This window comes from Hemibagrus wyckioides, linkage group LG10 (genome assembly GCF_019097595.1).
Source record: "Hemibagrus wyckioides isolate EC202008001 linkage group LG10, SWU_Hwy_1.0, whole genome shotgun sequence".
NCBI lineage: Eukaryota > Metazoa > Chordata > Actinopteri > Siluriformes > Bagridae > Hemibagrus > Hemibagrus wyckioides.
In genome coordinates, this window is record NC_080719.1 from 7515016 (window position 1) to 7760000 (window position 244985).

Genomic DNA, 244985 nt, shown 5'->3' on the forward strand with positions numbered 1-244985 from the left:
GGGCAAGCGTAAGGATTTGAGCGAGTTTGACAAGGGCCAAATTGTGATGGCTAGACCACTGGATCAGAGCATCTCTAAAACTGCAACTCTTGTGGGGTGTTCCCGGTCTGCAGTGGTCAGTATCTACCAAAAGTGGTCCAGTAAGGAACATTGGTGAACCGGAGACAGGGTCATGCGCAACCAAGGCTCACTGATGCATGCGGGGCATGAAGGCTGGGCCGTGTGATTCGAACCAACAGACGTGCTACTGTTGCTCAAATTGCTGAAGAAATCAATCCTGATTCTGATAGAAAGGTGTCAGAATACACATTGCATAGGTCAGGGCTGTTTAGGCAGCAAAAGACTAACACAATATTAGGGACGTGGTCATAATGTTATGCCTGGTTGATGTATATGTATATGCAAACTCAGCAGCAATTTTTGAATAAATGTATAGGCTGAACAAAAGGCTTTAATCAGATAGCTTAGGCAGACTTTGTTGATACTTGGCTGTCAGGATTAACAGCAGTAAGAGAAATATGTATATTCATGTTGATGGTTCTTTTTCAAAATGTTATCAGTACAGTTTGTGGTTATCGTATTACATAGACCATCTTGAACCTGTAACTGCTTAGGGGTTCAAACCCCAGCAATGCCAACCTGCCACTGCTGGGCTCTTGAGAAAGACCCTTAACTCTCTGTGCTCTAGGGACACTGTACCATGGCTGTGGGCTCTGACCCCACCTTCCAAAAACCTGGGATATGTAAAGAAAATAATTAATTACACAGTGCTGTAATATAATGTCTGGCAATAATAAACCATTCTTCTTCTTCTTCTTCTTCTTCTTCTTCTTCTTCTTATTCTATAATTAATCGTGATATACAGAGATAGAAGTAAAGCATCACATCTTGTATATGTAGCAAATATATACAATTTATGTGACTGGTGCTGAAGCAAATCATAATAGAAGTTCTATTCTCCACTTTTATAATCAACAGGCTTATATTCAACATCACCACATATTTGTTATATACAGTATGTGTAATGTTACACTTTACCTGGTTTATAAAACCCAGTACAATGTATATTTTGCACAGATATAGCCTTTGTTAAGTCCGTTTCAGCTTCACTGCTAACTTTGGAGAATAACTCTTGTATAGATTTGTATGTTATGTAATTTCCAGCCTTCACAACATATAGAAAGAATTGCAGCCATTTAGGGAGTCAGTGAAGTCATCGAACCCTATTGTATTCCCGCATCAAACGTATTCCCAGAAGTAGGGCTAAAGACACAATAGTTCATAAATAAGGTAGGATATACACACTATTTATATTAGTACACAATAGTGGTGTTTAACATGTTCCCAATTCTGTCCTTGGGTTCCCAAACCAGCCGTTGTTACAAACAGAGACCTATTTAAATGTCAAATAAATTCCACAGACCCACTCTGCACTGCTTTAACTAACTATATTAGACGACTTATTTCAATTTGTACACTATTTATTGGAGACAGATTTTATAGCTTCAGTTAATGTTAACTTAAAATATTAGAACTGGGGAAAATGTGATCTCAGTGATTTTGGCTACCAGACAGGCTGGGTTGAGTATTTGAGAAACTGCTGATCTTCCGTAATTTCTTGCTCAACAAACTTTGATATTTACCCAGAATAGTGCATAGAACAGTAACAGGCAGAGGTCTTGTTGCTGATAAAGGGCAGAAGAGACCTTTACTACTACTCTTTACAATTGTTGTGAGCATAAAAGCATCTCAGAATCCACAACACTGTCAAAACTTGAGGCAGATAGGTTCCAACAGCAGATGACCACGTCAGACCAAGACTAGTGGGAATCTGATGTTACAGTGGGCACAGGCTCACAGAAGCTGGACATTTGGAGATTGGAAAAAGGGCAGATGATGGTTTTTTGGGTTTTTTTTCAATCTTTAGTTGTCCAGTTAAGGTGAGGTTGTTCCCACTGTAGCCTCAAATTCCTCTTGACAGACAGGAGTGGAGCCAGATACATATCACACACACCCAGGCTATGCTTCATGGACTCCTTTCTGAGTGCTACTGATCCAGACAATCCCTTTTGTTAGGTCTCTCCCAGTTCCCAAAAACCAAGCCATCAAAAAGACTAAATACATCAGGGTTTCTCGATTCCCAGGTCTTAGTAGAAGTGAAGAATTGTTTGGGAGTTACCTGGCTGCAACACACATAATGAACCTGGTGAATTGAATTAGAGGTCTTTGTTCAAGTAAAGAGAATCAGGAATGGAAGAATAGAGTATATTTATCAGATGGGAAAGAAATGGGAAACAACCATGAAGAAGAAAAGAGAAAAATGTGGATTGTATGTTTATACAGGTGGATGTCCAGTAATGGCAGTCCATTCTGACTGGTTATTTTAGATTGTGCTGGTTTATTTCAACTAGAGTGGGGATCTTCAGGATGGAGACTCATTGTACACAAAAAGCCGTTCTCGCTCTCAGTCTCTGTTCAGCAAACACACTTTTTAAGTTTGTGGAAGTGCAACATGTCAGCCCCTATGTGTGTGGATGCATATCCATGGCAGGGCTTGTTCAAGAGGCCTTTTGTGAGCGATATAGAATGAATACTGGATTTACTCAAAGCACTGACATCTTCCAGCCTAATTATATCTGAGCAGAGCTCTGTTTGCTCTCTGTGTATGAGCTCGGTGCTCAGCCCAGCTAGAGCAGCCAGCTCCAGGAAAGGAAGCCAAAGTGATGATTCACTGCGGCTGCAAGCAAGCAGTCTTACCCAGTGTCAGACCTGCCCTTCGTTTCCTTTTTTCCCCCTCCTAGCCACCAGCTGCACAGCAATGATAAAATTTTACTTCACAGAACCATTTCTCTTTTTTCTCCCCCCACCTTCCTGGTACCTTCTTTCTGAGTACACTGATGCTGATGTGGTTTTTGCAGAGACACGAAGGTTGGGAAGGGTGATAAGGTACCTAGAAAGGAGAAAGCGCAGGTTTCAACAAATGGTACTGTTTCTTGTGGTTGACAGAGCAAGATGGCTGTGAAAAATGATTAAAGCCAATGACATGGCAGTTACAGCTCCTTCTTTTTACACATAATAAAACAAGGCAGCAAGGAAAGGGGTGCCGAGGCCAACATGTTTTAAGGAAATGGCATCTTAATAGAAGCTGTTTGAGTGAGGAGTTATCAGTGTTTTAGACTGATGAGGCAGACGGGGTGTAACCTCAGGAATAAAAGAAGGATTAGCTGCACACTTTAGTGCCTACTTGACTTCCCATCATGCACGCAAATAAATAGTGGCCTTCGGAAAACGCTACACAAGGCCAGCATTTCTAATCGCCACGCTGACACTGGAACTAATCCTGCTGCCGCTTGTCATTCAGCATACTTGAGGGATATGAAAACATCTCCCTCATGAAGAGACAGGCACTTCCCATGTTTCTCATTATCACACTTTTTCTATAGTGAGGAGGGTTAATCGGTTCTGCACATTTGCCAGCAATCTGTGTTGTGGAATTGTTTGGAAATGAACTGGATTTATCGCAGGTGCAAAAACACAAACGGGCCTAATAGAGTGCCAAGAGGAATGCCTGTGACCTTGTGTGGCTTGTGGAGAAACTACCACAACTGCCTGTGTATGCAACAGAACTGCGATGCTGTGCCAATAAGGAATGGAATGCTTCAATGATGTCATTGTTCACACCCACTGATGTTCCAAAGTGCCTCCTCTTTCCAAAAATTGTGCTGTTGGTTCATGGTTTGTTCAGTGTGCAGTCTGACATGTGGGTCATCCCCAAGGTGTCCCGTTGCAAATGACGCTGACGGTGGAGTTCTAAAACAGGCAGCCTGTCTCTCCAGGCGACGAATCGTGCCTTCTCTCCATGTCAGCCGGTCAGAAAAAAATCTATACAAAATTCTGTTCTATAAATAGACAAGACTTCTGGCTGTCTCGGGTACTACCAGTACCAGTGAAGTAGCAGCACACCTTCTTCACCAAAGAGGAAATTTCATACTCTAGCAACACACACAGAGAATCCAGGCATTCAGTGAGGTGATATATCAGTAGGTGCAAAATGTGTTTTTCTCGGATGTAACATGAGCCATAACTTCTATCTTGGTAAACAACTAATATCTATGGTGTTAAAGGGAAATGTATAAATGGTGCAATACAGTTCCGTTACGCAATCCTGTGAGGGTTTTTTTGCAAAGTAAAATGCAACATAGAAAAAATAAGGCTCAAGAGATAGATTAGATAATACATGTATAACTTGTCATATTCAGCTGTCGTCATAGAATTCTCGACACAAAAGTGTTTTTTTTTGTGTCACTGTTTTTGTTCTCACACCTGAGAAGCTTTTTATGTCATTATGATATACACAATAGATTTCTTTTTAAACCTTAGAAAGTAGAAACTCACATTGTGATTTTTGGGTATTTTTATATTTATATTATTTGTATGTTTTACTATAAATCAGTTCATAGATAACCTGCGTGAAATCTGACACATTACTTGAAATATTTAGAAATATTTAGAAATGTTTAGACAGACATTATAGAAGTAATTCATTGATAATGGTCAGAATTGCATTAAAAAATGCAATTTTATGGTTAAAAAAATGTTTTTTTATGGTTAAAGAAATAAATGTATATATATATATATATATATATATATATATATATATATATATATATATATATACACACACACACACATATATATATATATATATATATATATATATATATATATATATATATATATATATATATATATATATATAGTATATAATAAAAATAAAAAATTGTGTATGTAATAATTATAATAAATAAATAATAAAACAGTAAAACAGTAAACAAATTATTTTCTAACAAACTGTCTTCTTATTTCTGATCTTCATTTCTCTTGAGAGAATTAAAAAAAAACTTATCTATATAATATTTTATATATAATATTATATTATGTATTATATATAATAAAAAATAAAAATCATATATATATAAAATTGGTTGGTTAAACTGTAAACAAATTATTTTCCAACAAACTGTCTCCTTATTTCTGATCTTCATTTCTCTTGAGAGAATTTTTTTTTTAAATGCTAAAATGTATTCAGCAATGCAAATTTACTTTTAAATACATGCAAAATACATTTAATACAAAAAAATTAATAAAAAGTCTAATGTAATTAGATCAAATCTAATTTATCTAATCTAATCTATCTTAACTTCCAGATGATTCTATTCACCCGTAGTGTCCTCCTTTAACATGTGATATACAAATGACATTTTGTTAAAAGTCAAATGGCAAACTTATAGGGAAACGCACAAAATGTGGTGTGTGTGTGTCAGACGGAATAAAATCCTATTATGCAATCCTGTAAATTGTGCTTTACTGTAAAAATGCAGCAAGGAAGGAAAAAGGAGGCTTGTGGCTCACTTGCACAACATTGTTTCAGATGCACAATGATGACAGTTTTTCTTGCAATGCCTGTATTACAAGCATTCATAGCATTTTTTTTTTTTTTTTTTTTGCAGTTTGATGCTGAAATGATGCAATGATGTGTATGTAACAGAAGATATTACTCAGTTTTTTTTCCCAGCCTGATAAAAAGGATTCCAAGCATGCTATTTAAAGAACTGGTTTCATAGTGTAGCTGAACATGTTCAAACATTTCCTAACCCAATTGAGAAGATAAAGAAACGGAGAATTTTATTTACAGATCTCAAAAATACATTGAATTGTGTTGTGTCACACACATACCTTCATTCTTGGAAGTAGCATTATGGTAGGCAGGGATGCTATCTAGGACATAGAAAGGGTACTCAGATGGCTATCAGGAGTAGAAAAGTAGTTGGCTGATGACACATCCAGCACAAAATCACCCCATATAATGACCTCAAAGCTAGTTTGCCCCCTTGCAGAAGGATCAGCTTGTGGCAGTAAAATGTCTGACTGTGTGTCACATGTGTTGTAATATCTAGGATCATCAGAGTGTCTACATTCAGCACTTGGTGTCTGATGAGGTATAGAGACGGAAACAGAACATGCAACAGTTTCTCAGTGAAGCTTTACTATGACCCATGTGTTTCCTCCCAGCACTCAAAACTTGTGCTTAGGTGGACAGATTTACGATCGACTGACCCTAGGTATGATCAAGCATGAATAAGTGTCCCATCCGGGTGTTCCTGAGATCCACTCCAGATCAACATGACCTGATGAAAGATTGACCTACTAATCAGTAACGTTAAAATCATTAGCTTTGCAGTTGCTGTTGTGTTCAAATGTATATTGTTCTTATGAAGAATAAATTGATAGGAAAGCAATGGAATAAGAACAGTTTATTGTAATCGTGGTTTTTCTGTCGACTTTAGCTGCATAAAAGAAGTGAATTCAAATCCCAGACCTGGGCCCAGACCTAAACAAGAGGCTTAACTCTTAGCTTTAATATACATATAATTTTGCCATTGGGGGGAAAAACATTGTTCATAAAAAAATATATAAATGCGATAAAAGGCATTTTGAAGCACTAAAATGCAATAAAAGCCATTTCCCAATTTCTCAGGAACTTATTAGTGACTCGTCCACTTGCATCAGCTTAAAGGCGCATTAAAAAAGAACTGAGAAGGCAGGACTTAAAAACAGCAAACAAAAGCTTATTCACATCTACAGACCACGCATTTAGATGGACCAGGTAAATAATATCATGTTCCCGGATACGATTACAAAATTTCATGGAAATCCCACTGAATATTTAATCTGGAACTCATGGAAAAAACGATGCACTGCAATTTAAAACTCACTACTGCTTAATTTTCATTAATCACAAGGCAAAGCTTTTATTGTGCCAGACTGAAACTCCAAAACAATCCTCCAGTGCAATCTGTTCAAAATCTAATATCGTATGATCAGCTGAATGTCTACAACATGGTGTTGTTTCCTAACAGGGTTAAATTTAAAGTGATGCAATCTGAACTCCAAGTGCTAAGGAGGTGAAGACATATGGTGTTGAGACTACGGAGGGAAAAAAAGCAGCGAATCGTAGTCTGTATAGTTTTTGATCTTACAGACATTAAGATTTGTGCTTGGAACTGCAAATAAATGATAGAGCACACAGGTTATTAAAGGAGTCCTGTAAGGTTGACTAATGGACTTCAGGGAAAGGTTTCCAGTTAATTCAATTACCGAACCATTAATTATGCATACTATCCCCTTGCTATAATTACACACAGGGAACAAATAAATGGAAATTCTTCCTTATCTGAAACTCATTTGGTCCGTGATGTCCTCTCAAGTCAAAATGATTTTTTTCCCCCCTCTTCGGTCAGCAAAAAAAAAAAAAAGAAGAGTTTCTTTATTAGAATCAGCAGCTTTTAATTCAAGCACTCAGGAAGCTGGAGCGGTTTCATTCATTACAACATACTGGAACTCCTTATGATATAAAACATGACTAGATTTCTTCTTTTCATTTCAAAGGTAAATTCGCACATAAAGCAAGTATGTTTCCAAAGTAAGAAGTGAATCCGCTTCTTATTTTTGTACTTTGATTCAATGCTTTATAAAGGGCTTTAACAAAAGACAAGAGAGCAGACAAGACATTGCACAAAGAAAGACCACATATGACTTTTGCACCTTCACTTCCTTCTACAGATGAAGAAATTCAAAAGGTCTTTACGACTCTCGAATCCTGAAGGGTAGGCGTGGTGAGTCACTACAGTGATTCACCATGCAGCACAAATAAATTTTTATATATATATATATATATATATATAAAATTATTATGCGCTAAAGTAGAGCACTAAGAAAAGAATGACGTTACTTACAGTGATTTAGTTTTGGGGTGCAAATATTGAAAAATTACAAATACATAGCTGACAAAAAATTTTGATATCACTGTTGATTTGCGTAGACAGGGACAGGGAGATAGTAAAGGAAAAAAAAAAAGTATAACGTCATGTAGCATCTGCTGCCTGTAACTCCTGATGCTACTCCCAAGAGAGCGATCGAACTGTCTGCTGCTGCAGGGAGGCATGAGGCGATAGACAGCATGCTGGAAATGCACTTCTGTTCATTTCAGTCTGTATGAGAGTGTGTGTGTGTGTCCAGGTATGCCGAACTACTCTGCTCAAAATTGATCAAAAATAGCTGGAGTAACATCTGTCTGCAGGAGCGAATGAAGTAAAAATGTGTGTGTGTGTGTGTGTGTGTGTGTGTGTGTGTGTGCGCGCCCGTGTGTAACATTCCTTAGACTTTCTTAATTCCGCTCCTGTTGTTAAACATGTTGACTCTGCTCTTGGTTCCCACTGTGTTAGGAGAGACACCAGGCTGCTGCAACACCTTGTCCAGCGTAGTCTTCTTAATAGCAGCAGGAGAGATTTTCTCTTGATCAGCGAGAGACTGCAGTTCTCTGGAAAGAAAAAAAAAAAGAGAGAGAGAGAGAGAGAGAGAGAGAGAGAGAGAAGATGGAGGAGTCCACAATTACACGTCATCTCTGATACATCTGTCCATCAATCCAAAACTAAGACATAGTTGCAGAAGACAAAAGACAGGGTGGAGGTACTTGGTCCTGATACACGAAGCCTCCACAGCATTGATGAGAAGACTCCGGAAGCCACCGCTCTCCAGGAAGTGCAGGGCGTGGATGGTGGCGCCCCCTGGTGAGCACACATTGTCCTTCAACTGGCCTGGATGCTGCTCTGAATCCAGAAGCATTTTTGCAGCACCCTGAAATCGGAAAAAAAAATACACGAGACGTGTTGATCAGATGCAGGATACAGTTCTTATACTAACCATACCAGCAAACTGTTTATGATATTTAATGTATAATAATACAAAGGTGCATTGTCCAAAACATCTGGTTCCACTAGAAAATGTTTGTTTTTATTTTAGGCTTACCAACATGTCCAATCTCTACTCACATTATGTTGCCAAAAGTTTTGGAACATCTGTCTTTACATGCAAATGAATGTAATATGGAGCCATAACAGCTTCAACTCTTCTGGGAAGGTTTAGAAGTGTGTTCATGGGGATTTTTGACCATTCCTCTAGAAGCGCATTTGTGAGGTCAGGAACTGATGTTTGAGGAGAAGGTCTGAAGACCATCCCAAAGGTGTTCTATCAGGTTCAGGTTCACAGGAATCTGTGAAGTTCCTCCACACCAAATGTCTTTATGGACCTTGCTTTGTGCACTGGTGTGCAGTCATGTTGGAACAGGAAGGGGTCATGCCCAAACTGTTCCCACAAAGTTGGGAGCATGAAATTGTCCAAAATGTCTTGGTATGATGAAGCATTAAGAGTTCCTTTTCACTGGATCTAAGGGGCCAAGACCGACCCATGAATTCAATGATTTAGAGGGGTGTCCCAAAACCTTTGGCAAAATATAGTGTATATACAGACTGGAAAATGACCAATCTTCCAGTATTCAGGTTACCAATCTGGACAAATTTGTCCCACTGTAGCCTCAGATTCCTGTTTTGCTTGATAGGTTCAAAATATAGCGAGTTGCTTTTCTGTTCATCACGGTTGTAAACAGTTATTTGAGCTACTGCGGCTCAAACCTGTCTGCCATTTTCTCCACTGACCTCTCTCATCAACAAGGCCACAGAACTGCTGCTTAGTGGCTGTTTTTTTGCACCATCCTCTGTAAACTGCTGCATTTGAAAATCTCAGGTGTTCAGCAGTTTCTGAAACGTTCACACCAGCCCACTAATAATGCTACGCTCAAAGTCACAGAGATCACATTTTTTCCTCCCCGTTCTGACGTTTAAACATAATTTTTACGAATAATCAGATGCACAGGTTCTTTAAAATTTAAATGTTTGGTAAGAGAATTGTATAAAAATAATGATCTGTGGATATTAAACGGCTGGGAGTTTTCATAACTAGCGCTGAGAATCATTAAAAGTGATGATTCAAGCTAATGATCTCAGCTGCAGCCTCCTGTACAGTTAAGAGGAGAGTCATTGCAGATTGTGCAAGTGCTCATATTTCCCCATTAATACATATACATTTATCATACTTTAGTCTCTGTAGCATTTTACTGTAAGAATCTGGCTAATGTTTGACCTATAGTAGGATTAGAGACGAGACTAGAGGAGTGAAAATTCACTGAAACGGAAAGAAAGCAAACTACAACGTGTACAATTATACATACAAGGTAAAACTAGAAAGAAACAAAAACCGCACAAAATTAATAGAGTTTTAAAATGTTACGCAAATTTGCTAAGTGTGATACGCTCGTAGCAACACCACAAACACCACCGTGTCAGTGTTACTACTGTACTGAAAATGAACAAGCATCCAAACAGTACTGAATCAGTGGTGCTACTGTGGGCAAGTGGTGGTTCAGTGGTTAAGGTTTTGCGCTTGTGAACGGAAGGACGCGAACTGAAATCAGGGTAGCGCCCTTGCGCAAGACCTTTAACCTTCCCTAAATGAGTCAACTAAGTCAGTTTCAGCCACTAAATATGCAAACTATGGACCCATATGGAAGGTTTACCAGCTAAAATGAAATAAGAGAGATGTACCTAATAAACTAGCTCAATATTATCACAGGAACTAAACCAGTGGAGCAAGATGCTGTCTGACATGAGAATCTGTGTATAAAAGCACAACATACAAGCAGCGCCTGTGCTCCCAGTCTCACAGCCAGCCTCCTGGGTAGACCCATCTTCACACCACCATCAGCCAGAGCATCGAGAGCCGTGAAAGCCTGGGCACACAAATATAAGCAATGAACACCTCGGCAACTGCTGACTCGTCATTTCAGAATTGTGCTAGATTAAAATCTCCTCATCACAGGTTAACTGGACTCAATAATTCAGCAAATAGTGCACCTTTTGAATAGAAAGAATATGTTTAATCAGCGTGCGAACAGCAAGCATCATCATTTCCAAGCACCCAAAAGCCACTCACGTAAGCTGGTCCACTGCCACTGAGTCCTGTAACAGCGTCAATCAGATCCTCCTCCACCTCTGTACAGAATCCCACACTGGCCATCAGCTGCTCTAGGAGCCTCCCGTCCTCCACTTCAGCATGTGTACCGGTGGCATATACCGTAGCCCCCTCGCGCACCACCACTGGGGTGTTAGTCATGCAGCGGATCACCTTAGGGTCAGTGCGGTACTGCAGCAGTTTCTGTACAGAGAGAGAGAGGTTAGATTTAATTAGATGTTCATTACTGCTCAGACTATTACAGGACAATAAAAAAAGCAATCATGTTTCAAACAGAAAAACGAAAAAACCCCAGTCTGATGCCTGCAGCAAATCTACATGCATGCTTAAAAAAAAATCTATGTCTACTCAGGATAACAATCAATTGTGAAACCAACACACGCCTGCAAAGAGCAATTTGTGTAGAGAGAATAATCACAAAGTGTACTCTCATTGCCGTGGCCCGGGTTCGATTCCCGGGCAGGGAGCTAACTCAGCAACTGAAGAGTTAACGTTCAGTACCGCTCCCAAGCCCCGATAAAAATGGGAGGGTTGGGTCAGGAAGGGCATCCGGTGTAAAACCTGTGCCAAATCAATAAATGCAGACCAGATGACCCGCTGTGGTGACCCCAAACAGGGCGCAGCCAAAAGAACAGCAGCAGTAGTAAGTTCATACAGCTACAGAGTGTAAAAATCAGAGGGTAAAAATCAGGTCTTAACCTTTTTAATGTGCCACTGTACATAATTTAAAAAAATAAAAAACAGTAATTGATTCAAAATTAGTCTTGAAGATGATATGTGGCTCATCATCAAACTGTTTATCTGCAAAGTTCACTATTAAAGGTGGTCTATAAATACAAACAATCTGAGCCCAGAGTCCTGAGTGAGGCTCAAAGTCGGGCCCAGAGCCAAAATCCAGTACAGCTTTCATCCGAGCCACGAGTAGAGTTCCAAGAAGAGCTTTTAGCCTTGAATCCTAAATAAAGCACTTTTTGTGATTTATAAGACAAGTCCAAATCATGTTGCGGTTCTCAGACAAGAGTAAATTTATGAATTTCAGAAACAGAACTGTCACTTGTGTGACACTTATTTAAAACTTTCACTTCAGGAATCAGAAAGAGGGGAACTCGAATTGATCATGTGTTATTGCATGAGCCTATAATGTTCCACCTGCAGGCCAGGAAACACTTCCTTTCCAGCTGAAGACACTTACTTTGCATTTTCAAAAAAATCTGGATTTCTTTATGAAGGTGTTTTGGAGTTCCAGTCATATTTGGGGCGCTGTATGGCTGACCCTGCACTCTGACCCCAGCCTCCAAGGATGGGATATGCGAAGAAAGAATTTCACTGTGCTGTAATGTGTGTGACAAATAAAGGCTATTTCTATTTCTATATTTTTGTAGAACCGGCAAATCAAGCAAACCTTTATTTAATATAGAGGACATCAAATGGATTTTAAAACATGTTTTGGTGACAAAGCCCCAGTTATTTTATCTTAAATAAATTCCTTATTAAGGCTTTATAGGTGGAAATAACGTTATCTGTTTCAAACAAATAATTGAGAAGAGAAGATTTTCATTATGCTTATCACAAACCTTCTCAATGGAGCCAATGGTGACCCCAGCAGCACAAGACACGATGAGATGCCGGTCTTCGATATCAGGTCCGATTTCATCCAGGACGAAAGGAATAATATGAGGTTTGACGGCCAAAAATAGGACATCGCTCTTATGCACCGTTTCCTTGTTGCTGGTTGTGAAATTCACACCCATTTTCTAACGCATTTAGAAGAGAAAAAAATTTTTTTTTAATACATCTTTTATAGAAACAACAGTCACGGTCTATAGGAAAGCCACTTTATTACCCCTAACTGGACACACACAGACAGGTCTGTTGAAGCCAGAACATACTGACCCTAAGCCCGGCCACTGTCGGCAGATCTGTATCTGGAGAACTGGCCGTGATCCGGTGAACTGCAATTACACCTGAGAGAGATACCCAGGAGCAACAACAGGAACAAAAAGGAGAACAGTGTGTGAGAGAGAGAGAGGAGAGGGGGCAGAGCATGCATCCAGAACACTGATTACAGCAACCACAGAAGAGCTCAACTCAAATCAAATCAAGTCTGTGGAGCAGAAGTAAGGCCTGCATGTTATTTCACCCCCACTCCTGACATTTAAGGTCAGGAATAAACAAGAAAATGAAGTTCTCCGAGTAGTGAATTAAAGTAGAGGTCACAGTCACCGTGATCAGTGAGATCTTACCCGCTGCGGTGAAGCCCTTCACCAAGGCTTGGGCCAGCTGACCCGCTCCAATGAAGCCTACACTCATCCTGTTTACTCTGGCAGACCTGCAGATTACAAAATACCCACTCAGTTATTCAGTCGCTTAATACGTTTATTTATAGCTTACATCTCAGTCATACATGGAATGCTGAAAGTGACTTATGCAGGATTCAAAGAAATTGTTTATTATTGCGATATTGGCTTTCACGTTACTGATGCTGCAGAAGCCAACAATATATGAATGAGCAGACTTTTTTGCTTCGATTAAACTGATATGTTCAAACAAGTTAGCCTCACCTGTATCATGTACCATGATGCTCACACTGACCTTATAATATGCAATGCAGAAAAGTAATGATTTATAATCACATTATCGGGTGTCACCTGTTTTCTTCTGTCCTGCGGTTTGCTAATGACAGATTTCTGCAAAGCTGCTTTGTGACAACATCTTCTGTTAAAACCGCTATCCAAATAAAATTGGATGAAACTGAATGTTGATGACTGTGGAGCGTTCGAACAGTTTGAGTCATGCTAGTTGGCCATCTTATACGAAGTGACTCATTTGGTAAGCTAACAGAATATTGGATCATTATCAACCCATACCCAAGGTTTCAGTATCAGTATCAGAAAAAGTTATAATGTATTATGAGTCATTTCATGGTAGTTTATGTCAATATAATTCCAATAATATACCAATGGGCCCTTGGGTAAGTCACTCTGGGTTAGGGTGTAGAATTTTAGAATATAGGTAATGACAATGATTTTTCACCTTCTTGAGCGCTACGCCCGCATTTAACTTTCAACTTCTTGGAATTGTAGAGGGGTGAGTGTGTGTGCACTTAGGCAATAATTTTAATAAACTGTGAAGCATTTATTAAACACAGTCACACAGTTCGTCAATAACAACAGCAGTCATATGTCAACAATTCACATACTTGAACACACACACATCTAATTCACCTTCATTCAGCATAAAAAAAAACACAATGTACAATAAATATTTATTTAAAAGAAGGCCTATACCATGAAGCAAGAAATAAAAATCGTAAAAAGAATCGTATAAACTAAAATAAGATACACACACGTTTACACCGATCAGGCATAACATTATGACCTAATTATTGTGTTGGTCCCCCTTTTTGCTACCAAAACAGCCCTGACCCATCGAGGCATGGACTCCACTAGAGCCCTAAAGGTGTGCTGTGGTATCTGGCACCAAGATGTTAGCAGCAGATCCTTTAAGTCCTGTAAGTTGCGAGGTGGGGCCTCCATGGGCCCCACAGGACTTAAAGGATACTGACAGGACTTAAAGGACTTACATGAAACTTTTGATAGATACTGACCACTGCAGACCGGGAACACCCCACAAGAGCTGCGGTTTTGAAGATGCTCTAATCCAGTGGTCTAGCCATCACAATTTGGCCCTTCATCGAACCCGCTCACAAATCCTTACCCTTGCCCATTTTTCCTGCTTCTAACACATCGGCTTTGAGGACAAAATGTTCACTTGCTGCCTAATATATCCCACCCACTAACAGGTGCCATGATGAGGAGATTTTGTAATCAGTTCATCTGTCTGTGGTCATAATGTTATGGCTGATCTCTGTATATGTATGCATGCATGTATTCGTGTACGTTTTAATTTCTCTATCCTGAATGGAATGCTTTGATTTATTGTTAGAGGATGGTCCAGAGTTTAGATTAAAATATTTTTCTCGTTTGCTCGAATGTAACTGCAGGATTTATACACTGTTTCCCAACAAGACGCTTTACTAGTGTATGATTACAGAAAAAAACTATACACGAGTTTGTTTGTTCCTGAATGAGGAAAACACAGAAACACTCAACAAAAGTAAACAATGGTGATATTTAGAAATGTATGATCACACTGACAACATACTTTAGTGTCAGAGCTGAAAACTGTAAACATCATCACCTGTCTGTTTTTACAGCTAGCATCATTAGCAATCTGAATGAAATCAGAATGTCAGGAACCGTTTCTTCGTAAAATTATAACAGTATATCGGTATTAATGCCTTACCTTTACTCCTGTCAGACTGTAACAGCAAACTCTACTCTTATATTTCTACAGCTCCCGGTGTGAAGTTTACTAAAATAAAAATCACTCCTTTTGTGTCAACGTGGCTTCCTCCTGCACACAGTGCGCCAAGAAAACAGTGCGAAAGAAGCAACCAATCAGAGACGAGATTCTTACAGCTTTTATCCAATCCAGCGCGAGTTCTAGGGCTGTGGGTGGGCCTTCGGAGACTGAGGCACAGTTGCATCATTTCCTCCACCAAATTTGGAGCTTTGGACAAATAACACAGGTCAAGTTCACAGCCATGTGGCGTGGACAACACAAGAGCTGTGCAAGATGGACAAAATTTTATAGTCTGATTATACTGATTTTTTTTATGGCAAACACAAAAATAATAAACACACACATTAATAATGACTTAATACAAAAATAATAAACACACACATTAATAATGACTTAATACAAAAATAATAAACACACACATTAATAATGACTTAATACAAAAATAATAAACACACACACATTAACAATGACTTAATACAAAAACAATAAACATAAAAATAATAAACACACACATTAATAATGACTTAATACAAAAATAATGAACACACACATTAATAATGACTTAATACAAAAATAATAAACACACACACATTAACAATGACTTAATACAAAAACAATAAACATAAAAATAATAAACACACACAAAAATGAATAAAGATTTAATATAAAAATAATGAATTCAATTCAATTCAGTTTATTTTGTATAGCACCTTTTACAATGAACATTGTCTCAAAGCAGCTTTACAAAAGAAGAGAAACAGAGAAAGGGGAGGGGAAAAATGAAAATAAAAATAAAAAGTAACTAAATAACTAGAAATAAGAATAAATTATTAAATTAAATTATTAAACTATTTTATCCCTAATGAGCAAGCCTGTGGCGATGGTGGAAAGGAACACAAACACATTAATAATGATTTAATATAAAAATAATAAACACACACACATCAATAATGATTTAATACCTTTTTTTCCCTTAGCATTTGGAAATTTTAATTGGTGAAAGGTGAATATTTTTCTTCACTATATGCATGAAAATAGAATTAAATTAAAAAATAATTATTAAGTATATATATATATATATGTATATATATATATATATATATATATATATATATATATATATATATATATATATATATATATATATGTATATACAGTTGTGCTCATAAGTTTACATACCCTGGTAGAATGTATGATTTCTTGGCTATTTTTCAGAGAATATGAATGATAACACAAAATCTTTTCTTTCACTCATGGTTAGTGGTTGGCTGAAGCCATTTATTGTCAAACAACTGTGTTTACTCTTTTTAAATCATAATGACAACAGAAACTACCCAAATGACCCTGATCAAAAGTTTACATACCCCAGTTCTTAATACTGTGTATTGCCCCCTTTAACATCAATGACAGCTTGAATTGAGACACTTACCATGAGTGAAAGAAAAATTTTGTGTTATCATTTATATTCTCTGAAAAATGGCTAAGAAATCATAAATTCTGCCAGGGTATGTAAACTTATGAGCACAACTGTGTATGTATATATATATATATATATATATATGACATTTGTTCCATTAGCACAGACTAAACAAGAAACAAAATAAAGCTTTTATTTATTTTATTTAATCTTTTTTAAGATGTTATTGATTTTATTTCATGAATCATTTTTCCCCCAAAAGGATTGGGTGCTTTGAAATTAAACAATATTAATAAACAATGACTAAATAATCTATATAAAAAATATTAAGCACTTTTTATCATTTCACTTACCACACACACACACACACACACAATTACATTTACTGACGTACATCAGACTGTTATACTAACAGGTGAAACTGTGTTGTGTTGTGTGCATTTTCTGATTTCAGGCTGTTTATAAACTAGATTCAAGCTGCACAGTTTACTGCACAACTCAGTTTCTCACATTTATAAAATGTGATTTATTCGGATATCTGCAGGCCAGAAGGCAAGCTTCCTAACAATCTGTATACTGATACTGATACCATGAACATTTGTGCAGCAGGTAAACCTGCATAATTGTTCTGCATAGTTTAAATGCTTTGCATAGTCATACAGTCTGCCCATGACACCTCATACTTCTTCAGGATATTCCCATTCAAGCTGTTTTACTTTGATAGATAGATAGATAGATAGATAGATAGATAGATAGATAGATAGATAGATAGATAGATAGATAGATAGATAGATAGATAGATAGATAGATAGATAGATAGATAGATAGATAGATAGATAGATACTTTATTGATCCTGAAGGAAATTCCAGAATTTACTCATTTAAGAAAAAAAACCCTCAAAAACATAGCCTAAAACATAAACATGTACAGTAAATAAAACTCAAGACATTATTAAAAGTATATTATAACATCTTGAATATAGAAAAACTTATCTAATTACTAATATTTAAAAATTGTCTATTGTTAATGCAATAAATAGAACTGTATAAAATATCTAGAAATACGCATAATATTCCTACATTTGTATAAAAACTATATAGTGAAGGAAAATGTTAAATGTATTTGGATTTATATTTGAGATATTTCTCATTCTAGGACGTCATTTTTTCTTGGTTAATGTGAGCTTTTCTAAGACATTTAGAAAGGATTCAGACCCCTTTACATGTTGCACATTTTATTGTGTTGTGGATTTGAACTTAAATGGATATAGTTGCCATTTCTACCCATCAGTCTACACTTAATCACTTATAATGACGTATTGAAACTGTTTTTAGAGATTAAATCAATGTAGAAAAAAATTGGTAGAAAAATAAATGTTGGAGGCATCTCCTTTGCCTCCTTAAAAGCGTGGACTCTGATCTGATTTGAAAAAGTTTGCTAATCTACTATGTTAGACTGATATGAATTCCAGTAGTTAACATTTTGTCCAGGCAGCAAGTCACATTCAATCTTCTAAACATTCACTTACAGAGACTGAATGAGGCAAAATGATATAACTGATATAACTATAAATGCTTCAAAACTGTTTTAAATAAGCAATACCTTTCTTTTTAAACAAAAAAGGATCATTTCATCAGTTAAATATATAGCTTTTTAATAGTACACTTTAAAATCACTTGACTAAATACTTCCACCTTTTAACAGAGTAAAATCTTGACACATTAACCATTATAAACATTCCCTTCTCAATAATTTCTCAGTGCTCTGTTAAACTCTTGCATATGACTAGAATGACATAAAAAAAAACCCTCTCCACATTGTCCTGACTCTCAGGAGTATATACAAGCCCACGTGTGAACCCTTCCTCCATGTGTTCTCCACAGGGATCAGGAAACAGACCACGCCTGAGAATCTGCCCTCAACTTAATTTGGATAAGCCGAGAATGCTAACAATGTCCATCTCCAGTCTGCCAGCATGCTTTAATTTTCACTCATAAAAGATCCAAAGGTTTCTTATGAATCACAAGGAAAGACCTGCAAACAACTAATCAGTCGTAATTACAGGTTGAGGTGAAATCAGATTCATTGTTCTCTGATTGCAAACAATAGCACAATAATTCACGTAAAACCCTGGACAGCTGGACCATTCTTAGACCATCATTGTGATCTCTCCAGGTTGTTTCCTGAACCACGTACATGTGTAATGACCAGTGGGGAGAGGTATGCCGTCTGTGGAATAGCAGTCGTGCCTTGCCGCTATGTATACAGCAGAAGGTAAAGATAGGTTTCAGAGCAGAGCAGCTGTTTCATGCTGTCAGCTGGGCAGGATTAGAGCCACGGTTAGGGCCCAGGAGCAGTCCAAATTTGCACATGCATAATATCCAGGCCATGCGGTCTTACCAGAACCGGTGCAACATAGCAGTTACAGGATTCACACAGCATTTTGTTTAATAGTTTTTTACACACACACACACACACTCTTTCAGTAACAGTAAGTGACATCCATATTTGCACCCATTGCTGCAGAAAAGTAATATTCAATACAGACATTAATTTTTTTTAAACATGCGGCACGTTTTTTCTTTCTACATTTGAATGATTTCACTATTCATTAAAGGCTTTTCATATTTTCTCACGTTTCTGCGACACATGAAAGAGTTCCTGATTAGTTGATGAAATGTGTTTGTGTGTTAAATTAAGGGGGGAAAAAAGCCCCCTTTTTTAAAAAGGCACATTAAATTGACAAAGCACCGCCGCAGATGATTGTGGATGCTTTCTACTGGGATTGCTTGAAATAAATGCAAACAAACTCCCATCATTAAATAGATCTAAGAACATTGACAACAAATCAAAATTGGGGCCAAATGTAGCACTGCATCCGATCCAGATCGCCCCGGCACAGCACCACGATAACAGAACTGAGATGTTTAATGAATATTGGGACAATAGATCCGATTAGAACCAATGTCAAGCCTCAAGCCTACTTTAAATCTTGTTAGTGGGTCGTTGATGGAGGTTTGCAGTAGCCGTGAAGCAGTTGTGGGTTAAGGGTCTTTGCTCAAGAGCAAGTATCCTTATTGCTGCAGACTGACCCCCCCTTACCCCAGGCTCTGCTGAGACTTCAACCCCATGATGATGAGCACAGGTCCACTGTTGAGCTTCTGCAAACCTGTTGTTGCTATTTCATGTAAGCACAAGATAAGACAGGCCTTCCTTTTATTTCCTAACAAAAAAGTTCGGAAAAACCAACTTTGCCATGGGAGGCCTTACAGAATTTGCGAAAAACTCAATTAAATCCTCCCCGCGTGGGCACAATATGCCTCTCTGTGGCCGCCGGAGCGTGCCGACACTCATTTGATGCCACCCTCAAATCCCCTCAGATTTATTAAAAAATACAGAATCTGCTCAGTCTAAAAGGGAATTCAGGCGAAACACGGATGACAATTTTATGTCACCGTGATTAGGCGAAGTTGGCATGTAGAAGGAGACGCGCGAATCCAAATCCACAGACTGACAGTTTTTCTTAAGGGGCTCATTTTGATCCAACAAAAAAAAAAGTAGAGAGAGCGACGAGAGGGTGAGTTAAAGACGACAGACGAGATAAAGAGAAAGACTCACACAAGGTGTTCCACTGAAATTCTATTCTCTGGCCATATCTCTGAAATTACCACACTGTCCACTGGATTAAAACCACAACAAAAAAAAGCGGCCGAGGCCAGAGGAGCCGTGAAGCGCCTCCTTTCAGACGGCCTTTGCTTCCCCCCAGGTGGGTTTATTTCTCGGTGTGAGGGGCTCTTTGATGTTTCAGCCTTCATGGTAATAAACCGTCAGGTCGAAGAGCGCTGCTAAATCTCTCAAAACGCCAGCAGCCGTGGCGCACTCAGTCAGGTGCGAGGAGCCTTTGGTGCATACAAATGAGTTTGCGCTTAGGATCGCTCCATGGGTTCGTCATTAAAAGTCCACCCACATTTGCATAGTCGACACCAAACAATGCCGCTGATTTATTAAAGGCAGGCGTCTAATTACTTTTAATTAATGTTGATTTATTCACCTTGATTGACATGCCAGAAACACAGCACGGGCCCTGTTGAGTTGGAACTCTCGCTCCCATGAGAGCAGACTTGGTTACACTATATTCAGTGCACAGACATCATGACCAACGCATGTGGTGCGTATGAGTGATACGCCATGACAGGCGGCTGCTATTCATGCTCTTACCCAGAAGCCCTGAGCGGTGGAGGTCTCTGGCTGGTGACGGACAGCTGTCTGGGATGATCTCGCTCAGACGGTGCAGTTACCCGCTGTGGAGATGTGGGCACGGAGCATACTGAGATCACAGACAGAGGCCAGAGATACAGAGAGTGAGACGCCACCGGCACTTCACTCCACTGATTCTCAAAAGCCCCATGAGCCGCCTGTTGGTGCCTGAGATACACACACACACACACACACACACATACACACACAAACACACACAATGATGAGAGACCTGCCAGACTGACGATGTCGTTGTTAAACCGAACGGATGATCTGGAGTTGTCACAGCCCTTGAGCAGCCCTGGGGGGTGATGGGAAATCGGCAAGGCATTGTGGCACATGCTGGCTCAGCGAGGAAGGATTGAGCTGATCTGTGTGGACTGCCACCTGAGGGGGCCACACACACACACACACACACACACACACAAGCAAGTCCACCTCTACTTCTAACGTATGTGCTCTACCATCTGTCTATTGCTGCATCCCTGAACCCCTTAATTCTGGTAGTGGGAGATTCAGAAGGGTGTGTGAGAGAGAGAGAGAGAGAGAGAGAGAGAGAGAGAAAGCAAAGCAAAGCAGAAACATCAGCGACAGCTTGAAAAAAAAATGAGAGCGATTATCTACATCAGCAAGTCAGCACTCTTATCCTCCGCTTGTGTTATCAGTAAGCACCTTTTGAAGGGGATGTGCTGCTGCTCGGGTAGCCACACACACACACACACACACACACACACACACACACACACCCCGAGAGACTCATGTGTGTGCTCATTCTCTAATTATGCCCATGGATGCTTTATAACACACTCCAAAACACACTCCAGGGGGTGTATGCTGTTACTTTATTGCCACTTAATTTTACAGCAACATCACTTTTAAATTTGCATTTCCTAGTGTTTTTAAAAAACAAAAAAACAAAAAAACAGTGTTGTTTAAAAACATAAAAAATACGAACAGCATGAATTATAAATTAAAATGCATACAGTAAAATAGAAACTTTTTAATATATATATATATATATATATATATATATAAGAGATAGAAAAAGAAGACAGAGTTAAATAAAAGCTGATGATTTAATGAGTTCTTTGTGAATTATTTGTGAATTAAAATCAGTATAATTTGTCCTGAAAGAGATGGGAATACATTCTCAGGAAAAACAAAATTGCAAATGAATGCTGGTGAACAAAAGATGGAAAACGTCACGAAATTGCTTCTCTTACTGCATTGTTGGAAAATCACTCAGGTTCTCTCTCATGTCTGTCACCTCCTAAGGTAAGTTTTAAGATAAGTTTTGAATCGCTATATGGTAAAGAAATGAGTTCTGTTCTTTCCTTTTTCAAATTCTGGTCCACTGTAATCACTCATATGATGCAACGGATAGAGATTAGGTGGGGGGAAAAAAGGCTACGGCTGCATCAGTCGTGGACTCTCTTTTATGGCCATCTACTGGAAGGAGGGAAGAAGCAAAGAAAAAAAAAGAGAAGAGAAGAAAAGAACAAAAGGAAAGAAGAGAAAGGATAACAAATAGCCATGTCCAGATGACAAAAGAGAAGAAAAGCAGCCGTGGATGAACAGATCAGCAATATGAGATATAAGAGAGAACGTGATTGATAGAGAAAGCTAGAGCACTGGCTGGAGAAAATGAAAAGTTGAGTGAAAAATCTGCCGATCCTAATGGCGTGATGCTGAGCTGGCGGGATTGGTCACCGTGTCCTCCAGGAGAGCAGAACATGCTGACGGGGGGGGGAGAGAGAGAGAGAGAGACAGAGAGAGAGAGAGACTAACCAGCTGGATGAAGCAAGAGCTAGACCTCAGAACCTGCCTGAGGACAAGGAGGTTTACAGTAGTCGAGCCACAGTCGTCTTACAAAGGTGTATCAGGACTAATAGTCCTTGTTTGAGTGGATGTGTGTGATGGAGTGTGTGTGGACACTTTATCTTGGGTCATTAAGCAAGAGTCAGGTCAACACGTTCAACAGTATTGACAGAACTGGGTCATGTCTAATAGTTAGCGTAGCTTATTAGCTTTAATAATATAGTCCCAATATTTTAAAGCATTTGATGTGAATGATATAGATTTGTTCAATTTAAACACTGTGTCCCTAAGAGAAATAATGTTAAAAACGCATGTAACCAAAAATAGATTCAAAAAATTCTGGTAAACTTGGAAAAACAGCTAAACAAGAAAGCAAACAGAAACACATAAAAAAATAGCCAGAAAACAAGCAATCAACTACAACAGCAAAACAAGCCAAACAAAAATGTAAGAACAATTCCATGCCCCCTGAACAGATTCATTTTATGAGCTAATTATCTAATAATAATTTTTTTGTCTATTTATTGGAGCTTTTTCCTGATCTTTCCACACGAAAAACACACATTTACTAAAACTGACTTTAGAGTGAGATATTTTAATAATTATATTATATTAAATTATATTTTTCATTTTAATTTTTGGAGGTATGAATTAAACCCAATTTATGTGACAAGTCAAAAAGGCTAATAACTATAATAACTTAATAACTATAAAAATACCACAGAGATAAAAAAAAATGAACCATTCACAAAAAAACCATAGAAACCAGACTGCTACGTTACATCAGCATTAGCTAGCTAAATTAAAGAAACAGAAATAGTGAAAAAATATTTTTTTTCTTTCTCTGAGACTTACTTTAATTCAAACAAATAAACAAAAAAATCTGTATAATTAGTATATATAATATGTGATAATATTTTTACATTTTTCAATTACATTTTCAATTCTATTACTTCGATCACTTCTATGGCTAGATTCTCTCTTTAAAAAGAGCTTACAGATATTATGCAAATATAAATATTTAAATATTTCTTTAACCAAATTGTTCGCTATCACACGAAGTGTCCATTGCAAAAGTACTGTCCTTCGAATCATATTGCTGTGTGTACAGAAGAATAGTTAGAGTATAAGCATGTGATTTGAGGCACATTATCGAATCCAGAAATAAATAGTTAGCGCATGTAGAGTGAGTTTAAACACGTGGCTGCCGCGACACAAACCGTGCTCTCTGGGAACAGCAGAGATCTGTGATATAAAACGCCAGGTTGAGAAAGCAAAACACGGTCACAACAAGCTGGCTGTCCCATGCGCACTTCCCCCCGGGACAGCCCTGAGGTCTGAGCGGCGTGCCGTACTTCCTGTCGAAGCAGAACACAGGCCAGGTCACGGCAGCACTCACGTACAGCAGCACTGCTGCAAAGGTGTAGAGCACTACAAAACGGTCGAGAGGCAGACTCAGGAAGGTTGTGCGTCCGAGCACACTCAGTGCCACCACCAGCACGGTCACAGCGAAACACAACACGAACACTGCCACGCAGTACACGGTCGCAGGGTGACGCCAGAACTCACTCCCATTAGCAAGAGTGATGAAAATGGCGCAGCCGACGTAAGCCTGCAGCACCTTCAGGAGGCCAGATGGAGTGGACATGTAGCTGACCGATCGAGTTGGTTTGGCTCGGGACAGAGAAACTTCTGTGATGTACGCGAGAAACGCTGCCCAGGAACAGACGGTGACGGCTATTCGGAAATTTCTAACCTCACAATCATTATATGGGCACTCATTGCGCACAAAATAGACTGGGTACACGATGGAAGCCGTGAAATAGAGCAGAGCAGACAGTGCTGCTAGGGTCACAGTCAGGTTCTCCCAGGACACAGGAAGACATGAGTGGAGACGCGTCACGTCCAGAGCAAAGATGGCTGCTGAGAGGGCAAAGCAAGTGGTCCATGCTGCCATGCAGAAGATCCCATAGACCGCACTGTATCCCGCACCGTGAACCACTAGAGAGATCACGGTACAGCCGAGAGCAAGTTCAGTCAAACGGACAGCACCCAAAGGGGATAGCACAGCTGTCTTGTTTAAATAATGGCCGCCCTGGGGGTTCATAGTGGAGTTATTCTTTCCTCAGCTGCCACCCGGATTCTGTAGATTTCAGAACACTGATGTGACTCTGATTGTTTTAGACCTCTACGTACAAGTTATGTCAGGTTGTCCAGGTGATGGTGGGCACTTCCAGTGATGGTGACCTCTGGCTTCCTGTTGTCCGTTGCTGTCAGTGGGTGTTTCTGTAAAACCTGCACCCTCCAGATGCTTGGAGTGCTAGCTCTTCCTCATGGGCATGTAAAGTATTTCTGTCTCTATTTTGGAGTACGTGACTCACAAACTGTCACAAACAAAACCCTTCAAAATGTCTAAGCGCTGTGCCTATAATCGGAGCTGATTCAGTCTGAAAGAGTTCACTACATCGCAATCCACTACATCGACTGTCTCAGTTCAAACCATGCGGAAATATATGGAATATTTACCACATGGATTCATTCGGTGGGTCCGAGGTCTGTCGGGAGCCGGTTCCTATAGTCCATGCGCTTCAGTGGTTTTTAAAATCTCCAGTCAATCAGCATAAGGGTAGAACAATCTTTAAGGATCTTCACGACTCTGGAAATGTATCTTTGCCTGACCACGGTACGAAAGATACGAGACGAGTCGTACTAGGCTATATAACTCTGTACCCAAGTGGCCATGTGCTGGGCAGTACCGAAACTGAAGATACACAGAAGGCAGGAGAAAGTTATTTAAGCTGGGGTGCGGCAGGGTGTGGATGCCTGGGGGTCGGTATGTGTGTCTGGACAGCAGGATGAGGGCAACAGGCACCTGACCCCCACATTGTTGGGGGGGATGACCAGAATTTAGCTATTAATAGCACTGGTAGTCTCCAAAAATGATCAAGGAAGGATGTAAAGATATGGGAAGTTATGCAGTTGTACTCAGTACCCTCTGACACAGCAGTCTGAGAAAGGTCTAGAGTCCAGACAGGTGGCTGTTTATAAGACAAAAATAGTGTACAGCGAGATATTCCATGTTTGTGGATATAATTTCAGTGATCATTTGCAAATGAACAAACTATTGTAAAATGCATGATCTTTCTTCATACTCCTTCATATCTAATATTATAAACCGCTTTATAAGATGCTAGAAAAACAACATAGCTGCTATGACATTATGATGTCCATCAGCACACGTACTGGGGTGAGTGTAAACTCTAACCAGAAACATGATGGTGTCAGAGGTGATGGCAGCTGAAACTTTGGAAGCTGATTTGTTTCAGTAGATTTTACAGATGAGAGAGCTGGATCAGACTGAAGGACTAAAGCTCTGCTGCAACGCATCTCTTTAGGCAGAGATGAAATCAGGGCTAAATCCCACTGGCACAACTAGCAACAGGTAGCCAGGAGGCATTGTGGGTAATCTTAGATAGCATCGAGGATCACACAGTAATTATAAAGAATAAAACACAAGTCATTCAAGGTGGATTTTAAATCAGTTGATGTTGAACTGTTTGTCTCTATGCATCTTAACATACATTTTGGGGCCTGCTGCCACCTTGTGGACAAACACATTTAATGACTCAGATGTAACAGGTCTTGAAATCGTGTCAGCACCTGTAGCATCCTGTAACATATACAGTATTTACATTGACTTTTATCTACAGATATATCTGGTTGACCGTCCATTTTTAAATAAAGCACTAATGATGATTAATTAAAATGTTATTGAATAATTACTGGCACTCTTCATAAAAAAAACATTATTCCGTATTAAATAAACCAGGGATGTCCAGTCTTATCTGCAAAAGGCCGGTGTGTGTGGGTGCAAGGTTTCATTGCAATCAAGCAGGAGCCACACCTGAGTCCACCTGTTTAATCAACTCATCTTGGCTTTCAGTAGACTCAGATGTGGCTTCTGCTCGGTTGGAATAAAAACCTGCACCCATACTGATCCTTTGTGGATAAGATTGGACACCCCTGAAATAAACAAAAGCCCTAAAACCCCATTATAAAATGACCATGGCTTTGATTGATACTTTAGGGCTATTTTGTGGTTTGATGGTATCATGAATTCTGCTACGTTCCAGAGTATTACAGCCTGGTTGCTTCTGCCTGGAAGCTAAATAAGACCATAGATAGATCTTTCAACAAGCCAAAAATACCTCCAGGTCGACACAGAAATGAAGCAGGCATAGATGAGTGTGTTGCAACGGCCATCTAAGTTTCTGGAATGAACCTGAGTGAATCCAGTGATGATCTCCACATGTGAAAAAAACTAAGAATTATAAAGGAGTTTAAAATGTTATAAGGATCATGATGGATCCAAAATCCTTTACAACTGTCTTCAATCTTGCTAGAACTGCTAAGAAAGGCATGATTTTTCGAGAAACATTTTGTGTCTCTGTGTATTTGAAATCAAATGATTGTTTTTAATATGCCTATACACCAATCAGGCATAACATTATGACCACCCGCATAATATTGTGTTGGTCTCCCTTTTTGCTGCCGAAACAGCCCTGATTCATCGAGGCATGGACTCCATTAGATCCCTGAAGGTGTGCTGTGGTATCTGGCACCAAGATGTTAGCAGCAGATTCCTTAAGTCCTCTAAGTTGCAAAGTGGGGCCTCCATGGGCCATGGAACACCCCAGAAGAGCTGCAGTTTTGGAGATGCTCTGATCCAGTCGTCTAGCCATCACAATTTGGCCCTTGTGAAACTCGCTCAAATCCTTACACTTACCCATTTTTCCTGCTTCTAACACATCAACTTTGAGGACAAAATGTTGACTTGCTGCCTAATATATCACACCCACTAACAGGTGCCATGATGAGGAGATAATCAGTCTTATTCACTTCACATGTCAGTGTTCATAATGTTATGCCTGATTGGTGTAATTTTGAAGGCAACTGTATCTGGAGTCCCGTTGATCCTGACCAAATTCTTAGAAATTTTGGTTTTGAGTGAGTTTGAATATTCAACGATGATAATAACCCAGATCTGGTCACTGAAATCAGACTCCACCACACACTTTCTAAAAGACTGCAGGATTTTTAATGGCAGTTTAGTTTTCGAAACATTACCCAGCTTGGTGTCTGTAGGAGATCCTCTGTTTTGGCCAGCCTTATAAATTTATCTGAATTATTTAGCTGTTCAGGCAGCTTATCAGACCACAGACTAGCTACAGGGCTAAAAGTATTTTGACAGACTTTATAGATTTTTCATTGTATTTAATTATTAAGACCTATGACATTATTAAACCGATGACATGGCTTGTTTAATTAAAAAAAACTGATGATGGAAAAAAAGGAGGCTTGGTGGACAATGCTGAAGAAATAAGTTTGTTCTCTTAGTTCTCTTTAGAAGTGAACTTGTTGCTGTTGAGTTGTGTTTTTGTAGATGAATTCCCCCGTCCTAGATGATGATAACAGGTCTCTAAAAAGATATCTGTTCTGAGAATATCTCTGTCTTGCTCTCACTGAAATGGACCACAAGCCCTGTGAAAAGAAACTCCATGCAGTTTTACAGTCTGTTACTTATTTAGGCCACCTTCTCTCTTCACTCTCTCTCTCTCTCCTGGCTCTTGTTCTCTCACAGCTGAACGTCTGGCTGCCATCCAAAAGGCCTCTGTTCCTATCAGACAGAAACAAATGAGAGCATTCCTATGCATGACAGGATTTTATGAGCAGTGGATTCCCTCCTTCCATGTCCTCCCTGCGTCTCTCGAGCGTAACACTCACTCAACAACCCGAAACCTTTTTTTCCCCTCTTGCCCTCAGAAACCCTCGCTTCCTTGAGCTATCTAATACAGGTTCTGTTCAAGGTCTCACAGGCTACAATGGAAATTTTAACCTTTACTGCTGAAGTAAATTATACCCAGAAGCCGTTTTCTCTCTCTGTCCTTCTCTGCATATATGATTTAGCTTCGAATTTCTCTGTTGAAACTTATCAGCCTTTAAGAAGTTCCCCCTGCAGTTACTGAGAGTCTGATTGCCGAACAGAGAACCCAGGTAATTACTTCCCCCAGAATGACTCACTGGGAAAGGATGCTCATGTCTGAAGGCATTTCAATCACTCGCTGAACCCTGCCAACCTTCTTCCCTTCCTACTGCAGAAGATGGCATTCCCCACTGCTGTAAAGATTAACCTTTACCCAAAATTCCCCATGTTGATCTTTCTGGCGGTCCATTTCCGAACTCTCTACACTGACGCTTCATCATTCTTATGCAGGAGCGAGCATCGGTGCAGTACACTGTTACGGCCATTAAAAACCATTTATTATTATTTATTTTTAGGGCTATATGATGATTTATACCAGAGTGGTACTGAAAGCTTGATTCTAATTGGCTAGAAGGATTAAGACTAATAATAAATCCTAATTAATATATACAAGACTAACAATAACTATTACTCCAAGAAAGAGTGAAAAATGTGAGGGAATGACTATACACTGACCAGGCATAACATTATGACCACCTGCCTAATATTGTGTTGGTCCCCCTTTTGCTGCCAAAACAGCCCTGACCCATCATGCACTGTGTATTCTGACACCTTTCTATCAGAACCAGCATTAACGTCTTCAGCAATTTGAGCAACAGTAGCTCGTCTTTTGGATCGGACCACACGGGCCAGCCTTCGCTTCCCACGTGCATCAATGAGCCTCGGCCGTCCATGATCCTGCCGCCGGCTCACCACTGTTCCCTTCCTTGGACCACTTTTGATAGATACTGACCACTGCAGACCAGGAACACCCCACAAGAGCTGCAGTTTTGGAGATGCTCTGATCCAGTGGTCTAGTCATCACAACTTGGCCCTTGTCAAACTCGCTCAAATCCTTACGCTTGCCCATTTTTTCTCCTTCTAACACATCAACTTTGAGGACAAAATGTTCACTTGCTGCCCCCCCCCACTAACAGATGCCATGATGAGGAGATAATCAGTGTTATTTACTTCACCTGTCACTGCTCATAATGTTATGCCTGCTCAGTGTATATATAGTGACCATATAGTAAAGGATAACAGGAACTCACTTTCCTGGACATTCCACACAATAAAATGTTATAATAATTATGTCTTAATTAAACAATGATAACAGTTGTGAAAGTTCTATGGTGTAAGTAGAATAGAACACATACTGTTATAAGATAATAATGAACTTTAGGGTGGTGACAGAAACTGCACTTCACATGCTGCAACATTACAACACAATTAAAAGAAATCTTGGTGATGACAACCACCTATCAAGACAGCACTGTGGAGATGGGGAGGCGACATCTACAAGTTATACTATCAACACGTTGCATCCACTTCCTGACTCCCTTTTCTTACTCCCATTCCAAACAGGACCAGCTTTTGTTTGCTTTTTTTTGTAAACATTATCTTGATTAAAAAGTGCAAGCAGAATCATGAAGGCATATACAATAACAAATACACAACCTCCTAATTTGTGTGTCCACACAAATTAATTCTCCTTCTCAGTGAGAGAAACCAAAATAAATCAATAAAATGTTAGGTTTTCCTTTAAGGTGTAGTAATGACTTGCTTTATAATAAAGCATAAGTTTTCTTTCTGCCATGTGCACAGAGTCACATTGTGTACATTTACATACTGTATATATACATACACACCAAAAATAGACATTTTTATCTGTATTATTTTATGCATTGAACTTCTGCCACATGTTCTGCTGATTGCATGAATGAAGCATGTGTACAGATGTTTCCTTATAAATTTGTTGGTGAGTGTATAGTGCATAAATAATCACCTCCTTTATTAAGATTTTGTTGTGTTAGAACCCAGAAACGAAATAGACTTAAATGCTAATGTCATGAATCTACACAAACTAGCCTGTAATAACTGGCATGGGTTGGAAAATATAATTAAAATAAATTATCTATCTATCCATCTATCTGATATGATTTTTTTTTTAATTTACCAAATATAATATGATTGCACAAGTACTAGTCTCCATTGCTGTGACACTTTCAGCTTGCTAGAGAAATTAATGTAAAAATGTAATATTAGTTAATTAGTGTTAGTTGCTCCATGTTGCCCTCTAGTGGAATAACAGTGACTCTTTTTCAATATCTCAGCTGAATTATGATCCACAGAATGATTTTTAAGGTATTTCAAACTTCATTTAACAGGAGCTTAGATTTTCTTTTAGGCCTGTGTTTGGTTTAAAGTATAATGTAGAACCTGTTGGACTCCTAATATAAATGCAGGATGAAAAAAAAAAGTGTATTCAAGCACATGTACTATTAGGCTTTATATAGCATTATAACAATGAACTAAAATTCACCCAGTAACAAAAACGTTGCTGTCGTTCTCCCGTTTTGCAGTGGCAAAGATGAATTCTTAGGAAAAAAACGCACCCAACTTGATCACACAGTGGTGTCTTTTTTAGCTGCTGCAATTATAAACACATCCTGCTGTGACAAGGCCAGTTTTAAATTCCCCAGTTCTAAGCCGGTCAGAAGTCAGGTTACCATATTTAGTTCAGTGACGTACAATGCCACAGCTTCTTTAGAAAGAAATCACACTGGCTTAGAACAAATATGTTCTCAGTCTCCGAGCTCTCTTCACTCACCATCAGCTAGGTGTCAGTGCTGTTGTGTATGTGCAAATGATGAAGGACTTGAAAACACAATTTTTAGATTTCCAAGTCAATCCTACATCACGTATAATGCTCTGGGGCCTAATGTACTATGGGATCTTATATTTTTTCATTTGAAATAAAAGGCGTGTGTGGTTAGAGTTTGTCAGCCTAGACCGTCAATGCTTGAATAAATCGAGGCTGCTTCCAACTTAGAACAGTGAGAAGTTTTTAAAATGACCATGTTTTTATTTACAGTTATGATGATCATAATGCTGTGATGCTTTTGCGTAACGAGGCCCTCACCGAGTGTCACTCTGACTTCCTGCCTGGTGTTAAGCATGGTTAAATAACAATGATTATTATATTAAGTCTGTCTGGGAGCTTTGAGAAGCTAAAAAAAGCAAATAATGGTTTTTCGTGGGGTTTTTTATCAAGAGTGCTCATCCATAACCTCTTCCATGGTCACCTGCACATGGGCCTCGAGTTCACCCAGCAGGTGCGTGCAGCATGTGCCCTTTTCTCTACCACTCCCACCGGCTCTTCAAAGAGCCGAGCACAGCTGGAAGTAATTAGGGGGCTGGATGGGGAAGGAGGGTGGGAAGAGTAGGGCATGAAAGGGGTGGTCAGCTAGTTAAGGAATGACAAGTGCCAGGAGCACCAGGCTACCCCCTCTGGACACTTTGAAGTTCTCTCAGATGGGCAGCAGAGTAGTTTGGTTTCTAAAAAGGAAAGAAGAGAGCAAGAGTGTGTGTGTGTGTGTGTGCACAAGCAGTGGGGCTGTGAACATCAAAGCTACCTGAATAATAAGTTTAAAAAGCGGAGTGGCCGAAAGGGAACATCTCTGAGGGACAGCATCCATCTCGTCTGGCATTATCAGCACCCTTGTTACACTTCCTTGAATAGAGCATATCGTTAATATTAATATCAAGATTGGTACTCACTGTGGCCATAGTTTATAATACATACTAAGCTAGTGCAATTATAGAATGGTCTGATCATACAGAACTGTCAACTATTTCACATTTAAGGATAGTAGAGGAGCGCAGTGAATTTGGAAAAACAGCTACAATTGCGATAACCTGATTCTTGGAAGGGGGGAAAGGGGGTGGGGTTTCCAGGTAGTCTCAGTTAATAAAGGGTTCAAGACACTTGCACACATCATATCAAATTCAAATAATCTCCTTATACTACTGGAGAGGGAAAAACCCTTGTTTTTGGCACAGATACGGGTGATAACTCCAATAAATTCCTTAGCATTAATGTCACTAGATATCAGGGCAGTATAGACACAATTAAATCATTATCTTGCCCAAGCCTAGTGCATACCAACATACTTTTTCAATGCCACAGTAACCACAGTGTTTTGGATGCAGCCCCAGGCTCAATCCATGATTAAACTAATCCATGACTAACCCCAAATGATTCTGACTGACACAGTTGAAAGTCTTGGAAAACTTCTGTCACAAGCAATTCACCGTCTCAAGGTGGACACAGTTCACCTGCTGAAACAATCACAGATGCCACACAGACCAAGAGATCTCTCCCCCACCTTAAAATGTAATGAAATGAGACTCGGAGTCCTAAACACCGCACTTCATTCAGGATATATTCTGTTCAACCTTAAGTCTGTTCAGAATGTAATTGATCTTGATATATTTGTGAAAACTTGCTTTCAAGAATGGAAACAACAGTGGTAATCACTGGCAACAGACATCTCAGCTTTAATGAACAAAGCATCTCATTAAATCACCACAGAACTATAGGGCTGGATCTATTTGCATTGGCAGCTATGTGCTTTCAACATCTTGTTTTTGTTATTGACATCATCAAGGGCCTTCAGAGGATTCGTCTACTGAGGAAGCCAGTCTCCAGTCCTCTTCTTAAACAGTTACTGACTCCATGACACCTTTACTTTTTTCCTAGGGAAAAGAAAAAGGCACGGTCAATTACATTAGAAGAGAAATCGGTTAAAAATAATAATAAACTACTATATATTTTTTTCTTTCTTTCTCAAAGTTGACTTTTACATGAAATGCTGAATTAAGCATGATTATTAAAATAATATTCTAGTCACGTCAGATTAAAAGAAAACATTAGGCGTGTCAGTGGTCATTTCAAAGCCGGCGACTTCCAAAAAACCCCACAAAACTGTAACAAAACAGACGCACTTTAAGACAATCCACCAGTTTCCATTTTTGGATTGTACATTGACTAATAATTTTCATGGCAATTTCCAACAGTGCAATAAAATTGTAGTCGGACACGTCCACTCTACTGGGACAGACACCCAAATAGCCTCTTATAAAACCTGGTGCCGGTGCATAGTGTTTGAAAACATATGGTGAAATGGTTATGCCAATACAACTGTTAAACATTCTGAACTTCCAAGACATTCTTCCTTCTCTTTGTGCTTTTTTTTCCGTCCCTGAAGACAAAAGGACTGCACTGCGTGTGAGAATCATCCAGAAAAACACAATAAAGGACAATAAAAGACACAAGAACACAAAACGGATCATTGACGAAGCGCCACCGTGACCACAGCATAGCACACAACAGATGGGGAGGAGGCCCTGAGTTGCTTCATGTGGCCCAGACTCTCGTGGACTGTGCAGCGACGTGGTGGTGGTGAAGGCGAGCGAGCGAGAGAGAGAGAGAGAGAGACAGACAGACAGAATGGAAGGAAGGAAGGAAAGAAGGATGGAAGAAAGGAAGGAACGCACTGTACTGTGAAAGTCTTATCTCAGGCAGTAAATTGGCCAGCTTGAGCCTTGTGGTTTGGACAGATGAACAAGAGGGTCAGGGAGGAATTCTTTAGGTCTGGTATAGATTACTACCGCAGGACAACTCAAACATTCTTGAATACCTGATCTGTCTACAATTTATAAAAGGTAACAAAACGTAATATATACAAAAACCCAGGCCCCTTGCACCATTAACACATTGACATCTTGCATGTTATGTTAGATTTATTCTGGGAGTTTTTGTTTGTCCGGCAAAATACAGAGTGTCGGGTTGTCAGAAAGATGATATAATGACAGGAAAAGAGTGTTCAGTGGTTATTACTAGTGGTTGCTTTGGAGGATTTTTTACTTTTTTAACAAAGCATTTTGGAACCATATTTAGCAGTCATCTGTGCTGACCAAAAGTCCTGGACCAAAAATGCCACTGCACATATTCACAAAATTCAATATGAAGTTGAAGGAAGACTTTCTGGAAGAATTCCAGAATATATATATAAAAATAACCACAATACTGAAAATAACATCCAGGGACAAATAACTTACTATGGTGCATTAATACGGAACAAAACCTATTTATAAATAGTTTATGGCTCAGTGCTTTGGACCAAGGAAAATCTTTAAAATAATATAGCCACAATGAATAAATTCAGTGCTTGCTAATGCATTTCAGCTGACTGTCCGAATGTGTGACTATGAAAGCACATAAGAGTAGAATGAAACGATGAAACTGACCAGCACAAATAACTGAGATTAGGAGATGTGATCGTGTGACAGACTTTGCCATCACTTGGGAGTACTCATGCTCATCTCTAGTTTACACCTGCCCAAGATCCTATCACTGTGGGACTCAGACGATTTCCGGAGACAGTCATGATGTAATCAAATTCCAAACGCATTACACACTGTATGCATTTCAAATGCTATTCAATCAGGGACACAAATGAGAGTTAATGCAAGATATAAATGGCACCCTTGTTAACATGCATATGCGCGCACACACACACACAACAGTATATGATCTCATCTCACCTGTAAACAGTAACAATAAAAAGTTTCAGTAGTTTAACATTTTCTGGTGTGCGTGTGTGTTTATTATCACAGATGACCTAAAACTGTGACATGGACCTGAACACACCTGGCAGCTTGAGCCACTTAGGCACCTTTGCAGGGTCTGTGCGAATCGGTTTGGGTGCTTGCCTTTGCCCATCACGGAGGTCCTCTGGGTTCACCTGGCTCCTAGGAGCTCCATTAGACTCGGTTTGCAGAGGGAGAGAGTCCTCAGGGGGCAGTGAACTGGAGGATGGGGCTGGAGACCTGGGCATACAGCTGAGAAAGAGAGGAAGGGGGATAACGGGAAGAAGGGAGATTAAAAAAGAAGGGGGGGGATGAGATTAAAGAGGAGGATATCAAACATTTGGAGGGCAATAGGAAGGAAGAGAGGGGAAAAAAGAAAGGGGCTTAACAAGATAAGTTCCGATCCTTTGCTTCCCAAAAAGTGCTCTTAGGCTGGAGGATGCATTTAGGATTTTGTGTGTGTGTGTGTGTCTGTTTCGGAGAGTTAACCCTGCCTCGCTGACTGCTTTCATGTGAAGGTGAAGAGAGTAAAGAGGTGAAAGGGCGTGACCTCCTGAGAGGCTGCTGTTATTAGAAGCTTCCTGTGTAGAGCCACTTCAGCGCAAACAACTTAATCTTTCCGGCTACAAGTATTTCCGCAGAGTGGGACACCAGCCACCTGCTGCTCCTGTACCAAACCAACATCCATAACCTCCTACAGAGAGAAGCCTCATGCTGTACCGGGCGCAGAATACCTCAGAGGTCATGCCTCACACGGACTAATAACCATGCACATCTCTTAAGTCCATGCTGACAGGAACAGTTGATACAGTCTATAAAACTGGTTAGGAGACCGGAATCATTTCACATACCACTCCATATCTGGGGCAATCTAGCAAGCCTTAAGCTCTTTATATCAAATTATAGTAAAATACCAGGGCGAGTCAAATGACATTGCTTTAATTTGTTTTTTGTAAATGGGTGTCACTTGGATGGATGTGGATCTTTATGTGTGTATGTGTGTGTATATATATATATATATATATATATATATATATATATATATATATATATATATATATACATACACACACACATACATACATTATATATATATATATATATATATATATATATATATATATATATATATATATATATACATACATATATATATATATATATATACATATACATATACACATATACATATATATATACATACATATACACATACATACATACATACATACATATATATATATATATACAGCATCTGAACAGCTTGCTTTTAGAGACTTTCATTTGGCTTATATACATAGCTTTCACACAAAAATATTCCAGCATTAAAAATGAACATTTTCGTTTAATACACTGTATAATGGATTGTGTTGCATAAGCCACATTTTTGCAAAACCCATGCTATTTTAAGCAAAAATATAACTGTGTATTAATAAAGTGATGCTTTATTGTTCACATTTTCTCAACTATATATATATATATATATATATATATATATATATATATAAATAGATAGATAGATAGATAGATAGATAGATAGATAGATAGATAGATAGGAGTTTTTACTTTTCTGAAAGAAAAAAAGCCTAGGGTTCTTTTAACAGCTTCCTCCGTAGCACAAACCAAAGAATCCTACTGTTCCTAAAGACTAGACTGTACTGCACTATGTGCCTAAACATACAGTCATTTCAGATTCAGAGACAGAAAATAATCCCTTTTAGAACTGTTCTTGTAAAAAGCCCTTCAAAACCTGTCTCCAACATCGAGCAATGAGCAGCATTTGGTCCAAAACATTAGAAACGGCATGTTTTGACTAATGTGAGGTGTCTAAAAGTAGAAAATGATTACATAAGAAAAGAATAAAGCGTAGCAGAGCATGCTATTTTTGGAATATAAGCAGTGATGGGGTGGTGTGTGTGTGTTTTTTATTTGATAAAGAATGACTTATTTCTTAATTGACTTGTCATGTTAAAGAGTAACCACAAAGTGCACAAAGTTTCTTTCCTGATGTCTGACCATTAAAAAGTGCCAACACTGGAGAGTCCTTCTATAAAAGTTCTCAGCAATCCTCAAGGTACCATATCAACGTACCATATACATCCCACAGGTAGTCGTGAATGTACTGTAGAAACAAGCTACTGTCAGAGCTGCTGTCATCGAAAATTATTCAATGCCCTCTGACCAATCTGATTCAAGAATTGTCCTATAAAGTAAACGCTATTCACATCTATACAGTATTCCAACAACGTAATGCATCTAAACGCGTGACAGAGAGTACATCTGATTGTTACATTAAGTCATCATACTGACATGTCATGCCAGGCAGCAGCAGGAAATGGCTTCCCCTTTGAAGTGAATCCTAGAGAAGAGTGTACGTGTGTGTGTGTGTGTGTGCCCTGATGAAGGAGTGAATGAGACAGGTGGGAGGGAATCGTGTTTGTGTGTGTGATGGAGCAGCGATACTAGGAAATGAGTGTCTATCTTTAGACAGGAGAGGATGAGGGGAAATGTATTTGTATGAGAGGTTGTGGGGGGGGGGTGTTGTTCAAGGAAATGAGGGCGGAATAGGGGTCATGAAGGTGTGTGTGTGTGAGGAAGGGGGCACCTGTGGTTTCAGTGCAACACTCCCGTTTGGATTCAACCTCAAAGGCATTCCAGCCAGGCCAGTGACTATCCTCGCAGAAAAACAGCCGCCGTGTAGTGATGGGGAGAGAGAGTCACTGAAGCGATTGCACAAGTTCATTCTGAAACTGTAGCGACTAATGCTGACATGCGTGTGTGTGGTAGAGATTCGAAAGAGGATTTGGATTTGGGCCATAGTTTCACCTCTTTGCCAGGGTAGCTGATTGTGTGGGTTGTAACCATGCTTCATTAAAGCGACTGTTTGGCCAAAATTTTTCTTATATTATGCTAAGACGCATCTCGAGTTTGCTTCTGTAATATTGCACTTGAGCTTTGAGGCTGATGTTACTGACAAGAGAAAGATGCTCATACCTACCAGTTTAGCGATGTGCTAAATGATGGTTCTTAAACTGGGAACCCAGTGGTCTGTGATGCACAGTTCCAGGGTATTTTCATTCGTTTACATCATCGGAAATCCTTAATCTTAATTGAATGATCACTCGGTCTATTCGCTCTAACTGTGCTGAGGGTGTCTATAGATTTCTATTTTTACAGTGAGGACCATGGCTACGAAAAAGCTCCTGAGAAATCCTGGTCTGAATCATTGCATAAAACCATGTTGTTCTCAGAAAGACATAGTTGCGTGGCACTGTATGTTGAAAAAAAATGATCATTTTCTTCAGTACAAAGTTTGGTATCAGTTTAGTGGCCAAAGTTTGAAGCTACAATTGTATGTTAAAGATGATGGATGGATAATAATATGGTTCCAATTTGTGGAAATGTAATTTTAGGCATGCCAACCTAGTTACCAGCTGTAGCCTCAGTTCTGGTGCAAAACTAAAAAAGCAAATATTGGATGCCTGATTGACGACATTTGGAATGAGGAGGAATGAGGACATTTTTAGCCAAAATGTTTCTTCAGGCCTCTAGAACTTAAGGATGGATGATTAAGTTAAGCATGATGTGTGTTGCTTCTGTTCCACCTTCAATTTTAAACTGCTGATTAGTGTGTAGAGAAATGACTGACTATTTGGGTTGTGAAAAATCGTGAAGAATATCATACCCAGCGATGAGCTCATCGGCCTGCAGGGCAGAGACACTGCCGTCCAGAAGATCACTGCGCAAATAGCACTCTGTCAAAAACACACACACACACACCCCATTACATGCTTCTCAGTGACCTTGGCTTCTATTCTTCTGCATAAATGACAAGAGTGACATTACTGACTAACTGCTTCAATCACAGCAGGCTAAAACATCCACTACATTACGCCGTATCCGGTGTCAGCGCTACAGTTACCCAGGATGCCCTCTGGGGAGAGGGTGCTTTCAGTAAACAGGATTAATTTGAGGTCATTGCTTTGGACAGAAGATAAAAGGGAAAAACAATAAAGGAAGTTGCCGTGAACAAACCTGTCTTCACATCCGAGCCAAAGTACACGAGAGCAGCAGGGAAGAGGTTGGCCTGGTACAGAAGAGGGCAGACAGGAAACACAACCATGTCACTACAAACATGTACTCAACACTGTATCCAATAAATGGAACAATTACAGGAGCAAAGCGAGGTAACAAACGAAGCCACAGGCGTGATCGCGGTACAGAATTAACTCAAGAACAGGAAGACACAAAGTGAGCACACGTACAGTAAAGCACATTTAAAACAGCGTTATATAAATCCTATTTGTGTGAAACCCCAGGGTCCTGGATATCAATCTCAATCCAATTATTTATTAACTAATAAACTCCTACGCAGTTCACACGCCTCATCAAGTAATAATGATTTCAGGAATATGCAAATGAGAAATGTCCACAACCCTGACACACACAAATATCCCATGTCCTGATCAGTTTCCCAAAGCAAACTGGGAAACTTGTTTGCACTTCTATACTGGACCATGAGTGGCTCATACATTCGACACCACAATAACACTTCCCCGGTCACATGGTGTATCCTAAATCTGAGCATGAAAAGAAATGATCAGTGTCATGCTGTTAATTCCTCCAGATAGAATAAAAGCATCTGTTATCATGCCATGATACTAAATAACTGTCAAGGTATTAACTAGGCATCTGTCAGATAACATAATGATTAGTAGTAGAGCTTCTAAAATTTTTCTTTTGGCTCATCTAAAAAGAAAAGTCCACACACAGTAGCACAGCATCATACTGTAACGGCACCAGCATTGAGCTATGTGTGTAAAGTGAGCAAATGATGGCCACAAGCTAATTAAACCTTCTTTTTTTTTCCAGCACTAGGTCTGGACGTCCAGGTCTACAGTTCAGGACAGATTATAATAAAATGAATAAAGAAAAAGTTTTAACCTATCAAGTGAAAAACAAATAAATAAATAAAGCTCAGTTGGATGCATCAGCACTCAATAATAAATATTCAGTACAGGAAGCTAATAAGGAAAATAAGTTGATCGGAGTCTTCAATCACGACAGCTCATTTTCTAAACTTTAAGGCGGCTTTAATTTCTTCAAACTTTCTCTCGCAAGGATGAAGGCTGTAACCCTCGGCACCCTGCACTGGCACTATAATGGGCAGAGCTGTGTCCTAATTGCTATTATTAGGGCTCTTTGAGGGGGAAAACAATGTGTTTAAATGGGCTACCAAGCATTCTGTCCCCACAAAGCCACGAATGCCTCCCGTTTGAGCGGTGGGGGGGGAGGGGCTGGTGTGTGTGGGGGGTTGTATCAAAGGCTGCCTGTGATGGGAAACATTCCTTCCGTGACATGACACAGAGTGATTAAAGATTCTGTTGTGTGCCTTTAATGCTTTTAAGTCCTAATAGAGGGTGACAGAGATAGAGACAGAAGAAAAAGAGACAAAATTGAGAGAGGGGCACGGGGGTATGGTGGAGGGAGCGAGGGAGCAACGAGTAGGTAAAGGAAGTAGGATGGTAGAAAAACCAAACCAAGTGAGGAAGCGAGAAAGAAGGGGGGGGGGGACGGCTGAAGGTGTTTGTGTGTGAAGAGACACATGTATACATGCACAGACGCAGCCAATCAAACGCTTTGGGATACTACAAAGGAGCCCCCGCTCTTCCAGAAGACGAAAACAAGACACAGAAAATACACAATAAAGGAAAGAATTTCCTTCCTTATGCCCTGTAATTAAACAACAAGAGGAGAACACCAAAGGAGTAAGTCTATATACCATCTGGATACACAAAGAAAAACAGAGAGAAGAAAAGAGGGAATGTGAAATGTCCTGTGGTTGCCGCAATCTCTCGTGCCATGGCTGTTTTGGTTCTCGGCTGAGTTTAGATGGCTCTCCGAGTGCGTGTGTTTGTGGGGGAAGCTCTGTGGGACACACTTGTAGTGGTCAAAAACGGAGCGAGTAAGTGACTCCTGCGGCAATCCTTCAGTTTTCGGATGTTATTTAAGAACTAGAGATTCTACATTAGGCGTGTGTGTGTGTATTTATAGATGCGTGCGTAGAGATGGATAACTAGTGAGTTCTAATCTCTGCTGGGTCTGAAAAGCCATCATAAGACATCACAGTGCTGGCTTCGGGGAAGCAAGCGGCCACAGAGCCACGCGCAGGCTTACAACACACTACTCTGTCACAAAAAGCAGAAGGTTTATTTTTAGGAAAGTGAAACATTTAGGAAAATTAAAAGTTTGAACTTATCAAAAGGCTCCTAAAAAAAGAATGGCCTTAAAAAGAAGAAGAAGAAGAAGAAGAAGAAGAAGCTGAATGCCTGATGCTGGTCAGCAAGCTGAAGAGATCCAGAGAATCTGGACGAGAGATGAGCGACTTCTCTAAATAGCATCACTACTAAAACTAAGATAACTAGAACCGCTCTTTGCATCAGTATTTCCAGACAGCTACTTTATATACAACTGTCCCAAATCCAGACTCATGAAAAGAGAGAGAGTGAAAAAGAGGAGGGTTGGGATCAAAGCACCCCCCATATGCCAGTTTCCACCTGGCTAAATGAAAGCCAGCTGAGGTCAGGGCAAACACGGAGAACATTCCGGCCCTTTCCCTTTGAACAGAGAAGAGAGGTGCCTCAAGCCAGCCTGTCCTCTTCTATCCACATACTTGTTTTTTTTGTTTTTTTACCCTATCCACCACTCCCTCATTCCTGGTCCACTAAGCCTCTGATGCTAACCTAATCCATAAGTCCACTGAAAGCCTGGCCTTGACTCGCAGTCTGGAGTAGAGCATGAGGGAGAAAAGCAGTAGGCATACGCTGATCTAATACAGAGTATCAAACACCGATGCCAATGTCGAGCCCTTTTTTTCCCTCTCAGATGTGCAATAATAACCCATCACTAATGGATTTTATATTTCATAAATCTGTGTGATGTCCAATGACTGTGAGTTTGTGTCATGTGTTTATCTACCAGATCCATGTTCTTAAAGTCTGTCGCCATTGTATCTTTGATGTTTTGCGTTACTTGGCAATAGCTTGCAGAATGCTGGCTCGGTTTGTACAATGATGAAACCCAGAGCTCTTGGGATTGCATCAAAAAAAAAAAAATTAATTAAAAAAATCCTGGGAAAAGAGTACAGAAGTTTAGTGTATTTATTAGAAAGCATTAATTGGACCTAGATTGGAAGTACCTCTCATACAAGATCAAGCGGGTCAATCTGAATCCTAGTATAAACAAGTAAAGTCTAAAGTCCAAAACCTAAACCAAACCCACCAGATGCTGAACAGTTCTTCTTTTAAACTTCAATTTCTATATCAAAGATACAAGAAGCCAGCCTTACAAGTTAAAACATGCGTAGCCAAACTGACTTGTAGTGTGCCTTCCTTTGCATATTACAGACTAACCTTCATCAAATAATTACTGTAAATGTACACCAACCAGGCATAACATTATAACCACCTGCCTAAAATCGTGTTGGTCCCCTTTTTGCTGCCAAAACAGCCCTGACCCATCATACACTGTGTATTCTGACAGCTTTCTATCAGAACCAGCATTAACTTCTTCAGCAATTTGAGCAACAGTAGCTCGATCAGATCACACGGGTCAGCCTTCGCTCCCCTGGTGCATCAATGAGCCTTGGCCGCCCATGACCCTGTCACCGGTTCACCACTGTTCCTTCCTTTGACCACTTTTGATAGATACTGACCACTGCAGACCAGGAACACCCCACAAGAGCTGCAGTTTTGGAGATGCCCTGATCCAGTCGTCTAGCCATCACAATTTGGCCCTTGCCAAACTCGCTAAAATCCTTACGCTGGCGTTTTATAATAGGAGACAGAGTTAGGGTCAGTCTATTGTAGCCATAGACACACTTGCTGCAATGGCTTGTTGCGTCTCCCCCTTTTAATAAATGTAAATCAGTTACATGGTGAATAGGCTTGGTCATTTATAGATGATTAGCCTTCAATAGAATGAAAATAAAAATCAGCAGGGCTCAAACCTAAAGTATAGAACACGCCTGCTGTAGTCGTGAGTGGAAGAATTGAAAATAAAACAGTAAAGTTTGACACCAAGGACTGTTTAAACAAAACAGGTTTAGCTGTCTCGTTTGAGGACAACGTAACGACACTGTGACAGCAGAAGCAAGACAGAGCCACACGAATATTAACATGTTGCACAATTACTGAAAAGTCACAATGTAATTACATACTGACCACAAACCAAGCTTTCACTGATGTGGTGATGCTGAGAAATGCAAACGAAGCCCACAGCTTGTGAACTCTGTGCTATCAGATATTTAACAACCAGGTGGAAAACCAATCCAAAATCTGTGACGAAAGAAATAATGTCTGAACCCCGAGTGAACCGTAGCATGCGTATTGGGGGGGCAGTTGAGGGGGCCATGGGAGAAATTTTTTTTTTTTTATTCGTAATGGAAACCAAACCGCACACATGCAAATGTTAATACACTCAAACAGATGTGGACCTGCATGACAGCGCTCCACAAAGCTAGTCCGCTCGCACTCATACACAACCTGTGTCTCACCTGAAACAGAGTAGCACTGGGGACGTCCAGCTGGGTTTTAGGAGGGGCAATAACTGGCAAGACAAAAGAACCATGATCATACAACCACCACAGTTCACACAGACACAACTACACTGCAAAAAGTTATATGATCTTAAATTTCTCTACAAATTTATCTACTTAAGTCAAACTCTAGTTCTTATTTTAAGATTACAATAAACTATATTTCATATTATTAAGTCTATTTATAGGCTTATTTTACTATTTTTAAGATTCAAGTATACTTATTCTATTGGCATGTGCTTCTTTCTAGACCTTGGAATTAAGTAAAATGATCTGCCAAGAGAACATTTTTGTAATAGTAAATATCTGGAAATATTCTTAGATTTGGTTTCTAATAATCATTGAATAAGAAGTACTTGATCATTTTGACATTTTTAGATACTCAAAATATTTTAACCTTCTGAAATATAGATATACTCTATGGTACAATGACGGCCTCGTGTTGTGTATGCGTATAACAGTGTCTTTACACTCACATAGGTAGAAGGGGAGGTCAGGATCCTGTAGATGAGTCCTTACAAACTGCATCAGGACAGCGACTATAAGGAGAACACACATTTATTAGTTCATAGGATGTACTTTTATATGACATTAACAGACAAAAGTAGACAGTATATAGTATGTATATAATATAGTTATATTTCTAATATAAAGGCCAAGGTTCACTGATGCACATGACAGCAGACGGGTCAGCAAAAGCGGGACCAGCACAATATTAGGCATAATGTTATGCCTGATCGGTGTAAGTCCATGTGTGAAAACTGCCAATGTTAATGTCTTCATTATTATATATATATAAAAAAAAAAAAAATTAAAAATCAATTATTACGGAAAATGCAGAAATAGAAATTGTAGGAAAAAATGAAGAGTCTATGAGCAGGTGTTGCATTACCAAGTCTCTGATGTTACGTTCCAATATAAAATGCATTGAGATATCATAAAATTAAATCCAGGAACATATGTAACTGTGGTTGTTGTGTTTTAAAGCCTTGGCATGCTTCATGTAGAGATGACGTTGACATTGGCTAGCTTCCACAATGAAGTGCATGAGGTAATTGTGTAGCATATAAATGTAGTACATAGGCTCGATCACCGCACTGACAGCTGGGCACACTCTGTACGCTAATATACTACACACCCTGCCCGAGGTGAAGCTTTCCAAGAAGAAACGGTCTTCTTCGTGATGTGCTAATGGTGATGAAAATGTAATAGCACAGTATGCAATTCTGGGGCATGTGTACATGAAGGCCAATATGAAACAACGGAGAGAATGAAAGCATATACGCTTGCATCAGTTTATTATGTCTTCTCGCAAAACCTCAGAGAAGTTACCTTGATATTAAGTTTAATATGCTATAACTGATCTGCATAAAATTAAGAACATCTCTATTGAAAATGTCACTGAAGCAGGAAAGGAATGGCTGCCCTTTTGCTTTGCCTGTTACTAGTGAGATTAAAAATAATAATCAGCACATTGGTCACTGAGCTTTTTTTCCTTTTCACACAAGTCAAGGCTTAAAAATGTTCAAGTCAAGGCTTAATAATATTCATTGCTCCTTCAGAAAAACAATCTAACCTGTTTCTACTGGTCTAAAAAACCCCTGGAGGACTCGTCTGTCAGGAAACTGAACTCTCAGCACCACCTGTAATACAGAAGGATTAAAATAGCCTTCACATTTCACGCGATCATGTAGATGTAATAACGGCAGTCACATGAGAACAGAAAGATAGCTACAAAAAGGTGGGCAGGATACATGGGCAGGAGAGTCAGGATCAGAGTATTGGCATGGACTCACCTTGGGATACCTATTTATTTTCTCTTTCTTCTGAGCTTCCCTCAAAAACTTTGTCATCAGAGGGGCCTCCTCCATTGCCCTCCTGAAAGACAGAGAGAAAACAAACACTAAAATGAAAAAAATAAATAAAAAGTAAGTGCTGGAAGACAAATACCCATAAAAACAATGACAAAGAAAAGCATCTGATTACTGATCCAGAGATCGTTAATAATATTCTCAGAATTACAGGCCAGCATGTGGGCGGACATGAAAGGAAGACAGCAACAGACAGAATCTTGTGGTTCCTTAATTTTTATGGTTCATAATTAGACCAATTAAGTGACAGAAACCATGTCATCAGCCTGTCTGATCCTCCAATGGAGCAGGAGCAAGAGCAAACCCCCCCCCACCAATTAAGAGAAGTGGGTGGAACACCTTGGGGCGCCTGGATCCTACCCAGAAAAAATATCATTACAAATTAGTCAGAGGAGTGAAGAGGAGTTCCCTGCTCAAACTGGAGAGCCGTAGGGACACGCGATTTCAAACTGAACATCGTGTATTCATCCTCACATGCACATATAAAGATATACAGCTCTGGGGGAAAAAAAGAGAGTTTTTTTTCTTACAGGTCATGTATTGGTGAGATGAACAGTTTCGGTTCATTTTTTGTGAACTGCTGACAATATTTCTCCTAAATTCAAAATATAACTATTGTTATTTAAAGTGTATATTTAACGGAAATGACAACATATCAAAATAACCCAAGATCATGCAGTATTAGCAGAGCTTTAATAACTCAAATACAACAAAATGCAAATAATTTGTAAACAAATTGTGTTAATGTTTTGGCGAAATAACATTAAGAAAGTATTTGGTGGAATAACCCCGATTTGCATGCGTTTTGGCTCCATGATCTCCACCAGTTTTTCACATTGCTGTTGGGGAACTTTACACCACTCAGCTTTGCTTGATGGTTTGTGACCATCCATCTTCCTCTTGATGACATTCCCGAGGTTTTCAATAGGGTTCAAATCTGGAGATTGGGCAGTGGTCTCTTATTTCTGTATGTACATGTAAACGATGATGTACAATACTGTAGCTGTTTGGGGCCCTTTATAACATTTCCTCCATGGGGACTAGATTCATTTTTAATTGGAAAGTTAGATGGATGATTCCTTCCACCGTGAGCTTGTAGACATGGACCAGTATGTGTATTTAAATTGAATATAAATATGTATATGAAGATCTGGTTATTACAGAAAAAAACATTAAGCGTTAGCTAAAGTTGCTTCAAGGTCGAAAATAAAGACGCAAATGTCAAACACCAGATATTTGTGGTAAGTGGAAATTGGATCAAATTTTTTATTTATTTATTAATTTATTTATTTATTTATTTATAGACCAGGCCTATCCTTTAAGAAGAATGGTATTGTGTTAATACATAAAAATAAGATCAAAACTTTAATTAGGACAAACACGACCATCCACACACACACACACACACACGCATGGATACAAACTATGGCAAAACAACAAATACCACCGCAAAAACAGAGAGCAGACACAGACATGCATTACATAAAGACAGGCAAACACACACATTGAGCAGATCAAAGACCCGAGACAGAGATGAGGCCTTTGGTCACAGAAGCATGTCTGCTGTGGTAACACTCAAATGGTATTATGCACGCATAGCAAACAAAAAACATGCAACACACACACACACACAGACATACACATATCTCTGACAGTCTCCCCACGCAGCCTGCATGGAGACGCACTCATTAAAAAAAAAAAAAAAAAAAAAAAGGATAAGAAAGAGACTGAGAGCAATGTTTTTGTAGTGCTCCACTGTCTCTGTGTGAGTGGGGTTGGAAGGCAGTAATTTAGAGCCAGAATAACTCTCCTGCTTCCAAATGAAAGCCTGTCTGAAGAGTACAGCATGCACGGGTAGGAGGGCAAAGGTCACCAAACCACAAGCGTGCACGCCTCTCTCTGCCTCCGTCTCCCGAGTCTGCGTGTCTCTCTTCATCATTCCCAAACACGATGCAGGTCATCATGTTCAAAGCATGTAGCATTATCATGAACCTCATCAGGTATATCATCGCAACCCCTACACAGGTAGTGACAAGTAAATGTTTAAAAAAAAAACAAAAAGTGCATTGAGAAGGAGAATATCTGATTAGTGGTGGCCTTGTTGTGTTGTTCCATTGATGGACGGGAAATTGTGCACTGCAATAAATGAGCTACGGTACCTAATAGTATCGGCATTGGACAATTCACTAGCCCAGGCACATGCCATTTACATGTCCGGCATATTAATTTTTATTTATATTTGCCTGGAGGTCAAGTAAGCTCAAGAGGCTAGTAGCCACTGGTGTACAGGAGGTAAACTTGTTCATGACGGAATTAATGCATTTAACTTATTCACATTATATTTTTGCACAGAGAGTTATGTGTCCAATCAAACCAAAAATTGGGACTGGGCAGCAAATAAGAGCTTCATTTGCTTCTTAGTGTGAGCTAATGCATGCATGACTGCCCCACCACCTAGAAGATTCACATATACACTACCAGTCAAAAGTTTGGACACACCTTTTAATTCAGTGTTTTTTGTTTAGTGACTTATTTTGTACATTCTAGAACAATACTGGAGATTTCAAAACTATGAAATAACACACATGGACTTAAGTAATCCATATGTAATGACAACAAAAAACAGTCGGTTGTTATTTTAAGACACGGAGGTCAGGTGTTCTGGAATAGTTCTTTCAAGAACAGTATTGTCAAGTGTATTTGCAAAACCCATCAAGCACCATGATGAAACTGGCTCACATGAAGACCATCCCAGTAAAGCAAGACCAAAACTGACCTCTGCTGCAGAGGAGAAGTTCATTTAGAGTTACCAGCCTCAGAAATCACCAATTAACAGCACCTCAGATTAGAGCCGTTATGAAGGCTTTACAGAGCATCAGTAGCAGACATATCTCAACATCAACTGTTCAAAGGACATTATTGTGTATTTCGGCCGCCTTCAGCATTGTTTTACAATGTAGAAAGAAATAAACATCAGGAAAGACCATGGAATTAGAAGGTGTGTCCAAACTTTTGACTGGTAGTGTATGATAGGTGTATTCTTGTTTATTATAATGCAGTGTTTTTATGTGGGGTGTTTACTAACTCATCATCTCACTGAACACACACACCTCTCACTCTTCAGTTGCGAGAACCTCTTCCTCACATCGTCCACCGTCACCTCAAAGAACTCGTCTGGCAGCTCCTTGTCATCGCGCTGCCGCTGTGCTGCTGTGTCCAGGTGGAAGACAAGCGGTTCCCTGTCCACCGGCTGCAGTATTAAACAGGTAGAGGGTAAGCATACTTAATTATCCATTCAACAAGAATTCATTAAAGCCATCGTAAACGTATCGAATACGTCTTTTATGATTAAATTCTTTTGGCAGGAAAACCTATTAGAGAATCTTAGCAATGATCAGGAACAGATCATTAGAATGTAAGTTCTGGACTGAAGATGTGTAGATGTGTGTGTAAGAACATGGACAACTGTTGTGTGACAAAGCTCCAAGCTGATATGTCCGCTAGATATCCCGGTTCTACCTCCAGATATTCCTCTGCATCCTCCGAATCCTTTGCTCCGCATGTGGCACTAGAAGATTGCTGCAATCCAAAAAGAGAAACAGGAGATCAAAGACCAGCAAAACGATAGGATGAGAGAAACCCAAAAGCTTTCCAACCCTGGATCACATCTTTCTGTTCTAGATAGAGAAGTGACAGCATCATTATTTACTATGGGTTTAACAAATAGAAAGAAAAAAATAAGAGAGAGACGTGAACGTCCCACGTGACTGGGAGCTTCAGATTGTTCGCTAAGATTTGCCTCTATGTCTGTGCATGTAGGATCATGTACATGTTTGCTTATGAGTGACAATATCTTCCTTGTCTCTCAATAGACACAACAGCCACGAACGGATTTTTCCATCATAGCACTACTTCAAAGCCGGCACCAGCACAGGAATTTAAAAGGGGGGGAAGAAACATTAGCAATCAAGCACCTCCACCCCGTTCCACCCCACCCACAAAAATAGAATAATGATATATGATACAGTATAATAAGCTACAGTATCAAAATGACCGCAAACTGGGGGAAAATAAATCCAAACAAACAGATGCAAACAGGCATCAGACCAGTGAAGAAGAGGTTGAGGTGAGTTTTGTAAACAAGACAAAAAGCTGTTAGTCGAGAATAGGGGTGCGTGATATCTCTAAAAAGATTGTTATCTAAATGTATTGCTGTTAGTGTCCATCAAAAAAGAGAGTTTAAACCAGTTAGTTCTTTAAAAATTTATTAGTGGATCAAGAAAAGTGAACCCTTATTTTAGGAGTGACAATGCCACAGCTATCAGACGGTGTAACTGGTTCTCTCTGGGTGGAAGGGATGGTGTGATTGTTCCCTGTTCAAAAAAAACAAACCCCATAAACCTGAAGTTGGATTTGTGCTCTTTGTCTCTCACCTGGACTTCGTGACTTGGTTTGGCCTTCTTGGCTTTTGGAGGCCCGCCGGAGAGTGGTGAGGAAGACGATGATGCTGGTGGAGGGCACTCTCTCTGTTCATCGCCTCCAGATCCTCCGAGCCTCTGCCCGCCGCCTGAGAAAGGCACAAAGTTGCTGGGCGTGGCTGAGTGGGAATGATATTTGTGGGACGGTCCTGCTTGCTCTTCATCGACCTGTGGCGTGGAACTGGCTTCCTGAGGCATCTGAACAGCTTGCTTGATTTTGGGCCGCACAACTTGCTGTTGGTCTCGAGACGGCTCTGCCTGTTCCTGTTGTACAGGAAGTGCTTGGCACATTTGGGCAGCATCTTCGGGAGTCTGAGAGGGTGAACTAGGGGTTTCCTTGGGCACTGGGGCAGGCTTGGGCTTGGGTTCATCTGGCAGATCAGAGTGCATGGTGTTAACAGCAGGAGGAAGCTGGGATGCAGGGGCAGCTGTGTCAGTTGGGGTGGCAGCCGTCTCCATGGGCTCATTGCTTCCTGGAGTGTTACATGCTTTCAGTACATACCTAGGCAGAGAGGTATAGAAAGGAGAAGAAGTGGCGTCAGTTTCGGCATCTTAATATAGAAGTGACTTACTCTCTGCAAACACAGAAAGATTTCTCACAGGAATGAGATCTAAGCTGGAAACTCAAATAACCTTTAATTTCTGTTATTTCATATTTAACACACCCAAAGTGTACTGCATTTTCCCCATGCGCTGTTCTTTCCATTGAAGTTTATAATTAAAAAACAGCTCAGTCATGAAACTGACACCAAAAAGACCTTCATCTTGAAGCTTCCATCTTGGTGGAAAACTATCTGAACGTTTACGAAGAATCGACACAGACACACCTTCTGAATTTAAAGTCTTCTAATAAATCTGAATTAACACAACACATTTGTAATCTGTTTTCTATTACCCTTAGCTTATATGAGGCACAGGCAATACAAGTTCCTTTAAAGAAGTTAGAAATTAGTATATAAATCATAATTTAGAACTAGAACAATAATATAAACCTGTGATTTTTAATTACAGCAAGCACTACTGTCAGATCTGCTTTCCTTTAAAAAAAAAATCAACACTTTTTGACCCAATATATTCAGGAACTCAACAGCACTGTGGTATAAAAACCATTGCTGGGTGTACTGACGGATGAGTGATCTAAACTGGCAGCTTCTGCTAAAAATACAAAATGTTACGGCAACAATTCCAGTGAACATTACACTGTTAACCTCATTATAATCATCTAGTGGGCTCTGACCTCAATATGGCACTGCCACCAGTCAGGCCTAGAGACCTCAGAGTGGTCTTCCTAAGAGCCTCTTCTCCACTGACCTGGAAAAGACCCCGGCGCGCACACACACACAAATATCAATATCTCAACACATCCTAATAAAATTCATCACCAGATTAAAACAGAAAGGATTAAAAAGGGGATAAAAGACAAAGTGGAGGATCCTACCTCATCTCTCATGTAAACACAGACTGGTGTGGCTCCTGGCACTTCCAGTTCAGATATTCTGTTAGAAACAGACACACACACACATATTAATATGCATAACATTCTCAGATTGTCAAATATGTATTATCTATAAATCAGAGAGTATGAAAAAGTGAATCATTTGTCACGTTTTAGCCCATTTCTGACTCAGAGTAAGGCATCAAAAGGCACATGCATGATTGAGATTACATGCATGAGTTCCCTCTGGGCCATAAAATAACTTTTCAGGACAAAAAAAAAACACAGCAAAAGAAACACTCAATTTGTTCCCCTCTCATTGCTGTCCTCCAGAATTCCAAGACTGGAAGCTTCAGTGGAAAAAAGGGAGAGAATTAAGTTGTAATGATGTCAGTGATGAAAAGCAGGCAGACAGACGAGAGAACACACTGGCCGGCAGCCAGTCCACTACAGCCAAACAAGAGCAAGACTTCAGAACAGGTGCCAAGCAACCTAGCGGTGTGGGTGAGGTCTGCTGAGAAAGAGGGTGTGGCGTGAGATCAATGGTGGGGGCTCAGAGAGGGTTCGGCTGCTGTTGGAAAAGAAACGTATGCACTATTCACAGTTCACACAACATGGCATACATCAAAAAACCACAGCAAAGGCACATCAAGGTTGGTGTTGATGCTGCTGATGACAAGGTCATTCCCCACAGTCTTTGAAGATACAGACACACAGAAAGCACTAAAAATGCTGCCTTACACCGAGTTTCCAGTTTAATAGTTACAAAATCTGTTCACCTAATAAACTGGTAACTCCCACATACACACAGAGATTCCAGTTCATATGGTAAACTGGTTCAGTAATAAAAATATAATATCAGATAAGGAGGAGGTGGGGGAGCATTTTCATGGTTTGATTTGGGTCCATGTTACCTATTTACTTTCACCCTTTTCTTCCTTCTACTCTAGGGAAAACATGTTACGTATAGCAACTAATAAGAAAATGTGCATGTAAACTTGTCTAGTGTGTACAACTTAACTAAAGCAGACAAGAGTCATCCCTCCAAAGAGCCTTCTGGTTACTGTAAAACCACATGCACACACTCCATCTGTGCTCAGTGGAGCAGAAGTTTTTTCCCCCACGTTTTTTAGTTAGAAATTCATTTATTTGTTTATTTTTAATAGGCCAGTTTTAAGTTTTCTTATGTCTTTCAAAATATTGAACTCGACTGTACATTTTCCACTTACCTTGACGAGAGCGTTTTAATTTTCGAGCAGGAAAATCAAGTTGAGATAAATTCTCCACCCGAATAATTACTATTATGAGAGAACTGGTGGGGGTGGCAGGCAAGTTGTCCATATTTACAGGCCTGCTTGCCTTTTTAGATAGTTCAATCTGGATTAAACCAATTCAATTCGTCAGTCAGATCAAAAGTTTATTTAGAATGGTGGGTTGTGATTTCCAGCAATGTAACACAAACCCTGAATATTCTGCACTCCCTGGCTATGCATCTCTGACTCCTCAGGAGACCCAGACCCCACTGCCTTACAGGAAAAAATTTCAATATAAATACAAAAGTTCATATGACTGATCATCTTTATCCCATCCTGACAGGAGTGGTCTTTTCCACTATGCCCCCTTCCACAGGACAAAAGAGCTCCCTGAATGTTCACTCATGACCTTCTTATGACCTTCACACTCACTGGATTGCAACCAAATTCAACGTCTATGAGAAATTTTGGAGCGACTTGTTAATTGGCGCTTTTATAACCATCATAAAAAAAACAATAAAGGAATATCTTTACGGCGGAATTGTGTTCATCAGTCAATCTGTGCCAAGGCACACTGCACTGCTCATGGAGGTCCAGCAGCTTACAAAGGCACTTAACATACACAAAGATCACAAATTAGCGTTGATTTTTCCTAAAATTACGCACCTGGTTTGGGGGAAGTGGCTGAGTAGATCCCATAGGCTGTGGCCACTAGGGAAAGAACCCTGGAGACGAGATCCATCCTCTAATTGTAGTGCAATTCGGACCTGTGCATGAAAATCAAACACATCAGGATCATAACTCAAGCCTGGAGTGCATCATGACAAAGACAGGTTTACACTGAGTTAAGAGTGAGCCATAAAAAAAATCTATACATTTTCACAATAAATGACTCACGTTATTAATAATAGTTTTAGGTAGTAAAGCAGACAAAAACTACTTACACATTAAAAAAAAGGACATTCCACCATCACTTGTTATTAAACGTATTATGGTGTAATTTGAAAGGGAAAATGCATATATATTAATATATATAATTATTATATGAATATATATGCATTTTCATATATATATTATATATATATATATATATATATATATATATATACATACATACATACATACATACACACACACACACATATATATATATAAATATATATACACACTATATATATATATATATATATATATATATATATATATATATATATATATATATATATATATATATTTATTTATATATATGTGTGTGTGTGTGTGTATATATATATATATATATATATATATATATCTATATATATATATATATATATATATATATATATATATATATATATATATGAAAATGCATATATATTAATATATTAATATATATATATAATCAGAAGAGTTTTAAATGCATTTAGATAGACAGACAGACAGACAGACAGATCATCCCAATGGAAAATTTACAATAAATAAACACTCTAAGCTTATGGGTTACCTAATAATCGGATGTCTTTTCAAATATATAAGATATACCTCCACTCTAGCAAAAAAGCAAAGGAGGAGAGATCAAATTCAAACATCATGTGGTTTGCTTAGTAATTTCGAATAGTTGTAAATGGTATAAAATGCTGGTTCTGGAGCACGACAGTATATATTAGGCAGCAAGGGAACATTTTGTCCTCAAAGTTGATGTGTTAGAATTGATGTGTTAGTAGGTGGTCATAATGTTATGTCTGATCATCAGTGCATGTGTTATATATATACACACACATACATACATATATATTATATACAAGTCAGCAAGTGTAGCCAAGATCGACAGAGGAGCGAGAGCCACACTGATGTACATGCCTGAGGGTATGCCTCCCTGACAGCATGGCCAGTGTTGCTCTTTAAGACCTGACCAGGGATGGCAGTGGCGTCATCAGTATTTGAACCTGCTTTTCTGTTGCACCTAACAGGTTCTTTTAAACGGAGCAGCAAACTTGCATTCATATATTATCTTAAAAAATGTTCCATTTAGTAGTTTTTATATGTCCAAGTATTGTGACATAATATATATTTGCCATATTTTCTAGCTCTTTACAGAATATAACCAAGATATTTCATTTTAATTTTTATAGCAAATTCTCATTCACTAGGACATGGACCACATGGTGGATGCTGATATGAAGGCTTTGAACCGAAAACATCTCCAGCGTCAGAGATTTCTAACAGTCAGTGGCAAAGCGGTTTTCTGTCACCGACTGTGGTTTCTTGGTCAAATTAGATGTTTTCTTTTTCTTATGAACTTAAAGGCAAAGGAAATAAAGAGATACTGGTAGGAGAATTACAGTTTATAACTGCTAGAACATAAGCGATAACAGGGACTAACTTTTGTTGTGGACGTTCCCCAACATTAAACGTAACTGTAAACGGATAAAAATGATTGTTGGTGTTGGTAAATTGCTGTGGTATAAAAGGAATAAACAGTTTCAGGAAGTGCGGTTAGAAAAAAAATAATCAACATCTGGGTGGTAACAGGATCTCTGTGCCACATCCAACCTCATCATACCATGACAACTTTGATTATATTCCTACGACAGCATGCAGTGGTGTTTTATTTCTTCAATTTATTGTTTTATTATATTTATATTATATGTTTGTTATAATTTATTATAACATTTATAGTTCAGAGCTAAGAAAAGGAGTCGAACTGGGGAATGTGCCTAAGCACAAAAGCACTACACGAGAGCAGCAGATAGATGCCGATCCCCTCAGTGGAACAAAGCTAGTGTTTGTGCGCAGCATGAATTGCCCTGATGTAATGATTCAGCGCTGGGTAAATGCACCACAACCACACTTGGACATGAATGAGCATTTCTTTCCTGTCTTACATCCCGTAAACATGAGTGAGAGGGGTGGTGTTGAACATTAGTGGTTAGCGCTATTCCCACTGTGCTTTATAACAGCCACAATCACCATGGCCAGCGATCATTTCCCCTTGATCCTTCACTCACAAAATAGGGGAGAGAGAGAGAGAGAGAGAGAAAGACAGAGAGAGAGAGAAAGATTTTGGTCTGCTTTCATCCTCTGTTCTAGAAACAAGCACACAGACACACAAACACACAGTCTGCTTCTCTCTCTCCTCTGCTTATAAACACATTCTTCTGCATCAGTAAACCAGAACTGATGGCAGGTACACATGCAGGCAGCATATGAACAATCGTGTCCATCAGTGCCTTCGCAGGCTAGCCAAACACATGTTTTAGACATGGAGCGTGAACCTGGCCACTGGTTTAAACAGTTGATGTTTTGTGTTCGACTGTGGGTGGCCCAGCCGGCACACATGGATGACAGAGGCTAAGGAAGGCCGCCGCAGATTGACGATGTCATTAACCTTGGCCTTGGTCTTGACCTCAATTTCCGAAGCCATAGAGAATCGAGACGACGTTCTAGCAACATGCCAGGGCCACTCGTCACACCCTTAAACATCTCACACATGAATAAACATTTGATAAAAGTTTTAAGTCATAATTTATTTGTTCGGGTTATTTAACACCAGCATAAACAAAAAGATGAAACAGAGAAGAATAAAGGACAGATAAGACATTGATGTGGAGTGGCTGTAAACAAACCAGACTTGTATGTAGTCAGATGTGACTGTGATGGAAAATTAAACATCAACTTCAAAACAAACAGACACGAAAATATCTAAAACCTGAACGTCTAACTAGCGATCACACTAGAACACCAAAAGCTATAATTCATACAATCTGCAGAAGATCTTTTGTAAGCTTCCCGGAAAACCATTTCATTGCTTCCCTAAAACTTGATTTCGCTTCTCCCCAACTTCCTACTCTTCTTCACTCAGCTAAGCAAAGATACAAATCAGCAGTTCTTGTGACTTCTCCCCTGATTTTGTGCAATTCATCTAAAAGTTCATTTACTCAGAATGGCATCTATCTGGCTATTCTACCATTAAGGCCTGATTCTAAGATGGCTCTCTTTTTGGTTCTATGGAGGACTTCTGAAGCTCTATTAGAGAAGCCATTAGAATCTTGGTCACTTCCATGACCATGGATCTTCTAGCCTGGTTACTGCTGGATAGCTCTCAGAAGAGTAAGTTAAGTAGTCTCTGTCACATATACATTACTGTACAGTGAAATTCTTTCTTCGTATATCCCATCCTTGGGAGTTGGGGTCAGAGCGCAGGGTCAGCCATGATGCAGAACCCCTGGAGCAGGGGGGGTTGGGGGCCTTGCTCAAGGGCCCAACGGTGGCAGTTTGGCAGTGCTGGGGCTTGAACCCTGATCTTCCGGTCAACGACCCAGGGCCTGAACCACTTGAGCTACCACCACCCCAAGAGTACTTAATTTCACAATGATAGAGCTTTACATGTGGTTTTATACCATTGGCCAGAACGTTATTTGATTGTGGAGGCCTACTAAGCGTTTCCTTCTACTTAATTGCTTGATTTTTTGGATGGACAGACAAAATACTAAATATCCGTCTTGAACTGATATTGACCTGAAAACACTGGACTGTGATTTCTGTTGTGTTTTTATCCATGTGAATCTGTGTGGTGATGCCTGACACCTGACTCTTGTTGTTAAAATAGTTGTTATTTCACCGTAACCTCATAATTAGATGAAAGTGAATAATAGCATCCTCCGTTCAACACTTTCTAAACAGCTGTGAGATTAAGGGAGGAAGTGCTGGGGGAAAGTACTGCACATTCTCAGAGCTGTAATATTGGCATCATAATGACTTCTACTGAATCTTCTTCAGAGTAGAAGAGTAGAGTCTTTGTGAACAATCCCAAACTACACGTTTTGTGCTTTATTTAAGCCTGTGCTAATAGGAACTCATCTATCAAACACTGGTGCTGGGGAAACAGCCATTAACCCTCACCCTTAATCAAAAAGGCTTGAAGTAATTAGTTTCTTTCACAAACAAGAAATCAGCTGCAACCAATATGAAGTCTTGTCAGAAAAGGGGGGTGGGTAGGGAAGTGCGTTCACGAACCTGCTCGGCAGATGTGCCCACTTCAGGCCAGTTCTAAGATGGCACTCTGTGACAAATACCAGCAGCAGGACAAGCAGGCTGTTTAGGAACTGTTTTAAGACTTGAAAGGACGCCATGGCCATCTCGCACCCGACGAGACCCAGCCACATGGCCCTGTAATGCAAACGCCTAATTATGCTAGCACACAAACAGAAACAGTTGGTGAGGTGTATGAGTGTATGCGGTTAGGAAAAATGCATGTAAATGTTCAAAGCAGACAAATAAATGTTTTGGAACATGGACTCAAACAAGGCGCTGATTATTTTTATGACCCATGTTGTAGCAGTAAAGTGGGAGCACACGTTATGTTCTGGACACCAGGAAAGCTAAGTAAATCAATCACATAGCTGCATGGGGTTTAAGCACTTTCTCTCACGAATCAGCCCACAATACAGGACACCACACAGCCTCCCCGTGCCAGCACTACAATCCATATGGTGGAATGAGGCAAAGAGGCATGCTGTCATGTGTCAGCAAGCACACACTGTTGCAACTAAGTTCTTCGGTCATAGCATACGCTAGCTTTTCCACAACGCACACTACACGGTTTGGAAATTTAAACACAGCTTTCTTGTAATTCACCAGACGAGTGCGCTTAACCAAAATGGATTTGAGCAGCTAGATATTACGATCATATTGTGACTCGTGTTATAAGGGAGGCAACCAATTATAACAAATACAAAAATGCCTCTTTTAACAATATTAAGAACATCTCTATTCAGTAATCTATCAGATTCTTGGTTTGTGGGTTCATAACTTCAATATCAATCACAGTGATACTAGTCAATCATAGGCATCTGTGGGATCATGTATACAGAGTAGACTTATCAGAGTGTGTTACTCTGCCCTGTGTGGCAACTTGTTAAAAATAGTGGTGTACTGGAGGAAGCAAGGGTTAGCCTTCACCCTCACAAGGGGTCCTGATAACAGAGCGGTCCTGAGTTTAGAGGTGTGCATGAATCCACGGAAAGGTTTTCATCATTTCATTGTTTTTATTTAATAAAATGTTAAGTTCTTTGAAACCGCAGTGACCCAAACTAGGATAGCGCATTTACTGACTCTGAATAAATGTCTGATACACTCCCATTTAAAAAAATATCTTTCACACCTACATGAAGGCAAAAACTGTCAGCTCTGATAACCTGCAAAATCTCACTCACGATGTACACAGTAACTGACCCAGCTTTCTGGGATGTTATTACTCTCTCCCCTGTCCAATAGAGTGACACTCGTAATGTACCAGAAATGTATCAGCCTCTATTATGTAAGAGAGCTTAGACAACCATAATCACTCTTCACGTTACACAACCAAGCTTGAAGTCAAGCCTCCTGCACCCTACAAGATTTTATCCACTGACTGGATGTCCACTCATTATGGCACTCAGTGACTACAGCCTTACGCCTGGCCACTAGTCCTGCCGTGGCTGGTCATTTAGTGTGCACCGTCCAGCCACAATATTTTGTACTGCCAGTTAAAATCTGAGAGGAAATCAAATTCACCTGTTCACATACAAAACTAATCCTTCAATCCAGATTTTGAGAGGGAGGATGAAGGAAAATTGCAAACATAGTGATTATTGCTTCCACAGAAACATTTTTAGGAACAGAAAAATTAACACAAACATAAAATTACTCCTGCCAACACACAATATAATAAATAGATGTTTCTTTTCTATATGCTGAATGCATTTCTCCAACCTAGATCTCATTCATATTTCCACTTATCTCTAATTTTTCTCACAAGATATACAGCCTTCAAGTTTATTTTTTATGAGAAAGTGGGATTTCAGGGGAGATCCGGTGTGCTTTCGGCATGGATGTCTCCAGGTTAAAGCTTGTTTAGTGTGTGCACATCACTCTGGTTGATAATATTGTTCCAGTTTCTAGATAAATAATAATACAGGCCACACTTGAAGTTTGTTAATAAGATTATTAATGAGGGCATGAGGTATGCATATGAAGTCTAGGGTATGTATTTATGCAAAACAATTTGAGTTAAATAGAATGAAAGTACTTGTTATATACATTGGCCTCTTACTGCCAGTGTAAAACTAAAAAAGCCCAAGTCAAGCACCGAACACTATATTTGGGAAAAGTCAAATAATTCCCCTAATGCTGCCAGACTTTCTTGACACTCCTCTATTCAGTGACAATGCTCACTATAAAATCAAGCATTAACTTCTTTCACAATCTGAGCAACAGTAGCTCGTCTGTTAGATCGGATCACACGGGCCAGCCTTCACTCCCCACGTGCATCAATGACCTTTGGCCGTCCATCACCCTGTCGCCGGTTCACCACTGTTCCTTCCTTGGACCACTTTTGATAGATACTGACCACTGCAGACCGGGAACACCCCAAAAGAGCTGCAGTTTTGGAGATGTTCTGATCCAGTGGTCTAGCCACCACAATTTGGCCCTTGTCAAACTCACTCAAATCCTTATGCTTGTCCAGTTTTCTTGCTTTTAACACATCAACTTGTTCACTTGCTGCTTAATTGTGCCATGATAAGGAAATAATCAGTGTTATTCACTTCACCTGGCACTGCTCATAATGTTATGCCTGATCAGTGTAAACTGTGGTAACATCATGGAATGTGACTTAAGTTTAACAAAAATAACTAACTAACTAACTAACTAACTAACACCTTTTGGGATACACTAGTGAACACATTTTGCCTAGATTCAGACATGAACGAAACACCCATAACCTGATCAGTGTCTTATTACAGATTTCAGCAATTCAGTGCTGCTTCTCTTTTAATGCAAATGGTTTGATCTATCCAACTTCATTCAAGTCTTACAGATAAATACCCAATTACACACCGTGCTATCTGTCCCTCCACGCTGGCGGGTGCTTGGCACTATCTCCAGCTTGGCATTGTTTGGCAGGCTGGCAAACCTCCACTGCAGTGTCAGATCCAGAACATTCCTCTGAAACCTGCAGAAAATACAGCCAAAAGAGGGTTAGAGATAATATGAAGTACTGCGTGCACAAACATCAGCTGTCAACAACAAATATATACAGACACAGCTAGATAGACAGACACAGATAGATAGACAGACAGACACATATAGATAGATAGATAGATAGATAGATAGATAGATAGATAGATAGATAGATAGACACAGATAGATAGACAGATAGATAGACAAACAGACAGAGACACAGATAGATAGACAGGCAGACATAGATAGACAGACAGACAGACACATATAGATAGATAGATAGATAGATAGATAGATAGATAGATAGATAGATAGATAGATAGATGCTAGTTAGCTAAGCATTAGTTAGGAAAATATAAATATATATATGAACTTATTTTGTCCCCTCACTTCAGTCCGTGATCATCTGGATTAAATCCTTGTTTCTTGCACACTTCCTCGAGAACCTGCAGGTTTAAAACAGGAGAGAATCGACATCGGTATATATTTCGCTAACTCATGCCAACAGAGCTAACGCAGCTACTTAAAATGTTGAGTCCCAAATTGCTCCCTATCACCTATACATGAGCACTTAACACGACGTTAAATAATAAGCTCCTAGTCCCTTCGTAGCGCACTACATAACCAACAGAGTGTTGCTTGGGACGCGGCCATTGTTCGCGATAACACATATTCCAGGAAAGGAACAGCCCTTATTACAAATAAAACGTAACCGTCATATTTTACATTTTCGTGTTTGGTCGATCATATTTACCTGAAGCAGGGGTGTGTTTTGGGAGACTTTGACGGTTTGTCTTCGTCCATTCGGAGCAAGAACTGACACTGATGTGCTGCTGGCTGCCATTGCAAAATGACGTCAGCGTGTTTGTTTGAAACAACTTTATTGACATGTGAAATGAAGTCAAAAAAATGGTGCCCAGGAATTTGTTGTCGGGTATCTTCAATGCAGGATGTCCGAATAAAGATTAACATTGTGTTTTTAACTGAGGTGATTTTATGTGACTTTATGTGATCTATATAATGATAGATAGATAGATAGATAGATAGATAGATAGATAGATAGATAGATAGATAGATAGATAGATAGATAGATAGATAGATAGATAGATAGATGAAGAATCCAGTAATTACTGTAGACATGGTAAAATTTAAGTATAGTACACATAGTGCTTCACAGGCTGTAGGAGGTGAAACCAGTGAAAAGTCAAGACATTTACATTTTACAGCATTTGGCAGACACCCTTATCCAGAGCCACTTAGATTTATCTCATACAACTGAGCAACTGTGGGTTAAGGGCCTGGTTCAGAGACCCAGCAGTGGCAGCATGGGGGTCCTGGGATTCAAACTCACAACCTTTCAATCAGTAGTCCAACACCTTAACCACTTAGCTACCACTTCCCTATCTAACTCTTTACCACACATAGACAGGTGGATGGATGGATGGATGGATGGATGGAACAATCAGTAGTACAACACCTTAACCACTGAGCTACCACTTCCCTATCTAACTCTTTACCACACATAGACAGATGGATGGGTGGGTGGATGGATGGATGGATGGAACAATCAGTAGTCCAACACCTTAACCACTGAGCTACCACTTCCCTATCTAAGTCTTTGGGTGGATGGGTGGATGGATGGGTATGAAGAAGACTCCAGGAAGAAAATGCAGTGTAAGCACACAAAGTGCCTCATTGGCTGTACATGGTGAAACCAGTGGAAATTTAAGATACAGGAGAAATAGGTAATATTGTTTTTCTTTCATCTAGTGTATATATCCACTTCAAAATGGCTCGCATAATGTCTTTTGACTTTGCAGTTGTAAATATAAACAAAAACAATAAACAATGATATGTTTAAATAAAACTGGGAGGTATACAGACACTATTTACTTGAAAGTAGCATAAAAGATCGATAAAGCCTAGATTTAAATACAGCAAAAATGTTCTCATACACATTGCACCTTCATAAAAAACTGGTTTTGAAGATTTCACACAACAAGTAACAATCATGGTGAAGTTGAAGGAGATCCTACAGTTCTCAGGGACGAAATGATTCAAACAGAAAATGAACTCAGAGCAATTGTTTCAATAATATTAAGGTGGAACGTTTATGAAACCACATCTAATCACGCTCAGAGAGGTGTTCCACCCAGGATTTTACTGAGAAGGTACTCTCAGATGACACACACATACAAAATTCAACTGCTAAAAAAAGGCACAAAGATACACTGGCTTTTTTTGACGAATCATAACATGTTGGAACAATATACTCTGGTCAAATAAAACAAAAATATACCTCTTTGGTAATAAATTCAGCTTGTTACATTTGGAGAAAGAAGGGTTTGTTCAAATGATCCTAAGAACAGTGAAGAACAGAGGTGGGAGCATCTTGATTTGAAGCTGCTTTTACGCATATTGGTTCTGGGGCATTGTACGTCATCAAAGGAAACATGAATAAAGCAATGTCCCGGGACATATTAGAGAAGAATTTTATCTTATGGGCCAAAAAAACGAATCTGGAGAAAAGATGGACATTTTAATAAGACAACGACCCCAAACATACAGCCAAAATAAACTCAAGAAGGCCTTGCATGGCCTAGCCAATCTCCTGACTTGAATCCCATTCAAAAATTTTTTAAAGCATTTTCAAACTGTGAGTCCATCAGAGGGATCCTCCTAACCGTGGAGAATTGAAGATTTGTTTTCTGCAAAAGGTTAATTACTTCGTACTGTAACGTTCACTTTACATGCATACCTCATGTACTCTGTGTATTGTGGTCTTTATTTAATCTGTATAGCATTCTCTGTAAACTAAATGTCTATTTACACTGATCAGGCATAACATTATGAGCACTGAGTGGTGAAGTGAAAAGCACTGTTTATCTCCTCATCATGGCACCTGTTAGTGGGTGGGATATATTAGGCAGCAAGTGAACATTTTGTCCTCAAAGTTGATGTATTAGGAGCAGGAAAAATGAGCAAGCATAAGGATTTGAGGGAGTTTGACAAGGGCCAAATTGTGATGGCTAGATGGCTCTTATGGGGTGTTCCCAGTCTGCAGTGGTCAGTATCTATCAAAAGTAGTCCAAGGAAGGAACAGTGGTGAACCGGCGACAGGGTCATGGATGGCCGAGGCTCATTGATGCACGTGTTGAGCAAAGGCTGGCCCGTGTGATCCGATCTAACAGACGAGCTACTGTTGCTCAAACTGCTGAAGAGGTTAATGCTGGTTCTGATAGAAAGGTGTCAGAATACACAGCGCATGACGGGTCAGGGCTGTTTTGGCAGCAAAAGGGGGACCAACACAATATTAAGCAGGTGGTCATAATGATATGCCTGATCAGTGTACATCTGCACTTTTGATGGTTCCCAACAGCTGGTACCAAATTTCATGTGTGTGCAAAACATATTTGGACAATACACCTGATTCTGATTCTGCAATGTCTGAAAGCTGTAATTGCCAAGACAGCTTTGCACCATAGTCCTATTGTTGTTAATCTGTAGTATCTAAATACTTCCCCCTTCATCAGTTTTGTTTTTTAAATATGTCGCTTTTGTTCATAGTCATTAGTACAAAATGAAAAGACATTGTGTGTAAATTTAAAGTTTACTTAAATCTCGAAAACAAAAGAGTCTGAATATTTATATCCCCTCACTGTAGATCGATCATTTTAACTTCATTCCATGTAGGAACGTTTACTGTAAAATATTACAACTCATTCGTTTAACAACACAATGCACTAATGTAAAAACAATGTATTATAGCAGACGCTAAGCACCTTTAATAGCTTTTGTAGCTTGCAGGAAATACAGAGCGCCATATCACACACTGAGGCAATTGCTTTTTATCTGTGGTCATTCCACACAAGAACTGTTGACTGGATAAAAGGGAAGTCCACTTCCTCCTCTGGCTGAGAAGATGAGGATGCTACTTTGACAGATGTTTTTAAAAAAGCATCTAAGTAGGCTAATTGTTTTAACCCTCTGACTGATCATAGGTGCTCGGGTCCTTTGCCTGTTTCTAATGATTGGATCATTGCTTCCCTGTCTGTTTGGTGAAAGTGATCCTTCACTAAATCTCTTTGATGTGATGAGATCAAAAGGATCCAGATAAGTGGATTGGGAGCGTGCACTAATCAAAAGGAACACAGAGGGGGATGAAGGGAAATGCAAGGGGATCTTGCCATCAACTGTGCCAAAGCCCAGCTATTAATTGCTGACAAGTATGGCACATCAATCAAACTTTATTGCCCCATAGGGGAAAATTAGGTTTTGCAACAAAGAGTGCAAACAGTGTGGGTGAAAAATATCACTACTATGACGAAACTCACCATAAAACTAAATCACACTGAGATCACGTGCTAGAGATTATGATCTTAGTGAGCAGGTCATATACTGAGACACCATTAAGTGCAAAAATATATACCAGTATCAAAGACCATTAAACAAAGCTACATGGACGCTGAACGATTTCGCAGGCTTATACCGTATCACTGTGAAGACCTTTTTTGGATCTGCTCAGTAAAGCTCCCACAGGTCTGAGATTTCAACTAAATAAAACTCTTGAAGGCTATAATATAGGCTAGCTTCGTTTTTTGGAATCATTCCCCTGATGTTTTTCGTCTTGTGTCGCGCTGCTGTGGCTCCATATGCGAGTGATTTAAGTGGCATGTTTTCCCCTTTAACTGAAAGAATTGCGACAGAAAGAAAGGCATAAGTCAAAGAGGCTGGGCGGATATCAGTGACAGATCCATTTCTCTCTGCCATGAGGGCAGGAGGGGTTTTGTGTCTGTAGGGGAGGGTATGAGGGGGGGTGCTAGAAACACATACAGTATGCACACACCCAGGCACAGGCATGACTTTGAAGAGCTCTGGAATGAATTCCTTGATCACGAGAGTATTCCTAAGCTTACAGCTGGAACACAACATAGTGACCAGCTTAGGTGCACATCTTGAAATTCCTGGTTTTTGAATAAGATGGCTCTCTGTTAAAGAACAAGCACATAAAAAGTACAAGTTAATCCAACACTGCAGTTAAATAAACACCATACTGTCTCAGTATAAGTTACTGTCAGAATAGGGCACTGTGTTAAATCAGCACAATACTGTAACTACAAACAGTATAAGAGTATCCTAAATGTTACATGTTATGTAAGCTGTATTTATGCATCTGTAAACATAAAACATACTTTTATCCATAGGACCCTAAGTTTGTTCTACAGTCTTTATCGTTAACACGCGCACAGGTGTGAGAACAGGTGCGACTTTGGCGGAAAAGGGCGCGACGGATTTAAGCTCACGAGACGATCTACGTCTTCAGTATAAGGGGTGCACAGTTGGAGAGGTTTCAATTGGAATTTTAAGTTATATATTTTTAGATAGTAGTTTAAGAAATAATTAATAAACATCAAAATATGTCTTGTATGTTAAATAAAAATTAATTGATTGATTAACTAATTAATTAATTAATGCTATATAAACCTGAGAGCACCCCTACAGCGGGCCATACCATTTCCAAACTGTTGTTACTTCCTCAGGTGTGTGCGTTTGTATTGAGGAGAAAAAAAATTAACTAGGCAAAAAAAAAAAAAAAAAACATTTTGTGAGCTGGCTAAGTTTGTGATCTCTTTTGTTTGTTTGTTTATCTAGCTAGCTTTGTGTTGTAAAGGAAACGGGGCAGTGTGATATAAAACTTATGTGATGTAATATGTAGATAGAACCCCACCACCCCCCTAGAGGGAAGATCAAGTGACCTCCTGTTGTTCATACTGTATTAAATACAAGAGAAAAAAACATTCAAGTGACCCAAGAAGTCTGTTTTAACGGCTTTAATGTTTTAACATACCTCTAATAGAATTCAGTATTATTCACACAGCTCGGTTTCTGTACACCTATCCGCTTATGTTTATTGAAGGGCATTAAGGTGACAGACAGACTGGTTTTGCCCCCGGGGGGAAATTGCTGCCGTCTGAATAAACAAACAGTGCCGGTCTTATCCGTCCAAACGATCAGCGAGGAAATAAAACTTCAAACGCTCCCCTTAAACGGCCTTTTCAGGGCCAGTGTTTGCCTCTCTACCTCCGAAAGCAGAGGAAGTGTGCTGCAAAAGGGAAACGAGCTCTCGTTTGAACGTCGGCATGGCTTTTCCAGTCCATTTAAAACGTCCCGGTTTGTTTTGATTTGTATGATTAGCCCTGGTGATTTTGCAAACCTAGTTAGCACTCATTTTCATCCCAGACACTTCTGCCAGGTGTAAGGCACTGGAGGCTTAGTGTAGTTAGGACAAAAGATGATTAGGAATTCATTAATGTCCCTAAAGGTCTTTAATTTCCAGTTTTCATATACCAGTTACTATAGAAATCCCTCTTTAAACGCACAGCATTAGAAATAACCCAGGTTTCCTACAGTTTTTCTCTCTCACTGAGGGTTAATTCAACACTTTACTTTTCTCCAAAGGTAAAAAAAAAAAAAATATCCTGTACAGAGTAGGTAGACTATTCACACATTTTTGCCTTTTCCTCACGGGAAACGTTTTTGTTATTATCTACACCTTTAAGACCCTCTATCTTTTTCGAAACACGTCATTTAATATCCAGTAGAAATGGTGCGTCTCAGGACAGCTCATGTGGATGGCTTAGCTCTCAAATAAAAGTTAACGCACTGTAGTATATATATCTCCAACCTAGAATCACACAATGTGCCTTCAAAACAGTACATTTCAATAATTTTACCCTGCATCATTTCATTTGATCAAGGATCCAGGTGAAAGATACATATTAAAGGTACAAAAGATGTAGCATCTCTGTGACAAAGTGGAGTTTAGTACTATTACTAACGCTGAGAATGTAGTTAGGGTCTGGAGACATAAGCAAGTATAAATACTTTTTTTTTTATTTAAAAAATGAATTTTATAAACCAACATTTTTTTTTTACACCTGAAAGATTATATTTAACTTGCACTTTTTCTTAATTATTTTCAATTATGTGCAACTCAAGTTGTGTTTCAACTCAATTATTTTTCATTATGTGCAAGAATTTGTCCTGGTCAAGGTCTTTTTAATACCTTTTGGTATCTGTATGTATTTTAAAAAACGAAAAACAGGCTGTATTTTTCACAATAAAACTAAAGAGTGGAACCCAGAGCAGCTCCCAGGTGGAGACATAATGCGCTTTATTTCCTTTAGAATGAAGTATTTTATAATCCCATCTAATTCACCCACACAGGGAGTAACAAGCCGCTTGGGGATTCGGCCAACCAGAAAACGCGCGTGCCGACTAGCCACGCCTCCTCGACCAGCCCACTGCTCTGATTGGCTGAGAGGACAGCGCCGGGTGAAATATTTGAATAAAATCCCCACAACGCTTGTCGCGTGGAAATTATGAATCCTCAACTGACATGGACGGTGGAAAGGGATGTCTTTCTAACAAGTTCTTCAATTACAACCCGCGAGATTAATCACGTTTTTTTTGGCCTTTGCTTTTTTTTTGTTGAAAAAATAATTTAATTCTATTATTGATGTTTAAGGTTTCCATCTGTCCTCGCACTTCCATCAGGCGTGTTTCAGAAGTGATGTTTGATGATGTTTGAGATGATATAGTCAGAAACTCTGAACCATTATCATTACACGTTACAACGCCTCGTCAAGAAGTAGCTTATAAAAGGCCATAAAAGGACAAACGAGGAATTTGGAAGAAAACACATGAAGTGATTAGGCGACATAGCTGAGGCAAACCGTCAGCTGTCAATCAGCCTCTTACCGAGCAAGAAGCTCTTGGAGTTACTGCGGAATAAATCTTAGTAGTGTTCCTCATGGAGATGGGAAGTCGGACTCCGGTAATGTTAGCGGTGTTGGTGATGGTCCTGCTTGTTCCGGAGAGCTCAGAGGGCAGAAAGGCCCGCGGCGGCCGGACTCAGACTCGCCAGTCCCAGCGGGACCGGACGGAGACGACAGAGAGCTTCCCTCTGGACTTTACAGCCGTGCAGGACGGCAACGTGGACACGTTCATGGAGCAGGTGAAGAACCTGGCTCAGTCTCTCTACCCGTGTTCGGCTCAAAAGCTGGAGGATGAGATGAAGCTACACTTTTTGGAGAACTCATCAGTGACCTGCAACGACGGAACACCCGCCGGGTATGTTGTCCTGCTAATAAATTAATAAATAAACCTACTCATAACTAACGATCAGCAATCCACGAGTCGTGAACGATTCGGTTCTTTGAACGAATCATTTAAACGGAACGATTCACAGGCGCAAATAACTAATCGATTTTTTTGTGCAAGTTTGCTTAAACATCGATTGTCCCTAAGTTTTAATTTCACTTAGTTTCAAAGTCTTGTGGCGTTTTATTATTAGCAAATAAACTTGAGTTGTAAATTGTAAGTGCGGAAAAACACTATATTTTCCTTGCCATAAAAACGGACTATTCGTTTGACAAAACGACCGCATGAAACCGTGATTGAGGATTTCATACTTTATGTAGTGACTTGTGCTCTGATCAAAATTATGTCTGATACCATTGTCAATTCCACTTTGTCAATTATGATTCAAATGAATCAAAACTCACTTAACGTGATTCACTCGAAAGAATCAATTAGGTAAATTAATACCTAATGCCCTTCATGACCACTAACAGTAACCAGGCAAAATTGCATTTTGTGTTACTGCATGGTTTAGCATGGCACTTAGGCAAAAGGTTTGCTTTATTACTATGATATACAATTTAACGCAGATGGATGTTGCTAAAGAAGCCATGCAATATCCCCAGGTGTTGTTCTTCTAAGGAATAATCCTGATTTTTGTATATCATCAGTAAATCTGTATATATGCGAGAGAGTCCGAGAGACTAATAATTTATCAGCGATTATAAGTAACTGGATCACAACACATGTTTCCCTTCAAAACATTTGTTTCTAGACACATATTCAACATTATTGTAATTCCATCTATATCCCTGTGTACAGCACGAGGAAATAGCATTCATGCAAGACAAGAAAGCGGCTGTGTGCACTGTGTTTATAATAGGACTATATGCTAGAGTTTCAGTAAACAGCAGGATTTGTGCAGGATAGTACAATAAATACGGACAGCAGTCTAAATAAATAAAAGCATACACAGTGAATGTGATGTAGAGGAACATCACGGCAAAACAAGGTAAACATGACAGCATGATGTATGTGATGAACTGTCCAAATGATACGAGGTTAAACAAGCCAAAGAATCATCACATGAGCATTTACCAGCATGGAAATCCAACTTCTTTTAAAGCCTATTCCTTCCACTATTTTGTTATTGCGTGAGGCCGAGACACTGACAGGCACTTTTTAAAAAATCCAGTTGAAGGAAAAGGTGAATCACCTGATTATATGGCATACAGCAAATCAAAGTCAAAAGGAATCAATTCTCCATTTTGTGCATAAAAGTAAGGGGAGAATTCCCTGCATTCCCAGACAAACTTGTTTAATAAGCACCCTGTGAATGCTGAAAAGAAAATTATCCATGCTCGTCTTAAACGTGCAGACGCCTGGCAGGCCGTCAAGAGAGGATCGCTGGCTTGCGGTTTGACTGGGAAACGTCAGAGCCAATTTGTGGCCTTGCAAAAATAGTTCATGTTCTCCCGCTCTGCGTTTAAAGCAACAGGTTGTACGTGTCTGTGGCACATGCTGCAGGTAATGGCGAAAGTGGGCGTCTGCGTGCAAGGTTCAAACGGCATGAACATAAATCCTTGGATATATCTCATGTATACATGCTCTGTCTTGAGGTGGGGGGGGTAGTTGTGAGATTCTGCTACAAATGTATTTCAGAAAGAGGTAATCAGATTGAGTTGCTCTGGAAAGAAATCTGCTTTGCATACAGAAGCATCATCTCGCTTACATAATGCTTAAATGACCCAAGTCTACAGTATTCGCAGGAAAATGGTAGTTGGATGCACCTGACTCGGGGTAGTGCGTGAGGTTTGTATAAATGAGTAAATTGCGCCAGATCTTGGAGAGCGGCTCTGCTTTCTGTTATTAGCTGAAACGTCGAAACTAATCCAGACCAGGGTCTACAACATAAGCGTTTTGCTTCCTTACATGTTAAAGCACAACAGTTTATTCAGCAAGGCCAGAGACACATCAAAGGGATTCCACGCCAAGAAACGCGGCACTCCAGATCCAGTGCTATCTGGCTGCCATACTGAAAGTGTAACACGCACACCCATACACAAATACAAACACATTTTTTCTGTCCACATCTACATTCATTTCCTTAAACACACACTCACACACCCACTCGCAGCTGTCTGCTGAGCATAATCAGTGATCAAAGAGGGCTTTCTGGTGAATGCGTGTGCGTGTGTGTGCGAGCACCGAGAGACAGAGCATGTATACATGAGGATATCTAAGGATGTAGGTTCACTGCGTTTGAACCTTGCGCACAGACGGTCACTTTCTCCCACCCTCCTCCCTCGCCTTTCACTCCCTCCATCCATCTCCATCTCTCTCATCCCCAAGATGAAACGATTCGCAACTCTCTCATCTTTGAGGCAATGTGTGTCTGATGGCTTTATTCTGGTGGGTTTTCCGCTTCTGCTTGATCTCTGTGATAAAGCAGTTGAAAGGGAGGACGAAAGAGAGCGAGAGAACACTGAGTGAGTGAACAAGTGTGGTTCCTTAGCAGCTGTCGGGCACTGAGGCGGACTTTCCCCAGCTTTAACACAGAACACATGGACTCGCCCTTTAATAGAGACAGTAAGAGATGTGCTACAGTTTTTTTGTGTGCTTGGGTGGACAAAAAAGACGGGTGTCTCCTCATTTTCATCATACACTTGGACACAGTGGGTAATCTGGCTCTTTTCAAAAGCTCAAAACCATTCGTTCAACATCATATTCCTTACTGGTGAAGTCATTAAGGAGGAGCATAACCAATATACCGTAACCTGTTTTTGAATTGATGATTGATTACACATAGATCAATAAAATCAGTGAAAATCTATGAATATGTCATGGCATCACACTGAAATGGTAGTTTCCATGGTGGTGTGAAAGGAATACGGTCCCACAACCCAGTAGTAAACAGTAGCTGGACTTGATCCGCAATCCATACCGAAATACAACAACGGCGTTGAGAGGCCTTTGAGAATGTTCTGTTCTCAAAATAGCTGTTTGATTAGTGTTGCGACACCCAGGCTTTGCTGTCCACTGCATTCAAACAGCCAAAGCATGTGTTTATTACCACAATAAAACGGCTGGTGCGTGTAGCCCTGCCATGTCTTTTGAAATGTCTTCTTTTTCCAGGAAGAATGAATGAATTCTGATGGACAATTGAGCATAATTAGCTGTTGTAAAAGCCACAACACGTAGTCCAGAAATTCAATAATTATTAATAGTTTTCAGAGAGCTTTGAAACGGTCTCCAACTAAAACGAGGAGAGGGAGAGTGAGGGCTTTATGCGTAAAATCAAACCCAAATGTTTCAATTTGCTGATCAAAGGCGAAGGTTAGAGCACAGAGCTTTTTTGGAGAGTAATATGATGCAAGCTGGCGGACTTTGGTGCCGACAAGATGCAGCGCTGTCCAGACTCAGGAAGGCTTGTGGGGAAATAATCAAATATTATGACCCCTCTATAAAGTTCTCTTTCTGGAACCGTGAAGAAATGATATTTAACATGCAGTGTGGTCATGGAAATAGGTGGTCTAAACACTTTAACTGATGAGAATAAACTTGTATTTCGATTAGACTCTAAAGTAAAAGGGCTGTTGTTGGTGCTGTGAGATCAGTTGGCCTGGAGATCAAACCTAGTCTGGTGGATATGATGCTCTTGCTCTCATTTGCCAAAAAGTGTTCTGATGATTAAAGACCTGCGTCAAACAGGCCTGGTTTTACACTTCAGAGTTAGGTGGATCTTACATAAGAGATCTGTTATTGGGGCACAGGTTAGGGACATCTATAGTAATTTCATATGTCAGATTAAAAAGAATTAGAATTTAAATTGTCAAGATCCATAATGGTGTAAGAGAAAATCTTTAATGACTTAATGCCACAGATATACAGAGGTGGGAATCTGGGTCCAAAGGACCGCCTTTCTCTTTTCCCTTTCAATCAGAGTGACACTAACCAACCTTGGGTGTCTGTTCATTCATGTATAGTGATTTCATTTCATAGTGAGGTCATGTGTGGGAATCGGTGAATGACCAAAATTGGGATTTTTCAACATTTGGAACTGCCATCAACTTCATATCTTTTTAGGACATATGCATAATTGAGAATCTTAACACGGTTTAACACTAATTTGGTTCCTGATTAGTTTCTCATTTGGTTGCAGGTACTACATGAAGGAGTCACGGGGAAGCCGAAGATGGTTGCTGTTCCTGGAAGGTCAGTATTCGTGATTATCACTTCTAGTTCAGTATTGTTGTTGCAGTCTCTGGTTTATTAAAAATGAGGATTTTCCAGGGGGATGGTACTGCTTCAACAAACAGAACTGTGACACCAGGTACGACACCATGAGGAGGCTGATGAGCTCTACCAGGTGGCCTCAGACACGCACAGGTGAGCTACTTCTTTTCTGTCTTATGATCCTCACATCTTTGCCTTTTTTTTTTTTGGTGCATCATATTTTGTTGTCTTGTGAACGTTGGAGGTGTCTTCGTCCACGTTTTTCATTATAAAACAGTATGACTTCAGTACACGTTGATGGGATTTTGCTGTTCTTTTGTGTCCTCTATTCTTTTGCCAAATACGTGAAAAAAAGAGAGAATAGATTTAGAAATGAGGCAAGATCCAATTTCAGCATGGAGCTGAGCAGGTGAACAGTATTGCACAGGAGTCCAGCAGTGTCTCTCTGATAATCTCAGGATTTGAACTTACAGCCTCCTGGTTTCAAGCACTGAACTGCTGAGACAGTTGGTAGATCACTTAATGAGACATGGTTATAGAAACCCTTGCCTAAAAAAAATGACATTTATTTCACACATTAAAGGTTTTCATCTAAGCAATATGTGAGTAGCTTGGAAAGGTACAATTCCACATGTTACACCCTGAAATTGCTCATACGAATTCAAGTAAACACGCGTCACATCATGTGAATGAGACCACATGAAGATAAACGAGTTGTATAAAATGCATGTAAAAAATATATAATATTTAAAAAAAAAAAAAAATCATTTGCAAATAAATTAATATGCATAAGTTAAGAAAACGTACTACAGGAAGAAAATGACCTGTAAATAAATTAAGCAAATAATAAATATTATTAAATAAATATTAATAAATATAATAAATAAAGTTTAAGGATTAATTTAAAGCATGTTAAAAAAAATCGTGTGAAATGTTTATTTTAGAAAAACATGAAAATAAATGAATTGTGAAATTTGGCACGGGTAAAAGACAAAAACACATGCGCCACAAGTGAAAATGTATGAAACGCATTATATGAAGTGTCTTTAAAAAAACAAAAACACATATTTAATGTGTAAATGTCACGTGATTGTTTTTTTTTTGTAAGGGAATTGTTTCCAAAGGAGTCGAGTTCAGACTTTGGAAATGTATCCTTATATATAAATGAAGATCAGGAGCAGATACTGGGTAGAGTGCTGGCTCTACTATCCTTTTTCAAACAGGGAAAATCCTAACCTGTTATGTTTAGTTGAATTCAGATAACACAGTCACAAAGCAGCTTCACAAAAATCTGCCTGTAGATTTAGATCCTTAATGAACAAGTTAGGGGCGACCATCGCAATCTCTGTAAGACAAAAAGTGGACGAAATTCATCATGAGTGGCTTTCTGTAGTTTTTGTACTTAAAGTATCCACGGACGAAAGGGTTAATCTTTGGCACAAACCATCCTCAATGGCAGAAAATGAGTCACAAGTGCAGGTGTAGAGCACCAGGAGAAATCGGGCATCATCCAGAGATGGTGGTCAGATGGCCCCATGTCCTCTGTTCAGACTTTGCTTGCTTTGAAGGAACACAGGTTTGAGATTCAGGAGGAAGATTTAAACAAAAGAGTGAAAGGGGGGAAAAAAGCAAAGCAGACAAATTACCTAGCATTTGTGCAAATCGCATTTCTTTATTAGATGTATTTAAAGTTTTATGGTGATTACAGGTCTAGAAACACAAATGGGGGAAAAATGACTCAGCACCACTGATGCAGGACACATAGAAGCTCTGTTTCTCCTGCTGTGCTCCTGACTTTTGCCTGTGAGTCGCTTTAGGGGGAAGCTACATTTTTCTGGACTTGTTCATCAGGTTGAGTAACATGCTGTGGGTTGAGGTTAAAGCATCACTGCTCTGATTCACCATCCTGCTCTCTGGTGTAACAGGCTGCTATTTGGTCGAAAGAAGACGACTTCAAACAAAGCTATTTTATCTGGTTCCTGTTGGAATAAAAGAATAAAAGCTGCCAAGCCATGTACTCACACACACTTCTGTTTCTCTCACGTGCCCACAGAGTTAAGTGAAGCCTTCCTGTTGGTGCCCAGTTCGGTTAAGCAGCGACATTGATCTGTGAATTTGAAACAGCGCTCTGTAACATGAAGCCGTTTCTTTTTATACGAAGTGCCTTTGTTCTTTATGTATGTATTGTAGTTGATGGTGTAAGAGGGAATTTTGGGTGTTTAGTCCATTTTACAGCTTTGAGATCTGTGTCGGCGCAGGATGGAGACGAAGAACAGACGATGTTCAAAGTCACAGCTCTGGTCTTTAATCCACTGCCCAGACATTAACGGTGATGTATTTTGTGTGTGTGTGTTTCAGGTACAGGGATTCTGTCTCCTCAGCCAGAGGAAAATCCACACTGGTGGAATGCAAACACAGTGTAAGTACCCTAGACCAGGACTCTCCATACACACCCTGAAACCTTTCCAGACTCTGTGAATGAGAGCTCTCATTAATGCAGCCTGCTCACATTGCCAACCACTACTACTGCCATCACACAAGATGTGTGTTTAAACGGATGCCGAGCCAAACACGCATACACACACATACACAAGTGCACACACACACGTACACTCTGCATTAATACAGAGTAGGCCACCCAAGGTCTATAGGCTATATGTATGTATGTGCTTATTTGCATATCTGATCATGGCCAAGATTTTAGTAGTAAAAAAAACAAAAAGGGCTGAGCTCATTTACTAAAAGGGTCTGCGAAGATTGAGACAAACATCGGTTATAAGTTTGCCCTCAAGAAGCATTAAACAAGTTTTGAGCCCACCCCCTATTCCCACCTACAGTATGTACATAAAGCTTAATCCCCAGAACTGACCGTGGTTCAACTAGAGGTAGTGTTAACATGAGAACACTGTTACACGTACTTAGCAATTCACCTTCTCAAAAGCCGAGTTATAACTCACAAACCTATTTCACACTGATCATTACATACTGGTTTATAAGAAAGGTCCTTGTTTTTATAAGCTGTAACCTGCCCTGACATTTGTTCTTATTTCAGTTGCTTAAAGCATATCAATGGCAATAGACTCATTACACTATATTCAGCACAAATTGCGAGCAACATGTATGTAAACTCTTGTATTAGCATCATCAGCATTGTGAGCAAAGTTAGCAAAGCAACAGCAGCCATTCAGCTGCTCAAAATCCAAGTTCTGACACTTTCAACACACAGAAATTAAGCTCCTTGTAATGATTGCATTAAAATGACTCCAGTGAGGTTGCTTTCCTGTGAGATATTTACTGTACATTTTGATGCCACCGGCATTTAGAGGTGTTCATTGTACCCTTTGAACCTTCTTGGTTTGCATTTTCTGATTCATCTCGCAGCCTTTAATCGATGTGCGTGTTTTTATTTTTCATTTCATGTTGAGTTTCTTGAAATCTGATCTTTATAAAGTAATACTAACAGAAGGCGGTTATCACACACACACAAACCCGATTTGCATATCGTTTTCCACCCCCGGGGTTGAACATGACGTGAAGTCCTCTATATCTGCACTAATTTGCATGCGCAGAACGGATATATTACAAGTAATTAACAAAGAATCATTGTGTAATTGCATCACATTCACGTTACATACAGGGTTTATGGGTGTAAACAGACCGGTGTGTCTGACTGCAGTGTCCTGCATGTTGTTGTTTTGCAGATTCATCCCTTACTGCTCCAGTGACGTGTGGAGTGGAGCCTCACCAAAGACTGACCAAAGTGAGTGATCATCTATAACCTACTGTGTTTGTTCATTATCACTTATGACTTAAGTGCAAAAGATACTAAAATCGTTATCAAGAGGGATGGATTGAGTTCCGACAAATAATTTTTTTATTTGTAACGACACTCAATTAGACTTCCCTTCACTTCAGATTTCACTGCAATATTTTTGTGGTTAAAATAACCAGCTGGCTGACAGAACATACAGCAAATGTTTTTCTTTTTCTTTCTGTTGCCTCATATGGTTCTTTTTTTTTTCCCCCCTCACACATGCGGGCCACTTGGACAATACTGTAGCATCTCTCTAACGGCAAATAATCTTAGGAGTCTGGTACTAATAAATCCTGTTTGAGATTTGATTGATTCTGATAATAATATGATCTTGTATCATCATGCACATACTGACGCATCAGTAGACATCGAGGGTTTGGCTTGCTTTAAGTCTCGTGTATTTCATTTGTGTTTGGATGAATTGACATTTGTCTCACAAGTTAAAAAACAAAGTGAAGGCCATAAAAAATGGCGCCTGATGAAAAAGCAGGAAAAAACTGATTTAAGCCTAATCAAGTCAACTTTATTGGCGTAGCAGCATTCGCTTCGAATCTTGCTGCTTCAGAAAGCAGTATTTTTTTTTCTGACTATCTTGCTCCTGTGATATAAAATAGGAAAAGGAATATAGAAAAGACAAACCAAGAGCCTAAGATCAGATTGTACTGCTACTGGTTAAGTGAATTAGGAGCTTTCTAAGATTCAGTTAAATCTATAAAAATGGTGCTCTGTGAGCAAGCGCTTAACCATCTGTTACATCCTTGGAATTGAAATGAAGCCAAGGCCATTTGAGTGCAAGTCCGATAGACAATATAGTGCTAGGCCATGTAAGGTTTAATGACAGGAATAGCAATTTGAAATCGATACAGAATTTCCAGTGTAGGTCAGATGAGATCGGAGCGCTGTGGTCGAACTTCCTGGATCTGGTAAGCACTCTGGCAGCGAAGTACTGGACAAGCTGTAGCTTATTTAGGGGCTGTTAAACAGGACTGTGTGGTAGTAGTGACGTTACAAATACATGGATTAGTGGCATCTGAAAAGGAGAGAGCTTAACTTGGTTAACTAATTAACCTAGCAAATTTTTTTGTTATGATTTTTATTTTATTTTATTTTTTTCAAAATGTAGATCAGATGTAATTATGCCATTATTGCTAGGTGTGACTGAGAGTTAGGCGTGAGAGGTGGTGTCTCGCTGTCTGTTAGTCACAGCTATCATTACTTCTGTTTTATCTGAATTTAATAGGCAGAAAACAAGCAATACACCAAAATGATTCCTCTCGTTTGTGCATGACAGCTGAGCCGTACAGGTATGCGTTTAACACCCTCTTTCATTCTCTTTGCTCATTTAGACGACTATGCATTCATGGGATCCTTGATCATTCAGGAGGTTGTAAAGGAACTTCTGACAAAAGGGCTGGATAATGCAAAAGTCCTCCTGCTAGCTGGGAGCAGGTCAGTACACTGTGTGTCTGGGTGTGTGGGTGCTTGCGTGTTTAATTCTGTCTTTTCCGAACCAGTTCTCCAGCTGGTCTACAGTTTTGTTCCCTCACACTACTTAACACACCTGTACCCAGCCATAAAAAGTACACACAATACTTGCTTCAGGTGTTTTGGAAGCAGTGAGAAAGCAAAAATGTAAACCACCAAGATAATTAGGACCAATGAACTGTTTTTTTTGGGGGGTTTTTTTTTTGTTTTTCCCCAAAGTTCTTTGTGTCATATCTTATTCTACAAAGACAAACAGTTTCCACAGTTTCCTTATTCAACATGTTCATTTTTGAAGTATGTATATGATCATGTCTCATTTGTAGTATGTTTGGCACCTAGCATTTTTATCAAACGGAAAATTTGCAGTTAAACAATATAAAAATGAATGTTGTAAATAACTGTAGAAAAGAACTAGAAAAGTAATAACAATAAAAAATCATAAGTTAATAATCATGAAAAATCACAAGTTGATGATCACTGTTGTACGTTATATAATATAAATCAGAGGCACACGTGGATTTTTATTATCTAAATATCTATTTAATTGAGTAAACTATTTTTATGTACAGTACACGGTAGCTCTTACGAAGTTTAGTGTTATTGGCCAGATGAGCCATTCAAAGACACTCGGAACAATACAATGCACACTTTTCATAACTGTCTGAATACAATCATCACCATCTGCTTTATTAAGAACACTTGTATACATTCATACATCTATCCAATCAGCCAATCATGAGACAACATAAAATCCTGCACATACAGGCCAAGAGCTTCAGTTTCAAAGACTAGGTTTTCACAAATAAGCACTCTTTATAATTATGATGAACAGAAAAGCATCTCAGAACACGCAAAGCACCAAGCAGACAGGCTACACCAGCAGAAGATTATCTGAAGCTCATGACCTGTATCTGCATGAGTTTATGCATTGCACTGCTGCCACATGACTGGATAATTGCGTGAATGTGCAGGTAAACAGGCATTCCTATTAAACTGGCTGGTGAATGCATGCTTACAATCAGTAAAACAGCATTTAAAGATGAAAATGTATTGGGATATACCGAGTGCTTTCCTTTTATTGGCCTACTGCTGCAGCTTTTCAGTAAAATAGCCCATTTTTCATGTAAATTGGACATATATGAGGATAAACTGAGCGATCAACTTGTTCCAACACAGCTGAAGCTCATTCAGCATTTGTGTTTAATTCACCACTCAGTTTGATGTTATATGACAGTTTAATGAATAAAACCCAGATTTGTTCATCCCTCATTTCTCAAATCTGTTCGTTTCTAAGTAATGGTCATTATCTTTGAATTGTTGTGTAAATGCCAGTACTGAACATTTCAAAATAAAACCACTGACCCAAACATCTGTCCGTAAAATAATCCTCACATGGCGGGCTGAAACTAAAGGCCACAAGTCAACCCGAGTCAAAAAGTCCTATCAACTTGGTGATCTATGTAGATGGTGTGGAAATAAAATACATAAGGGACAGAAACGTATGGTGCATTGTATGCTGGCAGTAATTTTATTTTATTCTACAAAATCAAAGGTGATTTTTGACATCACTTTTCCTCCTGTCTTTGCTGTGTTTACCTGAAATGGTAAAAATGTCACTTTCCTTTTACAAAATCAACCATCTGGGTGTCTTGAAGGCTTGTCAGAGCTACCTGTACCTTGTTATGGTTGCTGTGCTGCGCTGTTCAGTTGCTTCTTTAAGGAGTGGTTTGTTTTTGTACACTCTTATGCAGCCATGTTTCCATGGAGAGAGAGAGAGAGGGAACAAACAAGAGATGGAGGGAAATACTAAACCGTTAAAAATCTAAAATCACTGTACATTACTACAGCTCTTTTCACCTGAATACTTTCATGGCAAAATAACCTGAATATATTCCTTCTAATGCAAATACGATTTTGAAGGTTTTGTTTTTTCCACATTTATTTGAAAAACTGACCGCATACATTTTTCTTAGTCATAAAGAACTGGTATATGATTGACACTTTGGTATACACAAAATACACTATATTGCCAAAAGTGTTGAGACACCCATCCAAATTAATGAATTCAGGGGGTTGGGCTTGGCCCCTTAGTTCCAGTGAAAGGAACTCTTAATGCTTCAGCATACCAAGACATTTTGGACAATTTCATGGTCCCAACTTTGTGGGAACAGTTTGGGGATGACCCCTTCCTGTTCCAACATGACGGCACACCAGTGACCAAATCAAGTTCCGTAAAGACATGGATGAGTGAGTTTGGTGTGGAGGAACTTGACTGGCCTGCTCAGAGTCCTGACCTCAACCTGATAGAACACATTTGGGATGAATTAAAGCGGCAACTGTAAGCCGGACCTTGTCATCCAACATCAGTGACTGACCTCCCAAATGCGCTTCTAGTGGAATGGTCAAAAATTGGTGGAAAGCCTTCCCAGAAGAGTTGAAGCTGTTACAGCTGCAAAGGGTGGGCCAACTCCATATTACATTCATTTGCATGTAAAGGCATTCGTCCCAAAACTTTTGGCAATGTACTGTATATAGTGTGATAAGTATCTATCTATCGCTAAGAAATGATAATGTCTGGCAAAATTTCTGTATAAAATGTCACATAGAACTAAACTGTAACCCTGTGTGTGTGTGCGCTCATTAGTGCTGGAGGCACAGGTGTTCTGCTGAACGTGGACCGTGTGGCTGAGCTCCTGAAGAGTCTGGGGCACAACTCGATTCAGGTCCGAGGGCTTGCCGACTCGGGATGGTTTTTGGACAACAAGCAGTACCGCTGCACAGACTGTGTGGACACCCTTGGCTGTGCCCCAACCGAGGCAATCAAAAGGGGCATCAGGTAGGGCGCTATAGGAGGGCAAGAGATAAAATAGGCAGACAATAATGAAAGCAGAATGTCTCATGGTGTTCTGTGTCCTGAAGGTACTGGGGCAGTGTTGTACCTGAGCGCTGCAGACTGGCTCACACAGGAGAGGAATGGAACTGCTTCTTTGGCTATAAAGTCTACCCTACCCTGAAAAGTAAGAGAGAAATGCTGCCCTCTAGTGGTTGTTATATTCCAGAGGATAACTTGCACTCTTCAGCATTACTAAACTCTATCCTATATCTGTCTCTCTTTCTCTGTCTCAGGTCCGGTGTTTGTGGTGCAGTGGCTGTTTGACGAGGCTCAGCTCACAGTTGATAACATTCACCTCACTGGGCAGCCGGTGCAGCAAGGACAGTGGCGTTATATCCAGAACCTGGGCATTGAGCTCAGAAACACTCTTAAAGATGTCCCGTGAGTATTTCTGCATTTCATCAGTGAAAACAGATTCAGTATGAATGAGAGATAAAAACCACCAGATTGTTTAGATACTGAAAAACAAAATATTTTCACACAAACAGAACAGACGGGCAGAGGAGCCAAATATGGAAAAATCCAGATTTTTTTGTGACTATATAAATGGAAAAAATGTACATGAAATTTGTTGCATAGCCCATATTTAAATAATAGAAAATGCTTAGCTCTTGTATGCAATGTAATTAAAAAGTAAAAAAAATGTTATTTATGCAAAATCAGACCAATATAAATGTTCTAGTAATCCCAGCAAAAATGCACCAATTGGGCATTACATTATGACCACCTGCCTAATATTGTATTGGTCCCCCTTTGCTGCCGAAACAGCCCTGACCCATCATGCACTGTGTATTGACACCTTTCTATCAGAACCAGCATTAACTTCTTCAGCAATTTGAGCAACAGTAGCTCGTCTGTTGGATCGGATCACACGGGCCAGCCTTCACTCCCCACGTGCATCAATGAGCCTTGGCCGCCCATGACCCTGTCGCCGGTTCACCACTGATCCTTCCTTTGACCACTTTTGATAGATACTGACCACTGCAGACCAGGGACACCCCACAAGAGCTGCAGTTTTGGAGATGCTCTGATCCAGTCATCTAGCCATCACAATTTGGCCCTTGTCAAACTCGCTCAAATCCTCATGCTTGTCCATTTTTCCTGCTTCTAACACATCAACTTTGAGGACAAAATGTTCACTTGCTGCCTAATATATCCCACCCATAATCAGTGTTATTCACTTCACCTGTCAGTGTTCATAATGTTATGCCTGATCGGTGTATTATTCCCTGTCAAAAAAGTAGTTTTATCTCTGACAAAACTTGCAATGTGTTTACATTATAAACAATTTTCTGGACTTTTTTTTTTCTGGACTGGAATTTTCTGCACCAAACAATAAGTGATCAAATCTGATGAAGTGTGTTTTGTTTAATAACAGGGCCATGTTCGCACCTGCCTGTTTATCACACGAGATTATCACGAGAAAGTGAGTATTCTGTCTTTGTCTTGTCCTCTTTTTTTTCTGATATCAATAATGCTGTTATTCTCCAACATCTTGAACTCTGTATATTTCGCTCTGTCTCTAGTTACTGGATGGACGTGCATGTGAAGGGCACATCTCTGCCTCGTGCACTGCATTGCTGGGACCGGAGCCTCCAGATCAGCCTCCGTAACAACAGTACTCATCGCTCTAATCCTCGCGCATGCCCACTGCATCTGATTGACAGCTGCCCGTGGCCTCACTGCAACCCGACGTGCCCTACGATCCGAGATCAGATGACCGGACAGGAAATGAGCGTCATCCAGTTCCTCACTCATATGGGCTTCGACGTGCAACGCATGGCACAGCAGCAGGGCATGGAGGCTAGCACGCTACTAGGCATGCTCAATAATGGCAACTGATCTGCATGCACAGAAGCTGAAGGAAACGATACACACACACACACACACACACACACACAAAGCAACTAATGTATTTGTTAAGCAGCAGCACAATGGCAGTTTGAACTGAAGGGTTAGTTATATATGAAAGATATTCGCAGTCCCTTTACAAGGATGTGGATAAGTTTTAAAGGAAGATGCCTTAAGCATCTCTAGAGTATGTGTGATTACCAGACAAAATGGTACTGAGGGGGGAAAAAGTACAAAAATAAACCCCGAAACTCATTTATAGCTGAAATCTAAGGACAGTTGCTCACGGTATCAATAAATGTCTGAAATTGAATCAAGAATCTGAGTACAGAAAACTTCTTGTCTTGTAATCACACACACTCTACATTATGATTGATTATGATCAGGATGAGAATGATCTTTATTCTTTTTCCTCTCTTTGTATTTCTTTTCTGAGGATATACAGAGTCTGTTTTTTGTTTTTTTTATAACCGAGGATGCAAAAATCCCCACTGAAACATATATAATATATATTTGCATAGCTAAAAATGTTTAATGATAATGGGACGGGTAACACTCCAGCTCTCCAGACCTCACTGTTTTGAAGCCATGTGGAGGTAGTTTCACTGTAACGATAAGCTTTTTTTGTCTTGTTTTGATTTTTTTTAATTACGCCCCACTGGTGCCTCAAGCAAACTGCAGCAAAGGGGGGTCAAGCTCATGAACAGGGTTGTTTTATTTTGGACGTTGACTCTTTTGAGTTCGGATCAGGACCACTGCAGCAATAACACGAGACGGACTGTTCACAAAACGAAGCCCTGTGGTGCTACGAGAACATTTTGATTAGGTTCAGTCATTAGAAATAGCACTTTTTTTTTTTTTGTTTTTAACAGTTTCACCAGCAGTCTCTCACAGAACTGTGTATAGAAATGACCTGGTTTCCTCAGGATGAACTGGACTGTTAACTCCACCAGAGGAAGGAAGAGACTGGTCACACAGGAGGCACTGCTCACCCGACACGAGCTCATGGGCATTTTTTAAAAAATTTTATTTTAAGGAAACACGCATGCTATTTTTAAAGAACAAAGAATCAGTCTTTAAAACTCTTGTCATATTTTGTAACGTTCCTAAAGAGAAGATAAGCTTAAGTAACACTGATGAAGTTATCTATTTATTTTATTTTGTGAATCATATTTATGAGTAACTGAGACGGAGAAGAGATTCTTTGTAAAATGTACATACCTTTTCACTTTTTCTTTTGCCGTTTTGATCGCATGTCTTTGTAATAAATCTTCAAGGTACATTATATAATCATGGCAAAAATGTTTACCGGTTTCAATGTTTTGTTTAAAATGCCAAATCGGAGGTACAATGGGAATCCTGCTAGGGAGGGCGCCAATACTTTTTCACAGTGCTCTCTAGCAGCAGATCCGAGCTGTAATTTAAATGATATAAACTTAGCATTGTGCTTATTCAGGAACATTATCGTTCACTGATCTTGTAACTTATTACAAGACCTTGGAGGAAGTCTAATAAACAGCTTAATAAAGCATGGTGAAGATTTTTTAAAGTAAATGTTTAACAATAATGGAAGGAGTCTCCAGCGTCAGAGCTTTATTACATCTGGCATGTTTTGCACAACAGGAAAAGTCTCCTAGACACAGGTGATGGATCAACTGCTACAATGTACACTCACTGTCCACTTTAATAGGAACACCTGCGTATTTCTGCAGATATCCATTAAGCCATTCAAGTAGCAGCAGCAGTATAAAATCATCAATCGATCATAGATCAAGAGCTTCACTTGCTGTTCACATCAAGCATCAGAATGAGGCTGTGACTTTAACTGGGGCATGGATGCTGGTGCCAGATAAGCTGGTTTGAGCATTTTTCCAGTAATATCTACTTGCAGTTAAAATGCTGTCACACTAAAATGCTGGAAGGTAACGTTGAGCTTGAGGTAAGACTTTCTTAAATGCAGACTTTAAATTTATTTAAAATGCAGTAATACACAACAAACCCCCCCCCCCCCCATACTATAAAAAATTTACTTTACAAATATCTGAAACTAAAACTGAAATATCCCTTTGTGCAGTGGTTCTGTCCCTCTATGTGTGAGTAGCAACCGTGTATAACCTTTATATTTTAAATACATATTAAATTCATCTTTTAGAATAAGATGACATTACATAAATACTTCTTTTCACAGACTTGGTTATAGTTATAAATGTTTTCTCAGTTTCCTGCTACAACATTTTCCTATCCTGGCTCTCTCTCTCTTTTTATTTCATTATTTTTTTTTTTTGAAGCAGTTTTACTAGAAATCTATCTAGAAACCATTTGTAGAAAAAGTGCAAGTTTCTGCAAGATGAAACGGCTTGAAATTGAACATATTAAAAAAAAAAGATTCCTCTGAGGAGCAATAAAATGCATCGTCCGGTAAAAGCTTGGTGTGATCCCTGATCCCAAGCTGTAGTAATACCAGTGGAGAGCTAGCAGAGTTTCTTCCAGTAGCCTTGTACCACAGCCTCTGGACAGTAGAGGGCTCCAGTTGCAACGTCACACTTTTTACACTGAGAAGCAGAGGACTCGAAGCGGTCATGTAAAACTGGACTCCTAAAATGAAGAAACGTTGAGAAAAAGTGTTAAAACCGTTTCAGTTGCAAGAATATAAGTGTATTTGTTTGTGCACGCAAAGCCAACCTCTATAGTTGTCCTGCTGCGATGTTTGGACTGCGGCCGTTTCTGCTCATGGATGTCCTGTAATCTAGTGATGAGAAACTTCTTGTCTTCTCCCTCCTGAACAGGAGAATATAGGACATTTTTAAGTGTTCACTTTTCTACCCTTAATGTTAAATGACTGGAAATTATACGAACATTCTAGCCATAAATAAGCTACCTCACCCCAAATATAGTCAATAAACCTAAACATGACTAATATATTTTTTGTTCTGTACTGAAGCCAGAAAGCAGATAACAAGTAAAATGTATATGTTACCCATTAATGCATCATTAAAACTCTCAAGTAATTTAAATAAACAACAGGAAGAAGATTTACAGAGACGTTTATAGTCACCCTAAGGGTCTAGGGCATGGTTCACCATTTGGTGTACCACAGTCTGTCTTGTGAACCAAACAGGAACAAACACAACAGAGGAGCCATACAGTGTATAGAAAAAAAAAAAAAAGTGGCCTAAGTTCAGCAATTTCTAAACACGGATTCATCTTGCATCTGTAGCAGATCCTCTGCTATGGCCAAATCGCATCCGTTTATATAAATAATTTAGCTGAAGGAAGCTCATCAGACCAGAGACTACCCACAGAGATAGAGACATTATGTCAGAAAAGGAAAGCTTTTCGAAGTTTTATTTTCATTTTATTTACGACACGGCTTGTTAAAAAAAAAAAAAAAAGTTTCCGAAACAAGAGAGAAGTGTGTTTTTACTCTTCCTGCATGTAGCTCGAAACAGATGTCAGATCTGTTGGTAGAGTGAAACAACACTGAAATTTTCTTATTTATAGTCATGAACTAATCAATTCGTCTCCTTTATAGCCTTAAACATCACTAATATTTAAGCATTAAAAGCTCTCCTTCTCCCAGGTTCTTGTTATTGTTTATGCGGAGATTTTTTAAGGAGGAAACTGCATGCGATTTCCATGGTCTAGGAGTGGAATTATACTAAAAACTACAAAGAAAGAAAGGTCTTTTATCCAAAATGGCCAAGTTAATGTGCATGTGAATAAATTGAGTTTATGCAGCCTCCCCATTACTTGTAAGCATCTTTAAAAAAAATAATAAAAAAAAAGGTTTACACACACTTACGTTTTCAATCTGTTCCTGTAGCAGTTCAATAATCTTCCTCTGTCCGTCCACCACTTGGCTATGGAAGTAGATTATTATCCTGCAGAAGAAGAAACGGAGGTATATTCATTGTGTTTCAGTTCATATATCCTCTTACACAACAGCAAGTTTATTTTGCCTGAGGTTTTAGTTAAAGGAGGAGTGACTTACACAAAGATTCCAGCAGCCAGAAACAGAAAGAAAGGATTTTCCACCAGGTATGTATGAATCCAGGTGAGCCAATGCAGGTTAGAGTTATCCTTGGCCAGTGCCTCTACCCATTTTTTTCCTGCCTGAAACATGGTGTTGAGGCCACGGAACGGCCCACAGTTGCTGGATGGCTTAATCCTGTATCACGGACATGCCAAAACGTGTGAGAGAAAGGAGGAGGAAGTTAGAGGATAAATCACATGACATCAAAGAATCACAATATGGGAATGACTTACGTCCACATGGTGTAGGTGACACACACTGACGCGCCTAGGAAGGAGGGAAAGCAGAGGAGGGTGATAAAAAACGTGGTCATCTGACTCGCCCTCCATGGCTTTCTAGGAGCCTGACAGTTCATCATCAGGCTCGTCTATGAGAGAGAGAGAGAGAGAGAGAGAGAGAGAATATGTGAAATACTCAGCAGTGATGAATCAAGGCAGGTTGAAACATGGCCATCAGAACAATTTCATTCTCATCCTCTACTTTTAATTGCCTAGTGTTTATCAGTTTAAATTTATAATTATGGCTGGCTATCTGGAGTATATGGAGCATGTCCATATATTTTAAGTAACATAAATGAAAAACACTATAGGCCATGCTTTTATAGGATAATAGTTAAAAACAGCGTAGCAAGCTCATTGCCACGGCTGGGGTTCAATTCCCGGGCAGGGCGCTAACTCAGTAACTAAAGAGTTAACTCTCAGTGCCAGTCCCAAGCCCGGATTAAATGGGAGGGTTGTGTCAGGAAGGGCATCCGGCATAAAACCTGTGCCAAAACGAAACGTGCGGACCAAATGACCTGCAGGGAGCAGCCAAAAGAACAGTCAAAAACAGGGTAGTGTGTGATGTCCCTTTTACACCACAGAAATTTGCCAAGACTATAGATTTCTTTCCTATTTTCATCCTATTACTTACATTTAATGATGTGGAACGTCCATGAAAAATCTCTGTCTCTCTCTCTCTCTGTCTCTGTTTGTCTGTCTCTTATTTAAAAAAAAAAAATCCTACTGACCAATCAGAATCGAGAATTCAACACAGTTATGATATCATTACAATAAAGTCAGTGACTATATACAGAAGATATGTATAGGGAGTTATTTTGCATATGGAAAAAACACTGTGTTGGAGGGTTTAACATTTTAAAAAGACACATTGTGGAGTTAACATTGGGGTTGAGGAAGGGCTTTGGGTGGGCATGGTTTTGAGCGCCTTTGAAAGATGTTATAACACCAAGTAACTCCAGAACAAAAAATTAACAAGTGGCTATTTTTGTATTTCTGTATTTGTCATACAGAACAATAAGAAACAATCAGTTCAAAAGCACTATAAAAAGCACTTAAGAAGAAAGTATGTGGAGATTTATTAGGATCTCTTCCCTTGTAAGAATGACTGTAAGCTAGTTTGTGCTGGAGTCATTGCTTATAACATGTCTGTGCTCACCACACCACAGGGCCAACAAATGAAGCTACTAATAGACTTTATTTCACTAATAAAGTTTTGTTTAAGTGACAAAGGACATATTTGCAAATCCTTTCAGTGTAAGAACTCTCTTCTCAGCAGAACTAGGGATTTTCATACATACTTTTAATAAGAAATGAAAATTATAGCTAAATATCAGCAACTGTAGTGCAGTAAACATTAAATGAATAATAATAATAATAATAATGTCCTCAAGCCTCACCTTTTTCATGTAAAAAAGCAGGAACAGCTTGATAACCTGCACTGCAGGCAGGAGGGGCGTAAACAACACTCCCAACCTACACAGAATCACACAACACATTAGTCTACTTCTAAACCACATAGATTAGTTCCAGGCAATGAGTCTGCAATGGGATGCTGAAGTTTATGATCAAAACAGAAACTGGAGGTGTGTTTTTGTTAATGTTCGGCAAACTGCCAGAGGAACTTAACAACTCTAAAGTGAGAACAACAGTTTTTGAATGACTTCCTGTCTGGTTACTGGTCTGGTCCTGGAGCATGTCGAAACGCAGCAGACGTAAACTGACATTGTGTTTATTATTGTTCTGAGTTGTTGTGTGATTAAGTTCATAATATTAAAGCCTCTCTGAACATACTTTGTAATGAAAGCATTTATCAAGTCTAAATTCAAGAAATATACATCCTTTAATTTCATTTGCAGAGGACTCAAACACAGTTTGTGCACATAACAGTTTTTACACATCAACTAGGTCTGTAACTTTAAACACTCGTTTTGCACATTACTTATCTTGTTTTTCATCTCATTCTCCATATTTATTCCTAAATTTCTGTATTTAGTATTTTTCTGCTATATTTTGTTATATTGTTGTATTCTGCTTTTTTTAATATTGTTATATTCTGCTATATTTTGTAATATTTTATATTTTGTTATTTGATATATTTTTTGTTATATTTTTGTACCCTAATTTGGGTATTTTAGTATTTTTCTGCTATATTTGGTAATATTTTATATTTTTGTTATGTGATATATTTTTTACCCTAATTTGGGTATTTTAGCATTTTTGTTATATTCCTTCCTATTTTATCTATTACCTGTGTTTGTGGATACTCCTGGAAACTGTGAATTTCCCTTTGGGATGAATAGAAAGTAAGTATCTATGTATCTATCTATCTATGTATCTATCTATCTAAATTACTTTTATTTTTAATTAAATTTCATTCATTATTTTTTAGTAAAAAAACTACCTTGACCGTGACAAACAAGCAAGAATAGTAATATAGTATAGTAACAAGCAAACAATGTTATTTACACAAGTTGTGATTCAATAACATATTAGTGTTTTAGTAATATAAGTATATTTTAGAGGCAGGAATAGGATACGTTTGTCTGCACTGTTTCAAGTGGCAATACACATCCCAGGGCCTAGGCCTGCTAGGAATGCATAACACCAAATGTGTGCACAGAAAACACATCCAGAATATTTATTACACACCACTTCAACCTTCCCATCTCCAATTATCTCAATTTCACCAAGCATGGCATTAGGGCATCATGGGATGTGTGATTTACCAAGATAGCGTCTGTCCATATATGAGCTCAAGAACGTTCCGGGCAATATCAAACACCGGCTTTCTTTCCCTCTTCAGAACCTTCTGTGAAAACAATCTAAGGGAGGAGAAGATGTAAACATGTCAAAAATGTTTTGCTGGAGTGTAAAATGTTGCATGTTTTTTTTTTTTTTTATTTATTGCTTAGCACGTCATGTTTAAGTGGTGCATGATGGCAGAGAGCTCACCCCCACAGAAACTCCCCAAAGAAGGTATCAAGCATTGTGAAGATGAAGTCCATTATCAGGAATCTATAGAGTTCCTGCCCCACAAAACTTTCCCAGCACTGACAAGAACATAAAACAGCACATAAACACACACCCCTAAGTATAATTATACATTATATATAAATTATACTTTGTGCCAGCATTTGTTCTTTCACAACCACAATGTTCTATACAACAGCTTCTCATGGTAAGTATAACATCTTGCCTGCATGTCTGCGGTATTTAATCTATTTAAAATCTGACAGAATGTACCCGGCATGAAGCAGGGTTACTGCTTTAACCAAATTTTGACTAATTCCCCCCCCCTCACATTTTAATTATTTTCCTCTCATTTCCATATACAAATATGTTTATTATCCTGTAGAAAATTAATCAACTAAAGCACACCATGTAAACCGATCACCATAACTATAATATACAATCACGCTTCTCACCCCTAATATATTACGTTTATCAAACGTAACTGGACCTGTGCAGGATTTATACATTTTATACATACTTCAAGGACGACAACAACCTCCTGATTAATACACACACTAACATTACACATCACACTGTGGACTGTACATAACTGCAGAAAGGACATTGTTCATATCACACTCTTCGGTGTTTAGAATAATTCATAAAAATCACACTCTCCGGTGTCACCCAAATGAGGATGGGTTTCCCTTTCGAGTCAAAGTTTCTTCCTCTTACTATCTAAGGGAGTTTGTCCTTGCCACACTCACCACAGGCTTGCTCACTAGGGATGATTTTGTCTAACAACTAGGACTATTTACACTACACTACGTTTTTTGTTTCCCGTGTTCTGTAAAGCTGCTTTGAGACAATCTTCATCGTTAAAAGCGCTATACAAATAAAATTGAATTGAATACCGACTCTCTCACCTGTGATTTAGTTTGGTCAGATGCAACCCGACCTAGCCAATGGTGACACAAGACTCCAAGCATGCTCACTTTCAGCATTAAATTCCTGGCAAATAAAGACAAACATTTTTAGCAGGCAAATTCAAATTAACTGTATATATTTTCAATAAAGAATTTTTTATGTATATGTGACTAATATAAGCACTATAAGAAGAAATCTTTAAATTCATTTTTTTGACATGGAAAGGAATAACACTGCACATTTCATGGTCCAGTGTTTAACACTCTGTTGCTAGAGACATGAACTAGCAAATGACTGAGCCTAGCCGACTAGAACGCATATACAGGACACGAGACATGTTGTCTAATATATGGGATATGACGTGTTGTAAAAAAAAGACTCCTGAGTGAGTAAAATTACACTTGAGTCTCTAGCCTCAAGACTGGAGTTTCACCATAAAGAGAAATGGCTACACTGCATTACAACACTTCAGAACATACCACAAATGATGGGCAGTATATTTGAACATACCATACGACAAACACTCACTGACCATTTATAGCAAGAACTGAAAATTCTGAGAAAAAGAGTTTACTTTCTGTGAGCCTGTGCTCTTTTCTGTGCTCTGATTCCTGTTCTTTGTTTGACAGGAGCAGAACCTGATCAGGTCTCCTGCGGGTGTAACCCATTTACCTAAAGCCTTTCAACAGCCTTCCTTTCAGCTCAAACCAGTCTGGCCATTCTCTTCTAATCTAGCTCATTAAGGCATTTCTACCTGTAGAACTGGATGTTTTGTTGTTTTTGACAATCCCAAGACTACAGCAATTTCTGAAATACTCAAACCAGATCATTTGGCAGCAAAAATAATGTTACAGTCAGAGTGACCGAGATGATATTTTTTCCCATTCCCTCATTTGATCTGAACATTAACTGAAGCCCTTGACTTCTGTCTGCATGATTTAACACACTGCACTGCTGGAATATAATTGGCTGATGGGAAAACTACATGGACAAAAAGGTGTTACCTGATAAAATGGCTTGTGAATAAAGCATGCTGGGTATTTTGTATGCAAAAAAAATCATAAACTGTTAAAACACTGGAGGTACAAACCTGTGGTTAAAAATCCAAAATATGTAATGGTAGTTATATACTAGAATGCTGCATCATTGTTTTGGGAAATGTCCATCTACAATCACACAGATGTGACCAGAGCAGAACCAGTTCAACTGATTGAGGGTCCACTAAGTTTTTAATGAAGCTTTTTATAGAAAAAAAAAAAAAAGACAAACAGAGGAACCAGCTTGACCGAGAAAACACCACCTAGTATGCGAGTGTAGTGTTTTTGCTGTAACTCAGGAGGGATACCTGAAAATGGCAACGTAGTTGCTTGTGCTGGGCGACTCGTATTCTTCCATCCAGGCCACAACATTGAAAAAGCCGGGAAGAAGCAGGTTAATGGAAGACACCACCACAGGGAGAGCCAGCATGCTAGTTTCCGTCCGCAGGTCATTAATGGTTGTGTTTGTGTAAGTCGGCTGTCGTAGAAAATTGGACAAATACAGATAAAACAGAAGAAGACCGAATTGGAGAAGCTCACAAAAGTAACCAAGTTCAAGGAACAGGAACATAAGGGTTCAGTTAAAAGCCACAACAATAAAACACATCATTGCATAACAGCAGTCTGAATGGTATTGAGTATGTACCGTTTCTTACTGGAATTCAAAATTAGAATACGCCACAATGACTACAACAAGTGGCAAACAGGGTGCAATGTCAAGGAAGTGTCACTTGCTAATGTGAAGCTAGATTATGATGTGGGCTGAGCACATTGGAAAGCAAACACTAACCAAGCAAGTTAGTGCAAGATAATGTTATAATTTCAACATTTACATACACACACACACTTGTGCCATAAACACTGAACAAACGTGCCTGTGACCATGTTTCTCACCGTGTGCACATGCTTTGAGAAGAAGTAAACACCAAGGGAACACACAACAGTGATCCCAATGCATATTATCCAGGCCAGCAACTGGATGGACAGAACCGCCAAACGGGTCAATAAAGCAGACTTCACCTTCTTGCGGTTCACCTCTGCCACCAACTCCTACACACACCATGCAGAGCAGAGTGAGACAGAGGTCTACCCCAGCAATGTTCATGTGTATGTATATGATTTATTATGCGATCAATTATTTCATCATTAATTTCTAATAAATGACAGTGTGTGAATGAGGCTGCTTACTCTGAGCTGAGTGGTGATGTTTTCAGATTGCAGTTTAACAGAGGTTTTCTTACTGACTTTAAAGTCCCAAGAACTGAAGACTTTTATGGCAAGCAGACCTTTGGAACGGTCAATCCGGAAACTCTGTCCAAAAGACTTGGACATGCTGTATAGAGATAGAGACATGTAAAGGCAGTGTAGTAGGCTGTGTATTTTTCTAACAAGGGTGACATGCAGTCAAGTCTAACAACTACTGTACTATTATCAAGGACTCAAACTGATTAGATAAAGTAAATTAAAATATAGCTATAATCTTCAAACATAAGTAAAGACAGTAAAAATTTGCTAGTTGTTACTTACTAATACGGTTACATGGTTTCTGACAAATAAAGTAACAAGCTGCATTTGGGTCAATTGTGTATAACTGGATCCTTTCCCTTTAGTCTGTTTATGCTGAATCTGACCTGTACACGAGGATGATGCAGGTGATGAAGAATGCCATTCCGATGGTGAAGAAATAGGCAAGAGGCATGTTATAGGAGATATGTGTACGACAGGAACACTGTTGTTCAGTATTGTTGCAGTTCTTCGTAAAAGTGTAGTTACTATAGTAGCCATAGTACATCAAGGAGTCCTTAAAATAACCCTGAGTGAGTGTGGATGTGTGCATGAGAAATAAAGAGAGAAAAAGAACAGAACATGAATTAGCAAAAAGTGGTAACGCTGCAGGATCATTTCTTAGTCCATTAACACTTATGTTTTGTTTACTACTTAAAACCCCAAGAATATTGATTTTATAGTAAGATTATGATCAAGAACATTGGGTTTTTTGGTGATTTTACAAAGCATAACTCCAGTTGTGCCCAAATATGTTGAGTTTGAATACCAAAAATCACTTTCGGCACATCGATATGGAATGTTAGAGATAACAAAACACCATATCTTACATCTTAACCAAAAACTCGACTAGACGTTTGTTGCATTTAGCAGATTCCATTCGAAGAGAAAAAAAATGTCCCTCAAAGCATTTAATTCTAAGCAAAAATACATGCTGAATATAGTTAAGTATAGCAAAACTTTCGTCTTATTTTGACGATACAGGCTAACATCTTTGAGTAACATGAAGATAATGCAATTAGAATAATAAAAAAAGGACCTTGTTTACACCAGGACTGACACATGAACTGTAAAAAACCCTGTATAGTAATATAAAACTATAAGATGTGGGACAAATTAGAGGAAAACCAAGTGTGTTTGGGATAAAAACAAGCCGCTTCAATGACACTGATTCTACCTTGTGTCTCAATCATCTGAAAGAAATTCCCTGAGCTGGTGTTTTGACAATGTAGGTAGGGAGCACTCTCTAAAATATCTCTTAAAAATCTCCCAGAGCTCTTCATTTGAGTAGAGATCTGGTGAAGCGCACAATTTACATTTCGTTTATACTGAGTCTTACCGTCCCAGTGAGCACCTCGAGGCCGTATTGTACAGATGGGGCTGTGATTGCTGGACGACACACGGCTTGGGGGACCACCAGGAAGAGGCCAGTCACCAGGAAGAGGAAAATGTTAAAGAAGAACAACTTCCTGAGGAAGACGAAGTAGGAGAGGACGCCTGTCCCGAAGCGGCCACTCACCGTCTTCAGAGCCGTCTGCCATAATTGCAGTGAGGAGAGGAAGGACAGCCAGCTGTACCAGCTCTGTCTCAGAGCCTGATAGACAAAGAAAGACAGAAGTGAAAAATCAAGTCTTGAAACCTCAGCATGATAGCTAATAGCAACACGTTTATAACGGAAATGATGACTAGGTGAAAAGAAAAAAAAAATGCAGTACAACAAAACAAAAAGTTATTATCCTGAAATGCTCACAACTGTCAGTCATATTAAAACAAAAAAGACTGACAGAATTCTATTTTAAAGGATGTCAATTTAGCAGTAATGCTTTAAAGTTTAATATGGAGTTGCAACATACACCAGGCCCGAGTCACATGTTAAGTAGTTGTCCACATGTTCATGTTCACATTATGTAGGCAGCTCATGCAGCATCTATTTCTGTGCTTTCTTGTGGTCGTAAATATCACATGTTGATTTCCATCTTAACCATCAGATTATTACAATCATGAGTTTGCTCTATAAAATGATCAAATCCAAAGATCATCAGCGGAGTATCACTGAGCTTGTCATCAGTGCTATTAGAATTTAGCCGAGACAAGAATGCTCCTGTAGTTTTTTAAACATTAGATGAAATATATGTACTGTATGTACGGTGGAGATTTTGGGCACAATATAGCATAAATATCTTGATGATATCTTTCTATTCCAGTGGATATCTATGGAAATCTGGGGTATCCATTCCAACACAGCGCTATAGAGGGCCAATAGCTTGAGTGTATGAATGAATGAGTGAGTGAGTGAGTAAATTTGTGTACTGCAGAACACCACATGGAAATGCCTTCTTGCTCACTACGAGATCGGGGAAAGGGACTTACAATGAAAATACGATCTTTGAGGTGGTTGCAGCAAGGGGCTTTGTCGAAGTAGACAGAGTGGCTGGTTTTATTCATAGTCAAACTTCTGCATGAGAAAAAGAGAAAAAGATGGCGTGATGATGTTGCACATAGCACAGGGCAGGATATCCATATACCCACAATCCACTTATTTTAAAGCTGTGGGTTAAAAGTCAACTATGCAATGGGTGAAGTCTTTTGCATAAACATTAACAAATGTTCATGTAAATAATGCTTGTGTAATTGTTCGTAAATAATAACCTCTACATCGTATTTATTATACTGGGACTAGGGAAGAGTGTGTAATGTTAAGGATAAACATGTATTGGTAAGTTTGATCAACTTTCTCTGATTCTCTGATTCTTTACTCTTTGAATTTGTATTACATATTCTCATATTTCATTATTAAGCACATTTTTCTATGCTTACTAAGATACAGTTTTATCTGTGAACATGCTAGACAGCATCTTCAGGCCAGATAGTGTTGACCGCAAAAAAAACGCCTTTCTGAGTACAGCATGACACAGCCATTCTGTTAGAAGAATATTAACCACAAAAAAAAAATTTAAAAAAATAAAAATGCAGTCAAGCTCAGTACTGATTCAGTATTATCTGTAAGAAACACAGGAGGGACAGCAACAGAGAGGATGTGTTAGCATGTGTTGAAGCATTTACCTGAGTTCACTCTTCTCTGCCAAGCTTAACGGAATAGCTTTCAGCATGCGCACACGATCACCCACAGACAGGTTCTGCAAGTTATTCACCAGCCGCTCCCTCTTAGTCTCTACACAAATACACACACAACAAATTACTCACATGACTTGAGAACCCCAGCTGAACATTCATATCATGCTTTACTCATTCTAGTCACACAGAGAAACAGGGTCTCCTCACCCTCCCTATCGGAGACCTCAGCATTGCTTTCGACGCGGTAGCCGCAGATGCTGGGCCGGGCAGAGCGGGAGAAAGAGCGAATGGAGGGTCGGCTCTGTCTGTGTCTGCACAATTGCATGGTGCGGGTATAATATTGGGAGAGGATTGCCCCTCGACTGCGTCCTGGGGAAGAGAAAGACAAGGAGATGATAAAATGGGATTAGAATGCAATTCAATTTTTTAACCGTGTACAGATACCATACCAGATAACTGCACTGATTGTTATAGTAACAATGCAATTTGTACTGAGTACATACTGTAAGTGTAGCAGGTGAGCAGGGTGTAAAGCAAGTCCACACTTTTTGTTTTGGGGTGATTTAGAGAGATAATGAATAATATACGCTTTTTGTGTTAACTCTGTCTTTGGGTTTGCGAGTGGTGCAGGAACGAATGTTGAGACAGCCAAAGAGCTGCAACTTTGTTTGAATCAAGTTTTATGTTACAGCTTGTTAACTGTGCCAAGGTTCATAGGCGTGTTAAAAAAAACAAAAAAAAAAAACTCATGTGTGCTCTTATGCTGGGCCTGATGTGCACTCTGAACAGTGTACTGCTAACATTGTTGCACTGAGGAGGTTAAAGGTTAGATACACTTAACATTTACAACACCTTTATAGAATCATTTATACATGTAGTTTCAGTGCATATGCATACATTCTTGCAAGAGCTTCAAGTGCTAATGCTCACATGAAACATCGAAATGGGAGAAACATGTGATCTCAGTGACCAGGAGTTCAGTTTAACCATGGAGTTGCTATTGAGAATTTAGGCTATACTTTGAGACTGGTTTTAGCTTGCCGGATGTCTATAGTAACTCAAATAATCACTTTTTACAATCGTGGTAAGCAGAAAATCAAGTCAGCATGTACAAAACAGAGAACACTGCAGTGGATGTATTACAGGAACATAAGATCACCTCAGGTTCCACTCCTGTCAACCAAGAACAAGAATCTGAGGCTATTATGGGCAAAGACTCATCCAAACTGTACAGCTGAAAATAGGAAAAGAAAAAAAATAAAATAAACTCACCCGAGTAAGCCAAACAAATCTGGCCATATTCCTCTGACCTCTCTTATCAACAAGGCATTTCCACTCACAGAACTATTGTTCAGAAAACAGGAAATCAACAGTTCTTGAAATACTCAGACCAGCTTATCTGCCACCAATGACTCCAGTAAGCCACATGATTGGCTCAGTGGTGCACCGTCAGGGCCAGCAAGGCCTTCTCCTCTGGCCTAAACAACAGTGATCTGAATCACTGACTTGCATTTTAATATATTTAATATATTTTTCCATGAATGTGTATTAAATTATTCCCAGTAGTCTATTCTCTACATTTCATAGCTGTTGTGCTGCTTCCAGTAGTGGATATTTATGATAAGAGTATTTATCCAATCATATTTCAGCCAGTGGCTGACATCATGTGTTGCCAGGGTGAAAGAAATATGCCTTAAGGCCTTCAGAATCAATGGTGCAGGCGCCTGTAGCTTAAAATAAGTGGCAATGAAATTGTTCCATTAACCAATCAGATTTCGAGTTGGCGTCACTGGGGCCATCCAGCAGGCATACGATTACGTCAGCAATTTCCTGTCCTTTGATTGGATAATTGGAGTAGTCAGAGGCAGTGAACCACACAAACTAAATAAAATATATATATTTTAACTCACAATGGCTGACAGAGGAGAAGAAATGGATTTGGTCGCAGACATCCTTACAAATGCATTTTCAAGGTGGACTGTATAAATAATAGTAAAATGGACTATTCCTTGTGAGGTGTGAAACACTGTAGCCTAATTTCCTTTTTACTTTGCAATTTAACGGTTGATTAGTATCTATTTCCGTGGCATCATAATGATGGTATAGAGGTGGATTAATTCAGGAAGGACACCAGTGAAGGCCTAGGTGTGAAATGCACAGCCTGCCACTGTATTGGCTGATTGGATAACTGCGTAAATGAGGGATTAGGGTTCTGCTTAAAGTTAACAGTCTTTTAATTTTACTGTAAATTAATAGACACAAGCGTGGGGTTAGTACATATATTATAAACAAAAATATCAGTGAAGGCTGGAAACTAACAGACACAATAAAAACATCAAGGGAACAAAGTCAAAAAATACTCAAAATTCAGCTACAATGTCAAGCTAAGCCTAGCTCTTATAGTGTAATCGGAGAACATATTACAGATTATAGAACCAGCCAAGCACAGCCAACACATAGCTTCATATAAGCCGTTATAATGTTACAATGATGTTGAATAAGACGCTGTGTTCACTAGACCATGAACATTACTGCCTTTATGAATGTATTGGTTACAGGTCTGATTACAGGTAGATCAGATCAGTGCAGGGAGCAGAAAAAAATACTGCCTATTAAATAAGGCACTGATTACAAAATTATGATGTTTAAAAGAATAGATCCCCTTACCCCCAAAAACATAGGTGCTCGGCTAAGAAATTTTTCAATATAAGGTTTGCTGGATTGTTTTTGCATTGTATTAAATCTTTGGCAACACACACATGCACACACACACACACACTACTTAGGTAACACTAACCAATGGTGCGGCTGGGCATTGAGGACAGAACTTTGAGAGTGGCTGAAGACCAGCCTTCATCCACCAAGGGTTCAGTCGTCGTGCCATAGTCATCAACAGCAAAGGTTGGAAAATCATCTGAAAACACATGCAGAGAAATATGTCCATTACATCACACACACACACACACAAAATGAGGACATAAAGCACATGGACACAGTTTTATCTGTGAATATACTATTATATCATTTAAAGTGATCGCTGATATAAAATCTGTGACTTGAACACAGCACAAAAAAGTAAAGATGAAAATTTTTTTTATAATCCAACAATAATATAAGCACTACATGTATGAGCCTTACTATAAAGTAGTACGTTATACTGGTAATAAATATTGTTATTATCACAGACAGCTTCATTCATTGCATAATTAACACCTGCCCTATCACATGAATCTGGGCTAACCTCTATTGTGGCTAATATGACCAATATGCATTTATGCAAGTCACCCATGAAAATACCACAATTATTCACAATCAGCTGCTTGTATGAAACAAAAGATAACAATTTCAAATTGATGCATCTCATTTATAGTGATTAATTACTAAAGATTATGCATTAAAAGGTAAAGGTTCTGATTTTGTAGCTAGCCCTTCAAGAACCCTAGTTAAATCATGTTGTGGCAGTATTTGTCATGAACCTCTCAGTGTGTACTGTATGTGTGTGTGTGTGTGTGTGTATATATATATATATATATGTGTGTACACAAATATACCTGAGGTCTCCTCCTTAAGAGGGTACATCTCTATTTCCTCTGCATTACTATTAAGATCTTGACTCTGTTCCTCAATAAGCTGACTGAAGGAGTCATGAACCACATCCTCATCTGCAGGGCTTCTAAAACAAACCACACAAACGTACACATAATGGCCGGACAACATTGACAAAATATTAAACTATGAGATGTTTTCATGTTTGAGAAACACTGTGTGACACAATAGATTCATTAAAGGGAAAACTGAATAATGGTTTCAGCTGTAGTGTACACAATTACGCAGGAGGTTTGGGTCTTTTGTGTGGAAGGGTGGAAAATCAAAAGACAAATGGCAGTACAGGATGATGTCATAAATATGTGAATCCAACATAGAAGACTGTAGAATGAGAGGACAAAAGAAAAGCTTGAGTGATTGAATGATCAGTTCATCCAAGTACAACATATTCGGTGGTTAAGGGCTCAGACTAAGTAAGCATTGTTGATAAAATGTTAAAACCCATTTAAATTTTTTCTTCTTTTTAGTAAATGAGGCACTTTAGTGACGAGAGGGATGACCTGAGATGGGAGCGTGAAAATAATGTCTTTTTGCAAAGACAGTGGAAGGGTGGTACCAGATAAACACCGGCAACACTTCTCGGTATCAGAAGACAAAAACAAAAGGGGTTGACTCGCACATGACGTGAGAAATCACATGTTCAGTCATTCAGCTGTGACAAACAAACAGCCAAAACAAAGGCTCTTGTCTCCTGTAGAACGCTGCCCGTCTCAACCAAAATACAGGAAAGCTTTCTGTCAAGCTCAGGAGGAGGAAGCAGATAACACACTACAGACATGCTTTAATGGCCTAATACACAGATGACACAGGAAGACGAAAAAAAAGGTGTTAAAGGGTGCAAAGGAAGCAGTAAGTAAACCATACTTACTCTAGTTCCTCCTCCAGTAAGTCTAAGTCGAAGCTCACACTATGTGCCGCCATCTCCACTGTAGTCCGAGGGTCCTGCCTCAAACAGTCACTCAAAGTCCATCAACACCTTACACTTGTTCCTACCTCTGGTCATTCTGCAGTGTCAGCTATGAAATTGAATAAAAACAGACAGAGACAGAGACAGACAGAGAGAGAGAGAGAGAGAGAGAGAGAGAGAAGACCTGACTTATTAGTCTCATTAAAGAGTCAGCTTCTTCTTCATGTTTCAACATGCCTATGCCTGTTTTCGGGGAGGAAATACCTACACTCACTTATTCAAAAGGGAACAAGAATGAACACGACGTATCAGCACTAAAGTCAGCACACAACCACTAAGTATTATTCTAAGGCTAATTTGTAACATAAAAAACAAAAAACAAAAACAAAACTTAAAATATTTCCACGCATCTCTAAATCCTTTATGATACGAGTCTTTGCCATGTGTTTTTTCCACCTTCCGGTTTTCCAGTAAAGCTGATCTGGGTGTGTAGATGACATTCAGTAAACCCTGATTAAGCAACAATCCACGGTGACGACTCATTCAGATGGAACTAAGTCTAGTAGATAAGTGTTCCGATTACAATCAGAGGCATCTGAATAACATTCAGACAATTTAAAAATACAGTACATGGCATCACAAAACATTTCCTCTAGCTAAACAAATATTTCAGCTTGCGGATTTCAGCAACAAATTGGTAGAAAATACCAGAATATTTTAAAATATTCCGTAAAACCGTAAAACACGGTCTTAAAATAAACTTTATTTTGATTTCTCCTTTTAGTAAATGGCTATTAAAATATGTGGGATAAAAACAACAGCTAGCTAGCTATATTCAGTCCAAAACTTCTGTCAGTACTTCTGTGTGTAAATTAGCCCTCATTCAGGGTCTACACATCTGCTTACGCTGATTTTCTAAGCTTCTCATTCATCCTTTAAACAACCCCTGACACACCCAAACAAATCAGGGATAGAAAATCCGGAGTGAAGCAAATAAAGTTTATTTTCTTTGCTGTCAGTTGTGATAAAATATAACAAAGCAAGAGCAAAATGAAAATGACTAATATAACAATTGTTAGAATTTCAGGTTCACCCAGAGAAGAAGACAGAGTCAATGGCAAATAGCAAAATAAATCTAAATAAAATATATTGCTGCATGTTGTTGTTGTTCTTTCGGTTGCTCCCAGTTCGGGGTTATCACAGCGGATCTGGTCCAAATATTTGATTCTGGCACAGATTTTACACCGGATAGTCCCCCTGACGCAACCTTCCCATTTTATCCAGGCTTGGAACCGGCACTGAGAGTGGCTCAATGGCTGGGTTGGTTCCCTGCCCGGGAATTGAACCTGGGCCACGGCGATGAGAGTGCAAGATTCTGCCAATATGTTGCTGCATGAATAATTCTAATTGTAATGATCACATTAAACACTGCAAATTTGTTTACATTAGAAATCCCTCATTAATCACCAACTTATAATAGCACATGATCCAGCACACCCTATTATTTTACTTGTATTTTATTATTGTTATTAATTAACAATTACTTAGTGCACACAATTTAATGAAATGATTAGATACTAAACTGAAGATGAGATATTTCATCACTGTTTTGTTTTGCCAAATTGATAATATAATGCCAATGTTTTAGTTAAAGATGACGCCCTGATGGTTTGAAGGATGAACTCTTGTATGCATTAACAGTGTTCATAATTTTGCAATACAAATTCTACATGACAAAACAAAAGTCAAAAGACAAGAATGTCAGACTATCAGTATGTTCAATTTCATTATTAAATCCTCACCATGGGCATGTATGGCCCTTTCCTTAACGCCACAGTACAGCACACTAAATAAAGACGGGTGGGTTTTATTTTTTTAACCCTAAACTATAAACACATGCTGAATTTTATAACATGCACAGGAATCGAAAGAATGCACAGAACTAGTGCAAGGGCCAGCTGGAGAGCAGGGTAAAATGCTGAAGACGTTTTTTTTCCTTTCGTAACGGTCAATCTGAAGGCTTGTAAATAAGCCTAAAGACCTTTAGATGAAAATGATTACTTGGTAATTAATTAGCCAATGCAAAGTAGTTACTGGCTCATGTTTATGTGTGTGTGGGAGTGTGGAAAGAGGCTCTTCTCACAATTCATCTGGGTGTAGGCGGTCTGGCACAAAGACACTGATGACATCAGCAGAGGGCTGTGGTAAGAAATCAGTGGAAAGATGAATGAGGCAAATTCTGTTTCAATGCTTATACAGAAATCCCCTAAACTCAGTGAATCCTATATGATACTGCTGCGTCTGATCAGTTTTCAGTGCTGGAAACGGCAGCTATTCTTGTTTTTTGTTCTGTGTGTAGAAATATTTTAGTGTGGTTGTGCAAGAGAAAGAGAGAAAAAAAAAGCTAAGCCAGTGAGTGAAACAAAGATTTATCAGGGTGCCTCATTGAGGAAAAAGCTGACTTCAGCATTTTGAACAGTCTGGTCATTCTTCCCCCATGTTCACACAAATAACGCACATTTTTTTCTTTGTCTGATTGCATTCAGGCAATCACTCTGTCCCAGTATCTCCTCACTGCTATTACTGTAAGAAACTACAGCTCAGTTTGGAGCCAGGAACAATGAAAGAATGAAAGAAATGGATTTCTGACCTAAATATGTTCTTATCCAACCCACAGAGTCAGACAGACTGCTGGTGTGCATTAAAAGAAAAATCTGAGACTTATTTGGACTAACAATGGAAATAGGGGCCTCTGCGACTGAAGGTATTTTTTGCTGCTGTTGCTGGTGGGTGGTGAGGAAGACCAGGGTCAATTTAAATTTAGACCAAAAGGTCATTTTAAAGAATCAGAGTCAACTTTACTGGCCAATCACATTCACATACTGTATACAAAGTCTTTGTTTTGTACAAACATCTGTTAAACAAAAAAACTCACATATATAAGTATCGAGTAGTGACACGGATGCAAAAAGAAGACGAAGAAGAGGGGGAAAAAATGTCTAGAGCTAGAGCTATTATGTGTTACTGCAAGTGGCAAAAACTGCTGGAGGGGTGTGATGAACGGATATGATCGTTGTTAATAAGGTGTGAGGTCAGTAATGATCTATTCTGCACACAGATAACGGATGACAGTCAGTTACCCTTTATCATGCAATCGGTTGCAACCAGAATAATAAATGCTGTTGCACTGGAGCTTTGTCTTTGCTGCTTATTTCGAGTTTAAATTTCCTACCAGGATTCCCACATAGCTTTGTATGCACCTTTTATGCACACTACATAAGTATACGTATTGTATACCATACCTAGTGTTCTATATTGTGCTCTTATTTTTGCACACTGTATTGTATAACATAATATATAGAATGTATACTGATCAGTGCTACTTTGTGTATTTTGTGTATCAGTCCTGTAGTGTTATGTATTGTCTTTCTGCCTTGCACTGTTTGCACTAGATTGCACAGGACGCACTTTGTGGCTAGCACAACTTACTTTCAGTCCTTAGCCCTGTGTTGCTTTTTGTAGCACTAGGGTCCCGGAGAAACATTGTTTTATTTCACTGTGTACTGCATCAACTATATATGGTTGAAATGACAATAAAAGCTTCTTGACTTGACTTGACTATATGTGTGGACGTGTAAAACACCATTCAAGATTCAGCCACAGAAAATGCATGATGCTTTTGTGATACTATGTAGTGAACATTTTCTGTAATTTCATTAAGCAGGAGCTTTCTGCCATTAAATCACTATTAACAACAGCTCACCCTGTGGAGGAGACATATAACAGGGCCTTATCTGATTGTTAAATATACCTGCTTTCATTTCAATGTATGTTTATTTCATTACTCATGCCTATCACTCACCGTCTAATAACTACAGGAGTCATACTATTTGGAAAAAAGCCTTATTTGATGCCTAATGGCTACATAAACCTGACCAGTCTTACCTGTGGCAGTTTATATTTGTTTCCCAAGGACACACCTTGCTGAGTGGTTTTGATGATACTGATAAGGTTCAAGTGGTTAAGGCTCTGGGTTGTTGATCGGAGGATCCAGGATCAAGCCCCATCGCCACCAAGCTCTACTGTTGGGCAATGCCCTTAATCTGCTCTGCTGCATCATAGCTGCCCCTAAGCTCTGACCCCAACTTCCTTAGCTGGAATATATGAAGAAAAGAATTCCACTGTGCTGTAATGTATGTGTGGCCCTCTGTTAATAAAGGCCCTCTGTTCTTCAAGACACTGAGAACGCAGAGTCCCCAACAACCTGAGTCCGAGCCCTAATAATAAATATTTAACAGTATTTGTTCTTTATTTACATATCCCTATGTTGTATGGGCACCTTGACTGGACATGTGTTCATTCCTGAAGACTCTCCAGTTCTGCGTTCATGCCAGATCATGCCAGATCAGTGTGACAAGTCAAAATTAAGACACAAATCCAGTCATCTAGATTTACTGCCACAAGACACCCTTGGAGAAACATCCCATGAAGAGAAATATTTAAACATTCATAATTGAGTCATTTTCAAAGCAGATCATCATTTTGATGAGTAAATGTTTAACAGACACACAGCTGTTTCTATAATGAGAATGGAGTGAACCTGGTCTAGCTACTGCTACAGTATGTAAGCTGTATACAGAAGGATAAATGAGGGTGATTTGTAGTTTTCCCAAAAACAGAGCTCAGAAAAGAGAATTAAACGATATTCGCTAAACGCTTTTCACAGGTGGTGGTTAGAGAGATACAAAAGAAAATATGGAAGTAATTAGTTATACTCCCTCACACACACACACACACACACAAATTCTCTCTCAGCAGTTCCCAGTAATGCATGACCTAAAGCCTGTGGACGTCAGGTTTCCCTCAACACTTTTCAGAAACCTCTTGCTATAGCACATTCCCAAAATCACAGTAACACAACACTATTTAGATTCCTACATCTCACAAGACTCAGATTTAACCTCTCTACAAATGATATGTGAAATGACCTGGGTCATATTTCACCACAAATCAGGATCAATTAAATGATACTGCAAAGCAAGGTTTAATAATATCATTAAACAGTAGGTTAAGCTGTAATTTGTTCAATCGAAAGCTTTGTTTTTGTCAATAATACAGATTCATTTTACACCACTTTTATGCCTCTCTAGTGGTTATAATACCCAAACTAGGGGTCATTACACCACATGGGATTGCTTGATTATACAACAGGGGTCATGGGAAAAACTCTTTTGTTTCATTCATTTATTTTACAAATTAATATTGGAAATATTAAAGAAAGATTTTGAGTGCTAATATTTTGAAATGTTACATTCAGACATAACGTGTTTAAAGTCTGTGTGTATTTTTTGTTTGTTTGTTTAGTTTAATGTACTATTTTCCCATCATGCCGACAGGATGCTCTAGCAAAGTTCAGCAAAATTAATGGCAGAATTTCACTTTGTCTACATTTACTAAACAAACTAGTGTTTTGTCTCAGATTGAATACTTATATACTACTGTAGATCATTATGGAGTACTAATACTAACTAGTTTTCCCAACACGGTCAGTGTTTCCGAACACGGTCAGTGTTTACTACCTGCACATACTTTTCTATGCACACTGACATAGCCTTATTTATCGATGAACATATTTATCTGCACTTTTTCATTTGCACAATTTCTACTATTTGCACTTCTGGTAGATACTAAACAGCATTTCGTTGCTATCTACCTGTACTCTGCAATGACAGTAAAGTTCTATCTATCTATCTATCTATCTATCTATCTATCTATCTATCTATCTACCTATCATGTTCTTGATGACAACAGAAAAGTTTATGACAAATAAATCTTGTCACAGTGTTTAAAAAATTAGGTTTGCATTGGAAATCTGAATTTTGGCTCTGAAATGCTCTATACATACATAAAATATGTACATAAGATTACATAAGAATACAAATATTATAAATAAACTATAATATAAATCTGCAATCTGCAGCTGGACAAAGATAGGGATGTACATTTTTATTTCTTCCCATTATTATTATCATCACCATCATCAACCTAACTGAGACACCACTCGTTGTTTATGGATATGTGACCCTTTTGGCGTTCCATAACCTTACCTGACTTAAACGGTGTAGATCTGTTAAAATGGAAAATAGGTCTAAAACACTACCGACAATCCTGCTATTTTAATGGCACAAGCTTTAGCAAAGACATAACTGCGGTACAATAAATCAGAGCACTTGATCACGTTTCTGAAACTTGTCAGATCATTAAATAATCACAGATTCGCGTGCGCGTGCGTGCGTGCGAGCGCGAGCAGTGCTTCAAGTAACCGGAGGAAACCATAGAAACTTGAAACAGGCTCTTTTTCTTTCTTTCTTTTTTTTAACTGATTTTGTCCAGAGAGACACTCACACACAACAGAAGACAGGGGGTTGGGGAAAGCAAATTCTTTCACCCCTGTACACACCATAAAAGAAAGTAGTTGTAGTTTTTTAGATCTTTACATTTATTAAAAGCACAGCTGTTACTCACTTCCTCATAACCTGCACTGCATGTCATAACAAAGTAAACACACTTCAGTGAACACACTCTCTATATCTATGTATATATAATTGCCGGCAATTAAAATAACATTTTCTAAAATAAAACCAATCAAAACACTTTAGTTGCCATTCCAGAGATTACTCACCCGAGTTGACCGGCCACTGCGGATACAGAGCCGAGCTTCATAATTCAAGTGTGTATCTCAATGTCCTTGTATTTCTCTGTGCTTGTGGAGCATACAACTTCCGTTTCCCGGGGGTAGGTGGGGGATGGCAAGTGTTTGCTAAACCCGCAGAGCGATAAGAAAGTGACAAATTCTAGCTCTTTCCTTCGCATGACCTTTAAAGCCAACAACTAAGAAGTACATTTAGGCAGCACCATGATTACACTAATTGTACCAAGGCAATACAATTGAACTCTCCCCAAGTTTCACAAAAGTGGTACAGTCCCATTTATAGCGGTACTTTGCCAGTTGACTCTAACTCATTAATAATAACAGTGTATGATGTATTTTTAATAAAGTGTACAATGGTTTAAAACTGGGCACCGTATAAAATAATCAATGTATAGTTCATTAATAGATTTTCCAAGTGTAAAATGTCTATTTTCCACTGCTCAGAATCGGTGAATAAAAGGGGTACACCTCATCCGAGGGACAAGATAAAGTACAGTGTGATGGCCATTATTTCTGAAAGTGTGTGTGTTTCAGCTTTATTGGCTTAAAACTGGAGCAACTTCATTCTTACTAATGAGTTTAAAAAAGCTGAGGCTGTTGTGGCGATTAATTGCAATAAAGAGCATACTTTATGGAATGGTGAATCGATTGCATTTTGCCTTAACAGCAAATCCATTATTTGATTTTAACTGTGTATTTTTTTTTTTTGTATCTTTGGAACCCTCACACACACACACACACACTTTATTTCACTTCCAAACTGTGACAAATCACCTATTTCTTCTTAATACTTTGTGAAACTGAGCAGTGTCTTAAATGTCAGTGGTGAAGTGTCAGTCTTCTTGTGGTTAAGCATATAGCATTTGAATGTGACAAAAAAGAAAGAAAAAGAAACGTCCACCCACTCTGTGTGGGTTTGTGTTGCCTTTATTTGAAAGGCGACTCAAAAGATCTCCTCTTTAATGATGTTAAGGTTCAGGCTTGGGTTAGATGTTAAATGCTATTTAACTAGTTTTATATGTGTACTACTTGATGTACAGTGTGTTGTGTGTCATGCTATATTCTCCACCGTCTTGACTTGAGTGTTCACATGTTTTAGTAGAATATTTCTTTTAAGCAGATTTAGAGCTCTATTAATGCCATACAATGTGATATGTATGTACTGTATATTGTGTGTATGTGTGTGTGTGTGATAACACACCAAGAGGAAATCTTTACTATTCTGCATGCAACAGTTCATAGACACACTTGATTGCTTAGTGTTACGGTAAGTGACAGGAAAAAGAGAGCACGAGGCGTTACCCAAACCACAGAAAGTGTCAAACACACAGCCAAAAGCCTACCCAGAGCCCTGACCCCAAAACCCATTGAACTCCATTGGGATGATTCAGAATGTTGACTGAGCAGGCCTTCTCACCTGACATCACTGCCTGACCTCAATAATGGTCTTGTAGCTGAATGACAAATGACAAATCCCCACAGCTATGCTCCAAAACTAGTGAAAAGCCTTCCCAAAAGAGGGGAGGTTTTTATAATAGTAAAGAGGGGACTAAATCTAAACCGGGATGTTCAAAACACAGATACAGATGTGAAGGTCAATGTTTGGCTATATAGTGCACTTAATACCAAATACCAATCCAAAAAAGCTAAGCTGTAACTAGGTCATTTTCTATACCAACTCCTTTAGAGGTTTCACATAATAGACTATAATTTAAAGGTATTTAAGGTCCAGTTATGTACTTTAAATTATTTTCAAAAGGTTCAATAGGTGCTTCCTTACAGCAGATGATGGCTAGGCAGGTTATGTTTACATGTGATGGAATAAATCTTCATAGATGATGAGTATGAAAACACAAATTTCCTGGTACTAGCACGTCACTCAGTGTTTCTGATTGACCGTGATAGTGCCATGGTGATGCTAGACCTCAAAATGAAATCCAAATCTCATGTAACCCCACATATGTCTAATAAACTCTAATACACACTAACCGAATGAATAATAGCCACACTAACAGTTCCATTAAAAAAGCTTCTTGCAGTCCCATTAGTGCAGGCAGTTCTAATATGAGCCTACAAACACTGACTCTGTTTGGAAGTGCATTAGATTTGTAACCCTTAGACATCTCACACTTGTTGGCATTTCATTTAAAAGTGTACGCCCACAAAGTACTATATGCGTCATATGACTTCCTGTATGCACTGATGCTTGTAGTTTTACCAAGAAGGAGATACCGCATCCTGAACTTGCGCCATAGTGTAGCCCTACAACTGCCAGCCGGGGACAACTTTTGTATCTTTTACAGTTTTGTGCAACTGAATGAAAGAAGTGTGTTACTGAGAACTCCCATTGTTGGATTACGTCTTGTAAGAACCAGAGAAATATGGAGTCCACACCCGTCATTTACAACAGACTAATTTCAGGCAAGTATTTTGCATATGTGTGTGTGTCCAGTCCTTTTATGCAGGTTCCTTTTATCTATGTATGCACAGACAAGCTTGTATTTTTATTTTTAGATAATATTGAATCGAAATAAGTAAATCTATATCTGAAATTTTATACTTCAAGTGTTTCTTTCACTGCACAGAGCCTCAGATTTCACTCAGGCCTGGACTTCCTCTTGTTCTGACTCATGCGTGAGATTGAAGCCCTAGGTGTAGCAAATCAGGTATAAAAGCATTAGCTATTAAAACCCTTAGCAAATGATGCATAAAAGATTAAAACTTTTAAGTATACACGCATGAAAGCTAAAAACCTTCAGCCGTCCATGCATAAAAAAAACAAGTTAATATGTAAAAAGGAAGTAGCATCTTAACCCACTATGAAGAGAAGTGTGCCAATTCAACCAGAACATATACTGTAAATCTTTGTAAAAGTACATTTTGTGTAATTATTTTTCATAGGTTCATGTCTGTAACAAAGACACTTTATAAAGATATCAATCTATTCTCATATTTAATGTTGAGGAATGATTTCCTGTCTCTTGAATAAGACAAAATAATTGCTCAGGTTACAGAGAAAATGGAAAGTCTTCCATCCTGAAGAGTTTCCAGTGGTGGAAAACCTACTGTTAGAAAGCACTGACACTCAAGACAGGTTATAAGTTATAAGGTTATAAGACTAAGTTATAAATACATATCACCTTTCATAAAGTTCACCATATAAATGATCATAGTATATAACATTAAATCTTATAACCATTTAAGCAGACAAACAATTTGTGTTTAGAAAGCTGCATACATGCATTCTGTTTTTCTGTATATGAGATACAAATACAGCACAAGTAAGACCACAAGTAAGTAAACTCAAAAATAGTGTAATACAAAAGTAGTATAAATTAGATTATATACACTAGATTGCCAAATGTTTTGGGACACCTCTTCAAATCATTGAAAGCAAGATCCATAAAGACATGGATGAGTGAGTTTGGTGTGGAGGAACTTGACTGGCCTGCAACCCGATAGAACACCTTTGGGATGAATAAGAGCGAAGACTGTGAGCCAGGCCTTCTCATCCAGCATCAGTGCCTGACCTCACAAATGTTTTTATAGACCTTGCTTTGTGCACTGGTGTGCAGTCATGTTGGAACAGGAAGGGGTCATCCCCAAACTGTTCCCACAAAGTTGGGAGTAGGAAAATGTCCAAAATGTCTTGGTATCCTGAAGCATTAAGAGTTCCTTTCACTGGAACTAAGGGGCCAACCCTAACCCCTGAAACCCCAGGTGAAACAACACCTGAATTCAATGATTTGGAAAAATCAGTGTATAGATGAACATATAAATATTCCAGAGTTCTATTTATATTTCCTGTGTGTTTTGTGTGGAATGAAAATTAAGTGTTGAGAGAGTGTGTGTGTGTGTGTGTGTGTGTGAGAATCCGAGAAGCAGGAGGTACTGGGTATTGTTACATTGCGGAATCTGACAGCTGATGAAATTTCATTATGGCAAAATTTCTGTTTAACTTCAAATAGAGTCACCAACTAAACACTGCAGGCACACAGTATATAGACCATTTAAATGACTTTTTTTCATTGACCCCAGACCAGAGCACTGTCTCTGCTGACTCGGAGTTGTCCTTGGAGGACTATCAGAATGATATCTTCGAACAGCTGCCCAGTGCACAGAGAAGGCTGCAAAACAAGGATCAGGCACAGGAAGATGAGGTTCACTGGAATCCCAATCAACCCCTGAAGATGCTGCCCCTGTGTATACAGGAGAAAAGGACCCTCAGGTGATTTCCTTTATTTGCTAATTCCTCCATTTTTTTAATGATAGTAATGTCAGATATTATCTTCTATGTCAGATATTGTCGTTTAATGACATTTTGTTGTGAAACCCTTGAGCAACAGCACGCATTTTAATTTAATAAATAAAAACATTTATTTTCTTTAAGAATATGGGTGATTTTAATGGCAACAGAATGGCTTTAGGGTACCTCACTCACTATCCACTTTATTAGAAACACATGTAGGCCTGCTCATTTATGCAGTTATCTAATCAGATAGCAGCAACACAATGTATACAATCATGCAGATACAAGCCAAGAGCTGCAGTTCACATCCGAAAATAGAAAGGAAAAAATATTTCTGTGACTTTGATCATGGCATAGATGTTGTTATCAGAAGGGCTGGTTTAAGTATTTCAAAAACTGCTGGGAATTGCACACACAACAGTTTAATTAGTTAACTGCATGAACGTACAGGTGTTTTACTTTGTATTATAAAGAGAAAATATGGCATCGTCCATCTCTAATCTATACACAAACCTGTCGTTCTGTTTAAAAGTGTAAGATTCAGACTTACAAGTTACTTTGTTTAATCAGGGATAGAAAACAATTAGAGAGGCAAAGAATTGGTTACTGGGCATCATGGAAGAGGAGTCAAGAAATTGCAAGACGGCGATTGAGAGAGCAGATGAGGAGGGCTGTTTCAGGATTGCTGCTGTGGAAAACCACCCTCCATAACATTGAAGGTATATATATATATATATGTGTGTTTTGTGTTCCTGTGATGCTATGTTAATTTCCACATCGTCTCATCTCATCTACAGGGAGATTTGGTGTGGGAGTGAAGGCGTACTTTGTGTTCCTTCGGTACTTGTTGTTTTTAAACTTTCTGAACTGTGGCATCATCGGTGGTTCTGTGCTAAGTCCCTCTCTCTACAACAGGACTAAAAGCGTTCACGCTTCCTGTAAGTATAGTGAAGAGTTAAATGCTGAAGATTTTAGGGAGCCTCTGCTGGTTTTGATTATCAGCTAATGTCGATCTTGTTTTCTTTTGAAGTGTCCAAAATCTTCAGCGAGAATGCTTCAGTTTTGGATATTTTTCTGGGCACAGTAAGTCGTTCCATGCTCTTTGCTCTACATGTTTTCTTTGATGATTAGACCACAGCAATGGTCAATTCTGAGAATAGGTTTCTATAACAAGCTCCGACCATACTTCCAGTTTATATTCTAGTCTCCACTTTCATTGTTTTTCAGCAATTTTAACAAGTTTTCCAACATCAGGATGGAGGCTTTTTATGACAGTCTTAGGCAGTTTTATGACAGAATAATTTTGTCTTAGTTCCTTCAAAGTTAAACATACGTAACTATAAACATGTTGTAGGTTAGTGCTTAAGATGTTGGTCATAAGGTTATGAGTTTGAATCCCTGGTCCACCAAGCTGCCAGTGCTGGGCCCTTAACCCTTTTGGTCAGTTATCTACTAAAAAAATGGAAAAATTGTAAGTCGTTCTGGATTAGGATGACCGCCAAATGCAAGAAATGTAAATGATAAGCAATTTGTTGTCTGGTGTTGTGTCCTATACTTGGAAAATAATACATTTAGTAAGTTTTGCAGGATCACACCACCCCATCACTGATTATTTTCCTCTAATAGCACACCATATCATGTTTCCATTTTTACTGAGCTCCAGTGTTTGATTTCTATGAAAACATCATAGAATCCCATCAGAAGTCCTCTGTACCTGTTCCAATCTATGCCAAGTTTGACATAACTGCCAGCTGGCCTCTAACTGTTCAGTTGAGAGCCTTCCAGTGGATGATGAGATGCTGAGGTTGTTGGCAGTGTTCCACCTTTTGAAAACCTCACATATTTCCTAATTAGATAGATAGATAGATAGATAGATAGATAGATAGATAGATAGATAGATAGATAGATAGACAGACAGACAGACAGACAGACAGACAGACAGATAGATAGATAGATAGATAGATAGATAGATAGATAGATAGATAGATGGATAGATAGATAGATAGATAGATAGATAGATAGATAGATAGATAGATAGATAGATAGATAGATAGATAGATAGATAGATAGATAGATGGATACTTTATTGATCCCGAAGGAAATTCCATATGGACCTACCTTAATCTGATTTTAAAGATAACCCAAGGGTCTCAAAACGAATCACATTTTCTTTTTTTGTCCACCTCTCTGTTTTTTTCCAGGGCTTTATGGAACATTCTCCAGTTTTCTATGGTTTCTACATAAAGCGCAACTTACACTCAGATTGTCTGAACACAGCTCTCCTCTTTTTCTTTGGCATGCTCACCATACTCCTCCTCAATCTCATCATGATAGTGCGCAGGTCAGAGCTCTTTATTATTAACATCATTATTTAATGCCACATAATATTTATACGACACCTTTATAATCATACACCATATAGGAGCAGAGCAAAGATGCAAATTATTTACAGTATTACCAGGTAATAGCCATAATATTTGCACAGTTGTATAGTGATGTAAAAGACTATTTCAAACTCATGCTTTAAAATGTTTTTTTTTTTTTTACCAAATCCAAACCTGAGCCAAAAAACCTCAATACACAAGGGACTATGTATTCCAGCACCATGTCTTCATAAGTGGATGTTTGTGGCTGTCTGCTTCTTGACTGGTCTTCAACACGTCCAGTCTGCATAAAAGTTTGGCAACAGTGTCGGGAGTGGTGTGTTTGCCACGTTTCCTGTTTAATTCTTGTAAAAACATCCTGAAAAATATGTTCTTCTTTATTCAAAGACATTCTTAAATGCTATTAGAAAAAAATATATATAATATAAAAATATATATAAACCCTAACCCTATGTATGCAGAATTCTTGGGCACAATGTACACTAAAACAAACAAACAGACAGACAAAAAACAGCAATATTGCCTCTGGAACAAAATGAAACAAAATTAAAAGGCAACATTAAATAATCTATTTTCATTTTCCTAAAGAATGACTTCTGTCAGTTCAGTTATATGTTGGCATCTGGCAGGAAGGGTGTTGCACAATGTAAGGATTTTACACAACAATGTGCAGTGTTTATTTATTTAACAACTACCGTTGAAAAAAACTGACCACGCAAAAAATTAACTTAAAATGAATTGGAATTTGAATGGAAACTTACACCAATCAGGCATACCATCATAAACACTGAGAGCTGAAATGAATAACACTGATGATCTCCTCATCATGGCACCTGTTAGTGGGTGGGATATATTTTGTAAAATGTTGGAAAATTGGGCAAGCTTAAAGATTTGAGAGAGTTTGAAGAAGGGCCAAATTGACGAAGGGCTCATCGATGCACGTGGAGAGCAAAGGCTGGCCCGTGTGATCCGATCCAACAGACGAGCTACTGTTGCTCAAACTGCTGAAGAAATTAATGCTGGTTCTGATAGAAAGGTGTCAGAATACACAGTGCATGACGGGTCAGGGCTGTTTTGGCTGCAAAAGGGTGGACCAGTACAATATTAGGCAGGTGGTCATACTGTTATGCCTGATCAGTGTAAAATAATAATACAATAAAAAAATAATAATAATTTTAGAAAGCACTATTCCTAGGAATTCAAAATGAATTTATCTAAAGCCATAATAATTAAATAAATGGGATTTTTTTTGAGTGCTGCTTTGCACATTTTATTTTAAAGCTAAACTTATGTCAGTTAATAGAAGGCAAAAGACAACACACTAAAATGTGAGTTTTATTTTTTATTTACAGGATGGTGGTGGGTTATAAGAACACATGGCTGACTGGCATTACTTTCAATGCGAATATGAGCTATAAGGTCTTCTGTGGATGGGATTTCTGCATCCGGGAGCCTGAAGTGGCCTGCCTTAAACACAACCTAATTAAGAATGAACTGAAGGTGAGCTCCTGACCATCGGCCTCAGGAGCAAAATTGTATTTTTTATACCACACCACTGTTCAATTCACCATTCTGAATCACATCACCGTTCACAATTCTTTAGAGATTACAGTCAGAGTTTTAAACAGTTATGTTTTTTGACCATTGAAAACATTTCCTGGAAACATGTCAACGTCATAGCTTTAAGATTGAGAAACAGGAGAGGTTAATAGGAAATTGCTTCATTAATATTCCTCAACATTATTTGAATTGAAATGTCATTTATTGACAAATAGAAACTTTATAATAGTTGTCAAACTGATAATAAGAGGATTAAAACACTTCATAGCAGAATAATAACTTCCCTTTGTGCCAGGCCACATCACCTATTCTTAGATTCTTATTCTAATTTTTTTTTCTTACTTACCATGACCAAAATGATCATCATCGAAATGAAAGCAATGGGACAGGTGGAATTTCTTGATTATCGCAAAGAAAATACATTTTTCTCCGTCAAATTTCCTGAAGGAGAAAGTTCAGCATCAGTTCAAATGTCACCTTACAGAAAAAAGTCACTGAAACTCTCTTTACCCTGTTGTTTTAGATGGACCTTGAAGAGCAGAAGTTTCGTCAGAAAGTCTCTGGGCGTTCACTAAAGCAGTGGATTGTCCTGTACATCCTGCGCGTTGTTCTCAACTTTGTGGTGTTAGTTCTTCTGGGTGGCTCCATCTTTCTGATCTATTATGCCACCAATACATTGGTAAACTATATGGAATCATATGACTCTAAATGATTTAAGAAGTACCTAATCAAAAGTCATAACAGGTTATATAAGCCATTTCGATATAATATCTGTAATTGCTGTTGTTTGGCAGGAAATTTAAATGTACTAGTTTTTGGCATTTTATTTCATGTTTATAATGAAATGCATTCAGAGGAATTTGTTCTATTGTGAAGGCTGGTGAAAGCCTTCAGACATTTTTTTTAAGAAATGAGAAGAGCTTAACATCTCTCTTAGCATGTGACATAGAATTTTTACTGCTTCCTAATTTGAGCCAAGGTAGGAAGGGAGGAAGGATCAGGTGGGGCAAGCACATGTGCAAACAAAACAAAAAACAGAAGCACAATGGAACATAACATATATAAAACCCAGCCAGATCGCCCTCTGGTATTCTGTCATGGGACTGCCCAGCAGTCCATGACATCCAGTGTCTTCTGTTATTAATAACAAAGTGGTTAGTTTGGATCCAAAATTCACATAACAAACTTTTCAGGTATTATTTTTTCAAAAGACGTCATCTCAAAATGTTTCACCCACGAAGCTTTTATTAAAATGAGTACTTTTTGGCTGAGCTAAATGAAAATGATCTGTATGAGAAACATATTTCAACTGTAAGCCATAATCAAAAAGTCTTTAAGAGAGTGAAAGATATTGTAGAATGATGTTAAGGCCCTTTATTTTGTCAGTATGAATCCTGGATTCTCATTCTCTCTCTCTCTCTCTCTCTTTCTCTCTCTCTCTCTCTCTCTCTCTCTCTCTCTCTCAGCCTTCTGTGCAGACTTCAGCTACACTGAATCTCCTGAGTGGCTACCTTTCTCCCATTACAATCACATTAGTCAATTTTGTGATGCCACACTTTTTTTCTGCAATCACAGCGTATGAAGACTACTCCCTCACTACACAGCTTAATGTCACCTTAGCTCGGTAGGTCACATCTCATCTTTAAAGATGGTTTTATCAGATTTTCTCTAAAACCATAATTTCTATAAGAAAAAGGTCTGTAAATTCATTATACCTGATTTGTATAATCTGTTTGCCATGATTATTGTGGTGATACTGTATTGGAACTGAAAATGCACTGCTCTAAAACAGATTGTGTGCTTAATACCAACAGGAGTATTGTGCTGAAACTGGGAAGCTTAGCCATCTACCTCATCTTCCTGTATAGAAAAAAATATGAAACCATGGTGAGTTGTGTTCAGTTAACATAACATTAATAATACCAGCATTAATCATAAAAATGGACTTCTGCACAATATGTCTGTATATCTGTGTTAGCCGGGAAACCCCTTGATATATATAGATTTTGATAATTATATAGATAGATAGATCTACAGTGGTGCACCGGCGACAGGGTCACAGCACACCTTCAGGTATCTAGTGGAGTCCAGGTCTCAACAGAGTCCAGTCTCAACAGGTCAGGGCTGTTTTGGCAGCAAAAAGGGGACCAACACAATATTAGGCAGGAGGACATAATGTTATGCCTGATATATATGAAAATCTGTATATATTTGAAATGTGTTTATTTCTGTTTTTTTAGTGTGTGGCTACTGAGTTTGGAAAGGAAATGTATAAGCTCACTATATTTCAACTCTTGGCATCTTTCTGCAATACGTTCTTGGTGGCATATCCTAGAAAGTATGACTTATTGCCTAACTTTTATGTCATTACAGACAAATGAGTACAGTAAATAACAGGTTGTGTATTTATAGTATAATGATGTGCATTATGTTTTGTCGTAGGCTGTTGGTGGAGAAATGTTTATCCTCTAATTTTTTAAGGAGAGTGGGCAAGCAGCAGTTTGTGATCCAAATGAACGTGTTAGATCTGGTGTACAGTCAGACAGTCACATGGGTGGGAGTTTTTTATTGTCCTCTCCTGCCAGCCATCAGCATTTGTAAGCTTGTGGCAATCTTCTACATCAGCAAAGTATGTCCATATTGTGTGCTTTTAACAATATATGAGCTCTAATTGAAGAAAATCATTTAACAAAATTTCCTTTACTTCTCTCTAGTTCAATCTGTTGCGATGCTGCGACCCGGCTCGTAAAATGTTCAGAACCACCAGTTCTTCGGTTCTGTTTCATTTCATGCTCTTGCTGGGCCTCATCATGTCCGCCATCAATCTTGGTTTCAACAGTGAACTGAACAAGTCAAGTTCTTCATTATTAACCAAGAATTATACAAAACACAGTTCCAGTTTTTCTCATTTATTTTATGCCTCTCTCTGCTATTATTCAGGTCTGATTCCAAATGTGGCCCCTTTCAAGGGAACAGGACTTTGCATGAAGTGACGAGTAAATGTGTTAACACACTCCCATATGCTGCAAAAGAAGGCATACGTTACATGACATCTGAAGCTTTTGCATTCGTGATCATATTAACAGAGATGTAAGTAATGATGTATTTGATTACATATGTGTGCACCTACAGACAGGTAACATTAAAAGAAATTTCATTCTGAAAGAGAGACCACTCCCATCAGGATAGAATAGAGCCAAACAGTGCCCGTGAAGTAAATAAATCCCCCCACAGCATAACAGAGACAGGTTTCTGTACTCCACCTAGTATCTGTATATATTATAAAAGAAAATCTGTGTTTTGTTTTACAGTATCGTCTTGACGTCTTATGTGTCTCGTGGACGAAGCAATCAGAAGACCATGGAGAGGCTCAAGGACATGCTTGTTATGGTAAGTATAGGTTTCTGAGACTTACAGTTAAAATACAAAATAACCACAGATACTTGCATAAATAAAAACATATGAAATATGGTGTTATTTACAGCAAAAACAGTAGAGACTATAGTATAAGCTAACAAAATGATATATAAATAGGGAATTCACAAATTCAGTGCTATAGTAAGAATATATTGAGGTTGATTGTCGCTTGTGATAATTACATTAATCTATCTATCCCACATTAATTACCACATATAGTTTATAGGCTTAACCTAATAATGATGGAGCACATTTTTTCATCTCCATTAATGCACCAGAAAGCATGACAATTAGGTACAATTAAGTAGAGGGTGAGGAGAGGCAATAGTTGTGTGGACGATTATATATTTAATGTCATATGTATATATTTGATATTTTTCATGATTTCCTGCCACATTTACATTGACCAAAAACAGGAATTTGTTGCAAGGAAAAATCTAACACCATATTCTAAAAGCATGGCTTAATACAGCGTCTCACTGGAGAGGATACAGGGCCAAAAATAAACCAACAACAGGAAAGATAAAATTGAGAAGAGGACATAAGGCTTTGTTTGCATATGTCTGACCAGCACTTAACTCCATATAGTTCTAAGAAATTTGCACATTTTTGCTGTTTCCACCTCATTATTTGTGCTGAACTCTGAAAATAGGGCTCTAAGACTGCTATATGTTTTGTTTCACATCTCCTTGCCATGGTATTTTTAGTGCTTTTCTTTCTCTAATGAATCTGTACCTCTATATTAACCCATTCTTATAGAACATGTGTTCCATTCCACCGGCAAAAAGGAAATCGACTTATAGGACATTTTCCTTCAGTGCAAACAAATGGCCACAAGTCAAGACACTGTTGGGTTTCTGTGAATAGATTATCATGACTGTGTTTAGGAGTTGGCAAGCAGGGTAATGGGAAATGGGAAGGGCGTGAGCCCCCTGCTGGGCAAACAATTCACATCTCTCCCAATAACAGTGGTACAGAGCTAAAACAGACAGCAATTAAAGCTTTTTTAAATAGTAAAACACTATAAAGTGTTACAGTAATATTACAACATTCAAAACTAGCAAGTCAAAAAAAAGAAAGAACGAAATCGTAAGGGCAAAACTGGTCACTGGTAAAAATAGTTAAAAACGAAACTTGTTAAATTAGTGCTGGATCAGGGAAAACACTGAAGCCATAGTGCAGGAGGAACTCCAGGGGGCAAACTTGCTGCTCAGCAGAGAAAAGACTGAACCTTTCTTGGCTTTTGTCTCAAACAGTGGGTGATATTCACTTGTTTTGCATTGTTTCTGTATTTACAGTGTAGCTCAGACAAGCGTTATCTGGTGAAGCATCATGCCACATTGCTCAGGCGAAAGAAGACCACCAAGCGCTCTGCAAAAGCAGCTGTACAGCAGTGAAAGTGTTCATCAGGACCAGAGAGCATAACTCTCACCTCTCTACTGCTTATTCTACACCAATATGGGCCTTGGGGCTATAATGCAATATTCAAACACTGTCTACAAGACACATGCAACAGAATAAGCTAGACTCTGCTTCTATAAAAGAAAGTAATATTGTCCAGTATTCATGCTTAAGCAACCCATTCGACACTCTCTTGAATGTTTTGTTTTCCAAAAACTTGCTATTTAGCCAGACTCAAAAATGCCAATGAGGAACATATACCATTTAGCAATTTACAAATGTGCCAAATGTGCTGGCTTTAGTAGTCTTTCTGCAAATGCCATAAGTATTCTGGAAGCCTAATGCTGTTTTCATGACTCTTACCTGTGTGCTAACCTAGGCAGCGGAATGTTTTCACCATTAGCTTTCCATATTTGATTTTGTAGTGTAATATTTATTTATATAGTTTTATATTTGATATAGCAAAAATAATTTTTTTAAAATTCTTTTTAAATGTTGAACATCTTAATAATAGATAAGGAAAAAATATTTCAGCCATACTATTATGAAAATGCAACCATGAGAAAAACATAGTTACATGAAGTACCACAGTAAACCTATAGCTGAATTATTCATATATTTAATAAAGTATTTTGGTATAGCAAACACAGGTTTTATGAACTAGTACAGTAAAATTGTGGTAGTGTCATATTTAGAGTTAAACTAGTAGTTACGTTAGTCAAATCATCAGTGAAACCTCACAAAGGATTTGACATTTCTTTAGCCGTTTAAGAAACTGAACAAAAGAATGAGGGGTTTTTTCTGACTCATGGAGTCCGACTCTTAAAATGTGAGCATAATTCGGCACACAAAACAATAGTACTCAAGCTTGAACCTGTAGCCTAATGCCAACTAAAGGCAGTGTGACAGGTGGAAAAATTGTGCAAATGACAATATTTACAACTGTATAAATATATCCCTGTGGGTGTGAATTATATTAATGTGTCTCTGACGATGTGCAAAAATGCTGTGAATATTAAATATGAAAAAACATTAATTGCTGTGAGAGAAACTTTTTGAAGTTTTAATTTTAATTTTTTAATTTTTTACATTATGAAGACGTATTATAATTTATTATGAAGAATTAGTAAGTTGTATCTACATCTACAAATGTAATATATGCCTACAAGTCGTATTAAATTGCACACATACCTTGCATAGTGCCTTTCAGGTTCAGTAATTCACATTGCGACAGCTGAAGGAATCAGTGTGCATCGTATTTATTTAAGTATTTATCATCTAATCATTAAGTGTCCACATTTTTGCAGATGCATAAAGTACATTTTTACAAATTTCAACCTTTAACCTTAGAGCCTGAGATTAGAGCTTCAAGAAAATAAATTATAGCTGCAATTTCCCTTTTCTCCAGGAAGTATAGTGAAGTGTATAAAAACACCTGGGTTGAGCTATTTGTGTAGTCATTTTGTGATTCAGCCTAAAATGTTAGCCAACAAAGAAATTTCTTTTCCCTTTTACTGAGGGATGTGAACTTTCATTATCTCTCATTTGATAAAAGAAATAGCTCGACCAGATAAATGCTAGCAAACAAATCAGTGTTACGCTAATGACACTATGCTCACTAATCTGCTCACTAATAGCAATAACAGTTGTGTAGAATGAGCTAATATGCAAATGTTTTTGACATAGATTTATTTTTCAGAAATACTTAAGCAATGATGGCTCATGTGTAATATTAAGAATACATCCTTTTAGTACTTTTTATTGACTTATTTGTGATTTTTTTCATGGTTTTCTTATATTTTTCTGAGCTAGAAAAAAGAGTGTGTTTTCTAAAGCTGCTCAAGTACCTTAACCCTTCCAACTCCCAAGAAAAACATGAACGCTTTTTATCTAAAGCTTACACATGGCAGGGAGGAGTAGTGTACAGGCCTAGAGCCTTTCCCATCTTTTATGCATACACACACACACACACACACACACACATAAATATACCCTAATACTTTAAAAGCTGCAGCTGAAGTTAAAATGCCAGCAATAAAGTGAAAGATCCAGGAATGAGTGAAGGTCTGTTGTTACTTCTGATTTCAGTCCTACGTGAGTTTGACATTATTCTTCCAATATCTTTTAGCACATAAGTTTAATGACTGATGATGAACACAGTCGGCATCTTAATACTTACTTCTGTTTTTGTGTTGTTGTTTTGCCTGTGCATGTGATCATTGCTAATATTTATATTAGCCTTTTTCAATCTGCTTTTCCTCTGGACAGCTTTTCCTCTGGACAGCACAGTAATCTAATAATAATCCCACTTTTTATCGTTGTCAAGTACCTGTATGGGTGGAACTGGAAATAGCTTAGATTACTGATTATCAAATAACTTTGTCACAGTATTGTCATAAGCGTTATATGTTTTATTTCTCTTATACCACAACAAAGTTTATTATATTTTATCAAATTAATTGCTACATTTAATAATCTAGCCATGGGGGTCACAGTCCAGTCACTTCTGTGCTGGTCCCAAGCCCAAATAAATAGAGAGGGTGGCATCAGGAAGGGCATCCGGCATAAAATTTTGCCAAATTTAATCATGTGAATCATCAGTACTCTGAATTTCATACCGGATGGGTCGAGGCCCGGGTAAAAAACGACCACCAACGGCGCAGTTGACCTACAGGGCGCCAGTGGAAATTGGGCTACTATTGGTCGAAGAAGTAGAGGAGGGAGGAGAGTGCGTAGACAGAGAGAGAAGAGGAAAGGTGAGAATGTAGGACTGATAATAGGAACTCTGAATGTTGGTACTATGACAGGGAAAGGTAGAGAGCTGGCTGATATGATGGAGGGAAGGAAGGTGGATATACTGTGTGTACAGGAGTCCAGGTGGAAGGGTAGCAAGGCTCGTAGTATAGGAGCAGGATTCAAGCTGTTTTATTATGGTGTGGATAGTAAGAGAAATGGGGTGGTCCTGAAGGAGGAGCTTGTGAGGAATGTTCTGGAGGTAAAGAGATTGTCAGACAGAGTGATGAGTCTGAAGTTAGAGGTTGAACGGGTGATGTTGAATGTTGTTAGTGGTTATGCCCCACAGGTAGGTTGTGATTTAGAGGAGAAAGAGAGATTCTGGAGTGAATTAGATGAGGTGATAGAGACTATTCCCACAGGTGAGAGAGTGGTGATAGGAGCAGATTTTAATGGACATGTTGGTGAGGGGAACACAGGTGATGAGGAGGTGACGGGCAAGTTTGGAGTTAAGGAAAGGAATCTTGAAGGACATATGGTAGTGGACTTACAAGAGTGGAGGTAGGAGCACACAGGTAGACTACATCCTATGTAGAGGCAATCTGAAAGAGATTAGTGACTGTAAAGTGGTAGTGGGAGAGAGTGTAGTCAAACAGCATAGGATGGTGGTGTGTAGGATGACTTTGATGGTCTGTAAGAAGAAGAGGTCAAAGATAGAGATAGAGAAGAAAACCAAGTGGGGGAAGCTGGAAAAGGAGGAATGTTGTGAGGAATTTAGAAAGTTGAGGCAGGCTCTGGGTGGTCAGGTAGTGCTGCCAGATGACTGGGAAACTACAGCAGAAGTGATCAGGGAGACAGGAAGAAAGGTGCTGGGTGTGTCATCTGGAAAGAGGAAAGAAGATAAGGAGACTTGGTGGTGGAATGAGGAAGTTCAGCATAGTATTCAGAGGAAGAGGTTAGCCAAGAAGAAGTGGGACATGGACAGGACTGAAGAGAATAGACAGAAATACAAGGAGTTACAGCGCAGAGTGAAGAGGGAGGTGTCTAAGCAGAAGGCATATGGCGAGTTGTACACTAGGTTAAACACTAGAGCAGGAGAGAAGGACTTGTACAGGTTAGCTAGGCAGAGGGATCAAGATGGGAAATGGGCTGTGCAGCAAGTTAGGATAGACATGGAAAGGTGGAAAGATGAATGAGGCAAATGAGAGGGAAAAAAGTGTAGAAGGGGTGAACTCTGTGGAACAGAAAGTAGATAAGATTAGAAAGGTAGTTGGTCCTGACGACATCCCAGTGGAGGTCTGGAAATGTCTAGGAGAGGCAGCAGTGGAATTTTTAACTAGTCTGTTTAACAGGGTTTTAGAGAGTGAGAAGATGCCTGAGGAATGGAGAAGAAGTGTATTAGTGCCGATCTTTAAGAATAAGGGTGATGTGCAGAGTTGCAGCAACTATAGGGGGATTAAGTTGATGAGCCATACAATGAAGCTATGGGAAAGAGTAGTGGAAGCTAGGTTAAGGAAGGTAGTGGAAATTTGTGAGCAGCAGTATGGCTTCATGCCCAGAAAGAGCACAACAGATGCAATTTTTGCTCTGAGAATGTTGATGGAGAAGTATAGGGATGGTCAGAGAGAGTTGCACTGTGTGTTGGTAGGCTTGAAGAAAGCGTATGACAGGGTGCCAAGAGAAGAGCTGTGGTACTGTATGAGGAAGTCAGGAGTAGCAGAGAAGTATGTCAGAGTGGTGCAGGACATGTATGAGAGGAGCAGGACAGTGGTGAGGTGTGCTGTAGGGCAGACAGAGGAGTTCAAAGTCGAGGTGGGACTGCTTCAGGGATCGCCTCTGAGTCCCTTCCTGTTTGCTATGGTGATGGACCAGTTGTCAGAGGAGGTCAGACAGGAGTCTCCTTGGGCAATGATGTTTGCAGATGATATTATGATCTGTAGTGAGAGCAGGGAGCAGGTGGAGGAAAACCTGGAGAGGTGGAGGTTTGCGCTGGAGTGAAGAGGAATGAAAGACAGTTGTAGTAAGACTGAGTACATGTGTGTGGATGAAATGGAGGGAAGTGGAACAGTAAGATTACAGGGTGAAGAGGTGAAGAAGGTACAGGAGTTTAAGTACTTGGGCTCAACAGTCCAGACTAATGGAGAGTGTGGGAAAGAGGTAAAGAAGCGAGTGCAGGCAGGTTGGAATGGGTGGAGAAAGGTGTCGGAGTTCTGTGTGATGGAAAAATATCAGAGAGAATAAAGGGGAAGGTGTACAAGACAGTGGTGAGACCGGCCATGCTGTATGGTTTAGAGACAGTGTCACTGAGGAAGAGACAGGAGTCAGAGGTAGCAGAGCTGAAGATGTTGAGGTTCTCTTTGGGAGGGACACGGTTGGACAGGATTAGCAACGAGTACATCAGAGGGACAGCTCGTGTTGGACGTTTGGGGGACAAAGTTAGGGAGGCCAGATTAAGATGGTTTGGACATGTTCAGAGGAGGGAGAGTGAGTATATTGGTAGGAGAATGTTGGACATGGAGCTTCCAGGCAGGAGGCAAAGAGGAAGGCCAAAGAGGAGGTATATGGATGTAATAAGTGAGGATATGAAGGTAGTGGGTTCAAGTGTTGAGGATGCAGAAGATAGGGATAGGTGGAGAGAGATGATTTGCTGTGGCGACCCCTAAAGGGAAAAGCCGGAAGAAGAAGAAGGAGAAGAAGAAGAAGAAAAATTGATGCATTTAATGTTGTCCACGAATAATGGTGTTTTCACAGGACGCAGTCATAAAAACTAGTCAGTGCCTCCAGACAAATCAGAATCAAGACTTTGACAGTGCTGTGATATTGTCTATCACAAAATAAGTTATATTTTAAATTCCTAAGTACTATTTTACTACTTGATTAGGTGGTTATGTAAGAAATATTTGATTAATACACTACTGTCCACTGTGTTCAACTATACAATAGGACACAGGTACTTGATCTGGGTGTGTGAAGATGCTGTAGCTGTGTTGTACAGTAGAAAACTTCTATAAGGTAGTAATACAGTATAATATAGTAAGAGATGTAACTGTATCAGTCTCTGTATCTATAGGGTGTGCAGATGGATCTTTTCTCAGACCAGAATTTACTGGGCATAGTATGACCTTGAAATCTACAGCAAGCCTACAAGAAGTAGTGAGTGAGTAATGCGTTCATTTCTGAAAGTGTGTATGTGTCATTAAGAGAATTAATACATTGACCTCTAAAACGCCAGGTTTTTTCTCCCTCAGTTCCCGTCCAAGGCGTCTCCTTAAGCCCAGACCCCAATCCACCTGCCATCTATGAGGGGGCGGGGTTTAATCTGAGCTGTAATGCCAGAAAGGGGACGCACCTCACTTACTCATGGTACCACAACAAACAGGAAGTGACCTCACCCTCGCCTCTTCATCATTTTGTTGGAAACATGCTGACAGTGGATAAGGCTGATGAAAGGCATGCTGGGAGTTACTCATGTATGGCCAAAAACATGATAAGAAACAAGACCAGAGTCTCCACCAGTATGCTGACCACCGTCGTGGTAAAAAGTAAATATTATTTACATGTGGAAGTGAAAGTTTATGTTCTATCTGATTGCAAAACCACATGCAGGATGTCAGAGAGACTTTGAGAGAAACCCATATTTAATGTTCCATGACATTAAACGTTGAAAAAACATTTACAAAGTATAGTAAAGTAAAACATAGCATTGTAATCATGAACAAATGGCTGTGGTATAAGTGCAATAAAACACTTTAGGACAAATTTTTTTGTGGTATGCCACATCACACTATCCAGTTGTTGATTATTTTCCTAAACAGCATGCCCTGTAAATGTTTTCATTAGTTCATTTCTTCATTTCATACTTAATTTTTCATACTTTTTTATTAGAAAGTTAGAAAGTTACTTGCTTCATAAGTTATTAGTTATAAATAAAAATTTTTTTAACTGTTTACAGAATACCTGTCAGCTCCCAGGCTGTCATTCACACTTTTCCACAATGGCTTGGGCTACAGTGCTAATATCAGTTGTCGCTTGGCATACGGTAGCCCTCCAGTGACGTTCCAGCTGCTCCTGAATGGGAATCATGTTGATGTGCAGCGCGTGGATTTACTGGAAGCTTGGTTTTCTCAGCCGGTCACAGTGGGACTGGATATGGGAACAGTACAGTGTCTAGCAGAGAACGACATCCAGCAGCTTCTCAGTAACCCAGTAAATCTGGAAGTCGGTGAGTAACAGTATGTGTTTTAGAAACGTCATTTGTTAACTATTTATTTATACGTGATTCATTTGTGTATATTTCTCCCAGCTCCAGTAACAGGAACTGCACAAGTCCAAGTGGAGTATCTTCACAGAGCAGACTCTGTAGAAACAGCTGCCCTGCTCCAGTGTGTGATCACCACAGGGACTTTTCCTATCTTCTTATGGTCCTTCAATGGCTCCACCATACCCCTTGGTGCCAATTTAATCCAAAATGACCAGTTCCTAGTTCTCACGCACATCAAGCCTGAGAACTTGGGGTATTACAGCTGTAGAGCGAGGGACAGTTTCAACTCTAATTCATCGTGGGTGGAGAGTGAGGATGTTTTTCTGGAGATGACAGGTGAGATCAGGTTACATTCAAAAACCAAGATACCCCTGCCTATAAACATGTACAGCAATGCCTTGGGGTCAGGGTAAGGCCATATATAAGTTTTCCAAACAAGTCTCAAAGAAGATTCATTTAAAATAAGAATATTTTGGAATGATAAAATGTACAGATTATTTCCTCTAACTTTGTTATATAGTCTACGGTTATTCTATAAGTCAAGAGTGGAACATTGCTATGAATAAAGCTGCATGAATAAGACTTCCTGCAAATGTTGTGTGCTTTTTTGTGTTACAAATTACAAAGAATTTAACTACAGCTTGGGTACGTTTACCAAGCTCTCAAGAGAATGGAAAAGAGTTGTTATCAAGAGATTGCAAGTTTAAATCCTGACTATACCACAGCCATCCAAGGCCAGGAGCTGAGTGATTACCTGTGGTCTCTGAGTCGGAGGAACGACATACACTCTCTGACCTGTCAGTCCCTGTGGACACTACCCAATAGTTGGCAACTGAGTGCTCCTGTATGAAGAAAATGAGACCTTGCCCTTTCTTCTCAACATGTTTCACCAGCATGAACAGCAGTTAAAAAAAAGTGATGCTGGCTACCAACCTGGTTGTCTCAGAGGAAGCATGTCTTAGCCTTCACCTTCAACGGTTGGTTGCTGATGTGTCTGATTGTTGAAAACTGGCAAATGATCAAATAGAGAAAGTTTTTGAAATCAAACAGGTATCTGTATACCTCCATAGGTCTTTATTCCGCTGACTTTATCAAACCCTGGTAATCCCTATCACCTACTGTGGTAAGCTAGTGTACAATAAAGGAGCACTGTATCAGTTTACAGTTTCATCATGTCATGTGCCAAATTTAAAAATCACTAAAACTTGATCTGTACAGGTTTTGAACATACATATAATATCAACAATACATTTAAAGTTACAGTTTTAGTTCTGACTGTTAAAAAGCACTGACACTGGAACTTCTTCCAAAAATGCTAAAGAAATGTTGCCTGAGTGGAGCCCTTATGTAATTTGTCTAAAAGCATTAACATATAAGAAAGAGGGCATAAAACTTGTGTTTATATGATTAGAGCAGTGGTGTGATATAACAAGAAAGCAATTCTGTCTTCAAAATGCTGCATTACAAGATGTAAAATGCCGAAGACCCACACATGAACAACTGAACAAAGATTTGTTATCACAATGAGGCTAGTCAGAACCAGCATAGCTATGCAAATCAAGGGTCTAAGGCTGATTTTTTTATTACTGAGTATTTTCCAGTACAGTCCTAATCACTGGTCTGTGGTTTCTTCTCTTAAAGATTTAGAAGCAATACCTATAGAGGTCATCGCTGTGGCTTTCTACTGCTTCCTGTTTGTGACGATTGTGGGAGGAGCCTGCTGTGTCTACTTTAGCACATCCACTGAGCCTGAGAGCACACCCACTGACAAGAACCGTACGTCTCAAACTGCCCACTGATTGCTAGCATTTCTTTTATCCATAGTATGATGCCATACTACGTACACTGATTTCTCACACTGTTGTTTTTTTTTCTTAGATGATGTATGCAGCCATGAACATATCAAGTAAGATCTGTTTTTATTTTAAGCATTTCTGCGTTTGCGAATGTGACTTTTACATTATTAAGTCATATCTCTTACTTTTTAGCCATGAGAATCATCGCGTCATGCCAGAGACTACAAGACAGCCAGATGTTGAAGAGATGGAAACAGTGTTCATGGAAGTGGAAGTCTAGACTAAGGCATGATTCCTAAACAGATCCGTTGTCTTGTAGATCAAATCTCACGCATGAAAATGATTATGTGGACTTGATGAACTAATCAGTGAAGAAACCGTGAGAGGAACCAGACCCAGAAAAGAGCTTATCATCTTCTGGGTGGCAACAACAGTGGGATTGTAAAGACAAACAGTAATGAGTGTGTTGAAAGCATTTTCAGTATGAATACGCACACAAGACAAGTATTTATTATTTATTATTTTTCTTAATCTGTAAGGAAATGAAAGATATCTCAGTGTTTTATGAACTAAAGGTGCACCTGTGGGTGATATGAGTGGCTGATATTAAAAGGTTAAAAGCAAATCCTACAGATGTGTAAAGCAATTAGTGTACCGGTCCTACTTTCATAATTGCACCAAAAAATAAAGCAGAACCAAAACACACACTCAAACACACACACACACACTCTGCCCAAGCCTAGCCTGAATGGTAGTACAAGAGGAGGAGCTATCTAAAGTGATGAGTATGATGATTGACAGGCAGGTAAAGACGCCGCCTCCTTTCCTTTCATCCTGTTTCTAAAGCCTGTGTTGCAGTAGAGACCAGATTGAGTGTATTTTATTGACAGAATTGGGAATATATGAGGAGAATTTTTTTTTTTTTTAGGAGAAAAATTTTCTGTCATCAATATCCTTGACCCCAATACCAATTCCCCAATACCCCTTGACTGCTGCTTTCTAAGCCCATTCTTATAAATCCTCTATGGGAAGTTTAAAACTAGAAAAAAAATGATGGGTTAAGTATAATGACAAAATAATACCAACATTTAGGCTTTGGGGAAGTAAATCAATAAGACAAGAGCCATCTATGAAAGAGTATTGTTTGGTTTTTCTTTTTTTATTGTTTGTTTGTTTATTTGTTTGCTTTTGATAAAATGAAATTTCAGCAATTTTTCATAGCAAGTATTTCAGTCACTCAATCTTGAAGAAACCCAGAGAGGTTTCACATAGTACTTATGTCCAGGATGAGCAAATAAGATTAAGACAAGAACTCATTTAGAAAATGTCTCTCCTTTGGACATTTGTAACAACCACTTGCAAGAATCATTTTCACTGTACAAGAAGGAACACTTGTTCACTGGATGTAATAGAAATGTTTACTGAATATTAGCTGGATGTTTCTTACTAAATATTTTAAGACAACTCATACCGATTCCCATTAGCACAGTATCTCAAGAATTAGTGGAGGAATGTATATGGAATTATGATTTGATGCAGATGATTCGATTTTAGCATTAATGCAAAACAAGGTCAAACACCTGAAATTAATTTATTCAGTTTGTCATTCAGACATGTTATTTTCACATTTATGTTTCATGAACTAAAGGTGAGCTAGTTTTTTGCTATTGGTGAATCCTGCTGTCCGTCTGTCTATCCACACGCTCGTCCAGTCGAGATTCGGATCCTGGTTAGCACAATATCTCTAATACAAATGGTTTGATGGATTTATATGGAATTATTATTCCTGCAGATGAACTGATAGATTTTGTAACTGAGCCAAACAAAGTCAAGGTCACTGCAAGGTTAAAATGTCTCAAATTGATACTTTACTGTTATAAGTTTATTTAACAGTATTTGTAGCAAGAAGGACATGATGGAAGCATCCCTATCCAAGCTGTTGGCATTAAGTTCTACTTATTAAAAATAACAGCACTCTTCTTGCTATTGACTGGAGGGTACAAACAGGAAAATCACTTCTAATGTGCAATACTGCTCAGACCTTCTAACGTTAAAGTGCTAAACGTTCCTATCAGCACAGTGCACATGGTGAAGTGGGGGAAGACTCAATGGGGTGTGTCCCCATTATCCAACTCTTGCCAGAATGAGGAGTGCCCTTCATAGTGTGCATGCTTAGGTGTCTGAGCACATGACTGCCTGAAAGACTAACGTTAGTAATTTATGCTCATCATCTAATGCTATGTCTCATACACGTTGGTCTGATTCTGAGGAAATAAGCATCCATACATCCTGCTGGACAATGACCCAAAGGTTTTTCTGTCTGCTGGTGATTATGGGTAAAAAAATATATTTATTTTGAAGATGATTGTTAATAATATCTTATATTGTGTTGTGAAGTAGTTTTTTTTTTTTTTCTTCTTTAGGCTTTTGTACCATGTGGCAGAAGGCGGGTAAGTGACCGCGATATCTAATGTCAACTGGGTCTTCTGAGTGAGTGCACTGTTTTCTAACCGTGTCATTTCCTGTTTCAGATGCTAAGATCACTTTAGGTAAACCTGTACTCAGTGGTCCCTCGAGAAGTTTAGTGGGATCATTTGAGGAATTTTACTGCAAGCTGGACAATATCCAAACAAATGAGACCATTCTATATGACTTGTTTAATGAAGTTAATTTATATAGGGCTATGGGGGAATACAGCTCTCACAGCAAAGAGGAGGCCACATTTCCTAGTCTTATTACACCTGATTATGATGGAACGTTAATCTGCAAGGCCAGTGTGCAAAACAACTCAGAGATCAGTCCCACCTTCAGCAGCTGGATGAACTTCTCTGTAGTGGGTGAGTTAAAAAATGAGAATATTAAATATTAACCTAGGATTTATCTAGATTTACATTACAAAGCTTATTGGGGATAAATGTGCACAATTTATTAAGTAAAAATTTAATAGACACATTTATTTTCACTACACAGCCATGTATGCTCTTTGTTAAAAGCACTATACAAATAACATTGCATTGAATATATCTATACAGTATATATAAACAGTGTATATAAAATACAGACTGTCCAAAGATTAGAAAAACATGCCTCTCAAAAGCTTTGAAAAAGAAAATTAATTAATTTTTACCCATAAGTACAAGTTTATAAAAACATTAGCTAAATAAATGTTTGTTAAACAATATTCTGAAAGTGAAGTACTAGAAGAGGCATTAAATGCTGTTAAAGCTCAGTGTTAGTGACTCTAACAGAAAATGCAACAAGACAAAGCAAATCATCTTTAATGTACAATACAGTCTATACAATGTGCACAATAAAGAGAGGTTTTTATGGAGAAGACTCCATAAAAATAGTAATTAATTACCCAAGCAGCTCTGAGCAGTCCATAATCCATCACTGAATGTTGATCTTTTTCTCTCTGTATAGAATTCTACTAAATAATTTGTGAAATGTTGTGTTTCAGTGCCTGTAGAAGGTGCACACATCATATCAAGCCCTCCTTCAGAAGAACTTTGGGAAAGAGACAGTGTGACTTTACAGTGTAATGTAACTAAAGGAACTTATGTATCATATGAGTGGTTCCTGAATGACAGGCTGCTCCTCAACGACAGCAACGAACTGCATATATCAAGCCTTTCCAGTAAGGACAGCGGAAAATATGTCTGTGTTGCTACAAACTACTTAAATGAGACAGATTATTACAACAGCAGGTCTGATGGAAGGAATGTTCATGTTAAAGGTAGGGTTTTAGCAGTTTTTGGATGAATCTGTACAAATAAATTTGCTAATGGAACGAGGATTACCTCTTACACTTCTACCCTGAAAAACCTGCATATTAATCTTTATTTATAGTTGGCAAGAGATTTTCTATGGCATCTTTACAATTTTTTATTTTTTCCTTTTTCTTTTAGTTTTCACTTCAGCTAATTGTTTCCTAGATTACTCACAATACTTGTCTCACCTTTCTCACACTTTGCCCCACTCAGAACACCTGACAAAGCCTAAAATCTCATTTGAGGTCATCAAGAATGTAGATGGAAATTTCAGCGCCAATGTGAAATGCCAGGTGACAAAAGGATCCCCGCCCATAAACTTCACCCTTTTGAAAAACAATCACAAGGTTAATACAGTCATCAGTGAACACCAATATGCCTTATTTACTCTTCCCATTACTCTGGACCAAGACATGGGCATGATGTATTGTCAAGCAAACATGGGGAAAGGCCCACTGCAGAGTGAAAATCTGGACATTAATGTGGGTATGTAATATAAACCAAATACAGTTATATTCATTTACTTAAAATACAGTTCTCAGATGCAATATGGATTTAAAGCAGTCTCATAGACAGTATATAGTATATACACTTTTATAAAGTCTACACACCACTGTAAAAATTGTAGTTATTTGTAGGAAAAAATTAAACCTTTAATGTTATATAGCAACCAAAATAAAATAATTCGAAATGTTTTAGAAGAACAATTTTGCCATAACCTGTTTGCATAGGTGTACCACTTCTCAATAGTACTTTGTTAAAGCACTTTTGCTTTGATGTACTTGATTCCCACTGAAGGTGTATTTGCTATTTCCACCAGCATTTTTTTTTCTTCATCATTTTATGTTAGAATTTTTATATAACAATGTTGCGCTTTTTATTTTTGCCTTTTTTTAAGTTCCCATAATTTATCTTTCATTTATAAGAGTTTATATGAAATTATATAACATTCAACAGTCTTTATTTGTAATATTTTTCTAGTCCAATTAACTTCTTGAGGGCGCAGTAAAAGAAAAAAGAAAAAAAAAGAGCAATAATCTGTCCATTCTGGTGGTCTAAGGAGGACTTGTTTGCTGTATCACACTTACAGAGTCAGTAGGAGGTAATGTGACAATGGCACTGCAAAAAGGTATAGGGAGAGATTTTGAAGTGTCGGGTGTGTGGCTGAATTGCAAAGTGGAAAGAGGAATGCATCCCCAGTACAACTGGTTCATCAATAACACCAGGCTGGAAGGACAAGGGTCGTTTTACAGCACATTTGCCCCAAACAACTCAGGCCTCACAGTCAGCTTGTACCCAAACAGTGGCAGTGCTGGGTTCTACCACTGTGAGGCTTTTAACTCATTTGACAACACTACAAGACTGAGAAGTACCACGATTCTAATTAGTCATGAAGGTAACAGAACTTTTACTGTTTGCAATAAACACGTGTGTAGTCACCACTTGTTAACATAAAGTCAAAACTGAGTAGAGTCAAAGCAGTAAATGCAAAGCTGAAAATATGATCATGGTCCCTTAAGCTTTGGTGTAGGACCACACTATACAACCAAAAGTATGTGCGCTCCTGACCATCAACACTCATATGTGATTGTTAAACATCCCATTTCCAAACCATTGGTTAGTAATATGAAGAAGAGGCAGTCCTGCTTTTGCTGTTATAATCACAATTATTCTTTATGGAAGGCTTTAAACTAGATGTTGGAGCATGGCTTTGGGGATTTGTTTTCATTCAGCAACAGGAGCGTTAGTGAGGTTGCGCACTGATATCAGATGATGGGGCCTGGGGTGCAGTCAGCATTTTAATTCATCCCAAAGGGATGAGCTGTGGTAGATGTCATGGTTCGGTGCAAGACACTCAGGTTCTTCCACATCAACCTAGGCAAAGTAAAGTTGTGTTCTAAATGATGTACTACACACTATGCACTTAAAATATGCATATCATGCATATTCAAATGGAAAACACTAATGTTTTTTTTACTAAACAACTAAATATAAGCCGTTTCCCAGTCAATGGCAAATTATGTCAAATCCACATAATGCAACGCAAATAGCTTAAGTGGAATACAGAGAATATTTTAAATCTTGAAAAATTAATTACACAAGTAAGACCCTGTTTTCTACTAGAATGTTGTAAGCCATCTTGAACATTTTTCGAATACAGTGTCAGTGCCTGGTAGCCCCGCCCCTCTTCTACTACATAAGCAAAGCTGTGGCCATTGAGTGCATGAAGTGTCCAACATTCCCCATGAAATTTGCAGGGTGAAAACACTACTTACATTATTTACACTACAAAATGGCCTAGAATAGTCAATAAGTATGTGGGACGCACCTTATGTCTTCACTGACCCTGCTTTGTGCACATCGGGGAATTTTTGGGCCCCTTAGTTCCGTTGTAGAAGAACTACAGCATCGAAAGACATTATAGACAAATGTGAGCTTTCAGCTTGTGGATACAGTTTGGGGAAAATCACATATGGGTGTGATGGTCACGTGTTTACATACTTTTTTTATATATACATTTATTTTTTTGTGTGTGTGTAAATGGGCTTGTGGAATGGGACACCATTATGCATTGTGTAAATATGGAAGTAATATGCTACTTGTACATTTAAGAACATTTGTGTCCATTTCGACATAAATAGAAAGGTCAAGTAAAAGGATGACCCCCATTTTAGGGTCAGTTAAAGTAGAACTGTGTCTGCAATAATAGAAGGGTTAATCATTTCCACTGTAATCATTTCCATTTCCACTCTTTCCATTGTAGTGTTTAACAAAGTATCACCTGTGGTGACAGCCACCGTTCTCACCTTTTTCTCGCTGCTGATTTGTGCCGTGTTAGCTTGCTGTGTTTATGGAGTGGTGTTACGTGAGTAAAGCATTTCATGCCTTGCCATTAAGCTAACGCTTCATTATTTTTCAACTTAATATCTAATCACCACATCTGTGACATATGTCTGATTATGTAAAAGTAATAAACTTAGGATGTTTTTCTTTAATAAGAAAGAAGCTCAGATATAGTGGAATTTTGAGGATAATTTAAGTAAGATTTATCAAAGTTGTTTTCGTGGAGTTTTATCTAATACCAATAAAAAAGTCATTCCTGTTACTAACAATGTCCATTAAATTTTGAGATATCGTCATGATGTGCAGTCAGACCCACAGAAATTCGTCCTACTGATAAAAGTTGTTTCATTTCCATAGACGCATTTAGAACTCAATTCCAAAATCTGATGAAACCTTTCTATAAGATTGTGTTTAATGGCTTCCCTAACAACTGCCAGTAAAGACCTCCATTATAAGCGAGTTTCAGATCATCACATGTCCTTTTTTTCTTCAGTAAAGGGAAGGGAAACATGTTGAAATGGTAGATGGGGTTGATTAGGTTGAAAAGTGTTAGTGTACTCCTTTCATACATACATAATGTCATTGTAATGTATGCTCTTTGTCTTCTTTTTCAGGAAAAAAGCGATCCAAGCTATATATGTAAGTTAAGAGTATTGTAAAATTCCTAACAGGATGAAAATACAGCACAGTGATTCTTTACCGCTACGGCGTTTAATACCTTACTATGATGATTTTCAGCTTCACATAACCCCATTTAACTGAAGATGTGGTCATTACCCCCCTCATATTGCTTTTAATCTGCCATGTGCCTAAAAGTCTAACATCTTACATAGTGTCATCGCAGGCAAAAGAATTTGGACAAGGAATGAAAACAGGATGTGTTGTTACAGCACAATAATCAGTGATGGTCAGTTTTCTATACCATCACTTTCCATAAGGGGTTTTATTCATTTTAATTACACAGCAGTTTTTCATTTATTAGAATTTTGTATTTCTAAATGATGACACATTGTAAAGTTACATTTAAGACAGCAGATTGTGAAAACCAGAAGTTACAGCTTTAGTCCTGACTGCTATGAAGCTCTTACACTGCTCAGAAATGTTAAATAGACATCTTCTTACAATGAGCCTCAAAATATAAGCTATGATTTATTTTTATTTATTTATATTTTTTTTAATTCTTTGGCTTAGGGTTCCTGTTGCTATAGAAACGATAATATATTAGTGGACATTAATATAGACTATTCATTTCAGACAGCACAGTCTGAGCTGTTGACCATTCAGATAAAGACTACAACAGTACTGCGTTACAGAGTTATCTCATGGATCCACAGCATCAATACATATATTATCTCTGTTTTTATCTCCTGCTTATGTATTGTATTGTATGTATTATGTAAATACACATCTGACCGACTGTGACCTTGGTTAAGCAAACTTGTGACAATGTTTGTCTTTTAGGTTTAGATTAAAAGACTTCACAGACAAGCATATCCTAATGGATGAGGATGATGATGATGATCATCATCATCATGATGAGGAGATTGAGGAGAACAAATATGAAGAAGAAAATAATGATCTGGTAAGGACCAATTTTGTCCAAGTTTCTTTTATGAAAAGTAATTGTGTCATCCACTTTGTTATTTATTCATTTTTTATAGGATGCAGAGGAATATATTGAAGATATGGAAGTTGTACAAGCCTCCATGATGAAAGATTCTGATGAGGTACTGTGAATCACACAAAGACTCCTCTGTTTCCTTATGGAAAAGTATTCAGCATTTATAAGACTTGCATAAACACCCATCCATTTCCAGAATAACAAAAAGGCAGGATTGTTCAAACTACACAAGTTGTGTCTCTTCCACTATTGTCTGCAAATTCATTTATATCAGTCCTACTCTCAGTGAGTATTATCTGAAACAGGCTATTGTTATTTTGGCTTGTGTTGCAGAGTGAAGAGGAAGACGAAGATGAAGAAGAGGAAGAGACCATCTTACAATAAAGTTGATGAATATTTGTATAAAGTTACTATTAATTTAGTCATTGCAAAGTCTGAGACCACATTAAAAATCTGGGATTTTTTTAAAAACTGGAAATAAACAGAAAGCTTTTGCATTTTGAAAGGTCTATAACATAAAATGGAAATGGGAAACATCTTGACTATTCAATGTTCAAGATGTTGTGCAATTTCTAGGTCACTATTTACATTTTAAGCGAATGCGTGATATTGACCCTGTTAACTCCTCTCAGCTCGAGAGGTACAGCCTGAGAAAGGCCATAGTCTTGGTGGTGTTATTTTTCTACTGTTGCTGTGCTGTGAGTTTGCTCAGAAATTACTGATAAACAATAAGAAACAGACAAGCTTACGTATACAGTTTTTGCATAAGATTACCTTTCAGTTTGTTTAGCATTGTATGTTGTTTTATAATATTGTCATTTAATAAAATCTTTATGTTTTTACTCTTATATATGGGCATGTGTGAGTTTGTTTTGTTTGTGTGTGTGTGTGAAGCAGGAGGTACTAGGTATTGTTACATTGCGGAATCTGACAGCTGATGAAATTTCATTATGGCAAAATTTCTGTTTAACTTCAAATAGAGTCACCAACTAAACACTGCAGGCACACAGTATATAGACCATTTAAAAAAATGACTTTTTTTCATTGACCCCAGACCAGAGCACTGTCTCTGCTGACTCGGAGTTGTCCTTGGAGGACTATCAGAATGATATCTTCGAACAGCTGCCCAGTGCACAGAGAAGGCTGCAAAACAAGGATCAGGCACAGGAAGCTGAGGTTCACTGGAATCTCAATCAACCCCTGAAGATGCTGCCCCTGTGTATACAGGAGAAAAGGACCCTCAGGTGATTTCCTTTATTTGCTAATTCCTCCATTTTTTTAATGATAGTAATGTCAGATATTATCTTCTATGTCAGATATTGTCGTTTAATGACATTTTGTTGTGAAACCCCTGAGCATTTTAATTTAATAAATGAAAACTTTCATTTTCTTTAAGAATATGAGTCATTTTAATGGCGACAGAATGGCTTTAGGGTATCTCATTCACTATCCACTTTATTAGGAACACATGTAGGCTTGCTCATTTATGCAGTTATCTAATCAGATAGCAGCAACACAATGTATACAATCATGCAGATACAAGCCAAGAGCTTCAGTTTACATTAGACAATAGAAAGAAAAAAAATATTTCTTTGACTTTGATCATGGCATAGATGTTGTTATCAGAAGGGCTGGTTTAAGTATTTCAAAAACTGCTGGGAATTGCACACACAACAGTTTAATTAGTTAACTGCATGAACGTACAGGTGATTTACTTTGTATTATAAAGAGAAAATATTGCATCGTCCATCTCTAATCTAAACACAAACTGGGTATCATGGAAGAGGAGTCAAGAAATTGCAAGACAGCAATTGAGGGAGCAGATGAGGAGGGCTGTCTCAGGATTACTGCTGTGGAAAACACACACAGCAGTGTGTGTTTTGTGTTCCTGTGATGCTATGTTAATGGAAAATAATACATGGAAAATAATACATTTTGGGGGATGTTAACAGTAATGCTGAGTTCACACTGCACGACTTTTCAGTCGCCCGACTAGTTTTGTAAAGTCGCCAACTAGTGCTTGCAAAATCAAGGCAAAGCGGAGCGCGTGCACGCAAGTGACAGTCGCGCAGTGTGAATGACCAAAAACTCGATCTGACAGAGTGCCCAATGAGTCAAAGTCGTGCAGTGTGAAAAGAGCTCTGACTGATCCATACCTCGGCGATGACCTACAGCCAATGAGAGAGCGAGATCCAAGGCAGTGGGTAGTTTGGGGAGGAGTTATAGACCACAATATCAGCAAACATGGCTTCTGTTGGAGCATTTTAGAGTGTAATAGAGTTAATAGGTTTTTATCAGACAAAAATGTCTCAAATATAGTTATATCAGAATAAATAAGCTTTATAATTACATCAAACAGAAATAAAGCAGAAATATTTGCTTGACCAGCCGCATCAGCAGCAGCACATTGCAAAATTACTCATTTGTTCAATTATGCAGAACACACAATCCTTGTTTCCTGCACAGACCATTTGGCTCGCAAACTTTTTGCGGGGTAACATTTCTGCAGTGTGAACCCGGCATAAGTTGTGCAGGATTACACAATGCCCTAACTAATTATTTTCCTCTAATAGCACACCTTATCATGTTTCCATTTTTACTGAGCTCCAGTGTTTGATTTCTTTGAAAACATCATAGAATCCCATCCGAGGTCCTCTCTGAACCTGTTCCAATCTATGCCAAGTTTGACATGCTGTAACTGACAGTTGGCCTCTAACTGTTCAATTGAGAGCCCTCCAGAGAGCCTGGATGATTAGATGCTGAGGTTGTTGGCAGTGTGCTTGATACAGAAGCATCCAAATAAAATTTCAAACATGTAGACTTTTGGAAACCTCTCACATATTTCCTAATTACATATGGACCTGCCTCAATCTGATTTTAAAAATAACCAGAGGGTCGCAAAACCTGTCATATTTCCTTTTCTGTCCACCTCTTTGTTTTCCAGGGCTTTAAGGAACATTCACTAGTTTTCTATGTTTTCTACATAAAGCACACTTTAGACTCAGAATGTCTGAACACAGCTCTCCTCTTTTTCTTTAGCATGTTCACCATACTCCTCCTCAAACTCATCATGATTGTGTGCAGGTCAGAGCTCTTTATTATAAACGTCATTTTTATCAACGACACTTTTATAATTGTACACCGTATAGGAGCAGAGCAAATCTGCAAATTAATTAAGTATTACCAGGTAATAGCCATAGTATTTGTAAAATTGTATAGTGTAAGAAACTAAAGACTGCGTACGTACCAAGCCTTGTTGGATAATACTGCTTCTTGGATTTACTGTGTATGGACTTTAATTCACATTTCCTGGTTTACGAGTTTCAGTTTTGTGAGTTTCGGTTTCGTTTGCTTTTCCGTGTTTCATTTGGCAGTTTTTGAGCAGTTTTTTTCATGCATATTCCCGATTCTGTCTTTTGCTTAGCATTTTGGTACTAATAAAGATTTGCGAATGGACTCTCAATCAGCTGCCTTGGGCCAGACATTACAGACTACTTCGCCAGAAGTGGATCCAGCGAATCTCCAGGTGGTGATAACACATCAGGGAGCTATCATCCGGACCTACGAGGAGCAACTCGCAGCGCTACAAGCTTCGGGTGAGCCGGCCGTACAACCACCACAAGCCACTGTCCCTCCCCCCACACACATCACGGCAACACCGCGCTGTGTTTCGTATGGTGCTGCCCAAGGAATTTGATGGCTCTGCGGACCGATGTCGAGGTTTCCTCCGGCAGTGCGAGAATTATTTCATATTTCCAGCCCAATGCATATCATTGACCACCAAATGCGCCTTCCTCCTCTTGCTGCTGATGGGGAGAGTGTTGGACTGGGCCTCTGCAGTCTGGAGATGAGTGGAAAACAGCCCACATAGCACTGCAATGGAAACTGCCATGACATTGTTTAATCAGGTTTTCAGGAGCTATGGTCTGCTGGAGGACATTGCATCTGACCGGGGCTTCCAGTTTTCCTCCCGAGTGTGGCAGACCTTCTGTGACCACCTGGGGATCAACATGAGCTTGAGCTTGGGCTACCACTCTCAGTCGAACGGGCAGACAGAACGCCTAAACCAAGAGCTCCGGAGGTATCTCAGGGTGTATGGCAGTCGAGAACAGTACTTGGGGAGTGAGTTTCTGAGGTGGGCTGAAAACGCCCAAAACTCACTCATTCACTCTTCCACTGGGCTAATACCGTTTCAGTGCACCTTGGGGTTCCAAACGCCATTATTCCCATGGTCTGGGGAGTCCCTGCCATAGATGACTGGGCCCGCCATAGCCAAGGGGTATGGGAGAGAGCACATGTCCGACTACAAAGGGTCATCTGTCGCCAAAGACTTCAGGCAAATTGTCGCAGATGCCCACACCCCAATTATCAGGTGGGACAATGGGTCTAGTTGTCCGAACAGAACTTAAAACTCAGGCTCCCATGCCGTAAGCTCAGTCCCCAGTTCATAGGTCCCTCTCGCATCGGATGACGATCGGATCAAGAGAGGGGGGGGGTCTGTAACATCGAACTTGGTGTCAGGCCAACAGAGGGAGTCCTCGCCCAAATTCTAATGCACCCACGAAGAAACCTTCCGGGGTTTCTCTTTTCTTCTCCTATACACCCTGCGCGTTGTTCTCAACTTTGTGGTGTTAGTTCTTCTAGGTGGCTCCATCTTTCTGATTTATTATGCCACCAATAAATTGGTAAACTATATGGAATCATATGACTCAAATGATTAAACAAGTACCTTGCCTAAAATCATAACAGGTTATATAAGCCATTTAAATATAATATTTGTAATTGCTGTTGTTTGGAAGGAAATATAAATGTGCTATTTTTTGGCATTTTATTTCATGTTAATAATGAAATGCATTTAGAGGAATTTGTTCTATTGAGAAGGCTGGTGAAAGCGCTAAAAATGACATTCTTTAAAGAAATGAGAAGAGCTTAACATCTCTTAGCATGTGACATGGAATTGTTACTGCTTTATAATTTGAGCCAAGGGAGGCCATCATCAAACTTTTTCACCCATGAAGCTTTTATTAAATTTAAATTAACAGGATGAGTACTATTTGGCTGAGCTAAATGAAAATTCACCTGCGTTGAAAAAGCTGACGGAGCACTTCCTGGGCTCACCACCCTTCAGCGCTACATAAACATGTTGTCAGCGTGCCTTCCTCACCAGATTATCTCTCTGCTTTGCTGTGGAGTCATCCCACCCTTGGCCTCTGCCACTCTTCTTTTGTTGTTGCTTCTTGGCTGGATTTCCAACTGTTTTTCTAACACTGTGTTTTGGATTATCCTGCTCAGATTTGTTGCCCTGGACCCTTGTCTTTTGCTGTTTAGCTTGCTCTCCTTAGTTTCTTTCCCCGGTAACTATTTTCGGTTTTGGGAAACCGACAACTGGGAGCTGTGCAAGGTTTTTGATACCACTGTACCAGAGCAAGACGCCATTTGAGTGTTGTTTGAGATGAGCCAGGGCAGCCGCTCAGTCGTGGAGTTTGCGGTAGAGTTCCTTACCATTTTCCTGCCATCGAAAGTGGGTGGAATGCCACCACCCTATACGACGCCTTCTGCCGTGGGCTTGCCATCGGAGCTGGACGAGTTGATCACCCTAGCCACCCACATCAACCATCGCTTTCAGGAAAGATGAGCTGAGAAGACCCCCCGACACTCCTGGCTCCCCAGTTCGCAACAAGCCACCCACTTTTCCCTGATGTCACCACCCACTGACAACGGCCTGTGTTCCTCTGGCGTCCTCCCAGCCCATGGAAATCAGTCATCGTCACCTGCCCCCTGCTGAGAAGGAGAGCTAATGTCTATACTGTGGGGAGGCCGGGCACATTGCAGCCTCCTGCCCAGCAAAATACAGGGCTTGTCATTGAAACCACTACTGAAGGCCTGCAATGACCAGGTCCATGAGTTAGCCGTGTTTGTGGATTCCGGGGCTGACTCAGAGTTCCTCGATGAGGAGCTGGCTTGCCAACTGGGCATCGAGACTGAATCTCTACCTTCGGCTCTCCAGGTCCAGCCCCTGGATGGCCATATCCTGCACCAAGCATTAGAAGCCATGAACACACATCCACGAGTCCCTCGCTGCCGGTATCATCCATCCATCTTTGTCCCCAGCCAGGTTCTTCTTTGTCGAGAAAAAGGACAAGTCACACTGCCCTTGCTTTGACTGCAGGGGCCTGAATGCCATCACTGTCAAGAACCGCTACCCCATTCCACTCATGTCCCCTGCCTTTGAACTCCTCCAGGTGGCCACATCCGCATCAGAGAGGAAGATGAGTGGAAGATTGCATTCAACACCCCCACATTACACTACGAATACCTGGTTATGCCGTTTGGTCTCACCAATGTGCCAGTGGTGTTCCAGGCTCTTGTCAATGATGTTCTCAGAGACATGCTTAACCGATTTGTCTTCGTGTACCTAGATGACATACTCATCTTCTCCCACTCCCTGGAGGAACATTTCCGTCATGTCTGTTCCATGCTCCAGTGCTTGCTCCAGAACTGTCTGTATGGGAAGGCAGAAAAGTGTGACTTCCACATCTCCAGAACCACCTTTCTGGGGTTCATATGCTCAGCCGGTAGTGTACAGATGGATCCTGGGCAGATATAGGCAGTGAGGGCCTGGCCAGAGTTGGAAACCCGTAAGCAGCTTCAACAATTCCTGGGTTTCACTAACTTTTATCGGAAGTTCATCACCAGCTCACGTTTACCCTGCAAGCATTCATCTGGTCCTCTGAAGCCAAGCAGGTCTTCACCAAACTCAAGAAACTGTTCACCGCTGCCCCCATACCAACTGGATCCCACTTGCCAGTTTGTTGTGGAGGTGGATGTGTCCAGCAATAAAGGAAGGCTGTTCTGCCCGATCACCCAAGTCCTCCAGTGGTGCCATGGTTCTCGCCTGTTCAGGCGATGTCGACGCGTCTGAAGGAAGGCTTGCACAGCCTTGCTCAAGTCTTCAGTAAGCTATGCTCAAATGGCCAACCATAAGTGCCGTCCAGCATCTCCTTACCGGGTCGACCAGAGGGTCTGGCTGTTGACCTGCACCTGAAGGTCACATGCCAGAAGCTTGCACCACATTTTGTTGGTCCGTTCCCCATTTCCAAGGTGCTCAACCCTGTGGCGGTACGTCCCAAGCTCTCCAGGGTCTTGCGCATTCATCCTACGTTCCTACATTTGACAATATTTACAACTGTACAAATGTATCACTGTGAGTGTGAATTATATTAATGTGTCTCTCTTTAAATGCTGTCAGTGTGCAAATATGCCATGAATATTAAATATGAAAAAACATTAACTGCTGTGAGAAAAACTTTATTATGAAGATTTATCATAATTTATTATTAAGAATTAGTAAGTTGTATCATATTGTCTACAAATGTAATATATGCCTGTAAGTCATATTAAATTGCACACATACCTTGCGTAGTGACTTTCAGGTTCAGTAATTCACATTGCGACAGCTGAAGGAATCAATGTGCATCGTATTTTTTAATATATTCACATAACATCTAATCATAAAGCGTCCACATTTTTTTGCTGCAATTTCCCTTTTCTCCAGGAAGTATAGTGAAGTGTGTAAAAACACCTGGGTTGAGCTATTTGTTTGCTGAGTCATTTTGTGATTCAGCCTAAAAGGTTAGCCAACAAAGAAATTTCTCTTCCCTTTTACTGATTGAAGAACTGTTGCGTGTACATTTTTGGATACCAGATGTGATCTTTTATTATCCCTCATTTGATAAAAGAAATAGCTCGACCAGATAAATGCTAGCAAACAAATCAATGTTATGCTAATGACATTATGCTAGCATCTGCTCACTAATAGCAATAACAGCAGTATAGAATGAGCTAATGTGCAAATGTTTTTTAAAAAATTTTCTTTTTCAGAAATACTTGAGCAATGATGGCACGTGTAATATTAAGAATACATCCTTTTAGTACTTTTTTATTGACTTATTTCAGATTTTTTCCATGGTTTTCTTACATTTGTCTGAGCTAGAAAAATGAGCATGTTTTCTAAAGCTGGTCAAGTACCCTAACTCTTCCAAATCCCAAGAAAAACATGAACACTTTTTATCTAAAGCTTACACGTGGCAGGGAGGAGTAGTGTACAAGCTTAGAGCCTTTCCAATCTCTTATATTGACAGCTGATTTACAAGAAATTTTATGGCTGATGCAATATAAATGTATAGTCTGAATTAATTTATTAACTCAGACTCTGTGAATCTTTTTGTTTCCACAAAAAGGAAATCTACAAGACAGAGGACTTCATAGGACTTTAGGACTAACATGACAAGCTGCATTTTTTGTTTGTTTTATTAACTTTAAGAGGCTGAAAAAGGTTTATATTTATCATAGCTTGTATCGTGGATATTCCATAACATTAAATGTTGAAAAAACCTTTGAAGTATACTAAAGAAAAAAAAAAAATGTAATCATTAATAAACTGCTGAGGTGTAAGTGGAATAGGACATGCTGTCACTGGAATATAAATACATTTTTTAAAAATTCTAAAAAAAAAAAAAAAAAAAGAAAAAGAAAAAATATCATCCTGTGGTATCCCATATAACACTATCCAGTTAGAACGCTTTAAATCATTCTATTGGTATCTGTTAGCTAGCTAATGACAATTAATTTTTTAACTGTTCACAGAATACCTGTCAGCTCCCAGGCTGTCATTCACACTTTTCCACAATGGCTCAGGCTACTGTGCTAACATCAGTTGTCGTGTTGAATTATGTTGATGTGCAGGAGGTGGATTTACTGGATGCTTGGTTTTCTTGCTTGGATGCTTGGAGTGGAGAACGACATCCAGCAGCTTCTCAGTAACTCAGTAAAGGAAGAAGCTAGTTTAAGTGCTTCAGGAAAAGGTAGGTCTTCAGACGTCGTTTGAAGACAGTCAGTGACTCGGTTGTACGGACATCTAGTTCATTCCACCACCTCGGTGCCAGAACAGAGAAGAGTCTAGATGTATACCTACCTTTTACCCTGAGAGATGGTGGGACCAGTAGGTCAGTGCTAGTGGATCTGAGGGAGCGAGGTGCAGTGCGAGGAGTAATAAGATCTTTGAAGTAAGATGGTGCTGGTCCATTCTTGGTCTTGTAGGCAAGCATCAGTGTTTTGAATCTGATGCGTGCAGCTACCCAAAGCCAGTGGAGGCAACGCAGCAGAGGGGTGGTGTGGAAGAACTTAGGCAGGTTGAAAACAAGCCGTGCAGCAGCATTTTGGATCATTTGCAGTGGATGAATTGCATTCAGAGGAAGACCTGCCAGTAAATAGTTGCAGTAGTCCAGTCTCAAAATGTCCAGACCAGAGACTAAACAAGTACTTGAGTAGCCTGTGTGGATAGGAATGGTCGAATACTTTTGATGTTGTACAGAAGAAACCGGCATGAGCATGTCACATTAGCAACATGGGAGGAAAAGAGAAGATAAGCTGGGTGTCATCGGCATAGCAGTGGTATGAAAACCCATGTGAGGATATAACTTTTCCTATCTTTCTATGTTCTTATGGTCTTTCAATGGCTCCATCATTCACCTACTTTAATCCAAATGACCAGTTCCTAGTTCTCATGCACATCAACCCTGAGAACTCAGAGTATTACCAGTATAGAGCGAGGGACAGTTTAGACTCTAACTCATCGTGGGTGGAGAGGCCTTATGGTGCCTTTTGTCTTTTTTGCAGTAGAGACCAAGGATTTTCCTCTGAGAAGATAATTTATTGACAGAATTAAGAATCTGAGGGGAACATAACCAAATATTACAAAAAGTGTTCTAACTTTCTGTCATCAATATCCTTGACCCCATCTCTAATGACTGCTGTTTTCTAAGCTCTTTCTTATAAATCCTCTATGGGAAGTTTAAAACTAGAATGTCATGTAAAAAAAAAATCATGGATTCAATGTAATGACAAAATAATAGTTAACATTTAGTTAAGGCATTGGGGATGTGAATCAAGAAGACAAGAGTCATGTACGTAACAGTATTGTTTGGTTTTTCTGTTTGGTTTTTGATAAAACAAAATTTCAGCAACATTTAATAGCAAGTATTTTAGTTACTCGATCTTGAAGATCATTTAAAAATATGAGAACTCTGATAAAAACCCATTGAGATATCATATAGTACGTACATCCAGAATGAGCAAATAAGATTAAGACAAGACCTTATTTAGAAAATGTCTCTCCTTTGGACATTTGTAACAACCACTTGTAAGAATCATTTTTACTGAACAAGAAGGAACACTTACACTGGATGTAATAAAAATGTTTACTGAATAATAGCTGGATGTTTCTTACTAAATATTTTAAGACAACTCATACCGATTCTCATTAGAGCAGTATCTCAAGAATTAGTGGAGGAATGTATATGGAATTATGATTTGATGCAGATGATTCGATTTTAGCATTAATGCAAAACAAGGTCAAACACCTGAAATTTATTTATTCAGTTTGTCATTGAGACATGTTATTTTCACATTTATGTTTCATGAACTCAAAACCTATTTAAGAGCTTGTTTTTTGCCATCGGTGCATCCTGCTGTCCGTCTGTCTATCCACACGCTCGTCCAGTCGAGATTCAGATCCTGGTTAGCACAATATCTCTAATACAAATGGTTGAAGGTAGCATTTCTAGCAAGAAGGACATAATGGAAGCATCCCTATCCAAGCTGTTGGCATTAAGTTCCACTTATTGAAAATAATAACAGCACTCTTCTTGCTATTGACTGGGTACAAACAGGAATGTGCAATATTGCTGAGACCCAGTGGCGGGCCGTGCACACACCTAGGCCTTCACTGGTGTCCTTCCTGAATTAATCCACCTCTATACCATCATTATGAAGCCACGGCAATAGATACTAATCAACCATTAAATATCAAAGTAAAAAAGAAATTAGGCTACAGTGTTTCACACCTAAAATGGAATAGTCAATTTTATTGCAGTCCGCCTAGAAAATGCATTTGTAAGGATGTCTGCGACCAAATCCATTTCTTCTCCTCTGTCAGCCATTGTGAGTTAAAATATATATATTTTATTTAGTTTGTGCGGTTCGCTGCCTCTGACTACTCCAATTATCCAATCAAAGGACAGGAAATTGCTGACGTAATCGTATGCCTGCTAGATGGCCCCAGTGATGGCAACTTGAAATCTGATTGGTTAATGTAACAATTTCAGTGCCACTTATTTTAAGCTACAGGCGCCTGCACCATTGATTCTGAAGGCCTTAAGGCAGACGTCTTTCACCCTGGCAACACATAATGTCAGCCACTGGCTGAAATATGATTGGATAAATACTCTTATCATAAATATACACTACTGGAAGCAGCACAACCAAGAGAAAAGCTATGAAATGTAGAGAATAGACTATTGGGAATAATTTAATACACATTCTTGGAAAAATATATTTTTGATTCAGATCACTGCTATTTAGGCCAGCAGTGAAGGCCTTGCTGGCCCTGACAGCCCACCACTGCTGAGACCTAACGTTAAAGTGCTAAACGTTCCTATCAGCACAGTGCACATGGTAAAGTAGGGGCAGACTCGATGGGGTGTGTCCCCATTATCCAAATCTTGCCAGAATGTGTGTGCATGCCTAGGTGTCTAAACGCATGACTGCCTGAAAGACTACAGTTAGTAATTTATGCTCATCATCTAATGCTATGTCTCATACACGTTGGTCTGATTCTGAGGAAATAAGCATCTGTACATCCTGCACAATGACTCAAAGGATTTTCTTTATGCTGGTGATTATGGGTAAAAATAATCTTTCTTGTAAAGATGATTGTTAATAATATCTTATATTGTGTTGTGAAGTACTTTTTTTTCTTCTTTAGGCTTTTGTACCATGTGGCAGAAGGCGGGTAAGTGACCGCGATATCTAACGTCAACTGGGTCTTCTGAGTGAGTGCACTGTTTTCTAACCGTGTCATTTCCTGTTTCAGATGCTAAGAACACTTTAGGTAAACCTGTACTCAGTGGTCCCTCGAGAAGTTTAGTGGGATCAGTTGAGGAATTTTACTGCAAGCTGGACAATATCCAAACAAATGAGATCATTCTATATGAGTTGTTTAATGAAGTTAATTTATATAGGGCTATGGGGGAATACAGCTCTCACAGCAAAGAGGAGGCCACATTTCCTAGTCTTATTACACCTGATTATGATGGAACGTTAATCTGCAAGGCCAGTGTGCAAAACAACTCAGAGATCAGTCCCACCTTCAGCACCTGGATGAACTTCTCTGTAGTGGGTGAGTTAAAAAATGAGAATATTAAATATTAACCTAGGATTTATCTAGATTTACATTACGAAGCTTAATGGGGATAAATGTGCACAATTTATTAAGAAAAAATTTAATATACACATTTAATTTCACTACACAGTTATTTAGCCATGTCTGCTATGTATATCTTTATGTTCTAAGCATTTCTTTAGTACATAGATCTGCTCTAAATACTGTATTTTAAAATACAGACTGTCCAAAGATTAGAAAAACATGCCTCTCAAAAGCTTTGAAAAAGAAACTTAATTAATTTTACCCATAAGTGCAAGTTTATAAAAAAAAATATGTCAAATAATAAAACATAGCAACTAGCAAAATAAATGTTTGTTAAACTTTAAGCAGGCTTCATAAAAATAATTACTATTTTTAATTACCCAAGCAGCTCTGAGCAGTCCATAATCCATCACTGAATGTTGATCTTTTTCTCTCTGTATAGAATTCTACTAAATAATTTGTGAAATGTTGTGTTTCAGTGCCTGTAGAAGGTGCACACATCATATCAAGCCCTCCTTCAGAAGAACTTTGGGAAAGAGACAGTGTGACTTTACAGTGTAATGTAACTAAAGGAACTTATGTATCATATGAGTGGTTCCTGAATGACAGGCTGCTCCTCAACGACAGCAAAAAACTGCATATATCAAGCCTTTCCAGTAAGGACAGCGGAAAATATGTCTGTGTTGCTACAAACTACTTAAATGAGACAGATTATTACAACAGCAGGTCTGATGGAAGGAATGTTCATGTTAAAGGTAGGGTTTTAGCAGTTTTTTGAATGAATCTGTACAATATAAATTTGCTAATGGAAAGAGGATTACCTCTTACACTTCTACCCTGAAAAACTTGCATATTAATCTTTATTTATAGTTGGCAAGAGATTTTCTATGGCTCTTTATTTATTTATTTTTACTTTTTTTTTTTTGTTTTCACTTCAGTTAATTGTTTCCTGCATTACTCACAATGCTGTTTGACTACCTATTGATACAAGTGTAGTGTGTTTTAGCCCGTGCTTCATCCCTATGTAAACAGAGCCAAACCTAGTTTCTGCATGAACTGTGCCGCAGTGTTTAACTAGACTATTATCCCTTTTGTCCTTCATGATATCAGCGTAGCATTTGATACCAATGTGGCAGAATCTATGAAAGAAAAACATAAAAAATCACAAATGAGTCAAAAAACACATCACAAATATTTCAATCCAAACATATCCAGTGTGTTTCAAGGTGGACGTTTCCTTTAATCAGTTAATCCGTTTGTCTTTCTTTAACATATGATCTTAGAATTCTAGAATCAGTTTTTCTTGTCTCATTTTTTAACACCTTTCTCACACCACTCAGAACACCTGACAAAGCTTGAAATCTCATTTGTGGTCATCAAGAATGTAGAGGGAAATTTCAGCGCCAATGTAAAATGCCAGGTGAGAAAAGGATCATAAACTTATAAACCCATAAACTTCACCCTTTTCAAAAACAATCACAAGGTTAATACAGTCTTCAGTGAACACCAGTATGCCTTATTTACTCTGCCCATTACTCTGGACCAAGACATGGGCATGATGTATTGTCAAGCAAACATGGGGAAAGGCCAACTGCAGAGTGAAAATCTGGACATTAATGTGGGTATGTAATATAAACCAAATACAGTTATATTCATTTACTTAAAATACAGTTCTCAGATGCAATATGGATTTAAAGCAGTCTCATAGAGAGTATATAGTATATACACTTTTATGAAGTCTACACAACACCTGTTAAAATTCTAGATATTTGTGGGAAATAATTAAACCTTTAATGTTATATAGCAACCAAAATAAAATAATCAAAGAAAAATAAATCGAAATGTTTTAGAAGGAAAATTTTACCATAACCTGTTTGCATAACTTTACCACTTCTTAATAATACTTTGTTAAAGCACTTTTGCTTTGATGTACTTGACTCAGACTGAAGGAGTATTTATATAACAATTTTGCACTTTTCATTTTTGCTTTTTTTTTCATTTCCCATAATTTATCTTTCGTTTATAAGAGTTTATATGAAATTAAATAACATTCAACAGTCTTTATTTTTAATATTTTTCTAGTCCAATTAACCTCTTGAGGGTGCAGTAAAAAAAAAAATAAGTCAATAGCAATAATAGCAATAATCTGTCCATTCTGGTGGTCTAAGGAGGACTTGTTTGCTGTATCACACTTACAGAGTCAGTAGGAGGCACTGTGACAATGACACTGCAAAAATCTACAGGGAAAGATTTTGAAGTGTCGGGTGTGTTGCTGAATTGCAAAGTGGAAAGAGGAATGCATCCCCACTACAACTGGTTCATCAATAACGCCAGGCTGGAAGGACAAGGGTCGTTTTACAGAACATTCCACCCAGACAACTCAGTCCTCACAGTCAGCTTGTACCCAAACAGTGGCAGTGCTGGGTTCTACCACTGTGAGGCTTTTAACTCATTTGACAACACTACAAGACCACGATTCTAATTAGTCATGAAGGTAACAGAACTTTTACTGTTTGCAATAAACACGTGTGTAGTCACCACTTGTTAACATAAAGTCAAAACTGAGTAGAGTCAAAGCAGTAAATGCAAAGCTGAAAATATGATCATGGTCCCTTAAGCTTTGGTGAGGTCAGAGAGGTGTCCAATCTTATCCGCAAATGGCCAGTGTGGGTGCAGGTTTTCATTCCAACTGGGCAGAAGCCACACCTGAGTCTACTGAAAGCCAAGATCAGTTGATTAGCCAGTTGGAATCAGGTGTAGCTTCTGCTTGGTTGGAATGAAAACCTGCACCTACACCGGCCCTTTCTGGATAAGATTGGACACTCCTGGGTAGGACCACACTATACAACCAAAAGTATGTGCACTCCTATCCCCCAACACACATATGTGCTTGTTGAACATCCCATTTCCAAACCATTGGTTAGTAATATAAAGAAGAGTCCTGCTTTTGTTGTTATAATCACAATTACTCTTCATGGAAGGCTTGAAACTAGATGTTGGAGCATGGCTGTGGGGATTTGTGTTCATTCAGAGCCACAGGAGAATTAGTGAGGTTACGCACTGTTAGAGATAGGCTGTTGTTTTTTAGCTTTTGTTGCAGAGTGAAGAGGAAGAGGAAGAGACCAACTTACATTAAAGTTTCTGAATATTTGTATAAAATTACTATTCATTTAGTTATTGCTTGAATACAGTAATGTAAAGTCTGAGACCACATTAAAAATCTGGGATTTTTTTTTTTAAAAACTGGAAATAAACAGAAAGCTTTCGATTTTTGAAAAGTCTAAAACATAAAATGGAAATGTGAAACATTCTTGACTATTCATTGTTCAAGATGTGCAATTCCTAGGTCACTATTTACATTTTAAGCGAATACATTTTTAGTCTTGGTGGTGTTATTTTTCTACTGTTGCTGTGCTGTGAGTTTGCTCAGAAATGGCTGATAAACAATAAGAAATAGACAAGCTTATGTACACAGTTTGTGGATAAGATAACCCTTCAGTTTGTTTAGTGTTGTATGTTGTTTTATCATATTGTGATTCAATAAAATCTTTATTGTTTTTAGGCTTGTATATGGGCATGTGTGAGTTTGTCTCGTGTGTGTGTGTGTGTGTGACACCAAAGGTCTAAAAGTTTTGACTTTGTGTAGACAACCTGCAGCCTTTATTAAAAGGACAAAATGATAACGTAGAAAACTTTTGTTATTGTTTGTTCAGAAAACATTTGCGAGAGAGAGAGAGACTTGCTACAGTGATAACCTATAGGCTATTTATTCGTGCTGTGTATATTTACTTAGACTTGCTATTTTATTGCACTACTCGAGCTTTGAAGGAGTGGTTACGGTTTGACTTTGACAACGCTCTCTGTCGATCGCGAAGGAGTCGACTCTCTGACTCGACTCTTTCAGGTTAACATTTTGAGCCGACTCTCACGAGACGTATTTTGCTTCAACTTCACACACTTGGCGTTGCTCTTCCACCTTAAATCCATAAAATTTATTCAACGCAAAACTGTTTTCTTAATCTCCGCTCACCTTTAGTAATCACTGGGTCGCTGTGACATTTAATATCGGTATTATACATGAAACCAAGTTTGTTTCTTTCTCCAAACAGCGCTTTATCTTTAGACATACCGATGTAACACGTGACTCGCATGCCCTGCATGAATAGTTAGAAGAAAACCGTGACTTCACTAGTCGTCACGATAATGCAAATTTTGTCTAGTTTAGAACAAAATGGCAGGGGAATCGTTTGACAGCGAAATGAGTCGGCTCTTTTCGGTGAGCTGAGTCAAATCATCTGACTCACTGAAAAGATCCGGGATTCCCATCACTACCTCGGATACACGCTACGAAGTTGCGTATTGTCGTAACGTCTCGCCAAGGGAGGTTCTTTTTGAAGCAATTTTCACTTGGAGGAAAGAGTGAAAAGAGCGAGGAAAGTCAGCAACACCCGATTGTCTGAAGTGAATATCCAAAGAGAGACAGAGAGAGAGTCTTTTTTTTTTTTTTTTTTTTGAGCGTTGAAATTAAACATGGAGTCGCGCGAGACAACTGCATACGGAGCTTCCTTAGCCGGCGGATCTTTCGACTTTGTTAAATTTATCAAACAGCCACTAACGATCCTCCGACTTCTCAACTGGGTGAGTGACAAAACTATCAATAATAAACAATCACGTTGACATAGTAAAATAGTTCGGACGAGTTATTTTGCTTTTCTTCAAAGTCGGTGGTCACTTCCTGCAACCTATTTGTTCAGAAGCTGCTTTCTGTTTTGAGACTGCAGAAATGAGCTTAGCATATCGATAAAAAACCTGCGCAACTAGAAGAACTAGACTGTTTCCGTGATGTAATTTGCTCTTACATACAAAGTTAAACTTGTTGAAAACAAACAAAGTCGACTTTAACTGAAACCGTATGGCTGGTTCAGGTTTAAGTTTTTTAAGAGGCATATGGGTTATCGAGCGTAGGCGTCGTGGTAGACAGTATTAGCAGTATGACACTTCACGAACATTTAACTATTTGTCAAACTCTTTTCCCCCTCAAGTGAGGAACCGAGACAAAGAACCGATTCATTTGATTTCAAGTCAAATGACATGTCTGTGACATCTTCCAGAGACTCTGTATGGTCACAACATAGAAAGCTGTTCCCCTTTTTTTGTTTGTTTGCTTTTGCACCTTCTTACACATGGCCTTCAAATGTGTCCTTGACAAAAGAAAGAAAGGAAAGAAAAAATGTGACTCTTCTGAACGGGGCCACTGTTCTTCGTGACTCCCTGAAAGCCTTTGCACGCCACCAGTATGTACATTTTGACAACCTCTTCCAGCACGATCAGCTGACACGTAGAATGTGACTTGCTTGTATTTGCATAGAGTAATAACATCATATGAATCTTCTATGAAAGGACACGGTGTGCCTGACCTGTCCACACGCTGAAAACATGAGCAGCTGGACGGGTAACATGAGAGTTGTTGTGATCATGGCTGCCAAAAAGTCCCCAACACTTTCTCTGTCCATAATCTTTACTATGTGACTCGAGCTACTGGGATTTTTTTTCTGACGTCGGTTTTGTAGCTGAAAATCTACACAGGAAGCTGGTATACCAGTACAGGAAGTACCCAGAAAGACCATTTGCTGCTGTTCTCTTTGTTCGAATGCCGCCTCCCAAATGTACGCATTCATTTTTCCAGGGAGCTAAATTCACAAATGCTCTTCACAAGCAAATTACAAATGATTTGTTGCTCAAAGTGCATCATAACAACTAAAAATCATACACATAAAATTAATATGAATGATGTTTATAGCAAGTAAGACATATGTGGCATCTGGGAAAACCTGTTGAATGTCACTCCATGGCTTTGTGCTGGAAAATAGCCAAAAATGAAAAAACGGGTTTAGTTTTTCTGGAAGTTTGGATAGGTTAAAAGCCTTGGAAGAGAGTCTCTGCTCTGATCCATCTCAAAGATGGGGAATTTTTGACCATTCCTCTAGAATCGCGTTTGTGAGGTCAGGTACTGATGTTGGACGAGAAGGCCTGGCTCACAGTCTCTGCTCTAATTCATCCCAAAGATGTTCCATCAGGTTGATGTCAGGACTCTGTGAAGTTAAAGCACCAAACTTGATCATCCATGTCTTTATGGACCTTGCTTTGTTCATGTTGGAGCAGGAAGGGGTCATCCCCAAACTGTTCCCACAATGTTGGGAGCATGAAATTGTCCAAAATGTCTTGGTATCCTGAAGAGTTCCTTTCACTGGAACTAAGGGGCCGAGCCCAGGGATTTGGAGGGGTGTCCCAAAACTTTTGGCAACATAGTATAAGCCTAATCAATTGAGATTGTAATTAGATACCAGCTCTGAAAATGTTGGCGCTGCCACATCATCATCATAACAGAGAAGAGCACTTACACATGTTATAGAAATGACCGCTGACAAAGTTGAAATGTATAACAACATTAATAGTCAAGAACTGAGTCTGCAGAACATAAGCGACTGAAGTAATCAGCAATTATACATAATTTAACCCAAACTTTGAGTAGCCTGTAGTTGTCAGAACTATATATAGTAGAAATTGTCAACGTTAGACCATGTAAGTGTTTTCCCAAGCCTTCACACATATACTAAGCCTTTATTACACTAAAAAACTAGTTTCTACTTTGATAATATTTGTTGGAGTGTTGGCTAGCTGCTCTGTCTTTTAAATCTCTAAATATGTCCTGGAGCTGTATATACACCACCATGGGCATCTTTCAATCCAAATCTACTCCTGTTAAATCCAAATTTTATTGGGCTTGTTATTTGTAGATTTAATTCTCTTATATTGAAATGTTAATCATTATTTTGTATTACTTTTTTAGCTTTATAGTTTCTTTATGATTGAGCTTCTTTAATAGCTTATTAGGGTCTAAACGTAAGCTGTTTTTAATGCTGAGGACTTTTTTATTTTGGACTAAACATTAGTCTTTCATTTGTATCACTTCATTTGTATAAATCTAAAGGAAAGCATTTAGTTCCCTTTTAATTGGAAATTCTTTTCGGTTCGTCTTAAATGTTTTTTGAGCCGCTTCTAATTTTCGCTTCCCTTTTTCTAATCCTGGTGAATTTTAGGTGTTTGCCATTGTGGTTTTCGCCACTATTGTAGCAGAGGGATATGTAAATGCTAAAGACTCATCGCAGGTGGTATGCATATTCAACAATAATGACGGGGCCTGCAATTACGGAGCAGGCATCGGGGTCATCGCCTTTCTCGCCACTTCCGCCTTCATCTTTGCCGACGCGTATCTTCCCCTGATGAGCAGCGCACAGGAGAGGAAGCGTCTCGTGATTGCTGACATGGTGTTCTCAGGTAAAACTACAAAATCAAAATGCACCAAAAGTGGAAAAACAGTATAGGCCTCGCATCCATGATTCCTACCTTAGCTGTTCTATTTTACTTTAATGATAGTCTGGGGCAATCTGACAGGAAAGCTGGAGACTCACTATATAAATTGCTCACAATATAAATATTACACTTGGAAGTAAGGACAGGTCTGAATACAGTGCCATGTCCTGGATTTAAATGTTGAGAGCTTCATTGTCTTGGATCACACACATAAGGCGAATTACACAAATGTTATTTTAATAACAACAATAAAACACACACACATATATATTCATAAAAGTGTATTAAAATGTAATAATAGTTAATTCCAATACAAGTAATTGTGGTGAAAGACAGAAATATGTACATGTGTGCTATTATAATAGGATTGATTATTTCTCTCTCTCTCTCTCTCTCATTGTGCTTGAATCAGGGGCCTGGACATTTCTGTGGTTTGTGTGTTTTTGCCTCTTGGCAAATCAGTGGACAAACACTGTTGATAGAAAAAGTATCCCTGTTGATGCAGCTCAAGCCATTATTGTCTTCTCCTTCTTCTCCTTCATTACATGGGTAAGTCTGTCCTTCAATAAGTCTGCAGCAGCATACACCAGACAAGATATTTTATGAAAATTAGCTCTCTTTTTTTTTTTATTTTTTTTTTTATACTAGATCACCAAATGTTATGTGTATCTATGAGCACACTGATCATTGGTTGTTTAGGTGAACCTGAATAAAATTCTGATCCAAATCAATCATCCTCATTTCCAATGTATATGCACACCCTTACACAAATTTCTGAACAGCATGGCACAACCAGCCTCCAAGGGCAGTTCTCGAGAAATACCAGATCTCCTCTGATTCCTGTAATGACTTCAGTGGGCATTTTAATTGCAAAATTGTATAGTCAAATGATACCACAGAATCAAACTGGACAGAGGTTTATATTAATTCATTGTTCCTGTATGTTATTGTTTCCTATATATTATGGCAGTCAGTCACTGTTAACTAATACAAATAATAAAAAGAGAGAAAACTAATTGTTCGTTATATCATATCATTCTTAATGTGTTGAAGTTTTCTGTTTGGATACGTTTATTAAAGACTTATGGAGGGAGTCTCTGGTTGTCAGCATTTGAGTAAGACAAGTCTTCAGGATACAGAATCATTTTATATTTCCTGATTTGTTCTGTGCCTTTTTTTGGTCTTCTTCACTTCACTAAATAGAAAGAAAAAGAGGCTGGTGCTGGAAAAACTGTTTATCGTTGATATAAACTAATTTATGAGGATGTTCCACAAGAAACAGCACAAAGTGCATTCGTTAATGCATTGACGATCTGTACTGTTATAAAAAAGAAATAAAATACTTCTGGGTGTTATTTGAAAATAATCCACCTCAGGGTGGTAATACACTAACATTATTATGTAGGATTATTTTCCTGTAACAGCATGCCCTCTTGTGTTTTATTCTGTTTTAAAACGGGCCAGTTTGTAGCATGATGTGTACGTATTAGAACTTGCCTGTGATTAAAGTAAAAACAAGTCTGCTGATCTTTTGGAGACTGAGTTTGATTAGCAAGCTTATGCTTGTTTAAAAGGCAAATACAATACATGGCCTAATGGCCTTATTAATAAATTGGTTCTTTCTCCAACAGGGTGTGGTGACCTATTTGGCCCTGATGAGATTTCGCGAAGGCATTAGAGAGATCAGTCACGGCTTCTCTGAAACTTCTCCAGAACACATTTCCCCTTACCAGGGATCAACAATCCCTCACGATCACTCTCCGTACGGGGATACTACTTACCCGTCAGACCTCTACCAGCAGCCCCCCTTCGTGGGTAAACCCGAGCCGACTGGCAACAGTACCTACCAGCCACCAAGCTACTGAGGAGAACAAGGGCCCCTCTCGAGAGAATGCGAAAAGGGATGATTAAATGGCCCGATCATATGACGCGCAGCATGGAAGGAGCCTGTAAGAGTAGCCAATGAGAGCTCTTGTGTATTGATAGGCTCAGGCATTCCTTGAAATCGACTGGTTCTCCCAGTCACCATGAAGTTATTCTTTGTGCTTGCTTTCAGTGATGCACAGCCTTTCTGTGTTTTGAAATTGTTTGTATGTTTGTGTCGCCCAGAGCTGATTATCGTTGATTTCACAAATGGTGCCTTAATATAATGCAAGTCATTGTGAAACTGCTAAAGACAGTGTGTTACTGTGCTTAAGCCTAGACTGCTCTGTAATGTATAGATGTTGATTTTTATCGCAGGAGTGCCACATTTTCACACTGTAATTTGCACCATGACCCTGAACAATGACAGAGTTAAATAGCCTACTTGCACTTAACTGTGCTTTCCAGTTACGCAATACTTAGTCAGATGACCAGGTCAGGCATAATAATTCCTCAAGAATTCACATTTTGATGCACTTCTTGCTGCCAAAATACAGCCATAGCCTGCACTGTTAAAAATGTGGCTCTATTTTCATTCATGTGTGCCTTTGGAGGTTTAGTTTTTATCCTATACCTTGTACAAGACTACTGAAATTTTTTTTAGACATGAAATTCACCACTTTTGAACTGTAAGAGCCTTGAGTGCACACTGCATTTACAGACTTTACTCATTCACATGATTTAACAACCTGATCCTCACAAAGTATTGCACAAACTGGAAAACCATCTCCATATATTAATAACTCACATCACAGGCCTTAATCTGGTGTATTAATAAAAGCCAAATCTGTCATGCCAAAGTTACAGGTTTCAATCATATTTTTCTTTACATTAGAGCACACACACAGCACCATTCTTCATTTCTTTTAATTGTTACCTGCTTTTCAATCTGTTACAGATGATTTTTCCTTTGGGATTGTAGTGTACACCTTATTAATAATTATTTAACCCTAATTTCACTTCACTTCAGCATGTGCCTTATGATTTGCACTACTTGATTTGATGTATTTCTTTCTGGGATGTGGGTAATTATTAAATCACTGGCCATACTCTGTTAATCAGATTTTCTATTGTAACTTTCTCTTTTTTTTATTTTAAAACACTGGTTTAAAGTTGTTCAAAATGTTTGAGTGCACGGGATGTCATTTGTTTGGATATGAAGCACAAACCAGCAGTTGAAGCAAAATGAAATTTTTACCAGGGAACAAAATAAATAAATAAAGTTTTATTGCGATAAATATGTTTTGCCTTCTTTAGATATTTAGGAAGCAGTTTTAAGAAGGTATATAAAGCTTGTCCTGGATTAATTAGTCGTTATGGCTTGTGGGTAATCACAACTGGACAAAATTAAGCATCAAAGTGACATTTATTCAAACACAAAGACGAACATTAAAAATAAATTCTTCAGTAGCATTCTGAGCTCTATAGATTGCTCACTCCTGTATGTAGTCCTATTATTATAAGTATTGGGGCTGTTACAGCAACAGTTTCATTGTTTAAATTAGTTAAAACTATAGTGCATTGCAAGTGTTCATAGATGAAGGGAAGCAAAAAGCTTGCGTGAAGCACTGTGGTCCACCTGCTTCCCCGTCAGAACCTGAGGGGGCGTCTCGTCTCTCCGGGGGTCGCAGTTCTCTTTATTCTCCATCAGGCCTCCGTAGCATGCCCTGCACACTGCTTGGTATTTATCAGCTCCTCCGATTACCTCCACCTGAAACATCCAGAGTCAGAATGAATAGAGTCCATTTCAGTCAGAATGAAAGTAATGATTTGGTTTTGTTCTACAAGGTGGTGCCATGAATTGTTCCAAGAACAAACAATGTACACAACTCATTTAATCCAGTCAGTGCGTCTCACCTCTTGTTCCGCTCCAAGTCTCTTGGTGTAAGATGCCTCTTTAAAGCACTGCATACAGACTGCATTTAGCTTCACCACACTCTCAGCCAAAGGGATCAGGTTCAGTATGTTGCCAAAGGGCTATGAAGGAAAACCAAGAAAAAAAAAAATGTTAAAAGGGGAAACTGAAAGACAATGAGGTTAAAACATAGAACTTCTAGTAAGCCTGTCATGTAAAATAATACTATCTAATTCTACTGAAACTTAACCACATTGGCACAGAATAGTATGTTCATTTCTATACATTCCCCTGTAGTAGTAGTAGTGTGTATTGCCAAATATTTCTGCAGTTAAAGGACAGATTTTGGCAGTGAATTGTCAGATTAAGAGATGATATATTTATATAAATACTCTAATAAGGCAGTAATACACTTACATGTTTAATGTCAAATTGCAGCGTATGGCCCTAATTACATGCCATCATTTATAAGCATAGCAATAAAGTCAACAGATGAGACAAATAAATGTGATAGTTGTGGCACACCTAGTTTTAAGTACTTCCTCTTTGTACCAGATCAGCCACACTGATGTTACAGAATGAAGAAAGGCCATAAAACCTCACCTTCCTCTGAAAGGTACCATCAAGTGCTGCTACAATAATCGTCTTTCCCATGTTCGCCATGGCCTCACAGAATTCAACAGTGTCTGGAAACTAGAATGAAATGAGAAAGACAATAACGTCAGTGTGCTGTAGACCTGAGAGGAGCTATTAAAAAAAAAAAAGAAAACTCTACATACAAATGTGGCATGCAGATATTCTTGTTTATATTTTCAAGACTGAGGAAGTTAATATTTTTAGTTCATCATATTCATGTTAATTTCCCTCTACCTTTGTGCGACTGTACAAAGTCACAATGGACAAACTGGCAGTGAGAAACTCTAAACTGTGAGCTGGATTATTTAGCCTGTTTTTAGCCAGTGTTGTGCAAGGTGTGGGACATCTTGAATGCGATTGGCTTTTATGGAAAATCAGTCATGTTCGGTTGAAAACTACAACACACGGTGGGCACTAATCTAATCTAATGCAACTTACAGAGGAATAATAAATGGCTTAATACTATTTTCCCTCCTCAAGTAAAGCTTTATAATAATGACCGTTAGATTTGATTGGATCTCAGTAACTGCTCTTGAATCTGTTTATTTGCAACCACATTATTCATGAAAGGAGTTAATACTTACAAACTGGCCTTCATCAATGCCAATGACGCAGGCCTGTAGGGCATAAGACCAGACATCTCTCAGGCAGTTAGCTGGCACGGCTTCCATTGTATTTCTGTCAAAACAGACCATCAAACGTTATTTACATCTTATGTATTATGATGCATCAAAAAATGCATTAAAATCTCAGATACATTACTAAAAACATACACCGCTCAGGCATAACATTATGATCACCTGTCTAATATTGTGTTGGCCCCCCTTTTGCTGCCAAAACAGCCCTGACCCGTTATGCACTGTGTATTCTGACACCTTTCTATCAGAACCAGCATTAACTTCTTCACTAATGTGAGCAACAGTAGCTCGTCTGTTAGATCGGATCACACGGGCCAGCCTTCGCTCCCCACATGCATCAATGAGCTTTGGCCACCCATGATCCTGTCGCCGGCTCACCACTGACCTTCCTTGGACCACTTTTAATAGATACTGACCCCTGCTGACTGGGAACACCCCACAAGAGCTGCAGTTTTGGAGATGCTCTGATCCAGTGGTCTAGCCATCACAATTTGGCCCTTGTCAAACTCGCTCAAATCCTTACGCTTGCCCATTTTTCCTGCTTCTAACACATCATCAACTTTGAGGACAAAATGTTCACTTGCTGCCCAATATATCCCACCCACTAACAGGTGCCATGATGAGGAAATAATGTTATGGCTGATCTGTGTGTACAGATGCATGTACAAAATGTATAAGCTCTTACTTGTCATGTGTGGCCATGCCCATGTCGGAGTAACGAGTGTCTTTGGCATATTTGATCACTAGGCAGTTGTACTGGGCGATCTGAAAGCGCCGGACTCTCCTCATCAGCTCAGTACTATAAAGGTTTGCAGAAGAAAAGAGAGAGAGGTTAGTGGGGAAACACATTATTATTATTACTACATCATTTAAAAGAAATTCAAGTGTATTGACATCTAAAGTGGAGTATATGAGCGGGTGTCAAAAGCTGAATTTATATTGTGGTCCAGCTGAAATTTTTTTGCTGAAATTACAGTGTTGGAAGCCATGGATCCAGCATTTTTAGATATTATACACATCATTGCATTTATAGAAATTAGGTGTTAAATCCAGCAAGTTACAGATCATGACCTGTCTTCATCTTAGGACTTAATATGCTGCATCCGTGGTCAGAAATACAAAGATATTTGGCTCTAATAGTAGACAAAAATAATATTGTGCATCTAGTATTATATATTGTTTCTAAATCTGTTTTAATGGGTCTAAGAAATGTATGTAAGAGTTTAAAGGGCTCTGGAATAAAGAGTCCGGTCTGATGTGGGAGAGGATTTGCGCGCTTCCTGGCGCTTCTTTTGTTGTCATATCCTCCCGCTCAAATAGTCGGCTAGCTAAAGTCAGCTAAACTTATTAACATTAGCACAAATTTGACAAAATACACATTGCAAAGCATTAAAAAAAACTATTAATAATGAAAAACAGCCCCTGACCTTTTCCCTGAAAACATTGGTCCGAAAATAACCTGCAACAATAAAAGACTAGTTAGCTTCAGCTAGCTTAGGTTAAAAATAAAAAGAAAGACAGCCCAAAATATTAACATATATATAATGTAACATACATCTAAATGACAAGAAATGAGATCTCCAGATGGAGAAACAACCTTAAAAACATATATAGAGCTATTTATTTAGTGGCTTAAGTAATTGAGCTTACTGCAAACAGCATCAACATTATAAAATGATCCATTCACCTGAATCTGACCCCGTATTTTTCTTGGAGAATTCGGCAGGATCCTGGGTACGTTTAAACAGTCCATTTTGCGTTAAAATAAAAATAAAATAACCCTAACAGTGACCCACACAGACCAGGTTTCCTTACTGAACTGATTCGAAATCACCCGCCAGTTTCTGGTTAAATGTAGGAAGGAAGGGCCACGTGAAAGTCCGCCTCCAAAAAAACAACAAGCTCCACCAAGACATGTGCTGCGTCCCAATTCATCCATCCGTCCTAAATAGTGTCCGAGATTAGAGTTAGTGTGTCCCAAAATCGTAGTATGTTGTGATGCAGCGGTCTATTGTACAATGCCAGAGACATATTTTTTTTTTAATTAATTTTAAGCATGTGTTTTACTTGTATCTTACATTATATTGCCAAAAGTTTTGGGACACCCCTCCAAATCATTGAATTCAGGTTTTGTTTTCCAGGGGTTGGGCTTGGCCTCTTAGATGCAGTGAAAAGAACTTTTAACGCTTCAGCATACCAAGACATTTTGGACAATTTCATGCTCCCAACTTTGTGGGAACAGTTTGGGGATGATCCCTTCTTCATCCAACATGACTGTACACCAGTGCACAAAGCATAAAGGTCCATAACTTCACAGAGTCCCAAAACATTTGGTAAAAGTTTGCTTTCAAACTAAAATTTCCCTTAGTTATTGATGTTGCCTAATTATTTGTTAAATTCGCCTATCAACAGAATGGTACATTCAACATAACGTACCATCGCCAATGAAAAGATGTCATTATGATAGTAATAATGCTCTTTTAATAGGTGATATAGATATCTTGACAAGTAATGATCATTTGTCTGTACGGTGCATAACAAAATAATAAATTATTCTAGCATTAGGAGGCATTATAAATACATTCAAAATTATAAAATCTCCACAATAATACTAATAGTCACTCCGGCCTACGTAATTTTGTGGTACAGACCGAACAGGCCCCCGTTAAAGAAAGGAAAAATGATGTAGCCCTAACATAAAAAATGTTTGGGGACCCTGTTGTAATGTGTATCCCAGAGGTATAAGAAGCGTTGATCTATACAATGCCCACAACTTGAAATGAAATGTGGAAAAATTAACCAAAGGAACGGTAAATTAAATGATATGTTCTGCATCTCATTTCGCATACTTATACTATGTATGAAAAGTATGCACTCTTTGTGTGAAGAAAAAAATACACATGTTTTAATTTAAAGCAATGTTATGTTTCAGTGTACCAAGGTTGGTGTTGAAGAACTCGATTGATCTGTACAGAGCTCTCACTTGAAACCCACTGAACACATTTAGGATGAACTAGAACACTGACTGCACCCCGGGCCTCCTCACTCAACATCAGCACCTGACCTCGCTAATGCTCTTGTGGCTGAATGAACACAAATCCCCACAGCTATGCTCCAAAAGCCAGTGAAAGGCCTTTCCAGAAGAGTGGAGTTTAGTATAACAGTAAAGAAAGACTGGAATGAGATGTTCAAAAAGTATGTTTGGGTGTGATGGACCACAGGTGTCCACATAGTAGTTTACACCTTTGCTATTATGCCAATAACAAATAAATATCCATAAAAACATATTCCCTATTAAATTAGCAGTAATAAAGTCATTCATTATTTATTCATCTTCAGTAACCCCTTTAACCTGTTAAGGCCTTCGGTTAACTCAGAGCTTATCCCAGGAACACTGGGAGTTAAGCAGGAGCACACATTCTCAATGTGACACCATTCACACACCTATTTACATGATTATTTACACCTGAGGCAATTTAGCCTTGAGTTATACTCACTGGCATTTTTTTTGTAGGTGGAAGACAACCAGAAAACCCAGAAGAAACAGAGAGAAGTTACCCATGTTCAGGAAAAAGGGATCCTGGAGCAAATTTAGCTTCTGCCCCTCTGTGCTGGCCATTCATCTACATAATTTATTAAATGGTTCAATTAAACAGGAACTAAAAGTCCAAAAAATCCTTACAAATGCAAAAGTGTAGGACGAATGATAATACTTTATGATACATTTTAGTATACATCTTCATAGTCTCCAGTGTCAGCACTGTGCAGAGATAAACTTGTCAATATATGTTTTCCATCACAGGAAATCCTTTAGGACAGAGGACTTTGTGCTTTGCAGTGACAATTTTTATTATTTTTATTATTAATTGAGAGAGGGTCAGAAAAACAGAGACCAGTCAGGAAATGAATGTTTATAGCTACTCTATCATGTGATAACAAGAACTAACTTATTTCATTGGCATTAAATGTCATAAACACTATAACAGATAAAATGCATGTCATTTTTTTAAAAACATAAAATAAGCAGAGTTGAAGAACTATTGAGGTATAAGATGACTAAACAGTTTGGAACATGCTATATGTTATTGCAAAATAGTCAGCATTAGAATGGCATCACAGCACCAGACATTTATTATTTTCCTAAAATACTACATCCCATTGTGTAAAATTGTTTTAGAATCCTTCTTATGGCACAAACTATCAGGAAGAAACCTATTCATATGAAATTTTGCATTAATCATGCCCTACTTATAGCACTGGAAATCAGCAACTCACACAGTAACTGCTTTATTCTAGTCAGGACTGCGACTGATCCAAAGCCTATACCGGGAACACTGGGTGTAATGTGGGAATACTTCCTGGATGGGTTGCCAGTACATTGCAGGACACCATGCACAAACATTCACACCTAAAGGCAATTTAGTGTAGCAAATCACCTAACTGACATGTTTTTGGGAGGAAAACAGAGAAGCCCTGGAGACACAGGCAGAAACTCCACAAAGACCTGAGGTCAGAATTAAACCTGGAACCCTTTTAACAACCATCATTAACCATCATTAACAGCCAAACACAAGAAGACATGAAAGCATTACAGCTATTTGTACTACATGATAGCTACCTGTACACCATGATTGTAAATACACAGACCAAGCATAAGATTATGACTGCCTGCCTAATATTGTGTTGGTCCCCGTTTTGCTGACAAACCAGCCCTGACCCATCATGCACTGTGTATTCTGACACCTTTCTATCAGAACCAGCATTAACATCTTCAGCAATTTGAGCAACAGTAGCTTGTCTGTTGGATCAGATCACACGGGCCAGCCTTCACTCCCCACTTGCATCAGTGAGCCTTGGCTGTCCATGACCCTGTCGCCGGCTCACCACTGTTCCTTCCTTGGACCACTTTTAATAGATACTGACCACTGCAGACTGGGAACACCCCACAAGAGCTGCAGTTTTGGAGATGCTCTGATCCAGTGGTCTAGCCATCACGATTTGGCCCTTGGTGTCAAACTCGCTCAAATCCTTATGCTTGCTCATTTTTCCTGCTTCTAACACATCAACTTTGAGGACAAAATGTTCACTTGCTGCCTAATATATCCCACCCACTAACAGGTGCCATGATGAGGAGATGATCAGTGTTCTTCACTTCACCTGTCACTGCTCATAATGTTATGCCTGATCGGTGTATGTATCATTGTAAGTATACAATTATGAATTTTCAGCATTCTCAAAGAAGCTTATTCTCTTACAGAAGCTTCTGTTTGAGTTCACTTTAGTGACTCTTGGTTTTGGGAGTTGAAGTTCACTTCCATGTTTGTTGACTCTGTATGCAGTTACACCTTTTCCGCCGTTGACTCCACATTTTTATCTTAACAGCAAGGTTCAAAGGTCTATAGTTAAGGCTGTAAAAGAGGCTATGTAAATCCTGCAACAATGTCTCACTGGAAACAAATGAATAAACATGTAAGTATTCATTGCACTGTTTTGATGTATGCATTTGTTAAAATATGTTTGTTAAAAAAAATTTGTTAAAAATGAATACACAGAATATCAGTCAGCACGGTCTTTATAGAGCACAGGCGTTCACGCGCATGAAGCAATGAAGGTGAGCATGCAGATAAGTGGCCAGTGCTCAAACAATTTCATTCAATTGAACAATTAGGTTTAACTTCATTACGGCCGTGATCATTTATATGTCTTTGTAAAATAATTCCACAAATATTGTGTTGTGTTTTGCTGGGACCTTATCAGAAAATGCTTGCCGCAGAAAACTCTAGGGAGCAAATCATGATAAGTTCATGATTCTTACACTTAAATTATAAGGGCGTCTAGTAATCATATAAAATAAATGTAAAGTGTCCCCAATACTGAAAAAAACAAACTGTAGTTTGTCAGAACATCTCGAGGGAGAGCAGAACTTTTTAACTTTAAAATTTTAACTAAGTTCACTTAATGTATCACTTCACCAGGCTCTACATGTTGCTTTGGGGAATTAGGGGCGGGGGTAAGACGTGTGTCGTCAGAGATACGACTGATATGATTGGTCACTTTCAGCTAACACCAATTCTCACGGACCTTCGTCTCATTCATTAAAAAATCATCCCAAGATGAACACATGCACTGCCACTGTTCTGCACGCGTATATCGGCCATCGTATTGTTATTTATTATAGTTTTATTGCTGTTTAAATGCCACAGAAAAACTCCATACGTATAAGCATGGCGCACTGCAAACAGGTTATATTTGGTACATTGGAGTGAATTAAAAGTAGGCGGGGTCTCTGTAGAGTGCCTCTGTCATCAGCCAATCCTAGCGCAGGAGGCGGGGTTTACCGGAATGACCGTGGGAACAAAACAACGCCTGGGGCCGCAATGGCTGACAGTAAACTGCGGTGCTGTTTGATAGGAGTTGGAGAAACAGTATTCACCCAGCCAGTGGTCGCACAGGATGTCCGCCGATGCCGTGATAAAAGCCCACGAGGCAGCACTGAAGTCAGGTTGGTGGATCCTTTTAAAAATCACGAAGCGAATACATCACAGCTTAACCTTATGTTTATTTATAGGATGAAGGCCACTCAAGTTTCGTAATGATGCGTCGTGTGGATTCGTTTCAGACACATGCCTGTTCAATTAATATTAATAGTTTCTTGTTAATACTAAATTTGTGGTCATCTGGACTGAAATGCGTGGCAGCGCGGGAAAACTCTTCGGATATCGCTGTGGCTGAATTTTGATAACCAGTCAAAAATACTGACCGGTCTGGGCTATGACCAAAATTGAGGTTTTTCCAACTATAACTTGATTGACCTCATTTGGCAAAGTCATTAATATATTTTACTAAACGTATCTGTTAACTCTTTGTTTGTCTTTGTCTGTCTGTTTTTGTTTCTTTTGTCTGTTTGTTTCTTTATTTCTTTTTGTTTAATCATTTCATTCATTCATTCATTTATTCATGAATTCATTCATTATCTGAACCTGGCCTATCATCCTGCAGCAATCAAGCAATCATGCAGCAAGGCTATGATAACCCTACCAAGCAACAAAGCCACAAATGTCCACTGATTTTTCTATTTTTCTACATATTAAAATGACAAAGAACCAGCATTTCAGCAAATGCCATAATGATAGCTTGATGAGCAACATTTGAAAGGTTTTTAAGTTCTTTTCAAATAACGTTGATCCATCGGGCCTGTTCGCGGGCCGAAGTTTCTTCATTTCCCCATTCAAACTTTCGTTCCTACCTGCAATTAGTTCCAAAAGTAACCATAGTTTGTCACCTTGTCATATGCAAGCTCTCTTGAAGAGATATCATGAAGAAAAATGAGTAGATAGTAAATAAAAAGGACTTCCTTCATGGAAGGAAGTGGCAAATTGGCTTGCTTTGTTAATCTGCTAACAAAGTTATTACAAGGCCTAGTTTGTAACCTCTAATCCAACCAGTTTTCATTGAGATGAGTGCTTTGTTCTAATTACTCTACTCTAACTTGAAGTAATTAGCTTTAGAACTATTCACACAACTATTTGCACACCCACAAGTGAACTTATTAAGCCTACAGCAAAGTATGTCATGGTTGTGACCAAGAATTTTAACATTGCATGACTTTGTTGTGGCCTCCAATTATTTGTTTGGGACAATTTAAAAAAAATCTACTCACTTTTTTGGAATAGATAAAAATTTGGGCTAATGGTTTATCCATGTTGCACAGCCAGTGATCCTTGTATGTGATTACACATCATACCAAAATATGCAATGTTATAAATCATCTTGGTGCTTAGTTTCCTAGTCTAATTCAATTGTTGTCTCTGTCTAACTCATTTGAAATGCAGTAGTTGCTACGAGTTAAGTAGGGGGCAACTACATGACCATGAAATGGATCTTAAGAAACTTAACTCGAGGCTATAATATATTAATTTGTGTCCAGGAGAGATTGAACTTGTGGACACGAAGCTTACCACATGGGCTCAGTATATTAATTCATGGTCATACCTTATGAAAAAATAACCACCATGTCACCACAGCAGCTCCATTGTAATCCAGTACCGGATTTGTTCTCAGTGCAAAACTCTTTATACATCTCAGTTTTAAAAAAGCACAACAGTGATCAACTGGTTGAAGAGCTAACAACAAGGCTTTGTTTAAATTTAACATTTGAGCGCATGACAGGTTTTCCCAGGTCACAACAGGATTTAGTAATGGCTTTAGTGACCTACAAAACTATGACGACTTTTCTGGAAATGCGTGAATGCACCCGAATGCTGGCATGTGATGAAAATATACATTTTCTATTAAATTATTTTTTTGTGCAAGTTTTTAGTTACAAGCTAAGTGTTACTGTATGTGGATGTGTGAATAGGTACCGAGAAGGCACGAGCTGTTGCACAGAACATTCTGGATGTTCCTTATGGAGAGAGAGATGAAGAGAAGCTGGATGTGTACATGCCTCTCAGTTCCTCCCCAGGTAAGGCAGTGCGAAATGTCATAGTTTACATTTACTTTACATGGTGTCCTGGGCCTCTGATCCCTAAAGCATCAGATTACTCATGGCTCATTTACGATCCCTGAACTGGAAATTTAACAGCTGAATTGCAATATATTCCTCCTTATCTTTGTGTATTAAGAGTTATATATTAAAGCTGTATTCCATTGTTCCCTGACACTGTGTAACTTTCTTAATTGTATCATCAGCATCATAGCTTTTCCTTATTTCAGATGTGCCTCTAGTTATCTACCTCCATGGTGGTTACTGGCAGTTCCTGAGGTATGAGGTGTAAATCACATCTTATCATCTTTGGAATTGGGATTACACAGTAAAAGAAAAATGAAACATCAGGCCTTGAGCAAGTCTTGCAAAGCTCCCTTTATATAAGATCATCTTATCTTGCAGCAAGGAGGAATCAGGTTTCATGGCTGTACCATTGACCCAGAAGGGTGTTGTGGTGGTCGCTGTCGATTACAGTATTGCCCCGAAAGGTACCACTGACTTGTAAGGCTTAATGCAAGTGCAATACTGCCTTCACGTGCTATCAGAATGATCCTACTTCCCACTTCTGAAGTGGTAATTATGAGTATGTCGTGTTCACATGCTTTGCTGTTGATGAAGCCATTTCTTTCATATATACTTCTATTTTCTTTTCTTTTACTTTTATTTTGTTTTACTCGGTTAGCTAGCAAGCCATTTTCATGGTGTAAAAATCTACATGCATACAGTAGAATGGTTGCTGAATATGAACAAATCAGCAAGTGCTAACAATTTGCTGCATTCAGAAACCCTGTAATCCAGTATGGAAACTGTCGGTTTCAGCTATGTTGAAAGTTTAGGACTTTTCCCATCTCAGAAACTCGGGTATCAAATTTTTTTTTTTTCCCAGGCGTAATTATGACTTGAAGGGTCATTCATATGCAACTCCCAGTGGGGAAGCTCCAGTAGCATGTGAAGGCAGAATACAAATTTAAAAGCATGTTTTCTAGAGAACCCAATTGTTATCTTGGTTTTCCAATTCCCTCTTCTATTCTCCTCACAGGTGATATGGATTTGATGGTATCTCAGGTACGCAGGAGTCTGGTGGCGGTCATTCAGCAGTATTCACACATCAGGTAAGTGCACCTACCTTGCTCTGCTTTTACTATATATTACTCACTGGCTTCTCATTAATGCATTGCTACTGGTCTTTCAACAGTGGGCTGTACCTGTGTGGTCATTCTGCAGGTGGACACCTGGCGGCCATGGTTCTCTCTACCGACTGGTCAGAGTACAATGTATCACCTCAAATCAAAGGTGTTGGAGTCTTGAGTAATGACCAAGGCTGTGATTCCAACCAGGTCTCAAAATGTTCCTAAATTAAGTGGTAGTCTGTATTTGGATATGAATATTCTCCTCAAATTGACAATCCGTGAAAGGACCAACGTCCATCTTCAGCAGTGCAAGCAAACAGTTGGAGCAATGGTATCCATAGTAACTAACATCCAGGAGATAAATATTAGACAATGAGATCAGATATTTTCCCAAACATGCAAGTGAATAAATGATTAAACAGCTTCAAATTGAGAAAATAGGGGTAGCATGATGGTGTAGAAGGTAGCATAGGTGCCACACAGCAGCAGGATTCAATCATATTACATATCATATTTTAATCATATGATCATAATGTCTACACTGGGTTTTGCATGGTCTCTGGATGTATGTGTGGGATTGCACTGGGTAGTGGGTTTTCTTTCACCTCCCAAAAACATACCAGGGGAATTGGCTAGTCTTAAATCTTGTGGTACTCTCGAGTGGGCTGGAATCATTTTCCTCCTGTGCTCCTGCTGTGCAAGAATACTTATATTCCATGTCCAAACTGAGCAGATTAAATTTTCTACTGAAGATAAAAGCACCAACTAGTGGAACCAAATAATTAGGAATAAATAACACATTCTATACATGGTTAATTTTTCACATACACAACCATACACTGTATAAAGCATGTTTTCTAACAAAATAATAAAAATAGTTGCACTAAAAATACACAAATACTTGTTGAGTAGCAAAGGGAAGAAATACACAGAATATATTTATATGAATATGGATCAGTGGCAGAACAGTATGCAAATTTTAGAGCACTTTAGCAATAACACAGCTTTGTTTTTTAACTAATACTTTAAACATAATCAAGCAGCATGTTGTTTCAAGGATTCGGTGTCCGTTTCAGGAGCGTTCCTTGTTAGCGGCATTTACGATCTGCTGCCCATGATGTCCACATATGTGAACGACCCACTGAAGATGACAGAGTATGTAAATACATATGCTTCTTCTAATCCACATTATCAATATTAATTATTCTAACATTAGTCTGTGATGAGACGTGCACATTGAGGTAATGTTTTGGAGTAAAGTTTTACTCCAAAACATTACCTCAATGTGCACGTCTCATCACATTTTATTTCTCATTTTAGTGAGGTGGCTCTTAGGAACAGCCCCATTCGGTTAGTGTCTCAGCTTAAAAAGTCCTGTTCAGACTGTGACATTGTTGTTGCTGTGGCACAAAACGACTCCCCTGAGTTCCGGAGGCAGTCAGAAGAATACTTCAAGGTACAACAGTTTAAGACGGACCATGCTGTTAAAGGAAAACGGTCAATGATAGTGTGATGTGATTAGTGGAGGGCCATTACTACCACAAGCGTGAATATTATTCTATAATGGCGGCTCTTGTCACACAGTAATTTGCAGTAGAGTTAAAGAACACATTGTACTTTTTGTTTCATAGCTACATGAGAGCTTTATCATAGCCATATTTATAATTTTTCTTTGTCACTCTAGTCGTCTCTTACAGAAATAATATATAGAACAAGTGGATTAATATCTGCCAGTGATCGTCAAGAGCTGCTCTTCTAATAAATCAGAATTGAGAATTTTACAGCGTTATTGTACAAGTAACTTAAATAAACTGTTTTTAAACTTTATCATTGCATAGGTAAAACTAATGTTTGCATATACTGACCACACATTTCTGATAAGTCAAGGAAGCATTTGTCATTTCAACCAAATACAGATATACAGTTGATTAAGTACAGAGTGTTCCTCAAGGCCCATGGTGCTACATAAAACGGACACAACACAGTACTATATAAAGTGCACATGTTCACAGAGGCAAAACAGTAGACCGTGCCAGAGAGCACAATACGATCACAATACAACTGTGTTCACTGTACAGCAGTACACAGTTCTCTAGTGAGCAAAGTGCAAATAATACTTTATATGCTCATGTTCAGGGCCACAGGATGGATTTTTTTTTTTTTTTTTTTTTTTTTTTTTTTTTTTTTTTTTTTTTTTTTTTTTTATAAATTCAGGATAATTTTTTTAGTCATAATGGTGGAGGCATCCCTGTTGCTGCTGCATAAATTTTGACTTGGATTTACATTTTAGGACTTAAATTCATATTCATTAAATGTTTTTGGTGTATGCTTAATAGATTTTTGTTCCACTGTTCTTGAGTCACAGCTAGCAGAGATGGAAGGACAGTAAACTGTCCCTTTTTTTTTTTTTACTGCTTAGTTCCTACACTAATGCAGATATTGACATTTTGTAATTAAAATGTTTGTTCTTAGAAATATATTAAAATAGTATCAGGCAAAATCCCTCACAGAGTTAGTGATATTTATTTTCCAAATGAGGAAAGATTGAGTTTCTCTGTATAACTCAAATAATTGCACATGGGTTGACGACCTGTAGTTTGGGAAGCCCTTACTAAAAACTGGACAAATATTTGTCATGTTTCCTTCAGAAGTGTATTAAAACCCACCCATCTGTACTTTCTCAGTCTTTGCAAGAAGCCGGACTTAAGGTTACTTTTGAGGACATACCGGACACGGATCATTTCAACATCATTGAGCAGCTTGTGGATGAAAAGTACTACCTCACACAGGTAACTGCTTCACTGATCATATGGTTGAATTTCTTGAATAAATCCTGAATGAATTTAGCTGTTGTGTGTTGGATATCTTTATTATTATTATTTTTTTTTTTTATTTTTTAGCTCATACTGAAGATGATGGGCAAAAGCTAAGGGGAATGCCACTGGTCCTCAAATCATCCACATTTCTTTCCTAGAGTTTTGTGTCTGTGTTTATGAGCAGTCACCTTATTATGCCTGAATGTTCAGTTTAACTATGGGTCAATTAAATCATATTTCTTGTTGTTATTTGGGAGTAACAAGGTATTTCCACATCAGATCAGTCTGTCCTGCTGTTTGTGAGGTAGTTCTGTGTACAGTCTTCATGAATTTTCTGTGATTTGTGTCACTATGAATTCATGCACTCGAACGAGATGTTTTCAGATGTTGGTTAAACAGACCTTTATCTGATTTATATAATCCGCCTGCTGTGTGTTGCCACACAAATAATGTAGCAAATTCATCGGTCTGCATGAAGAAATGAATCATACCTAGGCTGCAACTGCTAGACGTCCTCAAAAGTTCAGTTCTAGCATGATTTTGCGTATCAGATTGTACTGAAGAGGAAGCAAGCGTTAACATGGTTACCATATTTGGGCTGAAATTTGTGTCTGTGGTGAGTGTTATTAATGTGCAGATTGTGGATCTATGTAAAAGCAACTACCATAATAAAAAAAAATCGAACTGGTAATTCTTGTTTGGATCATTATTTTACATGCTCTACATAAGATTTATGATTTTATCTGTATTCTGCATTTTAGACATTTCATGTTCATCAGGCATGACATGAGTACAGACAGATCATCTCCTCATCTTGGCACCTGTTAGTGGGAGGGATATATTAGGCAGCAAGTGAGCATTTTGTCCTCAAAGTTGATTTGTTAGGAGCAGGAAAAAGGGGCAAGTGTAAGGATTTGAGCAAGTTTGACAAGGGCCAACTTGTGATGGCTAGACCACTGGATCAGAACATCTCCAAATCTGCAGCTCTTTTGGGGTGTTCCCAGTCTGCAGTGGTCCGTATCTATTAAAAGTGGTCCAAGGAAGGAACAGTGGTGAACCGGCAACAGGGTCATGGGTGGCATTGATGCGAGTCGGGAGTGAAGGCTGGCCCGCGTGATCCGATCCAACAGACGAGCAACTGTTGCTCAAATTGCTGAAGAAGTTCTGATAGAAAGGTGTCAGAATACACAGTGCATGATGGGTCAGGGCTGTTTCGGCAACAAAAGGCGGACCAACACACTATTAGGCAGGTGGTCATAATGATATGCCTGACTGGTGTACATTTTAAGCATCCTGTTCATTAACTGAATTACAATATTCAGTTTGTCTTTTTATAAAATAATTGGGTAACGTTTTAATTCTAACTGTTCAATGCAAGAGTATAGCATTATTATATACATGACACTCTAGGGTAGCAAAATAGTGAAAACTCGTTATAAATGAAGCAAATTAAACAAAAATCTTACATTTATACCATAAGTTACTGTGCTTTAGTGCTCATCCTTCATGTGACCTCATGATCATGACCTCAGGTTTCATGGCAGAAGAGGGTATTTATGCAGCACCAGCACTTTATTGATAAAGGTCTAGGCTGACCATTTAGATCAGAAAGTAAACTACGTTTTCTTGTCCTCCTTTCTATATTACCTGAATTAACGCTGATGTTACACATTTTGCTCCTTATATACGAGTTAACACATTCCTCATGTGTTAGCCCGTCAATGGGCACATTGACTACTGAAACAAGAGTCTTTTTATTCCAACCCACATAGGAGATGGATCCAACTGTCAACGCTGAAGACTGTGCAAGAGCTTATATCCATGCTTTACCCACACTGACATTTTGAAAGTGGGTTTGAATTCACTGGTGTAGAATTAAGATGATAAATTCAATCTTATTTGCTACTGTCTATACAAATCCCTTCTCGAAAAAATTGTAACTTTTCCCAGCAGAGAAGTGTCTACTTTCAGTCAACCTTTTTATTCAAGTTCACCAGATAATGCAGAATATTTGCTTGCTGCCAAATTGCTGAAAAAAAAAAAGTTATTGATCGAACACAGAGTGATTTCTAACTTTAATTCCATAAGAATGCGTCTTTTAGCCCAGGTCAAACCCTTACTTTGAAATGTCTTCCTATGTTTATATAGTGAGTTGCCTCACTTCCGGGTTTGGTGTAAACAAAGCTCTCAAAAATACCGACTTGTTTTTCACTATGTGGAAGTTGGGGGATTTGTTTGTTTGTTTATTTATTTATTTATCTATCAATCAATCATGACGAGAATGCAGCATAAACAGATCCTTATTGTTATTTCCTGCGCTTGTTACTATAAAGAGAGTGACTTCCTAGCCGTCCAATCAGCGCGCTTCTTCAAGCATAAACTCATAGCCAATCACAGTTGAGGGGGGCGTGACATGTAGCAATACGGGTAGGAGGTGACAATCCCCGCACTAACCGGTGTGTTGGCAGATTTCCTTCGCAGGACTGTTGTGGTAAAGAAGGGAAGGGAGCTTCGGCTGTAGCGACGTGTGTGTAAACGATGGAACGGATATAGCGCCCTAATCTACCGCAGACTTTGCGCCGCGAAACCGTATCAGAGCGGAGACTCGAGCTGTACGTATTTGTACTCCTGAACACTTATGTGAACTCCTACATACTTGTTTTATGTGGTTTATATGCGAATTCATTACAGTGCTAGCTTTGTAGTCTGCGTTAGCTAATAGCTAGCAAATGACTGAACTTTAACATGACGCACGTAAGATATGAACGTTATATTGGCATGTGCCCGCCCAAAACTATAACCCGTAACAGAATAGTAGCGTATTCAATCGGATCTGTTCTATGTCCGAAGTCACATACTAACATACTAAGTAGTATGGATAAACAATAGGCCACACATGGTAACTATGGTAACCTGCCGTACTGTTTCTGCATACTACGTAGTACGGAAATACGTGTCTACGTAGTCATGGAATCCTCATTAGCTAGCTCGTTAGCGACAGTTCAAGTAAGTAAGCTTATTAAACATATATAATTTAAAAAAATAAATAAATAAAAACACATTATTGATATTTTGTTGCCTATAATTTATTGAAATGATCAGAATTAAAGCTTGGTACCAAGTACTTTGCTCTGTTATACAGTATATACTATAGATTTAACACTGAATTTCTCTCTTTTTGGTCATTATTTAAGCTGTGTGATTGTGATTTCTGACTATCTGCCTATTGAGACCTTTAGACAATGACCCTGTTCTGAAGGTGCCTGTATGCCTGGTAGAGCTGATATATGTTCTTACAATGTCTTATCAAATATTTAACAGGATGCTTTGTTAGAGCAAACAGATAAAAATGTAAATCATTATGTTCTGAGGTGGGGCTGCATGCCATAATGAATAAAATAATAATACTCGGTATTAACATTTTAATAACTTAATTGCAATTAGTTGGATGGTTTCGGGGAATTATTGCACTTAATCATCAAAAGATGGATGGATGGATGACAGCATGGTGGCTTAGTGGTTAGCACTGTTGCCTCACAGCAAGAAGGTCCTGGGTTCGAATCCCAGGGCCTTTCTGTGTGGAGTTTGCATGTTCTCCCTGTGCTTGCGTGGGTTTACTCCAGTTTCCTCCCACAGTCCAAAAACATGTACATTAGGTTGTCCATAGGAGTGAGTGTGAGTGGCACTGGCAATCTGTCCAGGGTGTACCCCTACCTTTTGCCCAGTGTGTGCTGGGATAGGCTCCAGCAGATCCCTGTGACCCTAATTAGGAATAAAGCGGCCATAGAAAATGGATACGTACGTAGTCGAATATACACATATACAATTCTGTGCAAACATTCGCATAGCTCTAGGACAAAGACATTTAATGTAGAGCACCGAAACATTAAGGGTATGTTCACAATTTTTGTGAATAGTTTGTAAACTCGAGGCCATTTTTGTTGGCTAAACTGTAGGGTTACAACCACATTTGGGACTCGTAACTATTCAAACATCTCAGTAATATTTAAAAAAAAGTGTAATATCAAGTAGTTATAGTAATAGTGATAGTATTTCTTTTAAAAGTCAAACAGGTTAATCAGTGACTAGTTCCAGCTCACTCATATGGTTTAAACTGCATTTTGTTTGCTTTTCAATCAGCTTTTATTATGTATTATTATTAATAAACCTGATACAGTAAGCTATTTGAGTAGCTACAGGTGTGTCCCTTCAGCTCTACTTACTCTTAAGTTCGTGGAAACTGCTTTTTCTTCTTGGTTTATATTTTGTGTTCCTGTTCTACTGCATTCTTTTCTAACAAAGCAAATCATCCCCAAACTAAGGACTGTTTGGACTGTCAGCAGAGCTCGGCTGTATTCCTGACATACACTATATTGCCAAAAGTATTCGCTCACCCATCCAAATAATCAGAATCAGGTGTTCCAATCACTTCCATGGCCACAGGTGTATAAAATCAAGCACCTAGGCATGCAGACTGTTTTTACAAACATTTGTGAAAGAATGGGTCGCTCTCAGGAGCTCAGTGAATTCCAGCGTGGAACTGTGATAGGATGCCACCTGTGCAACAAATCCAGTCGTGAAATTTCCTCGCTCCTAAATATTCCACAGTCAACTGTCAGCTGTATTATAAGAACGTGGAAGTGTTTGGGAACGACAGCAACTCAGCCACGAAGTGGTAGGCCACGTAAACTGACGGAGCGGGGTCAGCGGATGCTGAGGCGCATAGTGCGAAGAGGTCGCCAACTTTCTGCAGAGTCAATCGCTACAGACCTCCAAACTTCATGTGGCCTTCAGATTAGCTCAAGAACAGTGCGCAGAGAGCTTCATGGAATGGGTTTCCATGGCCGAGCAGCTGCATCCAAGCCATACATCACCAAGTGCAATGCAAAGCGTCGGATGCAGTGGTGTAAAGCACGCCGCCACTGGACTCTAGAGCAGTGGAGACGCGTTCTCTGGAGTGACGAATCGCGCTTCTCCATCTGGCAATCTGATGGACGAGTCTGGGTTTGGCGGTTGCCAGGAGAACGGTACTTGTCTGACTGCATTGTGCCAAGTGTAAAGTTTGGTGGAGGGGGGATTATGGTGTGGGGTTGTTTTTCAGGAGCTGGGCTTGGCCCCTTAGTTCCAGTGAAAGGAACTCTGAATGCTTCAGCATACCAAGACATTTTGGACAATTCCATGCTCCCAACTTTGTGGGAACAGTTTGGAGCTGGCCCCTTCCTCTTCCAACATGACTGTGCACCAGTGCACAAAGCAAGGTCCATAAAGACATGGATGACAGAGTCTGGTGTGGATGAACTTGACTGGCCTGCACAGAGTCCTGACCTCAACCCGATAGAACACCTTTGGGATGAATTAGAGCGGAGACTGAGAGCCAGGCCTTCTCGTCCAACATCAGTGTGTGACCTCACAAATGCGCTTCTGGAAGAATGGTCAAAAATTCCCATAAACACACTCCTAAACCTTGTGGACAGCCTTCTCAGAAGAGTTGAAGCTGTTATAGCTGCAAAGGGTGGACTGACGTCATATTGAACCCTATGGATTAGGAATGGGATGTCACTTAAGTTCATATGCGAGTCAAGGCAGGTGAGCGAATACTTTTGGCAATATAGTGTATGTGCCTACTGAAGACAGCTTAGAAAAGGGTCAAATATAGGATGTTTTTAAAGACCTTGTGAAGTGCCTTGAAATAAGCAGTTGTAGTTGACGTATTGATGCTTCACATAAACAGAAACAGTTTCTTTCGGTTTTCTGCAACAGTAAACTTTGCGGTTATTCTGTATCAGGGTGTTTATTCTTATAGTCTTATTAACTTCATAAAGAAACAAGCAGAAGTTGAGGAATGACTGGTGAAACCATGACTGTTTATATCTGCTATAACCTAACAGGGACTTGTTTTTCGTGAATGTTTATAGCTTTACATGCAACTTTAAATGGATAAAAAGTATAACAGGAATAACTAGAAACTCAAATGTCAGATGTTATTGTTTGCAGGTTTCTCTAAGAGAGGAGGAATACTTATGTATTTATTCTGGTATTTATTCTGTTCGTCCGACTGCTCTGTTATTGATTATTTTCCTAAAACATGGCATGTTTTGTTTATTTATACTTAAGGCAGATTAGTGCAATTTTTAAGCGATAACCTAACCTAATTTTAACCTTTTATTTTAGATTTTTTTTAAAGGGAATTTAATGATATATAATTCAAATTGACCCACTGTTTATTGCGACTGTATTCATAGCTTATATTTTTTATGCCATGCTAATGAGCGATCTCTGGGTCTGTCAATCCCGGAGGCTCTGAGGACTTGTGCCTGAGGGAGTGTACAGACACAGGCATTCAAAAGCAACAAACGCAAAGCATTTGCTGCACAGAACTGTGTGAAAATGTCTGTCAGTAGGACAAATGCCATGTAGCAGTAGCTCTTCTGTTCTTAAGCTAATCAATAATCCATGCAGGTAAAAGTTCAAAACCCTCTGTACTGAAAATCTGCCTTAGTCATGCTTGCAAGGGTCAGTCGTTCCTTATCCTATGTAGACCGACATGGAAAGGTTTAAAGGAGAGAAGAGAGAAGGTAGAAATCGGGCTCAGTTTGTTCCTGCAAGCAACCGTACTGAATGGACAGAAGAAAGAAAGATCAGAGAGGAGCAAGAAGAAGAGAGAAGGGTAAATAACATGAAATCCACATGTACTTAGCGGCTACTAGACTGTACACGTACAACTAAAAGCCCGATGTTTGAGCAAAGCTTCGACAGAGATTAAAGGCTTTTGTGTGTGAGATTGAAATAGTCAAGTTTGACTGTCGTAACTCTTAATACAGCTTGATTTCAGTAAATAAGCTGATACCTTTCTGTTGTACAAATTTAACACTGAAATAAAAGACATGCCAAAGCCTGTTTTAAAAGTAAAGAAGAGCCAACACGAAAGGTTGGCATGCAGACGTCCACTTTTAGGCAAATGATTGTGGGATTGCAGCAAATTCATGAAAATGATGCCTCACTTTTGCTTTCTCTCTGTGTCATAAAGCTGCTTAACTCCCTCTGTTCTTTTGTGTTCTACCAGCTTCATAATACTGGCTCAGGAATTGTTCATAGTTTATAACACAAGCCGTAAACCCAAGGAGTGCCTCTCTATTTCAGTCATTTGAAGTACACTCTGTACCACCGACTAAGCATGCAGGTAGAAAGCTGGAGCGCTCGCCTTTTGCTTTTCACGCTGTTGTTGAATGAGAATGTAGGACTTATGTTACTAATGTTATGTAAATCATAAAGGATAATGATTAATGTTGTAATTAAGGTTACATAATGGTTGTAATTGCTCTGTAACATTCACCCTGTAGCCATGTAAGGTTGTCGTGTTGTGCCTGTTCTTTGTCATTATTGGTTAGCTAATTGGCCCCAAGGTGCAATATCTGGATAGAGAATAAGGGAACTGAGACCTAGACAAAAAAAGATATTCTGGGTTCTCCATTGACAACTGCCTAAAGAGAGCTAGCATGTAATATACGTTTGAAATGATTAAATAAGGAAACGACAGACGTGATCAGGTGAAATGTTAAATAATACTAGTGCAAAGGGTGAAACGATGCAAATGTGGCTTTTGCATGAGACAGAACTTGAGTAACCTCTGGGAACTGCATGGAATGGGAGCATTATCTAATGCGCCTGTATTCAAAAGCACGATCAGAGTGGTTTAAAAGGAGTGCATCTGAAACCTTCACCTCACCCAAACTTCACCCAGTTCTTAAACCACTCCTAAACGTGTGCCATTAAAGTACTGATTATGTATGCGGATTATCCAGGAATGCAGTTAAATTCTTTCTTATGATTGGTAAGTAGCTTTCTGACCTATAGGATCTCATTCACAGTGACTTCTGTGGCAGATGATCTACATAATCTGATATTAAATGAATTAAAAAGCATGATATTATTTAATATGTTGACATTAATAAATGGTTAAGCTTATTGTAAGTAAACATTTATCGCAGGATTCAGTAGCGTCATCCCATTTTAACAGTCACTGAATTTTCCATCACAGGAAAGTCTTGGATAAAAAGGCTTGTGGGGGAATGACTCTTTATCACTGTGATAAAAGCAACTATCGTGTCTTACACAACATTAAGCATAACTGTAACTGGTTAAAAATCATGATGTGGCATTCATCAATCATTTAAAAAGTTGCAGTCTTCAGCAAATTGCTGCGTCATAAGAGGAATAAGTTCCTTGAACTTGACACTGACAGATTTCTAGGACTCACGGGTGTTCATTAACATTAGGAAAAAGTTGATGTTGGGTTTAGTGACATCAGTGATTTGCTGTACTATGTCTAAAGGTTGTACTTATCTACATGGCTATTTAACTCTAGTACTCCAGCACACATTTGACTCAGGTCAAGACAAACAGATAAAGACGTAAGGTATTATGGTCTGAGGCAGGGCTGCACACAGTAATGGATAAAATAATCTGTTATTGTACTCGGTATTAATAATTAATAGCTTAATTGCAATTACTCGGACAGTTCTAGGTACAAATTGGTTTATTGCACTTTATCATCAAAAGTAATGAAAGAACAAAAGGACGGAAAAAGTTTACAAGATTAGTAAGGTACACAGATTAGTAAGTTTCCGTTAGTTCTGTTTCTTGTGTGTTTTGTTTAACTACATCCTCTCTAATTGCAACAATTAAACAGTGCACTTCCTGGATCCATCTTTAGATACGCAGCTGAATAGCCACACATACAAATCGGTGCAAACATTTGCATAGTGCTAGGACAAAGACAGTTTATTTAGAGCACCAAATCATTGAGTATATTATAATTGTTTCGGGATAACACGAGCCTTTCATTCACATATGATTTACATAGCAGTAGTCAATTGTTCAAAATACAGGATGCAGAGACTCAGAGACTTGTACATTAGCACAATGATGGGGTTGATGATCCTAGCTAACCGATCTAATGTAGAAAGAGTTTACAACCAACATTTTTTTCTTTTTCCTTAAACAAATGTAGTATCTTTCCACCCCTAGGTTGCTCTTCCTCCTCCTTCTCCTCCTCCTCCTCCTTCTCCCATAGTCTCATAATTTAGTTTTATTTAAAATTTTAAAAATTGTTAATGCAAACTATTATAGTTTTGTAAGCAAGTGATTGTGTAACTGGACAGTACTGTTTAAACCAAGTATATAGTATGGGCAATTTAATTACAGAAATACTGTTTTGATAATCAAAATATATTTATCTTCTGAAAGTCAGAAGTAGGGTGTTTTTCTACCTCCAGATACAGAGAACTATTATGAGGAAGAATGATTTGAAGCTGCAGTATTTTGCTGAGAGGCCTCGCATCTAACCCGTCTGCTATGATCAGATTTCTGCTTCTTAAAGTTTCTGCTTCAGGGACGTGTATGAAAATCTGATAGTCAGGGCAGAACACAAACAACTGCCTTAGGCAAATATAGGCTTGGCATATACGTATAAAATTTGTGGTCTTTCTCTTTCTCTCGCACTCTTGCTCACTTTCCTTTTCTGATTTCCTGGCTGATTTAACTTACTCTCTCTCCTTCTTTCTTCCTTTTAGCTCCACCCCCCAATGACCTGATGACTACCCGGATCTCCATGCGGTCCCTTCCCTCCTTGGCGTCCATCAGCAGTGCTAGCTCTGACCCCCGCTTCCATTTCAAATGGAGGGCCATCACAGTGGTAACTATACTAGCCTTGGGTCTGCTGCTCTATCTGCACCAAACGGCAGGGGGCGCTACAGAGGACACACAACTTTTTCCATCGTTTCGTCTTAGTGATGGTGCACGTCGGTTGATCCGGGATGCGACTGCCAAAAAGGAGGCCAGTTACAACCAAACCTACCCTCTGAGCCCACCTGAGCACACAGCTAATGGTGTCCGCTACCGAATAGCTGTGATCGCAGACTTGGACACAAACTCCCGCAGCACCAAGGACAATACCTGGTTCAGCTATATGCAGCGAGGCCATCTGATCGTGTCAGACAGCGGGGAACGAGTGGAGGTAGAGTGGGACCCAGACAAGGTAGTGCTGGAGAGCCATTTATCAGAAAAAGGGCGTGGGATGGAGCTTTCCGACCTGGTGGCGTTTAATGGACGTCTGTACAGCGTGGACGATCGAACAGGCGTGGTGTACCGCATCGAAGACAACCGGGCTGTACCATGGGTCATCCTGCCTGATGGAGATGGCAGTGTTTCCAAAGGTGAGCTCGCAATAGGATAGTTAATAGGAAAGTATTATTACACCACACACATATCTTGGTAGCAGTCAGTGTTATGTGAAAAAAATGGAAAGGGAAAGGATTTCTTTGTTTCTTTCAGACACAATATTTCTTTTTTTTAGGTATAGTTTTGTCATTTAATTTATAGTAAAATCAAAATGAACAAACAATATTTGGTTAGTACTTGTTTGAATAAAATATAGCATTGCATTATTCGCAAATGGAAAAATAAAGCAAAAGGCATACAAACAGAATGTTATATGTATGTTTGTATAATAAGATGCATTTCACTTGGTTACTGGTGCTCAGATTTCACAGGGGATAAAACTGTAGTGAAACATGATATTAAGGAAGCTTGTCCTTGTGTTTGTACAGGTTTTAAGGCGGAGTGGCTGGCAGTGAAGGATGAGCACCTGTATGTGGGTGGGCTGGGGAAGGAGTGGACAACAACCACAGGCGAATTCGTCAACAACGACCCCCAGTGGGTGAAAGTCATCGGCTTCCAGGGTGATGTGCACCATGAGAACTGGGTGTCTAATTATGTTGCCCTGAGGGGTGCGGCAAGCATCAAACCCCCTGGTAAACAATCTCAGCAAAACGCACTACACAAAATGAGGGTCTTAATCTGCTCCAGTCAGCTTCAGTGTTTGGCTTTCACTTTCCAACGTATGTACTTCATATGATTTTCATGACCTGATGCACCGTAGTACAGTGGATTTACAGAATCTCTTTGCGTTCAGCACACCACCTAAATTAACAGTAATAACTGCTTAATGTGGCATGATGAGCCATCGATTAAAGAGGACTGAAAATGCAAACAGTATTTCGCTGTTTTGCTAATACTGCACAGTGATGATAATTAAAGACCACTGACATTCCTTATAGATATAGAGCTACCTTTAAAGTTTTACATTTACATTTCTAGCATTTGGCAGATGCTCACTGGTTCAATTGCTCGCAGTCTTAGGATACCATCAGCCTAAAAACTGTGTTGGGAGGATTTTATTTTTAAATCAACATACAACAATACATACAAATAGGTAGTTTAAGTGCTTCAGGAACAAGTAGGTCTTGTACAGACATGTAGTGTAGTCCTGTATATTCACTAATTGATTATGACCAAGATTGCAGTATTATTGAGATGAAATAAAAAAGTAGCCAGGAGATAAAATAAAGCAATGTAATTTTAAGGGGTGTGAACCTTTTTTATTTCGACAGTTGTATTGCAACATTACTGTCATAATATTTCATCTGTAACACTCATGATGAGTCACATAGTAAAAGAAAAGCCATGTCTCTATTTTGTTGGCTTGGTTTGCCTCCACTTGACCCCTTAGAGTAAAACCAAAAGGCACATAAAGCCAGCCGACTGTGTCTTTTTAAACTGCTGCTCAAGCAAGCAGCGTAACACACACACCTCTGCATTCATGAGCTCCCAGACACCAATGATTAGCTTGTGTCACTATGATTGACAGAGGAGCGAGAGTAAGCATGAAGAGCATGAGCAAGAGCAAGAGCATGAGCCTGAGAGCATGAACCATTTTAATCTCCGACACTCCTGGACATGGCTGACTGAAGTATTGTATGAATTTGCAATTAAATGCTTTTCTGTTGCACCAATCAGGGGCCTGTGACCAAACCAGTGATAAAACCTTTTCTATCCTGATGGGAGTGGTCTCTTCCAGTATAACTCTGCCCACATCTACAGGGGCTTTACTGACTCCAGCACTCAAATGAAAACGTATTGATGGGTTAGACAGCACTCTTCACTGTGCAGTATGATGTTTTGGGGACTTAGGGGTGAGGTGTATATACCCAAAAATAGTCTTGAAAAGAAATACAACTAGTTAAACTTGGATACAAATAAAACAGCTATACAGAAAATAGCAGTCTCATCAATACCATAGTACAAATCTGCCAGTATGACGCTAAACTTTTCAGAGAGACCTTTTACAGTTTGGGGTCCAGATGATAAAGGAATGATGGCGCTTTTGCCCGCCCACTGTTATCTGACCCAGGACACAGCTGCGATTTGGCCTCGATGACATCATATCTCTGACATTGAACAATGAAAACCGAAATGTAGCACTACCATGTCGGCTATTTTTAAAAACATGATTGCAAATGTTGTGAAATACTTGCAGTTGTTTCTCCACATACACTTGGCACTTTTTTGTGTCTGAGCTAAGACATATTTGTCGAGAAATGGCGTTCTCTTAACCTTGGGGTGTTTAAAGGGAAATGTCACAGAAGTTCTCATTTAAAAAACAATCATTTTATTCATAGTATTGAAATACGACTCTCATTTCGCCGAACTTGCACTTGTATGAACTAACCAGCTCTTGTTTATGCCAGTTTTTGAAAAAACTGAAGAATTAGTCAAAAATATAGATTAGTACAGAAAGAACATTCAGGAAATATAGATATTAAAATGTTTGAATATATATGCAAATATAAAATTTTTTGGTTTGACAGCAAGTTGACATAAAGCCAGCTACACACACACACACATCTGCAGTCCTGCCTCTTTTTAATACAGTTCCTTTCAGTTCAGTATTTGTGCATTGTGATTGTCAGAAGCTTTCCCAAAACCCGGGTGTAGATTTACATTTAAACCGCATTTAAGCAGCCAGAGGTGACTGTGTCAGGCTTTTTACCTACTATTATTGAAATGTTAACTTAATTAGTACAACCTTCACTGGTTGTTTTGGACTAAAATATTGCAGCTGTGCTATACTTTAAAAAATGTCAGCTTCTATGCAAATGAGCATGCCAAGTGAGTGAGTGCTAACACAACAAAAGCACCTACACACCTACATGCCATGTTGACCTTTATGAAACATTTTAAGAAGCTTGCTCATCTGACCTGAACCTCTGAAAAATGAAGCTGAAGCTCCTGTAAAACATTTATAAGCATTTTTTTTTTGCTTCAACATCCAGAGCTTGGAAGGCCATAGCACTACAGAGATTTGTCTTTTCTCAAGTCAGTTGTATTTTATTTTTGACATTCCTCGATTATATGTCTCATAAACAAAAGAATAACGTCATTTCTTCAGGACTGTGGTGCAACACATAATGTAGTATCACTATACTAAAGTGTGAGATGAGTGAATGCATGCATTGTGTGCTTAATGGAGGAACCAGTGCAAACAATTAACTGATCTTATCTGGGTGCAGGTTTTCATTCCATCCAAGCAGAAACCACACCTGAGTGTATTTAGAGGCAAGATCACCTGATTAAACAGATGGAATTAGGTGTTGTACTTGCTTGACTGGAATGAAAACCTGCGTGCGCGCACACACACACACACACACACACACACACAGGTTCTTTGCAGATAAGTTTGCAGATAAGTTTGGATGGTCCTTTAACTCTAACATTTGGATCATACTTTTGGAGTGACAGAACACACATACACATATTTCCTATAACAAACTATAGCCCACAGTTAATCCCGTTCTTCCTGTCTTTCTCAGGTTATATGATACACGAGTCTGCGGTGTGGAGCGAGCGCCGACAGCGTTGGTACTTCCTCCCTCGCCGCGCCAGCTCTGACCGCTACGAGGAAACAGCCGACGAGCGCCGCGCCACCAACCTGCTCCTGACCTGCACAGCTGATTTCAGCCACATCTCCGTGTCCCGAGTCGGACGGCTGCTCCCCACTCACGGCTTCTCAGCCTTCAGGTTCGTTCCCAATACCCATGACAACATGGTTCTGGCACTGAAGTCTGAGGAGGACGCAGGAAAAATCGCCACCTATATCACAGCCTTCACGCTGGAGGGACGAGTCCTGCTGCCTGAGACAAAGATCGGAGACGTGAAGTATGAAGGGCTGGAGTTCATCTAGGTTATTAGAGGAGAGTAGATTTCTCACATGGAAGTCACTGGGTATGTGACCATGTGAGCTTCTGTGCAATGTTATAGATATAAAATGTCATAAACACATCAGTTTCTCTTTGATAGTTCTGTATGCAGTGGTGAATTTGTGTCCCCATAGAGACAAGCACCTGAAACCTGTGCTCTCATGGGGAGGGAGATCGATGAGGTCAAACAAAACACGAAGAGACAGAGCGAAATAGGCAGCTCACAGAGCTTACACGTTCGCCATGTAGTCTCAAACGTGGGCCGACGTCTTTCCTCAGCATCTCTGTGAAAAACAGCACTGCTAAAGACTCAGGGTTTTTATTTTTGTTGTTGTTTAAAGCGCACAACATGGACTAACTACCCAAACTGGAATGATCCAAGAGACAAAATCTTGTCTTTTATTAAGTGGACTTGAAGGATGCATTCATTGATGCAAATGAATCATGTTCATTTCTGTATGTTTTTATTTATATCTTTTTAAAAGATCATGCAGATATTTGTAAAAATTCACCCAAATTTTGAAGCCCAGGTTTGGGGTGGTTTCATGAAGTCTACCACAAAGACAGAAAAACACCGTATATGCATATATCTCTTATTATGCAAATTAGAAATGCTCCTACATACGTTAGTAGATGTAATAATAATAATGATGATGATGATGAAGAAGAATCATTAGTAATAATATGTAATAATCCCTCTGCACACTCCAGAAAGTGTTTAATCATAAACCAGAATGTTTTAAGATTTAGGGTGACTTTAACGAGTGTTTTATTTCTGTTTTAGTCTCATGTTTTAAAATCCTGCTGAAATGCATATACGCTCAATGAATGTTGCTCTTCTGAGTTGTTTCTGTGATGATATAGTAATATTTAACAGCCTTCTTCATCTTGGACAAGGAATTAAAACTGAAGATGCCTAACAGCTGAATTAGTCAGGAATATTTATTTCCCCCTTGATTTGTCCCTGACCAGTTACAGCACCATTCCCTGTGCTTTATTACCCATGAGGATCTCCTCATTTTCTCTGACAGAAATGTGAGTACACCATTGCATCACAATATTATCCTTTTACTGAATGCTGCAATTTATCTGGAGGTTTATTTAAGCATTTACATTTTAAACACCTGTTGATTTTGTAGTAGGTGGGAACATTGAAATCTCCAATCTCTCTTTGTTCCATACTGAACATCATTTGAGCCATTTATAAGAACTCTGCAAAAACATTTACTAAACCAGTGGATTTTAATTCATTATTTTGACACTGCAGGCTTATTTATGAACAATGATAGTATTTTTGGTTAGAGAAATATGCATATTGCCATATGGGACTTTTGTATGATAAATGATCCTCATTACCAATAGTGGCAAGTGAAGGTCACTTGCAAAAACTTTATTCACCTTTTATTTACTGTATTTAACTTCTATTTTCTTCCTGCCTTAATATAATAATGTCTTTTGGACATGGTAATGTTCTGTGGTCAGGATATGAAGAGGATAGCTCTGGCTATTCCTATAGAAAACTGTGAGGAGGAGATGGACCATAAAGTGGATGAGTTAGGACAAGAGACAGATATGTGCTGGGAGGAATGGTGAATGTTGTGTAAATTTCAACATCTAATTAAAATAGGACTCGTGTTTCCATGAGAGGGAGGGATTCATTTTAAAAGAAAATAAGCATGACCTAGTTCAAAAGCAGAAAATTCCATTTAGGAAAAGAAAAAAAATGCATCAACCCAGATTGCTAAGAATTAAATACTCCAAATGTAATTCTAATCCTGACCGCTGCTTTAACAGTGACAAATAATTAAATGTTCCATAGATAAAAATTCCATTGTTTTATGGTGTTCCCATATCCTAATTCACTACCTGAAATAAAAATAAATACTGTGATATTGTTTTATCACTAAGCACTCCCAAGGGAAATCTAAGTTTAGATCATGTGAAAATGTAAAGGAACAAATAAACATCATTTCACAGTATATGAAGTTTAGAAACATATATCCATGTCAAGTTTTTATTTCTGTTGAACAATAAAAGCAGTGTGTGGACTTAAATCAACATCTTAATGTCTGAAAAATACACGATTATTCACAGTTTTGTTCCCATGATGACCAAGCCTGTTTGTAGTCCTTCCACTGTAAGCACTTGGAGCAGACCCAGAGTCCTGAGAAAGTCTAACATTCTTCTGTCGTTAGATCTGAACTCGCAGAAAACACCAGTGGAGCCTGAGGAGGAAATGCAGAATAGGGCAGTGTATGAACAGGACAGAGGATAAAGCCAGACACTTATTAGCATGTGTGTGCACTTTTTGTATATTAAAACACACTTGCTTCACTAATGTTAGTATATGAACAGGTTTCGAGTCAGTATTTCTCTGTGCTGTGAGCACGGTCTTGCTTACATACCAGCTTCTTGTAGTGAAGAAAGAATGTTGCCAATCAGACGCTTGGCAGTGTTGGGATCTGGTACTCTTGGGTGGATTTGAATAATCATGAGAGAGGGGAAATCCCTCAGCATCGTTTCTGGATACTACACACATACAAGAGACAAGGTAGTAAAAATCACACTAGATTAAAGTCATATCGGTTCGAATACTCTTTAAAGACTTCCTGCACTTCCTATTTGGGGCACAATTATAGCTAAAACTGATATCTTTATTTGGCTTATCCAATTTAGGTACAAAACATTTGAAACGATCAGAACACTCATTTTATTGCACATTATAATCCTTTCTTCATGATATAGTATCTAAATCATTCTAGCTAGGCCTGATCTCTTAATGGAGCGTATCTTTTCGATGATAAATATAAACGCAATTAGACTGGAAGTAAATGGAGTTTAAAAAATGGCTCCATGGTCTGCAGTTTGATCTCATCTAATGCTCATTAGTTTTGCTTGTGTAGTCAAATGAACTGCCTATTTCTACCGCCTCAGACACTGAAAGCATTGACAATTAAAATGATCATGGAATTTCTGATTTCATGAATCCGTGTCAGTAAACCCTGATATATACGACTAGCTAACCTTAGCCAGGTTCACCAATATTGATGACAATTTGATGACACTGTCAACCGATGAAGTCAAAAATCATTATTGTGTTTAAAATTAATTGTGCATCTGTATTGTAAAGTTACATATTTCAGAGCTAGTAGGAAAGGTTGCGAAACAGTGGTGTCCTCTCACCTGGGATTTGGTCATGGCTGTCTTTGCATCGGTGAGGGCAAAAGCGAAACCACAGACGCCGACTTCGTCCTCCAGCACCAGGTCACAGTGCTTAGATGGAGCAATCTGACCATCCACCAGCCTGAGAGGAAGGACACAAAGACTATTGTAACTGCATCATGTATAGCAGCTAGCTTGATGGTAACAGCTTAAAATGGCAACACGGTCACAGTCAATACACTTGTCACCAAAAAATGTAGTTTAGTGAAAATGATTGTATCATCACCTGTCACCAATTAATGCAACTTGCTGTTGTGTCTCAGTCTGCATCTCCTTGGATAATCTCAAAACCTCAGACTGCAATGTAGACCCATATATACACATACACACACACATCTGATCAATACTCATTCATAATGTATGGCATCTCCACAGAACCATTAGGTAGCCTTAAACCATTTGAGTTCAGGTGTAAGAGCAAATGATAACAGCAGTAGAGCTTTATCCTCCTAAATCAGTAAGTCAGTCACCTTATCTTTAGGGGTACATGGTCGAATAGTGTACACTCTAGTGGCAGGAGGGGTGCGAAAGAGATCTCTATTCCCGTGGCACGGAAGCATCCTCTAGATAACAAGTGTAAAATTAGTAAAACCTGTCACTTTAAGCATTGTTCTGCCTGGTTTGTAATCATTTAATGCAAAGTAAATAGTAAAGACTAATGAACTGTACCTGGAACTCTCCGGAAAGTCCACCTCTAAAGCCCCATGGCTCCGGGTCATCATTTATAATGTTAGAGGGAGGAGGATTACCACCACCTGTTTCCAAAAGGAGCAGACAAATAAATCGATATCGGTCCGATTAAGGAGATTCTGATGGAGTAGAAATGCTCCTTAATGTGGGTTACATTTCAGCTGTTCGTTATAATATACGAGTTTCCAGTTTGACCACAAACTTAATCATTGCTCTTTTATTTGTATACCTTTTTCTTGGCCTATCTTCATGCTTAAAGTCTTTTCTAGGAGTAGAAGGCGGCATCCTAGCTAAATTTTAACAGTAGATGGCAGTAGCAAAATCACGCACTAGTTGGTTGAAGATAATAACAGCTAAAGAAACCCAACTGCAACTCAAGATGTATAACATTTCTCTAGCACAATATATTTATATTCAATGATCCACATAAAAATGCACTTTACAATTGGCTATTTTTGTTAATAAAAGTATTCCCTAACATCCATGTATCATTTTCTGTTTCATAGTGTTCTACCCAGGCATATAAAAAGACAAAAAAATATATATATATTACAGAACATTTCATGTGTTGCTTCCAAAACACACTAAATATTGTTCTTTATTACAAGAACATTTTAAGTAATTAAAATTTCAAAATCACTTCCAGTTCTCATATAAGCTGATGAGTACTTACCCAAACTGTTGACGAATGCCCTGGCTAAGGACACACCACTCTTTATGTCACAGATGTAGTTGTACAGATCGTAAAGTATCATTCTGTTGGGTGCGTTCGACAGCCTGTTAAACATCCGGACAACTGCAGCACACATATCTTCAAAGTGCTCGGCTCTCTCTCGCCATTCTTTGGCCTGTGAAGAAATTTAAATGTAAAACACGTCATATCGTAAAAAAATCACAGCAGCCATCCGTGGCCGGGAATCCAAGGTAGCATCTAAGGGAGGTGCAGCTATTCGTCTCCACAGAGTGTGTTTTGCTGCCTGCTTGTGATTTTCTTGCCCTCTCACTCACCTTGTTGTTTTCAGCTACCACAGGGCCAAATGTGGCAGCGTCACTGTTGCCCCTTAGCCAATGCAGCTCTTGCAGCATGGTCAGGGCGGTGGGGCCGTATTCATAGGGTAGGTAGAAGAGCTCAGCGAGCAGCGTTAGGTCCTCCAGGGTGAGTGGCTCAGCTGTGTACAGCGGGTTATCTTTGGGTCCCGGCACATACTCATCTGTCTGCATGGGCTCCTCATCAGGCGACTCTTTCTTAGCACGACCACTGCCAGCACGGGACACTATATACACACACACACACACACACAAGCTATAAATCAGCACAGATGGAAGAAATAATGATTTATCACTTTATACTAACCAGTTTAAATAGTAAATAAACAGTACAAGATTTTTCCTTAAACAACTAGCATAGAGTATGAACACTGTAATGAACAAATACTCAAATATTTATGTGGATCTGCTGTTATTTTTGCACCAGCAAGAGTGCTGTAATATTGAATACTGGCATAGCAAGTCTTTTTGGTAAGAAAAACATTGCATATGATATTATGCACAGCAGTATTACCATAGTTTCATAATATAACCTTCAGGAAGTAAACATATAGACATTTTACCATCGGGTTGATCAGCCACACCAAACTCAACTAGCCAATCAGTTAAGGCAAGCCGCAAAGCCTCCTTGGGGTTGTAGTCAGATCCCTGATCCTCACCATCTGTAGAACATCAGCATGACAGAGAAAAAATAATAAAAGTTCAACTGAACCATTCCAAATGGCTTTGACATGATCAGCAGGTCATAAGTAGGTTACATTAAACAACTGATCACATAAGAGTGACCATCCGTGCCAGCTCACCCATAGAAACATCTTTCTGTCCCATGTTTGATTTGCACCAAGTGGCTAGTGTATGAATGGCCACAAAATTGAGCTCGAATTCACAGTTGGGGTTGGTGAGAACTCCTCGAAGTTTGGAGATTAGTTCTGTGGGCCGATTCTTGAAGGGTCCCATGAACATCCTCTGGGGGTCGTAGTCATTTGCATGGATGTTATCCCAAATCACTGGTGGCCTTCTGAGAACACTGGACACCTCCTCAATAGACTCCACAGTAATGTCCTTGGACACCACTTTTGGCCCTGAGAGAGATGAAAAGCAAACACTTACTGAAACAGTTCACTGAAATGAGCTTGACTTCACATAAATCACAACTCTTACCCTGAATGTAAATTAAACACCTGACGGTATCGACTGTCCTTTTCAAATAGACGGTTCAATAAATTGGCAAGAGTCTGTTTTTAAGTGGAACCGGATTACCATCTAAGTAACTTGCGAGGTAGGGTGTAGTGTTAATGATCCTAATAAATTCAAAAGGAAAAGTGATTTCAATTGCCCAAGATGGCTGCCCTAATAAGGACATCTTCCAGATGCATCAAATAACCTAATCATGTGACTACTGGAACATTTATGAAAGTATTTTAGGTGCGACAGATGTCCAGTTCTTCAGTTCTTCTCGTGCAAAACTAACAATGGACCCCAAAAGTGCCTTGGCTACTCGAGTACATTTGGAAACTTTATTTTAACAATGGCAAAAATATATAGTAAAGTAAAATTATGATTTATATACACCGATCAGGCATAACATTATGAGCACTGACAGGTGAAGTGAATAATACTAATTATCTCTTCATCATGGCACCTGTTAGTGGGTGGGATATATTAGGCAGCAAGTGAACATTTTGTCAATACACAGTGCATGACGGGTCAGGGCTGTTTTGGCAGCAATCGGGGGACCAATACAGTATTAGGCCAGTGGTCATAATGTTATGCCTGGTCAGTGTATATGCTGGTGAGAAATTGAAGAGTCCAATATACATATATGGACAGAGAGCCTGTCTTACCAGTCCAGAGAATGTCAATCCCAGGCAGGAGTTTCTCTCCAACAGTGTGTAAATATGAAGACTGGCTTACATTAGGGGTACAGAATGCAGCACAGTAATCTACAAAAGAAAAACAGAAAAAACATATCCATGTTTACCTACTGCAAGTGGAGTATGCAGCTCAGGCAAGTAATACCCTTTGTGTTTCTTATGATCAGTAATTAATAATTAAAAACAGTGGCGGGCCGTGTATTTCACACCCAGGCCTTCACTGGTGTCCTACCTGAATTAATCCACCTCTATACCATCATTATGACGCCTCGGCAATAGATACTAATTAACCGTTAAATAGCAAAGTAAAAAGGAAATTAGGCTACAGTGTTTCACGCCTCACAAGGAATAGTCCATTTTATTACATTCCGCCTTGAAAATGTATTTGTAAGGATGTCTGCGACCAAACTGATTTCTTTATATATATATATATATAAATATATATATATATTTATTTATTTATTTATTTATTTTTTTTAGTTTGTGTGGTTCACTGCCTCTGACTACTCCAATTATCCAATCAAAGGACAGGAAATTGCTGACGTAATCGTATGCCTGCTAGATGGCCCCAGTGACGCCAACTCGAAATCTGATTGGTTAATGGAACAATTTCATTGCCACTTATTTTAAGCTACAGGCACCTGCACTATTAATTCTGAAGGCCTTAAGGCAGATTTCTTTCAACCTGGCAACACATGATGTCAGCCACTGGCTGAAATATGATTGGATAAATACTCTTATCATAAATATACACTACTGGAAGCAGCGCAACCGAGAGAAAAGCTATGAAATGTAGAGAATAGACTATTGGGAATAATTTAATACACATTCATGGAAAAATATATTAAATATATTAAAATGCAAGTCAGTGATTCAGATCACTGTTGTTTAGGCCAGAAGAGAAGGCCCACCAGTGATTAAAAATTATAACAAATATGAAACTCTGGTGATGGGGTGGTTTGCCTTTTGTGTGAATTTAAAGGTAAAAAAAAGAAGGCTTGCGGCTTCAGGCCCATCCAGATTATTCTGAGAAACTGTTATGTAGTCGAATACTTAAAGGTACTGTTATTAATAATCATCAGTGATACCTGTTGGGCAGAAGAGAAAAGTCTGGGGCTCCTGCAGATGCTGAAACACCTGATTGGTGACAGACACCTGTGCATGAGCAAAGGAGCTAAAGGCTTCCTTATCAGCAGCACACATTTCTGTCTCAATGTCGTCAAAAAGCAGAGCAAAGGATCTGCAGCCGAATTCACACACCTGCCATGCAAGAAACACACAAACTGAACTCTATCAGATTTGGTTTAGAGACAAATATGTCAATGTCATTAAACACTAAATTACTCAGTTGTCTACTAACAGTAAACAACTCTGTACCTCTGACACTGACCGTAATTTCTTATCAAACGTAAACCTATTTTGTAATCTGTGATCAGATTGATTTGATGATACATTTTATTAAAAATGACTAACCATGTCTGAAATCATGTCATATTACCTGACTTAGCTTTCTCTTAAGAGCAGCAACCTCTTTAGGGTTCGAGAATGTAATATCCAGCCCAGGTGAGATGGCGTAAATAAACTCAACGTCATGTTCTTTCGCAGCAGAAATGAGGGTGATCAGTTGCTCTTTAAAGACACAAAAGACAATTATATATTACACGATACTGTCATGCTATAAAGGATGGGATATGTGAATTCTGTGATATCCTTATTGCACTATACATCACTGTCATCAATTTAATTTGGCTTAAAATTCAGAAAATTCTTTAAAAGTCAGCCTTTCAGGAAGAGGTTAGCTGAAGCCAGCTGATTTGAAATTCAGTATCCGAATAAATACATTCCTTCAGGGTTCCCTCCCAATCGACACCCCAAAAACATACAGATTGTAAAAACTGATATAAAAATCACTAAAACTAACTTGATTTTTACCCCCATTTTCTCCCAATCTAGTTATTTTCCTTTTTTCTTCCACTAGCCTGCTCTACCCTATAACACAGCCATATAACACACAGCCAGCTGCATCTTTTTGAACTAGGGCTCATGTTATGTCATAGGGCAGATGAGTTCAGAGGAAATCACCAACTGCCCTTTTTTTTTTGCATACATGAGCTCACAGTTGGCTAGTTTTGCTGTGACTAACAGGGGATAGAGATCACACCCCGTTTTTCTCTCTTGGACTCCCTGCCATGGATGGTTGTGGCATTACTGGGATTCAACCCACCATTTCCTGATGACAGAGCGAATGCTTTTGACCCATCATTAATAATTCCTATTCTAGTATACCACAAGACCTCATCTGGATCATAGGTATATATTTTTATATGAAAAACTCTAATCATGAGTTTCTTACCTGCCTCCTCTGAGGTATACAGCTCTCTCCAGTACATCCTGTGCTTGTAGTCATCTTTTGGGGCATAGAGGTATGTGTTCAATCCCCATTTCTGTTCCCTGGGTTATTAATACACACACACACACGCAGGTTATAGCGTCAGTAATCATTTACAAGATCTACCTTTGTGGCCATTTTATTAGGGAAAGATACCATATAGGTCATTTTGTAGCTACACTGTCTTGCATGAGTATTTACCCCCTTGACCCTTTCCACAACATTAAATCCATTACTAAAACCCAGGCGGAAGATAGAACAACCGTAACACAGCCTAGTGGAGGCTGACCACCAAAAAATCTGTGGCCGAGTAGGATGCCATTAAGCAAAGAAATAACCAAGAGTTAAGTGATCAAGGGGTAAGTCTTAACATGATGCTACGACTACCATGATTAGCTATAGAAATGGTGTCCTCAGGCTGATGAGTAGTGTTGGGTTTCCGGTAAATGCGGAACTTTGTGCCCAAAGACAAAAGTTAAATTGTCAAATTACTCATCAGACCAGAGAATCTTTTTTTCCACATATTTGCTGATTGCTTTAAGACTACATGGGGCTTCCCCTAAACGAAATGCTTACTGCATTTCCTTGCCTTGTACCCATGTGCAATTACAATAAAGTTGATCTAATCTAATCTAATCTAAAGTTGAATTAAAATGCAGCAATTTTTACCAAAGTGTCTATAGATCTCACCTCTTTCTTGCTTCTCTGACTAATGCCCTCTTACTAATCACTGACTTCTGGTAGACGCCCTCCTCTAAACAGAGGCACGGTTGTGCAATACTCTTTCCATTAAAAAAAAAAAAAAAAAAAAATCACTGATATTACTGAAGTTTATGATTTTTTTTTTTAACTAACCAAATGCGGATAGATACTATTACAGAACAGAACTTTGTCCTGAACTTATTTTGATTGCTAATAATTTTCATAATGCTGTTTGTTTAGGTAACAAACTCTAAGGCCGTGCAATAAGAGGTGTATTTATATTGAGATCGCCTGACACTCTAATTGCACACTTCAACTAATTATGTGATTTCCATGAGTAACCGGTTGCACCAGAACTAATTTAGGGTATTCACACCAACAAGATTTACTAAATAAATGTTTGCAGACTATATTTATATTTTTCCCTTCCACTTCATTATTATCAGCGGTTTTGTGTATATGTATTATGAACAGCATATACCGATCAGGAATAACATTATGAGGAGTGATTGGTGAAGTGAATAACATTGATTATCTCCTCATCATGGCCCCTGTTAGTGGGTGGGATATATTAGGCAGCAAGTCAACATCTTGTCCTCAAAGTTGATGTGTTAGAAGCAGAAAAAATGGGCAAGTGTAAGGATTTGAGTGAGTTTGACAAGGGCCAAATTGTGATGGCTAGACGACTGGATCAGAGCATCTCCAAAACTGCAGCTCTTGTGGGGTGTTCCCGGTCTGCAGTGGTCAGTATCTATCAAAAGTGGTCCAAGGAAGGGACAGTGGTGAACCGGTGACAGGGTCATGGATGTCCAAGGCTCATTGATGCATGTGGGGAGCGAAGGCTGGCCCGAGTGATCCGATCTAACAGACGAGCTACTGTTGCTCAAATTGCTGAAGATGTTAATGCTGGTTCTGATAGAAAGGTGTCAGAATACACAGTGCATGCCGGGTCAGGGCAGCAAAAGGGGGACCAACACAATGTTAGGCAGGTGGTCATAATGTTATGCCTGATCGGTGTGATTCCACTTAAAAGTCAGGTTCAGTTCTAGGTTGTAACATTAAAAAAAAAGTGGTACAAGGTATGTGTACCAAATAAAATGTCAACTAAGTTTATGACGAGCCACAGACAGATAATATGAGGAAGATTATCAAAGCACATAAAACTTTTACTACCTCCTAAACAGCTCCTTCCTTTGCTCCATAGTCCACGGGCGCCCATAAAACCCTGAAAAACCAAAGGTCAGTGAACAGCCCTTAATAAACCCCATCAATCGAACTATTTCTATTAAAACATTACATTATTAATACTAGTACAGTACAGTACAGTACAGTACAGTACAGGTAAGGACAGTTCAGTATTTTCTCCAGATGTAACTCACCTTCCACCACCCCGCTGAGGAACATCCTCTGTCCACTGCTCATCTTGGACATCGTTGTTAATTCAGTGTCTTAAATGTTCTTTGACAGCAGATTAATTTAGCAAGCAGTGCTAAACAATGCAGAGGCAGCTTGTCTTAAACACTCCAAATGAATGGCATTAGTTAATATTGTACTTCCGACATCAAACTCAAACTTTCCCTTCTCAAGTTTATGCGTTAGAATGCGTGATGACCCACCACCAGAAGACACACCGAGCTCATCCCATCTGTTTATAATGCACTCTTCTGCCTTTATAATCTGCCCAGTTCCTCGTTGCACTTTGTATTTACACCTACTGCGCATGCGCCTAACCTGTCACGCAGCGGCCGTGGGAAGTGTCAAACCCCGCCCTGCTAGCCGTTCGAGCTGACCGCGCATGCGCCAAGTCATCATCGCAAACAAACCATTTTCCCCCACCCAAAAATTCCGATATGATGATGATAATAATAATAACATTAATAATAATAACAATAATAATAATAGTAATCATCATCATCATCATCATCATCATTATTATTGTTGTTGTTATCAGAATTTGGGTGGGAAATTATATAATAATTATATAATTATATTATACCTATATAAAAATGAATAAATAATAATAATAATAATAATAATAATAATAATAATAATTATAATAATTATTATTATTATATTAATCATTATTATATAAATATTATTATTGTTATCAGAATTTGGGTGGGAAAATTATATTATATTATACCTATGAAAAATAAATAATAATAATAATTATTATTATTATTATTGTAGTTGTTGTTGTTATGCTCCCAAAGAAAACTCTAAGACCAGGAGGACCACAAAGGACTAGTTCTGTTGCAGGTGAAGGGGAAGGCATTAACATGTCAGAAGGTGAAAAACAGTATCCCTACTGCAATATGTTTACATGACCTTAACCTCCCATGACCCCATTCAGAACTTGACCTTAATGTGACGATCAGACTTGACTTGGACTTGAAAGTTGCTGACCTGAGACTCACATACTTCAATAGATTTGGAAATTTGACTTTTTGAATGATCACACATTGTTCCCTGGTGTCAGATTCAAAGACTATTCAGTGTGAATAGCACGTTTCTTTAAATCAGCACCGTCACAAAGGAGATTTAGATCAATCTGGATTTGATTCAACTGATGAACAAAAGTGGCAGTGGCAAATAACAACTCTAAGGTGACACAGAGAACAAACTGAACTCAACCTCTTCTGAGTGACAAAGGCTAGCATGATTATCAGTGATTACTCATCTATAATTGTATAGTATAAAGTTAAACCGTACCAAGTTAAAAAGATGTTCATTATGAGCTCTTAGGCACAAATTCAGTATTAAAGTGAGGTTTTAATAACTAAAATACAGAAATAAGTGAGAAACTTGGGCTTAAACCTTATTACAAATTAGTCACTAGAGCAGAAGCTCATTAGAGTCATTACAGCGAGCCAAACCAGACCATGCTTTGAATCAGAATCATGTTTCAGATTCACTGATTAACTGCAAAAACAACCATAATATTATTGAGTACCTCATGGCTTGGATCAGCGATGAACTATGAATCACCCCAAGATAAAATAACTATAACCAAATGTGTATTGGACTTTGTAAACTCATCAAAAAAAAAAAACCAAAACAATAGACTTAAGAATAATGTTCAAGCATGGTTTTATTTTTTTACTCAACATAAAAACAGCCACCTATTTTCATTCCAATTTAGAAAAAAATGACTTTGTAATGATAGGGCAATTAATAGGACAACACTTAAATTATGGTGCATCTTTCTTTTTTTTTTTTTTAAATATCCTTTAATGCTTTTCTTTTTTTTTTGTTTAATATACTTCAATTTTTTTTTTCTCCATTATACGCACTTCAACAGAAGGTTTTTTAACTTCAGTGTCAAAAACGAACGCTACATATCAATTTATATTTAGTGTCAGTGTAAGTGCAAGCTCTTTGGGAGTTCTGAGGTAATTGCTTGGTTTATGTCCAACATGCTCCATATTTAGCTATTTCACCCTTCAGTCAATCCCTAGAGGACTCTGCTACGTCTTTAGCCCTCGCTGGGCTTGCTTCAGCAGACTGTCAAAGTCAAGTGTGTTATCCTCGCTCCTTCTCGGGGCTGGGTCCATGTCATAGTTGGAATCTGAAGAACAGAAGGAAAATCCAAACTATTAGTCCAAGACTGTGTAAAGCAATAATATAAAACATAAATTCATGTGAATTAGCTGTTACTATAGAAACATAATGTACATAAACCTGTTATTTTAATTAGAGCCATCACTACTCCCAGAGTTGCTTAAATTTATCAACATAATCAGAGTTGGGAATTCAAAAGCGCTGTTGTATAAACACAAATATATTGCAAGTTAATGTCAGGAACTGTGATATTTCTAGCTTGTTAAAGGCATTATACACATTTCTTCATTTACCTAACAGACCTTTGTGCTTTTTTCTGCTAAGGGTAACACTATGATGAGTGCCGGACAGATTTTTTACGATGTAATGGGGGCAAGACGGCGCACAAACCTAAATCCATGTAGTTTGACTGGCAGAACTGTCGTCTCCCTCCAAAGCAAATGTCGAATGGGAGTTCATCTGACTGCCTCAACTTTCTCCCTTTCTCGATGGCGGCGAAAGCATCGTCTGTGTTGTAATATGTAACAAATCCATAATTGTCTCTATAAACGGATAGGGGAAAAAAAAAGACAGAAAATCAGATATAGGAGTTGTTTTAAATTTAAACTAATTGAAAACTCCATCGTGAACGATTATACAAGTTATAGGAAATTCACACTTCACTATGCCACTTGTTCCTTATTACAACTTTCCCCACCCTCCACATTCCAGTGACACTGTATATACAGGCATTAAAGCACTTGATAACAACGAAACACAAGTGGTGTGGACAAAGGTTGCAGATGTGCTGCCGTATCTGGTACTGAATGGCAAACATACAGTCTCCAGACATCAGAGGTTGATGTTAATCTTACCCATGACTCCTGAAGTGGACGGTGCAATCCTCAATCTTTCCAAACAGTGCAAAGCGCTCCCTGAGCTCATCCTTGGTCATAGTACCACGTATTCTTCCCACATACACCACTCTACGTTCTTCCTGTAGTCACAGAGAAAGACAGTAAAGCATCACACATGTTGCCCACATATTCTGTTTAAACAGCTATAAAAAGCTTTTAAATCAGTTTATACTTACAATTGCTTTCTGCTTGGCCCTGTAAGCATCTTCCCCTCGGCTCAGATGGTAGTATTCTCTCTGCCTGCAAGTTCAACGGAATAAAGTGGTGCTAATGAGAAACACTGTGAACAACACAGGTTAGAAATGCAGGGCAAATAACAACATGTGCTTAAACCTGACCTCCTCCAGCTGCTCCACTTCTGCCTCCAGTCTGGCTGCGGAGAGCAAGAGCGGGATCGTGAACGACTGAAGGACCTGGATTGTGATTGGCGGTAGCAGCGCCGGCGCCCTCGATTCGGAGAGGGGGAGAGTGACCGTGAACTGGAGCGAGACGATGAGCTTGAGCTGCTCTCAGAGTGCCGTGATCTGTACCTGAGGGAACGGAAAACAGATGCAGACTTGTTAGACAAGCTTAATGTCCACTCCCTTCTACTGGTGGAAGTTATTAAAAAGGCATTCAAATTACCACACTCATGAAATCTACATAAAACTGTAAACGCAAGACTATGTCTATTTAAACTTAGACAGTTTTATACTTACTACTGTCTTAGTTTAAGACTGTTTAAGGACTCAGATATTCTGTATTTACCTTTTTCTAGGTGGTGAACATGACGATGCTGAAGAAGAGCAGGAAGGAGAACGGGAGGATGACACTGAACTGGAGTCAGAATCACGATACCTCTTGCGGTAATGCCTCCTCCTTGTCCTTCCCCTGGCTGGAGGACTCTGGGAACATGAACAATGTGAATGCCTTCTTGTTTCTGCTTCTGTATGTTCCCTTGTTCTTCTGGACTCCAACCTACATGGGGAGCTCTCTGGAGAGAGCAGAACAGAGCCAGAGAGACACTCTGCCTCACAAGAAGTCCTGTTATCCATGGGTATATGGCTGGTATGATTCCTTGATTCTTTAGGAGATCTGTTGTGCATATAAACATCAGAAAGTGCTCTCTTTTTGCTGAGCCTGAAGTCCTGAGTGCCGCAGTAGTCATGGTCTATAAATGCTAGAAACAGACTTGGGGCAGGGATGGAGAGTGAAGGTTGGGGCTTTGACTGAATCTTACTCAGGGGCAGTGGCTTAGGTTCAATGATTTGGATGGTTTTGCTGGGAGATGGTTTGGTAGCTTCATGTTGTCTTGCTTTCAGAGTAGGTGTTAAAGGATTCCAGATCTGATGGGGAGGAGTGGCGGGAGGAGTGAGTCCTGGAAATGTACACAGGAAAGAGTTAGTGCTTTTGTTCTATGGACACACGTCTCAATTGCGATCAAAGTGCCTAGATTCTATTCAACAGGCTCTTAGTAGACTCCATTTTTACATGATGTGGAAAAACAGCTAATACTAATTTGAGTGAACTGAACAGTTCTTAGGATGTCTGCGGTCAGCTGTATCTGTTGGTCCCTTCATACCTCTACAAGTCAGAGCATGGCATAGAAAGTGCTTTTTATTAAACACTTGTTTCAATTACAAAACGTATATTGCAATCCAATCCTTTTTCTCTTAAAGTTTTTAGTGAGGTAATTGTTTGGCTCACTACAATATTCTCTATTGACCCTTTCACCTCTCTGTGGGGTTCAGTTCCTGTACTGTGTAATCACTGCCATGGCAACTTCTTATCGTTGTTGCCTAAAAACACGAGGCAATTTGCCACAGTTATGAGCTCTGTTTTCCCTAAGCTATTAAGTCATTAAAGAGTCATTGCAGGCAAGATTATTGCGGGGAGGAAATCGAAGACAACTTTCTTAGCAGTTGAATTAGGATTTAATGACTGGTTTTATAGCATTAGTGAGAAGTCGAGTGCTAATGTAGATACTTACATTCTGCAGTAATTATTACAAGCATAAGGTGTGAAGTATTTTGTATGAAACACATAATTCCGCTAATGTACCATGCACAAAAGCCAGACAGTGTCAATGTAGTTTGTTTTTAGCAAGGTGTGGATGCTTGTGGAACTTACCCTGTGTCTCAAATTGCTCCAGAAGACTGGTTACATCAGTAGCCTCTATTCCTGTGTAAGAGGGAAATAAGAATGTATTTACACAATACATCTGAAATCACTGACACTCGTGACTACATGACGTGTCTGAGATTTAGTCTTGTGAATTTTACATCATGTCAAAAAAACGTGTGCTGTCTGCGTATATCTGAGACATGGGAGAAGTGAGCCAAGATAATACACCGTTGTAACTCTGTGACCAATCAGGATTTGGCTTAGTCATCAAGAACTAAAATGCATGATTTTACAATCTAGCAGATATATCCTCCAAAGTACACTCATGTACTAATGATCTGAGATGAACCCAGAAGTTTGATCTGGGCTAATTATTTGTCCATTCCTAACTCATATGCTTAAATTACCTATTTCTCCAGCAAATCCTTGCTTCTTCTCCTGGGCAGAGTGGCTGGTCGCTGGCGTCTGCACTTGAGGTAGACTTCCCTGAGACGTTTGCACTGGTATCACTGTCACAGGTGAGGTTGGAGCAGAAATGATGGTTTTAACAATGCCAGACATCATTAAGGAACAATTTATTGAAGAATCCTCAGGTGAAACCATCAAAGGCTGTTCTTGAGTGACAGAATTAGGCTGCACTGCTGCAGGAGGATTTAGATTTGTCCGGTTAACCTGGGACTTGCCAGTTTCCTGTTGTATAAGCTTTTGTTCCTCAGAAAGAGATGGCAAGATCTTGGCATTTGGCTGGAGGGACAAAGTGACAGGGTTTGGAGGGTCCACAGCTTGCACAGGCTTTCTGACTAATGCATTTTGTTTTAAAAGTGATTTCAAGGGCAGGTGAAGGTTTCTTCTAGACTTAGCCACTGCTCCTCGAGTTGAGGTCTTGGTGTTGGAGGATGGAGGTTGAACATTAACCTGAGATGAGTTGTAACCTGGTATACAAGGAATGGGAGGGAGCTCCTTAGGGGTTTCGGGTACTGAAGGCCACTTGGTTCTGTAGTCTATTTTTCTCTCTTCCTTTGGGAGCATGTTCTGACGGAGGAGACGGTACTCCTGAAGGCTGAGCGCTTTGAGTTTTGTGTTGCCATGTTGAGAAGGTGTCTTCTTTGCTACCTCAGTCGAGTTTCCACTGAAATCTGAGGTTTGAGGATCGGCATCTGCCATTTTGAGGTCATTTGTGTGTTCTGCTAAGGACGAAGCATCTGTGAAGTCACCTTCGTTTGCTTCATTTCCAACCTGGTAAATATGAATAGATGCTAAAGCAGGGGAAAATCTCACCTTCTTCTTTATTTTCTTTGAACTACCTGCCTTAGCAAAGACACTCTGAGCATTATCATCCTCTTCCTTTTGTTCCTCACAGTTGGATGTACACATGTCGTCTTCCTGACTGGAGTTACAAACAGGACTGGATCCTGTAGGACTTTGATGCTGTGGATGGGGAACTATCTGCTCTGAACCCATATCCGAGGGATTGCTAACAGCAGACATGCCCAAAGTTGTCTCCTCGGTGTCATCACCCACAACATCCACAAACACATCATCATCTGGAAGATCTTCAACATCCCTGAGACTTTCTTTCTTATCCATGGCTACCCTGAGGCTGTATGGGTGCATGTGCCTGACCAGCTCCACCAGGGATACGCTTAGAAATCCATCCTGCTGCTCGTCGTCACACATGTTCGGATCAGACTCGATGCGGAATATTCTCATAGGGCGTCTCCTGGTCTCACTGAGGTCCTCCTCCTCACCATCACTTCTCTGTATGGTGGCCGTATGGGTTCTGAGATGGAGCCTCGGTCTCAACTGCCTGTCTGAATGCAGGGTTTCTGCCTGTTCAAAATCAAAAGCGGCACAAGTTAACAACCATCTAACAATGTACATGTTAAAGGAACAGTTTAGCTTTCGTTAGAATTCCATCACCCCAGATGTAATCTATCAACAGATATTTTTGGTCTCGGACATCTGCGACTTTAGTTTTGTTCTGAAAGTAATCAGGCTACATATGTGGCCGTAAATGTGTTTTAATGGCATACAGATTCTCAGTAAAGTCACACAGACTTCCTGATGTGGATTAGTAAGTGTGTCTTACTGTCATTTATACACATGAACAAAACTTTACCTTGTAGTAAATGTTATTTTATGGCAGCATCTTTGATGACAATTTCTTTCTTGGTATATTACTGAATGTTGGATTTTATGTAGATAATAACACAATAATAAGATTTTATGTAGATAATAACACACTGGATAATCACAGTGACCCAAGCACTAGATGAATAAAATGTGCAGTAAGTAAGATGTGCATTTTTACTTTTGAATTCGAGGGTGTGAAGGATCTAGTGACACGAGGGGCAGCTTCTCTGTCCAGACAATGCAACCTGACCTGCGGAAGAAACAAAACAAAACAAAACAAAAAAAACAGCAATGATGAGACATTCATCTGCCATCTACACAATTGAATTCACTGGCAAAAAAAGGATTAAATTACAATGGAATAGTTAGAAATCTTACTCTGGAGTCCTGACACCTTTGACCCATAAAAAGTTTTGAGTCAGGAAGTGTGTCAAAGGGGGACAGGGTGTCCTCGATCACACTGTCCAGCATCTCTGAGAAAGCAGATAGCAATGATGCTTCGCTTTCCTCATCTATATGGATTTTTGCCTAAAATTAAAAAAATAAATAAATAAATAAATAAATACTATATATATATAGATCAGTCAAACATTAAAATGGTTATCTGTCATTTGCCAACAACTGTATTTGTATATGACTGAAAGCAGAATTAGTTTAACTAAAAGTTTGTTTTTGTGCTAAAAAAGGATCTATTTTCTCACCTCTTCAGCAGATGAATCCTCAAAAATGGATAAAATGGAAGGTTCCAGGCTGCTGTGAAAGGTGCCTGAAGAACTGCCCAAAGCATCAACATCAAATTCAAGGGTATGGCTTTTTGGAGATCCAACCTTCACAAAAAAAAAAGAGGAAACTATTAGCACAAAGTAAACTGTTATAAATTAGATCTGGACAATATAATATCATATAAATATCACAATATACTTTGCTGAGATCTCTCATGCCTCCTGGGTAAGTATTTTTACATAGAATATTTTACAGATAATAGAGTAGTAGGCAATAAATAAATAAGCTGTTTTATTTTTCAATGCAACACTACTGTTCTGCTATCACGATACACATAACACTGCTCAGGACTGGTTTCGTCACATCCAGCTCGTCCACTGAGCCACCGCTCCCAGTCCATCCCAGACATTACATCTCTCTAAATCGCCTACTTCCTGTATAACTTTTTTTTTTGTTATTCCCCTTTGTTCTAGTTCAAGATTTTGCACAATCATTTTGACTTTGACTCTTTCTCTCAATCTGAACTGTTCTAAAGATTCTACAGAGCTTGATAGACTTTATTGTGTACATAACCAAGAACACTACATGTTACTAAAATGCTGCGACAATGAACCGAGCTGTGACAACGTGAACCTGGAAAGATACGTCTTATATTAAATGACATGCTGTTTTCACCCAACCTTCATGAGACAAAAAAAACGTAACACACTGCTTCTGAAGCACATTTCCTGTCTGAGAGTTTGGCACATTTTTATATTTTCTACATATTTTACATTCTGTATCACGTTATGAAACGATTAGAAACCTTGAAATGTATTAGGCATTAGGATGACTATGTCAAATAAGAGAATTTCCCTGAGACAGTCTGTATACTTTTGTATACTGTATGTATCTTACTTTCACAACTAATTATCCATATTTATCACTATACTTTTTTTTCTTAATGTTGCTAACACATGAGCACAGGAAAAGCAGGTTGTGTGGCTTAACGACTAACTGTTGACACTACTGTCTGTGACTAACGCAATAACAACATGACGTTAAAGAGACTTTTGCGACAGCTGGAGAATGAACTATACACAAGAACCTCTAAATATAAAACGTTTCTTCTGCTGGTTTAATATTTATTACAGTGTAAAACACAGCTCTGTTAAATTCACGATTCTGACAGTGTTGATTTATTTTCACTTACAGCAGCTCTGACCTTGCCAGCTGCAAGGCAAATCACAGATAAAGCTACGTTCACACATACAGTGATTATCGCTGCAACTTGTCAATCGTTGCACTATGAAGTTGCAACTACTACTGGTTGGCACCTTTATTAGGAGGCGGCACAGCTCACATTCCACTTGACAACAAATCAGTTTTCTTCCAGCTATAATGAAACATTATGGAGGGAAAGCATATAAAATTCAGGTGTATATATGCATCATCATATACACTATATTGCCAAAAGTTTTGGGACGTCTGCCTTTACATGCACATGAATGTAATATGGAGTTGGTCTGCCCTCTGCAGCTATAACAACTTCAACTCTTCTGGGGAGGCTTTCCACAAGGTTTAGTGTGTTTATGGGAATTTTTGACCATTCCTCCAGGAGCGCATTTATGATGTTGGACAAGAAGGTCTGGCTCACAGTCTCCACTCTAATTAATCCCAAAGGTGTTCTATCGGGTTGAGGTCAGGACTCTGTGAAGTTCCTCCACACCAAACTCACTCATCCATGTCTTTATGGACCTTGCTTTGTGCACTGGTGTGCAGTCATGTTGGAACAGGAAGCGGTCATCCCCAAACTGTTCCCACAAAGTTAGGAGCATGAAATTGTCCAAAATGTCTTGGTATGATGAAGCATTAACAGTTCCTGTCACTAGAACTAAGGGGCCAAGCCCAACCCCCTGAATTTAAAGATTTGGAGGGGTGTCTCAAAACTTTTGCCAATATAGTATAGGTGATAAAGGAGAAGCAGTGTGAACTCTTTGCCACAGATCACGTGTGCTCTACTGTCTTCACGCTCATTGATAGTCACCACACCAAGTCGCCAAGTTAAACTTTGCTTAACTCTCACCCACGTCCAGTCGCCGGAAGTTCAACTCTCATTTAAAATGAACGGTATCCGGTCACATTGTCTCTGCTCGTAGTGTAACTGGCTGTACGGTGAGCATCATCACACCATCCTCTAGCTGATTCATTTTCTATAACAGCACGTCTCCCAGTGTTTTATTACTTACACAATAACTAACTGATAGACAACATATGTATGTAAAAATGTACATAACAGGAATAAAGAAAAATAGAAGTGCTAAAAACATATGGAAGTGTTTTCCAATAAATTAATGTCACAACTGTTTTTTTGTTTCTCACAATTTGAAGTCTTAAAAACATTTGATTAACCAGAAATGCTCATATATACGTGTGAGTGCTTATCCGTAAAACTAAAATAATTTATGTGGAAGATAATAGATTAATATTACAGTATAGGAAACACAGGGTATATATCTGTATGGACCCAGATCACTAATCATGTGCTGTAGGACTCGTTTAAATTATAGATTTGTTATAAATTATAATGTAAAATATGAATAGACTGTAAACTGGATGAAATCGGTTCACCGGTGTACTGCTACTTTTCGTGACAAGCACGCGGCTACACCTTTCCGGTTTGATACCTGACTCCAACTTACTGATATTTTAGCCTAGCTTTACATTATACAAAATCCATCTCTGTGACTTTCACCACTATCTAATCTCGTTCATATGCAGTCAATTAAAACCCCATGGATTTTTAAAACAACACATATCTCTCTCTCTCTCTCTCAATTTAAACATGACACCAGTGAGTTTTACTGTAAGTTAACGTCCACGTGGCCCACGTCCACGTTTATACCGAGACGCGACATTAACGTGCATTCCCGGCCATAACGGCGACCTCCTGTCAAACATACTGTCAGAATTCAATATTCAGTCGAACCTGAGCATCTTGGAAAGCTTCTGGTGTTGCGAATTCGCTGAAACCGGCGTTTAAATTCCTCCGTCTGTCGCCATGCGGCCCCGCCATCTTGAAATTTACCCGCATGTAGCGAGTTAATTTTTTTTTTCTCTACCTGCATTCAGATTAATACCGCCTTCTTGCTCCGTAAGTTCGAACTCACGAGTCGGCAGCTGATTGGACAGTTTCAGTGCATCGCTTCCGAGATTGCTGTATTAGCCAATCACAAATGAGGAGGCGGGAGTTATACGAAGTCGGGTGGAAAAGAATAACATAAAAGTGCACGAGGATGTGCGGGCCGCTATGAAGACACGTGGTACGAGTTTTCCCGGGAAAAGAGCAATGCCGGCTGTGAGAACATTTTGTACTCTAAATAGCAGATCGCTGTATTTCACACAAATTGAGTCCACAAACATTACGCTCTGAATGATGCGTTTATTTAATAACAGGGTTTATTTAACCGTATACATTTATATATGACGCCGATATTAAACAAAAAGGTGTAAAACGTTATAACCTGAAGGTTTAAGGTGACACCTACTGGCCGAAGTCCATCACACACACACACACACACACACACACACACACACACACACACACACACACCGGGTTTTTCATTCATTTGTCTTCATTAATCGCTTTATCCTGGACAGAGTTGCACTAGATCTAGCACTAATGCTAGAAACACTCTGGAGTGGACGCCAGTGAAATTTCACTTGGAGTCTTATACAGTTTGACCTTTCTTTTGTTTACTGAGGTATAATCAAACTGTGCTGGAAATACTGGCACAAAAAATGTGCCTCTAAACATACACATAGATTTACACGTTTCCAACATTTATGAGTCACAGTATGGATTGTTGAGTAAAGGAGGAAAGGTGGGTTAAAAAAAGGACAGGAGTGACAGATCAGGCTGGTTATTTGGGCTGTGTTTAGAATTATTTATGATACAAATAAGTATAGCTATATATGTTAATTTAGCAGAAGAAAGCCTGCTAAAAGTTTAGGGACGTTGATTAAGATCACAGTAATTCCCTGGGATTTGAGCTCACAACCTTTCCCACACCAGCTCAGAGAGACACCACCCCTCACGTACAGAAGCTGGGGCAATAAAACTCTGTGTAAACTTTGTGCAGTGTTTCAGTTGGTGACAATATTGAATTGTGGCCATCTTTGTCATTCTCGCTGGTTAAGCACTTTGATGTTATCAATGGCCACCTCGGGTTCATGCCAGAGCAGGGACAGGAACAGTGTTTAGTGTAATTCATCAGTAAAATACTCTCTTTATTGTGGGTGATTCTACAATACATTTGCGTCTTCCAACATACAGCCATCCATGTTTGATCCCATGATCAAATATTTGTCATTTTAATTTACATTTAAAGGAATTCTAAAGCATTTAGCATAAACTCTATTTACCAATTTTTTAACATGAGAAAGGAATAAAAACCTTGTTCATTCAGTATTCACTTACAGTGATGGTCTCAGGCCTGATGTTGAATTTTGCAAACAATTAATAACTAATAAAAGGCTCCCTGTTACACAATTGCACTTGACTATATAGTGTTCAGTTCTAGAAAGGAAATTATTTACAATCATTCTGGATAGTCTGGTTACTCTCAAGGTTTCTTCCTCATATCTCAGGGAGTTTTTTTTTTCTTGCCATCGTTTCCTCTGGCTCGTTTATTAGAGATAATTTCAATTTAAAATATTATAATTTATATTCTTATATTTTTTAAGATCACTCTGAATTTTTATATTGCTGTAAAGCTCCTTTGCAGCAACGTCCATTGTTAAAAGCTCTATACGAGGAAAATTGAATTGATCTGAATTGAATTCAATTAAAGGTCTCACGCTGAGACAGATATTAAGGGAAGTATTACCAATGCTGTTTTTACCTCTGGAAAATGAATCCCATTTTTAAAAGGACAGACGCAGGTTCAGAGCTTAATATGCATGTTTGATTAAAAAAAAAATGCATTACAGCATTCTAGGAGTAGTTAATACTGTTAGTTACTGCAACAACAGGTCTCTTTTCTTTGCTCAGTGCAGTGAAATCGAATCAAAACAAATCACTTTATTGTCACATCATCGATACACGTGTAGAAGTGAGCGATATTCTTCAGTGCAACTACAGACATTGCAGTAGAATATGGAATTTACAAACTTAAATACTACTAGGGCACTGGTGGCTCAGTGGTAGGTTTCTTGCCTACCAAGGCCTGGGTTCGATTCCCAGCCAGTGCCCAAACCCCAGCCACTGGATGCAGTGCGGATCCCAAGCCCGGATAAAAATGGGAGGGTTGCGTGAGGAGGGGCATCTGGTCGGTCCACTGTGGTGACCCCTCACACACGTAGGGAGCAGCTGAAAGATCAACAACAACAAATTTAAATACTACTATATGGAGTCAGTAATCAGCCTATACAGTCTAAATTGTAATCTAAATATATACTTTGGATAAGCATGGTATAATAATGATACATATGAGACATTAAGTAGAAAATAAGCAGTATGGTAATGACCAAAAAATTGTCAGAAACGTTGTGTTTCTGTTTTAGATACACATACAGCACAATACAGATGAAGCAGATATTAAGTACAGATTATGTTTTGTTAATTACGACAATTGATCGTGACAGGCGATATTGCCAAGACAGGCTGTATCCATTAAATATAATAACGACTGATTATACTGATGGGACATTAGATACAGATGTAGTTATTTTGCTTTCTCTTTTCAAGGCAGGATACATAACATCCGTACATCAGCACTATCAAATTTTCCTTTGCTTCGGTGTGTTTCTTGCTCTCTTTCCCTCTTATTCTGAAGTCCTCCCCTGCCACTCTCTCTCTGGCTCCACATCTTGAAACACACACTGTTTGAAATGGGGCCAGAGTGTGTTCAGAGACAGGAGGGAGCCTTGTGAAAGTGGGTCACCTTCCAGCTCTATCCGGACTCCCTGCCATTCTGCTGATAGTCTCTCCTGAGAGGTCTCCATTATCTACGCACCCACACACACACACACACGCACACACAAGTATACCGACTTTGTTTAAATATCAGATGCGTTCAAGCTCTAAGACCCTCTTTACTTTCTCTCCATCTCTACACTCAGTCTTGGCTTTCTCTATGCTTTTTCCCCGTCTATCACCAGAGGCCTCTTAGAAATTTGGCAGGAAACTATGAGAAACACTCAGATGGATCGGAGAAAGTAGAAATCCCATACATTTAAACACACACACACACAAACTCAGGAAGACTTCCTTGTATAACCATATGGCAATACCATTTGCAAAGCAGACAAATAAGTGTTTTAAATGTAGTGTAATCATCTGTTCTGTGCATGTTAAATAGAGATGAGCAACAAGACAATATCGATATCCTGATAAATACAACCTGATTAGTATTTTTCAAATTTTTATAATAAAAGACAATGTTTGGTTTGATTTTATATGTATTAAGTTATAGAAATAATGTTCACACACTAACCATGTCCCAAAACATATCTGATTTATTATACAAATTGAATTGAATCAGCTTATTGTTATGATTTTGTTTGGTAATAAATTACCAAACAATCTGCTTTTCTGAGAATATTGTGAGCACCACTAGTACCTAAATACCTTGAGATATCTTTAAGTATCCTGATATTGTTGTGATATTTTGATATATCACTGATGCCTAGTATAAATATAGATATAGATTGTGTTCAACATCAACATCTTGTTTCCCCCTCCCAGGCAAAGTGACATTATAAAGATGGCCGAGGGAGCACTGACCTTCAACCTGACACCACATGTGCCATTTCTTTCTTGGTGCCAACAGTGTCACCATACACCAGTAAAGGACCTGATATTGGCTCAGTCCATAGTTCTGGCTCATTGCAGACAGACTTAGTGTATCAGATAGAGCGGCTGATCTACAAACAGCTGATAGAAATCTGAAGAGAAGTTTGTGGACCCAGCAGGGGAAAAAGACTAACTCTCTCCATGCTGCTCCTTTTCTGAAGTTGTTTTTTTCCTGTCTTTCTTGTCCTTGTTGTCTCTGGGAAAAGGAATTCCCTCCTACATGGAGGCTGAAACATCTGTTAGGGAGCCACAGTGGAGCTCAGTGCTGGCGCAGGAGACAACGAGAGAGGTGAAGAGACACGGCTGGCTTTGACAGACAAAGACATTAACGATTTCAGGTTTCCAAAGGTAAAGGATTGGCTGCAGACACACAAATCTCCTTCTTGCTGTTGTAGATTTATGCTGAAATACAGATTCATGCTGAAAGATTCACAATTTTTCACCAACATGGTGCAATTCAGTCAGCGTTTGGTTAAAGGATAAAATTTCTGCTGAATGGGAATGGCATCAGGGAACGGTTTCAGGGCATTTAAGGTTGGCATCGGGGACCTGGGAGTGTCATGATGGGCTTGAGGTTGGTGTAAAGGGCTTGGGAACAGTGTCAAAGTTTGGAGTTGTCAGGGCCATGGGATAGTGCCAGAATCTTGAAGGTTGGTGTTAAGTGACATTAAGGGATAGGGTCTGCTTTCAAGGGCTTGTGGGTGCCATCAGCAGGTTGAGAGTGGCAACATGGTTATGGGGCATCAGGGTCTTTGGTGAATGTGGTCTCAGGATCTTGGGGTGTCAGAAGACTGAGGGCAGCTGCAGGGATGTGGGATATCAGGGACCAGTAAGCTATATCACAGGGTCCTTTAAGCTACATCAGGGGATTTTCTGTGGTGTAAGGATCTTGTTAGACATGTGAGTGACTTCAGGGTGTTGTGGGTTGCCTCATGGATTGGAATTGTTATCAGGATGTAGATGGCAACAATTTGAGCAGGGCTTTGGTGTGGCTCCCAGGAGCTTAAGGGTGGTGTCAGGGATTTTAGGCCCTTAGTGATAGTGTCAAGGCTTAGGGGCAGCCACAGGGGGTTTGGGGGTGATGTCAGGGATTTTGGGACAGGGGCAGGGCCAGGTTTTGTTGAATAGTTTACATACTGAAGCTAGGTGGTGTAAGTGGTTTGAAAAGAAAACAACCATCTTCTTAGCAATGACAGCAAACATATGTTAATGTTTATGGTTTAAACAGCTACACATTCAAAATAAATGGTTAAAAACAACAAACACATATCTGTCATTTTGGATGAGGGTAACATTGAAACCTCATAGGTTTAAGGTCTGGGGTTCTGCCATGAGCTGCAGGCTATTGCCCAGATATCCCTGGGTCTGTGTGTAATTTTCACAAAGCAGTACTGGCACTGTGTCAGTATAAAAGGGTTAATACTCACATGGCAGTAACCACAATGGTTCTCTAGTGTGCAAACACACACACACACACACATAGGTTTGTAACAATCCTCAGATGGAGGGAGTGCTGAGTGTGCACAGCAGTAGAAAGAGGGCGTCGTGGAAAGCACATAGTTTAGCTCTTATGTAACCTGGACCCCTGGTAGGTAAAGGACTTCTGGAAAATTCTACATTTCGAACCAAATTGTGGCAAATATCAACCACACTATTCATGCTTTACAGTACTTCATTCATGCTTCTTGGTAAACCTGTATCAAAAAGCACTGTCTCAGCTGCTAAAAAAAAGGGATGATAATATCTGGCTGATAAATGGAAAAAAGCTGAATAGAATCGCAGCATAAATGCACAATAGTTTGCAGAATTTTGTGTGTATAATGACAAAAAGCATGTGTGCACTTGTTTAACATAGTTTTTTTGTCTAGGTAAGCATATGTGCCCGTGTGTGTGCGTGTGTGTGTGTGTGTGTGTGTGTGTGTGTGCGTGTGTGTGCGTGTGTGTGCGTGTGTGTGTGCGTGTGCACGCGCATACACTCTTGTCGTGCGTTTGTGATCACAGCTCTGCCACATTGCCATGGCGACGGTACCCTGTATGGGTGAAGTGGGATGGCTCAGTGGTTAATCCTCCGCCTCTTCACGCTGCTCTCCTTCACTCCTCTTTTTTTTTTCATCCCCCTTTCTCTCTCCTCCTCCACTGCTGCTTGCCATCCCTCTTTTCTTGTCCTCGTCCCCCTCTAATTAGCTCTCTCTGTCTCTCTCTCTGTCTCTCTCTCTCTCTCTGTCTCTCTCTCTCTCAGGAGCTTACTAACAAGAAGGGGGTGAAGATGGGTAGAAAGATGGATATAAAGACATGCAAAGAGAATAAAGGCTAGAGACACAAGTAAAAGAGGAATATCTGAGAAAGGTTGAAAGGGAAGTCTGCATGGTAAGAAGGAAAGTAAAGAAGGGAATTCTGTATAGCTGTATGAAAAGAAGAGTAAGGCGGAAATGTATGAGAGGATGAGCTGTTTATTATGTTGCACCTTTGGCTCCAAATTGACATAACCTTTACAGGTTCAAGCAGATGAAAGGGAATTTCCACAGCGGTCCTGCCGCGCAGTAAAGTACGGATGAAAAGCAAAGAAAACATGTGGGGTGTGTGTGTGTGTGAGAGAGAGAGAGAGAGAGAGAGAGAGAGCAGAAAACTGAGACAGAGACTGTCTTTATTTTCCCAATGCTGCACAAGAGCCAAGGGTAAATGAGGCTGAGAGAAGTGCTTTTGTACTATGCAGCAAGCAAGAGTGTGTGTCAGAGTGCTCAAAGTGTGTGTGTGTGTGTGTGTGTGCGCGAGTGTATGAGAGCACACAGGAGGTGAGATGATCTGATTGTGCAGTCAGTGTGAAACATGTTGCAAGAGACTCTCGCAGACTAAAAGCCTTTCTTTTCTTCTTCTTCTTCTTCTTCTTCTTCTTCTTCTTCTTCTCCCTGCTCTCTCTCTCTCTCTCTCTCTCTCTCAATTTCTCACTTCCTCATCTTTCCCCTCTCCATTCTCCATCCTTCTTTTTCAGTCTGTAGTGTCTCTTTTCCTTTCCTGCCTCAGGGAAATGTTTATGCCACTCAAGCTTCTGTCACATTAGCATAAACTGCTCCAAATGTGCTCCATCTTTCCACAGTTTCCCCTTCTTTTCCTGTCTTTTGACTCTTTTTAATTTATCCTATACCATCTCAGCTTCTGATCTGAGGTTTCTGAATATTTGGGTCTGTAAACCATTGTTTCCTAGAATATTTAACCTGTTTACGTTTCCTGAATGTTTCACTGGATGCAGCGCCGGTCCCAAGCCCGGATAAAAATGGGAGGCTTGCGTCAGGAAGGGCATCCGGCGTAAAACCTGTGCCAAGTTGTTGTGCAGACTAGTCGATCTGCTGTGGCGACCCCTCACATACGTAGGGAGCAGCCGAAAGATCAACAACATTGACTCAAATGTTTCCACAGTGTGGAATGATCAACATTTTAAGGGGTCAAGAGGCTTCTAACCTCAATTATACCTACTCAATACTGAGGCCCTAATTTACTAAAGGTATGCATGTGCAAAGATAACGCATGCAAAAAAATAATGAGCAAGCTGATTTACTGGCAGGCTGTTCAGAGGACTGCATCTTTCTCATGAGTAAATGATCTTTTGTTTGTATTGGGTTTGTATTAATGAATAATGAATATGAAACTTGGAGTGTTTACACATAAATACAGTGTGGGGTCGATGCAACTGGATTATTCAATAGACAACTTGCTAAGCCTAAAAGTCACTTTGGGAACAGCGATTGTGTGCAAATTAATACAAAAGGTATTACAAGTATACAATTCAGTAGGTTAATATCCTATAATGATCAGCCACTTTCTTAAAACAATTTAGGTTTCATAACATGTATTAAAATAGTATAAAAGCATTTATACTGAGCAGAGAAACAAAAATTTGGAACACTTATTCTGAACAGGGTTTTCTCACAGCTTTGATTTTGTGTTGTACTAAACATGCAAAAATGCAAGTTTTGCATTTCTGTTCCTGGAGTCTTTTTAAATCCCGAGCAAAAACAAATTGCACAAACAAAACCCGAATTTACATACAGTGTCCTTCCCTTTGTTTTTCTTTGTATGCTCACAATTTGCTTGAAGCTTATCCCCTAGCACGTATCACTCATTATTTAGGTTTTTGTCATTCAGGGCCACAGCATTTTGATTGCTACAACTGAACAAAATGTATTTAACTATTTTTAAAAAATTTTAATAGCTTACTATTCACTTGTTAGTAAAGAGTTAGCTGTAGCTAGTCTGGCAAGTTTGGTTCAAGTTTCTCATAATAATTCTCATGAGACCTGACATTATACTGTAGCTAGCAGAAAGGTGTAGAACAAAAAGATGATATAATACAATGACTCTGATTTAGAGTGAAATTAATCGTGGAAGTGACAGTGCAGTACAGTAGATTGATAAGAATTTAAAGCGGTCAGTGTAAGATTAGTTTGCATACTAAATTTTATGATTTTTCTATTTCTTTGAATCTGTATTTCTCTCTGCAAGCTTCAAGTTAGGATGGCAAGTTATGTGATATGCATGAATGAATGAATGAATGAATGAATGAATGAATGAATAAATAAATAAAATATCAAAGCAATATAGTAATATTCTTTACTGTGTCAGTTCTGTGTAATATAAGGGCAACACACAAATGCTCAGCATAAAATATCTCACTAGATTATATCAGAAGTTCAGGCCCTAATCAATCCTGACACCAATAATCTTATCGCCACATCCAGAGTAACAGTGAAGTTTGTCAGCAACAGCGATAAACTTGCAATAAAAACAAATATTGTGACATGATCTATATTCTCCTAAAACTGAAAAAAGAGCCAGTTCACACAGAAACATATTTGACCTCATGCACACACACACACACACACACACACACACACACACCAGTAATGCTTGCAGCCCCCTGCTGTGAGGTTCTAAAGAGCTCTTTGTTGAGCTGCAGAGGTTCATTTAGAGGAAATAAGAGGAGGATTTCAGGCTAAAAGTGTACCCCTGCATACACCACGCATTCCAATGCTCCTCAGCATTTAGGTGAATGAAGCATGGAGGGGCAGAATTAGACGAGGTAACTTCCTCTCCTGTCTCCGCTCTATCACTTTTGTTGTGTAAGACTGGGTGTGTGATGGAATGGGAGGAAGAAAAAAAAAAAAAGACAGGTTTGGCGACTAATGGAGTGAATGCAGGCAGGCAGCCAGGAGTGCAAAAGACACAGCGAGAGAATGAGCAGAAAGATGTCAGATGACCACACACCCTCCCTCACTTGTTTGCCGCGGATGGTAACGAGCCACTCAGACAGTGTGTCCTGCTCCTCTAACTCATTGCCTGCCAGCCGACCGAACCCCCCCTATGAGAGCACTCATGTGGATGCAGGGGGGCACAGGGTGGCAGAGATGGGCACAGGGCAGGAAAACAGTGTGTACATCTTTAAAAGCAAAAAAAAAAAAGACAGAGAGCCACATCACATGGTTGTTATTCTCTGAGATCTGCTGCTCAGGTCACTTTGACAGCCCTCTTGTTCACCCTCCCTTTCTTTTTCCCTCCCTCGCTCGCTCTAACACTCTCTCGCCCTACACACACATAATCTCTCTCTCTCTCTCTCTCTCTCTCGCTGTCTCGCTCACTCTCTTACTCTCTTTCTGTCTTACTCTCTCCTCCCACCTGCATTGCTATCAGCACACTAATAAGCGCGAGGGTACAGTCAAGGCAGCAGGATCATTGCAACTCTCTGCTCCTCTCTTTCTCTTTCTTTTTTTTTCCTTCTTCTTCTTTCTTTCTCTGCTTTCATTCCTTTGTGCTCTTGTTCTTTTTTTAACCTTTCCCTCCCTCCACGTTCTCATACTCTCCCTCTCTCCCTCTCTCCTCGGTGTATACGTGCATGTGTGGACCTTTGGAAAAACAGACGCCCATGTGAGCAGCAGCAACAGAAGCAGAGCGGAGTGAAGGAGAAGAAGCAGAAGAGGAGAAGAAGCAAAGCGACTCGTCAGAGCGTTCCACCATCAGCTCGGAGCAGCAGCGTCAGGAACGGGCATGTGAGAAGATGTCCGTGGGCGGCTGCGCGTGTCCGGGTAAGAGCCCTCTGCTGTCGCCGTGACTACCACCCGGTTGCCGAGGGAGATAGAGTGTGTTGTCAAGTGCGTCGGCGTGGCGAGAGGACGTGGCCCGAGGGCTTTGTTGCAATGACAGGGAAAGGCACGGGAGATACAAACGTTTGGGGAAAACATGGCTGCCCCCTGTTGTACTCTGTGGAGCTCTGAGTGTGTGTGTGTGTGTGTGTGTATGTGTGTGCGTGCTAGAGTTTTGTTTCAGGGCAGACTCCAAAGCAGATTGAGGAAGGGAGAAATTGGAAGAGTTTGGTGGTGTTTTTCTTTTTTCCCCGCACAGATGGTTTGCATTGGTGACTGTCGTGAAGAGCTTCATGGCCCAGGCTCGGGTTGCCTTGTTGTGGCTCTTGTTGTTGTTGATCATTTTGGAGCCTTAATTTTGAACAGGCTGCGGAATGGGAAATGAGTATTTTTAACTAGCCAGTTTTATGTCAGAAACCAGATGTGCAGAAAGTTTGCAGAGGTAAAATTGGTAAGAGGCCAAAGGTCAAGCTGATGTTCTCATGGCACTCATGGTTTCTCCTTTGCAATCATAGCACATGTACGCATTTTTGCTTGGCATTAGAATTGTATCACTGTACAAATGTCTTCTTCTTCTTCTTCTTCTTTTGTATTTGCCTGTGCTAATGTGCTTGTATCTGTCGGTTTGATGCTGCCTGTCAGAGATGGAGTGGCCCAGCGGAGTGTGTTTCTGTGATTAGCCATTTTGAGCTGACTTTTATGCGCCCACACACTGGCATCAGCAGGATTATTATGGGATTTCTGTCTACACACATCAACAAGTGTCAGTGACGGCTGTATCCTACAACCCTTCACGCTGGCTTTGGGGTTTTTATTTTTATTTTTTCATTACTTAAAGCAAAACTCCACCGGTTTCAAACAACACATATACAATTACCAGAAACACATTTTCTGGTGTTGAGAAATGACTTGAAATTCATTTATAACCCAAGTCTATGGCCAGTTGATAAAATGTGAAAAAACATGCGACTGTATTCAAAAGAGATCTCAAATGACATTTTACCAAAGCTGTTGTCCTGTAACTTCAAACACATGAGCAAGCCAGGAATCCCAGGTTCTTACTCTTTCCTGAAAGTTTTGTGGTGGCTAAGCTGGTGAGCTATAACCATAAGTCTTTTTCTCTGACAATGTAGCTCCTTCTCAGAAAGGACAAATTATACAAATGTAGAGCTTAGGTATAGTTTCATTTACAAGTCCATTTGACTGAAGAACTCATTAAAGGCTTCTTCAAAAACATGTTTTGCATAAATGTTTATTGGCTGCCCCCAACAACAGCCCTTAGGCCTACATTCAAAGTGGCTTTTGAGTAAACACGTCTACTATTCTTTTGTTAGTATGGTGAAAAATATATATGAAATTCTATTCCAGGGTAATGGTACAAATGCTCTAGATGCAGTTGATAGAGATTTGGCTGAAAAACATTGGTCTTTATATCACATCAGTGGCAGACTTGTTTGTGTTCCAGAGCTGGAACCAGCCTGTGCTTGTTTTCTTGTTTGTTTGTGGTTGGAAGATTTGCTATCTCTCCAGCTTGGCATAATGAAGGTATTAGCGTCCCCCGATTTAGCCCAAAGCAGCACGGTTTATTTAAATGAAGCGAAATATTGGTTTGTACTTCAGTACAGATAAGATGTGTTGAGAGATCACTGTGTGTTCTCTCCCCATGGGACAAAAGCTCAGACATCATGAACAGACTTGAATAAAACATGGGCGCATAGAGCTGAGGAAGGTCTGTAAGTGTTAGGAGAACTTCAGGATAAGACTAAACATCTGACTGGGTGTATTGCTGCTGATAGGGCTTGTTCTCTTTCTCTCTCTCTCTCTCTCTCTCTCTCTCTCTCTCTCTCACTCGTTCCCTGTCCCTCTCTCTCACTCATTCCCTGCAGTGTTAATGTAACAGGGTGATATCTTTGCTCTGTTGCTCAGACTCATTGGCTAGAGTGACAATCGGCCAAGCGGAGACCCATCAAACACCCCCTGGCTTTCTTCTCTCATCCCTTCCTCTCAAGAGAGAGGAAGGAAGGGACAGGGAAAACCAGAGACCACTGTCATCTTTTTATCAAATAAACAAACTGATGCTTTCCGTATAGAGAGGTGTAAAGAGAAACAGAAATTGAGATGAAGGATCAGGACTGATATCAAAGCCAGAGAGCAAACAATGTCTTCGATTACGACTGCGCTGCCACACAGACATCTGTTTGATTTCCGTTATTGTAGAGTTCACCCAGGCGATGCCATCTCGGGCGCCCAGAGCAACAGGCACTCAAGCACGTCTGTGACATTTGTGCCCTGAAGCAAGCACTGATAACACTCCCTACTCTGTAAGACATCTCTCTGTTGTAGCTACAGCATCAGCTTTTTCTCCTTCTGCTCAGATTTCTTCTTTTCCTCCTTTATTCGAACAGACAGCCCAAAGAGTGATTAAAAATTAATAAATCCGGTATATCTACTATTTGTTTCTAGCCAGAGATTTTTTGGGGGCGTTTGTTGTTTTACGACAGTGTCCCAGTAGGTTTACAAGATGGCCTTCTCATCTTTTCTTTCTTTTTTTTTTAGACTGGTCATAAAGTGGAGCACGCCTGCTTGTTTCTCAAGAGCATCTGTTCAGTCTCTCTGTTGCAATATCATATCAATAAAGTTTTATGAACCATTAAATAAGTTCATATGAATTATTTGTTTAGTGCCTGCGTGCATAGAACCTGGTGAGTGTTTGGATCATTCAGAACAAGACGTCTCAATGACTGTCAGTCAAAAAGGCCTTAATTTGACTTATACTCACATGTGGTTGTGAATTTACATTTTTATAAGCGTAAATGATAACAGCCCAGATTTATTAATGGGTTTTGGATAGGTAGATTGTTTTCTGCACTTAGTTTCTGTGTGTGTGTGTGTGTGTGTGTGTGTGTGTGTGTGTGTGTGTGTGAATTTGTGAATTTGTGTACAGGGACTATGGCTGGTTAATGGCCTGTGGCTGCAGCCCTATTATGTGATCAGTGGTTATAATGGTGCATTTTAGTGAGTATTGGTTTCATTGGTTGTGTATTTGGTCTGAGAATGAGCATTGTTCATGGCTTGCGGTCAGAAAGAACAGATTGTGTTTAGTAGAGACTAAAGCAAGGGAGTGAGATCACTCTTAGATTGGAGAGTGAGTGAGTTAGTATTGAGCAAGTAAGAGCTAGAGTGAAAGGAGAAGCTAGAGAGAGAGAGACAGAGAGTTGGCTAGCTCAGTATAAACTCAGTTTGTTTACATTCCTCTGTGATGCTGAGCAGTGGGATACACCCCCTACTTGTGTGGTCTAGGTTCGAGGTACGTGTGAGTTTTGTGAGCGCTTGTACATGTATGTGCATGTGGGAGTACGTACTGTTAAAATGAAGTCATCTACTGTATGCCTCGACATGTAGATGATTAACGTGTTTCTTGTTTTGCCAGAATTCAGATCCATTTTTCAAGTCAGCTGTAGTGTATGTGTGATCACTGCAGACAAGAATTTCAGCGTCGCCTTGTGCTGAGATAAAGAACGGAAAACCTGTTTGTTTAAAACTCATGTTTCACTGAGGCAGTTAATACACTTTTTCCGTAGTGCACTTTCAACAATTTCTGTAATATCATTCGGCCCAGTTTTGTAGTGAGGTCAAAATTTATTTATAACTTTTAAATAATTCTAGATTTATTTGGATTACTCACTTTTTTTTTTACATTAATGATTAGACTTTAAATATCAGAGTAAGAGCAATGATTATGAAGGTTTAGTGTTAGTTCAGTCTGTTCCCTCATAAACTCCTGATACAGAGTTAAAGGGCAGACATATATGCTAAATGTTTTCCCTATCACATGATTTGTTTTCATTTTTATTATTATTATTATTACAGACAAGATTTCATCTTGTAGCCTCTGGTGTGGTTTGTGGTAATGAGCACTGACTTAAGTTAAGCAACCGTTTCTTCCCTCATTGTTGTTCATGTCTCAGTTTGTACATTATCTGGAGCAGACTTTCTAATTGTAGACATGTCTTCACATTTGTCTATGTGTGTTTTAATACTGTGGAGCATGAATTGTTTCAGCCTTTGCTAGTTAGCTGAGAGGCTTAGCCAAAAACAGTTTTTGCATGTTGGTGTGTTTGTTTTAGTTCTAAGCAGACCTACTGAAGTGTTTTAGTTGTTGTGTGTGTGTTCTCGGTTGTAGTTATGCCTTACTAATATGGTCAACGTAGGTCGAAGTAAAAATGGAAATGCCTCAGCCTCTGCCTCTGCCTCGCTGCACATGGATACCACAAAACCTTCAGGAAAGTGTAACAAGAAAAGCCTTTTCCTGTATTGTTCCAGTGTTGGAAAGTTGGATTAAACTCTATAACGACAGCTTTGTTAAGCCTTTCGCTCATGTCTTTCTCATCCAAGAGTTTTATGGTGTAAGCGTAGTTTTTAATTCGTGTATGGATTTTGGTGGAACTCAACAAGTGCTGAATTCATACAGGCTATGAATATACTATATGTGAATTTTAATTAAATATGTAGGTTGTCTATTCTTATCTCAGATAAAAATCACAGACCTAAGCTAACTACACAGAGCTTTGAGGTTAGGTTAAGAAACATTCCTTTATCATATATAACATATTTGCAGTCTGTGGTCACCTTCAGCATCTACAGGTCACAAGCTCCTCCCTACCTGTCTTCCCCTTTCCTTTCACTCCTTCAGTTTGTCCCCTCTCTCTTTTTGTATCTTTTCCCTCCATTTCCCTCACACATATCCCCCCCCAACCTTGTCTGTGGCAACGAGGAGAAGGAGAGGTTGGTGCTCTCTCATGCGGAGAGTCACATGGTGTACTTGATTAGAGGAAAATCACTTAAATCGCAGCAGCACTAAAATGGCAACCACACGCATGGCGCTTGCAGTTACACAAGCGCAGACTGTAGAGGAGGATGTGTCTCTGAGATGGAGGGAGTAGAGAAAAAAAAAAAAAATCAAGGAGCACAGTATGAGAGTGTTTGTGTCAGAGAAAGAGAGAGCAAGACTGTTGTTAAAGAGGGAGGGAGAGCGAGCCAGAGAAGAAGCGGGAGGCCGAGGGAGCATTAAGAGCAAGAAAGGGAGGGTGAGAGAGTGCTAGAGAGAGAGAGAGAGAGAGAGAGAGAGAGCTCACTTAGCTGGTGTGTGACTGTGCGTTTGGCTGGCACACTGATCTGTCATTGGCCAGGCTGTCTCTAACACATCAGACCTGTCTCCCAGCAGCCACAGATCTGGAACAAAATGGCTTCCTGCACCGAGAACGCAGCAACATCAGGGCAATGTCACTTACCCATCAGCCCCCAGGCAACACCAGTGCAGAGAGAGAGAGAGAGAGAGAGAGAGAGAGACAGAGAAAGAGAGAGAAAAATGTATAGACAGATTAAAGATTATAGTGCTCTATTACCTGAATAACACGAGATTATGACAGAACATTTTACGTCAATAGAGAAAGATTGAGGACGTAGCTCAAGGGGTCCTTTTGTACTCCTTCAAGATAAAGCTGAATGCAAAAGTTTGCGTACCCTCAATTACAAGCAATGAGACTTTTAATGTAAACAGCATTTCTGAATGCATCGTAAATATGAAGTTATATTCCACTTTTTTTCTTCCGTTTCTACTTTTCACCTTTTTTTTTTGATAACAGATATCACTTACTTTGATATATATTATCCTCTTCTCAAGCTCTCTGAAAGACAAGTATTTTATTTTTAATTTCCAACTTTTAAAGTAGCTGCCACATAGATTCCCACTGACTTTTTAAATTGCCTGCTTAAAGCAAACTGTTTGAGGTCTTCGTGCTTTAAATAGGCTTTAACAAAGTAAAATGTGTGGACTGTTCTAAGTAATTGGGCACATTCAAACCAATGAGCTAGAGCAGGTCAACGCTGCTGACTTAGACTTGATTACTGAAACATTTAGGCCATGCCAGAGCTGGAGCTTTTCTAAATAGAAAAGCACAAATAAATGCACATGGTAAAATAAATCTCAAGATTTTTTTTTTGTCTCTCAGGGGTTAGAGGAATGCAAACACTTGTCTCTGTTTGCAGAGACAAATTCACATGTGCTACAGTGAGCTCAGAACAGTCTGTATTGTAGTTTTGTATTTACAAATGACACACAGTACATGTTCCCAACCCTGGTCATGTGGCACATTACTGTTCTTCCTTGGTTAGTTGCTATAAAACATCACACCTTGTGTGAACTCCTTCTTCCCCACACGGAAGCTCAATGATCAATCTCTACAGACCTGATGAGAATTATACTTTGTTAAGCGATGCATTGTGTAGCCATCCATCATGTCTGACCACAAGAGGGCGCCTGGTTCTCTCGTGTCTGTTCTAATCTCCCATCACGGATGTGATCATTGAGGATGAAATCCGAGCAGCTCTGCTCTTCTGTACCCTTACTAGCACGGAGGATCCCAATCCAAACTCCATGATCAAAACATTATTGATCTGAGGCTTAGCATTACAGAAACAGGCTAAGCCCAGGGGAGACCTGTCAATCACTCACATAACTCTCATGCTCTCTGTGTCAGTCAGAGGATTAAGGCCACGTGACCAGCTTGGGGTTTGTTTTGTTTGTTTGTTTGTTTTTATTTTGCCTCTTGATTTATCTATGTAGGACAGGATGTGGTTCACGGTTTTAAAAAAAATGTTTTATGATGGTTTTGGGGCTAAGGCAGCAAGCCAGAAGGATAGGAAAAAGTAAGAGAGCAGAGAAGAGCAACAATAAACCAACAGAAACTAAAGAGGTGGACGAGCAATGTGACAGATCTGATACATTATTTTCATCTGGACATTTATTTGTTGTTAAGTTGCAAGGTTTTTTTTATCAGTAGAAGCTAGATCAAAATACCAAATATCATACGAAATACACAAAATGTTATACATCCAGGTTTGCTTCAGACTTGCGGGAAACACTAGACCACATCCAGTGCTTCAATGATGTCCCACTGACTTCCTGATGTGGACATTGTGCAAAACCTCACCACGTAGATATACACTGTAACGTTAGCAGTTAAACAAGGATCTGGGTCATTGACCAACAGATCAGGGTTCAAGCCCCAGCACTGCTTACCTGGCACTGTTGGGCCCTTGAGCAAAGCCCCCAACCCACCCTGCTCCAGGGGTGCTGCATCATGGCTGACCCTGCGCTCTGACCCTAATCCCCGAGGATGAGATATGTGAAGAAAAGAATTTCACTGTGCAATAATGGGTATATGGCAAATAAAGACTTAATTATCACATTTTCCCTAAATAGAATCTGGTATCATTCAGCACAAGACAACACACAGCATCCTGAAGTTTGGAGGTGGAATTTTACCAGAAGGTGTGAAGTTATATGGAGGATTACATAGACCAAAAAAAGTAAAAATTGTCAGTATTATAATTTGTAAATACAGACTCTTCCTGCTATTTAACCAAATCATCTATATAAGAATGAAATCGCAGGAATAAACTTGATGCAGCCAATGCGAAGAATTGAGCATGTGTTTATGGAAAACATTTTATGTGGGATAGATTTCCATTGCTTGTTAGCAGCATTCTCACTGCAGTTCAAGTACAAAACAAAAAGAAACAAACAATGGACACTGACCACATCTTGGCTTCTTGAATACAATCTGAGGATTTTTTTAAAATAGGAAAATAAAGCCTAACAGAACTCATAGTGATTTTGCAAGTGTAGTGATGAAATCGTGTAGGAAAAAAATGCATTGTCATGGTTTTTGCTGCACCAATATGTCAGTTTAACATATCTCTAAACGGGCATTAAGGAGAAGACAGACAGCTAGAAGAGCGGGGGGCACTATTGGTGGAACAGGGGCAGTTCAGCCTGTTATCAGGCGTGTGGCAGATGTGTGCCTCAGGACTTCCTGTTGACTAGTGAACAGAAGGTGGGTAAGAGAGTCTTCAACCCCCTCCATCACTTAACGACACCCCTTCACCCTACAGCCTGGGCACCAGAGATATCCAGCAGAGGGAGAGAGAGAGAGAGAGAGAGAGAGAGAGAGAGAGAGAGAGAGAGAATAGAAAAAGTGAGAGCAAAACATATAGCCGCCTTATACATTTGTAATCTAGTGAGCTCGAATATTCACCAAGAACAGTGAGACTTTACATGATGGCTGACCAAGTGGAAACGCCTGGTAAGAAAGAACCATTCTGACCATCTCGTATTTTCTGTTCTTACCACAAGCGCTGTTAAATATTTGTTTATTCTTTACATGCTTTGAGCGACTCACAAATAAGGCAAAATTTTACACCAGTAATAGACTTGAGCAGCTGACGGTTTGCTCTGTGCCTCTCTGAGATCTGAACTTACAACCTCCTGGTTTCTAACCCAGTCACAATTAAGTTTGTACTGATTTTCTTTTTTAAAGGGATAGTATTTCTACCACATCTGTAGTGAATCTGTGATTAGCATAGACAACAAATTCAACGGGCACCATTATGTTAATGTTAACATAAGATCTTATGATGAGACAGACAGACAAAGTGTATGTTCTTGTAAAGCTTAATCAAAGTGGAGAACAAAAATAATTATGTTTACACAAATGACCAGTGCTGACCAGTGCTTTGACTCTTCCATGTTTACTTTCAGCAATATTCACTATTTTTCTTTCATCCTTTTCCTCTCCAAACACATGATTCACATTAACATGTACTGCATATACAGAATAGGCAGCCCTAGACTTTATTTATGAGTTTGTTTCAGGTCAACCGGTTTACAGTTCCTTCCTTGGTACAATTACAAATTCTTGTTCATGATAATTACACATATGCTTCAGATGTCGTAGATGGTGTTCAGACTGAAATACACTGGTGTCTTTTTAATAATATTTGGAAATGGGTTGATATGTTTTATTCGGTTATTATTCTGTGTTAGCACTAAGGCTTGTTCACTGACTTCCATGTGTTGGCTTTGGTTCTGCTGCTCCTCTGTAACTCTCAAGACAATTGCTATGACCACTTTAGGACTGCAATTGCCGCAATCAGTTTTGCACTCAAGTCTCTATCAAGTGAAGAGTTAAACAAACTTAGTTCTCTAATACAGACTTTGTGTTATAACTACTTTGAATTTTCTTTTTATATAATTGCATCTTTTGACCAGATAGTACACAGTTATCGAAGGGGAATTATTTACATCAGGTGTCACTTACATTAGGATGAGTTCCCTTTTGAGTCTGGTTCCTCTCAAGGTTTCTTCCTAATGTCATTGCAGGGAGTTTGCTTGCTTGCTCATTAGGGATACATTTTAAATGTATATACTGAATGTATATCTTATATTTATATCTTAGATATTTTTGTGAAGCTGCCTTGTGACCAATACAATTGGACTGAATTTATTAAATCCCAAATAAGGGCACCACTACCAGTGTGGCATATAGGTAAAGGGCATAAGGAACACACAGTCTCACTGTCTAAGCGTGTACCCCACATGAAAATACATATCGTTGGATATGCTGTACACACATGCCCTATTCAGCAGTGAGACAATCAGGTTGTGTTTACATTAGTGAGGGTAATGAGGGAGAAACCTGTAATAACTTGCCTACTGCTATATTGATAGGAAAATAGCAAAACATGCATTTTCCAAAGCAGATTAACGTTATAAAGGTTATCTTTAAATGAATTTATTGCTCGTCCTCAAATCCCCTAACTGCTTAACCGCTTAATCCAATAAATATGATTTGCCTTAAGTTGATATTCTAATGAATATTTTTTACTTATCCCAACTGCATATGCAAAAGATCAGTTTATAGTTTAAATAACGCCTGCTTGTACTGAGGGATTTTACTCCTTTTATGCCACAACATTATGACAACGCAAACAGCGTTTTGTTTTTTTTATTAAAGAACAACATCATACTGTTTTATACGTAAATGTTCAGTGTGCTGACACTGGAGACTCCTTCCAAAAAAATCCTCTCCTCACGGAAAACGTCTACATCTCAACAATAAAAAGAAACATCTCAAAATAAATCTCTTTGTGGAAAGTTCAGCATACCCCAATGTAAGTTGTTACTATAGAAATGATAAAGTATTAGAACTAGTCTATTGATATAAACCTGTGATTTGCCTTGAACCTGGAACTATTGTCACAGCTGCTGTCATAGAAATGTAATAAACACCCCCTGACCAATCAGGATATAGTACTGGAGTATAAATTATTATAATTGCCTTAACATTCAGTGTATACAACATAAATGTACACAGAGGCTTAAACTGTGCAAACTGGAAAGCTCCCGGTTGTGGACTGCACTGTTGGTGTGCCAGTTGTTCACTGTTGACTTGTAGGCCAGCTGCAAACACAGAGCAGTTAAAGGAGTAATAAAAGTGCTGCAAGTTTCCACCAATTAACCAGAAACAAGTGCAAGATAGCTGCGGGACAAACAGAGACAGCCATGGTGAAACATGAGGCTTAGAGTAAGTGCTAGTGCTATAAATACTAATCACAAGCAGGGAGTGAATCTGCAAATGATACGATCTTAAAGAGTCAAAAGCAAATTTGTAATAACAGCAGTAAAGCACTGTAATGACTAAGTAATGCACAAAGTTATATATATTTATCAGTTCTATTAAAATCTATTAGTATGGTGTGTCGCAGTAAATATTCCAAAATTTAATTTTAGATTCCAAAATCTACATTTATAATTTTAAAAAATGGACTTTTTCATTTGTTACTGCATTTGTGAGAAAGCTAAGCATGTTTTGTCGTGCATTTATGTACTAAGGCGTTGACCTGAATTTCTTCTGTGGAAATAATGATTGACGTATTGAAATGCTTTTATGTTAAGCAAGACAATTATTGATGGAGATATCTCCAGTATTTTTTTTAACGGACCACACGCAATGTCCTGAAACCACATTTATTGATTTTGTGCCATGACATGAAGTGGCCAGCTATCGACCTCAGTGGGAACTGATCATTTTAAATCCCCAGGGCTGTGTTGTCTTTTATCGGTCACCTGGCAGTCAAATGATCTCGGCTATGAAGTGGACTAATGCAGCTGAGGTGTTTGTACGTGTAATTGCAGCAGTGATTTGATTAGACAAATTGATGACTATAATCTGCTATAATGGGGTTACATTAAGCCCTTGCTAGCTAATTGAATGACCTTTACATTCATCATTAGATTAATTAGATTTTTTCTTTTAGATTTGGTATTTTTATTGGATTTTGTTAGTGGTCTAAGGTCCGCATTTTTAAATAATGGTGTAAATCATGCAGTGGTGCAGATCATCCTCTATTGTTAATTGTTATAGTTGTAAAATGTTATCGTTAAACCTTATTGACTGTTCAGCTGAATTGAATGGACTTAAATGGACTAAAAACTAAAAACAGGTGTAATTAATGTCAAACTGAGTTGATTGGAGATGAACGAATGAATACACATAAATGAATTGTAAAAGATTTGAAGGGTGGAAAGTTCATAAAATAGATAGATAGATAGATAGATAGATAGATAGATAGATAGATAGATAGATAGATAGGCAAACTAATATCATAGTGCAAATGTGTTTATTATGTGATAAATTGGATTATATATATATTCATAAAATGAATCAGTCAAATTCAGTAACTTTATTAAAATGTACACAAGCTTCTCCTAAAACGAAATTCGTAGTTTGTTTGTTTTCTCACAAATTCAGTAACAACAAATGAAGAAAAAATAGTTAAAAAATATAATTATAAAGTGTAGATATTTTTTTTATATTTGAAAGAGGCCCTGACTGAAAAAAAATACATATATTAAATTAATAAATTTAAATAGAATTGAATTATAAGGCAAGAAACTCGGTGTTTTTTAATACAAACATGTATAAGTGTGGCATTACATGTGATGAGAAGAGATGCAAAAAATGTGCCGAAACAACCTTCCACCGGAGAGGAGGAGGAGGGTGAGGAAGGGCGGTGGACTGTTTCTCTCTCCCGAGCTTGATTGTGGGAGAAAGAGAGAGGAGATGATAAGGAGAAGCCAGTGGGGGAGAGACAGAGAGGAGAAAGAGGTGAAAGGAGAGAGAGGAGGGCCTACAGCTTTATTGTTCATGCCTGCCCTGGAACAAAGGGCTTATAACGGGCTCCGTCCGCAACACCACAGCTAGCAGGCTTACGGAAATGGCACACGGCATCGCCTTCACATCAGTCTAGCGGTTTATTTTTCTCCTCAGTCGCATTTTCGATGCTTTCCCCCGTTGTTGTTGTTATTGGTGTAGAGTTTGTGTCGGGGACGTTTAGTTTTGCTCCACAGTAGCCACCGTACTCAGCTCGAGCTCCGGAACTGAGCTACTCTGTGCTACCGCTGGAGCTTGTAAACATTAATCTTGTGAAAACCGATTCTTGCAGGTAAAATCATGTTTTTTATGCACTTTATGTTGCATGTATTGAAAATTGTGTTACTTTATTATTATTTTTTTTAAAAGATACATATTGTATTCTTTGTTGATTATACAGTTCGTTGATATTTTTTTTAATGTATTGTAGCCGTGTTACGCTAGCCTGCTAGCTAGCTAGGTTGCCAGTTTGCTAATTCGGCTCGGATAGAAAGGAGACTGAAATAGCTTCGGAATGTGTTTTAGTCTAATTCGTTATAGGACGCCGCGCAAAACGAATAACGGATGTATTATCGTAATGTTTACGCTCTTCGGAAGTGTTTTGGTTCGTTCAATCATGCTAGGCTAACAAAATCTAGCTAGCTAACCAGTAGTGGAGAAGTTGTTTCCCAAACGGCTTTCTTCTGTCTACGCGAGTGCACTGCACAGCACGTGAAATAATGGATTGTACGCCCTATGTAGTGCACTTCATGGCCAATCGGGAGCCGTTTGGGATGCGGCCCGTGTAGCCAGCTTCCTCGACTAGTGGGTGCTTCAAGACTGTCTTGTGACCAGAAGAAATTTCACACCTTTCAAATCTTTGTTTATTGTGAAGTCAACACCATTTTTTGTGTGTATATTTCTAAATGTTATGCTCTAAGATATAATTAATCTTTTAATAACTTTCCCATTTTTATGACTTGTTACCTACCTTTTTGTATAACAATAATGCCATTATTATTATTGTTCAGCATATGGATTAAGTATGAATTTGGTGATCACATTGGAAATGGTTTACTCTCTGCCCCTAGAATCAGACGAGCAAATCCTATGCAAAATTACTTGCTTTGCAACAATCTACAGACTAGTTTAGTTGGAAAGTTAACGTTATCGTGCACTTGGGCTTGTTGATTTCTCCACATCTGCGAGCAGCAGCTCATAAACATCACATTTTATTAAGCCTTAAGAGTATTATTCCCAGAATGAGAGATGCTGGGTTGTTTTCCCCTTGCTAGTAATGAATCATGTTTGGCAAGATGGATGTCCTACGCTGCGGCTGCTGCAATTTGCGGGTCCCTTAGTGCATTTTTGCTTCCTCTCTGTCTTGTCAGCACCACTCATAATGTGGCACATTTTGAGGTGAATTAGATTATCAGCACATTTTAGCCTTTAGTGTGATGTGTTTTGCCTCTCTGTGTGTAGGAAAGAGGCCCTGTGTGTGATCAGAGCGAGGGGGAGGTGTTGTTTTGAAGAAAGCAATTTACAGCACAGGAAGTTAGTGTTTGTTGCCTGATTTGATTTAGACAGACAGTCATTAACCACCAGCTGAGTGATCTCTGTTAATGGTATGCTCTTAAGATCTAATGGACTGTTGCTTATTTATTTATTTACTTATTTATCGCTCTTAATGGCAATGCGGTAGTCATTTCTGCCTCTTCTGGTGGAGGGGGAACAAGTCTTAATTAGCCGTTGCGATTCAGAGGAAATTCTCATTTGGAGTGAAGACTTCCTCTTTCTCTCATATAAGAGTTTACACAAATGCACAGCGTCAGGTTTTTCGGCAGTGTATGATCATAGAATTAATGTCGATGGTTACAAATTACAGTCTGAATTAGGCCTGTGCATGAATACACAACACTGTTTCTGTTAACACCACCAGTGTCTGTTTTCATTCAGGAGTAAGCTGACCAAGTAGAGAGCACACTGTTTTATTTATTTATTTAATTTCATTTTAAAGCAGGCCCATGAAATGAGAGCGCCATTAAAAAAATGAAATTAGTAATCGTTTTTTTTTTCGTAAGATACATTATTCAATAACCTGGCATAACAGGTGGAGCAATTATTCTGATATAAAACTACTGGTACTGCACGCACTGCCTCACAGTGCAAATAGTGTACACCACTGACCTGTGGGCCATAAAGATAACTTATGACAGCCGTGTGGAAATACACTGCATAGGTTCCACTGTGCAGAGGTGCTGCTGCACAGGGCAGCTGTGTGTCCAGTGTCCCCCACCCTTAATTTTTAATGCTTTAAAGTCACAAATGAATGTTTCATGAAGGCAGTAAACTGATGAAGGAAGGGTGTTTCTCTCTCTCTCTCTCTCTCTGTGTGTGTGAATATTATTACTAAAATTTGCGGTAGCTCTCTGTAGCTTTTTTTTAGGCTTCATTAGTTGTACACACATCTTTGCAGCAGGTGTGTATGAGAGTAAGAAGTTGTCACAAGAAGTGGGTGTGACAATTGAAGACAAGGCTGTGCAGATGGATAAAAGCTCAAAGCATTGACTGGGGGGTGGACACAGTTCTGATGGAGCACCCTAAAATGACCAGGTCTCGAATTCATTTCCTGGAGACCAAACAGACCCCTGTGTCCCCTGCTGTACTATACGGGGTCCTCTCGGAGCATTTGTGAAATGGAAAGAAACAGCTAGATGGCTATTTATCACATCCCCACCATGGTAGAATGTCAGCCAGTTCGATTCAGATAAATGCACAGGCGTTGGCTGGTTGGTTGCTTTATTGACAGGTCTATTATTGACAGTTAACAATGGATGAAGAAATCTGCCCATGGTGCTAATGTGCTGCGATGAAAATAGAAAGGCACATATGTGTATGTGTGCACAATTGATCCACTGTAAATTAAATTGAATGCAGTTTTTTCATTCGGTGCTTCTTATGTATAGGGATATTTTTAATGTCACACTTAACTAACATTTTACAGGATCTTCTACTCTTGGAAAACTTGCACCCATGGGTTTGTCCGTTCGTAATAAATTGCTGGGAATATGCCAACACTAACAATTCAGTTGTGAATTAGCAGTTAATTTGGTGGTTATTTGGTAAGGGTGGCATGAAAGCAAACATAACACTAAAAAGGAGAAAAGTGGCTGTAAATATTTTAACATTTTTATATATATATATATATACGATATTCACTTCATCACAGTATTCTCATATGTCCCATTCCTAATAGCACAGTTAGCTAATTGTTGTGATGTGGTGATTGATGTGATTTCTGTTGTGATTTGTGTATTGAGAAATTCCACTTTTCTTAGTTTTTATATTCTTAGATTTTTTTTAGTGCTCTAAAGACATGTCAAACTGTCTCCTTGTATATTTAACAAATTTGTTTTTATGTTCTGGGTGTACATTTTTTCTCTTCATCGGAATGTATTTAGTTTTATGTTGCGTCAGTCAAATATTTAGCACCTGTCCTCTAGTTTGTGCTCTGAAAAACAGCTTGGGTTGTGTGTAAATATCCCAAGAATCAGTGCATGTCTGAGTGTTCTCTGGAAATGAACAAACCTCTTATGCTTTGGCCAATCTTGTATCTTATAACACAGGTTGACAGAAGACAAAACTCGTAAAACCCAGCGTGTGGTTTTATGACAGGCGAGAATCATTGACATTTCACAGATTTATTTGCGAGACGAGACGGCCGGTCATTATTAGGCGGAGTCGTTCCCGTGACAGTGGAGGTCACGACCCCGTCGAGGCTGAATGCATCGCGCAGTAGATCCTTTTAATAGGCAGGATGGATAGGGTGAGGGGTGTGTCTGCACTCCACAACCCCCTTCTGCACTGTGTGTGTGTGTGTGTGTGTGTGTGTGTGCAAGAGAGAGAGAGAGAACGAGCAAGCAAGCAAATGAGCTCTACACCACTCCTGACCTGTGTATTGGATTGAAATGAGGGTGGGCTGCTGTATTGCCCTGTATAGCAGTCACGCGCTTAGGCCCCAGATGATGTCGAAGCGACCCCTGCTCTCATGCATCCTCAGTAGGATTTCTGAATTCAAATGTAAATCATCAATCTAATGATAGCCTGACCTTCATAGGTAATGTTTAATGATTCATTGATACTGCGTACGGAATAGTTTCAACTGAAGCAGGAATTTTCAATACGGTTTGATTTGTATAGCATTTTTAACAATGGACATTGTCTCGGTGCAGCTTTACAAAAATCTGGATGTAGCTTTAGATCCCTAATGAACAAGCAAGAGGTGGCCGTGGAGAGGAAAAACCCCCTGAGACAACATGAGGGAGGAACCTTAAGAGGAACCAGCCTCAAAGGGGATTTTACAGCATTAGAGTGTGCTAGAAGTGATAGGGCTGTCAGCATAAACATCACTGATCGTATCCTATTTGCACTAGTATAATATTTACATATACAAAGAAAAAAAGAATGTTTAATGTCTTATTTTATTCTGCTGAAACATGTTTCGTAAAACTTTTTTGACCAACTGACTCTTGTAGCTTCAGGTGCGAAAGCTTCTCCGTCATTTTCTGAAATGATATATTGATCTCTTTTTAGTCGTGGTTTTAAAACATAATTCTTGTGTTTTAAAAGAAAATTGATATTAAAAGACATAATCCAACAGACAAACTTCTGTCTGAATCATTCAGGAAGTCAAGTAATTTTGTACATACTGTGTTTTTAATGTCTGGAAAGATTTTGCTCTCTTTTACCTCCTTTAAAGCGACCTAGAAAATATATATCATGTCTTTTACTATAAAATGATAGCAAAAAAAGCCCAAATGCTTATTATGCAGTAACTACATGAACAGCGTCACTAATGTTATATATATTATATACTTAAAGTGTTATAAATGTGAAAGTGTAGAAACACCCACAGTTCAAGAAGATATTATGATAGTTTTAATATTTACTGTAATTATCATTTTCAAGCACTTTCTAGACGAATTAAACAGAGCATTCAACATATCTCATATTTCAATTCAAGAGCTATTTCTCTGGTATCTAATCACTATTTACAGCCAGTAGTAAACACTTAGGAATCTAGAAAAAACATTAGGCCCGCATTTTGTCGCTTACAGCTTCCTAATTTTGTTTTCCCATTCTGTCTATTTTAGGCTGTTCCTCCAAATCATTCAAGCTGTACTCCCCGAAGGAGCCCCCCAACGGCAGTGCTTTCCCCCCTTTCCATCCCGGCAGCATGCTGGACAGAGACGTGGGGTGAGTCCTCTTTCTGTTACCGCAGTGTAGTAGATGCAAATAAACATAGTTTGGGCGTTTCTGTTTTCTTCACTCTTGGGCTGTGTGTGTATGTGTGATAGGTTTTGTTTACAGTAAAACAACTTAATAGTTTATTTAAAAAAAAAACCCAGCAGGAAACCATGATTGTCAGTTGTTTGGCGTAGGTTTTGCCAAGTCAGCCAACACCAGTTTGGCCATAGTGAGATAGTGGAGTAAGGAAGAACAAGAACCCCAAGGCTGACCCCCCCCACCCCCCCGTCTTTGGTTAAAACGATCCGTCACTCAACAGCCTCGGCTCTGATTGGGCGGTGAAAGGGTGGGGGCACTAAAAGTGCAGGGGACTGTGTCTGGCTGCCTTCACTGCTCCGTAGAGATAAGAGGGAAAAAAAATGTCTGGGGAGGAAACAATCCACTTCCTGTCTGAATCTGCACCCACAGGGGGATCACACTTAATCCTGAATCATCAGCTTCTAATATGCATCACTAAATTTTAGTCTTGCTTGCTGGTAAAGAAAAACACATCAATACATAGAAGCTATTTTTGTCTAGGATCATTGATGATTGACCGTTAAACACATGGCTGCTGTGAAGGCTGTGTGTCATCTTAAATATTGTCTTCTTTCTTTGTCTTGTTCTGCAGCCCAACGCCCATGTACCCCCCCACATACCTAGAGCCTGGAATAGGGTATGTATCAGCCACTCCCTGCTTTATTCTCGTAGAATTGATCCATTAGAGTATCTCATGGGTGTTCATGTATAACAAATCTCACAACTCTCTGTGCTTTTCTTCTTCTTTTTTCTTTATCGTATTAGGAGGCACACGCCATATGGGAACCAGACAGACTACAGGATATTTGAGCTTAACAAACGGCTACAAAACTGGACAGAGGTAAGTGTGAGGCAAAGACATGCAAGACACAGTTCCACCTGAGGAATCATGGTTGATTATTTGGGCTGTAGATCCAGGAACCTTTTTATTTCCTCTAATTTACAGTAGTTAGTTTTCTGCAGGCCAGAAACTGTTATGATTAATTGTTAGTTTACAGTGTTAAATGTTGCTGTTTGGTCACAGCCCCTGCAGTTTTGTAGGAATACAGGAACAGAAACACTCTAGTTTTTGCTCAGGATAGTTCCTGAACCTCAGAGGAAATACATGTGAATATGTTAATTTTGAAGACTAGTATTTGCCAGTGGCTCCTGTTATCACAGCTTTTTTCTATTCATAGATATATTCATATCTCTGTGCGAATGAGAGATTTAAAAACGATCAGAAAGCTACTTTTGGATGATGTTGTTGTTAAAATACTTATTTTTCTGTGAAGATGCTCTCCACAGAAAGAATTTTACAGAACAGTTTATTCAGTAATATCTAAATATATATCTTTATTACTCATTTATATAATGCTGGAGCTGACTGTATGCATTTGCTTTTGTTTTGCTTTTTCCTCTCTTGCTTTCCCTCACACTTACTCCCTCTTGCTCTCTCGCATGATTGTTGAGTCCAGGAGTGTGATAATCTCTGGTGGGACGCCTTCACCACAGAGTTTTTCGAGGATGACGCCATGCTGACAATCACCTTCTGTCTAGAGGACGGCCCTAAGCGATACAGTAAGGCTCAAATAATGTTTGAAATTAAATGTGTGCATAATTTTAATGTTTTTTCAGTATGTTTGTAATTGTTCTAGTAGCCTGTACTGTAAAGTATGTGAAGTATGTGCCTATTAGTTGCTAATGGAAATTGTGTTTTTCCCCTTCAGCAATTGGCCGGACTCTGATCCCGCGCTACTTCCGCAGTATATTTGAAGGGGGTGCAACTGAGCTCTACTATGTGCTAAAGCACCCTAAGGAGTCCTTCCACAATAACTTTGTGTCTCTGGACTGTGATCAGTGTACGATGGTCACTCAGAATGGCAAGCCCATGTTTACACAGGTAGGCATTAAAGCAGCAGAGTGCGTGCATGCATACATGTAGTGTTATAGTGTAACAACAGCAGCGACATCATTATTCGCAGATAGTTTTCATTATTTAATTAATGTGTTATTAGAATTATTGTGTTATTAGTGTTATTTAATGTCTCTTTAAGATATTGTCCCCAATCAAAAACAAAACACTTACACTAGCTCTTATGCCTCTTCTCTGCAATTTCCACTCGCACTCAATTATAAATCTTGTATAGTGGCGCTACTTGTATTGTCCTCTGTTTGATATATCACTTTGCCTGTATTTCCTCATTTGTAAGTCATTTTGAATTGAAAAGGCATCTACTAAAGGAATAAATGTAAGTTTAATGTAAATGTTTTTATTGTCTGTGTGTGTAAACCTACTATATCACATTTCTCTGCCATGCAAACGGCAGGTATGCGTGGAAGGACGTTTGTACCTGGAGTTCATGTTTGATGACATGATGAGAATAAAGACATGGCACTTCAGCATAAGGCAGCACAGAGAGCTCATTCCCCGCAGCATCCTGGCTATGCACGTATGTGTCAGACCTTGTGCCAATGGCATGAAATTTAGCCAAAGGCATCCTTCTAATTGTAAAAAATATTATAACATTAATATTTAAGGACCACTTGATTTATCTCTTGTCTGCCATTCCAGGCTCAGGACCCGCAGATGGTGGACCAGCTGTCTAAGAACATCACAAGATGCGGTCTCTCCAACTCCACTCTCAACTACCTCCGAGTGAGTGCTCGTATGGCCTCCATACGTACCAGCTGTCTTATAGTGCCAGTGGTATAGTCATAAATCAGCTCTGAGCGGGAAATCGCATCACACCTAACCTGCTGAATATTGACAGCGATTCCAATTTAGTTCTGTTTTTAACACCTACACCTCTGGGAATGGAGTAGTGTTATAAAACTGAAATAATGCATTCAGTTACATGAATGTATGCTCTTCAGACAAACTGTCCTCTTCACAGTGGTGTTGTACGTGCACAAGGCAAACATCATAAAGTAGAATCTCTCTCTGTTCTTTAGCTATGTGTGATCTTGGAGCCAATGCAGGAGCTCATGTCCAGGCATAAGACATACAGCTTGAGCCCCAGGGACTGTCTCAAGACCTGTCTGTTTCAGAAGTGGCAAAGGATGGTAGCTCCTCCTGGTAGGCAAATATTCCTTTTTTTCTTTCTTTCTTTTTTTAAATCAAACTGGGATTTGTTATTCTTCCTGTTCTGACATGTGCTTCTCATAGAAAAAGTTATTAGTTTTCTGTGCAGCATGTTTGCCAGGAAACCCCTTGGACAGCAATAAATACCTAACATATTGTCCTGTACATGTTTGTAGTTTGTAGGGAATTTTTCAGCAAGTGCACTTTATTTAACAGGCTTGTTGTTCTAAGCATTGTAATGCTAATGAAGGCACCAGTTTTAATTTTGTTTTTAATATTTAGGATTAAGTGTCGCTGCTATATGCACTGGCTAGACTGTTGCTCATCATAAAGCTTTGATTTTGTCCCGTCTCTCATCAGCGGAGCCAGCACGGCAGGCACCCAACAAGCGGCGGAAGCGTAAGATCTCGGGCGGCAGCACCATGAGTGCAGGAGGAGGCACCAATAATAACAATAACAGCAAGAAAAAGAGCCCTGCTGGCAGCTTCCCACTCTCCAGCCAAGTACCTGTAAGCATGGTTCAAACATGCCTGCATTTAATTTTTAATTCTAACCTTAATACATGAGTTACTTTGAATATGAATGATATTATAGCGCTATATGACTACAGACATAAACAAGTAGTGACAAAAAAGAAAACAAAGTGAAATTGTCACTTTCTTATCCAAAGAAGACTGGATCGTAATTAATGTTTAAGATTTTTAAAAAATTTATTAACAGTAAATGTTTATTGGTTAATTTTATATAAATTCTGACATCTTCAACTTGTCTTTGTCTAAACCAGGAGACTTTAGAGATTCAGTGTGTATGTGTGTGTGTATGTGTGTATATGTATGTATATATATGTGTATATATATATATATATATATATATATATATATATATATATATATATATATATATATATATATATGTATATATATATATGTATATGTGTATATATATATATAATATACACGCACGCATGGATCATTGGGCAAAACATAATGGCAAATTGGAGTCTGTCTTGTGGATTAAATGCCCACATTTGAAGTTTTCTACGGAAGAAATGTGCCAGTCGGAAAATGTTACGTGATATTAGTTGTAGGATACATATTCCTTTTATTATTTCCTTATGTGAAAATATTCTAAAATAAAGCAGCAGTTGGGTTAGGAATGTCTGCTTTTGATTGGCTTATCTTAGGGGACTACAAATTTTGTATTGAATTCAAACTGGATTCTTTAAATGCATAAATCTGAAATTAATTTAAATGGAAAATTAGTTCCAACTGCTGATTATCATACTGGTTGTTTTAATCCCCTTCAAGCATCCTAACGTCGTGTTCTCTTCTGTAGGACGTGATGGTTGTGGGTGAGCCCACTTTAATGGGAGGGGAGTTTGGCGATGAAGACGAGCGTCTGATCACGCGGCTAGAGAACACACAGTTTGACGCGGCCAACGGCATCGATGACGAGGACAGCTTCAACAATTCTCCAGCCTTGGGCTCCAACAGTCCCTGGAACAACAAGGCTCCCTCAAGCCAGGAGAGTAAGAGCGACAACCCCACCTCCCAAGCCTCTCAGTGAGACTCAGGCCAAGAGGGGAGGGTACAGGAGGATAGGAGAAGAGAGAGGAGGTCACGGAGGAAGTAGGGGTTTGGAGACACATGGCCGACTCACTCATCTACATGCAGATCCACTTTCACAAAATGGCGGCCATTCATTTCGCCCCGTCTCAACGTGCTGGAGAGAAGAGTGAGACCGTGGGTCAGAGGAGAGCCAGGACTAAGAACAAGTGAAGTGTAAATCAAATGTATTGGGTTTTAAGAACACGGTAACCATGAAGTTGTTGGTGTTTTACTGGGCGAATGCTCCTCTGAGGAAGGTGTAGATAGTTCCCTTGTTTAAGTTAAGAAGGAGGTTGGTTGTATTGTCCTCGGAGGAGAAGGCCGACGTGTAAAACGCCAGCAAATTACACACACCCTCACAAAATGACCAGAGGTGAAGGATGATGTCAGGTGTGTTTGCTCTAAAGCCCAGCTCATCCCCCTCTGAAGCAGACATCATTACAGATCTTTCCCTGCCATTAGTGGAAGATTCGGACTGAAACCAAGTATACCACCGCCATGCTGTAGAACAGCCCGGAATTCTCATTGTTTTAAAGAAGAAAAAAAAAAAGGTGAGATGGCAAGCATTTAAATGAAACGTTTTGGAAAATTTTATCTGCATTTTATACCAGCCTCTATTTCCCTAGAATGTTTTTATTTTCCTTTTTTTTACCGACATTGAAAGCTACAGACCAAGGAGCTACGAGGACTTTCAAGGTCCAAATCTCAACCTTCAAATTATATTTGTTTGTATTATTTTTTAACAAAAAGAGAGTAATTTAGTGTGGGCTTTTATTTCATTTTGTGTACTTGTGCTTGTATATTTAAGGTAGTAGCAAAGTTCTGTATAACTGTATGAAAATGTATTCTTCCTTAGCATTGCCTAAAGCCATTCTGATCTAATGTGTAAAAAAAAGAAAAAAGTGAAAAGGAAAAACCTCATGAATCTGTCTTTGCCCTTTCTCCTCTAATTTTATCAATTTGTGTAAGAATGATTCAATTAAAGTGCGCAGTCACATGCCTGATTGCTCTGTTCTTACTTGGTCCAAGTGCACTTGGTACTTGAAGGCCATCCAAAGCAGTAATCCCTTCAGCCCAGTCAGGTTTATGTTCAAATATAGATTTCAAAGCCCTGTCCAGTTTTATCCATTTACATTCAAATTGTAAGATTTCTGCCAGCCGTGCACTTGTAATTGAAAATAAATGGTGATCTGTCCCTCTTCTAACCCTGTAGACATCCCTCTCTTTGATATATCTATTTTTTTGTTTTTCTTAGTTTTTGCCCTTGATTAAATTAATGTATGTACCAATAAAATATGA

The 244985-nt window shown here is 39.1% G+C and overlaps 16 protein-coding genes across 38 annotated transcripts; 9 read left to right on the forward strand and 7 right to left on the reverse strand.

The window, feature by feature from the left end:
- Nucleotides 1-7322: 7322 nt before the first annotated feature.
- On the reverse strand, nt 7323-15387 carry pycr1b (pyrroline-5-carboxylate reductase 1b). Its single transcript, XM_058401657.1, has 8 exons — nt 15232-15387; nt 13170-13255; nt 12820-12890; nt 12501-12680; nt 10888-11109; nt 10592-10684; nt 8534-8697; nt 7323-8380 (listed from the first exon to the last, which is right to left on the reverse strand). The coding sequence occupies exons 2-8, from the start codon at nt 13234-13236 to the stop codon at nt 8218-8220; spliced, it is 960 nt and encodes a 319-aa protein (XP_058257640.1). The 5' UTR covers nt 13237-13255; nt 15232-15387; the 3' UTR covers nt 7323-8217.
- An 8364-nt stretch (nt 15388-23751) lies between these two features.
- LOC131360800 (myeloid-associated differentiation marker-like protein 2) lies at nt 23752-25519 on the reverse strand. Its single transcript, XM_058401543.1, has one exon. It carries the CDS (start codon nt 24889-24891, stop codon nt 23977-23979), a length of 915 nt encoding a protein of 304 aa, XP_058257526.1. The 5' UTR covers nt 24892-25519; the 3' UTR covers nt 23752-23976.
- Nucleotides 25520-33123: 7604 nt separating this feature from the next.
- aspscr1 (ASPSCR1 tether for SLC2A4, UBX domain containing) lies at nt 33124-61741 on the reverse strand. The gene is made up of 17 exons (XM_058401118.1): nt 61612-61741; nt 61248-61303; nt 60735-60849; nt 53541-53641; nt 51625-51682; nt 51424-51497; nt 50142-50688; nt 49228-49287; nt 48819-48958; nt 45634-45715; nt 45414-45480; nt 44314-44376; nt 43796-43848; nt 39277-39328; nt 38927-38996; nt 35303-35493; nt 33124-33345 (listed from the first exon to the last, which is right to left on the reverse strand). Exons 1-17 carry the CDS (start codon nt 61699-61701, stop codon nt 33335-33337), a joined length of 1830 nt encoding a protein of 609 aa, XP_058257101.1. The 5' UTR covers nt 61702-61741; the 3' UTR covers nt 33124-33334.
- A 6506-nt stretch (nt 61742-68247) lies between these two features.
- On the forward strand, nt 68248-85676 carry notum1b (notum, palmitoleoyl-protein carboxylesterase b). The gene is made up of 11 exons (XM_058400956.1): nt 68248-68990; nt 73162-73214; nt 73293-73388; nt 75594-75654; nt 76937-76995; nt 78396-78498; nt 81179-81370; nt 81454-81551; nt 81661-81808; nt 82806-82853; nt 82954-85676. Exons 1-11 carry the CDS (start codon nt 68671-68673, stop codon nt 83267-83269), a joined length of 1494 nt encoding a protein of 497 aa, XP_058256939.1. The 5' UTR covers nt 68248-68670; the 3' UTR covers nt 83270-85676.
- tmc6b (transmembrane channel-like 6b) lies at nt 85455-108219 on the reverse strand. Of its 2 annotated transcripts, none has more exons than XM_058400954.1 (21): nt 108063-108219; nt 101342-101489; nt 100419-100540; nt 99665-99781; nt 97075-97236; nt 96856-96964; nt 96163-96247; nt 95132-95386; nt 94140-94321; nt 93697-93841; nt 93403-93558; nt 92817-92986; nt 91471-91555; nt 90545-90642; nt 90319-90414; nt 88990-89065; nt 87545-87678; nt 87270-87446; nt 87081-87159; nt 85961-86056; nt 85455-85873 (listed from the first exon to the last, which is right to left on the reverse strand). In XM_058400954.1, exons 2-21 carry the CDS (start codon nt 101392-101394, stop codon nt 85856-85858), a joined length of 2415 nt encoding a protein of 804 aa, XP_058256937.1. In that variant the 5' UTR covers nt 101395-101489; nt 108063-108219; the 3' UTR covers nt 85455-85855. The 2 variants fall into 2 exon arrangements, with proteins under 2 accessions (XP_058256937.1, XP_058256938.1); XM_058400955.1 differs by lacking the exon at nt 108063-108219 and adding an exon at nt 101655-101677.
- Nucleotides 108220-110288: 2069 nt separating this feature from the next.
- On the forward strand, nt 110289-122130 carry tmc8 (transmembrane channel-like 8). The gene is made up of 16 exons (XM_058400196.1): nt 110289-110513; nt 112131-112320; nt 112912-113060; nt 113139-113279; nt 113372-113424; nt 114543-114682; nt 116078-116225; nt 116809-116964; nt 117752-117909; nt 118100-118172; nt 118526-118623; nt 118728-118914; nt 119000-119136; nt 119226-119375; nt 119597-119675; nt 121001-122130. Exons 1-16 carry the CDS (start codon nt 110474-110476, stop codon nt 121097-121099), a joined length of 1998 nt encoding a protein of 665 aa, XP_058256179.1. The 5' UTR covers nt 110289-110473; the 3' UTR covers nt 121100-122130.
- A 984-nt stretch (nt 122131-123114) lies between these two features.
- LOC131360106 (protogenin A) lies at nt 123115-129867 on the forward strand. 2 transcript variants are annotated; one of them, XR_009205847.1, is made up of 7 exons: nt 123115-123197; nt 126907-126993; nt 127085-127378; nt 127789-128058; nt 128140-128433; nt 128823-129074; nt 129168-129867. XR_009205847.1 is itself a non-coding variant. In XM_058400200.1 (6 exons), exons 1-6 carry the CDS (start codon nt 123158-123160, stop codon nt 128945-128947), a joined length of 1110 nt encoding a protein of 369 aa, XP_058256183.1. In that variant the 5' UTR covers nt 123115-123157; the 3' UTR covers nt 128948-129867. The 2 variants fall into 2 exon arrangements, 1 of the variants encoding a protein (XP_058256183.1); XM_058400200.1 differs by having other exon boundaries at nt 128823-129867.
- A 2057-nt stretch (nt 129868-131924) lies between these two features.
- LOC131360105 (Fc receptor-like protein 5) lies at nt 131925-138976 on the forward strand. Of its 3 annotated transcripts, XM_058400199.1 has the most exons (12): nt 131925-132229; nt 132317-132343; nt 132425-132442; nt 132573-132730; nt 133354-133629; nt 133877-134149; nt 134754-135059; nt 136428-136529; nt 137122-137146; nt 137969-138089; nt 138169-138234; nt 138462-138976. In XM_058400199.1, the coding sequence occupies exons 4-12, from the start codon at nt 132577-132579 to the stop codon at nt 138510-138512; spliced, it is 1374 nt and encodes a 457-aa protein (XP_058256182.1). In that variant the 5' UTR covers nt 131925-132229; nt 132317-132343; nt 132425-132442; nt 132573-132576; the 3' UTR covers nt 138513-138976. The 3 variants fall into 3 exon arrangements, 2 of the variants coding, with proteins under 2 accessions (XP_058256182.1, XP_058256181.1); XM_058400198.1 differs by having other exon boundaries at nt 131929-132229; nt 132425-132730; XR_009205846.1 differs by lacking the exons at nt 138169-138234; nt 138462-138976 and having other exon boundaries at nt 131936-132229; nt 132425-132730; nt 137122-137414; nt 137969-138083.
- A 111-nt stretch (nt 138977-139087) lies between these two features.
- LOC131360107 (putative high affinity immunoglobulin gamma Fc receptor IB) lies at nt 139088-153962 on the forward strand. Of its 12 annotated transcripts, XR_009205849.1 has the most exons (7): nt 149499-149872; nt 149953-149979; nt 150061-150366; nt 150873-151148; nt 151734-151813; nt 151941-152015; nt 152592-153962. XR_009205849.1 is itself a non-coding variant. In XM_058400210.1 (6 exons), the coding sequence occupies exons 4-6, from the start codon at nt 150213-150215 to the stop codon at nt 152873-152875; spliced, it is 714 nt and encodes a 237-aa protein (XP_058256193.1). In that variant the 5' UTR covers nt 139088-139372; nt 149953-149979; nt 150061-150078; nt 150209-150212; the 3' UTR covers nt 152876-153962. The 12 variants fall into 12 exon arrangements, 10 of the variants coding, with proteins under 10 accessions (XP_058256193.1, XP_058256187.1, XP_058256189.1 ...); XM_058400210.1 differs by lacking the exons at nt 149499-149872; nt 151734-151813; nt 151941-152015 and adding an exon at nt 139088-139372 and having other exon boundaries at nt 150061-150078; nt 150209-150366; XM_058400206.1 differs by having other exon boundaries at nt 149496-149872; nt 151941-153962.
- Nucleotides 153963-154741: 779 nt separating this feature from the next.
- syngr2b (synaptogyrin 2b) lies at nt 154742-160928 on the forward strand. The gene is made up of 4 exons (XM_058400212.1): nt 154742-155031; nt 157494-157731; nt 158180-158316; nt 159399-160928. Exons 1-4 carry the CDS (start codon nt 154924-154926, stop codon nt 159630-159632), a joined length of 717 nt encoding a protein of 238 aa, XP_058256195.1. The 5' UTR covers nt 154742-154923; the 3' UTR covers nt 159633-160928.
- Nucleotides 160929-161067: 139 nt separating this feature from the next.
- Nucleotides 161068-164663, reverse strand: tk1 (thymidine kinase 1, soluble). 2 transcript variants are annotated; one of them, XM_058400213.1, is made up of 7 exons: nt 164507-164663; nt 164247-164278; nt 163505-163618; nt 162766-162859; nt 162149-162238; nt 161548-161667; nt 161068-161401 (listed from the first exon to the last, which is right to left on the reverse strand). In XM_058400213.1, the coding sequence occupies exons 1-7, from the start codon at nt 164570-164572 to the stop codon at nt 161222-161224; spliced, it is 696 nt and encodes a 231-aa protein (XP_058256196.1). In that variant the 5' UTR covers nt 164573-164663; the 3' UTR covers nt 161068-161221. The 2 variants fall into 2 exon arrangements, with proteins under 2 accessions (XP_058256196.1, XP_058256197.1); XM_058400214.1 differs by lacking the exon at nt 164247-164278 and having other exon boundaries at nt 164507-164638.
- Nucleotides 164664-168201: 3538 nt separating this feature from the next.
- Nucleotides 168202-175944, forward strand: afmid (arylformamidase). Of its 2 annotated transcripts, XM_058401712.1 has the most exons (11): nt 168202-168288; nt 169231-169321; nt 171179-171283; nt 171535-171583; nt 171710-171795; nt 172347-172419; nt 172503-172600; nt 173514-173592; nt 173758-173893; nt 175122-175226; nt 175338-175944. In XM_058401712.1, the coding sequence occupies exons 1-11, from the start codon at nt 168259-168261 to the stop codon at nt 175365-175367; spliced, it is 882 nt and encodes a 293-aa protein (XP_058257695.1). In that variant the 5' UTR covers nt 168202-168258; the 3' UTR covers nt 175368-175944. The 2 variants fall into 2 exon arrangements, with proteins under 2 accessions (XP_058257695.1, XP_058257696.1); XM_058401713.1 differs by lacking the exons at nt 171535-171583; nt 171710-171795.
- A 1740-nt stretch (nt 175945-177684) lies between these two features.
- On the forward strand, nt 177685-190271 carry cant1b (calcium activated nucleotidase 1b). Of its 4 annotated transcripts, none has more exons than XM_058400905.1 (4): nt 177685-177865; nt 184826-185467; nt 185861-186064; nt 188963-190271. In XM_058400905.1, exons 2-4 carry the CDS (start codon nt 184846-184848, stop codon nt 189331-189333), a joined length of 1197 nt encoding a protein of 398 aa, XP_058256888.1. In that variant the 5' UTR covers nt 177685-177865; nt 184826-184845; the 3' UTR covers nt 189334-190271. The 4 variants fall into 4 exon arrangements, with proteins under 4 accessions (XP_058256888.1, XP_058256886.1, XP_058256889.1 ...); XM_058400903.1 differs by lacking the exon at nt 177685-177865 and adding an exon at nt 181696-181920; XM_058400906.1 differs by lacking the exon at nt 177685-177865 and adding an exon at nt 182317-182433.
- A 1059-nt stretch (nt 190272-191330) lies between these two features.
- On the reverse strand, nt 191331-200989 carry ogal (O-GlcNAcase like). Its single transcript, XM_058400902.1, has 16 exons — nt 200653-200989; nt 200447-200498; nt 198536-198633; nt 197681-197811; nt 197271-197442; nt 196153-196251; nt 195112-195390; nt 194872-194970; nt 194270-194535; nt 193935-194109; nt 193241-193326; nt 193042-193134; nt 192798-192868; nt 192533-192653; nt 191755-191878; nt 191331-191574 (listed from the first exon to the last, which is right to left on the reverse strand). Exons 1-16 carry the CDS (start codon nt 200702-200704, stop codon nt 191438-191440), a joined length of 2055 nt encoding a protein of 684 aa, XP_058256885.1. The 5' UTR covers nt 200705-200989; the 3' UTR covers nt 191331-191437.
- A 1357-nt stretch (nt 200990-202346) lies between these two features.
- On the reverse strand, nt 202347-211806 carry si:dkey-93h22.8 (uncharacterized protein LOC449943 homolog). The gene is made up of 12 exons (XM_058401544.1): nt 211658-211806; nt 208668-208793; nt 208345-208494; nt 208145-208216; nt 206241-207663; nt 205840-205890; nt 204478-205087; nt 204069-204260; nt 203907-203970; nt 203689-203810; nt 203225-203376; nt 202347-202841 (listed from the first exon to the last, which is right to left on the reverse strand). The coding sequence occupies exons 1-12, from the start codon at nt 211760-211762 to the stop codon at nt 202741-202743; spliced, it is 3168 nt and encodes a 1055-aa protein (XP_058257527.1). The 5' UTR covers nt 211763-211806; the 3' UTR covers nt 202347-202740.
- Nucleotides 211807-221148: 9342 nt separating this feature from the next.
- Nucleotides 221149-244337, forward strand: ldb1b (LIM-domain binding 1b). Of its 3 annotated transcripts, none has more exons than XM_058401035.1 (11): nt 221149-221598; nt 238844-238946; nt 239608-239652; nt 239781-239856; nt 240473-240575; nt 240725-240897; nt 241325-241447; nt 241570-241653; nt 241950-242073; nt 242440-242588; nt 243415-244337. In XM_058401035.1, the coding sequence occupies exons 1-11, from the start codon at nt 221571-221573 to the stop codon at nt 243643-243645; spliced, it is 1239 nt and encodes a 412-aa protein (XP_058257018.1). In that variant the 5' UTR covers nt 221149-221570; the 3' UTR covers nt 243646-244337. The 3 variants fall into 3 exon arrangements, with proteins under 3 accessions (XP_058257018.1, XP_058257019.1, XP_058257020.1); XM_058401036.1 differs by lacking the exon at nt 221149-221598 and adding an exon at nt 229652-229802; XM_058401037.1 differs by lacking the exon at nt 221149-221598 and adding an exon at nt 233606-234003.
- The last annotated feature ends 648 nt before the right edge of the window (nt 244338-244985 follow it).

Excerpts from the sequence above, each read along its gene's own strand:
- pycr1b (XM_058401657.1), bottom strand. The coding sequence starts at position 13,236 with ATGAGTGTAGGCTTCATTGGAGCGGGTCAGCTGGCCCAAGCCTTGGTG. Across the intron at positions 10,685-10,887 it reads GTGGCAGTGGACCAGCTTAC|GCTTTCACGGCTCTCGATGC; the intron begins GTGAGTGGCTTT and ends TTGTGTGCCCAG. Across the intron at positions 8,698-10,591 it reads TGGGAGCACAGGCGCTGCTT|GGTGCTGCAAAAATGCTTCT; the intron begins GTATGTTGTGCT and ends TTCCGATTTCAG.
- LOC131360800 (XM_058401543.1), bottom strand. The coding sequence starts at position 24,891 with ATGAACCCCCAGGGCGGCCATTATTTAAACAAGACAGCTGTGCTATCC.
- aspscr1 (XM_058401118.1), bottom strand. The coding sequence starts at position 61,701 with ATGGCAGCCAGCAGCACATCAGTGTCAGTTCTTGCTCCGAATGGACGA. Across the intron at positions 60,850-61,247 it reads CCAGATGATCACGGACTGAA|GTTTCAGAGGAATGTTCTGG; the intron begins GTGAGGGGACAA and ends TATTTTCTGCAG. Across the intron at positions 43,849-44,313 it reads TGACCTCCCCTTCTACCTAT|TTATTGCCCCTCCTAAAACC; the intron begins GTGAGTGTAAAG and ends TTGTCTTGCCAG.
- notum1b (XM_058400956.1), top strand. The coding sequence starts at position 68,671 with ATGGAGATGGGAAGTCGGACTCCGGTAATGTTAGCGGTGTTGGTGATG. Across the intron at positions 81,552-81,660 it reads AGTCTACCCTACCCTGAAAA|GTCCGGTGTTTGTGGTGCAG; the intron begins GTAAGAGAGAAA and ends TCTCTGTCTCAG. Across the intron at positions 81,809-82,805 it reads AACACTCTTAAAGATGTCCC|GGCCATGTTCGCACCTGCCT; the intron begins GTGAGTATTTCT and ends GTTTAATAACAG.
- tmc6b (XM_058400954.1), bottom strand. The coding sequence starts at position 101,394 with ATGGCGGCACATAGTGTGAGCTTCGACTTAGACTTACTGGAGGAGGAA. Across the intron at positions 95,387-96,162 it reads TCAAAGATCGTATTTTCATT|GCTCTGAGACAGAGCTGGTA; the intron begins GTAAGTCCCTTT and ends TTTGTCTATCAG. Across the intron at positions 89,066-90,318 it reads TATGGACAGACGCTATCTTG|GTTGGGAGTGTTGTTTACGC; the intron begins GTAAATCACACA and ends GATTCTGTGTAG.
- tmc8 (XM_058400196.1), top strand. The coding sequence starts at position 110,474 with ATGGAGTCCACACCCGTCATTTACAACAGACTAATTTCAG. Across the intron at positions 114,683-116,077 it reads CTCATCATGATAGTGCGCAG|GATGGTGGTGGGTTATAAGA; the intron begins GTCAGAGCTCTT and ends TTTTATTTACAG. Across the intron at positions 118,624-118,727 it reads TTGGTGGCATATCCTAGAAA|GCTGTTGGTGGAGAAATGTT; the intron begins GTATGACTTATT and ends GTTTTGTCGTAG.
- LOC131360106 (XM_058400200.1), top strand. The coding sequence starts at position 123,158 with ATGAGTGAAGGTCTGTTGTTACTTCTGATTTCAGTCCTAC. Across the intron at positions 127,379-127,788 it reads GACCACCGTCGTGGTAAAAA|AATACCTGTCAGCTCCCAGG; the intron begins GTAAATATTATT and ends AACTGTTTACAG. Across the intron at positions 128,059-128,139 it reads CCCAGTAAATCTGGAAGTCG|CTCCAGTAACAGGAACTGCA; the intron begins GTGAGTAACAGT and ends TATTTCTCCCAG.
- LOC131360105 (XM_058400198.1), top strand. The coding sequence starts at position 132,133 with ATGTCTCATACACGTTGGTCTGATTCTGAGGAAATAAGCATCCATACA. Across the intron at positions 132,344-132,424 it reads TACCATGTGGCAGAAGGCGG|ATGCTAAGATCACTTTAGGT; the intron begins GTAAGTGACCGC and ends TTCCTGTTTCAG. Across the intron at positions 136,530-137,121 it reads TGTTTATGGAGTGGTGTTAC|GAAAAAAGCGATCCAAGCTA; the intron begins GTGAGTAAAGCA and ends CTTCTTTTTCAG.
- LOC131360107 (XM_058400202.1), top strand. The coding sequence starts at position 149,779 with ATGTCTCATACACGTTGGTCTGATTCTGAGGAAATAAGCATCTGTACA. Across the intron at positions 149,873-149,952 it reads CTTTATGCTGGTGATTATGG|GCTTTTGTACCATGTGGCAG; the intron begins GTAAAAATAATC and ends TTTCTTCTTTAG. Across the intron at positions 149,980-150,060 it reads TACCATGTGGCAGAAGGCGG|ATGCTAAGAACACTTTAGGT; the intron begins GTAAGTGACCGC and ends TTCCTGTTTCAG.
- syngr2b (XM_058400212.1), top strand. The coding sequence starts at position 154,924 with ATGGAGTCGCGCGAGACAACTGCATACGGAGCTTCCTTAGCCGGCGGA. Across the intron at positions 155,032-157,493 it reads TCCTCCGACTTCTCAACTGG|GTGTTTGCCATTGTGGTTTT; the intron begins GTGAGTGACAAA and ends GGTGAATTTTAG. Across the intron at positions 158,317-159,398 it reads TCTTCTCCTTCATTACATGG|GGTGTGGTGACCTATTTGGC; the intron begins GTAAGTCTGTCC and ends TTTCTCCAACAG.
- tk1 (XM_058400213.1), bottom strand. The coding sequence starts at position 164,572 with ATGGACTGTTTAAACGTACCCAGGATCCTGCCGAATTCTCCAAGAAAA. Across the intron at positions 163,619-164,246 it reads CCAATGTTTTCAGGGAAAAG|TACTGAGCTGATGAGGAGAG; the intron begins GTCAGGGGCTGT and ends AAACCTTTATAG. Across the intron at positions 162,239-162,765 it reads GCATTGATGAAGGCCAGTTT|TTTCCAGACACTGTTGAATT; the intron begins GTAAGTATTAAC and ends ATTTCATTCTAG.
- afmid (XM_058401712.1), top strand. The coding sequence starts at position 168,259 with ATGTCTCACTGGAAACAAATGAATAAACAT. Across the intron at positions 172,420-172,502 it reads CAGCAGTATTCACACATCAG|TGGGCTGTACCTGTGTGGTC; the intron begins GTAAGTGCACCT and ends GTCTTTCAACAG. Across the intron at positions 173,894-175,121 it reads AGTCAGAAGAATACTTCAAG|TCTTTGCAAGAAGCCGGACT; the intron begins GTACAACAGTTT and ends GTACTTTCTCAG.
- cant1b (XM_058400903.1), top strand. The coding sequence starts at position 181,872 with ATGGACAGAAGAAAGAAAGATCAGAGAGGAGCAAGAAGAAGAGAGAAG. Across the intron at positions 181,921-184,825 it reads AGCAAGAAGAAGAGAGAAGG|CTCCACCCCCCAATGACCTG; the intron begins GTAAATAACATG and ends TCTTCCTTTTAG. Across the intron at positions 186,065-188,962 it reads GGCAAGCATCAAACCCCCTG|GTTATATGATACACGAGTCT; the intron begins GTAAACAATCTC and ends TGTCTTTCTCAG.
- ogal (XM_058400902.1), bottom strand. The coding sequence starts at position 200,704 with ATGTCCAAGATGAGCAGTGGACAGAGGATGTTCCTCAGCGGGGTGGTG. Across the intron at positions 197,443-197,680 it reads TTAAGAGAAAGCTAAGTCAG|GTGTGTGAATTCGGCTGCAG; the intron begins GTAATATGACAT and ends CTTGCATGGCAG. Across the intron at positions 194,110-194,269 it reads TGGTAGCTGAAAACAACAAG|GCCAAAGAATGGCGAGAGAG; the intron begins GTGAGTGAGAGG and ends ATTTCTTCACAG.
- si:dkey-93h22.8 (XM_058401544.1), bottom strand. The coding sequence starts at position 211,762 with ATGCGGGTAAATTTCAAGATGGCGGGGCCGCATGGCGACAGACGGAGG. Across the intron at positions 205,891-206,240 it reads AGGATTTGCTGGAGAAATAG|GAATAGAGGCTACTGATGTA; the intron begins GTAATTTAAGCA and ends CCTCTTACACAG. Across the intron at positions 204,261-204,477 it reads TGTTCACCACCTAGAAAAAG|GTACAGATCACGGCACTCTG; the intron begins GTAAATACAGAA and ends CCGTTCCCTCAG.
- ldb1b (XM_058401035.1), top strand. The coding sequence starts at position 221,571 with ATGTCCGTGGGCGGCTGCGCGTGTCCGG. Across the intron at positions 239,653-239,780 it reads TACCTAGAGCCTGGAATAGG|GAGGCACACGCCATATGGGA; the intron begins GTATGTATCAGC and ends TTATCGTATTAG. Across the intron at positions 242,589-243,414 it reads CACTCTCCAGCCAAGTACCT|GACGTGATGGTTGTGGGTGA; the intron begins GTAAGCATGGTT and ends TCTCTTCTGTAG.